The following is a 288,358-nucleotide window of genomic DNA, read 5'->3' on the forward strand; positions in this document are numbered from 1 at the left end:
CAGCTCCGCCTGTGCAGCGCCATTTTAAACTTTGTGTACATGATACTACCGCCATTTGCATATTTGTAACCGCTATCGCATGACCTTTATCACCTCAGTGTACTCTTGAAATTTAGAAGTTGTCAGGAATAAAATACACGGAGCAAAATTTGTCCGAATATCGCACTGCAGTTGTTAAGAGTTGGGCATTAAGACGAGGCAGTAAATGTGAAGCGAGTGAGACAGGCTTGCAGCCTTTCTCCCATGTTATTCACTCTATCTATTAAAAAGTGTTAAAGGAAAGCAAATGGAAAGGGAATTAAAGTTGAGCGAGAAGAAATAAAAATTTTACGAATGGGGGTGATGATATTGTAAATGTGTCATAGCAGGCAAACAACTTGGAAGATCAGTTCAACGTTGTTGGTATGGAAAGAAGTAAGAGAAACACGAATAAAAGTAAAAAAGTGATATTGAAGTTTAGTCGAATTAAACCAGGCGATGTAGATTGAATTAGATTAGGAAATAGACACTAAAAGTAGTAGTAGATGACGTTTGCTATCTGACAACAAAATAACGGATGATCGTAAATTTAGAAAGGATATAAAATGCAGACTGGCAATAGCAAGAAAAGCATTTCTGAACAACATAAATATTTTAAAATCGAATAGAATTTTAAGTGTTAGGAAGTCTGGTTACAGAAGAATGCTGAAGACTGTATGGGTAGCTCGAGTAACTAATGAAAGAGGTACTGCATCGCATTTCAGGGGCACGAACCTTGTGACATAACTTCGCTGAATCAAGAGACAGATTGATACGACACATCCTGAGATACGAAGGATGTGGGGAGTGAAAATAGTAGTGGGCGGTCACTACTCGACTACAGTCAGTGTGTTCAGATGGGTTTACATTATCCGATTAAAAGTATTGGGACACCTGCCAGAGGATAATAATCTGGGATATGTCTACACTTCGCTTTTATGACGGCTTGAACTCTGCTGGGGACACTTTTAATCGGTAAATACGCTCACATCTGTAATTAAGCTGGATAGGTCGTATAAAAAGTCATGTAAATGGAGAATAGCTTTATTGATCACAAAGTGTGCATGATGCTTTCGGAATTTCCTCCATCTTGTGAAATCTGAATGCAAAGGTAACGCAAGGACAAGAGCATTACCAGCTGTGAACATAACAGGTCGGTCATCTCACGTTACGCACACAACTGGTATCGCTCTTGTCTTTGTGCTACCTTAGCACTTGGATTGCTGAGGATGAAAATAATTCCGAAACGCGTCATGCATACATTGTGGTCAATAAGGTCATTCTTCACCTACTAAACGCTTTTTATGCGACCTATCCAGCTGAACTACAGATCTACAAATTAACTTTCCTTCACAACTCAGGATGTGTCGTATCAATGTGTCTCTTGTTTTCAGAGAAGTTTTGTCACAACGTTCTTGTCCTTGAAATGCGACGCAGTACCTCGTCCATTAGTTACTCGATCTACCCATCCACTCTTAAGCATTCTCCGGTAACCATTAGAAAAGCACTTATTCTCTCGTCTTTACTGTTTATCGTACACGGTTTGCTTCCAAATAAGGCTCCATACCATAAAAATATCTTCAGAAAATACTTCCTAATAATTAAAATTCTATTCGATATTAAAATATTCATCTTTACTAGAATGGCCTCTTGGCTTCTACGTGACTTTATGTCAGGCCTTCATTACTTTTAATGAGGTGCCTGAATGCCTCTGGAGGAATGCCAGACAATTCTTCCTCAGGAGCTGTAATCAGAGAAGGTAGTGATACTGGGCGCTGGGATCTGGAGCAAAGTCGGCGTTGTAACGCGCTGCAAAGGTGTACCATTGGGTTCAGGTCGGCACTCCGGGCAGGCCACTCGATTTCAGAAATGTTATTCTCCATAAACCACTGTCTCACTGATGTTATTTTATGACAGGGTGCATTGTCACGCTGATACAAACTATTATCGTTTCCGAATTGTTTCTCTTCTCTGTGCAATACATAACACTGCAAAATGTGATCATGTCCCTATGCATTTGGCGTTTGACTAAGTGAACTAAGAGGATCACTCCCTAACAGTTTAAAACACCCCCATGTTATAACATTGCCTACTCTGTACTTCACTGCTGGCGTTAAACGCGACGGTAGGTAAAGTTCTTTAGACATTTCCCAAACCCAAACCCTTTCATTGCCATTGCCATTGCCATTGGAGCCGTTCTTCACACCACCTCAAGTGTCATTTTGCAATCACTACAGAAATATGTACCTCATGAGCAGGTGCTCGACCATTGTATCCCAGTCTTCTTAAATCCCGACTCACAGTCAGTGTGCTAGACGGACCGCTGATAGTGTCTGACTCCTTACGCAGATTTCACACCGTTTTCTACAAGCACACTCCTCAATATTCGACGATTCCTGTCCGTTAGTCCGTCAGATCTGCCTGGTCTTTGTTTAACTGCAGTTTTTCCTTCGCGTTTCCATATCACAGTCACGTAAGCAGCTTCGACTTGGACAGATTTAGAAGGTTTGAAATGTACCTGATGGATCTGTGACTCTGGTGATATCCAATGAATAACCACGTTTGAAGTCACAGAGCTCTCTTCACCGATCCATTTATTGCTTCTTTACTGATAACTCAATACTCTTCGTTTCCTTTTTTATTAGTTGTTTCGAAACTTGGAAAAAATAGAAGCAGAAAAAGGTGCGAGCCCGGACTTGAGTCCCGTGAAATCTTGTGTGGGTGACAGACACTTGGGCGTATTCGACCCCAGTGATGCGGTGAAAATCCCTTCACAAGTCAATCTGATACGTACCGCACAGTTGCCGGAGCCGGCCGGAATGGCCGTATGGTTCTAGGCGCTGCAGTCTGGAACCGAGCGACCGCTGCGGTCGCAGGTTCGAATCCTGCCTCGGGCATGGATGTGTGTGATGTCCTTAGGTTAGTTAGGTTTAATTAGTTCTAAGCTCTAGGCGACTGATGACTTCAGACGTTAAGTCGCATAGTGGTCAGAGCCATTTGAACCATTTGAACAGTTGCCGGAAAACAATGAATCGGACAACGACACATGTTTCAGATTATTCTTGTGTCGGTATTTAACATACGACAGCGGTTCTGCCCGGTTGTCAGGATAAAATAAGATGGGTAGCACTACAGAAGATATGTTTATAACATTTTTCACCAGTGAAATGATGCTTATCGACTTAAAGTTAAATTACCACCGTTGTCATCCGAAATCGTTGGCTGCAAAATTTACTATGGGGTCCTCAACTTTGTAAATGTCTCTCCTGCTACTTTAATAGTATAGTTAACGAGTGAAAATGTATTTGGTTCGGTTATTTGTGCGTTTTTAGTGGACAGTAATTTTTCTACCTTGCGACAGTCTACATCTACATCTACATCTACATCCATACTTCGGAAGCAACCTGACGGTGTGTGGCGGAGGGTACCTTGAATACCTCTATCGGTTCTCCCTTCTATTCCAGTCTCGTATTGTTCGCGGAAAGGACTGTCGGTATGCCTCTGTGTGGACTCTAATCTTTCTGTTTTTATCCTCATGGTCTCTTCGCGAGATATACGTACGAGGGAGCAATATACTGCTTGACTCTCGAAACTTCAACAAAAGACCGTACCGGGCTACCGAGCGTCTCTCCTGCAGAGTCTTCCTCTGGAGTTTGTCTGTCATCTCCGTAACGCTTTCGCGATTGCTAAATGATCCTGTAACGAAGCGCGCTGCTCTCCGTTGGATCTTCTCTATCTCTTCTATCAACCATATCTGGTACAGATCCCACACTGCTGAGCAGTATTCAAGCAGTGGGCGAACAAGTGTACTGTAACCTACTTCCTTTGTTTTTGGATTGCATTTCCTTAGGATTCTTCCAATGAATCTCAGTCTGGCATCTGCTTTACCGACGATCAACTTCATATGATCATTCCATTTTAAATCACTCCTAATGCGTACTCCCAGATAATTTATGGAATTAACTGCTTCCAGTTGCTGACCTGCTATATTGTAGCTAAATGATAAGGGATCTTTCTTTCTATGTATTCGCAGCACATTACACTTGTCTACATTGAGATTCAATTGCCATTCCCTGCACCATGCGTCAATTCGCTGCAGATCCTCCTGCATTTCAGTACAATTTTCCATTGTTACAACCTCTCGATACACCACAGCATCATCCGCAAAAAGCCTCAGTGAACTTCCGATGTCCTCCACAAGGTCATCTATGTATATCGTGAATAGCAACGGTCCTACGACACTCCCCTGCGGCACACCTGAAATCACTTCTCTCCATTGAGAATGACATGCCACATGGTACACAGTCATTGTGCAACAATGCACAGTAATCTGCAACAACACATTAACTGAAGAAGATAAACAGATGACAACTCAGGTAAACGTTCTGAGTTTCTAACCATCTTCTATTGTACAACGCGATAGCGACCTTTGTGATAGCAATAACTACGCAAGCGGTGAATATTATCACTATTTCAATTACAAAATGTAAAATATGGACTGTAACTTTTCTCCTTGGAAATTACGACATCTAACTCGTTATCACTGACCTCAAAACGCTTTATAAACAAATTTCACTCGAATCCACTACATTTACAATTATTGATATGCCATTTTAAATTTTTTATTCGTTATCAGTGATCCGAAAAATCTGAAAGGAACAGTTTTGCAGGATTTTGTATCCGTTTTTCTATAACTGAAGCGAGTTGGCCCACTGTGTGGCGGGCTTGACTCTTGTGACATATACTGCTTAATTCTGCGTTACATACCAGTGTCCGGATACTTTTGATCAGATAGTGAGGGTCCATTAAATACGCAGAGATGAAGAAGCTTCAGGACATACCTCGGACAGATGAACACAACAACAAAACAATACACAGAGCAAGCAGTTGAGGAAGCGAAGGAGACGTTTGTCAAGAGAATTATGTTTAAGCAGAAGTAAGAATTTTAAGTTAATTTCGTTCATCACAATCGATGTTTTTGGATCGCCTGCAACTGTGTCATTAAGGAGAATAATTTCCCGAAACACGTTGTGCTAAGCATGAAAAAACCAGTAACTCCTGCAGTTTCTCATCATTCAAAGCAAGACTTTAAAGTTTGCTGATGATATTGTAATTCTAGCAGAGCCGGTAAGGAACTTGAAATATCTGTGAACAATATCTTGAAAAGAGGCTGTATGGCAAACATCAACAAAAGTAAAATAAAGTTAATGAGTGGAGTAGACTTAAATCAGTCGATGTAGCGTAAATTAGATTGGGAAATGAGTCACTAGAAGATGTAGATGACTTTTGTTGTTTGGGCAGAAAAATAACGTATACTGGCCGAATTAGAGAGGGTGTAAAAAGCTAACTGGCAATAACAAGAAAAGAATTTTTTGAAAGAGGAAAATTTGCTAACGTAAATTATAGTGTTAGTCAGTCTTTTCTGATGCTATTCGTCAGGTGAAATTCGGAAGATTAAAAGTTCAGACAAGAAGAAAATAAAAGTTTTTAAGATGTGGCGTCGTAGTAGAATGCTAAAGATTAAACAGATCGATCAAACATGAAGGGACTAATGAATCGAAATGGGGAGAAAATAGTTTGAAGACATAACTTCACTAAAATAAGTGATAGATCATATCCTGAGGCTTTAAAAAATAGTTAATTTGATACTAGTGGCAAGAAATGGAGGATGGGGAAGAGAGTAAGGTTGGCTAAAGTAAGGGCGTTCAAATGGATGTAATTTGCGATAGTTAAGCAGAGATAAAGAGACTTAAACAGTATAGACTAGCGCGGTGAGATGCATCAAATGACTCTTCGAACTGAAAACCACAACAGAATCAACCATCCCGTTCTTTTCCTCACTTACGTAGCAGACTCTAACCAAACCAAATGAAATGGAAATGAAGTCCCATGCTTCTTTACAGAGCGTAGGGGAACGATGCGGGAGACCCGCACCGCCTTACTAGGCAAGGTCCTAATGGAGGTGGTTTGCCGTTGCCTTCCTCCGACCGTAATGGGAATGAATGATGATGATGAAGACAACACCCAATCATCTCAAAATCCAATATCAAAACCATGTCGACAGAAGTATCACATATTTTTTCTTACATATACCACAGCGACAAAAATCTTTTTGTCGTGTGGAGATATAGACAAGGGCACTGTCCACACAACACAGTGGCGGTGCAGTATGTCCGTGCCGTTTCACAACCTGCTGCTGTTGCGTTACGCTCGTGGGAGGGGCGCTACCCAATGAGCCAACCAACCACATCCACGCCGGTCCACGCGATCTTATCGTCCGTGGCGATCTGCTAGACCCCTGGAGGATATGCAACCTGGTGAGCGGGCAGCTCGCCGACGCTGCAGGTGTGGTCGGCGTTCCAATTCGGTATAAAAAGAACGACCAGGCTGCGACGGACACAGTACCTGCCCAACGCACTACTACAACATGGTCGCCTGCAAGGTGAGGAAAGTCGACGATATCAGCGCATCGTCAGATAATACAGGAGGTCCATCGAGAGCTTTGTGCGCCAGCAGCAGCTAGTTTCTCCTATTAGCAGCTTGTTCGGAAGAACACATCACGTAGACCAACATGAAAATAGTCGTCTTGTTGTTCTAACTGATCTCATTTACCTGACTCAGTTTCAGTTTCGGTCCCCAAGTGTTGTTTTCTTCAATATAAATTCTCGATGCGAAGGAATGAGAAAAGTCATCGGCAGTTACAGAGACCTGCTGCAGTGACACAAAACATAGGAATACAGTATAGAGCAATAACGCTGGCTGGAATGGGTGATGTTTCTCTTCAGTGTCGCCAGACAAAACTAAGAAATAATTGAATTTTTTTTATTGTTATCTCTTATGTGGACTTAAAAACGTCTTATATCCATAGAGAATTGGTTCTTACATTGACATCGGTACGCTTTAGTAAGATTCGGGATTGATAATTTTTCAAAAGAGAAATAACAGTTGCATCTAAAATTAAAAGTGAGCTTCCAGATATTCACACACTTCGACACAGGGATTACATCCATTATTTAATGGAAAACTTAAGTCTTACTAGGGCCATGAGCGTTAGAACAGAATGAGCATCCACCATGTAGGAACAAAGTGAAAGAAGTAGTCTGTTTTGAGGACTTGGTGACATAAAGCGGCTATATTCAAGAATTCTATAAAATGTTTTGGTTTATACTGAAAGGTTATAAACTTGGGTTTCCTACTTGTGACTCGTATTGAAGTACAATAACATTTTGGTCTAGCAGCGATCACTCCTCACTTCCCGGAATTTTATCTCTTGACTCTCCATAGTTTGCTAAAGGATAATATAGAAAAATGTTGAACGGTTGTCTGTGCCAGTTGGCAACAGACTACTGTGGATAGTGGCTGTTGATAACTAATTACCTTCAGCCGCTCTAAACTATAAGATATCTATCTCGAAAGACAACTATGGGAACCGAAAGAAAACCAGATTAGCATTTAACATCGTCTCACGTCGAGTAAAAAATGTGGATGCGGGCAAGAGTGCACAAATAAATGGCAGCAAACTTTTTTGAAGGAGCCGGCATGGCATACTTCACATCTGATTTAGGAAAATACCAGAAAATGTAAACCAAGATGATTATGTAGGTTTGTTCCTCATTTCCATTCGGATACATGCGCAGTAATTTATCCACAATGTCACAGCGCTCAGTGACAACTGTAGATGAAGAAATACCAGTAACATAGATATTAATACCCTCCACAGGTACATCATGTACCAGCCAGTTTCACACAGGAATTATGAAGTTAGATACTGCCATTAAGAATGATATTTCAGTGTCAGCCACACCATCCTCGTAGCTCGGAGTGGGACAAGAGAGTATTATCTTGCTAGGCATTCCTCGCTGCTCCAGACCCAGGTGAATCATAGGGCTGGGAAAGCTGTACGTAACTTTTGGATACGTGAGCGTTCCAAACTACTACATGGAACTTTCAGAGATATAAATTACCTACCATAGTCAACATGTTAATTTTAATGTGACAGACTTTGAATTAATTGAGAAAAGTCAATGAACTATTTTCCACAGCCATTTTTGCAGATCATGTTGCTATCACACTAGCAAAAACATATCGACAACATATGTATTTTTCAGTACACGACACCCGACCTTTAACCAAATTTGTAGTGAATCAACTCAACGCATAACGCCGAAGGCACTAGGCAGCGTATTCTAACTTGTTGTCTCTTATCTGCAGCTGATCGTCCTCGTCGCCTTCGTGGCTGTGGCCCGCGCCGGCTACTTGGGTGCCCCTGCAGTCTACGCCCCCGGCGCCCCCATCGCTGCCCGTGCCTACGCCGCCCCTGTGGCGTACGCCGCCCCCGCCGTGAGGGCCGCCCCCGTCGCCTATGCCGCCCCTGCCGTGGCCGCCGCTGAATACGACCCCCACCCACAGTACAGCTACGCCTACAGCGTGTCTGACGCCGTCACCGGTGACTCAAAGAACCAGCAGGAGAGCCGTGACGGAGACGTCGTCCAGGGCAGCTACAGCCTGGTGGAGCCCGACGGTTCCGTCCGCGTCGTAGACTACACCGCCGACCCCGTGAACGGCTTCAACGCCGTGGTGCACAAGGAGGCCGGTGCACACCCCGCCCCCGTCGTCGCCAAGGTGGCCGCTCCCGTCGCCTACGCCGCCCCCGCCATCGCCAAGGTGGCCGCCCCCCTCGCCTACGCCGCCCCCGCCTACGGCAAGGCCATCCTTGGTTAAAACGACAAGCATGTGGCAGTTTGATGCTGCCTTAAACAACGAAGCTGCAGCAAAATACGCCATGCTGCACATTATGTGCATTACATTAATGCACTGCAATAAACAACTTGCTTAAACAAAAAAAGTTGACTCTTTACTATCTTCAAATAGCATGTTCCAACACACTATTTACATATGAAACTCCCTGAGAGTTTAAAATTTTGATCAAAGTTGGATTCTAGCAAATGTCTTTCACTTCCCCAAGCAATGTTCCAACAAATAATTCAATCCAGAGTGTCTCAGGGGGCAACTCAGATTTAATTGTCCAGTTCCTCTGTCCTGCTATCCCGTCGTCCATCCAACACATGCCGTAGAATGTGGTTACAATGTCACTCACATACATGGTGAACTATTTAGAACAGCATACTATTCTAAGCCCGCTATCATCAACCGGAAGATCACCTTCCTTTTTAACAAAAAAGAAATCATTTTTACCTACAAGCTTCTATTCGAGTAGATGCAGCAGTTTTCGAGATACATCTCAAAGAATCTATCATCGGATATAAGGACTTCTCATACAATGTGACCAACTACTGGGACATAAAATTTTATCACCTAAAAACGGAAACGGTGTGTGATAATCGTTGCGCAGTTTTGTCATTGGACAGTATGTTTAAGATCATCATTATGTTCTCCACACACAAAAACCACGTACGTTCACATTCACATCTTTTTTCTGATATAAGTGACTTACTTTCTAGATAACTTCTATATCATTATCAGGATTTTTATTTGTTCCTTATCACTGCTTTCACCTATGTAAATGTTTATTAAGGTGAAAAATGCCGATATGCAAGGTACTTTGGAGTCGGCGTTAAACACTACAGCCCCGTAATAATGCACTGTGATATTCGAACCAGCATAGGCCTTGGTGGCTGCTTTACCTTTAACATCCATAAACTGCAGATAACGAGAATAAAGAATTTCAAAAGCCTTCACTAAAGCTAGAAGATTGCCAGGTACAATTGCATCAACAATAATTCCATTTTGGGAGCGTTGAAGACTCCACTCCATCCAGTGTTATTGCATTGACTATGTGCTCCAAAAATCTTGTTTGGAATAATTCACTTCAACGTGATTCATGGAACTGATAATTTGGATAGGTGGATGAATCATAAGGGACCGTTTATAAGGAATCCCCATTCACTAAGGTGAGCATAAATAACGGTGAGAACGCTGCCTTTGATTTTCATTTTAACATGTAATGTAGAAATCGATGTATAAGAAAATTACTAGTTCACAGTAAGATTGTCTTCGTAAAACTCCGAAGCATTAGAAATTGCGGTTAACTGAACCGAAACATATTCATTTCACCATACATAACATCCACAAGTCGATAATAAGTGTTTATTACCAGTATATTCACGTTTTTTCGTCAATTGAAACTTTTAACTTTTTGAATTCGGTACTGCGTTTAAATAATCTTGTCTCTTCGAAATGAGCAATTAACGAAGGCACGTAACAACACACTTGATATTCGCAGTTAAATAAGTGTAACACGAATAACAATAGGAGGACAAACAATAGTTAATAGTATGGCGCTGTTATTTTGAAAATGCTGGAAGATAATTGTAATTACTGGGAGGCACTTTATGAATGCATGACAAAAAACGGAATAGACATAGGTAACTGTTACGTACAGTATGTAAACTTTTAGATGGCAGACCTCTCCCTAGTCCCGAATCGATAGAAGTCGGTAAACGTCGGGAGGCTTCGGTACTTCGGTAGGCACGCAGTTTCGACTGCTGCCAACATTACGTAGCTGACTGTGTTTTACAAGGTAGCCATTGTCGTCAGCTTCGTTATTGTTTTGCGCTGTACTGTTCTGCGTGTTTTTATTGTGCAGTTGTGCTAAACATTATCAAAATGAGTGAAGAGGCAGTTGCTGGCCCATCTCGGGAGTCGCCAACAACCCCAACCGGTAGGCCTACGTTTAGAAGGAAACCAGTATTACGTAGCGATGCTCGCAAAATTATATTGCGTGTGATTGAATGCTGCGAAAGGGAGCAGAAAAAATTGCTTCACACTATTTACAAATCTTCAGTGAGAGCTGCGACATACACAGGACTAAGCATGCGTAGCATTGGAAGATTCAGTTTTCCAAGAATCATCCTGGCGTATCACCACAAACGCCTGGCAAGAAAAGGTGAGTTTCCATTTCAGATATTTTGTTCGCGATCACTTTGAAGGAATCACCAAAATTTCATCGCAATCGGATGAATGGTTTGGGAACGCACAAAGGGCAGACATACATACATTTATTTTTATATATAGAGATAGACAGTTACGTTATACTATATGACCTGTTTAAATTTTATAATTAATAGTTTAACATTGCGGGGAATGAAATAAAAAATTGCAAGCAGTGGGAATCGAACCCGCGTCCGCTGCATGACAAGCTTTTACCTAATCAATTGTGCCACGCATGCAACAGTGCCGTAACTCTTGAAACATTGTTTATTACTCTTTTCGGGCGTTCGGAGAACAACTCACCAAAGTTTCATTGCAATCGGGTGAATGGTTTGTGAGCGCATAGTAGACAAACATACATACATTCATTTTTATGTATATAGATTTTAATGTACATGACGATTTCAGTTTGTTTACGAACAACATTTAAAGTGAGTTTTACTGCCAAGCCTTTCGTCTGCTTTCGTGTAAGCATGACGCGTAATTTGTAGTGCCAGCACTGCAACTGGTAGGCATGCCTTCTCCCCCCCAACGGCTCCTCTCCCCTCGCCAGCCAATGTTTGCTTCCTACTCTCCCCGCACTCCCCTCACAACTCTGCCGTCTTACAGTTAACACACTACACTACATTATGTCAAAAATATACATTAATTTTTATACGATATGGAGAAGCTCGGGTGATAACAGAGAGGTAGTATTACACTGAAACTCACTGCTTTGAGAGCTTCGCTTGGAGTACTTCAACAACTGGGGTTGGCATCAAATATATTCTCTGACGTAGATGCTAATGTACTTTGAGGAATCTCATAACAACGGCACATTAAAAACCGGCAGCAATGCCAGAGACATTGAGCGAACCTGCTCCCTCGGTTTAAAAGAGACTTAAAACGTCTGCAAATAATCTTAAATAGACGTTCCCTGGTTTGTCGTACAATATTACACACAAGAAAATATAATATTTGTGACTTGGATTAACGTTTTCACCACTTTAACAGGTAATTTATCATAAAAGTAATACTAAAGCTGGAATTTAGATCGTTATTACTATTCACCCTGGCGTGAATGACGTATTAAAGCTACACCAAGGCAACGGTAATATTATATTAGCGACTGAATTTCCAGGTGAAAATCCTTTGCCTAAGAAATCGGTCTATTTTTCTACCGATGCATGTGCTCTATCTGACCTCAGGTATCTGTCTATCTCGTCCAGACTAGACCTAATATGCAGTTGTAACAACAAACTGTTTCTTTTGTCTTCGAGATGTGTAAAACTGCACTATTGCGCAAATGCAAACTCTGTACTTAAAATATGAGGTTTCCTGCAAAACAGACATGAAGTGTAAAAATCACATCATTTTACACCGGAGAAGATAACTCGTGTTGTACACTGCTAGCCCTGAGTAATTCGAAGTCATTAGCGAGGGCGCTGATTCAGTGGTTAATAATCTGGACCATCATCCGCCGAGGACGAAATTTCACATCGCTATCTGACAATCCGAATTTTGGTTTGCAGTAGTTTCTCTAAATTACTTAGGCAAATGCCGGTATGGTTTCTCTGAATAGGACACGGTCGATTTCGGTCTCCCTTCAACCGCACTCTGAATTTTATGATACGCTAAACCATCATTTTTCTTGCATCACTTTTTTTCTAAGTCATACTCCAAAACACGACGGTAGTCATAAAGTTTCAATTATCACCTCGAAAAAATAAAGTTTCGTAGTTAATTTCTTGTTGTTTGCAGGTAAGTGTTTCCAGTCCTGGTACACATTGAAATCCCCTCACCGCAGCATGCCTCTAAAGGAGACTAAGAAAATGGTGCAGTCCATTGATAAAATGGATTACGCACGGGGATTCAGTATAAAGATTTAACTATCACTTAGAAAAAAAAATTTCAAACGAGTCCAAAGGCGCAAAACATGGGCACGGTTTCTAAACTGCAGACAACGGACATATCAATAACTGGAAGTAGTAGTCGGACTAATATTTCTATACGGACATATCAGTAACTGGAAGTAGTAGTCGGACTAATATTTCTATACTTAATCACGAAACAAGAGCTAGTTTGGAATTGCATTATCCAGGAATAACCTCAAAAAAGCATATTGTATCAAGGGATAAAACTGCATAATAAACTGCTAAAGGAAGTGAAAAAAATTACCGTAACACATATGTTAAAAAGGGCAGCTAAAACATTCTTCACAAGTAATGCGTATTACACAATTAAAGCAAAGTTAGAGGACTCAGACTAGCGTATAGTAACGAACGGGAAAGCTACAGTACCTTGTCACATCTCAGTATATGTTTATGGTTTACTGCTTTCACAAGGATCATGTGTCAAGGTGTATAATGCATGACAGTAATGTCCAACGGCTTAGCTTTTCTGGTGGAAAATAGCGAATAATAGAATATGGAGCCCGGAATTGAAGCAAGGAGCACAGCAACATCTTCTCAATCCAAGAGGCATCGTTGAGTGTCTTACAAAGTGTGAGCAGCAGTGAAGAGTGGAACTATATTTTACATTGCAAAGAATCGGAAGCAGTCAAGGAATCATCAAGGGGTGTCCTCAGTGCGTAGGAAGTGAAGATGAAAATTACGTCTTATATTGTAAGTTACCTGAAACAAATTTTGTGTGAATGAAGAAACATTATACAATAGAGAATTACCGAATGAGGCAGTCCAGCTGTTAGGACTATGACCTCATGTGCTGGAGAATTGAGCTGCTATGTCTGGCCATCCTGCTTTGAGTTTTCCGTGGTTTTCGTATAGTGCTAAGGTAAATGCCGGGATGGTTCCTTAATAAAGGCCACGGCCGACCACCTATCTTATCCCCGTAGGCTATTCTGTCATATCGTCTTAAAGCGTGTTACGTATGGTGTGTGTTATATTTGGACGTATTGACTGGCATTGTATTACCTTCACGAATCCTATGCCATTGTGATGTCATCCTTGAATAACAATGTAAATGTCGTATGACTAGGGCCTCCCGTAGGGTAGAGCGTTCACCGGGTCTTTCGATTTGACGCCACTTCGGCGACTTGCGCGTCGGTGGGGATGAAATGATGATGATTAGGACAACACAACACCCAGTTCCTGAGCGGAGAAAATCTCCGACCCAGCCGGGAATCGAACCTGGGTCCTTAGGATTGACATTCTGTCACGCTGACCACTCAGCTACCGGGGGAGTACGATCCTTGAATGAATGAACATAAAATACAGTTAAAAATGACACATGGTGTGGGGTACATAAATAAACCACGTACGTAATGGTTCGTGATGTGTCTGTAAATGAATGGTCATCGACTTGTCAACTGCACATGATCAAGATTTATAATAAAAAGATGACATGCTGTATGTAAACTAGGTAAATTGGTTTACAACAATCAAAGAAACATAGAAAATAAACCATGTATCTAATTATCCGTGACGTGTCTGTAAATTAACGGCCATAGACTTGTTAATTACACAAAATTAGGAACTGTAATAAAGGATGACATTATGTATATAAACTTCATTTATTGGTTCCCAGCAATAAACATTTCTAACCACGCCTTCGACATACTCGCTTTTCAGATTCATAATTATGAACTGTCACTCTTCGAAGACACTATTTAACTGAGCTTAATTCTTTCATTGACACCAGTTTCCACTATTACTACAGTTTCTCACCCATCGTTCAGTCACGTAAATTGTAGCTAGTTGCTTCAGCTCTACTCACATTAGAGAGCCTAACACCTGCTCCTTCTTCTTATGTTTGATATTGTAATTATTAACGAACATCCATTCGACTTCTTAATACATTTCTTCCTCCCAGCAGTGTCTAACTTTAGCTATGATCGATTCCATCTTCGCAGTGCGGGGTAGCCGCGCGGTCTTAGGCTCCTTGCACGGCTCGCACAGCTCCCCCGTCATAGGTTCGAGTCCTCTCTCTGGCTTGGGAGTGTGTTTTGTCCTTAGCGTAAGTTAGTTTAAGTTATATTAAGTAGTGTGTAAGCTTAGGGACCGATGACCTCAGTAGTTTGGTCCCATAGGAATTTACCACAAATTTCCAAATTTTTTCTCCTCTTTAAGGTCCGCCCAACACATCTGCTTCGCGGCACCGAACTATCCACAAGTCCGCTCGTTAAGTACTGAAAAATTCCGGTTCGAATCGACAATTCCCCGTGCCATCGAAAAAGGGAGCGTAGCGTATCGAAGAATCCAGACTGTCAGACCAGCCGGTTAGCACAAAGGGTACGAGTTTGGCAAACACAGTACTCTTGTATGTTCACATTCTATCGGTTCAATGTCTAGTGTATCATTGCTGGTCGCTCCTGGGGACTTATCTTCTTGGCTGTTATGGAGGCCAAAGGCGGTTTCCCGCATAAGAAAGCTTTGTCATCCAGGAGATGATGTGTCAGCCTTATAGAAAATCTACTAAATGAGTTGTGGTCGGGAGCTGATATGTCTGCTTAAGATCTGATGGTTTATAGATAATGGCAGCTGTTTTCCGACACAGTGGGACACACATTCTTGAAATTTCATGACACGAAGCAGCACTTTGCAGAGGAGTGGTATTAGGCTGAGTGAGATATGGTCAATGAAATTGCCTACACTCTGCTCCTGAATCTGACTTGCTGAAAGGACTGCATGAAAGCAGTTTTCGTGAAGCTGCCTGGAAGTCATGAAACGGAGGGAGAGGGCAACCCTCGGGGACATAGAAAGCGAAACATGGGTCCTGTGTTGCGGAGATGACGTTTCAAGAGTGTTGAGGATGTCAAGCACGGAGCACATGATCCTCAATGACGAATAAACTGTTTCCGCGATGGAATGGAAAAATTTTTAAGTACAGAAAACTCTGAAAGCGTTCACAAATGCGTGCATGGAATTCTGCTTAAGCTGTCAGTTTTCTACGCAAGTTTGGAGTTTAATGAGAATGAACGTGCTAGGTAAGAAGGGACCGCACAGCAGGGAGTGGGGCCACTAGCCAGCTGGAAGTGATGTTTAATGAACGATGTGGACTTGGCGATGCCTGAAGGAAGACAATAAATTGTTTCCTGTGTAGACCCAACCTTGAGGTGTAGTATTTACGTTTTTCCCCTTACTGTCTTAGAACTGTTTTTTCTGCTTTATTTATGGTGTCTGAGAACTGTTTTTTCTGTTTTATTTATGGATGAGATTATTGACGGAGCTACTACAGACAAGTTGGGGGCTGTGTAATCGCTGTTAGCGGTGTCAGTTTTCAAATTAAGTGGCCGGATCTGAGAGTCTTCTGAAAGTAATTGGACTGCCACAGAGTATTTAAAATGGCTCTGAGCACTATGGGACTCAACTGCTGTGGTCATAAGTCCCCTAGAACTTAGAACTACTTAAACCTAACTAACCTAAGGACAGCACACAACACCCAGCCATCACGAGGCAGAGAAAATCCCTGACCCCGCCGGGAATCGAACCCGGGAACCCGGGCGTGGGAAGCGAGAACGCTACCGCACGACCACGAGATGCGGGCACAGAGTATTTATTAGTGGTGCATGTGTAGAGACAATTCTAACGTGCGTCGAGGGTCAAATCGTGATTGGCAACCCTTTCTTAGACAAAATTAATAGTGATGCAGCGTAGAGGATTAACCCAAGTCTTCCAACTACATCTGCGAAGCAATTTCGTTTGCACCGCGCACATTACCAAGAGTAGCGAGTGTGACTTTCTGTGGCGTCATTACTGAAGATTCGCGAGCGCAATGAAAGAAACGTTTAAATGTATGTTACGAAGAAAACTCTATCGGCTCTCAGCGTTTCGGGATTTTCGGTTTTTATTTAAATAACCATTTCGGAGCGAAAACTTCAGCGTCAGTATTTCCAAGTTTTATTTCAGGTTTTTCACCATGACCTGGTGAAGCAGTCCCGTCTCTGGAATGTGACGTACTTATATAACCGGAAAACATAGGAGCGTTATCAAGAAACAAACTCCACTGCTATAAAGTACCTGCCTATTGCGAGAATCAGCTACATCGGTCGTCCATTGACAAATTCCGTCAAGTTTTCAACAAACTGAGATAGAAACATTGAAAATAAACACACAAGATATTAGCTTAAAGTAGTTCTGCCCGATAGGCATGAACACTGGAGAAACAAGGTTGCTATCCAAGACTATAATTTTCCTACTACTACGAGAAATTATGTAAATAAAAATGAAACTAGATCTAGAATGGGTTTAAAAATTTTTGTGACGATACATTTTTCTTAAGAAACGGAAATAGATAACCTGATAATCAAGGGTTGAGCATGTATGGAATTCAAAAACTCATAACAAATTGACAAATTTAATCAATCCTTGACAAACATAAAATCTAAAGTTACTCACTTTCAGAACCATTTGAAATAAGAACAGGAGTCAGCCTCAGAGGTGGAGTATCAATAATTCTTTGTAACTGCGTCTTGAAAAAAATCGTCTGGAAATGGGAAGAGGTATTACAAGAGTCAACAAGAAGAGCCAAAAATCAACTGCTTAAATAAATGACCTAGCAATCTTTGTCAAAGACATAAATTCAACGATAATTCATAAAAATTTTGTAAGGAAAGTTGCTGAGAAAACAGACCTAAACATACCTACTTACAAAAAGGAGTAAACGACTAAGATGTTGGACGTTTCGAAATCTCTAGAAACAATCTTTGGAAGCCAAATTGCATGGCGAAACTTCAGAAAAATCATCCGACGAACGTCGGCCGAAGAACCCAACACAGAACCCAACAGGCAATTTGTCAGCAAATGGCCACGAAAGCGTTAACAGTTTTTCAATCTTTGGACGGATCAGTAAAGTTCTAAAATTCAACTACCTTGCAGAAATTATTCAAATCAATGCATTAAATGACGAAGGAAATGAAATCAGAGTCAAAAAGATTCAGAATGCACAGCAAACCTCTAAGAACATGAACAACAAATTATTAATCTCTCTAAACGCTAAAATCAGACACTACATCCCCGTAAGACACCAAGTACTCAACGCAGCAGAATACGTTTCTTCACTCAAAGGAAGATAAATACTGAATAAAGAAGAAACGAGAAAGACCTTGGGAAAACTCTAGGCTGAGAACAAATGGAAACGAGAAATGTATGTTATGGAGGAACAAACAACTGTGTAGAACATTCCAAAAACTTTAGAGCACAATTCGGAAACAAACATGCATCTTTCGTTGGAAATAAGGAAAGAATGGACGAAAACAGGCAAACTAAATCAGTATTCCAATACTATAACAACAGAAATGATATAAGTAACTAGATTAATGAAGTTCAAAAAGACCTAGAATAAATGCGTGTTACTGAAGATGGTATCTAAAGTACTGAAAATGCCAGAACCAAAATGAAGAACGTCTGATGGTTTCAAGAGAAACGGAAAATAAAGGGGACAAGGATCTCCACTGAGGAACTTAGGAGAGAGCAGAGTGAAAGAATGGAAAAATATTGGGAAGAAAGAAAGAAGAAATACCACTAGAAATAAGAAACCGTAAATAAATGTTGTTCGTGACCCATAATTTGCTAGATCCGACAGAAATAAATAAACATTGTGCGATTCACGGTACATGATAACTAATGGTTGAGACATCAATCATGACATTATATGATGAAATTAAGGTAACTGTTATTACGTTGCAAGTTTACTGAAATATAGTTTTACAATTAACATACAGAAACTCCGCATTATATATGCACCGCCTACCAGCGCTGGTAAAGGAGTTTTCATACAGAGCGTTGAAAACACAATTTTAGCACTTGACTGTAACCATATTGAACTTACGGCTTTGTCACTAGATACAACGTGTCAGTTATTTGAGATAGTGGTAGCTTGTCATGCATCATTATTTTTCCGTATTCGTCCTATTTGCATATTATTTGTATCTCACATTGCAACCGTAAATACAGTTTCATTTTGTCAGATCTAATGACGGCAAACGCTGAAACTATGAGTTAAGTATGAAAAATAACACATTACCGGACAACACTGAATTCACTCATGAATTAACGAATTTCGGGCATTTCAGCTATACCAGCAAGTGGAGCTGACGTCACATTACCATAAGCCAGGGAGCAGCGCACTGCTCCGGAAATCGGTGGGTGAAAGTGGAGCCGTGCATTCTTGGCAGCGCGCATCAAGAGGCGTGAGGTCCGTCTAGGCGACGCTTCAAGCTGCCCGCGACAGCTCGGACACGACGTTCTCAGGCAATCGGCAGCACGCCCATTTCCTGGCACGCACTACCAGTCTATCCTAGTTTCAACGCCCCACAAAGTGAACTAATGTGTTGCAGTCACGAAATCGGGCTAAAGCGAGATATTCGCTGGTCGGTCAGATTTTCATCTGTGACAAAATACTATCAGATCTGAACCACTAATAAGTAGAGACTAATAATGCGTTTACAATGGTTGAGACCACAACGGATAGATCGTGTCTATGCGTGTACGTATTTGTTTTGCCTGTAATGCCACCGTATCCGACTAAGCGCAATCGCGTGATTGTTACGAATTAGCTTTATTTAAAGTCATACATTGGTGTGCCGTGGAAACGCTTTTAGCTAGGACGTTGATTCGGGTGTCATCATGTTCGCCATAATATAAAGGAAAACTTATATTAAATTGAAAATTGTAGATTAATGAAAAATGTCGTCTCATATGACTGGTAAATATGTTCGGAGTTACAGATAGAGGAAGTCAGAGCAAACCTCGAGTTGAAATGAGCCCAAAAAGCCTAAAAAGTCCAGTGCGACAGCTACGACGGAGTCTGAAGGAAATGAAAAACGGCGCAAAGCGATTACGTTGCTGGCCCTTCGGACACACAGCGGCCGGCGACGGTCTATGGATCATGTGCAGGCAATACAGAAAACAGTGATAACGTAGACATAGCTGGCAACGTAACTGCAACAGACTAGTACGTACCGCGACCACCAAATATCGTCGAGTTATCAACTGATGTTGACACGTCGGGCATCAATGCGCGTACATCGACGTAGGAAAATAGGTAGAGTCTGATGTTATTAATAATTAAATTACATATCAATACAAAACAATTGTTAAGATTGTATGCCGACGGTTTCATCAAAAACTTATGCCGTCAGTCTCAACTGCGCACTCAAAAAGTTTTGTTTCTTTGGCGAAGGGATAGTAAAGTAATCATAGACTTACCTTTAGCTCATTCGAACAAGTTCAGATATGAACTCATTGATGATTGAGTTGGATGAACCGGTACAGCAGTGATTCGGGGCGATGTAAAGAGAAGAATTTGTTCGTGATTTAATGGGAGAAAAGTGATTTATAAAATTTATGAAAAACCTGTTAGCACCTGGAATTGGCAAGAAATTTTCTTTAGCTATAGGACGTAACCTTTTGCGATTCTGTATGTGTGAAATCATTAAGTGATATACGACAAAACTATCAGTGAAAATCTCTGGGCCTTCTAATGTATTGAACGAAAAGCCACGAGCGTCTCGCAGTACATTGGGAAAAGGCAATTTTCTGGCAAGATTACAAATCTAAGTCGGTTTCACTACGTTGTCCCATTCGTTCATTGTCTCCGTCACATTTTTTATCCTATTGGAAGGCATATATTAGCAAAGTCGAAAAATAAATTATGTTGATCATTAAATTCGGACCCTTCTGAAATATGACTTGCTGTGTTAGTGTCACGGAACCTAGGTAGGTCCGTTCATACCGATGTAGCTTGACCTACTACGATTAAAATATAAGAAACGGATGTACCAACTTATCATTCATGTAGGCACTGCATTTGCTCTTCAGTAACAAGACTAAATTTACACAGCTAAGGACTATGAAACATTATGTTTGTCAAAATTAATTGATGAATTGAATTCATTGCTTGCTAACTGAAGATTACTGTATCATATCCCAATAGACAGTAACAATTACAAACATATTATAAAAAGAATATACTTAATTAAAAACTAAGAAGATGAAGGGTACTACAAACATCTGAGTGACCTGATACGACGGTTAAAGCGTTCTTGCAGCTAATTTGTCAATGAAGAGAGGAGTAAAAAGTAAAAGCAACGCTCAAGCGGCGAGTGAGGTCTTACATTTTATCCGTCAGTCTGGTTAACATACTTATGTTTGAGATTTCGTCGATGAGAATTTGCCGGCTGGATGGGGACGTGATAGTGTCCCGCCTCCACCATCAAACTTATATATTTGTGCAATATCTTGGTGGCAGTAGCCGAACCTTATTTTCCGCCGCCGTGAGCTAAAGAGACGCTGTTGGTCTTCCAGCATAAGCGTAATTCAGCTCAGAATCCGCAACTCAAAGGCAGGCAACTGAAACTTCTGGTGTAGCTATAAGTTCTGCTGATATCATTAGATTTTATCGTCCATTGAAGGCCCGATACCGATCTATCTGTGAATTATTTACATTGGGTTCACCTTATGCTTACGAGGAATGTTTCCAGTGCATCCAGTCTCTATATAAAAGGTCATGTCGCGACTGACAGACTCACTAACTTGTCGTCGCTCAGCCCAAATCACTAAGGATACAAATTTGAAATTTATATTGTAGGGATCTTTCGATTTTCTATTTCAAAGGGGTTGAAACAGGGGATGAAAGGCTTTGTGAAAATATGTCGCTTTTTACGCAATTTTGAAGATAGACCTACGAAACTCGCTATTTGGTTTCTCGGTCAGAAATGAAGTAATACAGCTTTCAGTATGTTTGGAAATTTAACCCCTACGTGGGTGAAATAGCGGATGAAAGTGTTTTAAATAAATCATTATTAAAGAACTAATAGAGTATTTTTAAAGTTACATCTATGAAAAAACTGGTATTTGACTTTCCGGTTAAAAATAAAACAAAGCGCGTTTCAGTATTTTTGGAAATTTGACCCTAAGAGCGTGAAATAGTGGATCAAATGTCTTATGGAAATATTTTACTATGAAAGTATTTTTAAAGCAATATCTATGAAAACGTGAATTCGGCTTCTCGGTTCGAAATAAAAACAAATACGTCTTTCACTTTTTTTGGGGAGTTCAAGTCCTATTGGGGTGAAACAGAGGATGAAAGTTTTAATGAAATATTTCGTTATGCAAACATTTTTGAAGCTAAACCTGTTAGAAATAAAAACAAAAGACAAGATTAACTAAAATCTTGGACTCCAAATACCAGAATCGCTTTTTGGTCAGAAGAATGTTCGAAAAGGACCATGCTTCTATGGCCTTAATTACCGTGTAATGTTTGGAAGGCGATGCGGGTAGTGAATAGTATAAAAATTCCATTGAAGAAAAAAAAAATCTGTTCAGTCCATACCGTCTACACGAGCGGAGCAGCGGGTGCTAAACTTGTTTTCTAATAAGGCTTCGTGGTTCATTTAATGGTGCTAACACTGCCGTCAGTCCTTGCCTTGCTTCGAATAGTACGATGGATCTATGCTGAGAAACGTTGTCCAGATTGCGCCTTTATGGTATTACATAGCAAATATTGTCAAGAAGTAAATTATTCTTCCACTGAATGCAAAATAAATCATCTCAGACATTATAGGTCTACTGCATTACTTTCCAGTATCTGTGACTGACCTGCAGCTTTGCGAAACGAAACACTTCTTTCTGTACGGGAGTCGTGATTCCGGCTTGTAGATCAGACCTAACGATCATTACTCACGTTTTTTCTATTACTATTTTCATTTTCCTCTTTTACTGACTACGCTTAACTTTTAGACACTACTGTATTTAGAATCTCGACAACCGACTTGACAGTTTTCCGTTCCCATGGGTATCCAGTACAATGTGAGAACAACACTTGCGTTACTCTCACATACTCTAGACAGCATATTCACTTCCGTGCAAGATGGCACGATGTTCTAGCAGAACCAGCTAAGCCAGTACCTTCACGTCTGCAGATTCAAGTTCAGAAGACCTGACTGCGCACCCATTACTCTTTTGAGAAACCGGTTTCTGGTTCGCTCTGCAGTAGACGGACAGGAAATACTACCTCTCCAAGACAGCAAAATTCACGATAGATTTAAAGCAATATAAGCACTTTCCATATCGTATACGCCAGCACTTACAGTACCAATGTTTAATGAGAAGCGCTCATCAGCGGTTGATGATGGAATCTATCGCACAGAATTTTGGCGACTAACATGCATAGATACGAGTCCAAAACAGTGTGTGACCGCGGTCGGCGAGCCGATTGCACGACAGCCAGCGACTTGTTGCGTTTCGTAACGATCTGCTTAAGAATAAGGCGTGACCTACTGGCTGGGAAGTTCGCCCCCGTACCTGTTACAATACTCGACACACATTCGACTCTGTCGGCAGTAAATATCTCGTTTGTGGTGTAATGAAAGGCCACGTACCTCGTTATTGTGCAAATATGAGGTATGGTTAAAATATTTTGTTGTGATTACCTAATGGATTGTACTTGGTGACTTGGTGGGTCGAAAGACAATCGTATGATACTGTTTCAAAGTGTAAACTGGAAGAAACCATACGATTACCGTAAATATATGGAAACTAAATTTATACATCATGCTGCTATCACAATAAATGAGAAATAATGTTTAGAATTATCTAGTATTCCTAAAAAAATGAAAGCTCAGTAGAATCAAATAATTAAGAGACATTGAGGAAACTGTATCCTTGGTTGTAACGTACTGTACGATTGTCAACGCGAATATCTAATCAAGAGCAAATTCCGCTGTATGTAACGAAAACCGATAGAAAATGCACTTTTAATCAATGGTTAAAAATGTCTGTTTCATTGTTGAGCCAAATCGCGTTCCAACCTCTAGATTCTAGGAGTGAATATAGTACAACAGTCGTGGATAAGTGCTCGGAAGTAGCCATTCCTGTGTCACTATATCAGAGCACTACTACACTAACTGTGTCTGCAAGTGTATAGCCCATAACCTTCACCACACAAGTCCAAATTATACTAATTTTTATTTTCATTACCAACGTTGCAGAATCGAAGAGCTGTGACAGACTTTTGTTCATGAAAAAAATTAAAAATAAAGAAGGAAAGAAACCAAGATAGCTGTGCTTACGCCTGTACTTATCACGATACTTACTGAATACAAACGATGGGATTGGTAGCTGATTGTATATTATGACAATTCTGAGTCCGAATAGCACACTCTATCATGGTCTCAAATAACTGGCACGGGGTTTCTAGGGAAATTGGTACAAACTGCTATCTGACTTTGGGATGTAAGTATTTCGTGGTACCCTTAAATAACTTCTGGACAATTTTGTGAAACTGCCGTCACCTAGAACACGACTGATTACCTTCCACGTTCGTCTGAGACTTAACTAATGGTTCTTCTTTAAGTTACGACCCATTATGGTCTAACCTCTATTTCTCTGCAAAGGAGAAGAATTGTACCGTTTCAACAGCTGACAGCATATCAATCCTATCGTTATATGGAGGACGCGGCTCGCAAATATGGCTACACACTACGATCCAGTAATATTCGATTAGACACAGCATTTGACTGTTGCCACGAGTGTGCAATTTCTCCGTGGTTTTCACCGAAGTATGTCATGATACATGTTCCCCTGAGATCATGGAGCAATAGGGTGCTGAAAATGTCATTGTTTTCAGTCCACATGTACTACAGATGAGATGCAATAGTCTAAAAGTTTCCCTAAAAAGCACTGTCCTTTCGCATTGGTAGATTATCAGTCACACTTATGAAAACACTTTGCAGTCTTTCCAACGGCACGACGGTGCTTCCAGTCAGTTCCTGTACTAGAAATATTTATTATCTTTCTTTCGGTCATAATTTGCACTATTTGCTAGTGCCGCGCATTTCTTAGAACTGACATACTGATTGTTTATCCGTTTAAGGTTTGGAATGGATTGCAAACAAAACACCAGAAATGATCAGCAACGATGTTTATCATACGTGTAAGTGACCGAGGACATAGTTCACGTGCCGATCACATTTCAAAACGGAATGTGTTATTAATGAAAACCACCACGACAGTATTAATACGCATTTATTGCGTTACTACGAGCTTCGTTCATTTAGAACATTATCGGATGCCGAATTGCACCAATATCATGACATAAGAGGTATGGTTGTCGTATGAAAGTATTATTCTTAAACCAGTCTAGTAAATAAAAAAATTACTTGAGTATGATTTTGGAAATTGGTATCTTATCTACTTGCCGATTTAATAACGACGATGTAACTACCTACAAGAATAATAAATAGCGACGAAGTTCAGCGACATCCTATCCTATCTTTATATATATTAGCGATAACATGTTACACATTTTCAGTCTTCGCCTGACCTTACTTTTTTTTCTTTTGGAATGCTTCTTCCAGCGAGAAGCTACTTAGTTCTTAATTCCTTACAATATGTCTAGGCTCTTCCTCCGGTGAGAATTTTACACACTGCTTTTCACCCCCATCCTTCTCAGCAGCACTTCTTTTCGTACTACATATGTTCTATATACTATATATATGTTCAGAAAGCAGATGGCAGTTATAAGAGTCGAGGGGTATGAAAGGGAAGCAGTGGTTGGGAATGGAGTGAGACAGGGTTGTAGCCTATCCCCGATGTTATTCAATCTGTATATTGAGCAAGTAGTAAAGGAAACAAAAGAAAAGTTCGGAGTAGGTATTAAAATCCATGGAGAAGAAATAAAAACTTAGAGATTCGCCGATGACATTGTAATTCTGTCAGAGACAGCAAAGGACTTGGAAGAGCAGTTGAACGGAATGGACAGTGTCTTGAAAGGAGGATATAAGATGACCATCAACAAAAGCAAAACGAGGATAATGGAATGTAGTCGAATTAAGTTGGGTGATGCTGAGGGTATTAGATTAGGAAATGAGACACTTAAAGTAGTAAAGGAGTAAAGTAGTAAAGGAGTTTTGCTATATGGGGAGTTTTGCTATATGGGGAGCAAAATAACTGATGATGGTCGAAGTAGAGAGGATATAAAATGTAGACTGGCAATGGCAAGGAAAGCGTTTCTGAAGAAGAAAAATTTGTTAACATCGAGTATAGATTTATATGTCAGGAAGTCGTTTCTGAAAGTATTTGTATCGAGCGTAGCCATGAATGGAAGTGAAACGTGGACAATAAATAGTTTAGACAAGAAGAGAATAGAAGCTTTCGAAATGTGGTGCTACAGAAGAATGCTGAAGATTAGATGGGTAGATCACAGAACTAATGAGGAGGTATTGAATAGAATTGGGGAGAAGAGGAGCTTGTGGCACAACTTGTCTAGAAGAAGGGATCGGTTGGTAGGACATGTTCTGAGACATCCAGGGATCACCAATTTAGTATTGTAGGGCAGCGTGGAGGGTAAAAATCGTAGAGGGAGACCAAGAGATGAATACACTAAGCAGATGCAGAAGGATGTAGGCTGCAGTAGGTACTGGGAGATGAAGAAGGTTGCACAGGATAGAGTAGCATGGAGAGCTGCATCAAACCAGTCTCAGGACTGAAGACCACAAAAACAACAATACGTTCACTTTACTTTTCTCATCGTTTTTCAGCACCACATTATATCCATATCTGTTCCACGGATTTCCCAAGGTCCACGTTCATCTTCAATGATTACTAAATAATATTTTATTCATTTGCAAGATTATATTCAGTGGCAACAGTGACTTGTAGTTGAAGAATTCTTGCTTCACTTGTAGCGATGTGATCTTCAGTCTTACTTTACTTCAAAATTATTTGGATCCTTTAACATTTTACTAGTGTTTATCAGGAACCAAGAGCTCTGAGCTATGAGAATTCAGGAGAGCAGTCTACTGTCTTGGATGGTTGTCGCTGGTTTTTTTAAGTCGCGGCCAACAACAGCTTTGTAATCATTATGTGGTATTTCCAGGACACCGTGATAAAGAAGTTGATACAAAGCTTCACAGATATCCAATTTCTTCCGTTCGCAGAGGATGCTGTCAACCTGTTAACCACGGAAAACCTAACCTGTCTTCGCTGGGCGTAAACAAACCGTAGAGAGAGATATGAACTGTCTCAAGCCATTGATTTATTGATCCATTTCAACATAGATTACTTTGTATCGTATCAAGAGTACGTTACCACTGATATGACTAGAACAAGAAATTGTCAGTGTTTGTCAATGAAAGGCATCATTTATTTAGTGACCTGATTTCTCACAATGCAACTGACACTTGTAATTTAGATGTGAAAAGTTGATACGTGGAGGTACGATTGGAGCTCATACGGCATTCACTTAGTTTTTCCTGTTCGGTGTGAAACTGCTGGTCGTCTTCGTAGCTTAATTTGGATTATCCCCTGATGTGAGGACTGGGGCAAGTTTCACTCACCTTTGTCGGGAAAACTGAGGACCAACTTGAAAGAGAAATAAGTAATCCGGCTTCGAAAGCAGAAATAAGTAGCCTGGAGAACAGTTTTTTGGCCAGAGACATGCAATGGTTGATTGGCAGGTCAACATCCTATACTATGACAACGCCATGAAATTCAATGCGTTATGAAATACAGCTGTCCTGTGTATCCATAAGAACAGTATAGTCCCATGAAGCTTAAATTTTTTGCTATTTCTTTTCTTCATTGCGTGTACGAGATTCTAGTAAGTTATGCTCTAACTGTAGACCAGTAATTATGATCAGCAGTCACTGATCCAAGTTTATTCTTGTCTGTTGTGGGAAAGGCGTCTTAATGTCCATTCCATTAATCTAAAGTGTAACGTCTATGAACTTATTGTCTCAACAAAGGTATGAGGAGGAGGAACGAGGTGTGCTGATTAGTCGATTATCAGACACGATAACTGTGTCTGCTAGATGGAGCTGGCAAAACAGACAAAGATAGCAGAAAATATGGAGTCTTCAGTGTGGGGTTAATGCGTTGTATTTAAAAGAAATAGTGAAAAAGCGACGCCAAAATATACCAGCTGTGCTATATAAATACTCTTCCGATAAAATTGGATGTGTATTGGCAGACACTACAATAAATATTTTTGGTTAAAAATATAATAAAGCTACGTAATAAACTGCTTTTCAATATGACGATGCCTTACCAGTCAAAGAGAAACTTTAAACAAATAAAATTGCTATTGAATGACGAACGTGCCGAATAACAACCATCCAAGTTAACCCAATAGCAGGAAGCTGCTAGTGAATGGAAAGAAGAAATGAAATTGAAAGGAAATAAATACGTAACAACGCTGTCCCTTTGCTGGACAGAACCTGTTTCGCTGGTTGACTGCTGTAGTTAAGCTTACATTTTTTGAGTCATCGGTCTTCTGACTAGTTTCATGCGGCCGCCAGGCATCCTCTTCATATCAAGTTAGCACTTGCAACCTACGTCTTCAATTATTTGCTCTACGTATTCCAACCTCTGGTTTGCTCTACATTTTTTTCCCTCTACCGCTCCCTGTAGAACAATGGGAGTCATTCCCTCACGTCTGTTTCCCACATATTCCTTTCCTCTACGATTCTGAGTAGAACCTCCTCATTCCCTACCGTATCAGTCCACCTAATTTGCGACATTGCTATTGAATGACGAACGTGCCGAATAACAACCATCCAAGTTAACCCAATAGCAGGAAGCTGCTAGTGAATGGAAAGAAGAAATGAAATTGAAAGGAAATAAATACGTAACAACGCTGTCCCTTTGCTGGACAGAACCTGTTTCGCTGGTTGACTGCTGTAGTTAAGCTTACATTTTTTGAGTCATCGGTCTTCTGACTAGTTTCATGCGGCCGCCAGGCATCCTCTTCATATCAAGTTAGCACTTGCAACCTACGTCTTCAATTATTTGCTCTACGTATTCCAACCTCTGGTTTGCTCTACATTTTTTTCCCTCTACCGCTCCCTGTAGAACAATGGGAGTCATTCCCTCACGTCTGTTTCCCACATATTCCTTTCCTCTACGATTCTGAGTAGAACCTCCTCATTCCCTACCGTATCAGTCCACCTAATTTGCGACATTCGTCTGTAGCACCAGATCTCAAATGTTTCGATTCTCTTCTGTTGTGGTTTTCCGACAGTCCATATTTCACTACCATACGATGCTGTGCTCCAAACGTACATTCTCAGAAATTTCTTCCTCAAACTACGTCCTATTTTTGATACTAAGAGACCTCTCTTGGGCAGAAATGTCCTTTTTGCCAGTGTTAATCTGCTTTGGATGTCCTCCTTGCTCTGTCCGTCATTGGTTATTTTGTTGCCTAGGTTGCAGAATTCCTTAACTTCATCTACTTCCTGACCATTAATCTTAATGTTAAGTTTCTCGCTGTTCTCATTTACATTAATTAGACCCAAATGACAAATGTTTTGGACTCTTACAGAGCAGTGTTATGCGAAAACTGTTAAAACTGCATCGTACACTGTCATTTGCCAACAAACGTCAGTTACGGTTCATTATTAATGTGTGAGAAAAATACTTTACACAGTACTACTGTTTCTTTGATCACAAAATTCAATCGGCAGAGGGATCTTAACGAAAGGAGCAGGGAAAATATCTATACCAGAGCTAACTGGGATTGGATTAGCGTGTTCTAAGCTACATAACGGAATAATTGCTCACTCACTGTCCGTACAGTCCAGTTACACTTGCTGGTAATCCCCGATTCCAACGAACGCTGCTCCCTATCCTCCACTCCACGCAGGCCGAAGTTGCGAAAACGCAGCGCCCACCACGCCCGTCCGTGGGTATATAACAGGTGCCGACCCGGCCAAACGCCAGTTCTCCACTCCTCACGGCAAGAAGCTCATCGACATGGCCTGCAAGGTGCGTACTGGTGACCATTTCTCCCTAACTACTGCGACGAAGCTAACATGGCTTTCTGAGTATAGTGATTCAGAACGTCACATTAGTGAACAACAGGTGTTCTAAGCTTTGACACTGAGTCGATGGCGCATAAAAAGTCATCACATCCGTAATGATTCAGTCTTAGTTTTTCAGCCGAAATTTGGATTACTGCACTTCATGCGTAAAACTTAAGTGTTCAAAGGTAACAATAGGAGAGTTTAACAGTATCTGGCTTAAATTATATTTAGTATTTTTTATCGTCACTTCCCTATTAAATATTAGGATTGAATGTCTTAAATATTCGACAGTCAGACGCTGAATAGGCGTTTCAGCGCACAACTAGCTTAAAACAGGTGTTAATGTATAAGATACGGAGAAAAAATAAAATAGAACAGTTTTCTGCTCTAGTTACTGCGCGTTCACCATCATCCACGCGTCTTTTCACGGCTTGAACTCCTGTATTCACAGGCACACAATATGTTTCTACTCGAATAATGGTGTGCACGTATGAATTTACACTAAATCCACACATAGAGACTACCAGTCATGAAAAACACTTACTGTACCCATCTATAAATACAATCGTAAGCCATCTAAATTCGACTGATCATAAAAATTGTGTGACTAAAACAGATAAGCACGCCATTTTTAGAAAGAGTCGTGAACTTTAAGAGTTGAACACGGACAGAAGAAATCATAGGGACGATAAAGTGATGGTTAGACTCGAATCCTGAGGAGAGGACAAGTGATTAAATGGTTGGAGAACTGTGCATGACAGACGTGTACTCGTGTTCGAACGGTGATAGGGCACACACTTTTTGCTCAACGCAATTTCTTCACAATTAACTGTACATTCATAACGAATTTTACGTCAGTCTGCACTTACATATAAAAAAGATAACCATTTGTTCAAATGGCTCTGAGCACTATGGGACTTAAGATCTCAGATAACCATTTGTCTGTAGGACTCTTGGTAAAGTATATTCCATATTACAGCTGATCGTCCTCGCCGCCTTCGTGGCTGTGGCCCGCGCCGGCTACCTGGGTGCCCCCGCAGTCTACGCCCCCGGCGCCCCCATCGCCGCCCGCGCCTACGCCGCCCCCGTGGCGTACGCCGCCCCAGCCCTTCGTGCTGCTCCCGTGGCGTACGCTGCCCCCGCTCTGCGTGCCGCCCCCCTGGCCGTCGCCCCCGCCGTGAGAGCCGCCCCCGTCGCCGTCGCCGCCCCCGCCGCCGTGGCCGCCGAGTACGACCCCAACCCCCAGTACAGCTACGCCTACAGCGTGCAGGACGCCCTCACCGGTGACTCCAAGAACCAGCAGGAGAGCCGCAGCGGTGACGTCGTCCAGGGCAGCTACAGCCTGGTCGAGCCCGACGGTTCCATCCGCACCGTCGACTACACCGCCGACCCCGTCAACGGCTTCAACGCCGTCGTGCACAGGGAGGCCGCTGCCCACCCCGCTCCCGTCGTCGCCAAGGTGGCCGCCCCCGTCGCCTACGCCGCCCCCGCCATCGCTAAGGTGGCCGCCCCCCTCGCCTACGCCGCCCCCGCCTACGGCAAGGCCATCCTGGGTTAAACAAAATGTTCTCCACAGCTCTATTCTGACAAGAACGGCGCTTCACTAAAGTGTCAATTGCAACTGTCAAGTGTTTGAAATGTACTGCCAGTCGAATTGTATCCTTCACAATTCAGTAACTAAGTTCCCAGTTCCCCTTCCTATCCTCTACATTTTCCCATGAGCAAAAAACTCAATCACTGTTCTTCGTGTTCTTAAATCTTCCTATTTATTATTTTTTGTACAGTATATTTATGCAAAACGAATAAAATTCGTTCTCATAATATCGATTGGTCTATTTACTCAACCTTTACTTGCTAGAACATAACTGTATATCACTTGGAATTTTAAAACTTCCAGTTAAGTTCTCAAGGTTACCAGTGTCCAATTTCCACGATGGAATTTTCAGTCTACAGCGGAGTGTACGTTGATATGAAACTTCGTGGCAGATTCAAAATAGTTCAAATGGCTCTGAGCTCTATGGGACTTAACATCTGAGGTCATCAGTCCCCTAGAACTTAGAACTACTTAAACCTAACTAATCTAAGGACATCACACATACCCATGCCCGAGGCAAGATTCGAACCTGCGACCTTAGCGGTCGCGCGGTTCCAGACTGAAGCGCCTAGAACCGCTCAGCCACACCGGCCGCCTTCGTGGCAGGTTAAAACGGTATGCCGGAACGAGACTCGAACTGGGGACTTCTGTCTTTTACGGGCAAGTGTTCTACCGATTCAGCTACCGAAGCACGACATAAGACCCGTCCTCACAGCAGTACCTTCGCCAGTACCTCGTCTTCTACCTTCCAAACTCGCCCGCGAGGCAAAAGTGCTGAGTTCGAGTCTTGGTCCAGCACACAGCTTAATCCGCCAGGAAGTTTCGTATCAGCGCACGCCGCTGTGCACTGAGAATTTCATATTAGAAACGTCCCCCTGGCTGTGGCTAAGCCGTATCACCGCAATATCCGTTCTTCCAGCAGTGCTAGTCTTGCAAGGTTCACAGGAGAGCGTCTGTGAAGTTTTGAAGGTAGGAGACGAGATACTGGCGGAAGTAGAGTTAGAAGTTTGCGTCGAATTTCATTGTTATTCTGTTGTTGTATTTAGACGGTACAGAATTAGAACTGTAGACATTTTGAGAACGGATTTTATCTTTTTTCTCCATTTTCAGCAGAATGAAGGCAACGTCTCCACAACTACCTATACACTGTAAAGCCAAGTCCATGAGAGCCATTATGTTTAAGTAACAGCAGGAGTGGCGTGCTGAGAAGTCATTTTAATCACAAAAAAAAAAAACAGGAGGAAACTACAATGAACGAACGTTGTAAATAAGTAGAAAGAAACAATAGTTTTGAAAGCTTCTGCACCATGTTGTCTTTTCTCGTTACAAAAAGAAACGCATCATCAGCCTGATTTAACTTAACTTTACCCTTAAGGCAATAAAGTGCACAATGCATATTGTGCCTTTTGCTTGTTCCGCTTCAATATCTCAGTTACAGCATTGAACAGTTCGATAAAGACTCAATACATCGCTGACGTTCGGCGTATGAAGAAATCTTTGGAGTTCAAACACCCATGGAAAAAGAGTAAAACGTCATTACAAATATGAGCAAAAGGTGCTCCTAGACAAGATTTTCGTTCGCGATTGTCTCCGCGTAGAATTCGGGCAGCTGCAAGCTGTGATACGAACCGGACAATTACGCGCGAATAGATTCTAGTCTTTCAGAAACTCTAGAAATTTCACATTTATTTCTCGGTCATTAGTAGAAAATTTTTGTACGAACCATGTTTGTTATTGTTGCAACGGTATTTTAACACAGAATTAAGAGTTTCCGTTAGTTATATTCTTAATTTGAAGAAATACATGTCTGAAATGCACAGGCAGAGGATAATTAACATAATTTAAAAGCTGTTTAAATTAGCTTCAGAATTATCTGATCATTATTTTGTCAGTTGTCACCAAGAAATAACAACAGAAATCTCTATCCCTTGCATGTTTATTAAGCGTCTTTCCTTCGAAATCATCTGCTTTTTCCTTCTTTTGTATTTATATTAATGAGCGATTACTTGTCTTTATACCCAACACTTTGACGGTTTGCACAATTAACCCTACGTAGAAGATATCTGTTTAATACGTGATCCGTCGCAGTCCCTTCTATTTGTCTAATCGTGTATATTAATGGCCGGTCTCGTAAACTGACATAGCCCGGGAGAGCGGTGTGCTGACCACATGCCCCTCCATATACGCCTGTAGGGTGAGGATGACACGGTGGCCGGTCGGTATCATTGGACCTTGATGGCCCGTTCTGATGGAGTTTAGTTTTTTTATAGATTAATGACGTCGTTCAAGGCATGCATGGTAAATGCCGCTTACCAGAGAGAATCAACTGATTAATTTCACAATTAATTTGTTCCTAGACTGGTTTAAGACAACTCGGGATTTGTAGTTCTGCAAACAATTCAAAAATATGTACGCACATTTTATGTTAAAAACAAAATTGTTGCACTTCCATGTAATACGTGGAAGTGACATCTAACAAAATTATACTTTACTTATATAAGCACTAGCTTGCCTTTTACTACGAAAGGTCTCTGCATCATAGTACTGAGATAAAACCTTTGGGCCATTACCTATCTACTAAGGTAGTCCATACACTGCAGCTAAGTGACATAGATGATCTTAATGTTGTTTCCACTAATAGGGAAAAATAAGTTCCAGTGTCTATCACTCGAATTGGCAGCAAACAGAGCTACCAGTTATGAAATCGAAGATTTCGCGAAATTATCCTGGTATAAAACATTCTCGGCTTACTTGTCGCGTCAAATATGAGTAAAATCTCGAGCTTTAGAGGAAACCCTCCGTCTGCTTCGCAAGAACAATTGACTGTCGGCGTTGCTGTTATAATCATTTATAATCCATAGACGGCTTGTGAGGGTCGTTACGTCACGCTGTCAGGCTCTGTGTCCACGTCTACTCTGGTGACGGGTGCGCTTTCGTAGAAAAGTAACCAATTCAGCACATTTCTCTGCCTTCTCAGTGTCTAGAGCTCGCTTCCACGCACCACTGAGATTGTAGCCGCTGCCTCCGTTGTATCTCTTATCGTACATATTAATATCTGCTGCTTCTTTAAATATGGAGTCCCAACATCTAGAAAAGAGTCTAATATTATCAAAGATGTTTGTATTTATTTGTGATACTGTGATCAGCACGGTTGGCTACGGTACGGGTAGGATGACCGATGTCGACGCTTCCGCACTCAGAAGGAATCTTATAATTCAAAATGGTTCAAATGGCTCTGAGCACTATGGGACTTAACATCTATGGTCATCAGTCCCCTAGAACTTATAACTACTTAAACCTAACTAACCTAAGGACATCACACAACACCCAGTCATCACGAGGCAGAGAAAATCCCTGACCCCGCCGGGAATCGAACCCGGGAACTCTTATAATTCCCAGGACCCTGCGGCCGAGACTGTCCTTAACGCAGATTCTCCTTTATCGTCTTCGATGGTCGGAAAATAGGTCTTATGCCTCTTCTTCAAGGACCCTATCTATTTTGCTAGATGTAGAACCGCAGAAAATAAGAAGTACAATAGGTAGACCGTTTTGTGATTGTTTAACAGTCTCTGCCAACATGACAGAATGATGGCAGATTGAAGAATCGACATTTGCTCACAGTTTCGGGCGGTAATCTTTAGTGACTGTCTCACGGTGACCGTGTGACACAGGTAAAACTTCGCAACACATCACTTGGGAATGCCCACGTTGCGCTTTGCGTTGAAAGCTCCTTACGCTGCCACATTCGTTGGGAGAGAATGAAAGCTCTGGAGAATCTCACTCGGTTGAACACAACATCCGTGGGAAGTTTACAAAAATGTTTCAAAGATTGTGGACAAACCCGTGGCAAAGGTTCACTGGCTAAACTTATAATTAGTGAAGAAACATAAAATATTACTCTAGAAACGGTACTGTGTGAACGTGAGTGTCAAAAATCTTTATTCAGACGAATAATGCTTGTTCCCCTACACTATTTCACTTAGAAGCGCCCTAAAGGGGAGAGCGAAACTAAATGAAGCTTCTCGGGAGGAGACGATATGTGATGTTACTTCAGTGATTATAATATCGAGCAAATTTACAAAGAAATTGGTAGTATGAGCTCACTTACCATTGTGCTGTTGCACCTACTCTGGCCTGAATTAATGCACTGATTCGGTTGGGAAGCGTGTCATACATCTGTTGTATTCTCTTCTGATCCAAGCTGACCCACAACTATTGTAACTGATGCTAGATATCCTGGATACTGACAGGGGGGAGGATTTTACGTCCGCACTGGTCACGTGCATTTTCTATCAGTGACATATCTGTGGATCTTGTTGGCCTTTGCAGTACCTCAAGGTTATGCAGGTAGTCATAGTGAAAAATGGCTCCACCATACAGTCATATAATAGGTAACTCGTGAGGATGAGCGATGTTCAAGAGGTATTGTTGTGGCGTCAGAGTTACTTTAGTCACTACTAGCGCTGACGTGAAGCTATACACAATGACTTCCCACACCGTGGCGCCAGCAGTAGGACCGGTGTTCAAAAAATGGTTCAAATGGCTCTGAGCACTATGGGACTTTACTTCTGAGGTCATCAGTCCCATAAAGCTCAGAACTACTTAAACCGAACTAACCTAAGGACATCACACACATCCATGCCCGAGGCAGGATTCAAACCTGCGACCGTAGCGGTCGCGCGGTTCCAGACTGTAGCGCTTAGAACCGCTCGGCCATTCCGGCCGGCGGAGACCGGTGTGCCTCTCCAAAACATTGAAAGAGTGGGACGTTTTCCCAGGACGTTGCCATAGTCACCAATGATGGTCATCCGGAATAGTGCAGAACCGAGATTCATCGCTGAACACAATGCGACGCAGTTCATCAGAATACCGCGCTTCCAGGTTACGGCACCACTCCGAACTAGGGTTGAGGACAAGATATCGATATATCAATGTTTCAACAGAATTATCGATGTATATAAGCAATATTTCTTCCATCGATATTGTGGAAGTATTGAGGGCTGAAATTTTTATTTTTATTATTTTTTTCACAATTTTCGGTAAATATTTGAAGCTCTGCTTCTGAATATGCATCTTTGTCTTTGACTGTGTAAAGGAAGTATATGTGACAGAAAAGAAGAAGTCCAACTGCACTGATGCGGGGGGGGGGGGGGGGGCGGTGTGAATGGATTAACAAGATTTTCTATGTGAAGAAATAGCACACCACCTGCGTAAACAAACCTATTTCAACGCAACTTGTTTGCTATTTCTTCACATCGCCATTCTGGAAAAACGGTTGCTGAAACAGAGGAACAACGATCTAAATCACAAGATTGGTCTTTACAGTGGGCAGAGACGTGTGAGGAAAAATGTTGACGTAATCGGTGCTCGGTGCTATCAACAGAAACTGCAACATTTAGCTTCACCACGCAATTTTGACACTACAGTTGCTGGGTCGCTAGAGTTGTAGAAATGAAAAAACTGGGAAGTCAGCATGAAGTGTTTCGGAAAAATCCGATGTGTGACGAAACAGAATGGCGGGCCCATCGATCGGACATCTTTTATTGTGCCACTTGCATGCAGTTACCACTGTTGGCGAAGTGGTTATCGCCCAGCGTGAACGTTCATCTTTTTCCTTTCAATTCTTACTCTAAGGCGGATAGGCAGGCTGCTAGCTTGTTGATGTACAGATTATTTAATAATAAATCAGTACTTGAATATGTTGTTGTTGTTGTTGTGGTCTTCAGTCCTGAGACTGGTTTGACGCAGCTCTCCATGCTACTCTATCCTGTACAAGCTTCTTCATCTCCCAGTACTTACTGAACATACATCCTTCTGAATCTGCTTAGTATATTCATCTCTTGGTCTCCCTCTACGATTTTTACCCTCCACGCTGCCCTCCAATGCTAAATTTGTGATCTCTTGATGCCTCAGAGCATGTACTACCAACCGGTCCCTTCTTCTAGTCAAGTTGTGCCACAAACTCCTCATCTCCCCAATTCTATTCAATACCTCCTCATTAGTTCTGTGATCTACCCATCTAATCTTCAGCATTCTTCTGTAGCACCACATTTCGAAAGCTTCTATTCTCTTCTTGTCCAAACTATTTATCGTCCACGTTTCACTTCCATACATGGCTACACCCCATACAAATAGTTTCAGAAACGACTTACTGACACTTAAATCTATAATCGATGTTATCAAATTTCTCTTGTTCAGGAACACTTTCCTTGCCATTGTCAGTCTACATTTTATATCCTCTCTACTTCAACTATCATCAGTTGTTTTGCTCCCCAAATAGCAAAACTCCTTTACTACTTTAAGTGTATCATTTCCTAATCTATTTCCCTCAGCATCACCCGACTTAATTCGACTACATTCCATTATCCTCGTTTTGCTTTTGTTGATATTCATCTTACATCCTCCTTTCAAGACACTGTCCATTCCGTTCAGCTGCTCTTCCAGGTCCTTTGCTGTCTCTGACAGAATTACAATGTCATCGGCGAACCTCTAAAGCCGACATTATATTTACAGCCGCCATCATATTCACAGCAGCGGATCTTTTTATGGGGAAGCACGTCGATATTTGTAATATCGACTTATCGATAATGTAATGATAATAATTTAATACTAATAATTTAATTACAATAATAACAATAATGCTGATAATGACCTTTTCTTTAAATATCGGTATATCGATTTCCCGATATTTTAAAAATATCAACAGTTCTACTCCAAACGCAGCCATTTATGTTGTCGTGTTAACAGCAGCCAACGCATGGCACAGTAATTTCTTGGACCTGGTACTGCTGATCTCCGATAAATTGTGCAGGACGATCAAAATATTTCAGGGAGCCGATTACTAGTTCTCGGACAGCAGGAGAAAATGTGGATGGCTTACGAAGTGCTTGGTGTGAAATGCGGCGATCCACCCTTTTAACGATCACACCTGGTCAACCGAAACGTAGACAAGTATGCCTGCTCTCGCGGTCTCATGCAGTCCAACATCGAGCGGCTGTAACATTCGAATGCACCACAAGTCCGGATATTGCACGATTCAACCAGTCGGACAAATAGGGACTCACAATGTAACCCCTTTCAAACTCTGTCAGCTGCTTATGATGCTGTCTCACACGAGTGCGTGACATTTCGGTGTGCCTCGCGGTGACCACTCCAGTGATCTGACGCTGCTCGCTCCCATTATGTACCCTACGAGGTATGGTAACATCACTGAAGTCGAAGCACACTAATGCACCTTAGTCGCCGTTCTACTTGCCACAAAGAAATAAAAATCTAATCATTTACACTTCTGCCGATAGTGTTACATTGATATCCGACCTTATTGTCTAGGTGCTTCACTTTCTGTCCGGCAATGGAGTTCAGCGAGAGAGAACTACGACGAATGTACACTACTGACCATTAAAACTGCCACACCAAGAAGAAATGCAGATGATAAACGGGTATTCAATTGACAAATAAATTATACTAGAACTGACATATGATTACACTTTCACGCAATTTGGGTTAATAGATCGTGGGAAATAAGTACCCGGAACAACCACCTCTGCCCGTAATAACGGCCTTGATACGCCTGGGCATTGAGTCAAACAGAGCTTGGATGGTGTATACAGGTACAGCTGCCCATGCAGCTTCAACACTATACCACAGTTCATCAAGAGTAGTGATGCGTATTGTGACGAGCCAGTTGCTCGGCCACCACTGACCAGACGTTTTCAATTGGTGAGATATCTGGAGAATGTGCTGGCCAGGGCAGCAGTCGAACATTTTCTGTATCCAGAAAGGCCCGTACAGTACCTGCAACATGCGGTCGTGCATTATCCTGCTGAAATGTAGGGTTTCGCACAGATCGAATGAAGGGTAGAGCCACGGGTCGTAAAACATCGGAAATGTAACGTCCACTTTTCAAAGTGCCGTCACTGCGAACAAGAGGTGACCGAGACGTGTAAACAATGGCACCCCATACCATCACTCTGGGTGATACTCCAGTATGGCGATGACGAATACACGCTTCCAATGTGCGTTCACCGCGATGTCGCCAAACACGGATGCGACCATCATGATGCTGTAAACAGAACCTGGATTCATCCGAAAAAATGACGTTTTGCCATTCGCGCATGCAGGTTCGTTGTTGAGTACACCATCGCAGGCGCTCCTGTCTGTGATGCAGCGTGAAGGGTAACCGCAGTCATGGTTTCCGAGCTGATAGTCCATGCTGCTTGAAACGTCGTCAAACTGTTCGTGTAGATGGTTGTTGTCTTGCAAACGTCCCCATCTGTTGACTCAGGGATCGAGACGTGGCTGCACGATCCGTTACAGCCATGCGGATAAGAGGCCGTTGGGATCCAGCACGGCGTTCCGTATTACCTTCCTGAACCCACCGAATCTATATTCTGCTAACAGTCATTGGATCTCGACCAACGCGAGCAGTAATGTCGCTATACGATAAACCGCTATCGCGATAGGCCACAATCCGACCTTTACCAAAGTCGTAAACGTGATGGTACGCATTTCTCCTCCTTACACGAGGCATCACAACAACGTTTCACCAGGCAACGCCTGTCAACTGCTGTTTGTGTATGAGAAATCGGTTGGAAACTTTCCTTATGTCAGCACGTTGTAGGTGTCGCCACCGTCGCCAACCTTGTGTGAATGCGCTGAAAAGCTAATCATTTGCATATCACAGTATCTTCTTCCTGTCGGTTAAATTTCGCTTCTGTAGCACGTCATCTTCGTGGTTTAGCAACTTTAATGGCCAGTAGTGTAAGCAAGCGTCAACGCAGAAATTCAATATCATATTAGGTCAGTTGTCTATACACCCTGTACTGAATGTCCTAAACAGTACCGATGCTGTTATTTTCACTTCATAACTACTTACAGTTGATTTTACCCCAGAAAATTGGGCATTTTTATTGTGGGACCCCAGACAGCGCGGGCCAGTAGTAACAGCTACATGTACCATATGGGTAAATCATCTCTGACTTGCTTCACCTTTCTCTTCAATGTATTCACATAGAACCCTTGCTTCCATCGTCAGAATGCTGTAGCTGCTTCTGCTGACTGCATATGATTCCTGCACCACTTCAAATAAGGTACGAATTAGCGACCGGCGATCATATATGTGAGGAGCCGTGAGAAGGTAGCTGTTTAACGCTCTGGAGATGGACCTCAGTTACCATGGTTGGAGCATCTGGACGTCTGCTTTTAAGAGATTTTCCGACAATCATATCATTGTTGCTACAAATGCAATAAATTCGTGTGATGCGTCATTTGAAACGATAAAACCTGCTTTAATTGTTCGTAAAAGGTTGATTATGAGATAGTAAAATTAGCAGATATACAGGCAGTTTTATTGAACCACGTTTTAATTCCGAAAGAAAATTTGTATACGCTGTTGTTGCACATAATTTGTCTCAGTGTGGTATGTTTTGAAACATTGAGGCTTACGAAGAGCTCACCATAATTTGGACACCATCAGGAGGCTTCTTTTCAGCACGTTTCTCACTTCTGGCTCTTACTGATAGACGAAACTAGTACGGACGCTCCACAAAGCAGCAACACACAAGGCGCAAATTTTGCGAACATCCCTAAGGGATACAAAGATGGATTCATTGAATTCATTTTACGGACCACATTCGGAAATAGAGGGGCGAACATCACTATAGCCAAGAAGAACATGCATTCGTTGAAACTCTAGGAGATTAATTCAAAATGCAAATACTACATTTCTATATTAAACATTTAAACCAATCTCAAATACAAAAAAATTAGACTGTAATAATTTATGTAAATATGTAGCGTATGAAATTTTTATTACAACTTGAGCCATGCAACGGAAAGAACTGTGTAAAAAGACGTCAAAAGCAGAACGCTTTTATGCTGGGCAGAGTAGTGGCATTAGCATCACTGAAGGCCTCTTTGCCAGAAGGCAGAATATTGCCAACGAGCGTGGAAGTAGACGTGGAGCCAGTGGAATGTAAGCTGCATCGTTGCAGTAGCTAATGGGACATTAACTGTCTTCGCCCACCCGGCCGTCCTCTCTGAGATCCTAGCTAAAGCTAGGTCTATCTCAGGGTCGTATCACCTGCGACAATATTAATCTGAGAAATGCTAGTCTGGTGATTAATGATGCCTGCCGTTGCACGGCAATCTTACCAAAATCTTTAAAACTGGCCAAGTAAAATCAAAGACATTTCTGAAGGTCGTTTATAACGGCTCGTCGCCGTGTAGCGATCGTTCACAGATGGTATACAGCATCTTGCGATTTATCCTGAATATAGTTGACTTTACACTAAATACGTCGCATTTTAATTTACAGCCGGCCGAAGTGGCCGTGCGGTTAAAGGCGCTGCAGTCTGGAACCGCAAGACCGCTACGGTCGCAGGTTCGAATCCTGCCTCGGGCATGGATGTTTGTGATGTCCTTAGGTTAGTTAGGTTTAACTAGTTCTAAGTTCTAGGGGACTAATGACCTCAGCAGTTGAGTCCCATAGTGCTCAGAGCCATTTTTTTAATTTACAGCGACATCGCTCAATGCAAACTCTGAAATCATTGACTCCACCCTTTTCCCAACTTCCTTGCTAATAACTTAGCAGAGAACAGCTAAGGAGTAGGTAGGGAGTCCACTGCAGTCCACTCGCCGAACGCAACGCTAAGAACAAATGTAACACTAGCACATAATTATGACTAGAAAAGCGAGTGAAAGAAGTGAATTTCTTTTGCCTCATTAACTTGTTAATTTATTGCTAGAACACAGGTAGTTACTTGAAATTTTTTGGAGTAGATTATAAGTAGTGATTTGAGTGCATAACATTTACAGTCTCTTGTTGTAAGTCATTTAGACAACTTCTTGTGTGAAATTGAGACTAGTTTTTCAGCAGCGTCGTAAAATGTGGCACACTCAAGTGCTCAAGTAAATACGTACTAGTTAAATAAATATTTCACGCCTTACTATTTCGATAAGTCCTTGTTATACGCCACTGTTAACAACGAGGATTGGGTAGTCGCCATTGCAGACACTCCACACACAGTAAGAATTTAGAGCCGCGCGGTGTAGCCGCGGGATTTGAGGCGTCTTGTTACGGCCCACGCTGCTCCCGTCGTCGGAGGTTCGAGTCCTTCCTCGGGCATGGGTGTGTGTGTGTTGTCCATAGCGTAAGTTAAAGTTAGTTTAAGTAGTGTGTAAGCTTAGGGACCGATGACCTAAGCAGTTTGGTCCCATAAGATCTTGCCACAAATTTACAATTCTTTGAGAATTTAGAAAGAGAAACCAGGGACAGCTGCAGCTTACTCGTCGCCAGCACCGGATGGTTCTTCTGGGTAAGTCTTACGACTAAGGCGTAGCAACTGGTGGGAATTTAACTGCATAGTCATATGAAGAACAAAGCGCGTGTTTCCATAGACAGTAACGTTTTAAATACGACAGTGGGAGCGTGTGTTATTGTATCAGGCGTAGTAGCATAAAAAAGGAAATCGGACTGAAAAATTATTCCCACGAAATTATTTTATTTATTAAATTAGAAATTCTCAGAAGAAACACCTTTGTTTGAAAGTTTTCAAAAATTATTGTTATTATTAACCTGGTGAATGTTTTATTACTAAAAATTGTTATTATGGTAACAGAATGTGTAAAGCTCAATTTCTGACAATATTATTGTTATCCACAATTTTTCTCTAAAATTGTTAGGCTATCTAGTGAAACTTTATTACCATTATCATAAAATCAGATACGTGGCCGTACAACTTGTATTATGAGAACACCTATTCCGACATGTCAGTATTCAAACATTTTCTACTATCGGACATGTCAGTATTCTCATAGAGAACAAGAAGAAAAACAGATATTGATTACTCTTGCCACAAATTATCAAAAGTCAATTCTCCTGTATATGAATGCGATTTTTAAAACATTCTCTAACACCTTCTAACAATTATATTGTAATGCTCCTGCACGCAACAGGTGACTTACGTCGTCTTGCCGCAGCAACTGCATGAATATTCTGCATCCAGCAACAAGCTAAAATAATTCAAAAGAAATACTGCAGTCCACGCAGAGTGATGCAACTACTCCCCTTTTTCTTGTTTTATAGAAATTAATTGATCAGGAGGCGTTTAATCAACAAGCCTTACGCGGTGTAAAAAAAAATGAAAGAAATCAATAAAAACTTTTAATTTACTATATTCTGAAAACTGACGATTCACACACGATTTACTCAGCCCTTTCTTTTCCTTCGACTGTTTGATTAGTAAAAACGTTAATTATCCACAACGTCTTTAATCAATAAACGCGTATCTAGTCACAAAAAAGATAAGAATGGTACTTTCAGTGTTTGCATACACAATTCTGACAAAATACTTTCAGTGCGCAAGGAAGCAACAACTACGTGCATCAAAAAGACAAATTACCAAAAATCCCCGATTAATACAAAAATTTCCTCGCACCACTAGCACGGTCAGTGCAGGTTGCGATCTCTCCTGACGCACGGCTTCTCTCGACGCCAGACGCGCCCGATTTCTCTTAACAACTGTTTGCTCGCTATCACTCACGATAATAATGTCTCAGACTCATAGTTTGTCTATGCTCGCAACAGCAGAATCAATAATCCTTTCCAAAAAAAAAAAAGAGATATGAACGTCCGACTTTCATGTTCAATAGAACTGCGACATTATTGTAACCAAGCGGCACTGATACCCCGTGGTCGGAGCGGTCCGTTGTGCTCTGTAGCGGGTCGCGAGTCGCGTTTCGTGATCGTTTAGTTTGTTCTTGGCTTTCCAGCGTTGAAATTTTTGCGGTGAAATGTCGAACCGGTCGAACAGTATACAATGTGTATTCGACAGATCAGCGAGACGGCCAACGGCCTTTGAAATACAGGAGTGGATATTTGGTGATTTGCAAGTACCGGAAAATGACGTTGACACCTTTCAACTGGATTTTGTTTTATTCTCGCTATTTGTGAAATTTCTCGACCAAGAGAAATACGAAAAGTATGGCCTGGCACTCGCAGGCGAACATCCGTTCCGCTACTTCGATGGAACAGTCGGAATAGTACATATAGTGCCATCTGGCTTTGGGATACGGACTGTGCGGATATTTAATGTACCCCCTGAGTGTCCCAATGACGTAATCGGCCGCGTTCTATCGCGGTATGGCAAGGTGCTTAGCATCATGAATGAAAAATGGGGCAGTGCCTACCGTTTGCAGGGCAACAGCGGAGTCCGTAGTGTTCGTATGGACCTCCGCCAGCACATACCGTCATATTTAAATATTGCGAGTACAAGGGCCCAGGTTACCTATATAGGGCAACCCCAGACATGCTCCCTCTGTCAATCTACGGAGCATCTACGCGTGGACTGCCCGCGCAGGCGCCCTGTGCAACTGCCGCGGGAACGCACTGAAGGTGACAACCTTGTGCCTCTTCTCAGCGAGATAGCGGCGGGTGCTGCCCACCGAACTGCCGAATCGACTCCGGGTCCGTCAGGAGAGGTGCAACCGGTACCTAATGCGTCTGTTGACAGCCCTATTGAGATTGTCCCGGACCAGACGCCCGTAGTGGCAGTACCGCCGGCGGCGACTAGTGCACCTGCTGTGGCCGGTGATGTTGGCACTGTTGAACAGATAGAGGTAGTTCTTCCTACCCCACCCGCACCGGCAGATGACGCTAAGTCGCCCCGCCGTCGTCATAGGCGCAAGAAGGCGAGCCAAGAACAGCAGGCGGAGGAGGAGGGCGTCATACGTCCCCCTCCTGAGAGCAGCAGTGAGGCTGAATCTCAGGCCTCATCAGTTACACGCTCTGTTTCCGCTGACCGCTCGGACGGTATGTGGAAAATTGCTCGGCAATTAGAGTCGCTTATTAGTTCATCACGAGATCGGGGAGCGATCCCCGCAAAACGTAAAAATGAACAGGGTAGCGAACAGCCGCTGCAGCGCACTCGCACCCTCTTACATACCGCTGCGACTGAGCCGTCTGCGCCGCCTGGTTCGGACTATCCCGCCGATGGGGGAGGACTGAACTGGGCTGACGACGTAGACGACGACATGCGTGATTGAGTGGGCTCGTTCCCACATGAGCTGCCTGATACTTGGTTTTAACATCCGGGGTGATGTAGCAGGGTTACAGCTTCGATGTTCACACACCTGCTTACATCCGACCATGACCTTATCTGACGTTACTTTCTCTGTGTTGCTTTTTCATGCCTGCTATTGACCGTCCGCCGGGAGCCCTCTCCCTTTTAACAGTCAATATAAACTCCATCTCCAACCCAGTAAAACTACGCTCTCTGAAAGACTTTCTGCGCCTTGGTGCATTCGATTTGGTTTTTCTCCAGGAGGTTTGTGCCCCCTTTCTCTCTGACCTGGTTGGTTATGAGGCACTATATAGCATCGATCCTGATGCCAGGCGGGGCACCGCCTTGCTATACAGATCCGAGTTAACTCCATCTGATATTACAACAATACCCAATGGTCGCGTTCTTGCATGTATCATTCGAGATGTACTTTTTATTAATGCCTATGCTCCTTCAGGAGCTAATCACAGGCATGACCGAACAACACTTTTTACGTCAGGTATCACGCCTTTCTTGACAGCTCGTCGTCCTATCGTATTTGGCGGAGATTTCAACTGTGTGGTAGCCGATGCTGATCAGGTCCCAACGCCTAGGAGGTGTGAAGCACTCGCTTCACTCCTTCAGGCGGCTGACCTTAATGATACGTGGCGCCACTTTCACCCCGCCTACACACAATTTACTCACATATATCCCACTGGGGCAAGCCGTATTGATCGTATTTATGTCTCTGCTGATTTGATTCCTGCCCTTTGTGCCGTCCAAGTCATTCCTGTGGCCTTCAGTGACCACTGTGCATACTCTTGCTCCTTGCATATCACGGGTCCAACCCCGTTTCCTCGGGGCACCTATTGGAAGATGAATACACTTCATCTCCCAACGCCCGAACTTCGCACTCTTGTCACGAAAACATGGCGGGATTGTATCGCTACTGCTTCAAAGTACCCTACCACTGTGGTTTGGTGGCTCCGCTGTGCGAAGCCACGGCTGCGACGTGTCATCCAGCAACACAGTCGCGAAGTCGCACACTGGAAGCGTAGCACATTAGACTTCTATCAACAATGTCTCAATGATGCACTAACCCTTCCTGCCGACAGGTATGACCAGCTACGCATGCGCCTCAACAAAATTAAAGCGACAATTCTTCGCTTCTCTCGGGAGAAGGCCGAGGGGATGATGGTGAGGTGCCGTTCTGCATCCCTGATTGAGGGCGAGAGGGCATCCATCTATCACCTTGCCTCTGAAAGGAATCGTGCAAAGAAGAACACCATTCTACGCCTTAAAACAGACGATGGTACGCGCCTCACAGATCACCGTGAAGTCCTCAAACACCTAACAGACCATTACACGCACCTCTTCCAGGATGTTGCGGTAGACGTCGCCGCCCAACGAGCACTTATCGGTGGGGTCCCGACTTCATTGGACCGTCGAGACCGCGACTGTTTAACCGAGCCACTCACACTCGCTGACCTCACCTCTGTCCTCCGCGCCTGCCCGGGAAACAAATCACCTGGCCCCGACGGTCTCCCTCATGAATTCTACCAACAATTTTGGGACCTGTTAGGAGACCGCTTCTGCAAAATGTCCGAGGAGATTTTTGCTGGTTGCGAACTACCCGCCGAATTTCTAGCTGGACGTATTGCCCTTATTCCAAAGGTCACCGGTCACTGTCGGGCTAAAGACCTGCGTCCCATCACCGTTCTTAACACTGATTATAAGTTGATGGCACGAAGCGTGGCTTCACGTCTTAAACAAGTCATGAATACGGTACTTTGCCCCACTCAATCATGTGGCGTTTCGACTCGAACCATCTTCACCGCCGCTTCTATATACCGTGACGCGGTCTTACTCACCGCCGACGCTCGAACCCCGGCTGCAATTCTGTCCCTAGATTTCGCCGGTGCCTTTGACAGGGTCTCCCACCATTACCTGCTGGCCGTTATGTCGTGGATGGGTTTTGGGGAGCGCTTCATCAGAATCACCCGGCACTTCTTGGATGGAGCAAATTCCACAATCGTTGTGAACGGCTGCCGATCACGACCGATTCCCATCAGACGATCAGTTCGACAAGGGTGTCCCCTGTCAATGTATTTGTTCGCTTTAGCGCTGGACCCCATGCTGCGTGACATCGGACGGATGGTCGATGGTGTCGCTCTCCCAGGCGTCACCTTCCGCAGTGCGGCATACGCCGATGATGTCGGAGTGTTCGTTGCAAACGCCAGGGACATCGATTCCGTTCGCCGAGTTCTCAACGTTTATGAACGAGCATCCGGTGCCATGTTAAACTCCAACAAAACGGTGCTGATCCCGCAAGGGACCACGATCATTGACCATCGAACGCCCATGGTACCGAGTTGTGGGGGAACAGCGTATCTTGGGCCTTGAGGTGACTGCCTGTCCGCAGCGCATGTTATCACTCACGTGGAGGCGGCTTCTCACGCGCATCAGAGGACTTTGCGTGAGTCGCGCTGATCGACGACTCGACCTCCATCAACGAATCCAACTGATTAATACTTACATCCTATCACGGGCATGGTATGTAGCACAAATCCTTACGCTACCGAAACAAATCGGCAGAGCCATCTCACGAGCAGTATACTGGCTCTTGTGGTGGCATACACTGTTCAAAGTTGATGCACAGACTTGTACACTGCCAAAAGTCGATGGTGGCCTTGGACTCATCGACTTTACCCGCAAATGTGCGGCCCTCTTGATTCACCGTATTGCCACTTTGCGTGAAACTGACCCAGGTGGGACAACAGAGGTTCTTTTCGACCTTTATCGCCCACAATCGGCGCGTGCACCAGTATGTTTGACACATATTCCGTTCCGGATGACGACAGTCAAGGACTGTTACCTCAATCAAAGTTACGTCCTAACAGTGGCCACTGACAAGGCACGCTCATCGAAGCGCCTTTACCAAGCACTTCGAGGCCAGCCCACACCACATAAATTTGAAGACAGACGACCGTCGGTCATCTGGCATCAAGTTTGGGCTAATATCAATAACCCAGCCCTTCCCACCGACGTCTCAGCGCTATGGTATCGTGTCGTAAACAATTTAATACCCACTAATCATCGTCTGGCGGCCATTCGCCTATGGCCATCGGCTGCTTGCGGCCGATGTGGTGACGTAGACTCCAGAGAGCATCGTCTCTTATGCCCTCACGTCACAGAAGTGTGGAACCTTGCACGTGTGCTATTAGCGCTGATCGGTGGGACGACACCAGACAATGTGCAAATCGACTGGTTCCTTACCCCTGATATTCAGTCCAACCCCCGAACACGACGTAACGCAATGGTGTGGCTCTTGGGCCACACCATTTTCACGATCTATGACCTTTCCCTCACCGATGCTGTCTCTTTCATGGACTATCTGTGGAGCCAGCATCGCCTGGCGGAATCTGACCAGAAATATACCATTACCTTTGCACGATTTTTGAAAGTTGCAATGGTTCATGGTTATCAAAAGGTGTTCCGGGTTGACTAAGGCACCTCGTCCAGGAATTGCCTGAGTTTACCCCTGGATTTTTGTTGCTCGGACTTTCAAACCACCCTAGACTTGACAGTGCCCAGGATTTGACGTTGGCCTTCTGGGCATCGCTGGAGCGGACTGTTCTATGATACTGACAGTATGGCGGTTGGTAACATAAGAATTGTGTGAACCTTGTACGAAACACTATTGGAAAAAAAAAAATAAAATAAAATGAAAAGCTCTTTGCAACAAGATAGTTATACCTTTCACAAGTAGATGAAAGGTTTGGTCCTTAGCCGATTTTTGGCGTCCTAGACTTCTACGTTGCACCACGTACGAAACGTACGTAGCCTAATTACCAAGCCAGCATTTGAATGTTTAACATAAATTCGCTGAAGCACCTCCTGTTTGTTTGACTGAAGCACTGCCTCAGTGTTCTTCATTCCTTTGGAGAATTCGTAAGCAGATTTGTAAGTCCGTTAATGTGTTAGTTAAAAAGCAGAAATTAGAGTACAGTTGTAACTGTTGTATACATGTTGGTAGCCTTACAGTATTATTTTGGGCCCAACGAAGATCATGTTTTTGCAATTACTTAAAAGTCTTAACAGCTCATTTATTTCTTCAGTTGTATTTTTTACTAGACATGACTATTTTCAGAAGCTGTTTGTTTAAGTACACCATAAAATCCACAACAAGAAAGTTATAATTAATTTTAACATTTAGTATACGTTTAACAGTGGGTACGGAAAGTTTAGCCCTTTCTGCAGACCAAATGTTCCCCGTAATTGAAAAAATTCCCTCAACTGGAGCAGATGTTCCAGGTGAAGAACATGTAAACTTAACCATTTTAAAAATATTCCAACATGAAACATTAGTCTTTGGAAACACAGTGGAAATTGCTTTCCACTTCTCTTCTACAGTATCTGATATGTTTGCAGAGGTTGAACCGCAACCTACTCTTTGGTTTTCAATTACCTGCTTCAATAATGGATGTTCATCAAGTAAGTCATCAATATTTGTGGAATATTTTTTAATTTCATTAACAACTTGTGCTCTCGCATCTAAATCAGATCAGGCAATTTCAGTTCGTAAATTTATCCACTGAAACATATTAACTTTATCAAAACTATTTCTCGATAATCCTAAGTATTGGATAGTACAATTATACAAATTGTCTACGGTTGGAAAGAATCTTTGTTCCTGTACATTAGTTCTTTTAGACTGAATAGCAAATCTTTGGCAGAAATGATATGAAACATTTTTCACACACTTTGTTTTGCTCACAGAGATGAAATGTTCAGAAACATATAGACGAGGTACTCCACACACGAAAACAACATGTACCTATTGCCCCTGTTGTGTTGCGAAATGACTGAGTGAAAAGCTGTGGCGCAACCGGTAGCCACGCTTGTCCACCGTCGTCAGAACTTGCTCCGAAATCGGCTGGAAGAGGTACGGCCCTAAGGCAATGTCTAAAAACGCGATGTCAAAAATATAAGTTTAAAATTAAAAAACAGTCCTCGCCGATCATAAAATTCTCAAACCCTACATATTTTTGCAACACTGGACGACACTAAAAAACCAGGTCTCTCCTGCCTAATCCCGAATGAATGGTATGCCTATATACTGGGACTGCTAAAGCCTATATATTGGGACTGCTAATTGCTACTGTTGTGATGGTATTCGCTTCGCCATGCGTGCAGGCCACCCATAAGGATGGGGAGGAGGGGGGCGAGGACAGCCCCGTCAAATGTTCGCAGGCCCGGGATTTGGGGGCCCGTAGAAAAAAAATTATATCTCTGCATGTATTTTTGTTCTTTATTCAATTATGATTTTTTTAAGATTAGAATTTTCGCCAAATTGTCCGTACTGGGCGATAGTACAAGCACGTGCCTTCAATGTTGCTAGCGATGCTTTTGTTTATTTTATAAATTTAAAATTAGAGAAAACAAATCGACGCAACAAAAAGATTTTATAGCTTGTCCAATTTTCCTTGGGACAATGCGCCCTAGTACTGCTTGGCATTCGTGACAGAATTCATAAGTTTTAGTGAGGCTTGTCACTTCTGCCATTCTATGCAACAGGACAGTGGCGCCGCAGTTGTTAATACGGAATACTCAGCTTACTGTTTGAACTTGAGCTGTAACCTTAATTTAATTTCATACCACTTTCATTGCTACAAATAAGTACCAAATTCTAATAAGAACGTCACTTTAACGCGCTTTCACGAAGCTTTGTTACTGCAGATAACACATTCCTCGCCACGCGGCCACCATTGCGCTTACCGCTTCGTTCCCTACGCTAGGCTCTGAGCCAGTTTAAGATAGAGAATAAAATAATGTCGCAAAATTGCACAAATTAAAACTTTCATTTGTGCGAAATATGGCCGGCCGCTGTGACCGAGCGGAACCGCGCTGCTGCTACGGTTGCATGTTCGAATCCCGCCTCGGGCATGGATGTGTGTGATGTCCTTAGGTTAGTTAGATTTAAGTAGCTCTAAGTCTAGGGGACTGATGAGCTCAGATGTTAAGTCCCATAGTGCTCAGATCTATTTGAACCATTTTTTGCAAAATATGGAAATTTTGTGCAGGATTTTGCTAGTAGAAAATATTATAAATTATACTATAAATGAGAGTTTTAAATCTGAAATATGTGCAACTGAATTAAATTTTACGCACATAGATCCACATATTCAGTATCATATGTACACTACTGCGAACTATCAGTATTGATTTGCATATTTTTCATTACATTACATCATATCAATTAGAATATCTGGGTTTTTATGCATAGTCCACACAATGAATGCCTTTTCAAAATCAAAGTCATTACGAGATGGCCCTTCAGGATTAATCATAAGAATATTACTAACTCTTTTCACAGAAAGACGATTTCTGATTTCTGTTTTTATATTGTTAGTGCAACAAAACCCTTGCTTGCAGTCAGTTGTGTCTAAATCCATAAGAGGGAATTATTCACTCATCTTATTAACATAAAGAAACTCTACCAGCTGTTTGAAATTCATTTCATTGCATGTACTGTTCAATACTTTCTTAAACAACGTCCATTCCAGTAACAAATGGTTCAAATGGCTCTGAGCACTATGCGACTTAACTTCTGAGGTCGTCAGTCGCCTAGAACTTAGAACTAATTAAACCTAACTAACCTAAGGACATCACACACATCCATGCCCGAGGCAGGATTCGAACCTGCGACCGTAGCGGTCTCTCGGCTCCAGACTGTAGCGCCTAGAACCGCACGGCCACTCCGGCCGGCTTAAAGTAACAGATCATTTGCATTTATAGGCGTGACAGTATTAATCAGTGTATATATTTCTCTGTGATATGCTTATTGTCAAATACGTCATAATTTCTCTAGTTTTTAGGATACAATATAGTGAATACTCCTTTCTCTTCAAAATCGCCTAATCTCTCATTAATATTTATAGGCAAGTTAGCTAACAATTTGCAGATCATGTACTTAATAACACTTCTATATTGCAATGAATCTTGTATTCTGTTTCCACGAAACTCGAACTCACTTTCTTGAAATTCTGGAGGTTCTTTATCAGGAAAAGAACTGTAATTTGAACCAGGTTTCAATTTAAGGTCCTCGAGCCCTTGTATACGTGAGTTCACATATATCTGGATGCACTCGGATCTAAATTGGACTTTCGAAAAGTCAGACACAATTTATTTGTTTCTTAAAAACAATACTGGCATAACTTTGTGACATTTTATACTTTTTAGTAAGCCAGCAGCTACTGGTCTTTTCTGTTTTTCGATCACAGGTAAACCAAAGAATTCCAGTTTACGTATTGTGAATTTACCGACTCTCCGAATGAGAGCCAGCGAATGGCAAAAGGTTTAATGTCTCATTAAGTATTTCTTTCACATCTTTTAATGTTTTCGAATTCTTTGATGACTGTTCAAAGTAACTATAAATTCTATTAGAATATCTTAGTGCTTCACAAGCTACGAAAGATGACCTTATGCAGCTTTCTTGAATAAATCTCGTTGATAGAAAGCGAATATATAGTCACACATTTAAACGATTCATGGCATTTCACTCACCGAATGACAAACTTCTTAACAATGGCTTGCATACCACAAATATCTGTCACACACTTTGTTTCAGTAACGCATCATGTTTACTCGTATCGCGATGAAGACTGACAACGTGCAGAATCCATTCTTGAAGCTTCCGCGTAATAAAAGAACTGAAACAGTCATCACTGGTTTCAAAAGTCTTATCGTCTCGTTGCAGTGGGGTCGCGAGAATAAAAACGTGTTACGGAATGCTCGTGACACAAAAACATAAAGCCCGACGTAAATTTTGAGTTTTGCACTGAGAACGTTAATAATTGTTGAAGCTCCACTTGCAGTTAAAACTCCAACACGTTAAACTGTTACACTCATCATCACTTTATTTACTCAATTTGTTTCATGTGTTTGATGAACTCAATGCGAGTGGGACGTGAATTGTGACCAGTCGTCCGAAAAGTTACTGTTAGAGACGGATAATTTCTGCAATAACAGATATGACGTGACGTTCAACAAATTAATTCTACGCGTCAAGTCCAACTGGCGTTTGCTCATTTCACGCTAATCATATGCCTTCCGAACTGTTTGAACAAACTGGATGTTTAGCAAGAACGGACTTAAGATGCCTTACTTAGCGAATGGAAGCGTAGGACCAATACCTTAATCACGCACAAGTTACATTTATTTGCATTTTATTATAAAATATTTTATAGTGAGGGGAATCTAATACGTAGGACACCGTTAATACACAGAAAGTGGCTTTTTCTCTGGCTGAATGATTATGATAATTTCTTACCAATTAATGTAAATGGTAAAACCGATACGGGATGCACATAATAGTTGAATCTTGCATAGATGTGATGATATCTGAGATGCTAGAGTGAAGGTATCTACTATTCCTCATGTCTAATGCACTAGAACGTTGTTAGTTTTTTTAATCGAGTTGTGTAGAAATACGTCACAGTGCCGTTGTTCAATTAATATCGTAGCTTCCTAGCCTCCTCACGAAAGTTTAAACTGGCAGCTCAGATTATCAGGGCACTCAGAATTAAGTCAATAGGAGTCAGCGTAGTTCTTGGAATATACTCGATGTTGTTGTTGTTGTGGTCTTCAGTCCTGACACTGGTTTGATGCAGCTCTCCATGCTACTCTATCCTGTGCAAGCTTCTTCAACTCCCAGTACCTACTGCAACCTACATCCTTCTGAATCTGCTTGGTGTATTCATCTCTTGGTCTCCCTCTACGATATTTTCCCTCCACGCTGCCCTCCAATACTAAATTGGTGATCCCTTGATGCCTCAGAACATGTCCTACCAACCGGTCCCTTCTTCTAGTCAAGTTGTGCCACAAACTTCTCCCCAATCCTCTTCAACACCTCCTCATTAGTTATGTGCTTCTGTAGCACTACATTTCGAAAGCTGCTATTCTATTCTTGTCTAAACTATTTATCGTCCATGTTTCACTTCCATACATGGCTACACTCCATACAAATACTCTCAGATACGACTTCCTGACACTTAAATCTATACTCTATGTTATTAAATTTCTCTTCTTCAGGAACACTTTCCTTCCCATTGCCAGTCTACATTTTATATCCTCTCTACTTCGACCATCATCAGTTATTTTGCTCCCCAAATAGCAAAACTCCTGTACTATCTTTAAGTGTCTCATTTTCTAATCTAATACCCTCAGCATCACCCGACTTAATTCGACTACATTCCATTATCTTCGTTTTGCTTTTGTTGATGTTCATCTTATATCCTCCTTTCAAGACACTATCCATTCCATTCAACTGCTCTTCGAAGTCCTTTGCTTTCTCTGACAGAATTACAATGTCATCGGCGAACCACAACGTTTTTATTTCTTCGCCATGGATTTTAATATCCACTCCGTATTTTTCTTTTGTTTCCTTCACTGCTTGCTCAATATACAGATTGAATAACATCGTGAAGAGGCTACAACCCTGTCTCACTCCCTTCCCAACCACTGCGTCCCTTTCATGCCCCTCAACTCTTATAACTGCCATTTGGTTTCTATGCAAATTGTAAATAGCCTTCCGCTCCCTATATTTTACGCCTGCCACCTTCAGAATTTGAAAGAGAGTATTCCAGTCAACATTGTCAAAAGTTTTCTTTAAGTCCACAAATGCTAGAAATGCAGGTTTGCCTTTCCTTAATCTAGCTTCTAAGATAAGTCGTAGGGTCAGTATTGCCTAACGTGTTCCAATATTTCTACGGAATTCAAACTGATCTTCCCCTAGGTTGGATTCTAGTAGTTTTTCCATTCGTCTGTAAAGAATTCGCGTTAGTATTTTGCAGTCGCGACTTATTATACTGATGGTTCGGTAATTTTCACATCTGTGAACACCTGCTTTCTTTGGGATTGGAATTATTATAATCTTCTTGAAGTCTGAGGGTATTTCGCCTGTCTCATACATCTTGCTCGCCAGATGGTAGAGTTTTGTCCGGATTGGCTCTCCCAAGGCCGTCAGTAGTTCTAATGGAATGCTGTCTACTCCCGGGGCCTTGTTTCGACTCAGGCCTTTCAGTACTCTGACAAACTCTTCACACAGTATCATATCTCCCATTTCATCTTCATCTACATCCTCTTCCATTTCCATAATATTGTCCTCAAGTACATCGCCCTTGTATAGACCCTCTATATACTCCCTCCACCTTTCTGCTTTCCCTTCTTTGCTTAGAACTGGGTTTCCATCTGAGCTCTTAATATTCATACAAGTGGTTCTCTTATCTCCAAAGGTCTCTTTAATTTTCCTGTAGGCAGTATCTATCTTACCCCTAGTGAGATAAGCCTCTACATCCTTACATTTATCCTCTAGCCATCCCTGCTTAGCCATTTTGCACTTCCTGTCGATCTCATTTTTGAGACGTTTGTATTACTTTTTGCCTGCTTCATTTACTGCATGTTTATATTTTCTCCTTTCATCAATTAAATTCAATATTTCTTCTGTTACCCAAGGATGGCTACTAGCCTTCGTCTTTTTACCTACTTGATCCTCTTCTGCCTTCACTATTTCATGCCTCAAAGCTACCCATTCTTCTTCTACTGTATTTCTTTCCCCCATTCCTGCCATTTGTTTCCTTACGCTCTCCCTGAAACTCTGTACAACCTCTGGTTTAGTCAGTTTATCCAGATCCCATCTCCTTAAATTCCCACCTTTTTACAGTTTCTTCAGTTTTAATCTACAGTTCATAACCAATAAATTGTGGTCAGAGTCCCCATCTGCCCCTGGAAATGTCTTACAATTTAAAACCTGTTTCCTAAATCTCTGTCTGACCATTATATAATCTATCTGATACCTTTTAGTATCTCCAGGCTTCTTCCATGTATACAACCTTCTTTTATGATTCTTGAACCAAGTGTTAGCTATGATTAAGTTGTGCTCTGTGCAAAATTCTACCAGGCGGCTTCTTCTTTCATTTGGTTCAAATGGTTCAAATGGCTCTGAGCACTATGGGACTTAACATCTGTGGTCATCAGTCCCCTAGAACTTAGAACTACTTAAACCTAACTAACCTAAGCACATCACACACATCCATGCCCGAGGCAGGATTCGAACCTGCGACCGCAGCGGGCACGCGGTTCCAGACTGAAGCGCCTAGAACCGGACGGCCACACCGGCCGGCCTCCTCTTTCATTTCTTACCCCCCATCCATATTCACCTACTACGTTTCCTTCTCTCCCTTTTCCTACTACCGAATTCCAGTCACCCATGACTATTAAATTTTCGTCTCCCTTCACTATCTGAATAATTTCTTTTTTTTTTATTTCGTCATACATTTCTTCAATTTCTTCGTCATCTGCAGAGCTAGTTGGCACATAAACTTGTACTGCTGTAGTAGGCATGGGCTTCGTGTCTATCTTGGCCACAATAATGCGTTCACTATGCTGTTTGTGGTAGCTTACCAGTATTCCTATTTTTTTATTCATTATTAAACCTACTCCTGCATTACCCCTATTTGACTTTGTATTTATAACCGTGTATTAGCCTGATCAAAAGTCTTGTTCCTCCTGCCACCGAACTTCATTAATTCCCACTATATACAACTTTAACCTATCCATTTCCCTTTTTAAATTTTCTAACCTGCCTGCCCGATTAAGGGATCTGATATTCCACGCTCCGATCCGTAGAACGCCAGTTTTCTTTCTCCTGATAACGACGTCCTCTTGAGTAGTCCCCTCCCGGAGATCCGGCAGTACCAGCACAACAAGGCTGTTTTGGTTAGTGTTACAAGGCCAGATCAGTCAATCATCCAGACTGTTGCCCCTGCAACTACTTAAAAGGCTGATGCCCCTCTTCAGGAACCACACGTTTGTCTGGCCTCACAACAGATACCCCTCCGTTGTGGTTGCACCTACGGTACGGCTATCTGTATCGCTGAGGCACGCAAGCCTCCCCACCAACGGCAAGGTCCATGGTTCATTGGGGGGATAGACATAACTATTAAATACCTATCTGCTCCCTACTGGATAAAAATGGGTGGACCTGCAAAAGTAACAGAAATTCTGTAACACAAGTTACAAGTAACTGCCGACAAACAATGGGGAGGGATTCAGAGTAGTTCTTGGAGTATACGCGATACGCATAGATATTAAATGCTGAGTTGCACCCTACTGGATAAAAATGGGTGGACCTGAAAACGTAACAGAAATTGTATAAACGCCAGTTACAGGTAACTACCAAAAACAATGGCGAGGAAACGTCTGGCAGATGGAATGAAAGGTAAGCGATGATGGCTGTAGAGTCTTCAACTTTTTCTGTAGTGTCAAGAAGCAGTTAAGAACTGAACATGACAGTTCCAAAGGAGGCATGGTACATTTTCTAACTGATTCTGATCCGTTTACAACGAATGAAAATTAGGTAGGACGCTAAGTACGCAAGTGTGGATATGAGATTTCCTGAACAACGTCCTTTACTACATCTCAGGCAAAGTCACATAACGAACGACGTCCTCTACGAAAGTATAAAAGTCAGAAACAAAAGGATTCACCGCAACGAATTTCCCAACAAATTATCGACCGCATTACATGAAAGGTACAGAACAACGCAAATGGGAACCCAAAATGATGACACTAACGCAAACAGTGACACAGGCTCCAACATGTAAACCTATGAAGAAACGAGAATACAAACATGCAGACACACGCGTGCGTTTTGATCACTCATAGGTCGATGTTCGAAACATGACTGTTCTTATTACAAAAAAGCATTGAGTTAATTTATGCCCGCATCTCGTGGTCGTGCGGTAGTGTTCTCGCGTCCCACGCCCGGGTTCCCGGGTTCGATTCCCGGCGGGGTCAGGGATTTTCTCTGCCTCGTGATGGCTGGGTGTTGTGTGATGTCCTTAGGTTAGTTAGGTTTAAGTAGTTCTAAGTTCTAGGGGACTGATGACCATAGATGTTAAGTCCCATAGTGCTCAGAGCCATTTGAAGTTAATTTAGTTGTGGGATATCTGTTTTAAGCACTTGTTTCCGAACACTGTTGGATGTTTACACTACAAGTCACATCTCTGTTATAGCTGACAACGAACATTAAAATGGACTGAAATCCAGCACATACAGGGGCTGGACAAAAATATGGCACCACTGTGAGAAATGCATACATGGACATAAATGTAAATACACTCCTGGAAATTGAAGTAAGAACACCGTGAATTCATTGTCCCAGGAAGGGGAAACTTTATTGACACATTCCTGGGGTCAGATACATCACATGATCACACTGACAGAACCACAGGCACATAGACACAGGCAACAGAGCATGCACAATGTCGGCACTAGTACAGTGTATATCCACCTTTCGCAGCAATGCAGGCTGCTATTCTCCCATGGAGACGATCGTAGAGATGCTGGATGTAGTCCTGTGGAACGGCTTGCCATGCCATTTCCACCTGGCGCCTCAGTTGGACCAGCGTTCGTGCTGGACGTGCAGACCGCGTGAGACGACGCTTCATCCAGTCCCAAACATGCTCAATGGGGGACAGATCCGGAGATCTTGCTGGCCAGGGTAGTTGACTTACACCTTCTAGAGCACGTTGGGTGGCACGGGATACATGCGGACGTGCATTGTCCTGTTGGAACAGCACGTTCCCTTGCCGGTCTAGGAATGGTAGAACGATGGGTTCGATGACGGTTTGGATGTACCGTGCACTATTCAGTGTCCCCTCGACGATCACCAGTGGTGTACGGCCAATGTAGGAGATCGCTCCCCACACCATGATGCCGGGTGTTGGCCCTGTGTGCCTCGGTCGTATGCAGTCCTGATTGTGGCGCTCACCTGCACGGCGCCAAACACGCATACGACCATCATTGGCACCAAGGCAGAAGCGACTCTCATCGCTGAAGACGACACGTCTCCATTCGTCCCTCCATTCACGCCTGTCGCGACACCACTGGAGGCGGGCTGCACGATGTTGGGGCGTGAGCGGAAGACGGCCTAACGGTGTGCGGGACCGTAGCCCAGCTTCATGGAGACGGTTGCGAATGGTCCTCGCCGATACCCCAGGAGCAACAGTGTCCCTAATTTGCTGGGAAGTGGCGGTGCGGTCCCCTACGGCACTGCGTAGGATCCTACGGTCTTGGCGTGCATCCGTGCGTCGCTGCGGTCCGGTCCCAGGTCGACGGGCACGTGCACCTTCCGCCGACCACTGGCGACAACATCGATGTACTGTGGAGACCTCACGCCCCACGTGTTGAGCAATTCGGCGGTACGTCCACCCGGCCTCCCGCATGCCCACTATACGCCCTCGCTCAAAGTCCGTCAACTGCACATACGGTTCACGTCCACGCTGTCGCGGCATGCTACCAGTGTTAAAGACTGCGATGGAGCTCCGTATGGCACGGCAAACTGGCTGACACTGACGGCGGCGGTGCACAAATGCTGCGCAGCTAGCGCCATTCGACGGCCAACACCGCGGTTCCTGGTGTGTCCGCTGTGCCGTGCGTGTGATCATTGCTTGTACAGCCCTCTCGCAGTGTCCGGAGCAAGTATGGTGGGTCTGACACACCGGTGTCAATGTGTTCTTTTTTCCATTTCCAGGAGTGTACTAGCCAAGCCTTCAGGTTGCGCTGTTGTATTTGACCACGGTTTGTGAGTGAATTATGTCGGAGAAGAGCGAAAATTGTTGTGGGAAAATTGTTGGTGCTCATATGGTGGGCACTTTCGTAACGAGTACTATGCCGCGCACGGGGGAAGCCAAAAACATCGTCCACTAAGTCACCGGCTCCCCCCGTCGGAGGTTGGAGTCCTCCCTCGGGCATGGGTGTATGTGTCTGTTGTCTTTAGCGAAAGTTAGTTTTAGATTAAGAAGTGTGTAAGCTTAGGGACCGATGACCTCAGCAGTTTGGTTCCATCAGATCTTACAACCAATTTCCAGTTTTCACTAAGTCACAATGCGGATGAAGAGTATGTTGATTGATCATAACAGGCGCTCATTGAAGAGGACTATGACGAAACAGAAGAGAATGACAGCTGCAAAAGCCATTAGAGAACTGACTGTCGCTTTCGCAAACAGCACCAAAACAGCACAAAGGAAGCTTCACGAGCCACGAATTTCAGAGAGAGCTGGAATTCCAAAACCACATACGAGTAATGCAGATGTCCGTAATAGGAAAACGTCTGCCGTAATCGTAAAACTTGGACTATGCAGCAATAGAAGAAAACCATTTGTTGGGATGAGTCATGTTGCACACTGTTTCCAATTTCTGGCCGACTTTATGTACCAAGAGTGAAACATGGCGTTAGTTCGGTGATGATTTGGGCAGCTGTATCACAGTATTCCATGGATCCCATGGTTACTCTGTAAAGTCGTATTACTGCCGAGGTTTATGTGACTATATTGGCTGATCAGATACATCCCATTGCACAATATTTGCTCCCCAATGGTGATACTGTGTTCCAAGACGACAAGACCCCCTGTCCAGGACTGCTTTTGCGAGCACGAGGATGAATTGTCGCGCGCCACGTAGTCAGCCCGGCCACCTGATCTCACTGTTATTGGGCCTTTGTGATGTGTTGAATGCCAGTAGTTTCCATTCAACATATTAGGCATAGTAATGTGTTGTGGTTTTCGCGTTTCCGTATTTTTGTCCATCCCCTACACCTATATCTACACTTCATACAACGTCGCCTTCCATTTGCGTTCCTGAAGCATTTCCGTAATACTTGTGTGTTGTTCGAACCAACTAGTAACAAATCTTGCAGCGCGCCTCTGAATTACTTCGATGTCTTCCTTTAACCCGACTTGGTGCGAATCCCAAACACTTGGGCAGTACTCAAGAACAGGCCGCATTAGCGTCCTATATGAGGTCACTTTTACAGATGAACCTTCCTTCCCAAAATTTCCTAACAAACCGAAGTCGACCATTTACCTTCCCTTCCACTATCCTCACATGGTCGTTCCGCTATAAACTACTCTGCAACGTTACGCCCAGATACTTAAACGACGTGACTGTGTAGGACAGCACACTGCTAATGCCGTATACTAACATTAAGAGTTGGTTTCACCTACTCATTCGCATTAACTTAGATTTTTCTACATTTAGAGCTAGCTGCCATTCATCACATCTACTAGAAATTTTTTCTAAGTCAATTTGTGTCCTACAGTCACTCAACTTCGATACCTTCCCGTACACCACAGCATCATCAGCAAACAATAGCAGAATGCTGCTCACCCTATCCGCCAGAACAATAATGTATATAGAAAATAATAATACTTCTATCACACTTCTGACGAAACCCCTATCACTGATGAAGACAACTAAATGAGTAACCCACACATCCCAGTTAACTGTAACACAGGTATAGCACAAAAATTATTAATAATGCAAGCCGCTTCCGGAACGAACGAGAATTCTGGCCATCCGGAAAAATCACGGTCACAGTGAAGCACTGTAACATTTGATTACGAGTTTGCCAATAGAACATGATAGTGCTCGAGGTTCGATTACAACGTGTTCAATTCCGGTTGGCACTGTTTCAGACTATGCAACTCCTTCCAGTACTAATCTATCTTTTTTACCTTTTCTCTCCTGGAAAATTTACATTTAACACCGTCCGTCTGCTCTTACTAACTTCCTGTTTCTAATTTGCTGGATTTTTTTTAGTAATTAATTACTATTACTTTAATTTCTACAAAAAAATTTGCTAATATCATACACGGTTGTAAAATGGAGCAATTTAAGTTGTTGTAAGACGAATATTGCTAAATGTACGATCTGTTTTAAAAACGCTAGGTAGTAGATTCTTAATTATGTATTTATCGACTGAAAAAAGAAAATGAACAGTTTCTCTTCATAACCTACAGCTATACAAGGAGTCTCCTGCCCACGCAGTTTTCTCGCTGCCACTACAATGGTTGGCGATCCAGACAGCGCTGATCCAAACGAGCTCTGGTATGTTGGCCTCCGCGCCGCCCGCCTCGTCGTTGCGAAAACGCAGCGCCCACCACGCCCGTCCGCGGGTATATAACGCGTGCCCGGCAGGACAATCGTCAGTTCTCCACTCCTCACGGCAAGAAGCTCATCGACATGGCCTGCAAGGTGCGTACCGGCCACCACTGCGAAGTTACCGGGGCTGTTCGCCGAGTAGTGATACGCTTCGTCTCACATCTTGGACTGAGAGGCCTTGGATGGCTTCGGCAGTCGCAGAGACGAATACTAGGTGTACTGAAGTTCGCAGTGAGACTTAGGGGTAGTGAAGTTCACGACCATCATAACCGTTTCGACCAAAATGCACATTCGTCATGAGACACTAATTGCATCACAGTTTTACATATTTAAAACAAAGGTAGGAGTTCTTGCAGTGGGACAAAGCCGCTTAGCAGGAACTCTAAACCATCACTGTACCAAGAAATGGAAATAATATTTCACGATGTGTTTATACAGACTGAAGCGAAGAATGAAAATTTGTGCGAAGGCCGGAATTCGAACCCAGATCTCCTGCTCGCTGGCCAGATGCGCTAACCACTATGCCCCTACGGCATAGTGGTTTTGCATAACTGCACGGACTAACCTAGCACGCCTATCTTCTCAATACAGCTTCCCATTCAGGCCTTAGTCCACTTGGTATTCCCCCTAAACTCTAACAGCATTGTAGAGGCCGTCCAACTATTCAGGAATAGCACCTGAGCATCGAACGAAACTGGGGATCCTTCCTGAAGCCCAGGCATATGTGCTTTGATCAGGTGTTTGAGACTTGGAAAGGCGACTGGAACTATATAATTTCATTTTAATAATATTTCAATTGTGTTGCAGACGGGTGCTCACTTACTCTCAGTTCCCTACAAAATAAATAGGAAACCGAAAATTTTATTAGTTCACTTATCCTTCACTGACTGGGCACTTTACAACAGGGCAAAATCTAGACGGAGAAGGGCCGAAGGAATGTTATGGTTCAACGACCAATTGGCGACATGGATATCGGAGGAGCTCGATCTCTAGGTGGACAAGGTTGTGATAAAACATCAGCCATGCCCTGTTGAAACGATTCATTCATCTTCATAGATTTATCGCAACAACGTGAACCATTAGCTGGCATTACTGGCTGAGGAGTTGAACCCCATGCTCACCGAATGTGAAAGAAATGTCTTAAGCACGCTCCACACGGCTTCGATTCAAACAGAATGGGATTTGCAATGCATCTACAGAAAACAATATACAATACGAACTTCCAGCATGCTGGAATAATTGCAGATCAGCAACTTCAGTTAATCAGTACAACGAAAAACCAGCCAAAGTTGCAAAGTTCACTTTTTAATTTACTCCGAAACTAGTCATCGAGTAAACAAAAAAAGTGAAATTTGCTACTTTGGATCGCTTTTCGTTGTACCGATATAGAATAGTTATCTACATCAGTCAGACAATTTTCTGTACTATTTACGGCACGTTTTGGTGCACCCTAACCTTTATGTGGACACAATGTGTTTCAGCCTCACTGAAAGACACTATACATTGGTGAAGCTGGGAATGCCACTTCACGAAAAGCATTATGGATGAGATCAAAACTTTCTGGCTGATACATGTAATTAATATTTTTCATTTTATATTATTTACAGTCGTCGTTTTCTATGTGTCAGCATGGACAGACGAGACCTGATCGAATACCCCAGAGACAAGTAAAATGCCGATGAATCAGGAGTGTTTAGGTTCGACCATCGGTCCGGCATATAGTATTAACTTATCGAAGATTTTCTGTGTTCATTACTAATGGAGAGTCCTAGCTCTACCGTAGTGGAAAATTTTAAAGTTATTCTATTTATACGGATGTCTATCTGCCAGCTATTGCCGATATGCATCATCCCGCAAAATGAAAGTCGCAGGTGCGACAAGGAACTAGAAAACACTGGCCACTGCGAAATAATGCAGGATTATTTTTTTTTAGCTGGTCAGCTACGCACTAGTACCATAATAGCCACTGGAGTAGCAAATTGGTAGTAAAAACAAAGTGTAAGCTCAGAATACACCATGAAGAAAGTGGCAGACAGTCAACTGAATCTCGCTTCTCCCCGATGCGAGTCCAGTGCCTTAACCACAACTCCAGTCGCTCACATTTAGCAAGAATTTTGTTTGCAATATACCGATATGAAAAAATAAGTCAGTTGTTTACGTGAGTCAACCAACTTCAAATTCAGGCCTCGTTCTATTATTTTCAGATGGACGTAGTAAATTTTTGTGCGACTTGTGATATGTATGTATTGGAACTGCACTAGGTGCTGTAAATCTATGTCACCAGTCATGTATAAACACAATGTATCTGTCAAAGATCAGTCTACAAGCAGTCAACATGAGCCACGGATAATATTAAAATCACCTGTTTCAAGTGGATAACTATTTGATTTCCCTTCCTTATAAACAAGGATTCAGAGAGAAGAACTAGTGAAAGTTCGGATTTTAAAACGATGTCTGTGTCATATTTTCTCAGTGCATTGAACATTGCTTATATGAGCCACAAGTTAGGTGATGACTCATTCCAACACAGGATGATGATTGATTGATTGATGTCGTATGACTAGGGCCTCCCGTCGGGTAGACAGTTAGCCGGGTGCAAGTCTTTCGATTTGACGCCATTTTTGCGACTTGCGCATCGATGGGGATGAAATAATGATGATGAGGACAAGACAACACCCAGTCCCTGAGTGGAGAAAATCTCCAACCGAGCCGGGAATCGAACCCGGGCCCTTAGGATTGACATTCTGTCACGCTGACCACTCAACTACCGGGGGCGGACACAGGATGATGATCATGTTTAACGTATGAGCTACGGTTAATATTGTCCTTAGTGCCCGAGTTTTTCTACGATGAAGAACTAATATCAGCTATAATGACCATAATTTCACTAACTCAGTCGCACACCAAATGTCCCGCATACTGATGCAGCCATTGTTATGACACTATTATGTGGAGAAAAACTCGCTAATTATTCTCAGTGCACGCTAGCACATGTACTGCAGAATTATGGGCAAAAGAGAAGGATATCAAGAAAACGCTGTTCGTTATAACATAATCTGCTAGGGACAGAGTACCCCATTCTGTACTGACTGTGTCCAAGTTCATAAAAATACTGTGTATCCAAAATTTTATTTATCGAAATCTGAACAGAAAATCTAATAGTGGTCGTATCTGTAAGAGATTATTCCATGTTGCAGCTGATCGTCCTCGCCGCCCTCGTGGCTGTGGCCCGCGCCGGCTACCTGGGTGCCCCTGCGGTCTACGCCCCCGGCGCCCCCATCGCCGCCCGCGCCTACGCCACCCCCGTGGCGTACGCCGCCCCCGCCGTGAGAGCCGCCCCCGTCGCCGTCGCCGCCCCCGCCGCTGTGGCCGCCGCCGAGTACGACCCCCACCCCCAGTACAACTACGCTTACAGCGTGCAGGACGCCCTCACCGGTGACTCCAAGAACCAGCAAGAGATCCGCGACGGTGACGTCGTCCAGGGCAGCTACAGCCTGGTCGAGCCCGACGGCTCCATCCGCACCGTCGACTACACCGCCGACCCCGTCAACGGCTTCAACGCCGTCGTGCACAGGGAGGCCGCTGCCCATCCCGCCCCCGTCGTCGCCAAGGTGGCCGCCCCCGTCGCCTACGCCGCCCCCGCCATCGCTAAGGTCGCTGCTCCCCTCGCTTACGGAAAGGCAATTCTTGGTTAAAAGGAAGTAATACACTAATCTCACAAAGAGTTGTCAACACTGCTCGAAATTGTAAATATTACTTTTTCTGTACTTCTATTGCCAGTTGAATGGTTCCCTTAGCAAGTCCTCTTACTCTTTCCTTCCTCGTCCTCATCCTCGACACAACCACTATCTCTTCTTGCTTGTAAATTTCCATATTTATTGTGTGTAAATGTATTTTGTACAGCATATTTATGCAAAACGAATAAAATTCGTTCATAAAATATCCGATGAGCATTTATCAACTACTAAGTTAGCAAATTCACTGAGATTCGTCTGGCCTCTGCTCGCGTGGTTGGAGCAACTGTGGCTATAAAACTAGAAAATTTTACAGCCCACTAAAACTAAAACAAGAACGTTCGTGTCTCTCAGCCACCACCAGTGAACGTGATATGACCACAAACGTGACAAGAGTCAGATGAACCCGCACACTGATCCAATACAATAGAAAAAGGTACAACAGACTTCAAAGGACATGTTCCTTAACATACCACCTGCTACAAAAGAAAACGTACGTTACCATCAACCTCAATGTCCATGTTTTTTAGTTTATATGTCCTTGATGTTGGTACATATACTTGCTGAATCTTATGCGAAAGTGCTTTTATTTCAGCATTCTGAAACTGAGAACAATTTTAGAGACCACCAAATTCGAATTAAAAACAAATTTGTGGATTTTAGAAAGCGAATAAATTGGTGTGCCATTGTTATCAAGGAGGACTCTGGGACTAAAGATTAGGATTGAGAAGTTTTGCAGACATGTTGCACGACCCTGCATTCTTTTCTCCTTATCGATAAATGTTGTTATCAGGCAAAGTTTACTGCTAACTTTCCAGAGCTTTGGTGTGATGTGCTCATATCCGTCTATTACTGTTTGTATAACGTGCCCAAGATCTGCTGATTACCATGCAATCAAATGAGGGAAGTCGTGGATGACGTATTTGTATAGATAGTTTAGCCGTCTTTGTGGCTAACGGCTATCAGTGTTCAGGCATAATAATTTGAATTTAAGAAATAGGATCAGAAAGTATTCTAATCTAGCACAACAATCAAAAATGGTTCAAATGGCTCTAAGCACTATGGGACTTAACATCTGAGGTCATCAGTCCCCTAGACTTAGAAACTACCCAAACCTAACTAACCTAGGGACAGCACACACATCCATGCCCGAGGCAGGATTCAAACCTGCGACCGTAGCAGGCGCGCTATTCCGGACTGAAGCACCTAGAACGGCTCGACTACAGCGGCCGGCCATCACAAAAATCGTGCTGTCTTCCTTCGTTCTCCTCAGTCTCAGTTAACCCCCCATGCTTATCAGATAACTATTTCTTCCTTTATTAATCATAATTACAATCACTTGTTTTTCTTCTTCTTCCACCTCCCACTCTTGGGCTTCTTTACTCAATACAATAACTGACGTTTTCTATAATATTCTATGATCTCCGAGTTCCTACTTGCTCAGTGTAAGCACGGTTCTTTGATGGAGTCTACCGACGATGCCTACTGAATAAACATTCGGACAAGTTCTCACTGGGTTCTGTTAAAGACAGGCAATTAATAAATGGACATCAAGGAGGGAAGTAATCGACTGATTACACAGGCTTCCAGAAATATATTCTGTTACTGAAAAATGACAAAAACACTGCGTATCTAGAAGACCACTGCAACAATTTTTTCAGTGCTTCGGTTGGGAAGTGCTTTGCTACACTGTCCACAATGCCGGTGCTCTGTTGAACGGTGACTCTACACATGCGTGAATATACACCACATCACGCCAAAAGGAGCTATGTGACTGAAATTAATCACGTCCTTTGTGCGATTTAGTCGTATCTAGGGATATAGAATGCATACTGAGCAGTTCGATGTGATACTGCAGCACAAGATTGGCTTCTCATAGATTGTACGGCACTTACACCAACAAGGCAGTTTAAATGTTGTTACGATATCGTCAATTACGCTTGCGTTAGGTACGTGATCATCTGATTCCTGACCGAATTAATCACAGGAAAGTGGTTTGCTGACCATGTGCCCCTCCAATCCGTATCCAGTGACGCTTATCAACCGAGAAAGACACGACGGTCGGTAGGTAGCTTTGGGCCTCCCGAGCATTTTTTAGGTGCAGTTTAGTTTTTTTAGCCAATGCAGAAATGACACTAGCAGGTCAGGTCATTCTCCACTGCTGACCTGCGTCATGGCAATGAAGTGGTGTGAATGTACGAGTAGGTGGTATCGAATCCACACTGACATGGGACGACATGGAGGTGTGACACACTGGCAGAAAAGAGCTACCGTGTTTGGACGTGCCCTTGGTCACACAACGAATGAAGTTGCCCGGTTTGTTCATTTAGCAACTTGGACTGTCCAACGTATCTCCAAGGAATGGTGAGCTATTCACTGGCGTGACATAAGAACTGTGTTCGTAAAAATATCGAACTGACAGGGCCCGAGACGAGTGTTATACTTTGTCAGGGACAATCGGTTTCAAAAACGACAGGAATTACTTTGCTGTCTATGAATCCCTGTCCACTTCAATCAGTTTCCGAGCAAACATTACGAATTGAACTGTATGCAATAGACGTTTGGATTCGGGTGCGTCGCGAAAGACCCTAGCTCACAGCAGCGCATACCGCCTCATGTCTTCAATGAGCCAAATTGGACAGTAGACAAAGAGAGGCGCATAATGTGGCCCTAGGAGTAACGATTTTGTCTCTTTTCAAGTGATGAAACGCGTGGAATGGATCGACGACCCAAGGAAGAGTTTAACGCACAGTGTGCAGAGCGTTTAATTCGGGCCAGAAGCAGATCTGCGATGATCTACGGTATTTTTCCTGCCATTAACATGAATCACGATGTCCATTTAAATACTTTTTGCAATCAAATATTGCTTTTCTCCCAAAGCTTCATTAAGAATTTCGTGTAGACACTACCGTCTTCCGAAATGACGACAGCCGTGTGTAAGTAGGCTGTTTAGGTTTTTATATTGGTAACGCCACGTAGCGCTCTGTATGAAAATCACTGGCTGTGCTGTGTGCAGTCTGTGGCTGGTTGGCATTGTTGTAATACTCTCTCTCCATTGTAGCGTTGGGCAGTTGGCTGTTAACAGCGCGTAGCGTTGCTCAGTTAGAGGTGAGCCGCCAGCAGTGGTGGATATGGGGAGAGAGATGGCGGAATTTTGAGAGCGGACGATCTGGACATGTGTCCATCAGAAAGAGTAAATTTGTAATATTAGATATCATGGACGGATATATATATTATCACTTTTGAACACCATTAAGCTGGCAGTAGTGGCGCTCGCTGTATTGCAGTAGTTCGAGTAACTAAGATTTTTGTGAGGTAAGTGATTTATGAAAGGTATAGGTTATTGTTAGTCAGGGCCATTCTTTTGTAGGGATTTTTGAAAGTCAGATTGCGTTGCGCTAAAAATATTGTGTGTCAGTTTAGTGTTGATCAGAATAAGTAAAGAGAGTAATGTCTGAGTACGTTCAGTTTTGCTCAGCTGTTTGAAAATCAAATAATGTAAGAGGTTTATCAGCACAGTAATTCATTAATTTTTCTAAGGGGACGTTTCACGTGTCCACAGTGCTGCACACGTATGCTACTGTTTTGGCGAAGACTCAGGCATGTCGATTGGCCCGCTTAATCACTCAACCTGAGTCCCGCAGCAAATGTCAGAGACTACCTCGAACAGCAGGTGAAACGTACCAGGCAATACTAAATTTGATCGTTCTGTGGGATTTACTAATCAGTGACTGGCTTCAGCTACATATACGATATGCAGAGCCTGTGTTATTCTGATTACAATGCAAAATGCCTTTGCACATTCATGGTAATCAGAATAACACAGGCACTGCAATATCGTATCTCTCTGCCGATACCGGGCAATCGACTTTCAAGTACAACGTCTGACCTGTACGGGAATATAAATAATGAATGTACAAAATGGTTCAAATGGCTCTGAGCACTATGGGACTCAACTTCTGAGGTCATTAGTCCCCTAGAACTTAGAACTAGTTAAACCTAACGAACCTAAGGACATCACACACATCCATGCCCGAGGCAGGATTCGAATCTGCGACCGTAGCGGTCTCGCGGTTCCAGACTGCAGCGCCTAGAGCGGCACGGCCACTTCGGCCGGCAATGAGTGTGCAAGTCCAGGTCGTAGACACATGGTTGACGACATCTGAACGTTTGGGTACGGCTGTGAGATACCAAATGGTAAGGCGAACGCTGGCGATATGCGGTAAAGTCGCGTTTGAGTCCCGGTCAGCCACAAATTTTCGTTGTCGTCATTCCATTCTACAGCTGATGGGTTTCATTTTTCGCAGCTGCGAATACATTTAGTGTATCAGTTCCATATCGTATATCGGAAGACATTTGTCCCTTGTGAAACTATAAAACCGATGTGTCACCCAAAAGTATGCCAATTTTGTATTTTGTAAATATTATTTGATTTTTTTCCGTGTAAACCCTGAAATGTCGTTCGTAAATTTAAAATGGAGTATGTTTTGGTAATCCATGTAAATTATTTCTGTATTATGATATAAATTTAATGGGTTAATACCCTTAAGGAATTTTAGAGAAATGTAGTATTGTTTGTCACAGAGTGAAGACGAGTTTAATAATTCTTAACTGCGTTTTCAAATGCACGCAAGCTCTTAATATCACGCGACAAAGTTAAGACCACTAGTGGTTCAAATGGTTCAAATGGCTCTGAGCACTATGGGACTTAACATCTGTAGTCATCAGTCCCCTAGAACTTATAACTACTTCATGTGGAACAAGTATCACAGCGGTGTATTAACGTAACTTCATGCAAAACCTGCACAGAAAAAGTCGCAGAACCTGACATCAGTTGCTCGAGGCTGGATACTTTATCTCCACAACAACGCTCGCCCGCATATCGGCAATGTTGTTGCCCAAAAACTGCGCGAATACGGGTAAGAACCTGCGACCGTAGCGGCCGCGCGGTTCCAGACTGAAGAGCCTAGAACCGCTCGGCCACACTGGCCGGCAGACCACTAGTGGATAACTTTTTAAATATATATTGATTTCTCTTTTGCCCTGCACGGAGTTGAGCGTTCGTGAAATGTAGTGAACAAGCCAACTAGTGTGATGTCACAGGTACGTTGCGAGGCCAGTATTTCTTGTAGACCCCGACGCGAGTAATGTGGCGTAAGAGCGAGTACACGGCAGAGGAAGTGAGGTATGAGACATGATATTGAGTGGAAGCGCGAATTGCGTGTTTAGCGAAAAATCGGGCCCATGTAAGGCGAAGTGTTTAACTGGATGTGTACCGATGCACGAGGCTCCAATAACATCAAGATCACGTCCCATAATTAGTCATTGCTAATTAAAGATACATATTTTAAAGTTTTACTGTCCTTCAAAGAAGTCGTCAATATTGTGTATAACCCGTTGCCAGCGATGTGGAAGTCGTAAGATACTGCAGCGCCAGCTGTGTTGATAGTTCGAGTGGAGCGCTCTAATGTCTGATGTATTTCAGTAACAGTTCTGAAAAAATGGAAATACGTGCATTTATCTTCTGAAATAACATGCAATTAAATGCATGATGTACGTATGATCCTCACCTACATAGGGTTATCTCATCCTAAATACTTCAAAAGTGAGGCGAGATTAACAGCGTTCAGCGATTGGTCACTAGGTAATGAACCGTGTTCAGATAAACTCTTTGAAACTGCACTCTTTTTTACTGGTAACTGAGATCAAACCGCATTTTTTCATTGTGGAAGAGACTTGAAATGTTGGGAAGAAACACACGATCCATTGGTTGAGCACACTCTGTGACTGTAGTATCCTTGTCGCCACTGTAGAGTCTTGTACCGTAGGGAAGCAAGGAGAGGATGTTGGCAGCGGTGGCCAGTATCTTCTTTCTAGAACACAAATGCACACGTGAATTGAAACCGTTCTTTGTTTTCTTGAACTGGATACTTAACTTGATTAGAGTCCATGTGTTGTGGCACAACCTCAATAGTAATAGACCTCTTGCAGACAACATCGGTAACCTTGCCATTACAAACTTTAGTCTCGCTGCTGGTCGCTATGATCACTACGTACTGTTGTAGCTGGTGATGTCAACTATGTCTGCTGTAAGAATGAAAGACAGAAGCCAAACTAGGATGAGTCAGTCAGTGAGGCCACCTGGTCAGCGGCGGCGGCCTAAGTACTTGCTGTCGAGAGGACGTTGTCGGCCTGTTACTTGTCTGTGTGTCTCTGGCATCTCTTGTGATAGACGCGTTTGATCGAGCGCCTACTATCGATCTTAGCGCTACGTCTTTGCCGACTGGTGTGCTGGCGACAGCTTACGTCACCACAGTGGTTTCCCACGTTTATGATTGTGGTTATTATGAAGGATACTTGCAGATATTACATGTCACAAGAAAGAGGTATTAATTACAGTGACGGGTGCAGGTAACTTCCCCAAGTCTTCAGGAAGCTGTAAGAGTTGTTAATCCTAAAGCAGCAAGGGCTTAGTCATATGAGCAGCAAGTGATTGTGAGCGCTATCGTTAACGCTCGGTTATGTAAAATTTGTTTCCATGAAGAGATATGAATGCTATTCCATCCTAGCAGACACAACTCTGTTTCCTCCAAATGTGTGCCATCACTTCCGTTATGTGCTCTGTGGTGGAATCCTGTTTCAGTTACAGTAAGAACATTATTGTCGTACTAAATTCAGTACCACCGAATAGTTTGACATATAAAATATATTGTAAATCTACATTTTTGTACTTTAACTGTGAAAAATAAGTACCTGCTATAAAAACGATGTTATTCTTCTCGTATTACCCGGCCACACATACACACACCTATACACCTGTCCATCTCCTCCTCCAATTGTAGCACACAAACTTCCTTTTACCATGAAGGTATGCTTTCTGCAATGCGACCACTCGGTTGCCGAAGGGGAGGTTTCAGATTTTTTTTTTTCGGAGTCAGCCTTGTCTAGTTATGTGCAACAAACAATTCCGGAAAAAGACAGACCAAGACATAGAAATGAACCAAAAAAAACAATATATTGATAAAGGCAGAAGGCGAAGACACTGGAGGAGAAGAAGAAAAAGAAGAAAGAGATGACGACGATGAAGAACATATCGAGGAAGATAATGATGCTGCTGCTGATGAAGAAGACTCATGAAAGAAAACTGTGTGTGTGTGTGTGTGTGTGTGTGTGTGTGTGGAGACGCCAGTTTACGCAATTGAGAGGCGCCAATTCATATGCAGCAAACGCAATTTTTTCAGAAATATTGCATATCTTCGTGCCATTTTTACGCAATTCAAATGAAGCTTGAGTAATTTCACAACTACTTTCTCATTGGCTGCTTTATTTTAATACCTGCTGTAATACCACTCTGTCATTGTCTGTTTCGTTTTAATGGTGGGTAAAGTACTAGGGAAATTTCATAAATAATGCATACTTTTTTAATATCTCTTTACAGTCCTTCATTATAGTCTCCCTGCTTCTCTATGACTGAACCCGTACGTCTCGGAAGCTCTATTATTCCATCCAGGACACCACTTCTGTCATCTGTCGAATGACTCGGGTAACGGTTGTAAAAAATTCTTCCAGCGAAAGATAACGACGTCCACACGTAGGTTTTTTCAGTTGTGGGAGCAAGTCGAAGTCTGGTGGTCTGATGTCCGGGTTGTAAGTAGTATGCGGCAACACTTCCCATCCGTATTCGCGCAGTTTTTGGGCTACAACATTTCCAGTATGCGGGCGAGCGTTGTTGAGATGAGTGGCCATCCTCGAGCAACTGGTGTCAGGTTTTGAGACTTTTTCTGCTCAGGTTTTGCATGGAGTTACGATAATACATCGCTGTGATACTTGTTCCACATGGAACTATATATATCATGATGATCTCATCGTATCTATGCCTGTGTACATTTTTGCACTTGATCTTACCCTGTATAACATGGAATTCTGCATAACCCGAATTTTAGCGCTACCTCGAAATCATGGAATGACGCATACACCGCCTCGCTTTCCTCATCCGATTACCTTCTCCCACTCGTATCCTGTACCACCTCACACAGTTCCCACACTTCCTCATATGCATACATCTCACAAATATTTGAGACTCAACTCCATACGATCTCGTCATCTTCGAGAATGCTGGAACGCATTCGCGCCTCTATCAATACGTCCCACCTTCCCTCTATCTCCAAATTCTCAATGTTCCTCCCCTACCAGCCTATGAACTTATCTCTGAAATCTAACCTTCCTTCCACCCATAACCTAACCTACCCATTCTACCACATTCTGTATGACGGCTCCAGTCCACCCTTTCCTTGGACACCTGGCAGCGCACTCATATTACCTATTACTTCGTTCACACATGGAGATCCTAGATCCCTTGTAAGCTCCATTCGTAACTAACAGTGTATCAGCATTTTTTTTAATTGTAGTATCTGGCCTGGCTGCCTACTTCCATCTACCCCCACATATGACGCATTGCAAAATAGTACCAGTGTTTGTGAGTCCAACTTTATACTGGATCGGCACGGGACCTCGGCTGTTCAATATAAAATGTCACATCAAAAAACCTTGAACCGTCCAAATTTCCAGCTTTATTTTTGCTACCAGTTTCAGCGTTACTCTACCTCATCTTCAGTCCGCTGACCGAAGCGTAGGGAGAGTCCCACCTCTTGTTCAAACAAAATAGGGGCCAGCATACAGCCATTGGTATCCGCAAACTTCTTTTTAACAAAGCAGTCACTGCAAGTGATGATCGCAGGGATCGCTTTGTTAAGAAGAAGTCTATAGATTTCAGTGACTGTATGTTGGCCATTATATTGTTTGTACAAGAGGTGCGATTCTTCCTACACTTTGGTCAGAGGTCCTGGAGATGGTATAGTCTAACGCCGAAAACAAAATAAAATTGGATGTTTAGACAGCTGAAGGCGTTTTGATTTGACGTTTTATAATATGAGTGTGGTGTTTGTATGTTAACTAACATTTAATCCGAGCACGACACAGTTGGTATCAGTAACTATCATTCATCAGTACATCGGATGCAACCACTTACTCCCCACACTGCAACAGACCGTACCTGAAAGCGTTAACTACGTACACAGCAAAGCGAGTTGCGGATAATGTACGACAAGCTCAAAAATACACTCGAGCGTATTCTGAAAATGCTTCAGTGAAAGTAACAGACTTCAGTGTATGTCTTCTGACGGTTAATTACATGTGTGTTGCCAGAACTTATTATTGATTGCTCATTGTTGTATGAGTAAGTCAGAATATTTTATGTGCTAGTACTACGATAAACTTTATAGGTACTGGCGTCGTACTGTCAGTAAACACGTTTTTTGGACGAGAAGGGCAACCCAGTTTAGTAGCGTTACTGTAGTTTCTAAGCGATACAGTCACAAACATCTTGATAATAATTCATGTTATCGTGTACAGAATAATTCGGAGAAGCGGCACTTTACATTTTATATTGAACACAGTAAATTCCTATAAATATGCTTTCGTCCGGTTCCTCACAATATTCGAACCACACTGCTAGAAAACGTTAGTAGGAACATTACCAAGTTATTTATAACACGACATTCATTCTAATATCGCACTATACGGGTCCCGACGCACTCTGACTGCCTCCTTACCGTCCTAGCGACAATGACCACCTCTCAAAATCTCGAATCAAATTACAAGCGTCAGCGCGCTCTTACATGTTCAGATATTGCATAAGGTGGGATGACAGTACGCTGACACCCTTTCCCCATAATATCCTCCGAAACACCTCCCACAAGCACACACGGTTATAAGGCATCCCAATCATGCTTCGCATCACAATCGTTCAGTCACAAACCTATTTCACCTTCTGAAATTTTTGATATTGAAATTGTGAAAGTTTATATTGTAACGGTTTAATAATGCCAATAAGACCCCATAATATCCTCCGAAACACCTCCCACAAGCACACACGGTTATAAGGCATCCCAATCATGCTTCGCATCACAATCGTTCAGTCACAAACCTATTTCACCTTCTGAAATTTTTAATATTGAAATTGTGAAAAACTTGCAGTTGAGATTTCTGCTTGAAGATTAGCATACTCGAAATTACAATCGCAATTAATAAAAAATAAAATATTTTTTGACAGCCGCAAGCGAAAACTGATATGCTGAACACTTAGAACGGAACATCCGTGTGATACTGTTTGCGTTTGTTCCGATAGATGCGCCCAAAATCGCCCTTCGTTTCTAGCCGGCTACGAGAGTCTCGTTTGGTATATAGTCGTAGTGTAGTGAAGGTGACGTTCCTCGTAGTGTCATTTTATTCAACGCCACTTGCTTCCATTCCAGATGTACCTCGCCTAACAAGGGAATTTTGCAGGTAAGAGAAAATATTCACCCGCCACACAGGCTGATGTTGCTGAATTCGGGCTATTGTGCCTCAAAGGTAGATAATCCAAATTATTCTTTAAGTTCTTTTACATGACATTTTTCGTTAACTGTCTACTCTAAAGCTTAATTTATGTTTTAGTGACCATTCTTAGCGAAATTTGGACTGAATAACGTCGTTCATAAAATCACCAAATTACTTATTTTTAAGAGCAGTTTCAGTTCGTTTTAGTATGGTTCTCTTTCTGTATAAGTTACAGTTATACTCGTTAGAAATATTTTCAGCGCATAGGTATGTACTTTACACAGTATTAAGTTTTATTTGCTGTATTGTTGCTCATTCATTTTTTCATTGTTTCTTGGTTGTTTGCTAGTTTCTGTAGATAGGTAGCTACTTCTTATACAATTTCTCTTTTCATCAATTTCATTCAACAAGGGAGTACAATTATGTATTTGTTCCTAACTCAGGCTGTTTTCAAGAGTGCAATGGCTCGAAAAAATACCCGTAAATCTGTCTAGCAGAAGCAGTTGATTCTGCAGATGACGGAGGAGATGTTTTCTGAAGGCTCTGTCACTGAAGTTGTCTCCGGTCATTCATATGTTCCTGACCAAGAAGATCTGTCAACGGTAGAATACGACTCAGGTTCAGAAATATCCAAAAGAAAACTATATCAGAATATCATGTATGAAGAGATTGCGACTATTAATATAAAAGTCGATCACCACCCAATGAAAAAGTGAGTAATCTCAATTCTGATGATTATGTGTCAGCTACGATGAACACGAAATGTCACTCCCCAGATTCACCACGTATTCCATATTCCTCTATTCGCTTGTCTCAGGACTATCAAAGTGACTATTCGTTACTTCTGTATAGGTAAAATAATGTACAAGGCTGATAAAACTTTTTTGACACTGCGGGATTTTCTTTCTGAAATTAAATTAAAAATTAGAATTATTGAATTTCAACACTTCAATCATTTTAAAAGTTCAGATAAGTCTCAATATTCAATAACTGCTTAATACGAGGGTCGTTCAATACGTAATGCCCCACTTTTTTTTCTCAGAACATATATTTATTGTTAAGAGTCAGAATTCGGTAACAATATACATAAACATGTCTTGTACATGTCCTATTTTTCTACGTAGTCTCCATCACGTTCTATGGCCGTACGCCGACGTTGTGGAAGAGCATGTGTTCCCTGCTGGTAAAAGCTCTTGTCCTGTAAGCGTAGCCACGTTTTCATTGCATGACTGACACTCTCGTTATCTTCAAAGTGTGTTCCACGTAGAGAATCTTTTCCGGCAGAGGGCGTTGTCTTGAATTTCTTCTTTTGTGGTGAATGACGATGATGCCACTCCATGGACGACCTTTTTGTTTCCGGCGCAAAGTGGTGCATGCAGCTTTTGTCCCCCGTTACGATCACTAACAGAAAGGCCTCTCCGTCGGTCTCAAAACGCTCCCACAATTCAGATGAAATGGCCTTTCTCTGAATCTTGTGGTCCGCTGTGAGCATTCGTGGAACTCATCGTGAGTACCTCTTGAATATCCGAGAGTCTCGATCATTGCAGACGCACCTCCAATGCTGAACGACAACTGTAGAGCTAATTGTCAAGTTGTGATGCGTCGGTCGGCACGAATAATTACATCCGCAACAATCATCATGTCTGGAGCAGTGACTGTGACAGGACGTCCCGAGCGTGGCTGATCGTGGAGCTCTGTTTCTGAATTTCCTGAGGCTATGGCTTTCTTTACCCATCGCCCACCTGCACTCCTGTCAACTGCAGCATCGCCGTACACTGCACACAAACGTTTATGGATGTTCACCAAGGTTTCTTTTTCTTCAAACAAGAATTCGATAACAGCACGCTGCTTGCAACGTGAGTCGTATGTAGACGACATTTTGACGCTGTACTACGGCTCTGCCATCTGCCAGAACGGTTCGAAACTTCACCCGCGCACAGAACAAACATCAAATGTGAAGCATAAACAAGGACGTTTGTCTGTGTATATCAATGGCTTTTTTTAAAAAAAGTAGGTCATTACTTATTGAATGACTCTCGTATATATCAGAAAAAGGGGCATTCGCCCCAGAGGTGGATGTTCCTACTAATTATCAGCCTCCCAGGCCGATGTTCCACAAAACGCACTGTAAAACTATGTTCCTATCTAAGCGTTCATAATTACGTGAAAACTATGGACTCGTACCACATCGAACTCTAGTGACGTGCTAACCTGCCTGTCGATCGTGCGCTGCTTTCTCCGCTAAACGCATTCAGATCAGCAGATCAACGTGGCCGTCAGCGGCCGGCAGAAGTGGGGTAAGTGCGCCCAAGGTCGGAGTGGCCGCGAAATCACACGGGTCTGGGCCGGCCGGCCCGCCGTCCGTTGCGAAAACTGCGGCGCGACCCACCACGCCCAGCGGCGGCTATATAACAGCTTGCTGGCCACCGAGCGGGCAGTTCTTTGCTACCGTCGGCAAACTCATCAACATGGCCTGCAAGGTACGTCTCAGGGCAAGAAAGCCACCGCAGTTTCAATAGCGCAGATTTCCAAATTGTTGCCTGCCAGTTCACTAACTCACATTCAACTTTCGAGTCACCCACCGCTCAGCAAACTGGCAACTCTCTGACTTACTATCGAATAAAACTTTTCGATATGTTAAACGCAGACAAGGAAACAGAAGAGCAAACGATTCATTGTGGCATAGAATAAATTATTTTTCTGGAATTTTTAAGGCTGTCTCATATGTCGATATATACAAATTCTAACACTTAAGAAGTTAACTCCGCCATCAGACTCAGAGGATCTTGTGATGGCGACCGGTTGTCGTGTCATCCTCTGCCTTATGGTGTCATTCATGCTGGACGGAGGGCCTTAGAGTCAACACGACGCTCTCCCGGCAGTTGTCTGCTTTCGAGACCTTACAGCTGCAACTTCTCATTCAAGGAGTGCCTCCATTGGCTTCATGATGTTTAGAGGACCCGTTCCAGTCCTTCCGTGAAGGAAAACCTTCACAGTACTGGGAAATGAAATCAGTTCTGTGCTGGGCATTCAGATGTGCTGCCAACTCTGCTGTGGAGGTGGACAGTATATACACTGACGGAGAAATATCATCGCAACACCAAAAAATAATTAATGTAGAGTAACGAAATTTCGGGAATTCATTTATCCAGGTAATACATGTAACATTGGAAGATGACCGGTTAATGTAAGCGCGAGATCAGCCATTGCAAATGTGAAATACTGGTACATAAATAGCCGATGTAACCGCCAGAATGACGGCCGAAGTGGCCGCGCGGTTCTGGGGCTGCAGTCTGGAACCGCGAGACCGCTACGGTCGCAGGTTCGAATCCTGCCTCGGGCATGGATGTGTGTGATGTCCTTAGGTTAGTTAGGTTTAACTAGTTCTAAGTTCTAGGGGACTAATGACCTCAGCAGTTGAGTCCCATAGTGCTCAGAGCCATTTGAACCATTTGAACCGCCAGAATGTAAAATGGAAGCATGCAGACATGCATGCATTGTGTTGTACAGGTGCCGGAGGTCAGTTTGTGGGATGGAGTTCCAAGCCTGGTGCACTTGATTGGTCAGTATAAGAACAGTTAATCATGGTTGTGGATGACGCCGGAATTGTCCGATGATGTGCCATATACGCTCCATTGGAGCTGGGTTACAAGAGGAGTATGTGGGCGAGAGTTATCCAGTTGGAAAACATCCCCTGGAATGCTGTTCACGTATGACAGCACAACAGGTCGAATCCCAAGATTGACGTACCAATTTGCAGTTAGGGTCCGTGGCATAACCACGGGAGTACTCCCGCGGACACACACGAAATCGCACCCCGGACCATAACTCCAGGTGCAGGTCCAGTGTGTCTATCACACAGACAGGCTGGTAGAAGACCCTCAACCGCCCTCCTTCTAACCAACAAACGGCCATCGCTGACACTGAGGAGAAACAACTTCCATCAGGAAACACAACAGGCCTCCACCCTGCTCTTTAATGAGCTCTCGCTTGACACCACTGAAGTTGCAAATGGCGGTGGTTTGAAGTGAGTGGAATTCACGTTACAGGGCGTCTCGCTCGGAGCTATCCTTTAAGTAACCGATCAGTAATAGTTCATTGTGTCTTGTAGCGGGGACTGATGACCTCATATGTTACGTCCCATAGTGCTCAGAGCCATTTATCATTGTGGTGCCAACTGCTGCACAAACTGTGCTGCAGATACAGTACGATGCGCCAGACCCATACGCCGAACTCGATAGTCTTTCCTCTGGCTAGTGTCACGTGGCCGTCCAGAGCCCCGTCTTCTTGCGGGCGTACATTCTCGTGACCACCGCTATTAGCAGTCATGCACAGTGGCTACATTCCTGCAAGTCTTTCTGCAACATCGCAGAAGGAGCATCCAGCTTCTTGTAGCCCTATTACACGACCTTGTTCCAATTTAGTGAGGTGTTGATAATGACGTCTTTGTCGCCTTACAGGCATTCTTGAGTAACATCAACCCATCTCGTCCAAATTCAAATGTAACTAACGCTCGCGACCGTTACGGGGTGCATTTAAAGCAAACCTGATTTGCATTCTCATAGTGGCGCTACTAAAACCAAACTTATGCGACTGGCATGAAATCTGAAGAGACATCATCTTTCAGATGTAGAAACACGGGTACCTAGTTTGGTTGCTATCGCGCATCTCGTTCTTGGTGTCCATATTTTTTTTCCGTCAGTTTTGAGTTCGCTGCAATATAATTTGATGCAGCGGATGCCTTAATTATGTTAGACGCTATGGTTCAAATGGTTCAAATGACTCTGAGCACTATGGGACTCAACATCTTAGGTCATAAGTCCCCTAGAACTTAGAACTACTTAAACCTAACTAACCTAAGGACATCACACACACCCATGCCCGAGGCAGGATTCGAACCTGCGACCGTAGCAGTAGACGCTATGTAAGTGGGTGGGTATTGTAATGTATGTAGATACCCAAAACCAAGGGGTTAAAACTACACATGTTGGTAATGAAATCAAACAAGCATAGAAAGTGGTTTAAAAATTTAGAATCAGAAGTGGTGGGCTTGTTGTGCTGCAGGAGAGCGAGAAATTACTTGAGGTTCTATGTCTCCTGAGTCTTTCGCAGCGGCATAACTGGATTCTCGGATTTCAAGCAGTGCCAATTAATGCGACTTGAAAACAGAGAATATTTTTATTTACTTAAAGGTTGCTTCACTGAAAGATTTGACAGCTAATTGATGCGCCAGTTACTTTATATAGGCCGGAATTTATCTATATTCAGATAAAACAGTCACAGATCACGACAGATTCCTTCATTACTAGCGCCTTCCTTCGCCAAACGTGGGCTTCAGTAGATAATCACTGGCTTTGAACTTACACGTACATTTTCCAAAGTCACTCTGTCCCCGAGAGCCGATGTCTACGTTTGCTTCGTTTGTGCTTTGACAAGCTTGAAGGGCAGTCCATAAATATTTACGTGTTGCCACGAAGGCAATGATTATCTGACAAACCTCGTCTCTGACAAGCGAAACCGGTAATCGTGAATCGAATTGTGTGTGACCTATGGCACATTTATGTGAATGTTAATGTTCTTGTGTTCTTGAAAGGAGATGTCTCCGTCTGCGAAATTTATTCATTCTTCTCCACAAAGCAGTAGCGCATGTTTCGTTTGTCACTTTTACAGATCGCATCATTAGAAAGGGTTGGACAGAGTAATCTGGAGTAGTGGAACATAGCGAGTGTTTAGAAATGTCCACAATCTCTCAAAACCCCAAATACAACGCCTAGTACAAATGGTTCAAATGGCTCTGAGCACTATGGGACTCAACTACTGAGGTCATTAGTCCCCTAGAACTTAGAACTAGTTAAACCTAACTAACCTAAGGACATCACAAACATCCATGCCCGAGGCAGGATTCGAACCTGCGACCGTAGCGGTCTTGCGGTTCCAGACTGCAGCGCCTTTAACCGCACGGCCACTTCGGCCGGCGACTAGTACAATGTAATATCTAGTATCTTCAAGGGTGCAGCAATTAATTACGTTTCATAGCCTCTAAACTTTCTGAAATAGGCTCCCTGTGATTTTACTATACAACTACTGACGGGACCTGGATGCAACTTTCGAGACGGTGAAGTTATCTTCCTCCCTTCCTCCATCGCTGTTAAGGCTGTGTGACTATTGATCTCCTTTTATTGCTATGATTAATATTTCTCCCTTGCCATAAGCATTTCTGAAGAGTGACTGTTCGGTCTCAGCTCCCACAGTGTCCTGAAAACATGTTATATTTCAGCTGATCGTCCTCGCCGCCTTCGTGGCCGTGGCCCGTGCCGGCTACCTGGGCGCGCCCGCCGTGGTCGCCCCCGGCGCTCCTCTGGCTGCCCGCGCCTACGCCGCCCCCGTGGCGTACGCTGCCCCCGCACTCCGTGCTGCCCCTGTGGCGTACGCCGCCCCTGCGCTGCGTGCCGCCCCCCTGGCCGTCGCCCCCGCCGTGAGGGCCGCCCCCGTCGCCGTCGCTGCCCCCGCCGCAGTGGCCGCCGAGTACGACCCCAACCCCCAGTACAGCTACGCCTACAACGTGCAGGACGCCCTCACCGGTGACTCCAAGGCTCAACAGGAGACCCGCAACGGAGACGTCGTCCAGGGCAGCTACAGCCTGGTCGAGCCCGACGGTTCCATCCGCACCGTCGACTACACCGCCGACCCCGTCAACGGCTTCAACGCCGTCGTGCACAAGGAGGCCGGAGCTCATCCCGCCCCCGTCGTCGCCAAGGTCGCCGCCCCCGTCGCGTACGCCGCCCCCGCCATCGCTAAGGTCGCTGCTCCCCTTGCCTACGCCGCCCCCGCCTACGGCAAGGCTATCCTGGGTTAAGTTACGTGAGTAACTTCGCAGGCAAACGATACTGAAAGAATGATGCGTGCAAATTCTTGTATTTATTGTGTGTAAATGTGTTCTGATCAGTATTTTATACGCAACAAATAAAAACTGTTGACACAATAGTAAGCATTTTGTGTGTTCCTTTCTTGTGGTCCTTATGTACTACTGACATGGTGTTTCTTTGCCAGCCGGCCGGTGTGGCCGAGCGGTTCTAGGCGCTTCAGTCTGGAACCGCGCGACCGCTACGGTCGCAGGTTCGAATCCTGCCTCGGGCATGGATGTGTGTGATGTCCTTAGGTTAGTTAGGTTTAAGTAGTTCTAAGTTCTAGGGGACTGATGACCTTAGAAGTTAAGTCCCATAGTGCTCAGAGCCATTTGAACCATTTGTTTCTTTGCTCAGCGTCGTCCACTGCTCGTTGGAAAGAAATACACTTAAATAGTTTTTAACTCTAATATATTATAACACTTTATATCTTGATTAATCAGTATTAATTTTTAGTTTTCTTTTGACATATCCTACACATCAAGACAAATAAATTAAGCAGCGTAGGAATATAAAATCTTGGATACATTTAAAATATAGTAATATACTACACACGATTTATGAAAATACCTTGCTAAATGCGACCAGTTGACCGAAGTACTTACTGAAATTGTGAACATCACATGAATTCCAGAATATAGTTTGTGATTTGAGGAAAGAATGATAAGGATTATTGAGATATCTAGTTAAGAATACTAGTCCATATGAAAGAGGTTTGTTTCTCTTTTTTCTTAATACGTGCGTAAATTTAGTTTTGCTCAATTTAAAAGCCCACGTACCACTTGCTAAGCATGGAGGACTAGCACGTCAGTCAACTAACAACGTGTCACCTGTCGTAACCCTCGATTCCAAATCAGCCGTGTCCTAAAACGGTTGGCTTCCTAACCTTGTATTCTCAGAACGACCGACAGGTTGCACGGTCGTTCCCTGCTAAAACATTTCTTATATCCCTTCTAACACAAAGAAAACGGCGTACTACAACAACGATGATATCCTATTCCCGGTTTTGTTGCCCTTCATGGCAAGCCATCGTGGGCTTACATTTCAGCAAGATAATGCACTCCCGTGCAAGGCGAGAATTTCTACTGATTATCTTCGTGCTTTCGAAGCCCTACCTTGACCAGGAAGGTCGTCAGATCTCTCGCCAATTACCGAGCGAGGTGGCGCAGTGTTTAAACACTGGACTCGCATTCGGGAGGACGACGGTTCAATCCCGCGTCCGATCATCCTGATTTAGGTTTTCCGTGATTTCCCTAAATCGCTCCAGGCAAATGCCGGGATGGTTCCTTTCAAAGGGCACGGCCGACTTCCTTCCCCGTCCTTCCCTAATCCGATGAGACCGATGACCTCGCTGTCTGGTCGCCTTCCCCAAAAACAACCCAACCAACCCATCTCTCGCCAATTAAGCGTGTTTGGAGCATAATGGATACGGCCCTCCAGTCAGCTCATAATTTTGACCATCTAACGCGTAAGATGGTCAGAATTTAGCACGATAACTCTGAGGAAGACATTCAACAACTCCGTAAGTCAATGCCGAGCCGAATAACTGCTTGTCTAAGGGCCAGTGTTAGACCAACCCGTTGTTCTGAAATGGTTATCATTTGTTTGACTGTACATGTACGTTACATCTAACGATTTCCGTCCCATTGGGATAATCGTGTTGCGTCGTTTCTTTTGTCTTAGAGCGTATTATGTACGTAACAACTGTTCACACCTAAGAGTGCGGAAATCGATCAACCAGACGTTCGCCGGCCGCAGTGGCTGAGCGGTTCTAGGCGCTTCAGTCCGGAACCACACGACTGCTACGGTCGGAGGTTCGAATCCTGCCTCAGGCATGGATGTATGTGATGTCCTTAGGTTAGTTAGGTTTAAGTAGTTCTAAGTCTAGGAGACTGATGACATCAGATGTTATCAAGTCCCATAGTGCTCAGAGACATTTGAACCAGACGTTCAACTTTTGATTTTTTTTTATAGTTGAGGCACTATCACCGAAATGCTTCGTCTATTAGTCACTACAAACAGCGAAGTTAAAGGAGAGTCTTATGCTTGATGATGGCATTTTATACTAAATTTTTGTAAGGTTATTCGATGGAAAAGTGGTCTAGCAAATAAAATTTGAAGACGTTCTCTTTTTCATGTTACGCCATAACCAGTGCTAAAGTGTGTTAATTCATACTTGATTAACTGACAATGATAACGTTACAAATACGGAGCAGAAGTATTATAAGATCTTACATCTCGGTTAATTAGATGAAGAAGAAGGAAGAAGAAGAAGTAACCAAGCAGAAATTTAAACTTATTTAAAGTTCAGTTTAAATGTTATTATTTCACATGGCACATACTGAGTCAGTTCTTTTTATGAGAATATGAATGCTACGTCAGCGTTTGTTTTTAATTACTTGTTCGCTTCTTTCAACAGCCAGTGGAGGAGGGTGAAAGGTTCAGCACTACCTTCTGAGCTTTGATGTAAAAACTGAAATGACAAATTACTTTGCTGCTGATATCTTAGTGGACGGAATCACTGTCCTATTGTGTATGACTCGTCCCTAATGCACTTATCGTCGACGGGACGTTATACCCCAGTCTTCCTCTCTTCCTTCCACTGACTGCTACTGCAGCGAACGTCTTTGCTTGATGATAGATAAGTGAAAAATAGAATTAATTCCAATGCTGGAATTAACTCCCGATGGCACTATCTAGCTCACATCTCTACTCGATGGACAGTTCATAATTAGTAACGTACACTAAAGTTTGTCAAAATTGCAACATCCAGGTACAATGGCTCGAATGGGTTCGTACCCACTAACGTGTGGAGCAGTGTGCCAGCGGCAACTGATTAAGTCTGCAGAGGATAGCGAACACGTAGATCAAGTTGTGCCGTCTCTTGGGTGCACGGAAAGCTCAGAGTGAGGCACGTGAAGAGCTACCAAATTAAGTGGAAATGTGAAAAGAAGTGTCAGTATGCTTCTTGGATGTCAAAGGGAGCGATATCGGTACGGACGGAATGCACGATCTCTGGGAAAGGGATTTGTTTGGTTGTGAAATTTCTGTTCGTACATAGCATGTTACTACGACTGTCGCGCAGCTGTGGAACCAGTGTATAGAAGAGGATCTTCTCCTACAGTATTGCGCTAGTAAGGTACACATTGTGACACAAACATTCAAACGTGGTCACCTCGTCCGCCTGGCGATGACCGTCCATCGCAGCATCGATTACATGTTTGGCCCCGCAGCGGTTGTCGTCTGCGGCAGGGTAACCTCATGTAACGTAAACCATTTCATCGGCGTCCATGGGCCATAAACTTTAAAGGCATCTTCCCATTGGGTACAATATGGTTTTATGTTCTGAGATGCAACCCCTTCTGCAGGTAAACGAGGTGCAGTAGTTTAGCAGGACAATACATGGTCATCACAGATAGTGAGAAATGTGCAAACCTTTCTTGATGAAGGACGAGTAGATTCTTAACGTTAGCTTAAAGTATCTTATAAAATTTATTGCTCGCTATGTGCGAAGCCAGAGTAACTGCTTTATCTCAGAAGCAGGTAGAGGAGCTGGTGGCGAGTAATTTTTGCGTTGCCACAGTTCAAATTTCCACTGTTTCTCGAACTACGATGTGAAAAGAATTAAATACTCTGCTTCCGAATACGAGTATGATAGCAGTAAGTCGTATAACTGTCTTTGATACAGGAATCATGGTAATGGACGCTGTTGCGAACAATCGTACTGGTCCTGAAAATGAAATGGTGATAATTGTTTGCAATTAACCTTTTTCTTGTAGTTAGAGACCCTGACGTTACTCAACGTTAATGAGTATATAGGGTGATTTCGTAATATTGTTACAAACTTTAAGGAGTGATGGAGAACGGTAAATTTATCAATTTGAAGCGAGGTGCCTTGGTCTGGAAGCGACCCAGTCGAAACTTATAATCGGAAATCGTTCTTACAGTGGATTAAATGTACCGGTACTGTTGTTCCTACGATTGTAGGTTAGGAAACATCCATAGGTGTTAGTATGGACCAAAACAAGATAAATGACTAGTAAACATGGGCTCTGAAATGCATATCTTAACCCTTTCGTGGTTGATGGATCATATATGTCCCACTAATTTCGAGTGCCATTTCGAGTGTCGGGATATGTGTTACCCAGCACCGCACGGTGCTACCATCTAGGGACGACTGTACTGAACCTAAGAAAAAAATCGGCACTGCACTGCAAAGGCAATAGAGAAGCGGTGACTACTTTTGTTGACTGGCGTGTATATATGGCCGCTGCAACGCCACTTATTTGTGTCATTCTTCAGTTTTCATCATTTCTCACTTTCCAGCGATGTCTGAAGTAAGTAATTCATATTATTATTAACTTAATAATCATTTTTTAGTACAAATACAGTGTGGAATGTACTTCTCAGCGACTGTACTATCTTCTAATTGAAATAATATTAGTGGGACACATGTGTCCTAGCAGACATTATTTGTAAAGATTAGCAAGACAATTGATTAATGGGTATTCACCCAGGAAAAAGAGGGGATCAATGCCCACTTTCTTCCCAGCAAAGAGAGGAGTCTCTAGTGTGCCAGATGACGTCCGGCTCGTGAACGTAGGCAAACATGTACCGAAAGACAGCGGCACTAGGTAGCGATGCAGATTCTGCAGCACAAACTCTAAAGAGAAGAGAACAAAAGTTGTTTGCACTGCTTGTGGTGTACCACTCTGTGCCACACCATGTTTTTCCATGTAAAGTTTTGTAAGTATTGATCATGTATCATGAAAACTGAAATGTAGTGAATATTTTTTACACTGGCTCTACACAAATAAAAAGATTACATGCATGTATAATTTGTAGTTATTTTATTCTCTGCAAAATCCTGTTTATGGCTAAAAAAAATAAAATTACAAAATCAGTCAGTCAGCAGAAAAGGTATCTTGCGTTGGTTCATGGGACATGTGTGTCCCACTTCCTGTTGTGAAAAAATGGAGAACTTGAAAAATATTTTGGTGGTGGAAATACAATAATGGGACTGAAAAGAAACTGTTATCACCTTAATATTTTAAAAATCTGTAAAAAATGAATTTTATCCATGAAAGGGTTAAGAACTATGAGCTCTTGTTCATCTTCAATAATGTGAAACGCATCTCTTCTAGTGCAAGCTCATCAGTTTCCATACTTCTGGAGGAGCCAGTATGGACCCAAACAAGGAAGAAATGTCCAATAAATATGTGATTAAAATGCATACCTTAAGAGATATGGACACTTGTTCAGTAGAAAGTGTGTACTCCAGTTATTATCTGCTGCTGTTGATATTACCCTAAAATTGTCTAACGAGAACTCCTTGTCTTATTTCTAGTTCACTTTACCGACCTCCACTATACCTATATTGAGCCTTATCGTTCCCTTTTCAGATTTTCTAACGTCCCTACAACGTTCAAACATCTGACATTCCACGCCCCGACTAGTACAACGTTACCCTTTCGTTGATTATTCCATCTTTTTCTCATGGTCACCTCCCCCTTGGCAGTGTCTACGGGAGATGGGGACTAGTCCACAGTCTTTTGCATTACAGGCCACAGGTCCTGTGGACACACATTATCTGTCTTTAATGCCGTGGTTTCCATTGCAGTCTGCACCCTCATGCCGTTTATCATTGCTGGTTCGTCCGTCTTTTAGGGGTGGTTTCTTACACCAGGTTCAAGAGTGTGCTCTGTACCTCTGCCTGCTCCTCCGCTCTTTTTGACAAGGCCGTTGGCAAGAGGAAGGTTACTTCTTATGCTGAAACTCTTCGGCTGCCATTTCTGATGATTTTTATTGTAAATTTTAGCACTGGCGAGGTTCGAGCATGGGAACAATAACGTTTTGATTACTAGTCAAAGTCTCTACCTCTGGACCACTGAACAAAGATCTTTACAACGTCACATATCCTCAACTATATCTCGTACAATGATATAATTTTGCAGTTACATCCATTGATATATGTGAACACTGTCTGTCAAATGCGTAGTGAATACAGTTGGCAAAGAAGTAATAAATTAAATCGTCGTTCTTGATCTGAAAATCAACACTGAAAATGTAGTAAGCGATAAATTTTCCCTTCCATTATTATGCGCGTCAGAGAGAAAAATTTTCTTAAATGTTTGAACTTATGTGTAAAGACTGGTACAAGTCACCAAATCCTGTCGTTCTCAAACACTGGATGACTAAAATCTGAGTGTTCTCGCGACGTGGCCTACAACTCTGTTTCAGTCCCACCCGTTACCCCTTTGAAAGGTATGTGGTTCGTACCCACAGCGATTTTTTCCAGACAGTAAGTGATACGTATACCAAGTTTGGTTGAAATCGCTCCAGTGGGTTCAGAGGAGATGTAGAACATACACACATATTTTTTTAATCCTATGAATATATTTTTCCGTGATCTGTTTTTTATGAAATATAGCCTATAGGGTTCCCCTAGCTAGGCTAAAGTTACCAGTGACACCGCACACAAATCCATCCTGTGGTCTTGGAGATTAGCGTGTTCAAAGACAAATGTACGGATACGACGGTTCCACAGTATTATTATTAATATACAGACAGATCTGCAGCACGTAAAGATCGTGTTCGGTATCTCTGAGGGGATTCTTATTATGCAAGAATAATAAATTTGAGAAATCTGGTGCGCACAAAATTCATTGTTCTTCATGTGAAGTAGTGGTTCTGAGATGATCGGTTTCGTTGGGTCCAATTGTAAAAGGTTCTTTTGGGAAAGAAAGGGTTAGCCAGTTTAGAATATTAACCATGGGGCATTAAATGCACTTTTCATTGCGGTTCCTTCTATATCCTCCAAATTGAGACTACCGCAGCATTTGTACAGTGAGTTACAGTTACTTACATCTACATCTACATCTACATCTATACTCCGCGAGCCACCTTACGGTGTGTGGCGGAGGGTACTTATTGTACCACTATCTGATCCCCCCTTCCCTGTTCCATTCACGAATTGTGCGTGGGAAGAACGACTGCTTGTAAGTCTCCGTATTTGCTCTAATTTCTCGGATCTTTTCGTTGTGATCATTACGCGAGATATATGTGGGCGGTAGTAATATGTTGCCCATCTCTTCCCGGAATGTGCTCTCTCGTAATTTCGATAATAAACCTCTCCGTATTGCGTAACGCCTTTCTTGAAGTGTCCGCCACTGGAGCTTGTTCAGCATCTCCGTAACGCTCTCGCGCTGACTAAATGTCCCCATGACGAATCGCGCTGCTTTTCGCTGGATCATGTCTATCTCTTCTATTAATCCAACCTGGTAAGGGTCCCATACTGATGAGCAATACTCAAGTTACGGTGTCAGTTAGACCGTCAGCGAGAGCGCATCGCTAGCTCCTGCTACTACTAAGGCGAGTACACCGTTTGCTTCTTACATATTTTACAAACAGCAGCGACTTATTTTCAGTTATCTGTGTAATTACTAGTTTATTTTTGTAATTTCTTGCGTGTTCGAGTGCTTACTAGGTAGAACCTTTTATTTCAATAACAGTGTAGTGTACAGTACCGCCATTGCTATCGACCGTTGTATCGACTCTCGTATCGTGCAGGCTTGTATGTTTGGTTAGAGCAGCTCAGTCAGTGTCAGTTAGACCGTCAGCGAGAGCGCATCGCTAGCTCCTGCTACTACTAAGGCGAGTACACCGTTTGCTTCTTACATATTTTACAAACAGCAGCGACTTATTTTCAGTTATCTGTGTAATTACTAGTTTATTTTTGTAATTTCTTGCGTGTTCGAGTGCTTACTAGGTAGAACCTTTTATTTCAATAACAGTGTTTTTGTACTTATTTGCTGCGCTTAGCTTTTAAATAGTTTTTCTGGGAAAACCTAGCGTAGTTTTCGCGTCTCGTATTTCAGTGAGTGTTTCTTGATTATCAGAGTAGCTCATCAGAAGATTATCTTGGGAATTTGTCACCGTATAGAGTAGGGTAAACATAGTCATGTGTAGGGACTGTGGTTGTTGTGAGCGGACGCAAGGAGAATTGGCCACTCTTCGGGGACAGGTGGAGGCTTTGTCTGTTAGGCTCATCGAGCTCGAGGCGCAGGCGTCGGCTCGTAGTGGCGTTGGGGCAACTGTGGTGAGACCTATGCCTACTTCGGTGGCCTTGGAATCACATGGAACCCCTGATGTCGCTGCGTCTTCCGGCAGTGAGCATCTTACCGGTCAGCCATCACTCCAGGGTGAATGGCGGACAGTGGTGGGCTCGCGCGAGCCTGGCCGAAAGGCGAAGGTGGGATCTGGCCGCGTGGCAGCTGCCTTACCCCTTTCCAACAGGTACGGGGTGCTTCCTAGTGGTGATGACATCGTTTCCGAGCCACCACAGGATGCCTCGCCTGTTGGGCCAGTGGCCGATTCTCCGGCAAGGTCCCGACAGTCACAGAGGGCGGGCCTATTAGTTATAGGGAGCTCCAACGTTAGGCGGGTTATGGAGCCCCTCAGGAAAATAGCGGGTAGGTCGGGGAAGAATGCCAGTGTGCACTCGGTGTGCTTGCCGGGGGGTCTCGTCCGTAATGTGGAGGAGGCCCTTCCGGCAGCTATTGAACGCACTGGGTGTGACCGGCTGCAGATAGTAGCACATGTCGGAACGAATGACGCCTGCCGCTTGGGTTCTGAGGCCATCCTTGGTTCCTTCCGGCGGCTGGCTGATTTGGTGAAGACAACCAGCATCGCACGCGGAATGCAAGCTGAGCTTAATATCTGCAGCATAGTGCCCAGAGTCGATCGCGGTCCTCTGGTTTGGAGCCGTGTGGAGGGTCTAAACCAGAGGCTCAGACGACTCTGCGACTATAATGGTTGCAAATTCATCGACCTCCGTTATTGGGTGGAGAACTGTAGGGCCCCCCTAGACAGGTCAGGCGTGCACTACACACCGGAAGCAGCTACTAGGGTAGCAGAGTACGTGTGGCGTGCACACGGGGGTTTTTTAGGTTAGAGGGACCCCCCCTTGGGCGAAACGATAAAATACCTGACGGCTTACCAGAGAGAACATTATCATCGTTGATAAAGAACGTCCGTCCTCAGAGACCAAAAACAGGAAAAGTTAACGTAATATTGGTAAACTGTAGGAGTATCCAGGGCAAGGTTCCTGAATTAGTATCTCTTATTGAAGGAAATAGTGCGCATATAGTATTAGGAACGGAAAGTTGGTTAAAACCGGAAGTGAACAGTAACGAAATCCTAGACACAGAATGGAATATATACCGCAAGGATAGGATAAACGCCAATGGTGGAGGAGTATTTATAGCAGTAAAGAATTCAATAATATCCAGTGAAGTTATTAGCGAATGCGAATGTGAAATAATCTGGGTTAAGTTAAGTATCAAAGGTGGGTCAGATATGATAGTCGGATGCTTCTATAGGCCACCTGCATCAGCAACCGTAGTAGTTGAGCGCCTCAGAGAGAACCTGCAGAACGTCGTGAAGAAGTTTCGTGATCATACTATTGTAATAGGGGGAGACTTCAATCTACCAGGTATAGAATGGGATAGTCACACAATCAGAACTGGAGCCAGGGACAGAGACTCTTGTGACATTATCCTGACTGCCTTGTCCGAGAATTACTTCGAGCAGATAGTTAGAGAACCAACTCGTGAAGCTAACGTTTTAGACCTCATAGCAACAAATAGACCGGAACTTTTCGACTCCGTGAATGTAGAAGAGGGTATCAGTGATCATAAGTCAGTGGTTGCATCAATGACTACAAGTGTAATAAGAAATGCCAAGAAAGGAAGGAAAATCTATTTGCTTAACAAGAGTGATAGGGCACAAATCGCAGAATATCTGAGTGACCACCATCAAACGTTCATTTCTGAGGAAGAGGATGTGGAACAAAAATGGAAAAAATTCAGAAACATCGTCCAGTACGCCTTAGATAAGTTCGTACCGACTAAGGTCCAAAGCGAGGGGAAAGATCCACCGTGGTATAACAATCATGTACGAAAGGTACTACGGAAACAAAGAAAGCTTCACCATAGGTTTAAGAGTAGTCGAATCATAGCTGATAAGGAAAAGCTGAACGAAGCGAAAAAGAGCGTAAAGAGAGCAATGAGAGAAGCATTCAACGAATTCGAACATAAAACATTGGCAAACAATCTAAACAAGAACCCTAAAAAGTTTTGGTCATATGTAAAATCGGTAAGCGGATCTAAATCCCCTATTCAGTCACTCGTTGACCACGATGGCACCGAAACAGAGGACGACCGAAGAAAGGCAGAAATACTGAATTCAGTGTTCCGAAACTGTTTCACTGCGGAAAATCGTAACACGGTCCCTGACTTCAGCCGTCGCACGGACGCCAAAATGGAAAATATTGAAATAAACGATATCGGAATTGAAAAACAACTGCTATCACTTAGTAGCGGAAAAGCATCCGGACCAGACGAGATACCCTTAAGATTCTACAGTGATTATGCTAAAGAACTTGCCCCCTTTCTATCAGCAATTTATCGTAGATCTCTGGAAGAACGTAAAGTACCTAGCGACTGGAAGAAAGCACAGGTCGTTCCCATTTTCAAGAAGGGTCATAAATCAGATGCGAATAATTATAGGCCTATTTCACTTACGTCAATCTGTTGTAGAATAATGGAACATGTTTTGTGTTCTCGTATTATGACGTTCTTAGATAATACAAATCTCCTTCATCATAACCAACATGGATTCCGCAAACAGAGATCATGTGAAACCCAGCTCGCCCTATTTGCCCAAGAAATTCACAGTGCCGTAGACACTGGCGAGCAGATTGATGCCGTATTCCTGGACTTCAGGAAGGCATTTGATACGGTTCCGCACTTACGTTTAGTGAAAAAAATACGTGCTTACGGAATATCGGACCAGGTTTGTGATTGGATTCAGGATTTCCTAGAAGAAAGAACACAACATGTCATTCTTAACGGTTCAAAATCTGCAGATGTAGAGGTAATTTCGGGAGTACCGCAAGGAAGCGTGATAGGACCTTTATTGTTTACAATATACATAAATGACTTAGTTGACAACATCGGTAGCTCCGTGAGGCTATTTGCAGATGACACGGTTGTCTACAAGAAAGTAGCAACATCAGAAGACTCGTACGTACTCCAGGAAGACCTGCAGAGGATTAATGAATGGTGCGACAGCTGGCAGCTTTCCCTAAATGTAGATAAATGTAATATAATGCGCATACATAGGGGCAGAAATCCATTCCAGTACGATTATACCATAGGTGGTAAATCATTGGAAGCGGTAACGACCGTAAAATACTTAGGAGTTACTATCCGGAGCGATCTGAAGTGGAATGATCACATAAAACAAATAGTGGGAAAAGCAGGCGCCAGGTTGAGATTCATAGGAAGAATTCTAAGAAAATGTGACTCATCGACGAAAGAAGTAGCTTACAAAACGCTTGTTCGTCCGATTCTTGAGTATTGCTCATCAGTATGGGACCCTTACCAGGTTGGATTAATAGAAGAGATAGACATGATCCAGCGAAAAGCAGCGCGATTCGTCATGGGGACATTTAGTCAGCGCGAGAGCGTTACGGAGATGCTGAACAAGCTCCAGTGGCAGACACTTCAAGAAAGGCGTTACGCAATACGGAGAGGTTTATTATCGAAATTACGAGAGAGCACATTCCGGGAAGAGATGGGCAACATATTACTACCGCCCACATATATCTCGCGTAATGATCACAACGAAAAGATCCGAGAAATTAGAGCAAATACGGAGACTTACAAGCAGTCGTTCTTCCCACGCACAATTCGTGAATGGAACAGGGAAGGGGGGATGAGATAGTGGTACAATAAGTACCCTCCGCCACACACCGTAAGGTGGCTCGCGGAGTATAGATGTAGATGTAGATGTAGATGTAGAATCGGACGAACAAGTGTTTTGTAAGCTACTTCTTTCGTCGATGAGTCACATTTTCTTAGAATTCTTCCTATGAATCTCAACCTGGCGCCTGCTTTTCCCACTATTTGTTTTATGTGATCATTCCACTTCAGATCGCTCCGGATAGTAACTCCTAAGTATTTTACGGTCGTTACCGCTTCCAATGATTTACCACCTATGGCATAATCGTACTGGAATGGATTTCTGCCCCTATGTATGCGCATTATATTACATTTATCTACGTTTAGGGAAAGCTGCCACCTGTCGCACCATGCATTAATCCTCTGCAGGTCCTCCTGGAGTACGTACGAGTCTTCTGATGTTGCTACTTTCTTGTAGACAACCGTGTCATCTGCAAATAGCCTCACGGAGCTACCGATGTTGTCAACTAAGTCATTTATGTAAATTGTAAACAATAAAGGTCCTATCACGCTTCCCTGCGGTACTCCCGAAATTACCTCTACATCTGCAGATTTTGAACCGTTAAGAATGACATGTTGTGTTCTTTCTTCTAGGAAATCCTGAATCCAATCACAAACCTGGTCCGATATTCCGTAAGCTCGTATTTTTTTCACTAAACGTAAGTGCGGAACCGTATCAAATGCCTTCCTGAAGTCCAGGAATACGGCATCAATCTGCTCGCCATTGTCTACGGCATTGTGAATTTCTTGGGCAAATAGGGCGAGCTGAGTTTCACATGATCTCTGTTTGCGGAATCCATGTTGGTTATGATGAAGGAGATTTGTATTATCTAAGAACGTCATAATACGAGAACACAAAACATGTTCCATTATTCTACAACAGATTGACGTAAGCGAAATAGGCCTATAATTATTCGCATCTGATTTATGACCCCTCTTGAAAATGGGAACGACCTGCGCTTTCTTCCAGTCGCTAGGTACTTTACGTTCTTCCAGCGATCTACGATAAATTGCTGATAGAAAGGGGGCAAGTTCTTTAGCATAATCACTGTAGAATCTTAAGGGTATCTCGTCTGGTCCGGATGCTTTTCCGCTACTAAGTGATAGCAGTTGTTTTTCAATTCCGATATCGTTTATTTCAATATTTTCCATTTTGGCGTCCGTGCGACGGCTGAAGTCAGGGACCGTGTTACGATTTTCCGCAGTGAAACAGTTTCGGAACACTGAATTCAGTATTTCTGCCTTTCTTCGGTCGTCCTCTGTTTCGGTGCCATCGTGGTCAACGAGTGACTGAATAGGGGATTTAGATCCGCTTACCGATTTTACATATGACCAAAACTTTTTAGGGTTCTTGTTTAGATTGTTTGCCAATGTTTTATGTTCGAATTCGTTGAATGCTTCTCTCATTGCTCTCTTTACGCTCTTTTTCGCTTCGTTCAGCTTTTCCTTATCAGCTATGATTCGACTACTCTTAAACCTATGATGAAGCTTTCTTTGTTTCCGTAGTACCTTTCGTACATGATTGTTATACCACGGTGGATCTTTCCCCTCGCTTTGGACCTTAGTCGGTACGAACTTATCTAAGGCGTACTGGACGATGTTTCTGAATTTTTTCCATTTTTGTTCCACATCCTCTTCCTCAGAAATGAACGTTTGATGGTGGTCACTCAGATATTCTGCGATTTGTGCCCTATCACTCTTGTTAAGCAAATATATTTTCCTTCCTTTCTTGGCATTTCTTATTACACTTGTAGTCATTGATGCAACCACTGACTTATGATCACTGATACCCTCTTCTACATTCACGGAGTCGAAAAGTTCCGGTCTATTTGTTGCTATGAGGTCTAAAACGTTAGCTTCACGAGTTGGTTCTCTAACTATCTGCTCGAAGTAATTCTCGGACAAGGCAGTCAGGATAATGTCACAAGAGTCTCTGTCCCTGGCTCCAGTTCTGATTGTGTGACTATCCCATTCTATACCTGGTAGATTGAAGTCTCCCCCTATTACAATAGTATGATCACGAAACTTCTTCACGACGTTCTGCAGGTTCTCTCTGAGGCGCTCAACTACTACGGTTGCTGATGCAGGTGGTCTATAGAAGCATCCGACTATCATATCTGACCCACCTTTGATACTTAACTTAACCCAGATTATTTCACATTCGCATTCGCTAATAACTTCACTGGATATTATTGAATTCTTTACTGCTATAAATACTCCTCCACCATTGGCGTTTATCCTATCCTTGCGGTATATATTCCATTCTGTGTCTAGGATTTCGTTACTGTTCACTTCCGGTTTTAACCAACTTTCCGTTCCTAATACTATATGCGCACTATTTCCTTCAATAAGAGATACTAATTCAGGAACCTTGCCCTGGATACTCCTGCAGTTTACCAATATTACGTTGACTTTTCCTGTTTTTGGTCTCTGAGGACGGACGTTCTTTATCAACGATGATAATGTCCTCTCTGGTAAGCCGTCAGGTATTTTATCGTTTCGCCCAAGGGGGGGTCCCTCTAACCTAAAATACGATACTTTCAATACCCTACAGTCCGTAATTTGCCTTCCTCGTAAGTAGATTTGTGTTATTATTGCGAGTTAAACGCTTAGATACCTAAAAGGTCTGACTGTTTCCAGTGACTGACACACAAAGGTGTATTCAAATGCTACACTTAAAACCCCCAAACCATAAAGAAGGTTTTAAAAATATAGTGCAGCCTCGCAATTGAATACCTTTTTACTTTCCGTTTTTTGTGACGCAGCTGCAACGTACAACGGGGCTAAGGGAAGACAACACTGGGTCTGGAACCTGGCCACTTCACGGGCTGAGAACCATGAGAAGTCAAAGGTTACCCGACTGATAAAAAAACTTTAACTAAAGGATTAGTACTTCCACCCTGGACGTCCAAATTAGTCCGCGAACTTCCTCTTGGTCATTGTGACCACCATTGGTGTTCACAGACATTACCTTTAGTTGGAAGAATATAGTTACGGTAAAAGTTATAGGCTAGTGTGGCGTGAAAGCGACGAGCGTGACAGATCATGATCTTTAAAAGGACACAATGAGTAGTGAAAAGTATATGAATACATTTCAGGTTATGTAACCTCTTTTTAAAATTTTTAGATCGGGGTAGCGCTCTATACCTCGTATTTTTGCTAGACAATCCCCTTCATATACGATAATGTATTCTTATCTGAACTGACAGCCACTTTTCAGGACAATTGAGAGGTCATCCTAGACCAATAGAATGGGCCGCAGGAAGTGCGTATCTTAACGATTGTGACTTTTTTGTGGAGTTAGACACAATAAAATGTTAATAAAATTGACCCCCTTAGTCTTGGAGACGTTGAGGATAGATTCGGTGACCTTTTATTTATGGTTATCGTTGTTTTCCGAGAAAAACTGTTTATCACGTATCACAACATTGCAGAAGTGTATTGACTAAGATTATGAATTGCTGATTTAGTTCGTTGTGATAATAACTATTCTTATGACAAAGGTCATGCGTTTGGCTCACGATGTCTTTATAAATAGGTATTGAGTTATCAATATGTATATTGAATCTCTTATGAGGTACCAACACGCGTCATGAGTAATGCTTCCCTTGTTTTAGTGTTCCCGTTCTAGCATTGAAACAAACTGCTGCTTACCAAATATCTCATGTATCACTAACGACCAGTAGATAGAATTCCAAGAAGGTGAGAAATCACTTACAGAAGAAACATTAAAGCTTAGATGTTCACACGAAACCTATTCCACAACAACGTTTAATGTACGTATGTTCTTATTAAGGTAATATTCCAAAGTAATGTTAAATATGTATTAAAGGTAAGGCTTTACTGAGTAAGCTGTCGTATTGCGCCAGCGGCTGACGTAACGTTGAGTAAGTGGGCGTTCACAATACGCAATTCGGGTGCAGGCCCCTCGCGTCTGTTGGCAACGGAATGCCATAACGTGAAACGCCTTAATGAGACATCATCATCTCTTGTTTGATTGAAATTTGTTCATATGTGTTGTCACATAGTCAAGTAAACTTAGAGAAATAAAACATTGATTTATGAAAAATTAAATCGAAAGCCATGTAATCAGAATCTCGATTCCCTGTTGCAGTTGTTTCTGGCTAACTAACGAGAATCTGGTAATTTGATTCTTCCTTGAATAGCAGCAGGTTAATCAGAGCCCCTGAAAAGTGTGGGGGAAACATTATGATCAAAGCAACATCAGACAAGTGTGAGCGCTGTGGCTCTAATAGAAGCGTTTGGTTGGTCTGGGGAAGGGGACCAAACAGCGATGTCATCGACCCCATCGGATTAGGGAGGGATGGGGAAGGAAGTCTTCAGTGCCCTTTCAAAGGAAACATCCCGACATTTGCCTGAAGCGATTTAGGAAAATCACGGAAAACCTAAATCAGGATGGGCAGATGCGGGTTTGAACCGTCGTCCTCCCGAATACAAGTAGAAAGTGAACTAACGCGACATTTAAAACATACCAAGCACTCGCAGAAAATCTGTCAATTTAGTTTAATTTAGGTCTCTACAGGATCTGTAGGTCAGGAAGCTAGTAGATATACAAGTTGCATAGGTTAAATGCCATCTTTAGTAACTTTAATAAAACTCTTATTAAAACTTGTATTACAGTTGCTAAGGGCGGTAATTACCCTATACAACTTGAATATCTGAAACTGCGGAAAAAAGAGACCAAAAACAAAGGCAGCAGGTATAGTATGTTATCATTGAAGAAACGGCAAAGCGGTTTGAGTTTTCTCTGCCGCATTTAAAAAACTTAGCCTTGACCGCTTTCTGCTTTTATTAATGTGCAAAATATTAAACTTAGTGATTGTTGGTTAATGTTCGAATTTTCAAAAATGGTTCAAATGACTCTAAGCACTATGGGACTTAACATCTCAGGTCATCAGGCCCCTAGACTTAGAACTACTTAAACCGAACTAACCTAAGGACGCACCTAAGGACACACATCCACGCCAGAGGCAGGATTCGAACCTGCGACCGCAGCAGCAGCGTGATTCCGGACTGCAGCGCCTAGAACCGCTCGGCCACAGCTGCCGGCTAGAATTTTCAATTGTAGGTGCCGAAACCATTTAATGTAACAAAGTACGGGACGAATTTGGAGAACTAATTCAGTATGTTTCAGTTTTCCAAGTGAACGGAGAAACATAGAAGTAATACACTTCACGAAGAGGGCACATACTTTCTTGGAAAGCGGAAACAGAAAACATAGTCACGAGCTGTAGGTGTGGTAAGCGTCTTTGTTGTCAGAATTTCTCTGAAATTTTTCCTCTGAAATTCAAACTTCCGGTTAAAATTTCGAGTACCTATTCAGCGCCATTTGAAAGTATTAGTGAATGAAAGTAATGTCTTAATACCTAAAATCAGTTTCCGTACGAAGAAGCAACGAAGGTAACGTTTTCTTTTTGCAGAAAAATGACCTTCATTATAATATTTCATTGCACACTTTAAAAATGCATGTATACAAGCGGAAAATGGAAAGCAAAAGCCCTGATGAAATATTTGTACACGTATGATGTTTTATTCATGTATTTACATGTTGCTATTCACCGTCAGTGATTATAACTTCAGAATCTAGCATCTGTGGACAGATTTTTCGGACAGAATTTTCGTTGCATTATTCTCCTACAGACCTGCAATCGTGCATTGAGAGCACCATACCTTCGAAAATAGAGAAATTAGTAAGAACCATATGTGTTACATAGGACAGTGAGATAGTGTTACACTTTGCATCAACCTGCGCTTAGAACCGCTCGGCCACAACGGCCGGCTGCCCTTTCAATGTGTCATGCGCGAGGGACGGGATGTCGGGATTAGCTGTCTTCTATGCCAAGTTCATATTGTTCATGGAGTTGTGTTGGTTCAAAAATGGCTCTGAGCACTATGGGACTTAACATCTGTGGTCATCAGTCTCCTAGAACTTAGAACTACTTAAACCTAACCAACCTAAGGACATCACACACATCCATGCCCGAGGCAGGATTCGAACCTGCGACCGTAGCAGTCGCGCGGTTCCGGACTGAGCGCCTAGAGCCGCTAGACCACCGCGGTCGGCAGTTTTGTTGGTGTTGCCTACTGCGCGTGTCTTGTTAACTTCAAAGGAATTGCTGAAATATTTGACTCGCTATTTTAAATTTAATAGTGGTCATTAGCATTCAGTTTATCACCTTTCGTATGTCATTGTGCTTTGTTTATATTTGAATACCTGAGTTCGTTATTCATTGTTTTAATATAATGAATATGAGAAATTACAGCCATGCATTTTGATATCAGTTATAAGATTGAAGATCTGTGGTCGTACAGCCAAATGTAATAAATGTGTTTCGATATCTAACTCACGCGTTCAGCCACCGTGAATTCACTCTTGCGATGATGTGTAAAGTTCAGTTTTGATTTCTCTTAGTAAATGATGAAGTTAAATTTGTTGAGTCCACTCCCACACTTCCTGCCATTTAAGTCGTCAACGGACATTTAGGGGTCGATATGATAGGCACAAATAGATGCCAGAGTCATCGCTGAACACTACAGAATGTCACGCAATGTTCCACTTGACTCTGGCTCTACGACATGCAACTTGTATTTTCTGTGGCATAGCAACCCAGCTTCCAGTAATTTGTTGCCGACGGTTCTTGGTGATTGACTGTAGCAATGCCAATATTTCAGCTATTGTCGTCCGTCTATTCGGCAGACCCATTCAAACAATTATATGATCTCCTTACGATACAAACCTGCTGGAAGGACGTGGGCTTACTTTTCTTACCATACTGTTTTTCGAAGTCCATCTCGTCACCTTCATTTTACAGTCATAACACAACAACCAATAGCCCGTGCGATCTGTCTGTTTGTTTGATGCTCCCACCTAACGTCAATAATTCGACCATTCTCAAAGTTTCGTGCATGTCCTTTGGGCATACTGTTGTGACCTCCACCTAAAAGTGCCTGTCACATCAGACACACCAAATAGCCATCATGTACTCACACTGTTCTTCATCCGGAGGAATAACTTCATTATCTACTGAGAATATGTAAGTATAAGGGTCAGGTTTTCACAAAAAGGCACGGAAATAACGGATTATCAATACTGCACCTTTTGGTGACAGTGTTTCTGGTGAATTATTTTCCGTTTGCGTAAGTGTAATAAGCATGGATTGTTAGACAACTAACTGCTCTCACCTTCTAAATTCCAACCATTTACCCACCTTCACCTACATAAACGCTCTGCAATAGAGACATAAGTGCCTGACAGAGGGTTCATCGGGTCACCGTCGGACTATTTCTCAACCGTTCCATTCCCGAGCAGCGCACGGGAAAACGAACACTTCAACCTCTATGTGCGAGCTCTGATTTTTCTTATTTTATTACTATGATCATTTCTCGCTAAGCAAATGGACGTCAATAAAATATTTTCGCACTCGTAGGAGAAAGGTTGTGATCGAAATTTCATGAAAAGATCTCACCGCAACGAAAAACGCCTTTGTTTGAATCATTGGCGCCCCAACCCGTCTGTCATATCCTTGATACTCTCTCCACTATTTCGCGGTAATAGAAAACGACCTGCCCTGCTTTGAACTTTTTCGATATCCTCCGTCAGTCTCATTTGGTAAACAATTAATATCGTGCAGCAATACTCCGGAGGAGGAAGGACAAGCGTATTGTAAGCTGTCTCTTTAGTAGTTGAAATTTTCTGTCTGATTTAATGAAGGCTTACGCCAGCCGTAATTTGCAAATATTTCTGCATCAGGCATGAGAGGTGGTATCCGTTCACTGAAAACTTTGCTCTCGTGATCCTTCATATTATTTTTGAGTAATAAATTACCGCAATCAACTTTCCCATGAAATTTAAAACTAAATTTGTAACTATTAAGAAGACAGTTCCATTATTACATTCACAATATTCACGTCTCACTTTGTGTAGCTGGTACCGAGGTCGTAGGGTTTCCATATGTTTTCTGCTATTATAAATTACTCACCTTTACTGCACTGGGACGAAGATGGATGAGCGTTCTGTACTACTAGTGGATAAGATTCTTGACTCTGCGTAAAATGTAATCTGTAGTGCGGTTGTTTGTCTGTTAGTTGGGGCAGCGCTAGGGCATTCTTATGAGAAGAATAGTAGTGAACAGCTGAGTTTTAGGGAAGGAGGTCTGGTTTTGTGAATCTGGGAGAAGTTATCTGGAATACTTTATTAGGGAAACGATGACTGTTTTACAAAGCTATTTTATTCGTTGTACTGATGGAGAAGATTTTTTGGAGGAATATTTCAAGGCAATCCATGCACGTGCAACAGTGAAATGCTTGTTTATCAGAACTATCAGTTGAAGGAAATCTTTGTCCCCTAGATAACTACTAATATTATGATTTGTGTTAATTTTATCTTTTAATTTTCGTTGTGTCACACATTAGGCAGTTGGTTGACATGTTTAAGTTTTTGAATGAGACAATTTCTTAACTGCTAGTCTTATTATGTTGTATAGTCTTTCTTGACAATAATCAGAGTTTAATTTTTTCAAGAACGCTTTTTAAAATAAAACCCTCCTGCATCATTCTTAGTGAAGTGTAAAATGTTTTCCGGTATGCGATATCTGCTCATTTCAATTTGCTTTCGAGAACATCAGTACACCAGACACAAAACAGTGTGCTGAGTATGCGGTACGTTACTTTTATTTCAGGGCAGTCCTCATTTTGCATTCTTGCGAAGAATAAACAGTTCAAAGTCGTCCCCCCCCCTCCCCCCCGCCCCTTAGCTGAGTGGTCAACGCAACAGAATGTCAGTCCTAAGGGCCAGTGTTCGATTCCCGGATGGATCGAAGATTTTCTCTGCTCAGGGACTGGGTGTTGTGTTGTCCTAATCATCATCATTTCTTCCCCATTGACGCTCAAGTCGCCGAAGTGGCGAAAGACTTGCACCCGGCGAACGGTCTACCCGATGGGAGGCCCTAGTCACATGACATTTTTAGTACATAGTCAGAATTTTCAGATGTTGTGCTATGTAAGCAGATTAATTTACAGTGAACCGGGAAGATACCATTAAACCGTTATTTTCTACCATATTGAGCAGTATTTTATTTTGCGAATATTTCAAGGCAGACATTGCACTTCATGTTACGTAACTATTATAACGTACTCCAGCACTGAGTTATAGTTAAATGGTTTTAATTCAGTGACCAGCTAGTTTCTTTTGGGATTTAATTAGATTTATTTTCATTATTTCAAATTCAGCATTTCACTAAGATTAAAGTTTTGTTTCATGATACTATTCACATGTGCAACACAGCACTTGAATGCGATATCTAAAGCACACGTTACACGAGGAGAAATTTTTTTAAACAAGAATATTCAGTATTTCACATACAGATAAATTACACAGAAAGCTTACAGGGTTTACTGGCGGGGGTTTTGCTGTGTGACAAAGCCGGACATGCGCGCCACGCGACGTCACGCATTGCGAAAACATGGCTGTCCACCACGCCCGGGCGCGGCTATATAACCGCTGGCTGGCCGGCACATCGCCAGTTCTCCGCTCCACACGGCTACAAGCTCATCGATATGGCCTGCAAGGTGGGTGCCGGCGGCTGCCAGCGAGTGGCCGTCTCACGCGACACTTCGACTCACTCCAGTGGTGCCGAGCTTTCGTCACGTGCTTCGAATTAATAGTGACCGGCGCGCCGAGCCACTTGGCGAAGTAAATTGTCATTTAGCTCAGTGATGTGAAAGTATATCGAAAAGCACCACTACTATGTTTGGTCCACAATCCGAAATACTGTCCACTTATTGACATCAATTTCTGTACAATGCGAATTACTATAAAGTGGGTGAGGATACTTTGTATTTTATGATATATTATGGTTTTTTGCCGTTCCATCCGCGGATTGAAAAGTGAAAAAAATGAATGCCTACAAGTCACTGTGCAAATCGTTATTAGTCTATCTTATCTTCACAGTATCTACGAGACAAATACGGAGGGGCTATGGTATATTTGTTTATTGGTTTACGAAAGCCTATTATTGGTATTAGGTTTTTTGAACTATGAAGCTTCTTTTTCGAATGTCTGCCAGTGTAGATGTTTCATAATTTCCGTTACTTGCCTTTTGTTGGCACGCCTTTTGACGAGTTAGCCCTCAAGACGTAACATTCAACTCAGTTTCAGAGATTCAGTGCCGCCAGTACCGTTTCATAGATTCCTTAAATGACAACACTGACTGCGAGACGCAAGGATCCGGGTTTGAGTTCAGATCAGCCGCGTAGATTCAATGAAGCAAAAATCCTTAAAATTGATTACACTTCCTAAAACTAATTTGTAGCAGGAATATTCATATTTTACGTCCCGTCGAAGACGAGATCATTAGAGCACAAACCTTAATTGATGAAACTATCAATGGCCGGCGGGTTATTTGAAGCCTTCTCCTTAAAGTGAGTTTAATCTCTTACCATAACTCCACCCGAGAAAACTTGCAACCATTCATGCTGGAATGCTGCTGAAATTGAGTTCTGAGTACCAGTAACAGATATCGTCATTCACACGTAGCTGCGTGTTATCGATAACCATAAGACGTAAGTGAAAGTGATAATCAAGGAACTTGACCTAATTTACTCTTCTTTATCTGTAGCTAAAATTGTGACACGCATAACAAAAGAAATAGGCACGAATATATAGGAGGAATCGCCTTACTACTAACTACGAAATTATGCTTTTGATCAACTGAGTGAGAGCACAAATGTGGGAGTCAAATGAGAATACATTTATCGAATGGATTTGAATCATAACCGGTGCTTGAGACTACGAAATCAGTAGCCCTGATAATTATATATCTCGGAGCAGACATTTGCCTTCATCCAGTGATTATTGAAGAACCATTATTGAATGGATGCCGTTGGAAACCCAGTCTTGACTCACGAATCCCTAGCCGGATATCACGATCAGACTTTATAATTTTTGTCTACTGACTTTTTAAGCATTATAATCATGGCATCAATATCGCAATCAAGTGATCACTCATATTTGTTTATTAGTTCCAATTTCTGAAATTCTCAAAAAATGGCTCTGAGCACCATGGGACTTAACTTCTGAGGTCATCAGTTCCCTAGAACTTAGAACTACTTAAACCTAACCAACCTAAGGACATCACACACACCCATGCCCGAGGCAGGATTCGAACCTGCGACCGTAGCGGTCCCGCGGTTCCAGACTGTAGCGCCTAGAACTGCTCGGCCACCCCGGCCGGCCTGAAATTCTCACATTGTATTTTTTATCAACATAGGTTTCACATTCCATAGGACACACTCAATAATCCAGAAAACTGTAAACCTTGATTACCACATAAAGAAGTAGCAATGCTGTCCCAGGACTACAGGGGGCTGTTCACGACCGAACTATGTCCAGAAACGCGTGTGAATTCTTGAAGGACCAAACTGCTGAGGTCATAAGTCCCTAGACTTACACACTATATAAACTAACTTATGCTAAGAACAACACACACCCCCATGCTCAAGGGAGTACTCGAACCTCCTGCGGGAGGAGCTGCACAGTCAGTGACATGGCGCCTGAAACGGCGGGGCCACTCCGCGCGTGACCGAACTATGTAAAAACTATTGTTACCGTAACATAATCTCCTCTAATGGACAAACATTCATAAGTGTTGCAGTCATTAAAACACTGGATGTGTAAACGGGAAGAAGCAGGATTTTAAGCATCATGCAGTCATCATGGTTTCCTTTGGTTACCCTAATCCTTCTCTCCTGTCCATGTCCAAGACTTCCCATCTGTAATTACTGAGTTCTGTGCTTCGACTACATCAGTAACAGGGCTAACTTCTTTTATTGTTGCAGCTGATCGTCCTCGCTGCCTTCGTGGCTGTGGCCCGCGCCGGCTATCTGGGAGCCCCAGCAGTGGTCGCCCCCGCCGTCAGGGCTGCCCCCGTGGCCTACGCTGCCCCCGCCGCCGTGGCCGCTGCCGAATACGACCCGCACCCCCAGTACAACTTCGCTTACAGCGTGCAGGACGCTCTGACTGGTGACTCCAAGGCACAGCAGGAAGTCCGCGACGGAGACGTCGTCCAGGGCAGCTACAGCCTGGTGGAGCCCGACGGATCCATCCGCACCGTCGACTACACGGCTGACCCCGTGAACGGATTCAACGCCGTCGTGCACCGGGAAGCTGTCGCCCACGCCGCCCCCGTCGTCGCCAAGGTGGCAGCTCCCGTCGCCTACGCCGCTCCTGCGGTTGCTAAGGTCGCTGCTCCCCTTGCCTATGGAAAGGCCATCCTTGGTTAAACACCACATAAACACTTCCTCTGGACATAATCCTACTGAGTGGCTCTATTTTTGAGTATATTCTTTGCCAATTTTCAACTCGAAGCAGTTTCTCTCCTATACACAGTATTCGTACCATTGTGAATCTAATGACGAAAACTTTTCCCAAGTAATTTCTTTTCCACTGTAAACCTCTGTATTTATTGCGTGTGAATGTTCTTGTACTGTATATTATGTAAGTGGAATAAAATTTACCATATTATTTATATTCTTCGATGTCACTGATCTCTCTTCAGGAACCTCGCAAATCAGTAATGCTTCCTTCAACTTCTAAATATACACATTTACTCTGTAAGATCATTATTATTGTGTCATACACCAGGATTGCTTCTCATTCCCTTCACAGATGAAGCATAGATGAAATGATTGCTTTCTTTCCTCCATGCGTACTGTTTTTGTTGTTGTGGTCTTCAGTCCAGAGACTGGTTTGATGCATCTCTCCATGCGTACGTACAATCAGTGTAAAATTATCTCAAAAGTCAATAACGAGCGATGCATTAAATGTTGCAGAATATTTGCAACTTCCATCACGGAAATCAATTCGTAATTTTACGACGTGCTTTTGCGAATTATTCGACGCACTTTCAGCTGTTTCATTAACCTCTTCCACGAACAAATCAACTCCGAGATCGTTCGCATTACTGTTTTAAGTTTCCGGCCCAGTATGGGTTCCACGATGCAGTGAAATGGTTCTCTATGGACTGCACATTGTTTACAAACCGCAGTTTCATTGTACCCTGTATTCTATACCTAGCACCTTCCTGTGTGATCGTTTAACTTCATATTCTCGCACATTGCTAGTCACAGATATTTATATGACATTCCTGGCACCTATTTGTATAATCACAGTGTCATAAGTATATAACTGTACATTTTATGTTCAAAAATATCATCTGAAAACAGAACTGTCATACGATAAAATTTTATGTGGACTGTTGTTGATACCTAGGAGTTACTCAAAAACGGTTTCTTTGGCTGAAGGTACATCGCTACACTACGTAAACTGGTGACTAGTTTCGCCATTATGCATTGCATAGCGGAGCAGATTGAGGGAAATAATTGAAATGTAAGATTATGGGCGTACTCTCTAGGACGTAGCACATCGGTGTTTGAACATTCCTAATACCGGTGTAGTGTACGACGTAATGCAGCTTTTCTTCACCGATTTTTTCCAAATCTTCAGATTGAACAAAGTGGACATATTATATCTTGGTCGTCCCGTTCGCCAGATGTGACCGCCTTAGGTTTTTCCTCTGAGGAAAGCTGGAAGATGCTGTTAATAATGATATACCGACTGCATCACGATGGTGTGAAACGACTTATTCCTGCTGCCTGCACTGAAATTTCTGGTGAAATGCTAGAACGCGTGCATCAGTCATTGTATGACTGACTGGAAACTTGTGTTAAGAGCTGGTGGTCGGCATTCTGGAAATCCCCCTTGTTGTCAGTTCTCTTACTTCTTCAGCATAAAAAACTGAGTATTTACTTTTCTGTTTTACGTTAATTCTGATACAGGAGTTGACTGCAGTACGTAGTTACTAATTTCAAACAGTGACTACTCGTAGACTACATGTTCTTGAGTCCTGAAAATAAATGACAGTATCATCCTAATTTAGTCTCGTTTCATTTTGTTAGTGTCAACTGGCATATTTCCTTTTTTTAAACGTGACTATTTAAAATAAACTCTGATTCTATCGATTATTAAAAACTGGGTGAGAACTCAAACTGTAGGCCCTTTGTAACACTTCATACCTATGATAACAGTACATTCGTAATACCTTTCATTTCAGAAATGTTTTGAACACAAACTGTAGGTGAATCACCTTGTATACTGCAACCTTTCTCCTATAACTAACAATTAATTAAGAGACCTACTACGGTTATTTCAAAGAGGACAGAGCAAACCCACGTATAACTAATGCATCTATGACAGTATTAGGATATGTTTTGATCGTAGGAACTACATCCTATGTGTTTACGATGCTTACGGAGATATTCGTTTCCGTTCAGTTCAAAATGGTTCAAATGGCTCTGAGCACTGTGGGACTTAACATCTATGGTCATCAGTCCCCTAGAACTTAGAACTACTTAAACCTAACTAACCTAAGGACAGCACACAACACCCAGCCATCACGAGGCAGAGAAAATCCCTGACCCCGCCAGGAATCGAACCCGGGAACCCGGGCGTGGGAAGCGAGAACGCTACCGCACGACCACGAGATGCGGGCGTTTCCGTTCAGTCACACAGACGGCGCTTGAGCAGTATATGAAACACTTTGTATTTCTAGGAAGTACGGTATTTAAGTAGCCCTCAATATCATGATACTTCCTGTGGTGACTAAAATACTACAGACTAGAGATATTTATGGTGCAGTTTCACATCAAAACAAAAATAAATATAATGTAAAACCCAAAACAATTCCATATTACGAACGATACAGTAGTCTATGAAAGAAAGCTGTGACTATATGGGGCCCACAAGTATTTTCAGTGGAGTAACATTCGCATAGCCTTATTAGATTGTTTTCCACATTTCTTTCAAGTTACGTTACAGGTTAAAGCCTACCATAATTCACTGACAAATAGTTTCAGTACATAAAAAAACGTGATGCGTTTCACAGATGTAAATCATTATATATGATGTTGCAGGAAGTAGACTATACGATCAAAATTATCCGGACACCTATTAGTGGACATTAATATGGTGTATACTGTCTAGTGGCCTCTCTCTTTACAACATCTCAAGCGTTGCCTAATCTTCGGGTTCCTGAACTACACTTGACTATTTAACTCGTACGAAAGCCCACTGTCTTGGAAAACAAATTCGTCTCATTGTGCCATAAATTTACAGTATTATTCTACTCCTGCATCCTCTTGATTATCAGTTTACTGTTCACCACTAATAGGCTAAATTCTGAGTCTATCTCAATATGTGGATATCCTTTGTAGTACACTAACTGACTTCTACGGCTTTGTCTAGCCATGACGCTGTTCAGGTGTCTCCCGTATAATCCAGGTATGCATTCATCTATCGCGATTCCGAAAGACGGTGTTCGCTGCAAACAGATGAAACTTATCGCAGAACGACAGATTCCTCCCTCTGCGTTCTGTTCTTTCATCCATTCTACATTCTGTCTTAATTCTTCCTTCCCTTCTCTGCGCCAAATCTTCATTATGGCTGATTCATTTGATCCAGTACCTTATTTCCTCAAATGTTTTCTATATTTTCGTATCAGCTTGTGATGTGGGCATGTCAAACCGATAATGACGACTGTTATTGACATCGATCGAATCTTCAGAGGAATAATTCGGTTACTCATTGCTGCCTCTTCAACCTGTCTCCCTGTTCGTAGGTATGCCACTGTTACAGAAGTCACTATTTCTGTTGTTATTAATGTCCTATAAGCAGACTATTTCGTTCCTATTTCACTTCACTAAACGCACAAAATATCTGTTTGAAAGTTCTCTATTTGCGCTTCAGCGTTCAATTTTCTAGTGTTCGACACTCAGATACTTACTCATCCCTCCTTTAAGAAACGCTTTCTAGGCAGCCTTAGGAATTTTTGTGCAGTATGTAGATCCCACTGCCTTGTTTGCATTGCTTTCTGTACAGTCACTTACCACCTCCCAGGAGAGTCTCCTATCCCATTTAACTGAACTGCTAATATTTTTTGCAGTCTCTTTTAACATAGCGCGGAAGAGCACGATTCTTAATACCGAAAATTTTCAGAATATATCCAATAGGAAGTATAAAATTCCGGATTTTGAAATTGAAGGCGATAACCTCCAACTATTGAAACTGAAGGGGCTGAGGCCCTATAAAAGTTCAGAAACTTCTGCTAAACTTCCATTCGCAGTTAGTAATCTCTCTCTCTCTCTCTCTCTCTCTCTCTGTCTATCTATCTATCTATCTATCATCTATCTACCTATCTATCTATTTACCTACCTATCACTATTTTTACAATATCTCAGTTCATAAATCTGAATTAAGCGAAACAAAAAACATGCCTGTTATTGAATTCTGACTTACGTTATCACGTAACATGTAGTAACACGGTGAACTGATTTCTGTGCTAGACTGAGGTCTTTTTCCTTGCAGTGTACCGATACAGGTGTGCTGTAATTATTGTGGATATTACCTAAGGGGTGAGACGTCAATGTTTAAGGTTGAGGACAAGCCAGCTGTAGTTACTGATGCCTGACATTGTGTGGGTCACCACTGATTTGCACCTATGTGACGTGAAGACAGTGAGATTTCTGTGTGTTCTCAGATGGATATTTCGTCCAGGTAGACTTGTCTCCTACTCTAGAAAGTTGATAGGAGGTTCTGACAGATTTTCAATACGTGTTCCAAGCAAAAATTTGACATCTTTAAGAAAATTAAGTGCGTAGAGCACCCTGGAGTCATAATTCTAGTGATATACTCACGTTCTTGCGAGCTGTTCCCCATCTAAGCACTGGGTAGAGAAATACCGTCCTAATTTCTCTAACGTATGCCAGAATAAATAGTCGAACAGGGAAGAAGACGGTATAGGAGGATCTCATCCGTAAAACAACGAGCTCTCAAAACTCAATTTCGGATACAGTGAAGGTCTTTAAACCTTTATCCACACGATACGGGTTTTATGGGCGCGTCAGATGCTGTCTGCAAAAGCTGATAATGATGTTTTCCGTACGCTAGATAAATTTCAGGAGTTATAATTTTTATAAAGGCTTTATTGCTCCAACGTAAATTTCACGCGATTTCTTACGTCACTACGTTTATGACTCAATTTTGAGAAGCGTTGAACAAAATCAGATTTTTTTACGTATTGTCGTATAGCACTAGAGTTTCGTAAAGAGGAGTCATTTTGTATCACAATCATTATGAAAAATTCGCAAGTACTTGAGTATGAACACTTAACTTAAAAGCACTGTACATAAAATATCAAAATCTAGTAAATTGGTTTTGGTTTTAAAACCATAAATTACATGCCACGAGGCTCAGATGAACGTACTAAAACATTCTGAATTTGGACTGACACTAATATGTGCCTCGACTCATTAGTAAACGAATGTGATGTAAAGGGTTAACGTCGTGCGCTGACGTAGGTCCGGAGTGTGTTGCATCAGCTGCCTAAAGAAACTAGCCGCTTACGCAAGCTCGCCTACTGCTGGAACGCAATATGCTTTAAAAAAAATCAATGTTTGCTTTTCTCCGTCATTTTATTACAAATAAGTGGCGGCATATAGGTGATAACACCCTGTGGGTTATACCTGCATAACTACGCCTTCGCAAAGTGTTCAGTTTTAGCCATTATTGTAGTTTTAGAGATCCATTCACAGTGGACGGTTTAAATAGGATACAAAATGGTACGCCAGATTAAGAAACCAAGTTTTAAACTGGTAAACTTTTCCAGGACATGTGTGAACACTGACCATAATTTATTAGTTATGAGATGCAGATTAAAGCTAGAGAAATTCCAGAAAGTTAGGATGTTAATGAGATGGACCTAAATATTGTAACTAGAAACAGCTAGAGATTGTTGCGAGTTTCAGAGGGAGCATTAGGAAGCGGTGAAAGGAGTCGACAGAAGATTAATGGGTAGCTTTAAGAAACGAAGTTGTGAAGGCAGCAGAGGAGCAACTACGTTAAACGACGAAGTCCAATTGGAAGTCTTAGATAATACCGAGTTATTGTACAAGGTGTAATAAAAAAGTAGCGTGATTTTTTTTAATTTCGCGGCTTTAATACAGCCGACTTCCAGTTTTTTCATCTTCTTTGTGCACGTGTTCCTGATATATGTTTTGCATTTTCAGCTGTTTTGAATATTTAGTTTATTGTTGACAGTCGGAAAGATTATGTGTGTTTTCGAGTGCTCGGCGAATTTTTATTTTGGAAATGATCGATCAACGAATTTGCATTAAATTTTGCTTGGAAAACGGAATAAACAGCAGCACCTAATTCTAAATGCTGACTGTGGCTTTTGGCGAATCTTCTATGAACAAGACAAGAGTTTACGAGTGGTATAAACGTTTCAAAGTGGGTCGAGAAGGCGTTGAAGACGATGGGCACCCTGGACGTCCTAGCACATCAATTGCTCACGACGATGTGGAAGAAGTAAATAAAACGGTTTGTAAAATCGCCAAATCACCATCAGAGAGGTCGCTGATGATGTCGACATATTCTTTGGATCATGCCAATCTTTTTTTTATGTTATGAGTATGAAACGTGTAGCAGCGAAGTTTGTTTCGAAATTCTTGAATTTCGACAAAAATGACGTCACGTAGACATTGCTCAGGGATTGAGGAATGAAGTCGACAACGATCCGGAACTTCTACAGAAGGTCATAATAGGTGCCGAAACATGGATATACGGGTATGACGTCGAAACCAAGACCCAATCGTCCCAATGGAAACTGCCTGAAAAGCCAACACCGACATAAATTCGACAAGTTCGGTCACATGTGAAGGTACTTTTCACTGTTTTCTTCGATTACAGTGGGTTAGTGCATCATGAGTTCCTGTCTTATGGTCGTACGTTCAATAAAGAATACTATTTGTAAATAACGGGATGTTTGCGTGAAGAAATCTGCAGAAAACGACCAGAACTGTGACAAAACCACTTATGGAATTTTCATCACGTCAATGCTCCTGCTCACATCTCAACGCTTGTTCGAGATTGTTTGGCAAAAAACAAAACCGTTGTTGCTTCACCAACCGTATTAGCCGGACTCTGCTTCCTGTGACTTCTTTCTATTCCCGAGACTGAACAGAACCTTGAAAGGACGTCATTTCGTCACCATTGATGAGATATAAACAGAATCGATAAAGGAGCTGAGCACCAGAACGAAAACTAAGTTCCAGAAGTTCTTCCAAGATTGGAAAAGGTGCTGGCACAAGTGTATTATATCTAAGGGGGATTACGTTGAAGGCAACAAAGTTGATGTCGATGAATAAATAAAAGATTCTTTAAGAAAATAAATTCCCGTTACTTTTTGATCACACCTTCATTTGACTTCTGAAAGGAGGAAATATAAAAATGCGGCAAAGGAAGTGAGCAAGGGGTGGTTCAAAAAGAGCGTCGGTTTTGATACATCAAAGTAAGAAGTTTATTAAAAAAACACACAAACAGGCCTATGGCCTCCTCTACTGCGCTGGCATGCAAAAACTCCGTTCATGAAATTCACTATGACTGCAGACAAGTTCCCACATTCATTTCGCTAACAACTCGTCGGATTCCCTCCTTCAGGTCATAGAAGTTACGGGATCTATTGGCATACACCATTGATTTAACATGACCCCGAATAAAAAAGTCACAAAGAGTTAAGTCACGTGACCTTGGTGGCCATTAATGATCAGCATTGGGCGAAATGAGGCTATCTGGGAACCGCTCGTGAAGCAAATGAATTGTTTCGAGCAAAGTACGGCAGGTATGCTGAAGCCACATCTCTTCAATGGCCATTCCATCCAAATGAAGCCATAGAAACTCCTTTATCTTCGTACTGTATCGGTCTCCATTGACTGTGCAGCTTGTCCAGCCTCATCACGCGAGGATTTTCTGACCCCAGACACGCCAGTTCTACTTACAAAACCGTTGAAATGTCCTTCACAATTGAAGTTGTTTTCGTGTGCGAAGCTGTCGCTCTCCTGTCGTCCTTTCATAACCCAGTCAACAAACTGTGGTCTCTTCTAGTGATCCGTCAATTGAGCTCCAGCGTCAACTGAATCTTATATGAGTGGTAATGGAGATCACAGTGGAGAAATCTCTGTTCTGGAGAACAACTTAAGCCTAGTAGTTGATAACGGTGACGAATTGATTTAATTGAGCTAACAGCCACACTATCACAAATCATCGCAATTTTCTGCTCATTTCGGCCAGAAAGACGACGCCAAAGATTTTTAAGTTTTCTGTTGGACGCGTCTCAAAGAACTCACGAAACAGAAGTCTGTGAACTGTTGATTCATTCGGTGTCTCATTACGCCCTCGAATCCCGCGAAGTCGCATGACTGTTGCTGCATAACTTTATTCGTTCTGATTAAACGGTTACACGATTAACACACGTTGTGCACCGAATGCGAGAAACTCAAACTGAGTCAACAATCGGAACGTTCCTGGAAACAGAAACGACTCAAAAGAACGTCACCAACCGACAAACAAAAATTTATCAGCCGTTTCAAAACCAGCGTTCTTTTTGAACCAACCTTGGAGTTGATAAAAAATCCAAAATGGCAAAGCAGGGGTAGCTAGAAGAAAATCTGCAAAGGTCTATAACTAGACATGATTATGGAAAAAATAGGTGCTGCTTATAGAGAAATCAAAGAAACTTTTGCCAAAAAAGAGAAGAAGTTGTATTAACATCAAGAGCTCTAACCGCAGGCCAGTGCCAAACTGAGAATGCTGAAGAACTGAAGAAATGTATATGGTTCAAATGGCTCTGAGCACTATGGGACTTAACACCTGAGGTCATCAGTCCCCTAGAACTTAGAACTACTTAAACCTAACTAACCTAAGGACATCACACACATCCATGCCCGAGGCAGGATTCGAACCTGCGACCGTGGCAGTCACGCGGTTCTGAACTGAAGCGCCTAGAAGAAATGTATAAAAAGGCTATATAAAGCAAGAAACCTCAGAACAGTATCATAGGAAGCGAAGGGGAAGTAAATGAAGATGAGATTGGTGATGCGATATTACGAGAAGAATTTGACAGAGAGCTAAAAGATCCATGTCAAATCAAAGTAACCGGTGGAAAATTACTAAGATTCTTTGGAGAAAGTACTATGACAATACAGTTCCATCAAGTATGCAAATGAAATGCCCTAAGACTTTAAGAAAAATATAATGGTTCCAATATCAGAGAAGTGTTTAATAAGGTGCAGGTGCAGAGTACTAACGCGAATTAGCTGAAGAAGAATGGAACGCCTGGGCAGCTTGGGTTCAGGATAAATATAGGAACATGTTGAGGCAATACAGACCTTACGATTCATCTTAGCAGACAGCTTGATGTAAGACAGACGCTATTTAGCAATTTTACATATTGAAAAAAATTGACGATGTTCAACTGCAAGACACTACCTAGGAAAGGGAAGGTTATTTATGACTTCTACAGAAACCAGACAACATTATAAGAATCTAAGGACATCAAAGCGAAGCATTTGTCGAGGAAGCGTATGGGGTTGTATCAGTTCATCACTTTGTACGCAGTGCAAGCACTAAAGGAAACCAGGGAGAAATTTGGAAAAGAAAGTAAAATTTTACAGATAACAAATACAAAATGGATGTGGGCTGGTTCTGTCAGAGACGGAAAACAACATGACAGATAGCTTAATTAAACTGCTAATCAAGAAGTTGTTAAAAGATTTATACAAATAGGTAATGGAGTATAGTCAAGTATTGTTGGGAGAAATGAAGTGGAAAATGAGACATCGGAAATAGTAGAAAAGTTCTTTTATTCGCACAGCAAACGATGGTGCAGGAGATTCAAATACATACTGACGATGGCAAAAATATCAAAAACTCTCTCTTAAAAAGAGAAATGTGTTAACATAGAATATGAACATACACTCCTGGAAATTGAAATAAGAACACCGTGAATTCATTGTCCCAGGAAGGGGAAACTTTATTGACACATTCCTGGGGTCAGATACATCACATGATCACACTGACAGAACCACAGGCACATAGACACAGGCAACAGAGCATGCACAATGTCGGCACTAGTACAGTGTATATCCACCTTTCGCAGCAATGCAGGCTGCTATTCTCCCATGGAGACGATCGTAGAGATGCTGGATGTAGTCCTGTGGAACGGCTTGCCATGCCATTTCCACCTGGCGCCTCAGTTGGCCCAGCGTTCGTGCTGGACGTGCAGACCGCGTGAGACGACGCTTCATCCAGTCCCAAACATGCTCAATGGGGGACAGATCCGGAGATCTTGCTGGCCAGGGTAGTTGACTTACACCTTCTAGAGCACGTTGGGTGGCACGGGATACATGCGGACGTGCATTGTCCTGTTGGAACAGCAAGTTCCCTTGCCGGTCTAGGAATGGTAGAACGATGGGTTCGATGACGGTTTGGATGTACCGTGCACTATTCAGTGTCCCCTCGACGATCACCAGTGGTGTACGGCCAGTGTAGGAGATCGCTCCCCACACCATGATGCCGGGTGTTGGCCCAGTGTGCCTCGGTCGTATGCAGTCCTGATTGTGGCGCTCACCTGCACGGCGCCAAACACGCATACGACCATCATTGGCACCAAGGCAGAAGCGACTCTCATCGCTGAAGACGACACGTCTCCATTCGTCCCTCCATTCACGCCTCTCGCGACACCACTGGAGGCGGGCTGCACGATGTTGGGGCGTGAGCGGAAGACGGCCTAACGGTGTGCGGGACCGTAGCCCAGCTTCATGGAGACGGTTGCGAATGGTCCTCGCCGATACCCCAGGAGCAACAGTGTCCCTAATTTGCTGGGAAGTGGCGGTGCGGTCCCCTACGGCACTGCGTAGGATCCTACGGTCTTGGCGTGCATCCGTGCGTCGCTGCGGTCCGGTCCCAGGTCGACGGGCACGTGCACCTTCCGCCGACCACTGGCGACAACATCGATGTACTGTGGAGACCTCACGCCCCACGTGTTGAGCAATTCGGCGGTACGTCCACCCGGCCTCCCGCATGCCCACTATACGCCCTCGCTCAAAGTCCGTCAACTGCACATACGGTTCACGTCCACGCTGTCGCGGCATGCTACCAGTGTTAAAGACTGCGATGGAGCTCCGTATGCCACGGCAAACTGGCTGACACTGACGGCGGCGGTGCACAAATGCTGCGCAGCTAGCGCCATTCGACGGCCAACACCGCGGTTCCTGGTGTGTCCGCTGTGCCGTGCGTGTGATCATTGCTTGTACAGCCCTCTCGCAGTGTCTGGAGCAAGTATGGTGGGTCTGACACACCGGTGTCAATGTGTTCTTTTTTCCATTTCCAGGAGTGTATTTTTCTGAATGTGCGAGAGCTATCCGAAAATGAAACTCCATTAGGCTACAAATAAAACAGTGGAGTGGTTAAATCAAACGTATTACAAAACTTATTAAAACTGCAACTACAGAATGACCATTCAGATTTAAGCATTTGGCACCTCTCTTAATAAGTAGACAAATTCCACCTGCGCAAAATTCTGCCGCCTGAGATCGTAGCCATACTTCCCCGGAATAAAAGTATTGAACGCAAAGCGACTTTTTGATTTTCATGAAGAAGTGGAAATCACTTGGCATCAAGTCTGCTCAGTAATGTTCCTTTTGAAGTGACGTGACAGTTCGTGTTTACCGCGTAGAGAGTGGCTGAACTGTCTCGTTCAGAAACACGACGACGTTATTCAAGAGATTGTGTTTGTCTATTAGAAGTGTCATGGCAGGCTTCAGAATTGATTCACTTTCCACGCTCCGAAAAAAAAGACCCAGAATCCCAAAAGACGACAGTCAAAACCTCTCTGGCTGACAGAGCCTGATAAGCTTTTTTCGCTTTGTTGGACGAAGCGTCGTGTCACAGGTCGCGATTCCGTTCAGTATAGGCTTTCTCCCTCTGCGTCGTAGTGAAAGAGTCCAGAGAAGCGATCATTGATTGAGTTTTTATAGTTCTCAGAAAGAAGTTATGGTACCGTAATTCTTCGCTTACGATTCCATGCAAAACAGTTGTAGCAATCCGCAGAAAGTTGTGCGACATTTGAGAAATATCGAAACGCCAGTTTTCGCGAACTATTTCGCTCATTTTCCTGCAATTTTGTTCCTAACTACAAACAGACGACCACTACTATCACAATCATGAACATTCATCCCCAGATTCATAAGAAAGTGACACGCCTGACGAATAAAAATTTCATTGTTCACATTCAGTCCGTAAATAGCACAATATTCGTTATTAATGTCAACAGTTTTTACATATTTCCGCTAGAAACCATATTACAGTACGGATTTCATATTTGGCAGAAGTTCACGTATTTTAGAGCAACTGCTGTAAGCGAACGAAAAGCAGTGCGACTTTGTCGCCACGATAGCTCTGACACCCACTGACGTACTACGTGGAGGTGTTCAAGTCCTGTGTGGTCCTTTTTCATGATGGGTCATGATCGTACCGCTGTGAAATTGCAGGTGTGTTGGCAGACATTTCTCTTTTATTGCACAGTATGTTTGTTGCGTTACTATTATATAAGGTGACGTTTGTAGCAGGTCGCCTTCATGGTGTGCTAATTAAATAGCTGTCAGTGTGTAATATGAAGAGTAATAAGAACAACAATTAATGACAATAACGTTACACGAAGCTAATTCCAATTAGAACTTATAAGATTGCAATATCGAGTGCTGAGCGGAAAAAAGCTAAACGTAACAGAAAACAGAAACTAAGCAATCTGTGCAATTGCGTTCTACTTAGACTTAAGCAGTGTCGGCTGCACATGGAGTGACAGCGACTAATGAAATGCGCGTGTTTTGCAACGGATGTGAACACGCATGTACATTCCGCGATAGAAAAGTTATGAGAATATATGGATTCATTCGAATCTGCGTCGAAAGCTACATTTATGGGTGACAAGAGTGGAAGTGAGACCCAGTGTGTCTAGCTTCGGATTTGATAAAGACTTTGTACGAGTGACAGCAAAATGGTGAGTCTAATTTTATAATATTATTCGATGAGTACTAACCAATACAAACATAATGAGAATAGAGTTACTAGAGACTCGACGTCAAAACGCCTAAATCTTCATCATCGCATCGAATGTAGCAATAAAGAAATAAAGCTCGCTAGTGTGGCAATAAACGAGTATTTGTCGTGTAAAAGAATGAGGAGAGCACAAATATTGCAGTTGAATAAATCATGTAGAACAAGCAAAAGAAAAAAAAAATCCACTGAAGGAAATAGTAAATCATCAAAAATGGAGACTGCGAACATTATAAAGGAGGCTTGTGCGTCCTACATTTAATGTACTGTAATTTCAGTAACATTACAAAACTGCAATTACGTGAATTTTAGAATATTAACATTGAGAATCGTTAGGAGAGTCATAACTGTATATATAACAACAGTACATGTAAAATTTAATTTACCTTACACGTACATCGTCTATCTCCCAGGGCTGTGAAGATAACTCTTGTTTTAATATGTTTTGCTGCAGTGAGAATTCTGAACACCTAAAACTGTCAAGATACAAAAGAAGAATTCTGAACACCTAAAACTGTCAAGACACAAAAGAATTAAACATATTAACTGTCGTTGGGCACTGATTCAAGTCATTGGGGGAAGCTGAAAATGCGTGGCAGACCAGGAATCGAACCCAGATCTCCTGGTTACTAGGCAGATGCGCTAACCACTACGCCACCAGGACACAGTGGTCATTGCAACTGCACATACTACCAGTCAGAACCTAAATTTTCAACTTATCCACACACTACTGATGTTGCGTGACATCACATGTAGATTAAACTGTAATTTACAAAATGCTGAAAATATCACCAAAAAACAAATCTCCCGTACTGTTCATCCCTGTCAGTTAGCTTATCCTTTAAAAAATTGTCGTTGCCACGAAATTGATGACAGAGGAACATCTAACCTAATTTCGAAAAGATGACGAAAAAAATCCTTTTGGGACAAATACCCCAGAGATCTTCAGCTACAGTTCAGAAAACAACATTAACGGTAAATCACGGCAACAGTAGGTCTAAAGTCATCGTGGGCACAGTAGCCTAACATATGTTAATTATCATGTAGTTATAAAACGTAACTGTCTGCTAAAGGTCTGAGTTATCAGACGACTTGCATTTCGTAGCGGACGGCTGTGTCTCAATTGGGGTAGGTGCGCCCAAGGCCTGCTGTGGCCGGTGGCCGCCATCCACATCGCGCGTTGCGAAAACGCGGGCAGCGCCCAGCCACGCCTGCAGCGGGTATATAACTGCCGGCCGGACAGTGCATCGCCAGTTCTCAGCTCCACACAGCAAGAAACTCATCGACATGGCCTGCAAGGTGGGTGCCAGCAGAAGACTGCTCAACTTTCGCCTACCGACTGTGTTTCAAGTGTCCATGACTCAGCGGTGTTACACTTTCGTTACGTGTTTCGAACTTGACATCGTCTTGTCACTTGTAATGACAACAGTGTTGACACAGACATGAACGTGAAGAATTCTGTATAAAATCGATAACGATTATTATGTAGGGTATAGTGCCTTGCGATGGCTACTCCGACTGTGCTTTACAGCTGCAAGTGGGGAACTACACAAATGTTCAATGTGTTTGAAATCTTACGCGACTTAACTGCTAAGGTCATCAGTCCTTAAGCTTACACACTACTTAACCTAAATTATCCGAAGGACAAACTCACACACCAATGCCCGAGGGAGGACTCGAACCTCCGCCGGGACCAGCCGCAGGGAACTACACGCAATGTGTGGAGGGTATATTGAACTTTCAAACTCTAGAAAGTTCTGACTAGAAAATTTCAAAGGTAGGAAGGAGAGTTAAATATCTCGACAGTGTTCATGTCGTTTGATATGCAACATTTTCTCAGAATAAATGTAAACTGAAGAAGGAATCGGCCCCCCATCTCGCTGAAGGAACTACCCCAAGTGATTTAGGGAAATTGTGGAAAATTTAATTGGGGCTGGATGGGCCAAGTCAAGTGAATACTTTCTCGAACAAAATCGCATGTTCATATGGACAAGCGCGAGTCTGTTCCCAAAATCTTGCTGCATTAAAGTCACCGGAGAAAAGTTTGCGCTCGAAAATAAATAATAATGAAACTTAACAACGTACTATTGGTCTGTTGCTGGACGGATATTTGAATTTGGATCTACGCCACTCTCCTCCACACGATATCTCCTTGGGAGCTAATCAAACATGTTTTGCGTCAGTCGGGAGAGCTACACCTAGGTGACTCACTTATTAAGAAGATACTCTGTGAAAAGGAAAGACACGGATTTCATTTTAAGCACGTTTCAGATCTTTAATCTTCAAGGATATTTCACTAAGAATTATGACCCAGTCAACACTGAAAAACCCATTCTTGAATGTCTGTCACGTCTCAATGAGAAAAATCGATTTTTACAACAGGGAAAATATGATTTTTTCAAGTTTACAGTGTTTTTCTTTTAATTATTGGAACTTATCTCCAACCCAAAGTAAAGTATATGGAAGACCATTACTCAGTCACACAACGATTGCAGAAGAAAGTAAAGTAACACTGACCGTACTAGACAAGCTGCTACGACACTGCACATTCTATATTCACCGTACAACAGAGTGTCCTTTTGTTCTGCATCATCGTTATAAAATTAACGTCGAAGAAGCGACAGTAGTATGTAACTAATTTTTAGTGGTTGGTTGGTTAATTGATTTGGGGCAGGGGATCAAACAGCGAGGTCATCGGTCCCATCTGGTTAGGGAAGGATGGGGAGGAAGTCGGCCGTGCCCTTTCGAAGGAACCATCCCGGCATTTGCCTGAAGAGATTTAGGGAAATCATGGAAAACTTAAATCAGGAAGTCCGGACGCGGATTTGAACAGTCGTCATCGTTTTTAGAGGTAATGTGGATTAGAAACATGTTAAACACCACTGCAATACTGTAATGATCACTGTCCTGATAGACTTCTAATGGCCAAGAACCTTTCAGATGACAGCTATAAAACGGTTCTTTAAACCGCCAATGGCCCCCACTTCTCCGTCCATAGCCAAATAACTACACTTTCTGACCTACCTTTCGAAGCTCTGTCGAAGAACGTGCAAAGAACCACTGTCTCACTAACAAAGAAAGGTAGACACTGTAACTGACAGGTTTCCTGTGTGTTTCAGCTGATCGTCCTCGCTGCCTTCGTGGCTGTGGCCCGTGCCGGCTACCTGGGTGCCCCTGCAGTCTACGCCCCCGGCGCCCCCATCGCCGCCCGCGCCTACGCCGCCCCCGTGGCGTACGCCGCCCCAGCCCTTCGTGCTGCTCCCGTGGCATACGCCGCCCCCGCCCTGCGTGCCGCCCCCTTGGCCGTCGCCCCCGCCGTGAGAGCCGCCCCCGTCGCAGTCGCCGCCCCTGCCGCCGTGGCCGCCGAGTACGACCCCAACCCCCAGTACAGCTACGCCTACAGCGTGCAGGACGCCCTCACCGGTGACTCCAAGAACCAGCAGGAGAGCCGCAGCGGTGACGTCGTCCAGGGCAGCTACAGCCTGGTCGAGCCCGACGGCTCCATCCGCACCGTCGACTACACCGCCGACCCCGTCAACGGCTTCAACGCCGTCGTGCACAGGGAGGCCGCTGCCCACCCCGCCCCCGTCGTCGCCAAGGTGGCCGCCCCCGTCGCCTACGCCGCCCCCGCCGTCGCTAAGATCGCCGCCCCTGTGGCTTACGCCGCCCCGGCCATTGCTAAGTACGCTGCCCCCCTTGCCTATGGCAAGGCTATCCTGGGCTAAGCTACATAAATAGTTGACCATGCTGTATTTATTATGTGTGAATGCGTTTTGTATAGTATGATGAACACAACGAATAAAATTCGTTACTAAAAAGAATGAATTGTTAGTAATTCTTTACCTAGGCATTCTCATTTTTCAGCAGTGTTCCCTACATATGTCAGGTATTCACTGTGAATTACTGACAAATGATATTATTGGACAATGAAAGGTACACCCTGCAAGCAAAGAGTAACACTAGTGGGATTACAATTTTCGTTAAATATTTTCCTTTGACATACTAAAGAGCCGTTCTAGTAAGTCGGTTGGAGCTACTGAAGTGGTCACTTAGTGGCTGTGTTCCGCACAGAATGGCCTCCGCGATGTAAAGCGTTCACCGGTGTACGCCGCAACTGGCAAAAGCGCTACACTATTTACATTATTTGATGGGTGGAGGTGGGGAGGGGGAGAGTGGTAGAGGCATGCGTTCACTGACTAGAATCAACAGTGCCGCAAGCAAGCGCCATGTTCTCCCAATGTTATGTCTTAAACTGAGGACGACGGTCCATCTTTCTCTTCAGCACCATGTGACAGTGAAGAAATGAGTGACGACGATGACATTGATGCTTGTGTGCTGTTTGATGAACGGGAAAAGAAGAAAAGTTGACGGAAGTGATTTTTGGAGAAACACCTCAGATGAAAAGATATGATGATGCAGAGTTCCAGACTCTGTTCCCAGACTGTAACGAAGGTGACAGTTTCTAAATTTTCTTTTGGCAGCCCGGTGTCTTCGAATGCCTCACGAGAAATTTAACCCTTTTCTTGAATTAACCAAGTAAAGCACGTCATTTAAAAAGCCTGTTGTACCAAAAGAGTTTCATCTACTTTAAGCCACACGAATGTATTGTAATATAATAATTAATTTCACTTCATAATGGAAGAACATACGAACTCACTTTAAACATAGAAGATTGATTGCAAAAAGGGTAAGGGGCAGCTTTCGGTACAGATGCTGCTTATTAGTCTGCAGGCCTGTTTCCTCCCTATGTCACCCCCACTGAAATGGATTCTGATGATTCTTTAGCGATCCTCATTTCTGTTGTAGTTACATGTCAGGTATCTTTCATTTGATTTCAGTTTGGTACCGCACTGTGAAAGTGTTTTAACCGTCTATGACATTCTGTGGGATAAATTTTTCTTTTTATCTCTCATATTCTTTTTATTTTCCAAATATTCTCGAAGCTCAACAGTTGCAAATTGTTTGTCATTACCTTCTTTTTTCATGTTACGGTTTCTGCAGTTCCCCAAGTACTGCAACTTTAAGGCGTGTCGGTATTACTAGACTAGTCGCCATTCAAAAGAGTATTACTTACTTCCTGTAATTCGAAATTTTATTATACAGACGTTGTGGTGCCTGTATTTTGAATGATATTCACATTTATTGTGCATATAACGAGACATAAATAGTAGTTGAAACTTCCTGGCAGATTAAAACTGTGTGCCCGACCGAGACTCGGTTCGCAGAAGAGCTTCTGTAAAGTTTGGAAGGTAGGAGACGAGATACTGGCAGAAGTAAAGCTGTGAGTACCGAGCGTGAGTCGTGCTTCGGTAGCTCAGATGGCCAGTCTGCGTTCGGCAGGGCAGCAGTGCGCACCGCGCTCGGCCGTCCACGCCGCTGCGCGCGCGGAGTGTTTTGTTTACTTCCTCGTCACAGCGCTTCTCAGTCGAACAAGCTGTAATGGTCAACTCTTACAGGAAGAACACTCTTAAGTTCACCTTCTCACACGAATACGCACGACCCAAAGCACTGGCCGTCGAACGCTTCCTACGCGAAGACGTGAAGATCCCGCGTGACGAACTCATCGGCATACACCTATCGATCATTAGCAGCGTCGTTTATGTTAAGATTACTTCCGACGCTGCCTGCAACGAGATCATTCAAAGGACGTGACATGGACTAAAATTTCGGCACTCCGACGGAAACGTCGGGCCTGTGGATGTCGACCATGCAGGACTTGGCCTTCGGACGATCCGTGTATTCGAACTGCCTTTCGAGGTGAATGAAGATGAAGTCATCGCGGCGCTAAGCACGTTCGGAAAAGTCCAGAGCCATGTAGCCGAGACTTGGGCACAGTTTACGACGTATCCGGTGCTTAATGGTGTGAGACAAGTCCGAATCGATCTCAAACGGCACGTTCCATCGTACATTTCTATCGGCGGCTGCCGTGCGGTGGTCATCTACGACGGACAACCTCGAACATGTTCCGGTTGTGGCAAAGAAGGCCACGTCCGTAATGAATGCCTGCAACGCCGCATCACACAACTAAGGCACGACGATACGAACACCGACAGAACCACGACCACCCTTCCAGTCACCTATGCGGCGACACTGCACGTCCAGCCTTCACAGGGCGCCGTTCATGAGCGTCTCTCTGGTCCGATACACCCGGAGGCGTCCCAACACCTTGACACCGGCGATGCCGCCCGTGAACATGTCCAACAGCCGGACACACCCACGCTAGAAGATCACAAGGATACCAATGAGAGTGTTCTGGCGAATGAAGACCGCATCATAGCACCCGCGGCTTTTGTACCGGAACGACGTGAATCTCTTCCTTCCTCCGACACCGAAACTCATTGCCGAAAGCAGAAGTCGCCCAAACGACGAAAAAAACGCCGCAAGACATCAGACTCGACCATTGAGCCCCCTCCGCAGGACGAAGAGATGCCACATCACTCCGACGGAGAACACGATAACACTTTCTCCTCTGCCACGGAGACGCGTCATCCACAAGACGGTGAACCGTCCAACAGCGATCGTGCGCAAGCCCCGCGCCCAGAAGACATGGAACATAGCACGCCTGTTGTCACCGACGCCATTGAGCCGACTCGGCCAGAGCTGCCACCTCTCGCCGATGTCAACCCTGTCGGACACTTTTCATGGGCGGATGACACGGATTTCCCACCTCCATCTGATGCGGAATTGAGATCTGTTTCTCCGTTAGACCAAAACTAAAATGGGGGAAGTTTCTACGGCGACTCCTGCGACTTCTATGGACTTCCAGCATCCACCACAACAATCTTCACCAGCTACGAACCTATCGGCACCACGGATCTCCCATCAGGCGTACCGAATAGCTACTATCAACACTAATAATATCGGCTCCCACGCTAAACTTCAACTGTTCCGTGACACGCTAAGAGCAGCGGACATCGACATCGCCCTATTACAAGAACTGAGGACAGCGACTTGGACTGGGTGTTATGGTTATGAGACGTACGCCGCCCCTGCAGCTATGGAACACACAGGCGCAGCCATCCTCCTCCGAGAAGGAATTGCAGTTTCCGATGTCGCATACCTCCCAACAGCGCGAGGGGTGGCCATAACAGTTGAAGGACTCAAAATCATCAATCTCTACGCCCCATCGGGTACTGACAAACGGAGGGATCGCTCCCAGTTCTACGCAGAAGATATCACGCCTTTATTCCTCGGTCGATACGATCATCTCATCGTAGGTGGAGATTTCAACTGTGTTCTCGAGCGCACAGACCAATACCCCCATTTCACCACATGTCCGGAACTTCGCTTCCTCGTCCGCCGCCTTCGTCTCCTCGATACTTGGCGAGTGGTACATGGCGACCGCCCGGGGTATACACACATCACGAGCCACTCCGCCAGCCGACTCGATAGAATATACATCTCTGACGCTCTGAAATCAGTTCTCCTCGACGCGGAACGTTGGCCGTCTGCCTTTTCGGATCACGACATCTACATCTGTACCATGAACCTACGTCGACAATCTATATGGCGCAGTGCAGGACCTTGGAAACTCAATGTCGCGCTACTGCAGGACCCTGAATGTCGACAACAGGTCACCAACACGTGGCACACCTGTGTTCAACGCATTATGCGTTACGAGACCACACTGCAGTGGTGGTTGCTGTGCGCCAAACCGGCCATCCGACGCACATTGACACACTATGGCAGAGCCAAAGCCAGGTGGAATCACCATACAACTGATTTCTACTATAGCGCTCTACGTGAACTCATGGATCATCCTCCATCCCCGGATCGCCTCAAAGAAGCTCAACGCATCAAGGCAAAGATTTTATCCTTGACCAGATGCCGTCTAGAGGGAGCCATTGTCCGAGCCCGCAGCCAAGACAGGATTAACGGTGAAGAACCTTCTATGCATCATATTGTTCAAAACGTTCGTCGACGCCGACAGGCTTTAATGACAACTTTAGACTTACCTGATGGACGACGGCTGACTTCGCAAGCTACCATTGCGGATGCATTCACAACGCACTATAGACTTTTCTATCAAGAAGTACCTGCCGGTGCAGAGGCCATTGCTGAGGTTGCCCAGGAGACACTCGGTACTCTCAACGAAGCAGCTGCAACCCTCCTGACTGCTGAAGTGACCACCGACGACGTCCAAGGCGCTGTGGCCAAGGGGTCTCTGAATCGATCTCCCGGCCCGGATGGTTTACCTCTCGAATTTTACAGAACCTTCCAGGATTTGATGATGCCACGATGGAGGGACATGTACTGGGAACTTTTGTCCGGCGCGGCGAACCCGCCACCAATGTTCATGGAAGGCTTACTTGTACCAGTCCCGAAACCCGCAGGAGGAACACGACTCGACAGTTATCGGCCGATCACGTTACTCAATTCGGACTTCAAGATTTTCACACGCCTTCTAGCAGTGCGACTCAAACGTGTCTTACGGGACATTATTTCCCACGAACAAACATCCTTAGGCGGCGATCGTAATATACAGACAGCCCTCAGTGAGTATCGAGATGTGATCGCTGTGGCAACACACTCGCGACTGCCAGGCGCTTTAATCTCCATCGACTTCAAACAAGCGTTTGACCGCGTCAATCATGCATTCCTCAACGCAGTGATGGACCGAATGGCAATTCCCCCGACGTTCACGCAAGTGATTATGCGGCTCCTTCGTGGAGCAACGTCCAGACTTCTCGTCAACGGCAGACTTACAGAACCTATACGGATTGAACGTTCAGTACGGCAGGGTTGCCCTTTGTCGACGGTGCTTTATGCCATTGCGATGGAACCACTCATTTGCGGATTACGGCGACGTTTGACAGGTATTCCACTCCGGGATCATATGTTCCGCTGCCGAGCTTACGCGGACGACTTGGCCGTCGTCGTACGTTCAGCGGCTGACGTACAAGCTGCGCTGCAGTGGATTACCCGTTACAGTGCAGGGGCAGGGAGCGCTATGAACGTGGCAAAATCATGCGCCATGAAGATCGGCCGCGGCCTTCCCGCAGACAGCGTAGTTCCGTTTCAACTGGTGGACACCCTTCGTTGTCTCGGATTGGTGTACACGCGAGACATTCGCCGCACCTCGGCGATCAATTTTCGGGCGCTGCTGCAACGCATCCGGGCCAACATACAAAACCACATACTACGCCCGCTGAATATGTGCCAGAGAGTCGCCTTCGTCAATACCCATCTGGCAGCTCGGATAGCCCATATAGCGCAGATTCTGCCCATCACTGCGACAATGGCGGCCAGGTTACAGGCGGCATTCGGCTATTTCATTTGTTCTGGACACATCTTCAAAGTCCAGTACGAAGCTCTCACCTTACCGAAGCGGGATGGAGGCCTCGATCTGGTTAATGTGAGAGCCAGGACTACGGCACTTTACACCAATACTATGCTCCGGTTATGGAAAAGCCCAAATGCTAGTTTTACTGGAATGTTGACCACCGAGCTCGCACCTGTTTCGCGACGACCACCGACGTCTTTGGCACACATCCCACCTCCGATGTCACATATCGGCCGTTTCTTTTTGGAGTACAGCTACATATGCATCGAGCTCCCCAGGACCAGGAAGACGACCACCCGCGACATCTACCGCCTTCTCCGAAAGTCTCCACCCCGCAACCCCGTCGAAACACGTCACCCCCAGGTTTCACGGCCTACAGTTTGGAAAACGATCCACCAACCATATCACACCACTGATACCACCTCTATGTGGTATCTTCTCGTCAACGGCAAGTATACTACAAGACAGAAACTGCATCGCATCGCACTGGTGGACTCACCCCTGTGCCTCAAGTGCAATGTCGAAGATACAGATTTACATCGTTTTGAGTGTGGGCCAGCAGCAGCTGTCTGGACCCTCGTACAGAAGATTGTGGCTTTCTACCTCCGAGTACCACCACATCACGTTTCTCCTACCATGATGATATATCCCGACACAACCTACTTTCCATCGGCTAAGTGGCACGCCATCACATGGATCAGTGGCATGGCTGTCAACTACCTCTTCCGGGACGACATCGTCGATCCGGCGGACTTTTGGACACGCCTCCAAGTACATCACCACACCCTTCGACGGCATCGACACTATCGGGCCACTTTCGCGAACTATTTGCAGACCATTTTCACCAACCCGCCACAAAGCTGGAATCTCAACGAACCGTGCCAGCCAAGTCTGGACGATCCCACGTTCCCCTTCAATGGTCAATGATAGAATGCATTTTGTTCTGCTGGCGCGCCAAAGTGGAGCATGGCGCGGAAAGTATTCCTATTTTATTTCACTTCTCTTTTCTCCTCCTCTTCTAAATTTGTTTTTCTCCTTACACATGTTTATCCTTTTCACACATAGCTCTCTATCTGCAGCCTATTTGTTTTATTTCTCTCGTGCTCCAAAAAAAAAAAAAATGCTGCTGATGGTGAGACTGTATACTCATTTATGTTTAAAAAAAAAACATAAAAATACACAAGAAGGCCGTTGCGGAAATATAGCTACTTTTTATGTTTTACGTTTTCAAAGGATATTGTGTTATTTTATGAAGAACGTGGTCTTTTATTTTCATACCCAAGAGGTTTTTATTTGTTTTCTTAAAAAAAAAACGGAACAAAATGATTGAACTATACTGTTCCGAGAGATTCAGCTCCTCGAAAGAGGAGATACGAATTCGAATCACAGTCCAGCACCAAATAAAAAAAAATAAATAAAAAAAATAAAAAAAGATGGTAGAGCACTTGCCCGCGAAAGGCAAAGGTCCCGAGTTCGAGTCTCGGTCGGGCACACAGTTTTAATCTGCCAGGAAGTTTCATATCAGCGCACACTCCGCTGCAGAGTGAGAATCTCATTCTGGATAAATAGTAGTTCTTTTTTTGAATTTCGAAGCTGAAAGTTCAAGTGTTTACTTCGTTATTATTGCTGTTCCTTTTCTACTATTGTCTCATCGTTTAAGTATTCTATTTGTTTAATATTGTTCTTTATAAATCTCACAAGGGTGATAAAGTGTTCCACTATTCATTGCACCTGCTACTAAATGCGTGCGACCCACGTAAATTCCACCATCTGATTGGTGTCGTAAAGTTCATTACGTAGATTTTGTGTGTGACTTCACCCGCAGTAGTCTCACGCAGAGAAAGGTTACCCCCTCGACAATGCTGGTCGCATTTTTCGCTGATGGATTGTGCACTTCCATTGTAAACGCTGCGGAGAATACGATGGTGCGATTCCTGCTGCGCGCTCCAGTGAAAGTGCATAAATATAATCGCTTGATAGCTACCATGACCGAAATTCATGCAAATACTGCCTGATTCTCTAAAATTTGGTTAAACGACAAATTAAGGGACCGTCAGTACAAAATTAAGGTACGAGACAGTAGATCTGACGGCTATGGTGGATTCACCGTTGTTATGGAAAAGTCATAGTCTCAGTTCCGCCAGGATTTCCAGTTAAATAATGCGTATTTAGATATTGTATCACTTGATATTATGTAGTTGTGGATAACAGGAATATTAAGATCATAATCCACAGCCACCTTTCCGAAGCTACTTGGTCTCATCTGTACAATCAGTTATCGAAGAAATGTCTCTTCCTTGACGATCTAAAACACGTGGAGCGATCGTATGAATATCTTTAGTGGGAATTGGCTAGCACGTGCCACTGATCATTCAGATTTAGATCTGCGTAATACAAAACAGACTACCGGATTAGGTACTCCATTTCAACGACAACCTTCTGCTGTCAACGCTTTAGCATCTTCCATCGACTGATGCCGCTCTCTGACACCTATGGGAGTGATTATTTTATTAAAAAATTTCTCTGGCCGTTCCTGTTGCTCATCAGTCTGGCCGTTCAAATGACGGTAGGCATGGACTCTAAACAACACTAGATGCTCTGTAGCAATTTACTCGGCAGGTGTGCTTAGTCTGAGAGCGCTGCCCTTAGAGCAGCCTATGATAAAACGCCGAAGAATACATACTTGAATCTTAACTGTCACTATCGCAATCCGTGGTGGACTTCCATACGCTCGCGCGTTGCAGCTAAGAGACGAACTGCAGTCAAGACTTCCGAGGCCGATTCAACTTATCAGAAATTTATAATCATTGTTCAAATGCCAGCTGTAGCAAGGAATGTCGTACTAAAGCAAAAGAGAGAGGATGGATCACGAAACTGCGTCAAATATTTCTTCAATGGCGCGTTTTTCTAGAAAAGGAGAATAACATAATTCAAGCAAGTACAGAAAATGCAGAGTAATTCATGGATGAACTGAGGCCAACTGACGTCTCACACAATATCAGTGAGCAAACTAAAATGCGCAACAGAATTAAAGTACCACTTTTTCGAAACCTAATAACTGTCTCCCATTGTGACATAAAAGTTTGAAATTCGATCCAAAGTTATCTGCCTTTCTTTATAACATTGCAAAAGCTGGCACTCTGCGACTTCACCATCCGGCTCGGCCACACTTCAGGCAGCGAGGTGTCGACACATGCGGAAAAAAGACCACACCTCACAAGTTCATGTGAGGTTTATGGTGGGTTATTGGCATCATATAGGCAACAAAGTTCATCACAATTATGCCCAACGCCATTAAGGACGTGTCACATGATGGGAAGGTCGTCACACCCTCTCTTACCCACATTCCATCCTTGTTTTGATGCCGCTGCGATGAAAGACTCCCGACACTCAGCGACAAAGTCACGCCATTTTCGCATGGGTGGCCCAGGAAAACGTTTCAGTCCCAGCGTCGCTTAGAATCGACATGAAAACGTCTTTGGAGTATAACGAGACAGAATTTTTGCTGTACCGTACCGGATCGAACCACTAGCGACCGTTCAAAGCAGTTCGACGAAATTTGAAAGTGGTTCGATGCAGAAAAGTGATTTTATGCTTTTTCATCCCTTCTTTCCGGCGCCCTCCTATGACGTGATTACAACAGGGTTCGACATTAACAAATGCGTGAGTAAAGTGGCCAAGTGCCTCTCTAAGACCATCCGGTCGTGCAACACCCTAGTGACCACCCATGCACCTTTGTTCAGCACGTTATAAATGAACCTGTCAGAAACTTCGACATCAGCCTATCGGCTGCCCTAGCACCTGGAAATAGGCAAACTTCATCTAATAGTGTCGAGGGCGTTGCCTAACCAGCAGGCGCTAGAACAGCCTAGAGGCTGAATTGTTGTCAAAGCATCTGACAGCACATTTTTAACACGTTCAACAAGGATGTCGAACTTCGGCCCTCCTGGTAACGAGACAGGCGGGCACCAAAAATAAGAGACGAAAAAGTGTAAAAATATTTTTCTGCTTCGGATCACGTTCAAATTTTGTCGATTGGCTTTGAATATTTCCTAGTGGTTCTACCCTCTAAGGCACAGCGAAAATTTATGTCACCCCACAATTCAAAGCGGTGAGACCACGTTCGGTGGGGTTGAAGCCCTGCGATGTCCTTAGAGTAGGGATGAAACGCCCACGGCCACAGCAATTGCCAAATTTGCTAAGAACGTCGTCTTATTGCTCATCCCTCTGCGAACTGTCATATTCTACCGCGATGTGTGTATGAATCAACGCGATAAGAGAAGAGGTAGTTTCATTTACGCTCATTATGCCATCTCGAGAGGCTTTTTGTGTCGGTTCTGAGGACGCTGTGTCTGAAGTGTTTTCCTCGGTCACACATACGAAAACTTCGTGATTTTATACCTGGGTCTCGCGGTTCTGACCTCAACCGCAGAGGCTTCATATCGGGGTGAAATGTGGGTAAGAGGGAGTGTGAAAACGGTGGCGTTGAGCACAATTGTGGTGGAATTTGGTGCCAATTTACCATCATTAACCCACCTTACCACTCACATGAACTTATTGTGTGACCTTTTTCGCATACTTTGAGATCTTGCTGTTTGAAGCGTCGCCGAGCCCGAGGCTGACGTCGCAGAATGCCACCCTTTTGCACCATTACAGATAAAGGGCGTAGGCACCTTTGAGCCAAAGTGCGAACTTGTGCGTTGCATCATCATCATCATCATCATCATTTAAGACTGATTATGCCTTTCAGCGTTCAGTCTGGAGCATAGTCCCCCTTATAAAATTCTTCCATGATCCCCTATTCACTGCTAACATTGGTGCCTCTTCTGATGTTAACCTATTACTTCAAAATCATTCTTAACCGAATCCAGGTACCTTCTCCTTGGTCTACCCCGACTCCTCCTACCCTCTACTACTGAACCCATGAGTCTCTTAGGTAACGCTGCTTCTCCCATGCGTGTAACATGACCCCACCATCTAAGCCTGTTCGCCCTGACTGCTACATCTATAGAGTTCGTTCCCAGTTTTTCTTTGATTTCCTCATTGTGGACACCCTCCTGCCATTGTTCCCATCTACTAGTACCTGCAATCATCCTAGCTACTTTCATATCCGTAACCTCAACCTTATTGATAAGGTAACCTAAATCTACCCAGCTTTCGCTCCCACACAACAAAGTTGGTCGAAAGATTGAACGGTGCACAGATAACTTAGTCTTGGTACTGACTTCCTTCTTGCAGAAGAGGGTAGATCGTAACTGAGCGCTCACTGCATTAGCTTTGCTACACCTCGCTTCCAGTTCTTTCACTATATTTCTATCCTGTGAGAATATGCATCCTAAGTACTTGAAACCGTCCACCTGTTCTAGCTTTGTTCCTCCTATTTGGCACTCAATCCATTTATATCTCTTTCCCACTGACATTACTTTCGTTTTGGAGATGCTGATCTTCATACCATAGTCCTTACATTTCTGATCTAGCTCTGAAATATTACTTTGCAAACTTTCAATAGAATCTGCCATCACAACTAAGTCATCCGCATATGCGAGACTGCTTATTTTGTGTTCACATATCTTAATCTCACCCAGCCAGTCTATTGTTTTCAACATATGATCCATAAATAATATGAACAACAGTGGAGACAGGTTGCAGCCTTGTTTTACCCCTGAAACTACTCTGAACCCTGAACTCAATTTACCGTCAACTCTAACTGCTGTCTGACTATCTATGTAAAGACCTTTAATTGCTTGCTAAAGTTTGCCTCCTATTCCATAATCTCGTAGAACAGACAATAACTTTCTCCTAGGAACCCGGTCATATGCCTTTTCTAGATCTATAAAGCATAGATACAATTCCCTGTTCCACTCGTAACACTTCTCCATTATTTGCCGTATGCTAAAGATCTGGTCCTGACAACCTCTAAGAGGCCTAAACACACACTGATTTTCATCCACGTTGTCATCTACTGATACTCGCACTTTCCTGTCAACAATACCTGAGAAGAGTTTACCCACAACGCCGAATAAAGATATACCTCTGTAGTTGTTACAAACTTTTCTGTTTCCATGTTTAAAGATTGGTGTGATTACTGCTTTTTTCCAGTCTGATGGAACCTGTCCCGACTACCACGCCATTTCAATTATCCTGTGTAGTCATTTAAGACCTGACATTCCACTGTATTTGATGAGTTCCGACTTTATTTCATCCACCCCAGCCGCTTTATTGCACTGCAATCTATTGACCATTTTCTCCACTTCCTCAAATGTGATCCTATTGCCATCATCATTCCTATCACATTGTACATCGAAATCTGAAACATTACTGATCGTATTTTCACCTACATTGAGCATCTCTTCAATATATTCCCTCCATCTGCGCTTGGCATCAACAGGATTCACCAGCAGTTTTCCTGACCTGTCCAAAATACTTGTCATTTCCTTCTTACCTCCCTTTCGGAGACTGCTAATTACACTCCAGAATGGTTTTCCAGCAGCTTGACCCAAAGCCTCCAACCTGTTTCCAAAGTCTTCCCAAGATTTCTTCTTGGATGCTGCAATTGTCTGTTTGGCTTTGTTTCTTTCTTCAACAAAACTTTCTCTGTCTACCTGAGTTCTAGTATGTAGCCATTTTTGATACGCCTTCTTTTCCCTTTTACAGGCTGCCTTGACTGTGTCATTCCACCACGCTGTTTGCTTCATCCTGTCTTTACACACTACTGTTTCAAGACATTCTTTAGCCACTTCTAGTACTGTGTCCATGTACCTTGTCCATTCCTTTTCCAATGACTGTAATTGACTACATTCAACTAACTGGTACCTTTCTGAGATCACTGTTATGAACTTGTGCCTGATTTCCTTATCCTGAAGTTTCTCCACTCTTATCCTCCTACATATGGACCTGGCCTCCTGCACTTTCGGCCTCACAATACGAATTTCACTGCAGATTAAATAGTGATCGTTGCAATGGGAGACAATTACAGAGTTTCGAAAAAGTGATCCTTTTATGTTGTTGTACATTGTAATTTCCAGCAGCGGTTCGTTCATAACTCTACCTTTAAATTAGACAGACCTTTCAGTTTTAATGACTACTACATACCGTAACAAAGAAATATACAACACATGGAACAGATAACATTATTAACTCCATGATATTCAAGCTTCCTTGGAAAGTAAAAGTTTGCAGATATTCTTAGAGATTTATTCGAAAATACTTTTGTACCTCAGTAGTGGAGGCCAGTCATTGCCTTGATTGTGTCCATAACAGGTAAGAACTTGGTTTCTGCGAACTGCATTCTGCGCTTCAAACGCATGTGCAACGTGATTGGGGACAGACTGAAATGGTTTTTAGAAGGCAGTATCGTCCTTCATAACGGAGTATTTGGTTTCCGTAAGAATCTCAGTTCTATTGGAGCTCTTTGGACATTTGTGACAGAGAAGAAAATGATCTTAACTGATAATTCTCGTACAATCGTAGCGTTCTTGGATATTACAGGTGACTAAGGCGACTTCGTAATTCTTACTTTTCTACAAGTCTTGTCTGATATGAGTATACCTCATCTGGTGCCACTGCTACCTCTGCTATAGCAACATAAGACCAAGAATGCGGATGCTTACGTGATTACCAGAACCCGTGTACGTGCTGTTTGCTGCTAGATGTCCTAGTACCAAGTTAATCTGAAGTTAACGTCCTGGTTACATGAGGAGACCCTTCACGTTCGCTACTTTTAAAATTATACACTGTGGATACTGACTGAAGATTACGGTATTCTGTCACATTCCTACAGTGTGCAAATGACTTCATGATTTATTCCAAGAGAAAATTAGAGGGCTAAGTCCTGAGCTCTTTATGGAAACGTGTTCACTAAATAACAAATGCTTTTAACGATAAAGGAATGGAAGTAGTACCTGGGAAATGTCAACTGCCGTTTTCGCCAGATACAGGATAGCCCCAGATGCAATGTATATGGGACAGTCAAATGAAAACGAGACATACGGTAAAAATGTATTTCTTATGTATACTGTTAATGTATTTATCTCACTGCAAAAGAAGACGGTCAATGACTTCATGGAAAAATGTTTGCGGTTGGCTGTTGAACCATGGTTGTAACCCGGCATGAACCTCTTCGTCTGAAGAAGGACTGCAAGGACAGATCCCTATTGACTTTCTGGAAGAAGGCTGCCACAGTTATCGCACAAATGTATGCGGACACGTTGCAGAAATAGAAGCGTACCATCAAGTACAAACGCTCAGGAATGTTTACGGACGGCATCATTCTATTGCAGGATAAAGCTCGCCACATGTCGCCAAGGTAGTGTTGATCATGCTGGAGAAGTTTCGCTGGGAAGCCTTTACACAACGTCCAAACAGTCCCGATATCGCCCCATACGATTTGCACATTTTTCGAGCCCTGAGTAAAGACATTCGTGGCCGTAGATTTGCTTCGAACGAAGAGGTGCATGTCTGGGTACAAGCATGGTTCCGTACGCAACCACAAACATTTTTCCACGAAGGCATTGACCGTCTCGACCAATAAATTTATTGGCGATTACTTTCGAAATGTAAGTAGTTTACTTACTTTTTTCCCATCTGACTCGTTTACATGTGACTGCCCCTTATGCTTACAAATCGACAACAACAATATCCCTGTGCCCCTGCACGATATATTTTTGTTCATGTGGCTTGACGATCAACATCCATGGCAGGGACATGTTAAAGAGATCAAAAAAACCTTCAAGATTATAAACATCTTAAAAGCACCATCTTGTACAGATTGACGGGCAATCATGAGACACATTTACACCGTTACAAGCTTTTAAGAAGTAACAAGACATAATCTGGTTGCATGCTATACGAGTGCCATTGGTTTGCGTGTTTGTGCGGGCTACGTTAGAGCAACACTGATAGCGTTATACGCGCAGAATTGGGTATCCCACCACTCAACTCGAGACTGAAACTTTTAAGTTCAAAGTTCACGTTGAAAGTAGAGTAAGACTGTCATTAAATCATGTCTTGCAGTAGAAAATACTCGGATTACATCATCTTGCTGACAATAAAGCACGTTAGGAGAAGAAACGCAAATCATTGTTATCAACATCATACTATGTGATAAGGTTGTGGGGTATTTTCCAGTCCAATGTCAATTTCATGTTTACCGGGTAATCTTTGTGGTATACGGCGGCCGATCTTCCCCAAGTGGGGACTCGTGGCCATCAATGCCGTACGATCATTTCACTCACATGTGTCATTAAAGAGACATTGAAATTATTCAGTATGGGATTATCAAACTAGTGAAGCAACGGTATATGCAGAGCGTGGGCCGATCCTTCTTGCTACCCACAGAAACCTCTGAGTTAACAGCTGAGTCGTTTCCTACCTTGCAGCCCATACTGCACGAAACTGAGCTAAAAAATGAATAGGGTCCTGATATGTACCAGTTTCATGAGAAATCTATTGTCCCCCGTAAAAGAAACTTCGGGAAAAATTGAAAACTATATAGCGCTGAACATCCTAAGACATCATACGCTATCAAATGATCTCCATAAATAATCTGTTTGCAGTGGATACCCTGCCACATCAGCTTAAAAGGCAGTTGATGCGCTCATCAGCTTGCCGAAAACGTGTAACAGTTCACACCCGCTGTAATATCCCTGCCGCACTGTGATTACTATCGATGCCTTGCAGTTAAGGCTATGTTCTGTTTCCTTTCCTTTCATCAAGAGTGTTCTTCGTCATGTAACCAGGACGTTAACTTCAGATTAACTTGGTACTAGGACATCTAGAAGCAAACAGCACGTACCCCATGGCTTCGCAATTCTAGTTTTAAGTGGAAGGGAGTAGTCGTCATTAACAGATTAACGGCAGGCCGCATGAGTAACAACACAACAAAACATTTGTGGAAGTTAATACCCATTCGAAATTGTGATTATTGTACAGATAACTATGACAGCCTGAAATTTTATTGCAGTGCGTAAAATATAAAAAAAAAAAACAAAGGAGAAAACTCTAAACGACAAACTCAAAAGTATTTGTTATCTCTCACTCCGATCAGTTCTAATTTCTTTGAACTAACATACCTGTAGATGTATTTATAAGTTCATTGGGATTTGTAAAAATAAACTTTTAATGATACATTAAGCTTATGCTTATCATCGGATTTGATCCCTTATTTTGTTGCTCTATAAAAGCTTAATTTTCCAAAAAGTACGCGGCGTACAGCTGTACGATACTCTTTCATGGAACACGACCAGTCTCGCGTTCTATAGCCACATCCTCAGGTGTATATAGTATACAGTAAGTCATTACAGACATCGATGTAGGAAAGAAAGGAGACCCAATCTTCACTATTAAAACGGTGTTGCCCGCCAAATGTAGATAGTTATAAAACGACCGAATGGTGTGTATATCATCTTCCATAAAAACAAGGGCGAATAAACTATCCAGCACATCCTAATGATGATCACAGATGGCGGCCACTGAGTGACGCGCGTTTCTTTGGATCGCGAGTTTTTCCGCTCATTGAAGGTGTTACAGAGAAGTGCGGCAGTCCACAACGTGTGCATCCGACTAAACAAGAGTTACTTGCCGTGGTGTGTTGTTCTCCGTTGATTACCACAAGTGATAAGTGATAAGTGAGTGAAAAATGGGAAGAGCACGAGTAAGCGGCAGCAGGCGAGGCTACAGGGGCGCAGGCGGCGCGGGCGCCCGGTCCCCGGCGGCAGGTGAGGCCTCGCTTCCCGACATCGGGGAGCTCGTCCGGTCCCAGGTGAGTGCGGCGCTGCACAGCAAAGACACGCTAGACGTAATCGTGCAATCCATCACGGACTCTGTGACGGCCGCGGTCATGGACAAACTGCAAGAGTCTGTCGGGCGCAACAGCACCGAAATCCAGTCTCTTAAAAAGTCCCTGGCCGCACAAGAGAAAAAAGCCGCCGATCTAGAAGCTAAACTGTCTGCGGCCACCGATGAAATCGAGCAGTATCAGCGAAGGAACAGCTTGCGCTTGTTCGGGGTAGCTGAAAACGATCGCGAAAACACCGACGACCTGGTCATTAGCCTCGTGCGTGAAAAACTTGGCGTGCGAATCGACGTGACCGATATTGACAGAAGCCACCGTGTTGGGCGCACGATACCAGGTGCCACGAAACCCAGGCCCATAATAATTAAATTTGTGTCATATCGGAAAAGAGCTGAAGTGTTTGCTCAGAAAAGAAAACTCGCCAAGAGTGGGGTTACCCTGAGGGAAGATCTGACGCGCGAAAGACTAAAAATTTTGAACACTGCGATCACACAGTTCGGCCTTCAAAATGTATGGACCCAGGATGGCAGGATCGTAGTCAAGATGGAAGGAGGGAGGAAAACGGTGACGAACATGTCCGAACTGAAAGACTGAGCGAAATCTCGCGAGACACAAAGTCTCATATTGTACTCTGTCTAATATAAGTTAATTAGTATTCTTTCTTTTCATTTTTTTTACGTAAATATTGCTTCGTTAATTCTATAAGTACCATAAGTACTCTATTTAAAATCAGTCAATTGTTTCACATAGATATTGCTTCTTTATTTGTGTATCATAAGTGCTCATGTATATTCATATTGTCAGTCAAACGGGAATTAACATTCACCATTAACAGGAATCTCCTTAAAACCGCCTTTCTGTATCTGTTATTTTCATCCTCGTCACTACCATTACTACTACTAATATCTTTTTCGTAAGCACCACTGCCACTTTCCATCTTTCTTTTCGCTCCCTTCTCCGATACCTCCAGCTTGTCTTTCATCTTTAGCCCACAGACGCTTGAGTCAGTCACGACCTTGGACACACCTGTAAATATGTCTTCCCCCGCGAAATCCAGCTTTTGTCCCTCTTCCGGCCAGCAGGTAAACGGAGCGCGCTCGGTCCTACAGGCGGCCACAATGGGACGGACCGGTTCCGGCGGCGGGCTCTTTGTGGCCCACGCGAACGCTCAGTCGCTAACGGCTCACTTCGACGAGTTCTGTAACCTGTTCTGCCAATCGCTGTTCCGTATTATTCTCGTCTCTGAAACTTGGTTGAAACCAAACATCTCTTCCGACGCTATCCGAATCACTGGTTACACTCTCCTAAGGGCAGATCGTGAAACACGACGCGGGGGTGGTGTGGGTGCCTATGTTCGCTCTGATCTGAGACCTACTATACTATGCACATCGGATGCAAAGTGCGAAGGAGAAGCAGAGTTCTTGTTTTTCGAAATAAATACATCAAATCAGAAACTGCTAATTGGAGTAATCTATAAACCTCCAAACGTCGGTGCTATGTCCTCCTTTCAGTCTGCCCTGTCCTCGCTCGTGACACTGTATGAACACATAATCATTATGGGCGACACAAACATCGACTTACAGTTAAAATCTCCCTCTGCAGAAAAACTAAGGAGACTGTTCCACTCCAATGATATGAGTTTAATACCGCTGGACCCAACTCATCACACGCCACACAGCCATACACTCATAGATATAATGGCAACAAAGCGACCAGATGAAATAATTCGCGCCAATCAGACATCCGCTCGAGGACTCTCTGCTCATGACGTGATATTCTTAAATTACTCAGTGCATACTACCAAAGAAAAATCTCACCTGGTAACCTACAGAAACTTAAAAAATGTTAACCATGACGCTCTTCAAAAGTATTGCTCAGACATCCCTTGGTATGATATAAGCAATGAACCGACTTTAGACGGAAAAATTCGAGAATTATGTCGCAAAATCATTGCACTGTGTGATAAACATGCTCCTCAACGCACTGTCAAGGTAAAGAGAGCTCCCGCTCCGTGGCTCACCACTGCATTACGCCAGTTAATGAATAAACGTGATGCTGCACATAGGGCCTTCAAGCGTAACCCAACTCCCGAGGCGTACGAAGCTTATAGGAAATTCCGAAATAGAACCAAGCAGAGCGTGAGGAATGCCAAAATCAGACATGCCCGCTCTGTCGTATGCGGCATATCAAAACCTGCTGCACTGTGGAAAAAGCTGCGCAGTTTCGGTATAGGGAAGCGAAGATCTGACGCTGTTTATCAAGCGTCTGCAGAAGAATTAAACGATTTCTTCTCAACAGCTGTAAACTGCCACGCAGCGACAAATTACCAGCCCCAAGATATCAATCTATCGAGAGACAAGTTTTTCCTAAAACATGTCACTACCGGCACAGTACACAAGGCAATTACGAGAATCTCTTCCGAGGCAGTAGGAAATGATGGAGTGAGCATTGGCATGATCAAGAACGTCGTAGACACTATTACTCCAGTTATCACAGACATCTTCAACCTGTCTCTTGTCAGTAGTACATATCCTACTGAGTGGAAGCAAAGTTTAATTCAACCTATACCCAAGACTGACAACCCTAAGTCGCCAGGTGACTACAGGCCGATCAGCATACTACCTGCAATATCTAAAGCCCTAGAATACATCGTCCATGAACAGCTGACGGATTACCTCAAAACTCATAACATCCATGACAAATATCAGTCAGGCTTTCGAAAGCACCATAGTACAGCAACTGCATTAATCAAAGTAACTGATGACATTAAACATGCTATGGACAGACGTGAAGCTACCATCCTAACACTGCTTGACTTTAGCAAGGCTTTTGATACAGTTGACTTTGATATATTACTAATTAAAATGAAGCAGCTGAATTTCTCAAACAGCGCAATACACTGGTTCGACAGCTACCTCAAAAACAGAAGTCAACAAGTCATTTGTGGGTCGGAAAAGTCATCATGGAAAAACGTGCGCTCTGGAGTTCCCCAAGGCTCCGTCCTTGGTCCATTACTCTTCTCACTGTACATTAATGATATTTCTTCAGTGATTCACTCCTGCAACTACCATCTATATGCCGACGACATCCAACTGTACGTAAGTGCAAGCCCCAAGAACATTGCTGACGCAGTAGCGAGTATGAACGCAGATCTTTGCTCTGTTTCTCGATGGGCACAGAACCTAGGTCTGAAACTAAACCCCAAGAAATCCCAGGTCATACTTATATCTCATCCAAAGTTAATCAGTCGGTACTTTCACGAAACAGTCCCTCAAATACACCTCAGTGGTACCCAACTACCATACCAAAAAACAGTAAAAGACCTTGGAATAATCTTGGATGAACACCTAAACTGGGAAGAACAAACAGTTACAGCTTGCCGGAAATCGCTCTCCTCCCTACATGCAATTCAGAAATTTAGAAAAATATTTCCAACCCATGTTGAACAAAAATTAGTCCAAACACTAGTCTTGCCTAATCTTTACTACTGTGATGTAGTTCAACACGGCACAAATAGTGAAAATTCGAGACGCCTCGAGCTAGTGATGAACGCTTGCGTTAGATACGTATGCAATATACGGTTGTATGATCATATGAGTCCTTCATACTCCCAGCTAGGTTGGATACGCCCACATAAGGCACGCGATCTCCACACGATGTGCTTACTTCATCGATTTCTTAGCCACTGGTGCCCCCAATACTTATCTCCTCACATTAAACACCTATCATCATTCCACAACCGCAATACCAGATCGGATACGTCTAGCATCTTGGCTGTACCTTTACATAACACAAAATCTTTCTCCGTGTCATTCTCCATCTCAGCCATACAACTATGGAACGCGCTCCCCTGTGATCTGCGTCTTATCCGGAACCACTCAACATTCAAGAGTGAACTCAAGACTTACATATTAGGGACGGTATAGCCACCATTGTTGGGCCCCTCTCATCTCTTTCTTTCTCCTCTCCATCATAGCTTCGAATTTTACCATTCTATTTCTCTTCCTCTAACCTGTCTACCTCTTCTATATCTCTTTCACCCCATTCTATCGTCTTATGTCTCTGCTTGATGAGAATAACTCACAAGCTGCAAGAATATAACGAGAAAATTCCCAACTAGCAATAGGACTGACATTCATAAAAGAAAAATATGTTTACTTTCATATACATAGTCATTATTATTATTATTATTACTATTATTATTATTCTTGATTGTTATAATTAATTTTTGATTGTTATAATTATCATTGTACTACGTTTATAATCTCTATTTTTTCTTAACATTAATACTGTATAACATGTAATATGTCCTTAATGTTCTGTAGAAACTGAAATTTGTTGAATCTGAGTATGCCTGGTTAGGTGTAAGAGAGGGCCTGAAGGCCCTAATCTTGCCAGGTAAAATAAATGCATAAATAAATAAATAAATAAATAATAAATAATGACAGACCCCGCGAACAATAACCACACTAGGCACACTGAGTGCACAACAAAACACTGTATGTGGCTATAGGCCATTAAAGAATATCATACAGCTGCACGTATTGTTCTTTTTGCAAGATTTATTACCGCATCTGCGGATGCCAGGTGCACAAAGTTGTATATAAGTTAATTTTTAATATTATGTCAAATGTCAACGAAGTGTACAAATATTATTTTAAAAAGAGAGAAATGGTTACAGCAGTCAGATATCTCTATGTACATAAAAACTGAAACCATAATGATACAACGCGGTGTTACACTCAGAAGTGTCTCTGCTTGGAAGTAATATGTAACTGTTCATTTAGTACCTGTATTGGTGGTGCTTTTTATATCTCTAACTGTCCGCATGTTTTACGTGTTTTAGTATAGCGTCATCTGAGTTGTAATGTAGTTTCACACTACAGGGACCACAGCCATCTGACTCAAACTGAATTAGCGACTACCATAAATAGCCAGAAGTGCTCCAGTCCATGAAGAATCAATGATAACCTGAACCACAGCAGCAACAGTACATAGATTGTACATAGCGCGCGGTTCGGGCTAGAAACGTATTTCGTGTTATGTAACCGAACGCAGGTAAAATTATGTTGTATACGGATACAGAGGGTGCTGGTCATTATCCTAAACAATAGGAACCTGCGTTGGCCACGGTGGACAGACATCCGGCTGCTGCCTTCGGCCGTTGTGGCGTTGAGGCAACTGCGGCGAAAGCGATGCCTGGGATCCCCGATGTCGCAGCGCCTTCCGGTATGCCTGGTGTGGCCGGGTCACAATCACTTGATTGTGAACGACGAACAGTGGCATGGTAGTGAATCTCAGGTTGGAAAGTGAAAGTAGGTAGTAGCCGCATGCCTAGTAGCCGAATGGCTGTACGGTTACGCCTCAAAAATACATTTTAGGACTTGCCCATTTTCTGCAAGGAGTAGGTGTGCCGCTCATATGGAACTCCAGCGTAAGGAGGTGGTGGATCCCCTCAGGGAGACAGCAGGCAGCTCAAAAACGAAGGACGGTGGCTGCACGTATGGTATCCCGGAGCCCACGGGAAATACGGGCCACGCAACGAGTTTGTGACGTCACACTAGTAGGCTTGCCCGCTACAATCGGCTCCGTGCAAAGCTCACCACAAATAAATATGTAATCGAAAAGGTACCCACTTAACTTTTTCGTGTGCTATCAAGAGCTTGCATTCATTTAAACACGCAGTCAAGAAATATTAAACTCGTCTGAAATAGTTACTCGCTCCCTGTCAGAGACGGGTGCTGGCAGTTGTAACGCAGTATCACGTGCTGTGACGTACGCGACTGACTGTCTCTCTCGTGGGCCTCCGTTTGCTGCGGGCTCTGTTTAGAGATGTGGAGCAGGCTCTGAACCCTATTGAACGCATTAGGAGCAGCCCAAAGCAAATCATGGCTATTGTCTACACGAATTACGCCTGTTGCCTAGGTTCAGAGCATCTTCAATTACTACAAGAGTCTGGCTGAATTAGTGAAGACGGATACTCTCAGAACCGATCGCATTCCTCTGGTTCAGAGCCGGGTCGAGGAACTGAACCAGAGGCTCAGATGATTCCGTGGCGTTTCTGGATGTTGTGTTATCGATCTCCACTATGGGATGGAGAATTGCAGGACTCCCGTTGAGACAATCCGTACTAGTTTATCAAAGTGCATCTGTGGGTTTATTCAGATGGACAAATACCTTAACAACCCCGATAAAAATTATATGCTGATTATGGATAAGAGAAAATCACAGCCCGATAGTTACAGAGGATAGCATTCTTAATTTCAGATTACAATAATAAAATATTGATTCAGAATAAAATTAATTAACTGCCGGAGCGTTTGTGGCAAGCTCCGAGAGCTTGTCCACACAATAATTGGCGCAGGATGCTACTTGAAGCTAGAGGTGAATAGAAGCCTAACTTTTGGTTACAGTTGAATTTTATGTGTGAAAAACGAGATGGGTGCCAGTGCTGCTTGTGAGTTTATAGCCATAAATACGGGAAAGTAGCTTTTATCGCACTCGCTCTCAAATCGCACTAGAACATTTTGAAATTTACCGGTCGTACTTACGCAACAACTAACGAGAGTAGTTTGAACTACGGAACACTCCCATGATGGTTTCAGTGGTTGCGGTAGTTTGTGTTGTATTTTCTTTAGCAGGAAAGTGACGATCTGCATGTAATACGATTTTTGTACTTTTCGTAAAGGTCCTGATACTAAGGTAAGAAACATAATTACGTTCCTATTTATTACATACATTATAATTAGCATTATTTAAGTACTATTTGGAATCGCTATAATTGTCGTACGGTCAATTATTTAGCTTGCGGAATGACAAACTCATAAAACAAAGAAAGGCTTTTAGACTAAATTTTAATAGAATTATTAGACATATTATCCTCAAACTAAGAAAAGTAATTGCAGAGGATATAGTGAAAGTGGACAATTCATAATAGGTATAGTATTTTTCTCCCTTCGCCTTTACAGATTTTCAGTGCGATGGCTGGGAGCCAATATAATAAATGGTCTCTAGAAAATAAGAGAAGTACATTTGATGATTTTAAAGAAGGGAAAATAAAACTGAACGAATGTTGCAGAAAATATGACGTATCAAAGAAAACGTTTCTAAGACACATTTGAAGGAAAGTTATTTGGTATTTGGGGATCAAACGTGGCAACAGCGGATCAGTGAATTGTAGACAAACAGCATTACCACTTTCAACTGAAGAAAATCTTTTTAGTATCATTTTAGAGTTCGAAGATAACGTGTTCGATCTTACTGTACCGGAGGTCAGGAGGTTGGCTATTGAAATACTTGAGGCGAATCCCCATCTTGATAAGTCATGCAGTAAAGAGAAGGATGACTGGTAAGAAATGGTTCTACGCTTTTGAGAAACGTCATCTCACATAAACATGAAAACGTGTGTACTGTTACGGTTAGAGGGCTAGAGAAAATGTGAACAAGTTTTCTGATATTCTGGAAAAAGTATAGACGAATATAAACTAAATGCACTTGGAATTTTCAGTGTTGACGAATCTGGTTCCTTAAACGTAGAAAAGAAATCGCCTAAGGTATTGGCACGGAAGTGGGAACATCAAGTGGACAGTATCTGTAAAGTCGAAAGAGGAACTAATACCACAATTGTCTGCTGTATGAGTGCTAGTGGTAATTATGAATTTCCCATGACCATATTTAAGAGGCTCATGATGCACTCTTCTCTAGAAATTGGAATTCCACTGGGAGCTGTTTTGGAAATTTCAGACATGGGCTACATTAATAGTGAGCTCTTCATTAAATAGCTGGAACATTTTATGGCCTATGTCAAAGAATTTCCCATGACCATATTTAAGAGGCTCATGATGCACTCTTCTCTAGAAATTGGAGTTCCACTGGGAGCTCTTTTGGAAATTTCAGACATGGGCTACATTAATAGTGAGCTCTTCATTAAATAGCTGGAACATTTTATGGCCTATGTCAAATAATCAGGAGAGAGAAAAGTTCTTCTTGTGCTGGATGGCAGCTCGCCACACTCCATAAATTTTTCATGGTGTTTTAAGTCTTACAACCTCCGGCACCTTAGCTCAGTGGTCAGGGGGTATTACAGCCGCGCAGCGGCCAGGGTTAAATTCCTGGCCGGGTCGAGGATTTTCTCCAGTCGGTGAATGGGTGCTGTGTAGTCATAATCGACAGTCGCCCAACGTGTCGTCAGCTGAAGGGACTTGAAATTCGGTGCCCGACCTTCCCCACGTGTGGTCTGCCGGCCATCAATGCCATGCGATCTTTACATGTCTGTCCTGCTATTTCCAGGGCACACATAACACCACAAACTATTTGCAGCTATTCAATATACAAGTATTTAAGCCATTGCAATCCTATTATAATGAAGCACTGTGTAAATGGCCGCGAGCTAATAAGCCACCTGTGACTCAGTTGGAGGTCTGTTGTCTGCTTTCAGAAGCATACAGCCAAGCAGTGACCTTGAACAATATAATGAATGGTTTCAGAGCCACTGCAGTCTAGGCCAAAGATATAAATGTATTTTCCAGTGCTGACTTTGTTCCAGCCATTATCCATTCACAGAAAAGCAATCTAGATCAACCTGAAGAGACGCCAATATGCCTATCAATGCCAATGCCAATGCTGAGAATGGGCGTCATGAACCTGACGTAGGCCTCTCCAACCCAGCAGATACAATAAATATTACCACAACAAATCTCCTTCGATCAGTCTTACAGTGACCGTCCATGAAATAAGTCCTTTCCTAAAACCGGTTACCAAACAAGGACAAAGATCAAAGAAAGGTTCTAAAAAAACTGAACTGTTGACTTCAAGCCTAACAATATGCTACAAGAGATAAGGGACAAAAAATCTCTTCATGTTCCAAAGAAAGAGTCGAAATCAACTAATGAACCTAGAAGCTCAAAAGAAGTAGAAAAGCAGCGAAAATGCTACTCGTTCATCGGCATCACCTCTTGAAAACGCTCTTGTTGAAGTTCCTGTGTATGACTGGTTTTGTCTCATGAGGAAAGAGTGGAGGAGGATATGATGCAATGCATAGTCTGGAGCAAATGGGTTCAAGAAACCCGTGCTAGTGTTTTAAAACATGGATAACCTTTCAGTGTCAGTTGTGTGCATAAGTTAAACACTGGCCCTGAACAATGATAAATGGATTTTCTTGCTTTCAATAACAATAATGCAGTATTTTGAATATCCTTAAGGTTCTGTTGTGTACCATATTCATAAAATACACAATTAATTGCTATAGAATATAGCCTTATTGTGAAAAACAAATTTTTAACTACAACCCGGTTTTAATGGTAGGAATAAGTAAGATTTCGGCACTCTGTGGTGCAATTTAGGATGCTAATAGCCCAAATGGCCCCATTTCCTGAGTTTTAGTAAATGGTCAAACATAAACAGCATATATTATTGCAAGCATTTCTTTTAAATGCTTCTATACCCAAAACACATATGACCATTTCCATTTATTTATATAATTGAAATAGAACACTCTAAGGTTTCTACTGTACTTTTTATAAATCTTTGTGCGGTTTAGGTTATTTTACTCTAATTCGATTAAATCAAGGTATGCTAGTATATATCTCGAATACGAAATAATTTAAGTGAGGATAAGTGTTTAAAGTAGATCAATCACAGTAATCGATACCTGAGAAGCTGTAGAGGCGCCACATCATAGGAAACATATGGTGAAAGTCGCACGTATATTTCCTCATCATGTTACACGATTATTAAAGGGGAGCTATTTTTAAATACTGCATCTGAAAATTACCTTGTGCAGCTAATAAGAGAACCGATTCATGAGGTTATCTTACATCTCCTGGTTGTAACCAAGCCTTAACTCTCCCATGCACTTGCAGCAGAGCAGAGAATCAGTGATCATAATGTCGCTAATCGTCACTTACTACGGGTGTCACTGGGAATGTTAAGAAAGGCAGAAGGATATTCCTGCTTGGCAAGTGCGACAAGAAACAAATTTCCGGCTACCTACGCACACAACACGAAATATTCATCTTTGAGATTTGAAGCAATAGATACAAATGGAGAAAGTTGAAAAGCATTGTATAATGCATCTTAGGCAGGTATGTGCCGAACACAGTTAGAAGGGAAGGGAAAGACCCGGAATGGTTCAACACCCACCGTTCGACAGTTACTCTGAAATAAAAGAGACTTCACGATAGAGTTAAACGTAGCTAAATTAACGGACGAAACTGATCGAAGCCGAAGTGCGTGCAAGGAGAGCCATACGCGAAACGTTCAATACATTCGAAAATAAATCTGTGTACTCATCTGACTAAAACTTTTAATAAGTTGTACGCTTACGTCAAGTCAGTTAACGGATCAGAACTGTCTACCCAGTATGTCAGGAACCACAATGACATAGGAACGAAAGATGGCAAAATAGAAGTCCGAAATGTTAAATTCATTTTTCCAAAATCGATTCACTGACGAACATTGTACCATAGTTCCTCTTTTCAATCGTCACATGAACACCGAATGGACATATCGATGTAAGTCCCGGGGAGGGGGGGGGGGGTGATTTGGGGAATACCAACTAAAATCGCTTAACAGAGGAAAGGTGACTGGACCTGATGGGGTACTTAAAAAATTCTGCTTAGAGTATGCGAAGGATCTCTCCGCTCTTATGGACACAGTCTGTCGTTAGTTATCAGAGAATTTAAGTGTTACATAGAATTGTAAAAATGCTTAGGCCATCCTCGATTTCAAGAAGGGGCCTCGAACAAATGCAAACGACTTCAGGCCTATGACTGTTGGCGACTTTTTCAACACATTTTCTGCTCACGTGTAATGACCTTTCTAGTGACTGAAGACCTCCTCTGTTGGAGTTAACACGGATTCCATGTGAAATCCAACTCGCTCTGTTTATCCACGAAATCCCAAAAGGAACGTCGTAGAACCGTCTCTGTTCAAAATACGTACATGACCTTGTGGATAATGTCAGAAATTTCATGAGGTAGTTCGCGGTTGATGATGTATATAGGTAGACGGCAATGCAAGATAATTGTAGGAAACGTGTAGAGGATCGACTCTTGGTTCAGCGATTACCAGTTGACTCTCTAAAATTAAAAGTGCAAGATATTGTGCAAAAGTGGCGGTAAGACCTTTTTATTGTCAGGTCAGAGATTTGACACTGGAAAAAATTCACACCTATTAAATATCCGGATATATGCGTATGAAGTGATTACAGTGGATCAACCGCATAACGCCAATAGAAGGAAAGAAAAATTTCAAGCAGAAATTCATTGACAGAATCGTCAGGTAGTGCAGCCTACCAACGAAGGAGGTAGCTTACAAAACCGTCGTTCGAGCGATACTAGAGTGTTGCTCCTCGATCTGGAACTCTTAACAAGTACAACTGATAGAGGCAACACAGATGATCGAAAGGTGAACAGGGTTGGTTTAGTAAGCGCAAAAGCATCCAACTCCAGAAGCAAATACCACAAGAGAGCCGTTGTACACAGCGATGTGTTTCACTGTTAAAATTCCAAAACCGAATACTCCTAGAAGAGTCAAACTACATAGTGCTTCATCGTGCACACATCCTACAAAAAGTTCATAAAGTAAAGTTAGAGATTCGACCTTACATGGAGGATCTCAAAAGAGGTTCTTCCGGCGCACAGTTAGTGATGGGAAGGGGGTAAGCGACAGTGGTACACGAAGTACCCTTCGCTAAAACGCAAATGTTCCCGATAATTTTGTGTAAGCTTTTCACGCAACGTTTTCGTGAGACTTACCATGTGGGGCAGAGATATTTCTACTGTGGAATTATAGTCATCCAGAAGAGCAGTCGCAGATGGACAGAAACAAGACCACAGAAACTTTAAGGTGGTGAAAGGATATTAGTGAAAGAAGCAGTATAAAGTTCGGAAATACATTTTGCTTTTACGTAAGCCCTAATCACTCAGCAGTCTCATTATTACTTCATGAAAGCTATAGTAACGGGTTAGTATGACAGAAGTTAAATCAGAAATTTGAACAAAAATGGTAAAATTGTATTCATATAACAAATGTTTAAGTATATACGAGAACGTTTCTCTTTCTGTTTCTTTTGCAAACATATTAACTGTCTCACCGCAATCAATAATTTGAAGACAACTTTATTTCTAAAAAAGTGCAAACTGTGGAAGACCCATTTCTATTGATAGAATTCTTTGAAAGTGCAGCGCACCTGTTGAAAAACCCGCATAAAATGTACCAATAAAACTAATTCCAGAGTATTGCTACAGCTTTGGAGTCCATATCAAGTAGACCTAGCACGCAGACGTCGAAGTAATTCGGTAGAGCCCACTCGAGAGTCTTACAGAGGAAATGGAAAACGTTGTGAGAAGACGACAAGGTCCTCACTAAACCGTGCTAGATGAATTCATAGGAGGGGAGAGCGTTGTACCTGGAGGACAGTGTACGTAGGAACACATGGTGTTCCCTGGTCGGGGTTTGAGTCTAGAGACTGCTTTTAAATTAACGTAAATAAATGCGCACTGGAAATCACCATAAGCTGTATTCTACTGTTTCTGTTCTTGTGACAATTGAGGCAGTGTTTTGTTCTGTTTGTAAACGCACTGTAAGAGGAAGAAACGACACATCACAAAGGAAATATCCGAATGGGACTGAAATCAGTAGATGTGGTGGACATGTACAGACAAGCAAATGATTACAACTTCAGAAAATTGAAAGATTTATCCAAGTGAAAGGGCTTGACAAATTGAGCAAGTCAATAGAGTAACGTGTTGGTCCAACTCTGGCCCTTATGCAAGCATTTCTTCGGCTTGGTATTGATGGACACAATTTTTCGATGTCCTCCCTGGGGGATATCGTGCCGAATTATGTCCAATTGGCCTGTTAGATCGTCAAAATCCCGAGCTGGTTGGAGGGCTCCGCTCATAATTCTCGAAACGTTCTCAGTTACGAAAGGGATCCGGCGACCTTGCACGGCAAGGCAGGGTTTGGTAAGCATTAAGACAATCGGCAAAACTCTCGCCGTTTGCAGGCGGGCATTATCTTGATGAAATGTAAGCCCAGAATGGTTTGCCACGAAGAGCAACAAAATGGGGTGTGAAATATCGTCGGCATACCTCTGTGCTGTAGGGGTGCCGCCTATGACAACCTGAGGGATCCTCGGATGAAAAGAAATGGCGCTCCAGACCGTCACACCTGGCTGTTGGGCCTTATGGCGCGCGACAGTCAGGTTGGAGGTTGGAGGTCGGTACCCCCCTGCTGTCTGTGACGTCCCAGACACGTCTTCCCCGGTCATCGTGACTCATTTCGAAGCGGGACCCAACACTGAAGAAAACTGTACTACAGTCAATGAGCTTCCAGGCCGAAGATGTGTCTGGAGACGCCTCCAACGTAACTGTCGCCCGCCATATGGCCCGACTGATTCTGGAGTGCCATTTTTTTCATAACAGGACCCCTTTGGTTATCATATGAGGCACCCTTACAGCACAGCAATTCGTCGACGATATTCCACGTCCCGTTTAGTTACCCTTCTTGGTAAGCCATCCTGAGTTTACACTTCAGCAAGATCCAGCAGACGCCGATAGTTTCTACTGCTTATCTCGTGCTTGCCGACGCCCCCCCCCCCTTTTGGCTAGCAGTGTTCTAGGATCTCTCCGCAATTGAGAACGTTTGGAGCATTATGGGGAGGGCCCTCTAACCAGCTGGGGATTTTTCACAATATAACCAGCCAGCTGGACAGAATTTGGTACGATATCCTTCAAGAGGATATCGAACAATTTTATCAATCAATGGAGAAGCCGAATAACTATTTGCATAAAAGGTCAGGGTTGGAAATGAAACACATAGACTATTAAAATCAGGATTGCCAATATTTTCTCGATTGCAACACTTAAATTTTTAATAGACTATTTGTCTCTTAGTACATGACCGTATTGTATCTTGGAACACTTTCTCACATTTGGAAAAAAAAAATTGTATTCCAGAACACTTTTTATAAGTCTAGAAGAATATTCTAACACACATAAAATCAACACGATCATTTCAAAGTAGAGTAAGGGAGTATACTAAACTGCTATTACAGGGCTGGCTAGAGGCGTAGGTCTGGAACGATTTCCAAGGTGCAAGACACTCTCCTATATGTATTTGAGGAGACAAGTGCACCAGTTCTAAGGTCTCCATCGTATATGTAGCATAGGGGCCATGGGAAGGGGTAAAATCTATAAGGCATATGGACGCATACAGTCGCTTTTACGTTGGACCATTTTTGAGTGTGCTAAGACAGAGAGTACTTAACATTGGTATAAAGTACCCTGTGTCATACACTGTACAGTGACTTAAGGAATATTTAAGCACGTGTAAAAATTCGAACGAGGTTGTAGCGGTTGTCTTAATTGTATAAAATCTGTCTCCAGGTAATACTGGGCTAAATTAGTCTTCTGGTGTTTCCAAGTTAGCTGAACTATTGGAGTACGTACTTTCACGCTGAAATAAAGGAAAGTTTTACTTGTATGAGCTACAAGTCAGTCTTAGTATTTGAAATGTTTTGGCTCAACTAAGCTGGACGACACCTCAGTGACACATTTAATGGAGATGGATGAGTCCCAAGAAACAATAGAAAAATGTATCTTCCAGACATGGTTTCTTTTGTATAGACTTTTTAAAATTCGTTTTGTTTAATTCACGTTGGAACTATTAACAAAGTACAGATTGTTTCGTTGGGGAAAGGACGATCTAAGCAGTCCATCTATTTCTTTTCGAAGAAATGGCTCTGAGCACTATGGGACTCAACTGCTGAGGTCATAACTCCCCTAGATCGTAGAACTACTTAAACCTAACTAACCTAAGGACAACACACACATCCATGCCCGAGGCAGGATTCGAACCTGCGACCGTAGCGGTCGCGCGGTTCCATACTGTAGCGCCAGAACCGCTCGGCCACTAGCGGCCGGCCTTTCTTTTCGAAGAAATTGTCCGAGCATTTGTTAGCATTTCTTTTTCCTTTTGGGGAGAAACACAGTGAAACTAGAACGGGGTAACCGTATTACTGTAGTTGGCTTTTCTTGAATGCTTAATTTTTTGCTGTGCAGTGTGCGATTCACTCACGTATCTATTCGGACTCAAACGCAAGCAGCTTTATAGTAAAAATTTAGTTTTTCACTCGAATGTGGAGCAACTTCAGATCGCTCAGAGAGTTTCGTAGTAGCTACAGAAATCGTAATTAGGGTAAGTGTGTCCAAGGTCTGCTGGAGAGGAATTCAGGCTTGTGGCCGGTGGCCGTCCTCGACGCCTCCAGCGACGCACGTTGCGAAAACTCAGCGCCCTACCACGATGGCCGCGGGTATATAACTGCTGGCCGGCCAGGGTACCGGCAGTTCTGCGCTCACACCGGCAACAAACTCATCGACATGGCCTGCAAGGTGGGTGCCTGAAGTGTCAATAACTCAGCGATTCGGACTTAGACTCATCAGTGCTATCGGATAAGTTTGCGAGGAATAACGTCAATATGTCAGGAGTGAAATTTGATAGATTTCAGTTCTGCTAGACGGACGCAAAGCACACTGCTTCCAATATGTGCCGATGGATACATTACTTTATTATGTAGTCCACTTTCAGCTCACACAAATGCTGTGTAATCTGAGGCTGAAATATATAACAAAAATGTACGAGAAAGTCAATGTGCCTTCACAGGTCCGTTCCTATTACATATCTTGAGTATTAACTGAGTAGGCAACGCCGGCCGAAGTGGCCGTGCGGTTAAAGGCGCTGCAGTCTGGAGCCGCAAGACCGCTACGGTCGCAGGTTCGAATCCTGCCTCGGGCATGGATGTTTGTGATGTCCTTAGGTTAGTTAGGTTTAACTAGTTCTAAGTTCTAGAGGACTAATAACCTCAGCAGTTGAGTCCCATAGTGCTCAGAGCCATTTTTTTTGAGTAGGCAACGGTAGCTGACGCAATACTTTATTACGTGCAACCGTCACGCTAACACCCTTCAAGACCGTGGCTCATAAACACTTTTATTTGACAAGTGTGAACTTAACAGATATGTTCTATAAGAAGTACGAATTCCAGTGCTCCCCTAAAAAATCGTTGCTAATGTGATGGGAAAATCTGAATTGAATTTTAGTGACAAAAATGTTGTAGTTAAGACACGTATATTTTTCCTGCAAAAAGAGTCGCAGAAAATTTGATGAATAAGATTACATAATATGCTGCAATTTACTTCATTGCCCTACATAACAGTGTATGAGCTGTGCATATGAAAGTTTTGTTTTTTTGGGTAGGGGGGGGGGGGGATGAAGGCCGCTTCCGTATGGCTAATCAGATTTCTTAAATCTTTTAAAGCAGAAACCGGGATGGTCCGCTTTAAAAGACACAGATGGCTTCCATCCGCACCTTCCCTAGAACCGACCTTGTCCTCCGTCTCTAACAACACCACAGAATGGTTGTTAAACCTTGATCTACCTGTCTTGCCCTGTTCCATAAATTGGTTTCATTAAGCCCATATATCTACGAAAATTGTAAAAAGCGCTTGTACGATAATGACTGGTAGGTCTCTGACTTTTAATGTTGTGTCTGCCGCCTATCTCACTCTGAATACTCATATGCAAGGCAACTGCTGAGTTGTGTGAGGTAATAAGGGACGGGTGGGGAAGGGGGAAAGGGGGAAAGGGGAGGGGGGCGGGGGAGGGGAGAGGATTGAGGATTGCCCGAATCCATTTGTAAGGATCGATTGTGAAATTCCACATCATATGTTTATAGTAATTTTTTAATATTAGGCTGTCAAACTTGGAGTTAACGTCGAACATTTGCGTTAAATGCGTTAGCGGAACAAAGCGCTACCTGAAGAGCTGAGAGACGTATTTGGATTAATGCAAGCAAGAGGAAAAATCAGCAGCATATTTAATGCTCAAGCTGTGCTGTGCAGACGTGGTCTATAATAACTGAAAGCCTACCTGACAAGAAGCACCAAAATGATACTTCCGTGTACCAGTGACCAATAGTTACATATACAGAAACGTAGCGTGAACTCCATTCACAAGTCCTACCGAACGACAGCTGTATCATCCTCAGCCAATTGCGTAATTGGATACGGTATGGAGGAGCGTGCAGCCAGCACACCGCTCTGCCAGCTGTTGTCAGTTCTCGTGGCCAGAATACCTACATGCACTGCTACATTTGTACTCCGCAATATACTTTACAGTGCACGGCGAAGGGTACATCGTATCAATACTAACGATTTTCTATCCTATTCCATCCACGTATTGGGCGAGGGAAAAATGACAAGCTATATGCCTCTGTGCGTTCCCCAATCCCGCTTACCTTACTCTCATTAGCCCTATAAGAGACATTCGCTTGTGTCAGCATGATGGATGGACAATCTTCGAATATAGGTTCTCTAAAAATACTCATTTCCAGCGAACTACATTGTCTTTCTTCGAACGATTACTATTTCAATTAAATTTCAGAAACGTTCCACCTCTACCTCAACAATAGAGATGGTAACAATAATTCAACACAAAAGTATCTTTTTCCAGAAAAAAGGGATATGTGTATATTGGTTTAAATTTTCCAGGTGCCCTATAGATATACTTATACGTCACCTCTTTTCCTCCTCTGTCACCCACCACAACCCAGCGAATGCCATGGCTGTTCTGGGTCCTCAGTAATTTTTCCCAACGTAGTAGGGGTACCAAATTTGGTTGAAATTGTTCCAATATTCCAGAGTTATACTTCACATGGAACCCCAATCAGCTCCCGCCCACATATCAATGGATAAAACGCCATCAGAGCTGTCACCATACAGACCATCAAACCAGAACGCTATAATTTCGATACCAATAGTGTTCTCTTTTTTAGTATTTTTAAATTTCACACCGCCACCCCAGACTGCGCATGTTACAATTGTCTTACCTCAACAGTACATAAACTGTTTTGTATCAAACTCGCGACTTCCACAGTAAATGTTTATTTTTACCGAAAATCTTTCTCTCAGTGTAGACCAGAGGGTATCGTTAATTACAGGAAACTGTACGATAGTGTTAAAAGTAAACCTATACTCTCCAAGCAGTTCAGCAGCGTACGGTGTGTCTCTACTCGTGAATGAGGGCCCAGAGAGACATTTCAAGCTTAGAACATGCACTCACTGTCATTTTATGACAGGCTACATTTTTCTCATGTTGAGGATAGGTTGTTAACGGAGTAAACTGCCTGTGGAATTGGTGTACATCAGAACGATCTCTTTCGAACATTAAAACATTGACTTGCCTCATACAGGTCGCCTCCAGTCATCAACACGGGCTAATGACCTCTACATACAACTTACGGATCGTAGATACATCTTAGCGTGTGAACATTTCATAAGCTGCAACTACTAACTGTAAACAAAACATAACAACACGACAGAATTGAACAGAAATAATGTTTTCAATACATGGAGTGATTTAACATGAATTAAAAGTTTGAGTAAAAGCTTGCACACGCGTCTGACAGAGCTTCCATATGTTGCAGCTGATCGTCCTCGCCGCCTTCGTGGCCGTGGCCCGTGCCGGCTACCTGGGAGCCCCTGCGGTGGTCGCCCCCGGCGCTCCTCTGGCTGCCCGCGCCTACGCCGCCCCCGTGGCGTACGCCGCCCCCACTCTCCGTGCTGCCCCCGTGGCCTATGCCGCCCCTGCCCTGCGCGCCGCCCCCCTTGCCGTCGCCCCCGCCGTGAGGGCCGCCCCCGTCGCCGTCGCCGCCCCCGCCGCAGTGGCCGCCGAGTACGACCCCAACCCCCAGTACAGCTACGCCTACAATGTGCAGGACGCCCTCACCGGTGACTCCAAGACCCAGCAGGAGAGCCGCAACGGTGACGTCGTCCAGGGCAGCTACAGCCTGGTCGAGCCCGACGGTTCCATCCGCACCGTCGACTACACCGCCGACCCCGTCAACGGCTTCAACGCCGTCGTGCACAAGGAGGCCGGCGCCCACCCCGCCCCCGTCGTCGCCAAGGTGGCCGCCCCCGTCGCCTACGCCGCCCCCGCCATCGCTAAGGTCGCTGCTCCCCTCGCCTATGGAAAGGCCATCCTGGGTTAAAAACAACAAAGACTTGGAACAGACAAGTACCTAGAAAATTCCCACCAAGTTCCCATCCCGTTTCCCTGCCCAGAAACATTTCTACTGTGCCTTTTGATGTACATAAATTGTCCTATTTATTGTGTGTGAATGAGTCTTCCAGTCTGTAAAAAGCAAAACGAATAAAATTCGTTACAACCATAAAACCCGTTACTATGTGGAACACTCATTTTACTACCACATACCTTATTAATGATTCTTCTGTGACACCTAAATACAGGAATTATGCTTAAGATTAAAATCTAGAATGGTGTGAGTACGACTCGCAATGTGTAGCTTGTTTATAGAGGTAGCCAGTTTTTTTAAGACCTGTCAACACTGTTTTCGGAATGCATAGCTTGTTTCTAGAGGTAGCCAGTTTTTTAAGACCTGTCAACTCTAAGTTTCCTTACAGTTATCAGAATATTTCAGATGTATGGAAGCTACCACTTGAAACTCCAACACCGCACAGGAAAATGAAAAGTGACAATGAATTCTTATCTCAGACCACCAGTCTAGGTTCAAGATTCAAGCTAGAACATTCTAAAAAAATGGTTCTGAGCACTATGGGACTCAACTGCTGAGGTCATAAGTCCCCTAGAACTTAGAACTACGTAAACCTAACTAACCTAAGGACAACACAAACATCCATGCCCGAGGCAGGATTCGAACCTGCGACCGTAGCGGTCGCGCGGTTCCAGACTGTAGCGCCAGAACCGCTCGGCCACCAGCGGCCGGCTAGAACATTCTAATTAGTGTATGATGAAACTGGCTGATACAGGAAGTTATCACAATTATACACATATCATGAGATGCATCGATTACAAAGAACTACCAAACTGAAATTTTTTCTTACTAGGACTGTGTGCATAAAAACTAATTGCATTGGTAAATGATCTTATTCTTGGATTTTGTAGCGTTGAGTGCTAGAGTAGTAGAAGGAGATGGAAACTTGGATGCGAGAGATGCCACATGGTGCAGAAAACTCGCAGAGAGAAGAAGAAGAAGGAGAAATGATCTTACCCGTTACGCCATTTGTCACGAGTATTATGATATAAAACGCGTGAGATACAACAAAAACTTTGTTATCCTGTAGGACTAACAGACTCATTGCGTAAAGAAGTTGATCAAAAACAATTAGCTCACATTTGAACTGTGGCAGCACGGTAGCCGGCTCACCGCAAATGCTGGCGTGTGTCACCGACAGCAGCAGGGAAAATATCAGTGACACAAGATACATAATATTGTGAATTATCATTTATAACGAAATAAAGCTCACCAATTTACGACTGAGATTAGCTTCCTAAAGACGGGTGTACAAGAATATGCAACAAAATAAAAAAAAGTGATCAGTATAACAAACGCAGTACTGACAAAGTGACAGTTGGCTCTAAATTTCTCCAGCTTATTAATTTAAGAAATGTATTAAAGAATGCTACTGTTGAATGTGAAGCCAACACTGAAGGACGCTAAGGAGTGACATCAACAGCAATAGTGAAGTGAAAATCAATAAGGATGAAACATATGCAATCTGCCAAGGTGTAGCGTAATTGACACTTCGTACAAGAACATTAAATACAATTTCGAAGAAGCTAATCCTAACTTAAGATGTGCAGATGGGGTAGATGTAAGACCAGAAAAATGACGGGCTAGGTATAAAGACTATATAATGGAGAAGTATGACACAGGAGAGGCTACATTTGGAAGAAAGGAGCTAACTGGTATGACTTGAGCATAAGAAATTCGCAAGACTTACGAAGATAAGTGGGATTGTATGAACTCGAATGTATTAATTATGGTTACCAAAACATTTGAAAAAGAAACCTTACAATCAGATTTCTTGAAAAGTAGTATCTTCACACCAGTGGAGGCAAGAGTAAATTAATATAAGAACTGACAGAATATGGGTCTGGTATTTCACGCTTGCAAGCTTCCGCGCAGAATATTATGATAAACAGATACGAAATTGAAGCGGTAGTGAGCGAGCCAGCATTGTTCCTTTGAGTAAGACACGAGCGATTTCTCTCCCATACTTGCTCTATCCGAGCCTGGGCTCACACTCTAATAATCTCCTCGACGACTGGAGAATCTTCTTTCCTTTTTTTATTTCTACTGGAGAAAGATTAGTTCCACTTAGATAAAAGTAAACATTCCAGAGCATTCGGACCTTTCACTAGAAAATTACAAGTGAAACTCAAGTTTACAGATGCCATTGCTCTACAGGCTCAAAGTAAAAAGCGTTTTTTTTAAAATTGCGACCGACTGCCTATTTGATACTGAGTTTAGATTAATGTCGAAGAGATTAATAGTGAGTTAATGATGAACTGTCAAGAGGAACGCAAAAAATAGTAGATTGAAGAAGATGAGATCATGTTTTCAACCAGATGATTTTAGTGGCGGCAAATATTTACAAAGATTGGTGGACTACGATTCTGAAACTGTATACGCTTGCAGCAGAGGACCCAGCGCCGTGGACAGGGGAAAGCCTTTCTTTTGAGGATATGAACATAAACGACTCAGATGTTTCTATTTATTAGACCAGTTTTCTACTTGGATATTAAATACACACTTACTACACGTTGCCGAGAAGAAAGAAAACGCATTAACTGTTGAACCGCAACAGTCTCTCGTGGCAATAATAGTTCGGAGTACAGTATGAGACTTACGAATGCATTAAATAATACAACGCGCGGGGAAATCAAAATCAAGGATAAAATTCGTGTGAAATTTGCAGGTAGGCAATACATCCCTTAGTAAGACATAATGCCTCTGTACTGACAAGTTTTACGACCAGTATGGTAATAAAAGAAAAAAACATATTTTAGCAGTTACATACACAATAAATAAAGTATTCATATCAATCCGTGTGCACTATGGACTGTGCTCTTATGCATGCACTGATATGAATGATGAAACACGAACAGCAAGGGTGAAAATGAATTCTGCTCTAGGGCAATAATTTTCTGACGGCCAATTGACCGTTGGCAGTCAGTAGCGGAGTGGGAGGGAGCGACAGGAAGAATTGTACGCACACCTCTTCATCTCTCGCATTCGGTATTCCGAGCTACCTGCTCTAAAGCTGTCTTCCGAACGAAGGTCACTCGGTATCTATTCGGCCTTGTTCGTTCTTATCTCTCTCAACTGAATGGGTATCCAACACCGGCGAGATCAAGTGTATATGTAATATACGCTAGCGCACATCTTTCCAGAATGTCATGAAAATCGAGTCTACATGTAACAACAGCTAGCGCATATCTTTGCAGAATGTCATATATATATATATATATAAAGGAACTATACTGAAAAGCAACACAAAACGTGTAATAAGCAAAGATTTCTTTTAAATATCAGGGGACATTAACTAACATCGCCTGTCTTGTAACGTAGTTCTTACCAACATATGTACAGCAGTACGTGTTTCGTAAATTGCGACCCACTTTCTCTCCCCAAGATCTGTTCAAAAGCACATTACCTTACACCATTCACGTAAATGCGACGCTATTAAAGCTTAACTGGAAATTGACACTTTCCTGCACTAGCACGCAGTTAGGTAATGAGGGTAACGTTGCTCGTCCACTTTCTGGGGTTGACTATAAAGAAATGGAAATACAAGGAGAATGCATACTGGTCATCGAGTCGACGACAATAAAAGGAAAGTAATGACGATGCCGTTTTGAATCAAGGTCTACCTTTACTATGGACAATATATAGTTTAAAAGCACTACAAGCACCTTTGCTGTTGCTGTTACTGTTCTGCTTACACTCTCCCCCGATGAGCAAATTTCTACCTTCTCTTCTTTGGTAAATATTGGACTCACGCAAACTTTCTACTCAAGACGGCTAACTGAACAAAAGCGCTCATATTCCGTGAGTTTCCGCTTCTTTACTGGAAACTCTAGCAAATGGAATGGTTATGTTACCCCAGATACCTACACTGTGTGATAGTACGGAAGAGCGTTAATTTTATATGAAGTTGTTTATAACTAGTACAGGTGGCTCAAAGTCAGTTTCGTGCTGAGTTTTTAATACTGTCATGTTCTCTGAGATTCGTCTTTGAACAGGTCTTGAGGAGGGGATGTGGATTACCGTATAAAAATAGAGGGTGCTGTTTATGAAAGATCCTACAACTCAAATCTTTGTAACGAACGAAGTTACAAGAAAACGAGTCATGCTAGTTAATGTCCGCCTGGTAGCTAAAGAACATTTTCTAGACACATTTTTTATTTTCCTTCTGGAACAAAGTTTTTGGATGGGTCAAAATAAGTGGCTCTGTACAAAAAGTTTATGAAAAAGAGTTGAACAAAGAAAGGAACAGAAACTCATAACTACAGAAAAGATAGGTGTACTAGGATGTCCAAAAAGGAGAGTCTTCTCACTGGATGGAGCAGTGGCACAATGGGATCTGCGGAGGACAACACGAGTAATACAATGTGAAATATGTGCTAATATGTACGTATTATGAAACAAAAATAAATTAATTAATTAACTGAAGATGACCGACATGAAAGCAATCGAAAGAATGATCGCAGTTTAAAATGTAATACACCATATGTGAAAATGTGTCTCGGCTGATGTTTGGTACTTTAACCATGCTACGGAGTTCCACACAAATAATAAATGTCAAACACATTATATAGCAATATTACAGTGAAGATTCTATTGCGAGAATGGACTGAACTGAGTCAGGCAGAATCACATATGAGAACAAAATGAAAAAATATCACTACAATACATTTTTTAAGTAACGTACGTTAAAACTGAAGAGAATGATGTAACAGAAAATAAATACGTCTTTAAGCAAAAAGAATTTTAGATATATAATCAAATAATGTAGATATTTGTAGTAAGATAATTAGCCATCTAAATTTCATTTTTGATTTTGAATTAGTTGCTTTTAGAAGAAAAGGGCAGTCGCTGATCTCGGTCCTGTACCTCTCTATAGAATATTGTGCTCTTATGAGCTTGCTGGTGAACTGTATTCTGTAGTGGCATTTCAAACAGAACTGTAGTTGCTCCTTCTCATCTCCTGTTACATATAACTTCTGGTGTTGCACCAGACGACTAGTATCTTTCACGTTACTTCAAAAAATGATATGGTTACACCTATATGAAATAGAGTTCAGCAGTTCTGTACACCAAGAGGAGGCAGGCATTTTATTAATACACAAGCTCAGTAATTTTTTTTGTAAAAGAATTAATTAAGCTAAGAATTTTAGGGCAAATTTTTCTATCGCAAGACCCGCATAAATAATCCATATCAAGACTATTGACATATTCATATCTCCTCACTGCCTTAGGAATTATGTTTGTAAGCTTAAAATAAAGACAACCCTCAGGAGAAGTGCTGTCATCAACAAACTGGTATCGCGTTCGACGTCGTATATTAATGAACTCAACGCTTCTATCGCTATTACAACGTGAAAAATTGCCATTAAGTTCAGCATTCGCTGTGCAATCTGGAGATTTATGACACAGAAACAAAAAACCAAGTGTTGCACAAGTAATAAAATGGTAAACTCTTAGCCAGCAAAGTTGTCTCTGTATCGCCAAATCTGTTCTATAAGATGCTTACTTTTCGTAAATAGTTGTTTCTATAAACGTTTACCGCCATTGTAAATACTGATTCAGGTAACTAACCGCGACCGACCTACATTCTCGTCTGAAAAGATTAGCACTCTTACAAGCTACCAGTGTGCGAGAGACATTTTCTACAATGTAAACTTACCAGAATATTGCAGAGGAAAACCGCCCGTTCGAAAGGAACTAAGAATTCAATGAATCACATGACGAACGATATGCGAAACGGTTCCGCGTGTATTCATTTGTTACGTCCCTGCCAGGAAAGTCTTTGCACTGCGAGTAATGCAGCGATAATCTCTGGAGGACAGATCATAGAGTAGATATATCTCTGTATTGCGCATTCAGATGCACAGAACAGGATTTTGCTTACTGGGCGGTTACGACATCTGGTTTAGCGCAGAAGTATTACAGATTTTGAATGAGATTAGAATGTCATTCAAAAATACTGTGGATTTTATACAAGCATTTCGTACTCATCTTAAAAATTTCCTTTCGAAATCTGGAAAAACTTTGTACAACAAAATGCACCAGCATTTCGCTTGTTTCCGTCAACTGTCACACCTGAGATACTAATAGCTTTTGCTACGGAGGCGGAAGGGACAGCCATCCCCATTTCGTATGTTTTGTGCTGCTGTTGATCATGTTGCCGCGTCTATGGTTCAAAAATGGTTCAAATGGCTCTGAGCACTATGGGACTCAACATCTTAGGTCATAAGTCCCCTAGAACTTAGAACTACTTAAACCTAACCAACCTAAGGACATCACACACACCCATGCCCGAGGCAGGATTCGAACCTGCGACCGTAGCAGTCCCGCGGTTCCGGACTGCAGCGCCAGAACCGCTAGACCACCGCGGCCGGCACCCGCGTCTATGTTCGCATAAACTAAGCTGCGGCGACATTACTTCATGTAGCATGCCAATGCCGTTCAAAGTGTCCTGAAATACATCAGTTCGTCTTCGTAGCTTAGTGGTCAGCGCAGCTAACGTCTATGCTGAGGACTCGAGTTCGATTTCCTTGGAGGAAGGAATGAAACGTGGTGCCCTCAGCCCCGTGACACCAACTGAGGAGCCACTGGACCGAGTAGTAGTGACTCCAGGTCACGAAAACTGACAAGGGTCGGGAGAGCTGCGGGCTGACCCCACGGACCTGCAGATCGTATACAATGACGCCATTGGTAGAGGGTGACACGGCGGTCGGTCGGAACCGTTATTTCTACGAAATACATCAACTCTGGAGCTGAAGTACGCACCAAATTAGCAGTATGTGCCATATGCATGTCCATTATTTCTCACGATTTTTCTTAATACATTGTTGTCTCTAAGGGGCGAATGGCAGTATATCGCAACACCCGTTAGTCAGAAACCGTCATTAATGAAATGTAACCATGTCTTCATAGGTAAATGGTACTCATTCACGCCGCATTAGAACATCCATTTCTTGTCGGAGCTACATTTATTTCCAGGTTCCATGTCTAGGAGCTATTTGCAACAGGTAAATGAAAATGCGTTTTTTCATGTCTGGACTAAAATTACAGTTTTATATTATCTGCGCCGGTACGATTATTATAATAACCTATTCCTAACACGCGAAAACATAGCTTAAAATTTGGGGTTTTTGTTTTCTAGATAGAGTCATTTTTCTCGGTTCGAAAAACGAAGAAAACATAGATGTTTCTGTTCATTCACATCGCTTCCAAAAATAGGATGTTAACCTTATGATACACTGGACTGCATCAGTATACATTTCAGAAACACTACAATATAGAAAGGAGAAAGCTCTTCGGTTCTTTTTTAAACCATTCCTCTTCAGAATCCTATTTTCCGGGAGTGCTAATCCTTTTGAGTATAGGAGATAGCTTCTGTTAAATCTGGAAATCAACAATATACTATTGACAGATCTAAATTAGTAAAGACACGTATCGATTCGTGCCTTATTGACTTTTACGCTGAGAGCATTGTCCGCAGAAGCAAAAGGCATGGTTTTCAGACTAAGCCTGGCACGAAGTTTTAATTTATTAGGCAATTTTAGGGCAGATTTTTCTACAGAGTGCCTGGTGTCTGGAGAGGAATCGAATCGAAGATTCATACCGCATACAGAGAAATCGGAAAAACATCATCTACTGAGCCACAACGCAGAAAAAAATGAGTGTCGTGTGGTGGTGATGGACTGTCACTGAGGAAGACTTTGACGGAAAATGAGATGACGACAGCTGCAATGGTCACTATGAAAGGTGGCTACACTGAGCCACAGCGCCAGAGATCGCGCTAGAGAGTATTGTTCCGCCGCCTCCACTGGCAGTGATTATTGAGAACTCGTAGTGGACAGTGCTTTGGGAGAACTCGTAGTAGTCAGTGCTTGTTAAGAACTGGTAGCAGAGAGTGTTTGTTGAGATGTGCTAGTAGAGAGTGCTTGCTGAGATGTGATACTGAAAAGTTCTTGTTGAGATGTGGTAATAGCGAGTCGGTGTGGAGATATATTGTAATGATTAGAGTGATTTTGGTCAATATATGAAGGATACGGTTGTGTAAAATATTTAAGACCTTCAGGTAAATTCTGTGGGTGTCCGACGTTAAGATGACTTGCTATGGAGAAAATTTCAGGAAGAATGTAATTTCGAAGAAAAAAAAAGTAATAAACTAAAAAGGGTAACTATTAATTGAGTTTATTTTTCAGGTAACATATTTCCACTTAGGTACGTACTTTAGACGTAATTTGCTGCTTGCGATTACGTGACTCATACTTTGTGCTAAATTTCATGTTCTATGAATTTACTTGTGAAGCGACGTGCTTGTGTACATTTACTGATTTTGACGATGATTGATTAATGAACAGGCTTGTTATTTGTATATATTATGCATCGATTGGCTGCACTGCTTTTTCACTGATGTCATATTTTTCTATTATGTGCCTGCTGTGCTTATTTATTTAAATTATAATTGTCACCTGATTAATTGTGCTGACTGTAGTTAGGTATGTAGGTTACACTTTGTGATTTATCTGCTTGCGCCTTCATGTTTACTTATTAAGATTACATATGAACATTTATTTGCTTATGCTGAATGATGATAATGACCTGTTTATTATATAAGATATGTACTTGCTGCTTTGCGTATGGATTGCATATTTACACATTTCTGTTTTGTTGTCATAACTACTCTTTAATTTGGCGTATAGAAATGCTGATATGAGGTGTACGTACATGGAGTTTAGGCCACACTATGGTGTTAATTATAGATTGTTTGCTTGGCAGAGCCTCGTTGTAGGAATTGTGCTGCATCCACTTGTTGACATTCTGTTCTCTACTGGTATATTTACTCGCTATTGCATGTTTTGCTTACGCTCAGTGACTGATATTTTTAAGATAAGAAAATGAACTGCTATAATTCGACGAACGATATTAGTACGAGAAACTTCATAGAAGCCACATGAGCTGGAGGTTTTATGGAAGCTGTATAAATTTATGCTAATAGGAAGGAAGCTAACGACATGACATACTAACACTAGGGTTAGACCATTGACAGTTATTACACGGCATTCTTCGTGAGCAATTGAAATAGTAAGTGACGCTTGACACAAGAAATATTCCACATGTTTGCTTCTGTTTGCTATAATTCTTGAAGTGGTGTACACACTGAAATATCACGATTATTCACACTTCGTAATCGTACTTACTTACTGAAAGTTCTTCGAACTAAAGGCTGTTAGAAGTCATGTATGCATTTCTTTTGTTTAATGGTGGACAAGGTAACCAAAATGTATTTTATGAGGCATAATGAGTAGAAAATTTGGGTCAGATGGATTACACAGAGGTTGTGTGTGGACACTGTGTCTTCGGATTGTATGGGATGCTGAATTGAAGTTTGCACTAGGATTTTGTCTGTACTTGTTCGAGGAGACTGACTAGAGGAAAGAGTTCTTATGGAAGTGAAATGATATTGGTGCTGAGGTTTATATGTATCGACGTATTGAAGAGGTATTATTGAGGTATTGAGATTATGTGAAGTTGATGATTATTGGAGTTTTCGTGGACAAGAGGTAAGGTAAATGATATTGATGATAAGGTTTATATGTATCGACGTATTGAAGAGGTATTATTGATGATATTGATGATAAGGTTTATATGTATCGAAGTAAGAGGTATTATTGAAGTATTGACACTATGTGATGCTGATGATTATTGGAGTTTTGGTGGATAAGAGGTAAAGTAAGTGAGGAGCATATTTTCTTTGTTGGTTTATATGGAACAAGGAGGATGAAAATGGCAGACTAGAACACTCAAGTAGAAGGAAGATTGTCTACACACACTTTGTTAAATCACTAAGCAGTATAAACTTTTTTTTTGGAGAGAGGAAGTAATTGCATATCTTGGCTCACTGACAGTTGTTCAGCAACCGTACATTTTGATCTGGCTTCGCAAACATTGGTCTTGACATGATGACTATGACGTTGACTAACTATTATTGACTGTTATACATTGCTGCCACTACTACTTGATACACATGATGAACATAAAATTTTGACAGAATTGCATTTACACAGTTAACACTATTCAATTACACAGTAGCACTTAATGTGGATGAAAGATGAGTGAGTGTGTTTTGTGTGTTTTCCTTTTCCTATCCCAAATTGGTACCAACCTATCTCCTAAATATTATTTTACTTGTTTGTTGTGGCTTGCACTGACACCCATAAATATTATAGGTTTACTGATATTTGTGTATTTGTAATAGTTAATATGACAATTATCTGATATCATTTGTGTGTTTATTATTATTTGTATGATGAACTGTCTAATTAGTGATAGTGAATATTATGGACTGTTACCTGCACTTGTTCAACATAATGGGTGCCACTTGGAAATGTTTAATTTGTGCTAATGAACTTTGAGTAACTGACTGATTAGTGATAGGGAATATTATGGACTGTTATTTGCACTTTTTCTACATGATTGGTGGCACTAGAACATGTTTAATTTCTGCTGATGAACAGTGTGATTAGTGAAAGTGAATATTATGGACTGCGGTCAGCACCTGTTCAACATTGCTGGGTGCCACTGGTGGACTGCTTCTACTGAAAGATGTCACCTGTTGATGTCTGCACCTGCTCAACATTGCTGGGTGCCACTGATGGACTGCTTATACTGAAATGGTGTTACTTGTTGATGTCTGCACCTGCTCAACATTGCTGGGTGCCACTGATGGACTGCTTCTACTGAAAAGATGTCACCTGTTGCTGTGTGCACCTGCTCAACATTGCTGGTGCCACTAATGGAACTGCTTATACTGAAATGGTGTTACTTGTTGGTGTCTGCACCTACTCAACATTACTGGGTGCCACTGATGGACTGTTTCTACTGAAAAAATGTCACTTGTTGGTATTTGCACCTGTTGACCATTGCTGGGTGCTACTGCTGGAACTGTCAACTACTTGTTTCTTGGGCTATGGAAAGCGTTTATGTGAATATATGTATAAACTGATTTTTTGTGTATTACTGTTTGTGAAAAGTTATGAGACTCTTACCTGCACATATTCGTCATTGCTGACGCTATTGATTGAACTGTTTAACCACATAATACTTGTGTAAACTGTTATGTAAAGTCACATGTATGAAAGAATTTGTATTGCTTACTGTATTTTATATATTAGGTTATTGAAAGGTCAGTGCAAAGCCAAAATTTTAGCTAGTTATATGATATTTACGTATTAATATTATCTTTTATTTTTGTCTGTATTTTTTTGACGAATTTGGTGGTATTTTCACCACCAATGCTGGCAAAAATACCATCAAATTCTAGCCCGTGGAGGAAGGGCATATGAAAGGTGGCTACACTGAGCCACAGCGCCAGAGATCGCGCTAGAGAGTATTGTTCCGCCGCCTCCACTGGGAGTGATTATTGAGATGTCGTAGTGGGCAGTGCTTTGGGAGAACTCGTGGTAGTCAGTGCTGAGATGTCGTAGTGAGGAGTGTTTGTTGAGATGAGCTAGTAGGCAGTGCTTGCTGAGATGTGATACTGAAAAGTTCTTGTTGAGATGTGATAGTTGCGAGTCGGTGTGGAGAGATTGTAATGTCTAGAGTGCCTTTCATCAATATAAATTAAGGTAACAAACTACTTTTCTTTTCTTTCTCATTATTTCAATGTCCTGAATAATGCGTCATTACAGGTTCAGTCAACAAAGCATCTGGCTTGTGTTCTTGTATTAGAGTGTAATTCTGGTTTTCTTGAGTAATTATGGTATTTCTATTTTCTTTAATTAATTCAGTATAAATGATATTTAAAATTTCTTGTGTTGTTGAAGAAGAACCGTGCCAGATGCGTACGTTGAGTCATACTTCCACACACAGAACAGTTACACTTGTGCTTTGGTTTCGTAGGTTTTATAGTTGCTGGGGACTTAATTAATTAATTGTGTTAATGAAAATTTCCATTTCATTCTTTGTTGTTGTTCTATGCAGTCAGATTGCGTAATAATACTAGTCAGGGCCAACCGTTACGAGACTTCGTAACCGAACAGACAGCTACTAAAGCAAAAAAATAAAATTATTTTAATTAAGCCCCCATGCAACTACAGAACTGAATGTCGCCCTCGCGAACCCTGTCAGCACAAAAACGACACGAAGGGAAGCCCATAAGCAGGCAATTGCAGGGAGAGCTGGTATTTCGGAACCGCTCATCAGGAGGCAAATGCTCGTAACAATTGGAAAGGCATGAAACCTGAACCATATAGCGATGGAAGGTAGTCATTTGGTCGGATGAGTCTTTTGTCACACTGTTTTGAACTTCTGACCGAGCTTACCTCCCAAGAGTGAAACATAGACGGGATCAGTGATAATGGGCAGCCATATCGTGGTATTCCATGGAGCTCTTGATTCATCTGCAAGGTAGCATTACCGCCAAGGATAATGTGACCATTTTGACCGATCAGCTCCATAGCATAGTATCACGTTTGTTCAGCATCACTGACGGTGTGTTTCAAGACAACAGGGTCTCTGTTCACACAATTCGCATGCCCCAGAACTGGTTTTGTAAGCACAAGGACGAATTTTCAGGTCTCCTCTGGCATCCACAGTCACCGGATCTCAATGTCATTGAGCCTTTCCGACACATTTTGAAGACAAGGGTGCTTAATCGCTATCCACCTCTATCGTCATCACCTGAAGTTGTCGCCGGCCGCTGTGGCCGAGCGGTTCTAGGCGCTTCAGTCTGGAACCGCGCTACCGCTACAGTCGCAGGTTCGAATCCCGCCTCGGGCATGGATGTGTGTGGTGTCCTTAGGTTAGTTAGGTTTAAGTAGTTCTAAGTTCTAGGGGACTGATGACCTCCGATGTTAAGTCCCATAGTGCTCAGAGCCATTTGAACCATTTGAACCTTAGTTGCCACTATTTTGGAGGAAAAATGGTACAAGATTCCCTTGAAAACATGAGGAAAGTTTCCAACCGATTTCTCGTACACATACAGCAATTGACCGGCGTTGCCTGGTGAAACGTTGTTGTGATGCCTCGTGTAAGGAGGAGAAATGCGTACCATCAAGTTTCCGACTTTGATAAGGGCCACATTGTAGCCTATCGCGATTCCGGTTTGTCGTATCCCGACATTGCTGCTCGCGTTGGTCGAGATCCAATGACTGTTAGCAGAATATGGAATCGGTGGGTTCAGAAGGGTAATACGGAACGCCGTGCTGGATCCCAACGGCCTCGCATCGCTAGCAGTCGAGATGACAGGCATTTTACCCGCATGGCTGTAACGGATCGTGCAGCCACGTCTAGATCCCTGCGTCAGCAGATGGAGACGTTTGCAAGACAACAACCATCTGCACGAACAGTTCGACGACGTTTGCACCAGCATGGACTATCAGCTCGGAGACCATGGCTGCGGTTACCCTTGACGCTACATCACAGACAGTAGCGCCTGCGATGGTGTACTCAACGACTAACCTGGGTGCACGAATGGCAAAATGTCATTTTTTCGGGTGAATCAAGGTCCTGTTTACAGCATCATGATGGTCGCATCCGTGGATGGTGACATCGCGGTAAACGCACATTGGAAGCGTGTATTCGTCATCGCCACACTGGCGTATCACCCTGCGTGATGGTATGGGGTGCCATTGGTTACACGTCTCAGTCACCTCTTGTTCGCATTGACGGCACTTTGAACAGTGGACGCTACATTTTAGATGTGTTACGACCCGTGGCTCTACCCTTCATTCGATCCCTGCGAAACCTTACATTTCAGCAGGATAATGCACGACCGCATGTTGCAGGTCCTGTACGGGCCTTTCTGGATCAGAAAATGTTCGACTGCTGCCTTGGCCATCACATTCTCCAGATCTCTCACCAATTGAAAACGTCTGGTCAATGGTGGCCGAGCAACTGGCTCGTCAGAATACGCCAGTCACTACTCTTGATGATCTGCAGTATAGTGTTGAAGCTGCATGGGCAGCTGTACCCGTACACGCCATCCAAGCTCTGTTTGACTCAATGCCCAGGCGTATCAAGGCCGTTGTGGTTGTTCTGGGTACTGATTTCTCACTATCTATGCACCCAAGTTGCGTGAAAATGTAATCACATGTCAGTTCTAGTATAATATATTTGTCCAATGAATACCCGTTTATCATATGCATTTCTTCTTGGTGTAGCAATTTTAATGGCCAGTAGTGTATTTATCGTCCACGTTTCACTTCCATAAATGGCTACACTCCACACAAATACTTTCAGGAACGACTTCCTGACACTTAAACCTATACTCGATGTTAACAAATTTCTCCTCTTCAGAAATGCTGTCCTTGCCACTGCCAGTCTACATTTTATATCCTCTCTACTTCGACCATCATCAGTTATTTTGCTCCCCAAATAGCAAAACGCACTTACTACTTTAAGCGTCTCATTTCCTAATCTAATTCCTGCAGCATCACCCGACTTAATTCAACTACATTTCATTATTCTCGTTTTGCTTTTGTTGATGTTCATATTATATCCTCCTTTCAAGACCCTGTCGATTTCGTTCCTCTGCTCCTCCAAGTCCTTTGCTGTCTCTGACAGAATTACAATGTCATCGGCGAACCTCAAAGTTTTTATTTCTTCTCCATGGATTTTAATTCCTACTCCACACTTTTCTTTTGTTTCCTTTACTGCTTGCTCAATAAACAGATTGAATAACGTCGGGGAGAGGCTACAACCCTGTCTCACTCCTTTCGTAACCACTGCTTCCCTTTCATGCCCCTCGATTCTTATAACTGCCATCTGGTTTGTGTACAAATTGTAAATAGCCTTTTGCTCCCTGTATTTTACCACTGCCACCTTCAGAATTTGAAAGAGAGTATTCCAGTCAACAATGAAAACAATGCAGAACCTTTATTCATCCAAGCCGAAATGATTGGTAGCTATCTTGATTGTCAATGGTTTGCTTACACCGTATTAGTCACGGTAATGAGTTTCATTTGTGGTGTGTCAATATTTTGTCCAACCCTTGTACAAATCAGAGCAAATGTGAGTCAGCTTAACGAACTGTGTTCGAGTTACATTCTTACCCTATCAAAATTCGGCAGGTTTCCTATGCGCTTCATTTGTAATGCACTCTGCGTGAGGTTTAGGCACACGGTCCACATGTCAGCAATGGTTTGATATCGTACCAGTAGGAATAGGATATCGCTGATCACACATTTCTTAAACTACTAGCATGCATATAGAGTATTAATTTTTTTGTTTCGCGTATATATTTGGGTAGTTCGATTTTTCCATCACACTCATCAAAACATTCTCGCAAATATGGCTTCTGCATTTTGGTTGAAAACTGTAGTGTGTAACTTCGGCAGCGTGCCGCAGGTGGCCCTGTGGTCCAGCGCCTTGCAGTGCACAGCGTCCTGCGCTCTGGTTGCCGATGTCACAAGACCTGGCATGGGGTGTGGTGGGGGCGGGCGCGAATTCGCACAAGTGTGGCCGGCCATCGCCCACACCCGTGCCCGCGCGGCGCACGTTGCGAAAACGCCGGCACACCACGCCCGGCCGCGGGTATATAACAGGTGGCTGCCCAGCCAAACGCCAGTTCTCCGCTCCACCCGGCAACTAGCTCATCGACATGGCCTGCAAGGTGAGTTAACGACGGCTACTTTCGGTACTAGAGTATTCACATCGTAACCTGCATAGGTATTGGTGAGAATATTTCAAAATGTTCTATTAAAGTCACTTTTGTTGTCTGGAAAAAAGATACTGGATTGTGGAAGGCTAAGTAATGTCTCTGATGTTTGACTGTGCAGTTTCCTTATGTCTATAGTTACACCTATTTTTAACAACCTAACATAGCTACAGTAGTTACCACCTCATATCGTGTTTTAATAGTCTTAAAAAGAATCTAGATATGGTTCAACAAGAGCAAGGGTAGGGGCAGTTCGAACACACACATACACACACACACACACACACACTTTCTTATATGAAGAGAGACAGAATTTTTTGTGGAACTGCTCTGTCGCCAGACTATAGCGTAGGACAGTGATTTCGGTGCGTTACAGGGCGACGTATTTCATTTTAACGCGAAAATATTTAACGACCCATTGACGGATACTCGGTGTGGCTGGAGCAGCACCTCAGCTGGGCAAGGTACACAGGAAATACTAAACAAGTAGGTAGTAGGAACAATGTGAGAGAATCTAAGATTATAGAAACATCGAACAAGAGAGTGCTGGTGGGACGAGTGTTGTGGAAACCAAGACGTCCAGGAATTAAGTTATTTGAGGGATGAAATGTAGGGAAAATTGTTAGGACACCGAATGATTAATAAAACTGTTATACAGGGTGGTCAGAAACAGTCTGAAAAGCTTTAAATGGTAAAATTGTTAAAAAAAAATCGACACATTGCGCCGTTTCCGAGTTCATTAACATTCAAGTTAGCCAATTACTCCATTTCTTGCGCTAATTCAAACAGTCCGCCAGATGCAATGAGCGTCAGTTGTTCTCATAGTGTAGATGATGACGCACGAGACAGTTAACCCTTTGGCTCGGGTTCGATCCTTACTACCGTCACTTGTTTAACTTTTGTAACGCTCTCTTGTTCGGTTTTCTGAAACCTGACGAAGAACAAGTTTAGTGACTGTCTCTGGTGGGCCACTTGAAATTGATCGCGAACCACCTGACTGGCTAACTTCAATGATAATAAACTCGGGAATGGAGCAAAGTGTCGAATTCTTTTCTTAACTATTATTTCTCAGCACAACCTATCCTACAACACCCTAACAAACTTTTCAGGCAGATTCTGAGCGCCCTGCAAGTTACCGAAGATTATATTTACTGAGATGGAAAGACTTATACATGTCGGGAAGAGATAGAGAACGGTACAAAAGCTGCAAAGAATACTACGGTAGGCGATAGAAAAAAGGGTGAGAACAAGCTGACAATGATAAAGTAGACACACCCGCATAGTTTAGTGTAACTAGAGATATCTCAAACTGGGAAGGGTAGGGTTTGGTGTAAAATATGCTTTCATGAAAGCAAAGGCTGTCTTTGAACCAATAACCTCTTAATAAGATTAAGATGTAATGTGCAGTCGTTAGAGGCGAAGTACAAGGTCAGATAGAGAAAGGATGGGGAAGGATATTGACCGCATTCTTTTGATAAGACCGTACTGACGTTTGCTTCAAGCGATTTGGAGAAGCCACGGAGTCTGAATGGCTAATCAAGAATTAAAACAGCTGTCCTTCCAACTGTGAGTGCATTGTGTTAGCACTTACCCAAATAGCACTTACCCAAATAGCGTTGCTTCACTAGCATCCAAAAACAGGGAAAACAAATGAATCGCTAATTAGAGAAAACAGGATGTGCTATAGAATTAAACCGTATTTAGGAGAGCCAATTTTTTAAGGAGCTGTTGTTTTCAGCAACGTTCATGGATGGAGGTCATACTAGCAATGAAAGTAATAATTTCAAACTGTACATCACATGTAGCGGGTTGATTCCATCCACGTAGGTAGCTAGTATGTCTGAGTGATTTTCCCACCATGTAACATACATTCTCAAGACGTAAAGCACGACACTGGAATATGTTGCAGCTGATCGTCCTCGCCGCCCTCGTGGCAGTGGCCCGCGCCGGCTACCTGGGCGCCCCCGCCGTCTACGCCCCCGGCGCCCCCATCGCCGCCCGCGCTTACGCCGCCCCCGTGGCCTACGCCGCCCCCGCCCTGCGTGCCGCCCCCGTCGCCGCCGCTGTCCCCGCCGCCGTGGCCGCTGAGTACGACCCCCACCCCCAGTACAGCTACGCCTACGACGTCCAGGACGCCCTCACCGGTGACTCCAAGACCCAGCACGAGAGCCGCGACGGAGACGTCGTCCAGGGCAGCTACAGCCTGGTCGAGCCCGACGGCTCCATCCGCACCGTCGACTACACCGCCGACCCCGTCAACGGCTTCAACGCCGTCGTGCACAGGGAGGCCGGCGCCCACCCCGCCCCCGTCGTCGCCAAGGTGGCCGCCCCCGTCGCATACGCCGCCCCCGCCTACGGCAAGGCTATCCTGGGCTAAACTGCAATAGGAGTTCAACCGAAGATGACTCAGAGGGGAAAGAATCTGTCCTAGCCCACTGTCTGAAGTTTACAACTGGCATTCGAAAACTGTGGCTACAGACAAAACCTGTATACACAGCTTTCGTTCGAGCTATCTAGCGAAGAGGCCTGTACACAATTCAAACTCGGCTTCTTCGCAATATCAGTTCGTTTATGTCCAGTTGTTGATCCTGTCTGCACATTCCTCCACTCCTTATTGACTGTTTCCATCAGTTTCGTCGACAACATCAATAGTTATCTTCCACATACCTAGCCACTATTTATTGCATGCAAATACATTTTGTACAGAATATTTAAGCACGACGAATAAATTTTGTTGAAATAAAAGAAAAAGCATGTTTTTCTTTGTTCCACTAAATTTAGACCTAAAGTCCTGATGGATCTGTTTATTATTCCAAAATTAATTTTGCAGTGTCTAGCATGCTGTTGTTGAAGAATGGGTACCATTTAAACGACTTTTGCGGATTTAGGTCGGGTGCCATACGTGACATTGTGGCTGTTGCTACTGGAAGTATGACTAATTTTCAATTTCTCACAATGAAAATGAAACTGAAAGAATACCACGTAAGTCAAAAAAGGTAAAAAGGTTGATATCACCACCCAATTCGACCTGTGTCTTTTTCAACATGTCCCTGAAATCTTTTTCCACTGTGTCGACTCTGGTGTTAACCTGGCAAAACTTCTCGGAAATTTTGCCTACATATGCCCCTATAGCTTCTAAATTTTGATGAATCATCCCTCCCACATTTGATTTCATTGACCTCGCATCGGCTTTTACTGTTTCGGCTACACTTGTCTCAACTAAATCTACATATATCTTTTTTTAGTGAACCTATCTCTGTACCCAGTACCCCCATTTTACAGTTCAAATTTTTCAGAATTTCCTTTAACAATACCATTGAATCACCTGCAATTGCATCTTCTCTTCTCTGATTTCGAACTGTCAAGGTCTCTATCACAACGGACAGATTTTGGACTACCTGGCCCACACATGCTGGGTGACTGCTTAATAGCTGGAAGCTCCGTTACCGACAGTAATCCTGCTGGTTCACAGATATTAAGGCTATCGGCGGCAGCACTTATCTTGTCGGTCATGCTGGTTGCTGGTTCTGTAGTGTTGCTGCCGAGGTGTCGATGCTGATGAGCTCGAAGTCGTTGCCGGTGGCCTTTGTTGCCGTGGCCGCCGCTGCCACTATGCCGTCGTCGAGGTATCCGACGCTGCTGGCCACTGCAGACTCAAACTCAGTAAGCCTCTGTGTAGCCTTCTTCTTCTTTCTTGAAGTTCCCTGATAAACTTCCCCACACCTAACTTTTTCCGCCGATTCTCACACATGCAACTGCTGCAAAATCTTGTGCTCAATGTCCCACGCAAACTGCCTATTATGCAATAGACTTGGGACCTGGGTCACAGGATATTGTAATGATTTATAATTGCAACCGCATTTCTAAAGTTATTGGGGTCATATCCCCGACGAGCCACCAAAAGCGCCTGTATCTATCAGTTACTGTTGAGTAGTTAATCTTTACGCGTACTTTAGGTACTTGCGCTATGGAAAAACAAACAAACAAACAAAAAAAAAAAACAGCTCGATGTAGTCAGACGGTCGAGTCACGAACGTCTGCTTTCATACCCCACAATAAACAATAACCTGTAGCTGTGATCCTTCAGTCAAATAGTCTATGCACTGGCTAGAATTGCGAATTAATACAATACACAGAAATACAGAATAAGAGTTAAATGATTAATAATAAGTGTTCTGTTGTAATGTCTGTAATTGATGTAGACAACAGAGAATTTTGTTTATTCAAGAAAGTTCATCTCAGACAAAAGGAATGTGGTCCCACAATATTCAACTGAAATGCAGACGGAAGTACTCTTATCAAATGCGGTAAATTTACGTTGAGAGTGATACGAGAATGGTAGCAAAATCCCCAAACTAATTAGCCATCAAAGACTCGTGAAAACTGAGTCCATTTCGTTATCACAGTACACGAAAGATTCACCAACTCACAATAGATCAGAGTTCAACATGATGATTCACAAATTAACAGACATAATGTGAAGAATAGTAGCTCATAGTCTGTCTGCTCTAAATTTCATAAATCAAGCGGCAAAAGTTAGAGTCGTACTGTGGAGCACATTCAGACCTCTCGAAATACAAAGTCCTTTCGAAAGTTAGAGTATTGTAGCAGCTATTCATCATCCAGAGGCAACCACCTACACAACGGTATCGTGCATGCTACTCTAGACAGGTCTGCATTCTTCCAGAACTCGCCACAAAGTGTTCAGAATCGCTCCCTTGAGCTCTTCATTCGAAAAATCCCTGCAATGTTCCGTTAGTGTCACCTTTTCCAATGGCTGAAGGCCATCCACACCAAAAATACATTCTCCTTTAGCTCTAAAAACATGATTTCATTCAAGGTGACTACTTCCCAGAGTAAACTAAGATATTACAACAATATTTAAATAAGGAAATGACATAAATATTCGGTTACACCGATATCGTTTACAATAAAGACAAGTGATAGTTGGTTCATAAATCAATAAGACAGCATTCTTGCGCAAGTGCGCTCAAGTTAAATGGCTACCGTTTATCTCCAAATAATATTGAAAGAATTATGTATACCTTGTTAACAGAAGAGCCTTTTGGTTTTCTTTTCAGTTGTGATGTCAGCTAACACATGTGACTGACCACTTGGCACGGTTTCTTAATAGCAACTGCAATCAATGTTTAAATAAAGTTACTAGCAAAATAGTAAACTGTTCATTAAATAACTACAAAAACATGACAATACATGTGGTACTCATGTTGTACTCATTGGCTTGAGAATACAATGTTCCGACATTTTTGTCAGAAAAAAGTCGTAAAAGACATCGTAAATGAATGAATAAAATAGATACAGATATGCAGCTTTCATGGATGATAGGTGTATTGCAATGTTATCATCTGAGATATGTCCGCGGTTCGTCGTCTTGCGGTAGCGTTCTCGCTTCCCGCGCACGGGGTCCTGGGTTCGGCTCCCGGCGGGGTCAGGGATTTTCTATGCCTCGAGATGACTGGGTGCTGTGTCTTTCATCATCATTTCATCCTCATTCACTCGCAAGTCACCGTAGTGGCGTTAAAGAACTTGTGGAGCGGCGGCCGAACCGCCCCGCGAGGGGTCTCCCGGCCACCAATGCCATACGTTCATTATTCATTATCTGAGATATCATTTGTTGAAATGGCGTGAAGTGATTAAAAGTTGTTAAGTCAGAGGTTCATAATGTAAATGTTTATCACGTGTCCTTGGATGTGTCTTTTATTTCTGGGATCGCCGACGTTTTCAGATTCGCTTTGATATGTAACTGTGATTTATTGGCGAAATTCAGAGCGTTGTAATTTAGTCATCTTGAAGATTGTCTGACACTCCGCCATTTCTTGGAGCATATCCTGCATAAACAGCCGTCCATTTTCCCAGTTTCGGGATATTCCCCATTTCCGGCGACGCAGCTAGTCTATATATCTGGACTCGCTCCTACCGATCACCTAGCCGGAAGCCGTAACTGCCGCGGCGCGCCCTGAGACCTGGACCTGCTAGCATTCAGTCGTACAAGCAGATTCACCTCTTACCAGTACTGGGCGGGCGATGAGCTTGCTAAATATGCGTAACGTTACAAGGTACACTTGATATTTGTCGATTACAGCGCAATCTCTCACGAATGATAGACAATAATTTGAGTAAACCGGATGTATTTTTTTGGCGTAGAATCCGGATATGCAATAAAAATGGGAGGAGGGGCATGGGGACGGGTTCCCATTTGAAAACACAACGTTGACCACGCCCATGCATGTGGGGTGGTTAGGAGGCGACCAGTTGTAGCACAGACAGATGTCCCCTCTCCTAATATTAACTCTTCACCAAGAATATTTTCTTGTACAACGCGTTTTCGAGGTATTTGCTTGTCTCAGGTTAAACCGAACACCCTTTTTATGTGTATGTCTTGGTATACATGCCAAAAGAAAAGAAATGGATATAACGAAATACACTCCTGGAAATTGAAATAAGAACACCGTGAATTCATTGTCCCAGGATGGGGAAACTTTATTGACACATTCCTGGGGTCAGATACATCGCATGATCACACTGACAGAACCACAGGCACATAGACACAGGCAACAGCGCATGCACAATGTCGGCACTAGTACAGTGTATATCCACCTTTCGCAGCAATGCAGGCTGCTATTCTCCCATGGAGACGATCGTAGAGATGCTGGATGTAGTCCTGTGGAACGGCTTGCCATGCCATTTCCACCTGGCGCCTCAGTTGGACCAGCGTTCGTGCTGGACGTGCAGACCGCGTGAGACGACGCTTCATCCAGTCCCAAACATGCTCAATTGGGGACAGATCCGGAGATCTTGCTGGCCAGGGGAGTTGACTTACACCTTCTAGAGCACGTTGGGTGGCACGGGATACATGCGGACGTGCATTGTCCTGTTGGAACAGCAAGTTCCCTTGCCGGTCTAGGAATGGTAGAACGATGGGTTCGATGACGGTTTGGATGTACCGTGCACTATTCAGTGTCCCCTCGACGATCACCAGTGGTGTACGGCCAGTGTAGGCGATCGCTCCCCACACCATGATGCCGGGTGTTGGCCCTGTGTGCCTCGGTCGTATGCAGTCCTGATTGTGGCGCTCACCTGCACGGCGCCAAACACGCATACGACCATCATTGGCACCAAGGCAGAAGCGACTCTCATCGCTGAAGACGACACGTCTCCATTCGTCCCTCCATTCACGCCTGTCGCGACACCACTGGAGGCGGGCTGCACGATGTTGGGGCGTGAGCGGAAGACGGCCTAACGGTGTGCGGGACCGTAGCCCAGCTTCATGGAGACGGTTGCGAATGGTCCTCGCCGATACCCCAGGAGCAACAGTGTCCCTAATTTGCTGGGAAGTGGCGGTGCGGTCCCCTACGGCACTGCGTAGGATCCTACGGTCTTGGCGTGCATCCGTGCGTCGCTGCGGTCCGGTCCCAGTTCGACGGGCACGTGCACCTTCCGCCGACCACTGGCGACAACATCGATGTACTGTGGAGACCTCACGCCCCACGTGTTGAGCAATTCGGCGGTACGTCCACCCGGCCTCCCGCATGCCCACTATACGCCCTCGCTCAAAGTCCGTCAACTGCACATACGGTTCACGTCCACGCTGTCGCGGCATGCTACCAGTGTTAAAGACTGCGATGGAGCTCCGTATGCCACGGCAAACTGGCTGACACTGACGGCGGCGGTGCACAAATGCTGCGCAGCTAGCGCCATTCGACGGCCAACACCGCGGTTCCTGGTGTGTCCGCTGTGCCGTGCGTGTGATCATTGCTTGTACAGCCCTCTCGCAGTGTCCGGAGCAAGTATGGTGGGTCTGACACACCGGTGTCAATGTGTTCTTTTTTCCATTTCCAGGAGTGTATATTCGAGTGCTTACTGCTTTGAGTGTACACCAACATTATAAGATGTTAACATTAATGCGGTTAGAGATGCGCTGCATGCTATTTCAATGTACAATTGATTTGCATTTAGAAGTGGACCGTAACAATGAGCCAATAATTATACATTATAAGTGAGACCAATGAATAACAGTACTTTGTTTTACATGTGACTAATACGACATTAAAAACAAAGTTGAGCACAAACTGCAATAGTAGTAAAACACATGAAAGTGATTTTTTAGCTATCTGAAAGTTTTTAGGGAGAGTTCTGAGCCACCATGAGGATACGTGTATTTAAAGTAGAACATATCTTGGTGGAGTGGATGGACCATTCTTCCACATAGACTCTGAATCACAACGCTGCTTGTAATTAATGATCTGTTTCGGAGAGAGTGCACTTCCAGAAAATCTGTTCGAGTACGTACGTATCAGGGCCAAACTTACGATTTTGCGTGTCGATTTATCCGCCTGATTCTCTTCAAACAACTGGAGATACCCTCTTGTCAACAACACACAAGCAAAGACAGGTAGTGAGGTGTTAAGACTTCGATGCAGTCAGCAGACAGGCTTGATTTATTCAACTGGGTTGACACAAAAAGTGAAACTACTGATGCGGTTGTGAATTCACACTCGCTATACTGAGTAATCTGTCACACGTCTCGATGGCGAAACCGAACTGTCCCATAGGACAGGGCACTCGTATTCAGAGGGATGACGGTTCACATCTCAATCTGGATATTCAGATTTAATATTTTCGTAGTTACCTTAGGAACCATTTCGATGTTTACCTTTGTCGACGAAGCGGCAGCACGTTAAACCTAAATGCGAATGGATGGCTGGGGATTTAAATCCCATTCTTCCCGAATGCGAGCGTTTTATCGCGGTGCCACACCGTAGTATCTTGGAATGAGCGTGAAACAAAGCGTGCAAGAATACTGCTAATGCTTTACGTGTACAACGAAAGAATTTTTCTGTTCTTTCTTGGTGTAACCCTATTTCTCAGAACATTCAATTTCTGCGTTTTGCTGCCGGCCGGTGTGGCCGTGCGGTTCTAGGCGCTTCAGTCTGGAACCGCGACACCGCTGCGGTTGCAGGTTCGAATCCTGCCTCAGGCATGGATGTGTGTGATGTCCTTAGGTTAGTTAGATTTACGTAGTTCTAAGTTCTAGGGGACTGATGACCTAAGAAGTTAAGTCCCATAGTGCTCAGAGCCATTTGAACCATTTGCGTTTTGCTATAGTAGTATTTTTCTGTGGAATGCCATTCCTGGTTACCAAAATTTGTATCAATATAACAGGATGGAAATCGTGTACGTCATTAGTCTCCTAATTTGTAAACTTTGTTTCAAGTCTTGGACTTAATTGTTTCCGCTTATGGCTGTCAATAAATTTTCAAATGGTTCAAATGGCTCTAAGCACTATGGGACTCAACAGCTGAGGTCATCAGTCCCCTAGACTTAGAACTACTTAAACTTAACTAACCTAAGTACATCACACACATTCATGCCCGAGGCAGGATTCGAACCTGCGACCGCAGCAGCAGCGCGGTTCCGGACTGAAGAGCCTAGAACCGCTCGGCCACAGCGGCCGGCCAATAAATTTTATGGCTTGGAACTGTTGTTATCAAGCATACATAATGAGTACTGATATTATTGAAAGGCAACTAAATGGATTAAATCCTAGTCAGTGGTTGCAAAGACATGAATGAAAGTAATGGAAGTCTGAATTTCGTACACTCGATAATGTCCTATTGAAAAACATCGCACGCAGTAATGAAGCCGGCAACCAAAGACACTAAAGAAGCCAGTCACCACAACAAAGAGTCTAATATCATCATATCACGTACTCTTATAAAGGAATGCTGACGTTCTACAGAACTATTGATGTGTCCACTTAAGTACATGGAAATGAGATATGCGGCACTGTGACCCAAAGGAACAAAGAACAACATTAACGTCAGAAATGCGCTTCCTGGGGTGTATAAAACGTTTGCAAAATGTCACATAATTTTCGAAATTAATATATTTGTACATAACCAAAAATAAAACCAGTACTGATATATGTTCATGAATATAAAGTACTGGAGAGACCATATTGCTAAAATAGCAGAAATGGGTAGGAAATAGACTCGACTTGGTGATAACTTTGAAGTTAATATGAAGACGATTTTTGATGATGAAATCAGAATTTACACTGAGATGACAAAAGTCATAGGATACCTCCCAATACCTATCGGACATCCTTTACCCCGGCGTGGACTGGCATGGACTGACGAAGTCGTTGGAAGTCCCCCTCAGAAATATTGAGACATGCTGCCTCTATAGTCGTCCATAACTTCAGAAATGTTGCCAGTGCAGGATGTTGTACACGAACTGTCCTCTCGATTACGTTCCAAAAATGTTCGATAGAATTCATGCCGGCCTATCTGGGTGGCCAAATCATATGCTTGAACTGTCTCGAATGTTCCTCAAATCTATAGCAAACAAATGTGACCCGGTCAAATGGTGCATCGTTGTTTGGGAACAAGAAGTCCATGAATGGCTGCCAGTAGCCTCCAGGTAGTCAAACATAACTATTTCCAGTCAATGATCGTTTCAGTTGAACCAGAAGACCCAGTCCATTTCACAGCCCACGGCATTATGGAGCCACCACCAGCTTGCTCTTGGGGCCATGGCTTCGTGGAGTCTGCGCCACTCTCGAACCTTAACATCAGCTCTTACCAACAGAAATCAGAACTGATCTGACAAGACCACGGCTTTCCAGTGGTCAAGGATCCACCCAATATGGTCACGAGCCCAGGAGAGGTGGTTCTGGCGTCGTTCGGCTGCTGCCATAATCCATTAATGCAAAATTCGCTGGACTGTCCTAACGAATATGTTCGTCGTACGTCCCTCATTGATTTCTTCAATTATTTCACCCAGTGTTGTTTGTTTGTTAGCTCTGACATCGCTACGCAAACGGCCTGCTCTAGTTCGTCAAGTAAATGCTGTCGACCTCTGCTCTGTCCGTGGTAAGAGGTGATACCTTAAATTTGGTATTCTCAACCCACTCTTGACACTGTGGATCTCGGAATATCCAATTCCTTAACGATTTCAGGAAAGGAATGTCCAGTGTGTTTAACTCCAACAACCACTCCGCGTCAAAGTCTGTCAATTCCCTTCGTGTGGACATAATCATGTCTGAAACCATTTCACATGAATCACCTGAGCACAAACGACAGCTCCGCCAATGCCCTGCCTTGTGTACGTGATACTAGCGCCATCTGTGTATGTTTACATCGCTCTCCCACGACTTTGTCACCTCAGTGTACAGTGCATAAATTTCCTTTACTGTGTTTGAGGTCTTGTAGTGGGGAGTAGTGGGGACCAAAACGTTTAAGCTTAGCACAATTATCGTGTCCCGGTACGTCCCGATTCCCCGCTACGCGCAACGTACAACAACACACGCTGCGCTCTGACTCCTGGTACATGGTGTCTGGACCCACTCGGAAATAGGACTCGATGTGACGACCACAGACGTCAGTGCAGATACGGAACCTCCGTACCATGTTCCGGAATACACGGTCGCTAATCCCTGGTCCTCCAGCATCCGCCGCAGCCATAACCTGCGCCAATAAGTTTTTCTCGGATGCCGCAGGAATCTCGTAAATCAAGGATTTCATGTGACCCTAGTGAGTTTATGCCTTGAGAACGTGCAGACCAAGTAGTAGGGGTAGCACTACCTATCCACTGTTGCCGAAACTGTTGATCCAAGTTATCACATGGACAGCACTTAAAAAATGAGGTGGTGCGCCATCGTGCTGGAACGACAAGTTCTGACACACATACAGTGGCACATCTTCCAAGAGGTCACGCAGTACACCATCAAGGTATCACAAGTACGCGGCACCCCTGAAACGTTGTGCCCATTCACACGTCCATCCAGGAACCCTGCCCAAATGTTCAGACCGTATCGGTCCTGACACCCATAGGAGGGGAGAAGCATGCGAGTTTTCATCAGCGCACACACATGATTGTTGGGGGAATTGAGAACGCCTTTCCTGATGAACTTTGCTCTGTCCGTGAGAAGGATTTTGCGTGTAGCGGGAAAACGATAAATTCCGAACATGAGCTCCTATGCGGAGCTTAGCCGTCTTGGTTCCCACTATAAATCTTCAACATCTGTAAAGGGAATTTAGTCACACCTCGTATATTCAGAAATTCTATGTAACACCATCATCAATGAACTCCCGAGCTGTATGAAGATAACAGTCTAGAATTTGGCTGCTGATGAGACATGATGGCGAAACGATAGTAATGTCTGGGATAAATAATGGCTCTGGAGTTACGTAACGCGTAGTGGTTTACTGTATTTGACGTAGTTACGATTCTCAAAGCAAATCCATTATTATGTGAATATTAAGGAAGTTATTTGTATACGATAACACTTAATTAGACAGTGAAACAGATAACAGCAATTAAACTGATGTCCTATTTAAATATTTCAATGTTCAGAATAAAATGATCAGTGCTAGATGGCTACAGTGGATTAATCACGGTAGTCAGCTTTATGCGGTTTATTTTTACGGTTTAATTCGTCTCATTAGCGTACCGCATCTACCTGATGAACATTCTGTTATAACCTGGCAATAGCAAGAATTAACAAACGATTTAAATATGCCACCGATTTAATGCTTGCTAGTCGCTTCACAAATGACCTTACCGTACGGCCACATATCACCTGCTTTTGAAACACAGTTACGCATAGTGTTCGATAACCTTTTTTCCCCTCGGAAAAGCCACACAGCACAGTGTTACCATTTTTTCACACAGTTATTTCCTTCGTTGTATGAAAAAATATCTTTTTCGCTCTAGATTTGTGTTACGCGAAGGTGAATAGAATCGACTGCTCCATTTTCTTTTCGCAAAATTTATGAATAGCTCCTTGTCTTTCATTCTTCAGCACACTAGAGCCCACTGTTGCCTTCATTTCCAGGGATGCAACTCATTTGAGCAAACAATATTATTTTGTCTGTTCGAGAAGGTTACCAAAGAGAAGACGCATATACTAATCGCAGCACTCCCACATAACAAATGACCTTTACCTTTTGGGCCGAATGATGCACACGCTGCGTCTATATGTTTAGTTTCAGAAAATGTAGGTGCCATTCATCATGAATAATGAAACAGAAATAGTCCTCGCCATACCACTGTGCAGTTTACTGGAGTTAATCTGTAACAGCATCTGTTCGGCCGCCAGTCATTTCAATACCCATTGTTTATGCATGTATCCCAGAGTCTTTGCTGAGGTTGTAAAAGTAGGAAAAGTATCCTCATTATGACCCTGAGCATGTGGAGAGCCCCAATAGAGGTGTGAGACTTGGATGATGTTTATATCGGTTAACATGTGTTCACTGACGACGCATTATGCAGAAGGAATTTTATAATTAACGCAGGGACACAACTGAACCACTTCTCAGTCCTGAAATCGCTTCTTTACGTAGGGGATTTCACATTGCTTTTTAGAAATGAAAATAACTTGCAATTGGGAATACATATAGTCAACAATGTAAACAACTGAATTAGAGGAAAGTACATGGTAGCTTGTAGGATCTTTTTTCGCCTTTATGAGTGTCTCGAAACATCGTGCCTTCGATTTCATGAGATATCGAAAGAGTTGGGGCCTGTCCTGATCTAAACCATTTAAACGTCACCCTCCTCGCTCTCCTATGCCCACAACCCACGAATATTCGTCGTATATGCGTCTAAGGCACTCATATCTTGATCGATATCATCCAACAGCAGGACTGTCACAGGTTTGTTTGACCTGCGGAGAGCATGACTGAAATCCTGAAAAACTGAACTGGCAGACGCTTTAAGATAGATCGTATCTATTCCATGAACACTTACTTGCAGCTTTTCAGCAATCAGTATTGAATGAAGAATCCACGTGTTCCCCCAGTCGGCACTGGGCAGACAGAATTAGACTAATTAATTCGTGCACAAAGGCGTTCAAGCGATCGTTCTTCGTGCGCTCCACACACGACGGGAACGATTAGAAACCTCTAATATGTGGCACAATGCTAATTACCTACTGCCATGCACTTCACAGCAGTTTGCAGAGAAAGTATGTAGAGGTAGAAGTTATATTACCTGCAGAGACATGTAGTCATTCTCAGGAACCTGAAGTGTTCCTCTTTCAGTCCGACAGAAATCGAGAATAATGGATCTTGCTGAAAGTCTGGGGCTATGGACGAATAAACACACGCACATGATTACAAAGCACATTCACCGAGCGAGTTGGGGTAGTGGTTAGCACACTAGCCACCCATTCGGGAGGACGACGGTTCAAACCTGCGTCCAGCCATCCAGGTTAAGGTTTTTCATGATTTCCCTAAGTCACTCCATGCAAATGCCGGAATGGTTTCTTTGAAAGGGTACGACCCATTTCCTTCCCCATCGCTGACACAATCGGATGTTGTGCTCCGTCTCTAATGACCTCGATATTGACGGGACGACCTACCTTATCTACGAACCGAAGTTACCTGGGGACCTGGTTCCAAGGCTCTGAGACTCTTTATAGAGGAGCAACGTTACCTATGTCGTCGTACGCATTTCCAGTATGGACTAGCGCTCAGACAATGCGGCAGAACTGCCATAAGTGCAAACGAGTACAACGATTAATTAATACTTGTATTGCCTGTGATCGAAATTCAAACAGTTATATTTACTGGAATAATTCATTGATTTCTCTTTGACTGTAAGATCACTCGAAGTGGGTCCTCATTGCACTGCGTTGGAATATAATTTTTTTGTTGAAAATGGTAAATTAACTTTTCTCTTATGAAAACATAGTGTGAATGCCTCTCTATCACTCAAACTAACTTCAGTTGACAAATGTTTTCCTTTACAAAATCTGTACTGTAAATTCATCTACCCTAATTGTAACTCTCATAATTACTTGAAATTACTTTCAGTGTAAATTTAAAGGTGTCTTTCAACACAACAACAGAATTATCAGTATCAGTGTACATACACTATGTGATCAAAAGTATGGGACACCTGGCTGAAAATGACTTACAACTTCATGGCACCCTCCATCGGTAATGCTGGAATTCAGTATGGTGTTGGCGCACCCTTAGCTTTGATGACAGCTTCCACTCTAGCAGGAATACGTTCAATCAGGTGCTGGATGTTCTCTTGGGGAATGGCAGCCCATTCTTCGCAGGGTGCTGCACTTAGAAGAGGTATCGACGTCGGTCGGTGAGGCCTGGCTCGAAGTCGAACATCCCAAAGGTGTTCTATAAGATTCAGGTCAGGACTCTGTGCAGACCAGTCCATTACAAGGATGTTATTGTCTTGTAACCACTCCGCCACAGGCCGTGCATTATGAACAGGTGCTCGATCGTGTTAAAAGATGCAATCGCCATCCCCGAATTGCTCTTCAACAGTGGGAAGCAAGAAGGTGTTGAAAACATCAATGTAGGCCTGTGATGTGATAATGCCACGCAAAACAAGGGGTGCAAGTCCTCTCCATGAAAAACACGACCACACCCTAACACCACCGCCTCCGAATTTTACTGTTGGCACGACACACGCTGCCAGATGACGGTCACCGGGCATTCGCCATACCCACACCCTGCCATCGGATCGCCACATTTTGTACCATGATTCTTCACTCCACACAACATTTTTCCACTGTTCAATCGTCCAATGTTTACGCTCCTTATTCCAAGCGAGGCGTCGTTTGGCATTTACCTGCGTGATGTGTGGCTTAAGAGTAGCCGCTCGATCATGAAATCCAAGTTTTTTCACCTCCTACCTAAGTGTAATAGTACTTGCAGTGGATCCTGATGCAGTCTGGAAGTGTGATGATCTGGAGAGATGTCTACCTATTCCACATTACGACCCTCTTCAACTGTCGGCGGTCTCTGTCAGTCAAGAGACGAGGTCGGCCTGTATGCTTTTGTGCTGCACGTGTCCCTTCACATTTCCACTTCACTATCGCATCGGAAACAGTGGACCTAGGGATGTTTATGAGTGTGGAAGTCTCGCGTACAGACGTGTGATACAAGTGACACCCAGTCACCTGACGACGTTCCAAGTCCGTGAGTTCTGCGGAGCACCCCTTTCTGCTCTCTCTACTGAGATCGCTGATGTGGAGTACCTGACAGTAGATGGGAGCACAATGTACATAATATGAAAAACGTATGTTTTCGAAGGTGTCCGGATACTTTTGGTCACATAGTATACTATTCCTACTGCTACGTCAGCGCAAAAATTGTCGCTCTCTAGCTCGTTGTCTCAGTCTGACACGTTATGATAACGTTCTTCTACGAGACATAGCTTGAAACAGATGTAGTTTCCGTATAACAAGGTATGCATGTGTTACTGCAAATGAATCATCTGCAAAATTTAAACATTAGCATCCATAGAATGCGATTTCACGAAACGTTGTTGTTTTCATGTGTGTGATTTCTACAATGGCGTCTGATCATTACGTGGGGTAGAAATTATTTATTTATTTATTTATTTATTTATTGATTTATTTAACCTGGCAAGATTAGGGCCATGAGGCCCTCTCTTACATCTAACCGGCATTCTACTTATTTTACATTCATATGTTTTAGTAGGCATGTTAAACTACATCTAGTACAAAATGTGAAATAAACAATTAGAAAGGTACACCTGGAAAAAAACATACATATAGAGTTTATATTCGTAGATCATAAGTACTGTTATAATAAGACATTATTGAAGAGACAGATTTTATATAGGAGTGCTGGCAGCAGGGAGTATGAGGGAGACTCATGGTGAAGGGAGGAGAAGAATAGAGAGACATGATGAAACATAATTAAGGAAATATAAAGGAAAAGAAGATTGCGTGGCTAATAGAGATAGATGAAGAGGAAGGAATCTCAGGAGCAAGATAGGATGCGCTAGCTTTGCTATTTGACAGATGAGAGGATTGGCCTTGTACATTAATTCTGTGGAGAACTTTATGAGGATGATAGTAGGAAATGTTTCAACTTCTTCTTGAAAGCAGCAGGAGATTGAATTTTGCGGAAGGTCAGGGGCAATTTGTTCCAGAGGCGGACAGAGGCAACTGAGAAGGAGTTTGCAAAAGTTTTTGTTTTGTGAGTGGGCACAGTTAGGATACCAAATAAGAGTGACCTCGTGTTTCGATTATGATGGCATGACAGGTTTTTAATCTCTGAAGCAAGGTACTGGGGTGCTTGCGCGACGAGGAGTCGGTGAAGTAGACATAGAGTGTGGTAGTCACGCAATTTGTCAGGCCGCAGCCACCCTAGCTCAGAGTATGAAGCACTAACATGACCATATCGGCGAATGTTCCAGGTGTAACGCACACAGGCATTCATGGTTAGCTCTAGCCGTCTTTTGGTTTCACTACTCGTGCCTTGTTGAATCACGTCACAATAGTGGAGGTTCGGTAGAACGAGTGCTTGCACGAGCTGGCGTTTCAAGTCCTGTGGAAATATGTTCCGAAACTTTTTGAGAGCATAGAGACAAGCAGACGTCATTCGGCACACTGCGACTGTATTCTCCGCCCAGTTGAGATGCTCATCCAAAGTTACACCCAAGTTCTTCACTGTTTTCTGATATGGTACTGGAGTACCGTCGAGCAGAATAGGAGGTAGCTGTTCGCGGAAATCTGAACTTATTAATTTCTGATGGGCTATTAAGATTATTTGCGTCTTTTTTGCATTTAGTTTAAGCCCCAGGTTTTTCGCCCATGTCACTACTGAAGACAGATCATCATTCATCTGAGCGATTGCAGTGTTTACATCTTCAGGTCTGACGCTTAGGTAGAGCTGGAGGTCGTCGGCATAGAAATGATATTTACAGGAGGACAGAACCGACGAAATATCGTTGACCTATAAAGAAAACAAAAGTGGTCCTAAGACTGATCCTTGTGGCACTCCCGAGGAAACATGTTTCCAGGAAGATTTTTCATTTACGCAGACAACACATTGCTGTCTGTCTTTTAAGTAGCTTTCAAACCATCTCATTGCACTATCAGAGAAATTAAGCTGTTGCATTTTTCTGAGCAATATGTCAAAGTTAACAGTTTCAAAAGCTTTGTTGAAGTCCAGTAGCGTCAATATTGTTGCCTTTCGATTGTCGATGGCATATTTCAGGTCATCAGTTACTTTAATTAGAGCAGTGTTTGTGCTGTGATGTTTACGGAAACCGGATTGAAATTTGTCATATAGGCTGAATTCATGCAGTGTTCAGTGATTTGGTCATGAACAATATATTCAAGTGCTTTGGAAACAGCAGGCAGTATGCTAATTGGTCGGTAATCACTAGGCAGTTGCGGGTTTTCGATCTTAGGGATGGGTCGAATTATGCTTATTTTCCATGCAGTGGGATATATTCAGTTCACGAGGGAAAAATTAAATATGTCAGTTAAGACAGGTATTAAGATATCGGCAACATTCTTAATCATGGTTATACCGATACTGTCGTTGCCTATTGCATCAGAAGAGATTCTCATTATTGCTTTTCTTGCCGTATTTGTTGTTACATGTTTTAGATGGAATGTATCATTGTTAGTTATCCTGTATGGGGATTCTTGTGGACGGTAATTATCAGCCATCCGGGTATTCAGAGGTGCAGAGAAGAATTCATTTAATTCGTTAGCTGACACATGAAACGTAGTTTCCGATTTAACTTTCCGACCCCCAAGCTACGGAGATTCTTCCATAGAGTCGTGGGCATCAGATCGCTGCATAGAAGAGAGCGAGCGTGCCTGATTTTAGCATTGCGAATGCATTGTTTCACTCTGTTCTGTAGCTTTCTATATTCTTCGAAACGCTCGGGTTTCGGATCTGCCTTTGAAACGCCTGTGGGCAGCATCCCTAATAGTCATCATTTGACGTAATTCAGCTGTCAGCCATGGAGCAGGAGATTTTCTTACACGGATTGTGCGCACAGGTGCATGTTTGTCATAGAGGGCAGTGAGTTTATCACCAAGTTCATTAATTTTGTCGTCGATTGTAGGTTCTCTGATTATTTGATGCCATGATATTTCTGAGCAATCGGCTGTTAGAGTGTCAAGGTCAATACGTTTCATGTGCCTACAAGTTATATAACGCGATTTGATCCTTGGGGGCTGCACAGAGTAGGCCAGGAATATGACATCATGTGCTGAGAGGCCAGGGGCTAATGTTTGACCAACATCTCTTACTTTGTCAGTCTGTTTCGTTGCGATTACGTCTATAAGACTATGACTGTGCACTGAATGGTGTGTAGGTTGTAATGGAAGAATGTTCATGCTATTGCAACTAAACAGTCTTCTTAGGTTTATTGCGGAGGGAGTGTCTCTTAGCAGGTCTATGTTCAAGTCACCCATTACGATGACATGTTCGTATTGATGCTGAAGTGAATGTAATTCCGACTGGAAGGAACTCATTGAGCTAATTTTTGGCGGCTTGTACACGACGCCAGTCAAGAATTTCCGACTTTGTATATTTATTTCAATGAACATGAATTCAGCCTCTTTTTCTTCAGCAGGATTTGATGTACATAAGACTTTCGCTTTGAGATCTGTTCGTATATAAGCGCCGACCCCGCCACCTCGCTTTTTTGATCTGTCTGCCCTAAGAAATGTGTACCCTGGGAGATGAATAGATGCAGAGGATATGTGTGGTTTCAACCACGTTTCGGATAAGAGGATTACGTGGTAGTTTAGTTGGTTGAAGAGGAGGCTAAGTTCTTCGTAATGTGCAGGTAAAGACTGGATGTTGCAGTGAGCTGCTAAAAGCTCTGACGTGTTCCGCTGAGCAGCCTGGAGTAGGGTGGCAGACTGGTTTGTCCCTTTGTTAGGCACTACCTGTGGCGAGGGGCACTGGCCGCTGCTTCCGCCAGGTGACATAACACAGGGGTGTCCAAGATTTTGCGCGCCCTGTTTGTGACTCCGCGAGTGCCGAAAGAAAGGCGACTGCAAGAGATTTCCTGAGGTTGCGGGAGTATAGAAAATGGATTAGTGGTATTCGGTGCAAGGAGAATATGACCAAAATAGCGACGGCTGTGTGTCACTGTGTATCCTCTGTCGTAAGAGGAGAAATGTAATTAGCGTATTTGAAACAGCTTAGGGTGGAAATAAGGGGAAGTGGATTGATTTAAGAGGCCGATGCTGCCAGCAGAGAGAAGTAAGCTTAATAGTTAATAGATTATCGTAGGAAGCTAGAATTAAATTGGAATTTACTAAAGTGATACTGGTGGAGATTATCGTAGGAAGCTACAATTAGATTGAAATTTGATAAAGTGATACTGATATTGATTTTTGTTATGAACAATTTAAACTGAAGAGATGGGTGATTAATGAACTAAAGGAGAGACTAATAATTGCAATAGAACTATTACAGAATGGAAGGGAATAAACTGAGAAAATGAAAAAAGTATTAGCAGTAACTAAAATTAAGTAATGGTTAGAGCTACAGACACAAAAAAATAGTAAAAAGTTAATACAGTTACAAAAACAATTAGTTGAAGGTACAAATATGGGTATAATTAAAAAGTTAATACAATTACAAGACTATATCTGGGTATAGGGCTGTTACAGTTTGCAAATGGTGTTAAGTTTGCACTTTTGGCTCGAGTAGCTTCACTTAATACTATTCAGTTCTGTCATGTTTGTGACTGTCTTCTTTCCAGCTGCTGTCTTAATGATTACTCTGCCATCCTGAGTCCACACATTCTGAAGACCGAAATGGGATATGGCACTGTTTAAAATCTTTGGCCGTTCGTGTGTCAGATCTTCCCTTATTGTAAGCCCTGTCCTTGCTAACTTCCTCTTCTGGGTAAAGATCTCTGCCCTTTTTCGGTATGAGACAAATTTAATTATTATTGGACGAGGTTTGGTAGCACCTAGTAGTTTTCGTCCCACCCGATGGCTCCTGTCAATGTCTGCCTTGGTCACTTCAACGCCTCATTTTTCACGCGCAACCTGTATATGCAGGTTGTTTGTGTCTTCTTCCTTATTTTCTGCTACTCCAAACAGTCGTAGACTATTTCGCCTTTAGTACTGTTATAGCTCGTCTGTTGCGGCAGATAGTTTCACTTCCAACTCTCGTGCCTTTTTCTCGTATTCAGACACAGACTTTTTTAGTGCTGTAATTTCGGCAGCATTGGCTTCAACAGTTTCAAGCATTTTGGCCAATACTGCTGCCGTTGCAGTATCTGATATAGTGCCTGCTATCAGATAGAGATTGTTTTATCGCGAAGCGCAGCGTTTTCCTCAGAGCGGACCAGCTCCGCTATACCGCGAGCCGCGGCCTCACCTTCCGCCAAGAGCGGGACCGCCGCACCTGCTGCTTCCCCGCTGCTGGACGCGCTGCTGTTGACTCTTCTGTTTACCATTTTCTCGAAGATATTGGCGGAGCACAGAAAAAAATAACACTACTGCACAGAACACTGTTGTTTACACGATTTCCACTTGTACTAGACAACACCACCTGCGAGAACACCGAATTCAACTAAATTTCGCGAGCCGAACTTAACACGTGTTACACTCCAGCCGCCATGACACTTATTAGTAGCTGTGTGAGAGACAGAGTAATACTTTCCTGATGTGTCTATGTCTACTTCCTTTTAACGATTATGCACACACACGATAAATTTTTTGAGCACGTCTATGGCAAAGTACCATTCGAATGATATAAATTTCATTCTCCTGGTTGTATAATTAATATTAAATATCGGTACTTCAGTTTTTGATGTTTACTTATTAATATTATGATCGCTATTAAAGGAAGGAAGGAGGATCAGTGTTTGACGTATCGTCGACAACGAGATCATTTCAGACGGAGCAGGAGCTCGGAGTAGCGAGAGACGGGGAGGATACCGCCCGCGCCCTTTCAACAGAACCATCTCGGAATTTGCCTGGCGCGAATTAGCGATCAAGGAAAAGCTAAACCTGTATGGCCGGTCAGGCATTTTAACGGTCGTCCTGCAAAATATGAAGATTGTCAAAGCGTACAGAACAGTATCAAACGAGACGGTGTGTGTTCTGTCGGGACTAAAACTAGTAATTATTAAAATCAGAGAAATAGTGAGCGAATACAGTAAGATTAAGACTGAAAACTGCTGATCATCATACAAACTCATCTCATCTGGCTGATACTGTCATCCTTAATGAAAGAAATATCAGGGGGCATTACTTGATAGAAGTATTCACCGACAGGAGTAGAAGTGATCACGCAGTTGGATAAGGAATAGGGGCTTTATTTAAAAAAAAGCCAACCTACCTGATGAAATATAAACTGGGAAATCAATGTTCAAGCAATCAGGCAGAGTGCTTTGCCACTGTAAAGGCTCTAGAAAAGGTAAATAAAGTGTATGACTTACAAAGAATGCCAGGCAGACGGTAAGAAAACATTACGTTCTTTGAGTAATCCAAACAGCCTAATTAAGGGAAACAATAAATAAGAATAGAATGCTGTACAAAAAGGACTGGGTTATAGACTTTACATGGATTGAAGCTTTCACAGTCATATACGGAAATTAACTTGCAGACCACTTGGCAAAGGAGGCATCCAGATGACAGGAGAAAGCTACTTATATTGAACGTCCCAAACATTTCGTGAAACAAATGTCACGAAACGCAGCTCTGTAAGAGTAAGGAAAAGAATGGGAAAGACTACAAAAGGAATTGATAGAAAAGAATATTTTGCAACTATATATCAAAAACTGTCAGACTGCCGCTAACTCCAAAAATTTCACAGCGATAAGGGACACAGGATACAGAAAAGTGAAGACTTACTACCATCGATTCAGAATAACCTACGACGTGGACAGGAAGAGAAACTTAACAGTGAACAGTGTAATATTGAAAGGCGGGAAACGGCCTACGATCAAGAATGAACGGTACAACTCTTTTTAAAAGTGTCTAGAAATTCTGCAATTCAACAGATTTTTAAAATATATGAAATTCTGTCACCAATTGCAAAACAAACTCTGTACTAAGTTTAACGCAGTAATTATTGTAAGAGAAATTTGGCAATATTTAAAACATTTTTCATGCTTGTATGAAAGTCATAATTAAGTAGATCAACACATATAACACTACTCGGTGTAATGGAGCACGTTAATAAATAATAATAATAATAATAATAATAGAAAAAGTGACTTCTTACTTCGAACATCCATTGTCGATGTTCCAGCACCCACGATAATCATTGTGCTCTGAGTCTGACTTCTTGCTGTTCACCATTACCGAAATGGCGAGTGCGACTCACTGTGACCCGGTATTATTAGCAATAATCTAATCTTTTCTGAAATAAGGGTATATAGATTCCCTGATGAATCGTCTGAGTAATATCGATGCTGACAGTACTTCTCATATTTTCGAAATGTAAAGGAACAAGTGATTGCTATTTAAATTTGTTCTATGAGCGGAAATTCATTGAACACACAAGTTTTCGTACGAAGTTCATTTAATTTTCATACTAAAGTTTTGTTTCTTAAAAAAATTATGGTAGTAGTTCGTTACATTGAACATATATTAATGCAAATAAAAGTGAAAATATAGCTCTCCTCAACTGAAAATATTGGCAAGAAATCAGCAAAATTGACCATCTGCAAAGTTCTACTCGGTCCCAAATGTGCTAATATTACGCATCTTGCACACCCTGCGTTAGGCTGCCACGAGTGCAAATTCTGACATCGTCCTAGTCACGAGATATATTGAACTATTCCGTTTGCGGTGTCGACAGGAGTTTTAACCTATCAACACAGCAGTTATATCTCATGCAAAGTAATCACTGAACGTGATTCGGAATTCTTCGTTTATTTGGCCACTGAAGTGGGTTTTTAAGTCACAATGACACGAAATAATTATCTGGGTCTGAAGGACAAATTATCTACGGAATTCTTCCTTTACCACTTTTATTTTCTCAATGAAATATTTTTAAATTAAATAATCTGAAATAGTATATCGATATACACTCCTGGAAATTGAAATAAGAACACCGTGAATTCATTGTCCCAGGAAGGGGAAACTTTATTGACACATTCCTGGGGTCAGATACATCACATGATCACACTCACAGAACCACAGGCACATAGACACAGGCAACAGAGCATGCACAATGTCGGCACTAGTACAGTGTATATCCACCTTTCACAGCAATGCAGGCTGCTATTCTCCCATGGAGACGATCGTAGAGATGCTGGATGTAGTCCTGTGGAACGGCTTGCCATGCCATTTCCACCTGGCGCCTCAGTTGGACCAGCGTTCGTGCTGGACGTGCAGACCGCGTGAGACGACGCTTCATCCAGTCCCAAACATGCTCAATGGGGGACAGATCCGGAGATCTTGCTGGCCAGGGTAGTTGACTTACACCTTCTAGAGCACGTTGGGTGTCACGGGATACATGCGGACGTGCATTGTCCTTTTGGAACAGCAAGTTCCCTTGCCGGTCTAGGAATGGTAGAACGATGGGTTCGATGACGGTTTGGATGTACCGTGCACTATTCAGTGTCCCCTCGACGATCACCAGTGGTGTACGGCCAGTGTAGGAGATCGCTCCCCACACCATGATGCCGGGTGTTGGCCCTGTGTGCCTCGGTCGTATGCAGTCCTGATTGTGGCGCTCACCTGCACGGCGCCAAACACGCATACGACCATCATTGGCACCAAGGCAGAAGCGACTTTCATCGCTGAAGACGACACGTCTCCGTTCGTCCCTCCATTCACGCCTGTCGCGACACCACTGGAGGCGGGCTGCACGATGTTGGGGCGTGAGCGGAAGACGGCCTAACGGTGTGCGGGACCGTAGCCCAGCTTCATGGAGACGGTTGCGAATGGTCCTCGCCGATACCCCAGGAGCAACAGTGTCCCTAATTTGCTGGGAAGTGGCGGTGCGGTCCGCTACGGCACTGCGTAGGATTCTACGGTCTTGGCGTGCATCCGTGCGTCGCTGCGGTCCGGTCCCAGGTCGACGGGCACGTGCACCTTCCGCCGACCACTGGCGACAACATCGATGTACTATGGAGACCTCACGCCCCACGTGTTGAGCAATTCGGCGGTACGTCCACCCGGCCTCCCGCATGCCCACTATACGCCCTCGCTCAAAGTCCGTCAACTGCACATACGGTTCACGTCCACGCTGTCGCGGCATGCTACCAGTGTTAAAGACTGCGATGGAGCTCCGTATGCCACGGCAAACTGGCTGACACTGACGACGGCGGTGCACAAATGCTGCGCAGCTAGCGCCATTCGACGGCCAACACCGCGGTTCCTGGTGTGTCCGCTGTGCCGTGCGTGTGATCATTGCTTGTACAGCCCTCTCGCAGTGTCCGGAGCAAGTATGGTGGGTCTGACACACCGGTGTCAATGTGTTCTTTTCTCCATTTCCAGGAGTGTATTTAACTTGAACGTGAGGACGCCGTGCTGTCACGGCTTAAGAACGAGTTACGCTTAGTCTTTGAGTAAGATAGGTATATCTCTGAGTTGAGTTCTTCTTGTGGTTGGTAGGCCCTGGCAGACGTCATGGATAGTCAGTCGTGAGTAGTCAGCGGGGCAATATGGAGATGAGAGGGACACAATGTCACCTCGTATTATGTATAATTTCAATTGTGCGTTCTGTTCTGGAGGTAATGTTAAAAGTGTGTACTTCCATGAAGTGAAGTAATAAGTGAGTTACAGATGAGGAAAATGCGTATCAAAAATTATTTCAAGTTGTGTCCCGAAAGAGCCTCACACAAAAAGAATTTTGCAACAAGGGAATGAAGTCCATATATCTGTCCGGCGACCGACCTTGTACACAAGATTCAACGAGCAATTCATACACCATCGCCTCTTAGACAAAATAAGAGATACACGGTACCGTCATAACTGATTAGCAAAACTTATAACAATGGAGAAAAGTACAGTATTAAAAAAAATATTGTGTTGGAAGCCAGTTTAATTATGCTGCGATTGAAAACTAAATGATGGTGTTGTAGGACTATATCCATAGGTATCACATGTTTCAAAAACCACGCATTGAAATATAGACGCATACTCTCATTTATATAATTAAATAACATCTCTTTATTATTCATTTTTTATAATTTAATTACATTTTTCTTTTAGAGCCTGCTACATCTTAATGTCTGTAGTTACAACACAATTATTTAAGGTATTACAAATCCTTCTGTACATATACTAAAACCGTGTATTTATTAAATTCCACAGAAATTCTTCATTCTATTCATATACTTAAATAAAAACCTATGAACACTAATAAAGCCGGTCGCTGTGGCCGAGCGGTGCTAGGCGCTTCAGTTCGGAGCTGCACTGCTGCTACGGTCGCAGGTTCGAATCCTGCCTCGCGCATGGATGTGCGTGATGTCCTTAGGTTACTTAGGTTTAAGTAGTTCTACGTCTAGGAGACTGATGACCTTAGATGTTAAGTCCCATAGTGCTTGGAGCCATTTGAACCATTTGACACTGATAAAACGAAATAGTACACATAAGGTACAGTACACATCAAAATAAGTGCAAAACCGTAACTAGTAAATAAGTTGGCAACACTACACACACAAAACACACGTTTAGCCAGGATAAAGTAAATAAATATTGGAGCTGAAATATTTTGTGGGTGTTTTAACGTCACAGTATGCGCAGTGCTGCAAGATAATGTGGACCTAGGAAAAACACACCAGTGCCAAATGCAAGAATGTCTGGATAATGTTCACAAGACGACACTTCCAGATACAAGCGGAAAACAAACCAAAATGAAGTAAGCGAAAATCACATCTCCATAGACACTGAAACGAACTGTTTTTAGATCTATATGTTTCAGACAAATATGTTTGATTCCTGATCACTGACAAAGTTTTAAAAGAATAAAAGGAAATGCTTATGGTAAATTAATATCCGCATTTTTAGTAGTTGCAAAGACGGATTTGATATACCTTTGTGCACTCGTAGTCGGAAAAACAATAACAATTACTTTTACAGGCAAAACCCTTGTTCGAACTAAAATTATTGCTGATAATTAAATAATTGTACAAGAAAAATATATCAATGACGATAGTCTTGACAGTCCTTATATTTACACTAACAACGTACAAAACGTAGTATATCTGCAGCAGTTAGCAAGTTTCTGCAAAACAAAAGCAATGAAAATTGTACAAAATTTCCAATGTAAGACAGTGCGGTTTAGAAGTGCCTAATGGATTCTAGCGTGGAACAAAAGGACCCATTCGAACTGCAGAATAGAGCTTCTAAATCAGAAATATCGACATGTATCAGCTTACACAAAAACGAAAATTTGCTTAGTCAGTTAAATGTTGCCCAAAATTCTTGTTTAATTTTTAGAAGTCTGGTTATTAAAGGGTGTAAGAATGGGAATCAGAGGTTTGGACAGATGTATGTATCTTTACTGAGTTGTGAGCAATGTTGCCACATGAGCAGTATCGCCACATGTTGATTATGTAAACTCGTTCACCGCACGAAATTCAATAACATCTGTGCAAGATCTTAATTGTATGTCCTCGTGCTGTGTAGTCTATGGCATTTGCTAAAATACCCACCTTGTAGTTCTCATTGCCGGCCCGTCGTTACGCCACCACTGTCTCAGGTAATAAGCGTTGCAGAGAAAGGCTGCGGCAAATTGCCGTTTGTTGCCTGCATTGTGGTATGCACTGTTCTATATTCGGTTTCTGCATCTGCAGTTACGAAAGTTCACATACGCTCATTACACATTCGTCTTGCCTTTTCTTTATCCTAAGTGTAAATATTGGTGCAGCAGGTTCATTTATATTGTAGAAGTCTGAGTGAGGTATCCGAAGCTATGGACGTCACAGATCTATACATTCCAACACTTCGCCCTTATGTCCGAAACAGAAAAATTCTACTAGCGTTTAGGTATGATTACAAACTGGATTATTAGCGAAAATAAGACTATTTATTTAGCAAGTTTAACCGTTATTATTCCCATTTTCCCGTTTCTGTATTTCTTGTTTCTAGTTAAACTCTACTACCGACTCCTACAGCACAAAGGTGTTAGACTTAAAGAACTGTGAATTAACAGGGAACATCGAGAGAACACAGAATGGGCAGCGCAACAGTTCAGCGGCTTCTTTGCCACGCAACAAAGTGCGTTTGGGAATACAAAAAAATCTAAACTGCAAATACTCGAAGCAAATTACCCAACGCCTCGCGAAAACCAACTTTGAAAATTCTAACAACCGATGTCGGGGAAGAATTTATGAATGTCCTTTCCCGTTGACGCCACGAAGAAAAAAACAGACTAAAAAGGGCACAAATAGAGACATGAAAATTATGAAATAAGTTCTGATGCTCCATCTGTGAAAGAACGATAAATGGCACTAATATGTATGGAGTGCAAATGTTGTATAACACTTTTTTTTCTTTCTCTCCAGACACGTTTTGCTTGATTGGTGAACCACCATCATTGCTGACAGGAGTTTCTTCTTCCTTTTTACTTATTTTGGAGTTAAGTGGTTTTTGCTCTCTTTACTAGACGAGGCCGCGGATGAAACAGCATGTTTTCATTTTCTTCGTTTGTTAGGGCCCCGGGTTTCGTTATCTGAATTTGGTGTTCCTATTCTTGCTCAGAGTCGTCAGGTGTATTTTTTTGTGTTTTAGACAGATATTTTGAGTATGTCCGAGCAAACAGTACTCACTGCATCTTTCATGTTACGTCTAGTCATAACAGAAAAGCGGAATTTTACTTGCCTATTCAATAGAGTGGTCTCTAATTATTCTAGCGTGATATTCCTTTAATCGGTATGCATTAATATGGACTGTAAAACACGAAGAATAACCATTACTCCAGCAGCAACCGCACCGCCCTGGCCCACGCTGACTGCTACCGCCGTGCAACCAGCAATCTTCTGTCGCTGCCATAATCCTGGTTACCTTTCGTGTTTTACTTTCCTTGGTAACACTTATCGCTGAAATGAACATCTCAGTAGAATTTGTAATGGGCGCGCAAAATTTGTTTTAAAAATAATTTTGGATAGTGCATGAAAAAGACATGGTGAGCAGCATTTGTTTCCCTGATTGCAGCTACACATTACGAAAACGAAATTATGGTGCAGATATATGCCGAAAGTTAAAAGAAAATGTGCCTGACGACTCTGGGATTGACATCGGATATATATAACTTAAGATTTTTCAAGTACACTCAGGTATCTATAATCAAATGGAAAAGTGCAGATTTGAAAAAATGGTCCAAAGCAGTCGGAGTCACTTCGCGTAGAATTCTCAGATCATCATCAAATGCCCGAACTTTGCTTTTCTTAGTAATGTGTTCTGTTGTTCAGTCCTCCGCTCTGCTGTCGCAGTCAACAAATGAACAGTGACCGTACTCCTTTAGCGTGTAACCACACCCCCCTCTTGACCCTTCCTAATGCGGTCCAACTTCGACCAAGTTTGACGCGGTGGTTGGAAGCCTTCAAACTTCTTCGTTGGATCTTGAACCAGGTGAGCGAGGATGGGTAAATGTTCGCTCCAGTGTTGTCGCCACTTGGAGGTCCCGTCGAAAGAACTGATACTTTGATTCACCCGGGGTGGTTGCGTGATTTCAGACTAGTTAGTTGATCTTGTTTGACATCGTCCAAGGGAGAATTGTTATGAGAAGTGATCTTCTTGAGCAAGTTTACCTCAGCTCTAGATCATACTCATCAAACATTAGCTAGGGCAGGTAACCACTGTCTACAGATTTAACTGTATCAGTGGTAACTCTAACAGGTTCATTAAGCTGCACAGCAATCTTCGCTGGGTTGCACTGTTTTCCACTCAGAGCGAGTGCGGCAGAGCTTGGAAAACTGGCGTACGAACCTCAACTCCAATATTGCGAATCTGGTTCACTCTTGATCCAAGTTTCTTAGATAACTTGATGCACTGTTGCTTGAATTCAAGAATGAATACAAAATGTTTCCTAGATGTATTGGATAGCAATTATGGTATATTTCGATTACATCGAAAGCCACATGTAGTTTCCTTTGGGATTGATTATTATTTAAGTGGAATACTGTAATCTCGGTTATATTTGGATTAGGCTGTAGTCTCCGTTTATGGAAGTAATCACTCAATTTAGTCGCCTCTCTTGTCAGCAAATTCTGACGTTGCATAAGATCTTAACTCTAAAAGGCTAATGCTGGGTCATTTGCATACTACATTTTCAAGGAGTTCGTGTCCGGTACGTTATAGATTTACAGGTTAAACAGAATGAGGGCCACAACTGATCCCTGAAGTAGGCCATTACTTAGAGCCCTCGTTCTGCTAGGTTGTCAGTTCAGGAACACGTTAAAGAGCCTGTCAGAAAGCATATTGTTCACTTGAAACACCAGGTTTAACATCGGATAATTTTAACGAACTTAGACATCAATCCCTCGCACCACACTGTCATAAGCTGCCATAAGATCCGCAAAAGCTTCAGTTGATTTGAGATCACTGTGAAATCCGGCTGTTGATATACTTTCCGGGATGTGAGGTCGTGGTCCAAGAACTTTTCTGCTCCTTACGTTTCGTCCAGAACTGCGCTGGACTTCCTCAGAGGCGCTGCTCCGATGAGTCTTGCCGACTGACTGGTCGGGTGTCTGAGAGCGACTTATATATTGTGAGAAAGGGGGGCGTGGTTCAGGTGACACGTGATGAGCAGTGATAATCCATAGCAAAGATAAGGTTGACTATCGATTACCACCTTGTCAAAGATAAAAATTGTTAGCAATTTTGTAGAGCCACTGATAATCCATAGCAAAGATAAGGTTGACTATCGATTACCACCTTGTCCAAGATAAAAATTGTTAGCAATTTTGTAGATCCACTGTCCATATATCGCTAAGTTTCATAGCCTCCTCTTTCCTATTAAAATTATCGTGATGTTTATAAATTTCGATAGCTTCTCTATATAGCCGTGGATAGTAATTTAACATTGTAGATAAAACTTCAGTACCCGAAAACTTCACTTGGTGATTGCCTGGTTGAAGAGCATGTTCCGCTACAGCTGACTTTTCTATTTTTCCAAGTCGACAAAGACTTTCATGCTCTTTCAGTCGCGTGTTTACACTTCTTTTGGTAGTACCAATGTAAACTTTACCACAGGTACATGGAATTTTATACACACCACATGTCGACAGGGGAGGGCGTTTATCCTACACAGATCGTAGTACTTGACTTATTTTCTTTGTTGGTTTAAAGATCGGTTTTATGTCATGTTTTCGTAAAATCTTACCGATCCGATCTGTTACTTTTTTAATAAAGGGGAGAACTACTGTATTTTTCTGTCGTTGTGGTTCATTCTTATCTTTTGGGTTTCTGTTCCTTGGACGCAAAATTCTATCTATCTCTTTCCTTGAGTAGCCGTTTTTTTCAAAAGCCTGCTTCAGATGTTTCACTTCAGCATCCAAATGTTCAGGTGTACATATCCGTTCCGCTCGATCGACAAGACTTTTTATGACACCTCTTTTTTGTTGAGGATGATGATTAGAATTTTTATGTAGATATCTGTCCGTATGTGTTGCCTTCCGAAAAACTTTATATTCCAAGCTTCTATCGGACCGTCTCATAACTAAGACATCCAAGAAAGATATTCTGTTATCCTTTTCTATTTCCATGGTAAATTGTATTTTTGGGTGAATTTTATTTAGATAATCAAAGAAATCGTCCAAGGCCTTTCTGCCATGGGACCAAACCACGAATGTGTCATCTACATATCGATACCAACGAGATGGTTTGTTATTAGCTCTGTCTAGGGCTGATTGTTCAAACTTCTCAATATAAAGATTGGCAATCGCAGGGCCTAATGGATTACCCATTGCTACTCCATCAAGTTGTTCATAAAATTCATTATCCCACTGGAACTGACTTGATGTAAGACAATGTCTGAAAAGAACAGTCAAATCTTCTGGAAAAATATCCGCTATGAAAATCATAACTTCGTTAACAGGAATCATTGTGAATAAGGACACAATGTCAAAACTTACAAGAATACCTTCAGGGGCCAGAGTTAGTCCCTCTAGTTTTTCAATAAAATGACGCGAGTCTTTTATATATGAGTCAGTTTTTCCAATGAATGGTTGTAAACAAGTTGTTAAATATCTTGCTATTTCATAAGTGGGAGAATTGATGGCACTGACTATGGGTCTTAAAGGAAAATCTATTTTATGAATTTTAGGTACACCATACACACGCGACTGAAAGAGCATAAAAGTCTTTGTCGACTTGGAAAAACAGAAAAGTCAGCTGTAGCGGAACATGCTCTTCAACCAGGCAACCACCAAGTGAAGTTTTCGGATACCGAAGTTTTATCTACAACGTTAAATTACTATCCACGGCTATTTAGAGAAGCTATCGAAATTTATAAACATCACGATAATTTTAATAGGAAAGAGGAGGCTATGAAACTTAGCGATATATGGACAGTGGCTCTACAAAATTGCTAACAATTTTTATCTTGGACAAGGTGGTAATCGATAGTCAACCTTATCTTTGCTATGGATTATCAGTGGCTCTACAAAATTGCAAACAATTTTTATCTTTGACAAGGTGGTAATCGATAGTCAATCTTATCTTTGCTCACAATATACACTGCTGGCCACCGTAAATGCAACACCCTGAAGGAAGCATCCGAATCAAGTGAAATTTACACCATGGATTTGCAGCGATGAGATATGCAACCGATTAGAATTTCAGCGCAGACGCACATCACGCGCGCCTGTGGCGCCACCTCATAGCGCCATTTAAGGCTTGGCGATTTCGACGAGTGTACGTTCGGCACGTGTGGTTGTTTCACAAGACGATCAGTTATGCCTCGTAGACAACAGCGAAAATCTTTTGATCAAGTATCCGAGTTCGACAGAGGAAGGATAGTGGCTTACCGAGATTGTGGATTATCATACAGAGAAATCGCTAGTCCTGTTGGACGAAACCAAACAACTGTAATGCGGATATGTGACCGTTGGATGCAGGAGGGTACGACGGACCGACGTGGTCGATCGCATTCACCTCGGTGCACCACTGCACGTGCTGATAGGCAAATTGTGCGCATGGCAGTGACGGATCGCTCAGTGACATCCCGAACCATAGCACTGCACATTGCGTCTGTAACGCATCATCCAGTGTCTGCGCTTACCATTCGACGCCGTTTACAGCAGAGTGGTCTGTCCGCAAGACGTCCATTGCTTCGTCTACCATTGACGCAGAACCACAGACGTCTCCGTCGCCAATGGTGTGATGACAGACGGATGTGGACGGCAGAATGGAATGACGTTGTCTTTACTGACGAGGCATGCTTCTGTCTGCAGCACCACGATGGTCGGATTCGAGTGTGGAGACACAGTGGAGAGAGGATGCTGGACAGCTGCATTATGCACCGCCACACTGGTCTTGCACCGGATATTATGGTATGAGGCGGTATTGGATATTACTCTCGCACGCCTCTAGTACGCATTGCCGGTACTTTAAATAGCCGGCGCTACATATCCGAGGTGCTGGAGCCAGTTGTCCTTCCTTACCTTCAGGGCTCGGCCACAGCCATATTTCAACAGGATAATGCGCGACCACACGTGGCACGCATTGTCCAAAGGTTCTTCGTCAATAACCAGATTGAATTGCTTTCCTGGCCGGCTCGCTCTCCGGATCTTTCGCCGATAGAAAATATGTGGTCCATGGTTGCTCAACGAGTGACCCAGATTACATCCCCAGCTGCCACACCAGATGATCTTTGGCAACGTGTGGAAGCTGCTTGGGCTGCTGTACCCCAGGAACACATCCAACGTCTCTTTGACTCAATGCCGAGACGTGTGGCAGCGGTGATCTCCAACAATGGCGGCTACTCTGGCTACTGATTCTGGCAGGAACCACATGTCACAGACGTCTGTTAACGTAATCATTTGATACTTGGTCAACATGATATCTACAAAATAAATTTTGTTGTGCTACCTCTTGTCTCTCTTGGTGTTGCATTTACGGTGGCCAGCAGTGTATAAGTCGCTCTCAGACAGCCGACCAGTCAGTCGGCAAGACTCAGCGGAGCAGCGCCTCTGAGGAAGTCCAGCGCAGTTCTGGACGAAACGTAAGGAGCAGAAAAGTTCTTGGACCACGACCTCACATCCCGGAAAGTATATCAACAGCCATGTCACCCGGTCGTGAAAGCCTTCATTCTACAACTATGAAATCCAACTTCTGCTAAAGTTGTCGATCTTAGGACCTGGTCGCAGTAGCTCCGGCGTTTCCTAACGCTACCTCTTTCGACTGAGATGATTTGTCCAGTGATCTCTGTAAAGTGATTTATAATAAGTCTTTCTGCTAGCTTATCGGTCATGCCAAGCAGCGAGAGTGGTCGGTAATGAGGGGTATAGCTTCCGTCTTTGTCTGGTTTCGGGATGGGAATTACATTAGCCTTTTTGAAAAGCTTTGGTAATTTTCCAGTTCTCAGAGTCTCGTAGAAAAATTCAAGGAGCCACAATTTTGGGTTAGGTGTGCAAGCTATCCCATGTTCCTCGATGCAGAAGTCACGTCCCTCTCTCTCTCTCTCACACACACACACACACAAAAGTAAACTTAAAAAGTGCGTGATACCGATACAACTTTTTTCCCCTCCTTGTCTTCGGTCCTGGCCACACAGCTTTTTGAAATGCTGTGGGATTATTTTCATTACTTACGCTGACTATTTTGCTAATTTTCCCAGTAATTTTAGAATTCTAAGAGCGTTTCTATTTATAGGAGATTGGTGACTCCATCACGATTCCTTGTCCCGTTATTACGCTTTGTACTGTTATATAAATTATTACGGTCACTGACTTTTGTTGTTGTTATTGTTGAATTATGAATATTCTCAGGGTTCTATCAGGGAGGGGGAAGAGCCTGTAGGACTATCAGCGATTGAATTTTGCAACGTCTAAGACAAATAAAATACTCATTCTTTTTCGCCAAATGATGGTACATTATATGCCCATAATAAAATCACGAAATTTTAACTGTGGCAGTTTTTCACCATAAATAAATTCCGGGTAAGTCTAAATGCATCATTTATTATTGTTATTATTATTATTATTATTATTGCTGTTGTTGCTTTTGCTCTTCTCGCTCTGTCATTCAGTAGCTCAGTAGTTTGATATGTCTGAGTTACTCTTTTAATACCTGGATATGTAATGAATGATCATTTGATCACATGCCACTGTGCAAAGGTCCAACGAAATAATAGTAAATACTTAAAGGAAAATATTATATAGCTTTTAATGAGTTATAGCACTTCAGACATAGTGCCTTTATGTACATTATTGTTAAATCATTTCCATCATGGCTATAATATTCTACCGCGTTATAGTAGTGGTAAAAAATACACTGAAAAGCCAAAGACCTGACTAATATCGTGTAGGGTCCCCCGCGAGCACGCAGAACTGCCAGAGTACGACGTGGCATAGACTCGAATAATGTCTGGAGTAGTGCTGGAGGGAACAGAGACCTCGAATCCAGCAGGGCTGTCCATAAATCCGTAAGAGTCCGAGGGGGTGGAAATCTCTTCTGAACAGCACGTTGCAAGGCATACCAGATATCTCAATAATGTTCATATCTGGGGAGTTTGGTGGCCAGCGGAAGTGCTTCTGGATCCACTATATAGCAATTCTGGACGTGTGGGTTGTCGCATTGTCCTTCTGGAATTGCCCAAGTCCGTCGGAATGCACAGTAGACATGAATGGATCACACAGGATGCTTACGTACCTGTCACTTGTCAGAGTCGTATCTAGACGTATCAGGGGTCCCAAATCACTCCAGCTACACACGGTCCACGTCAATCCGCTCGATACAATTAGAAACGAGACTCGTCCGACCCGCTAACATGTTTCCAGTCATCAAAAGTCCAGTGTCGGTGATGACAGGCTCACGTGAGGCGTAAAGCTTTGTGTCGCACCGTCATAAAAGGTACACGACTGGGCCTTCGGTTCCGAAAGCCCATATCGATGATGTTTCGTTGAATGGTTCGCACGCTGACACTTGTTGATGGCCCAGACTTGAAATCTGCAGCAATTTGCGGAAGGGTTGTACTTCTGTCACGTTGGACGATCCTCTTCAAACATCGTTGGTCCCGTTCTTGCACTATCTTTTTCTGTCCTCAGCGATGTGGGAGATCTGATGTTTTACCGAATTCCTGATGTTCACGGTGCACTAGTGAAATGGTCGTACGAGAAAATCCCCACTTCATCGCTAAGTCGGAGATGCTGTGTCCCATCGCTCGTGCGCCGACTATAACACCACGTTCAGACTCACTTAAATCTTGGCTACCTGCCATTGTAACCTATCTAACAACTGCGACAGACACATGTTGTCTTATATAGGCGTTGCCGATCGCACCGCCGTACTCTACCTGTTTACATATCTCTGAATTTGAATAGGCATGCCTATTCTCATTGACGCTTCAGTGTAGAAAGTAAGATCGAAAATTAACGTCATGTCGATGACAGATTAGAGACGCAACTCCATTTCGGATAGAAAAAGGTTGGAGAAGGAGTCGAACATGGGCCTCCCAGCATTAAATTTTAATCAGTTTAGGAAAACCGTGGGAAACTGTAATCTTAATGACCAAACAGAGTTTTGAAACGCGGTTCTTCCAAATGCGTGTCCAATGTCTTACTCGGGCAACAGGTGATATCCACTTAATGCTTTTGCTCACAGTGCCTCCGACGGCATCCCAGTATTTGATGGGCTTTTCATTTCTGAGGTACTCTTTGTCTAACAGCCTGTTCTACTGTAGAATGCCGTTTGGAACGTGACATTTCAAAAATCGACGAAAGGAGAAAGGAAAGTTAACACCGTCCCCCTTCTCCCCCCGGTCTCGTTTTCCATACCTCTTTCTCGTCTCGAACACACACGCACACGCACACGCACACACACACACACACACACACACACACACACACACACACACAAAGAAACAAAAAAGGAACGTTGAATGTTATTCGATAAATAACCTTATCAGAGGAATAATTTTAAACCTATTCACAGAAGAACTTTAACCTGAAGGAAATATCACTTAAGCCCCACATATCCCTGTTTCTTACTACTACTCTTAACGCTTTCTTGTAAGTTCCATTCGTGTTAATTTACTGTTTAGTTTAAATAATAATAAGAATAATAAGAAGAATTAAGTCGGGTGATGCTGAGGGAATTAGATTAGGAAATGAGACACTTAAAGTAGTATAGGAGTTTTGCTATTTGGGGAGCAAAATAACTGATGATGGTCGAAGTAGAGAGGATATAAAATGTAGACTGGCAATGGGAAGGAAAGCGTTTCTGAAAAAGAGAAATTTGTTAACATCGAGTATAGATTTAAATGTCAGGAAGTCGTTTCTGAAAGTATTTGTATGGAGTGTAGCCATGTATGGAAGTGAAACATGGACGATAACCAATTTGGACAAGAAGAGAATAGAAGCTTTCGAAATGTGGTGCTACAGAAGAATGCTGAAGATAAGGTGGGTAGATCACGTAACTAATGAGGAGGTATTGAATAGGATTGGGGAGAAGAGAAATTTGTGGCACAACTTGACTAGTAGAAGGGATCGGTTGGTAGGACATGTTCTGAGGCATCAAGGGATGACCAATTTAGTATTTGAGGGCAGCGTGGAGGGTAAAAATCGTAGAGGGAGACCAAGAGATGAATGCACTAAGCAGATTCAGAAGGATTTAGGTTGCAGTTGTTGCTGGGAGATGAAGCAGCTTGCACAGGATAGAGTAGCATGGAGAGCTGCATCAAACCAGTCTCAGGACTGAAGACCACAACAACAACAACAGTTTAAATATTTTAATTTTGTTTTGATTCCCGTGTCAAAGATGACATGGACTCTGTTCTTGCCTCTAACTATGCAGCTGTAATGCATATTTCTCAAAGTTGTTGACCTTTACCGTATGCTCTTTGATGCCCATAGTTAGCTGTTGTCTGATGATAGCCATTTAAGCCGAAACCTCGTTAACTAAATAAATTAGTGTTATAGAACCACCACATTTTTACTGCTCTTTTGTAGACGTTAAATTGTTCTACCAAGCAGCGAAAAAAGAGTCAGTTGACTTGAAAAGTGAACCTACTAGCACCGAAAAAATTTCTCGGAGATGTGGTTAGCCTAATGCAACCAGATGAAACGGTACCATAAGCGTTTCGCTTCATTTTATTTGTGAAGGATTGTCAGAGGCTTGTAATACATGTTTGTTTTACATATATAATAACTGCGTTGTAAAATATAATAGTTGAGTTTTATATTAACTATATTTATGTTATAACGTTTTAATCTTTTGTTATTCTCTTGCTGATATGTCAGAACCAACTTTTTACAGTATGCGTTTCGTGAGGATAAATTACTGTTTGGTTCTACGTACGATCATCTTAATCCATATGTGCCGTCCTGGAGTTGTACTTAGTTGGTCTACGTAAACCGGGCTGTCCGAATTTTAGCGCTTTTCGGTTACATGTCAACTGAACACCTCACTTTCACTGGTCACTGTGATTTGGTTTGGTGTGTTTATTGTCTGTAGTGTTACCAACTGTCGCTGTGTGTTCGTCTTTTGTTTGTTTTGTGGTGTCTGCATGTAGTTTAATATTCTTTTGTTTCTTATGTGTTTGTGTGTTTGTGGTTTTTTGTGGGAGTTTAAGCTGTTATTTGGTCTGGTTGTGTTCTATATCTTTGTTTGTTATTGTTTTAGTGGCTGACATGATCACTGAGTTGTTCTCTTATACTGATTAATTTTTTGTAATTGGAAGTGTTCTTTGCGTGTGTAAGTTTTCCTGTAATGTTAGGAGCTTTCTGTTGTGACTGATCGTTATGAAAATTTTTATATCCTATTCCGTGTTTGCTGGTTCATGACCGTGTTTTATAAATTGTTCAGCAAAGGTAAAATGGCTATTTTTATTGCATTTCAGAAAATTGTTCTAAACGCTCGTTAGTTTCATTGCTTTCAGTTTCTTGCATCTAGAAGCTGTTTATTTAAACGTGTTTTCCAAAATGTTACAATATCCAAGGACTCATATAGGGCCCCAGGTAAATAACTGTTAGTAAAAAAAACTTTTCTACAGAAAAAATAGCGCTGCCTCTATAAAGGATCAAATAAGGAAAACAATGTGTTGTACTCTCGTTTATCTGCTGCATGAAGACATAGTGATTTACTGTGACTCTGGTAAGTACTACATTTGTAAACAATTTATTTCTGTTTTTATAATCTAATATACGCACTGAACGCTTGGTATTCGCATTAAACACTCTTGTATCTTTTTACAATGTTGATACGTATCGTTTTGTACTATTACGACAGCGGTTGCATTCGGCATTCTCATTGCACTAGTTAGTTGGCCTCAAAAGTAATAATTATTGGAGCCACAGTTCATTGCCGTCTGTCTTTCATGTAGCAGACGCGAGTGAGTGAAGCACATTGTGTTACATGTTTGTTTTTGTAGCACCTGAGCAAACATGTTGCCCTCCTCAAGCTACCTTCTACTCCTCGCCACACATACGATTTAAGAGTCTATAAGGGAAATTCAGAAATACCCTGTATGTTGCTTGAAATTAATTCAATATACACCTTTTCATGTGCCAGGGCTAGTCTACCAATCACCATTCGATCAAGACCGGCCGCAGGCAATTTGTGATTCACGTGAAAAGAATGTGGCCCCTGTTACGAGAACCACAGCTCGAATTACCAAAAGGGGAAAATTGAAGTGGGAGTTACTCAAACGTCGCCATTCAGTGGAGTTCCAAGCGTCTCAGCCCACGTAACGAAGTCTGTGGCAACGTAGACTGCGACTAAAATATGCACGTGGAGTGTATTATTAAGTGATAAGGCGAGAATTATATTGGAAAACCCTAATTAATGAACTTTCACTGGACGTGTGAACGTTATTTACGCAAGCGAAAGCAGTGATTAGGCAGTTAAGCTATTGCATAACGATCACACATTTATTCTGAGTAGAGTGAGCAAAAAAAAAAAAAAAACGCTTATTGTCTGCAGATGGGCAAGTGGAACAGGCTTACGAGAATATTTCATAGGCCTTTCACTATGATTTGAGCTGTGACTGATGTTAACGATAGTGCGCCGGGCAACTGCGTATATCTTTACAAAGCAGTGTTAGGAAAACACAGAAAGTGGATCAGAGTTGCTGTGGTAGGTTGGTAAGTCTTAAAAGAAAAATTGGGGCTTATAAATGGCATGTGCCTCACTTTAACGCGTTTGAAGCACCATACAGGTTATTTCTGAATTTTCTTTATACACTCTTAAATCGTAAGTGTGGCGACGAGTAGAAGGTAGCTTGAGGAGGTCAACATCTTTGCTCAAGTGCTACAAAAACAAACATGTAACACAATGTAGTTCACTCATTCGCCTCTATAACATGAAATACGGATAGTAATGAACTGTGGCTCTGATAATTATTACTATTGGGGCCAATTAACTAGCACAATAAGAATGCCGAATGGCAGTAACTGTTGTAATAGTCAATGTGCAGAGCATGCTCCATTCAGAACGTGAAGTGTGAAAACTATTGTTAAGACACACTGAAGGCGTAGAAGCTGAGCGACGAGGCTGAAAGACCTTGCATGGTATGAAAAATGTGCTTCACCATAAGTTATAAACCGTGTTTTGGAACTAGTATTTTTCTAAACAAAAAACTATACGGTTCGTGTGATGGTAAGGCTGCAACCCATCGTACGTCAAAGTCAAGCAGAATGATTCTAACAGGTTCTGTGTATGTCACTATACTCGCAGAGCCTACACAAGGGCTGAGGAACATTAATGTCTCTTCAACGCTTCATTGCCTCGCTCATTACAACCATTTATCTGAATGACAATAACGAGAATAGCAAAAGTTTTTCGTAGATGTCAAGCAATCAGGTGGAATGAAATGTTAACCATATCACAGAAGTTAAAGGTCAAATGTTTTTCACGTGGATCTCACACAACAGAACAAACTTAGCAATCCACCCGCTGGCGGTGAAGGTAACGTTTTCCATTTGTTTCTTAATATACGACTGCTGACAGCTACAAACTACGCTTCACACTAATGGAGATGTGCCCTTGCAGTTTTCTTCACTACTATTTTCTGCTAAAATGGATTAGTGCAGACTGATTTCGGCAGACATATGTGGGGAAATACCTGGTATGAATTAAAACTTCGCAAGAGGTTTTAAGTCACGTGGAGTGCACGTAACCGCCAAAGACGTTTTAAGTGTTCCTTACTTTAAGAGACCTTGAAAACAACATTATGATCACCCTGGACTGTAGCTTACCTCTATCCCAACAACGTTGTCGTCTGCTTTCCCCATGTATTTTAAGACTTCTGAAAGACTCCGCAGCTGTTAATATGTCTGCGATCTTCATGGGTATTCACACAAACTTACAACGACGAAAAATTGCGGATGCCCCATTAGTTGATGCGTCTTGCACAACAATGTCAAGGATAGTACGGATATCTATAACTGCTATGATGACACATAAAGTGCACTGGGGCATTTTCTGTGTACTTGCGTCGACTGTTGGAAATCACAAATGTCGCACATCTGGTGGATGCAAAGTGAAAATTAAGTGTGCAGATAATGTGACTTCGATAGTAACTATTACACGAAGTGCTACGTTCTTTTATATAAATGACGAAAACTTCTGTGTTATTATGCACCTGAAACGTACAAAAATGTTGGACACGAGGACAGTGCTCTCTGATAAGGAACGATTATGCATTGATGCTCTTTATAGTGAACTGTCACTTGAGAGTGGCGTAACAGGCTGAAATTGCGATCGTGATGAATAAATACGTTTGTTAACAGTCCAGGCAGAAAGTGATATTTCTAAAAATGCAGGCAGAGTTTCGTAAGCTAAACGCAGTAGTGGAAGAAATTCTGGGCTTACATGTGCAGACACGAAAGCACGGAAGAGAATAAGATGACACAAACGGATAAGCGCACACACTCACACACAATCAACCGTGGAGTACGTGTAGTATATGTAAAGCCCTCTACGTAAGCCAAAGTGGAAGAGAATTTCCAAGAAGATCGGTAAACACATTAATGCTTATCACACAAATAATTATTCTAAATCCACAAATGGCACCCACTTTAAGAGCACTGGGGACCCATTCCAGAGCGTTAAAAGTGATCTACATATGTTACATAAATTGGATGAAGGTCATGGATTTATAAGAAAAACTTGAAATTTTCATAAGCGGTGAAATACATGGAAACGGGTTGCTCAATGCCTGGTTATACAGTAGAATGTAAGCTAATTTAAAAAAAAAATAATTGTTGAATGCTTGTTCTTTATATAGTAAAGAGATGTAGGGAATTCTTGTCCAACAATAGTTAAGATACTTAGTGAACGCTTGTCCCATTTAAAAATACTAAAATATGTAAACATGCTTGTGCAAAAAATAGTTGTACCCATACTGCATGTATCATTTTATCAATTGAAGCATATTTGGTATGCTTTAGCCACTTCACTGTAAACAGCTGTGTGAAGGAATGCTTCTCTGTTTCAGTGCTCTGTGTGCCAGACAGGTTTCTGTTCTCACTAAAAGAAAGAATTTCTTTGAGATTATTTAAATAATGCAACACACAAAATGGTGTACAAAAAATATATTGATCTTCTAACAATTGATGTATAAGTGACAGTTAGGAACTTGATGATAGCAACATGTTGCTGAAATGAGTCATACCAATAAATAAAGGGAAATAAATCTGACTGCAGCTGTAAAGCGTTATTTCATAAATAAGAAGACAATAGCAAAGACAGTGATTCCGGGCTCTATATACCTTTACGCATCATAGTGCAACGCGAACTGCAGAACACGGCGTCTATTGCCAAACTTCTTGTAAGTCAGATCGCAGTAAGGAAGAGGTCCCGATGCTGCAAGGAATTGAAAAGGAACGTCATACACATAACAGTGCGAGCCCTTTGGCACTGCGGGGAAGACGTGTTCTAATTGCAGGTGATTGGAAGGTATGTTTGCTTTATTTCAGGAACAAAGCTCGTCCACTTCTAGCAAATGCCACTGCAAGATGTAGTAGAAATATAATTTTTAGCTTGCTTACTTACTCCGCTCCCGCCGTTGCCCGACAGAATTCTTATCGCCTGCTTAGTATTATCACGCAAGCGTTGCTGCTGTACTGTTATGATACCATTATTATGATGACATACTGAGTACAACAGGTATAAGAGCAGATATTTATATTGGTGGCTGAAAACTGTGTACTGAACAACATTACATCAGTATTTACGTCATTTGCAGGATAATAATCAAAGTCATTAAGATAGTGTGTTTTTAGGTTGATTAGTACCTCCAAGTACACATGACTAGAGAAAACCATTAGTGCTTATTTACCCCTGGGCAGCAGGTCAGGTGTTGAAATGTGGAAGCGTGGATGCAAATTGGTCAAACTTAGATGGTAAAATTTTGTGTAGGTTGTGCAGTGGTTTTATTGTAGGCTGTATATCATTGTTTTCTTTGGGTCCAGTGATCACCCTAAAAAGAAAGGTAACTTTGAAGGTGTCTGTAAACATAAATGATGTAGCACATAATATTAATGTTAACCTCAGAGTTCTTGCGAATGATGCAGTTATATAGAATGAAGTACTGCCCGAAAAAAGATACACAAATACTCAAATAAGATACTGATAAAGTTCAAAAATGGTGCAAAGATTAACACCGAGGTAAAAATTTCGGAAATGCATAATTGTGCACTTCACAAAACGCAACTATGTATTATCGTATGACTCCATTGTCAATAAGTCACAGTGGGAATCATTTAATTCATACTAACATCAGGATGTAAAAAGTTATGGGAATTTGCTGTGGAGTAAAAACATAAGCGAAATTGTAGGTAAAGTAGGTTCAAATGGCTCTGAGCACTATGGGACTCAACAGCTGTGGTCATAAGTCCCCTAGAACTTAGAACTACTTAAACCTAACTAACCTAAGGACATCACACACATCCATCCCCGAGGCAGGATTCGAACCTGCGACCGTAGCAGTCGCGCGGTTCCGGACTGCGCGCCTAGTACCGCGAGACGACCGCGGCCGGCCAGGTAAAGTAGGTGACAGAGTTTGGTTCATAGGTGGAAGTTGGTAAAACACAGTCATTCAACAAAAAATATTGCTTATAATCCGTTTATGTGATCCATCCTAGAATGTTGCGGAAGTGTATGCTAACAGGTTTGTTTGACAGGTGAGAGAGAGACACGGACATGCTGAAAAACGTGGGCTGGCAGACTCTTGAAGACGAACGTCCACTATCTCGCTAAAAACCTGCTTAAAAAAATTCGAGAACCAGAACTACGTAAGGGAGCCAAGACTGCTGTACAGATCTCTACGTATCGATCCTGTGGCGATTGGGAAGACAAGATTGGACTATTTACAGCACGGAGAGAGGCATTCAAGCAGTCATTCATTCCGCGCTTCGTAGCAGAATGTAATTAGAAACATCTACTACGTGGTTCTACTAGTGACACTGTTAAGCGACTGGCGCGAAATTTGGATAGGTATCATCTTACAGATGTAGAAACACGCCTACCAACTTTCGTTTACGTCGGACAACTCCTTCTTGGTGTTGTGATTTTTTTTCCATCAATGTATATAGTCTAAGACCCCCCCCCCCCCCACACACACACACACCGACCATTAAAGATTCTTCAGGGATGTGTTCCCATTCGATAGAGGGGTCTCAAGCTATTCTAATGCGATACTCGTTTTGTCGATGTGTACTCGTCTTAACATTGGCAGCAAAACACGAAGAAACACCAGTATTCCATCATCGACAGCACCGCCCTGGTCCGTGCTCACTGCTACCGCAATGGAGCAGCATTGCACCGCCGTTGCTGGAATACTGATTATTTTTCGTGTTTCACTGTCCCTGTTAATACTTATCAAGAAAACAAACATAGTACTAGATCATCGAACGGGCGCGTAAAATTCTGCCGTCGAAACTATGCGCCGAAAGAAAGCGCGGTGAGCTGCATTTGTTTCCATAATTCCCGCTTTAAACTGCAAAAACGAAATTGCAGTTATTTGCTGATAACTCAAAGAAAATGCGCGTGACAACTCTTGAGAGAAGCGTCCGGTTTTACAAGTACACAAAAATATCTACAATCAAATGGAAATGTCCCAATTTGACAACATGACGCGTCTGCTCGCACACGAGATTACTAAAATTTGACTCTAAATAGAAATGAAAATTAATCACTAGAAAGAAAACTGTTAAAATTAACTGGAGCAAATGGCCGTTTTTGATGGTGGATTCATTTTTGGGTTTGTTTGGGGCAGGAGACCAGACAGCGAGGTCATCGGTCTCATCGGATTAGGGAAGGACGGGGAAGGAAGTTGGCCGTGACCTTTCAAAGGAACCATCCCGGCATTTGCCTGGAGTGGTTTAGGGAAACCACAGAAAACCTAAATCAGAATGGCCGGTTCGAATCCTGCCTCGGGCATGGATGTTTGTGATGTCCTTAGGTTAGTTAGGTTTCACTAGTTCTAAGTTCTAGGGGACTAATGACCTCAGCAGTTGAGTCCCATAGTGCTCAGAGCCATTTGAACCATTTTTCAGAATGGCCGGACGCGGGATTGAACCGCCGTCCTCCCGAATACAAGTCCAGTGTGCTAGCCCCTGCGCCACCTCGCTCGGTGCATTTTTGTTAGTGTCCAAAGTGACTTCTAGAAAATTTCTGTAAGATTTATGAAGGCTTACATAATTAATACCACCATCAGTTTGGCGGGGCCGGTATCTGCTTTTTAAGGACGAAATTGAATCATGGCTTGGAGACTGTGGCCAGATCATTTAAGGTTCCGCGCTTGCATTAAAGTTTGCAAAACGTTTCGTGATGATCGGAAATGAAACTCAGGGACGCTGTAGCAAGTTGCAAATGAATAAATGGCAGAATAATAATTGCACACGGCCACTGCGTCTCCATGCCGCGATCCGTTAAACGCGTATTGGTCGCTGGTTGCTGCAGTAAACCATTACAACATTTCATGTCTTGTAAATCTAATAGGAGAACCGTTAAAATGAGAACTCGTGAGCTTTAACTGATTTACATTAATTTAATCGCAAATGGTTCTGAAGCTAATACATCTCACTTATATCACATTTTTCTACACAAAAGAAAGATTAATTACTGATGCGCAAGGAACGCAACTATAGTGCGTCCTATCAGTATAAAACCTAACCGGCAAGAGAGAGAGATTCGAGAAGGAGCTCTCTCCATTTACTTTCTAAACAAAAGAAGAAACGTATTACAATCGATCGCAATCAGCCACATACTGACTACAGCAATATCATTGAAATATTCTTTATGAAATAATAATTACATTTCACAATATTAATTTACATAAGCTATTTAGGTTTTAATTTTTTTTAGTACATAAATAGATAAGTTCACGTTTTTGTGCTTTCTGTCGTTTTTGCGATGTAGAATTTCCCTGAAATTACGTGGATCTCTCCAAGTAATGTTTAAAACAGGTCCAAGGCAGCGAGACTCACTTGGTAAAATGCTCGGAGTGGACTCGGCTAAACAATGTTCCTCCGTTCCGCAGTCGCAGTTAACAAAGGAACGAAAGCCCTACTCCTTCAACGTGTAACCACGGCTCTCTTGACCCGTCTTAATGCAGTTCACCTTTGACCAAGTGTGCGTGATGGTTCGAATCCTTCACACTTCTTTGTAGTACCTTCTGTCACTCACTTCACAGAAGTCTGCAGACTACAGATCTAGATGTAACTGTTCATCAGCGCCACGAGCATTGTACCAGCGGAGGTATACCTCATACAAGTTGGTAATGACCTTAGTTGCATTGCTGTAAATATAAAAGAGTCCTTTGTTGAGTAGGAGAATAAAATAAGACGCCTGTTCTGAATTTGAACAGGCACACCGAACAAAATATTTGAGACCTCCTTAGAAGAGCAAATTGGTTGCTTTGGAGCGCTGAAAAAGGCGTAGGAGTAGTACCAGGCGGTTGTGTGACCAACAGCCGCTGATTTAGGTCGTGGTAGTAAAGTGAAGTGTACATGCCCGTCGGCTGTATGGAATCAGTGCAGAAAGATGGGTCGGCATGGAGAGATGACGGTCTGGGACAAAGTAGTTAACGTGTTTGGTCGTGTTCGTGACGACACCGTGAAAGAAGTTCCCCAATTTGTTGGTGTACCAACGCGAACTGCCTAACGTTTGTACAAGAAACGATGTACCACCCACAGTCATAGAATACAATGTAAGAACGGTAGTCGTAAAATGATAGTAGCTGATTGCGGCCGGAGACTAATGCTGCGCTTTGTCAATTACAGACTGTTTCAGACGGGAGTTGCTGCTATCAGTGAGTGGAGCTCCATCTCAGTCAATCGCCGAGCGAACATTACGAAGGGATCTAACATGCAGTGGACATTTGGAGTCGGGTTCCTTGAAAAATGGCATTGTTCACAGAAGCACACAATTCTGTACGTCTGCATAGGACTAAAGAACACAGACACTAGACAGTAGCTGAATGGAGGCGTTTACTGTGGTTGGTCGAGTCGCAACTTTGCTTTATTTCAAAGGATGCAGGGCGTCGAATGCACCGACGGCCCAATGGAGATTTAATCCACAGTTTCCACAGGATTTAGTTCAATCTTGGGATAATTCCATGGTGTTTCGGCGGTGCTTTTCTTACTATGAACTGGGCCCGCTCAATCAGGTTATCACGATAATGAACCAGGATGGTCGTTTCAGCGTACTGGATAATCTAATTTTACCCTTTCTTCGACATCTTTATTCGCTCCAGTCGTCCTCTCATGATGAAGTATCAGGCACCTCATTGCAGCTCGACTGTCCTGCTAAAATACCCGATCTTATCCATATAAAATGTCTGAAACTGTCTGGAACAGCGGGTGAATCGTAGCAATTAACATCCTCGAAATTTCGTAGCTCTATACGATTTCATCCTCAATGGATGACTTCAGTTGAATATAGCATATCTGGCGAAACCTGTCGACACTCTTCCTCGCCGAATTGAGGCTATTGTCAGTGCTAGGAGGGGGTGTTATGAGACATTAGACTGATGTCTCCTGACGGTTAATTTTTTTGTATGATGTGCTTACAAGGGAAAGGCGTCAGACGCGGCCAGCTGATTCCGCTTAACACGCCACCGATTTTGAAAAAAAATCAGTTCTAATGTTCATGGCGCCTAATAGACCCAGAACTGACAGGGTCGTTAGTTATCGGAAAACTGAGCATTTTTAATCATAATACGTGAGGTCGGCAAACTCGTATTTTCGTAGAAATCGAGGAAAGAAACTTGTACGACTGCCGCTTAAGTACCTATAAGGTAAACGCTGTTCAACGAAAGCGCCGCAGCGTGTCAACTGAGTCTGGCTACGCTGCGGATAACCCGTATTCCATTCTCAAATGCATTCCGCACTTTTTATTCGTACTAGTAAGAATATGAAGCTTAGTAAGGTAATCAATAAGGAGTAATAACAAAGTAGGCAATTCAATTTCTCAAACGACTTGGATTAGTAAATAATAAAGATTTGGGGCCTCGTTGTATGGAAACAGTACCGAGTAATTCTGCTGCGAAATCGTCAAGAGGGACCAAAGAGAGCCGACCGCGAGATGCCGAGCCGCGATGCATAACTTCATTTGGAGGTTTCAGAATTGCAGTGCGGATCCGGAAACCCAGCGGACATCGCACACACGCGACAATGAAACAAAGATTCACGGCATATTATTAGCGTTCAGCGCTGATTTTGCAGGCGATGCCATCTTATGTGTGCTACGCTTCAAAATTGATTCCCAAAAATTGAATATTTTTAAACGTAAAATAATTCTGTTTTCCGCCCGATGTTCGGAAGGAAAGATTTAGTTCCGCGAAGATTGCCGCGAGTACATTTGCTTCGAATATTTATATAACAAGTACAATCTATGTAACTGTGCAAAGGAAAGTGAGGACATGCAACACAGTGAGTGAAAGAGCTACTGTAAGGCAGTGAGGATTAAAATTTTAATTCTTTATTAATCCAAGTCGTTTGTGAAAACTTACCTACCTTGTTATTCCTTGTTGATTACCTTATTAAACCTACTGTTCTTATCAATACAAGTAAAATATAACTGCAGAATACATTTGAGAATCCAACACAGGTTCTCCGCTCTGCAGGCGGGAAGGAAGACATTCGTAGCCGTCGATTAGCTTTGGACGAAAAAGTGCCCGTGTGGTTGCAAACGGTTCTATAGGCAACCACAAAGAACCCTTACTTGCGCACAGTAGTCGCTCTAATCTTGTAACTGATTATCACCTACCTACTCATGGAATATACAGTCAAACTATATAATTTTATTTATTGAATGCTTATATGTTGTTTAAAAGTTTCCTGTGGGAGACATGTCACGATGTATGTAAAGCCCTCTATTGGTTAACTTCTTACGATCGGTGCCTACATAAGATCCTAGTGGATGACCCAACAGAGGGAGCTGTTCATTGATCTGTCTCTTTTTCAGCTGTCATATAGACATTTTATCTTTCGTAAGTAATTTATAGGTTGCCACAGCCAATGTATTACGCTATATTAACTGCTGACCGTAAATTCACCATATAAAAAAGGGTCGGACCTATACTCTTCATACATTTTCTTTTAATAATTTTACATGGATAATTGCATTCATCTTTTAATGTATCACAATTGGTTCCTATGATAGTCATCAATTTTAATAAGTCTGCTATATGCATTTTATTTAATGTGCTTTTATCAGATTATGTTTTTGCCTAAATGATGACTACATATAAGCAAGCCCACAGTAGCGACATCTAGGGAGGGTTTAGGCAAACAGGTTTCTGGATGCTACTGTACCTCAGTAGCTAGTTGGCAATAATCACTATGTGGTCGATGTGGCCTAGTCTACACCATAGTTTAAATCTATATGACGATGCTATGCTGATTATATTTAAATGTTTTGACGATGCCATTATGGCCGTATCACTTTAGATGGTGTAAAAAAGGTACGTTATACCATATTTTATCTGTACATTTCCCTGGTGTATGACATTATATTGTGATACATATTGCTGTTTTATGTTAAGACACACTGCTCACTAGATGTATATATTTATATATTTTAGATCTGAAGATGGTCATTACAGACTGAAACCGGTAACCGTCTAAGGAATTCATTTGTGATCAAAGACTGGAATAAAAAAGCATTTTAAAAGTCCCCTTTTCGTTTGACTGTCCCTTATAGTTGCCAAGCTATGATTTTTTGAAATGATAGGAGCGCTTTATGGACGCCCTCTATTATATTGTCCAACCATTGCTACTTCTTTTAAAGTGTAAATTGTAAATTTGTAGGAAGATGTTATGGGACCAAACTGCTTACACACTACTTAATCTAACTTAAACTAATTACACTATGGACAACACACACACTCGTGCCCGAGGGAGGACTCGAATCTCCGACGGGGGGATTTTAAAGTGTAGTAAATTAAGTGTGAGAAGCTATGGCCTTACAACAAAGTTAGTGTTAATTAGGGCGTTGCATTTTAGATGCGGATAATGATCTCCGGTGGCGGTCCTCAGTAGTCGGCGGCCTCGCGACGAGTGTCGGTCTGGAGTGAGGTAAGGTCGCGCGGCGTAGCCTTGCACTTCGGCGGGCGACGTGCGACGCCCGGCTGGTCCAGCCAGCGACTGCGGGAGGCGGGCGGCGGGCGGCGGCCGTGACCCGTTTCTGGAGGGCCCGGGCTGGCGGCCAGGGCGGGTCTCCCTCCTGCGGGCTGAGCTGCGGCTGGATGGTGCCGTGGGCCGGGCCGGGCCGGGCTTGCGAAAACGCGGCCGCCGTCGCCGCCGGCCGCTTTGTCTTGCGCCACTGGCCGCTATATAAGCCAGCGTCACCCGGCACACGCCAGCACTCGCATCGCAGTACTCCACCACCCGCAGACATGGCATTCAAGGTGAGTCCACACGCACTCTCTCCGTTATCACTCGCAGTATTCGCATTCAGCGGCGTTCGAGATCCAAAGGTTACCTCTCACGATCTAGTCGTAATATAAAACGTGGTAGCGTTGTCTTTGTCACGCTTGGTAAAGGAGAACCTTCAACAGCCCGTTCTGCAGTTCTTCAAGTCTAGTATGCGGACGGCTTCGTTAAGGATAGACTTTAACGGCGTCAGTCCACAGTTTACTGAGAGCTAATTAACACTATCACACTTCTCCTCTCTGAGCGCAATGAAACTGAACAAGTCGCCAAAAGTGTTGTATTTGTTGTCGATGTCCAAATATTTTCGGGAAATCTCCAAAGGATTTGCCGTGTTTGTGTGCCTCAGATGTAATATACAGCTACACAAAGGGCAATGGTAGCTTCCAGATTCCAATGCTGAAACTGCACCAGATATAACTGCTTGAAAAATATTTTAAAAAATATCGCTAGGACAAATCCTAAAATAATATCATAGCAATCTCATGGCCTGAAGCTTTCAGACTGTAATTAACGTTAAACATTGGAGTTTTGTCAGTTTTCAGTTTGGTGCAGATGAAACATGGAGAAGACACATGTCCTTATCAAATCTTTCTATCACTCATTTGAAATGACTTGTACCATAGAAACCATGAAATAGTGTTTCAATCCCATTTGAGCTGAGAATGATCCCAGCATCTAAGCTAATGCGGCGTCTCACTCAGTTTTAATCTCTAAGGCAAAATTTTGACTCTAAACCAATATACTGGGTGATCAAAAAGTCAGTATAAATTTGAAAACTTAATAAACCACGGAATAATGTAGATAGAGAGGTAAAAATTGACACACATACTTGGAATGACATGGGGTTTTATTAGAACAAAAAAAAAAAAAGTTCACAAAATGTGCGTCGTTTGGTGATGATCGTGTTCTCAGCCACCACTTTCGTCATGCTTGGCCTCGCAGGTCCCCATAACTCAGTCCGTGCCATTATTGGCTTTGGGGTTACCTGAAGTCGCAAGTGTATCGTGATCGACCGACATCTCTAGGGACACTGAAAGACAACATCCGACGCCAATGCCTCACCATAACTCCGGACATGCTTTACAGTGCTGTCCACAACATTATTCCTCGACTACAGCTATTGTTGAAGAATGACGGTGGACATATTGAGCATTCCCTGTAAACAACATCATCTTTGCTTTGTCTTACTTTGTTATGCTAATTATTCCTATTCTGATCAGATAAAGCGCCATCTGTCGGACATTTTTTCAACTTTTGTAATTTTTTGGTTCTAATAAAACCCCATGTCATTCAAAGCCTGTGTGTCAATTTGTACCTCACTATCTACATTATTCCGTGATTTATTCAGTTTTCAAATTTATACTGACTTTTTGATCACCCTGTATATATTTTCTCGGTCAACAAAATACAAATGGAAGCGTATAGGCTTCTTAATGATACGACCTCCGATGACATTCTTATTATTCCTCTTTCCTCGGGTATAGAAGTGAAATGTTCTGCATAAATACTATAGACACTGAATCCATAAAACATCCAGTGACGATGAGCGTTCGTAAAACTCACGAGACTATCTGCCAATTGAAATTTCTGAAGCTAGACTGCCTGAATCAATGTTAACGAGGAATAAAATAACACTTCAAGTCTATTGTGTCACGAATTTCTCTGCGTTACGAAGCTGCTACCGTGTGCAGGTGTTAACGCTCTCCTTTCCGCAGCTGATCGTCCTCGCCGCCTTCGTGGCTGTGGCCCGCGCCGGCTACCTGGGCGCGCCCGCCGTCGTCGCCCCCGGCCCTGCCCTCGCCGCCCGCGCCTACGCCGCCCCCGCGTACGCCGCTCCCGCGTACGCTGCCCGCGCCTACGCCGCCCCTGTGGCCTACGCCGCCCCTGCCCTGCGTGCCGCTCCCCTGGCCGTCGCCCCCGCCGTGCGGGCCGCCCCCGTCGCCGTCGCCGCCCCCGCCGCCGTGGCTGCCGAGTACGACCCCCACCCCCAGTACAGCTACTCTTACGACGTGCAGGACGCTCTGACCGGCGACTCCAAGACCCAGCACGAGAGCCGCGACGGTGACGTCGTCCAGGGCAGCTACAGCCTGGTCGAGCCCGACGGTTCCATCCGCACCGTCGACTACACCGCCGACCCCGTCAACGGCTTCAACGCCGTCGTGCACAAGGAGGCCGGTGCCCACCCCGCCCCCGTCGTCGCCAAGGTGGCCGCCCCCGTCGCATACGCCGCCCCTGCCTACGGAAAAGCCATCCTGGGTTAAATGAAGACTTCGACCGCCATCTCTGCGCTCCTTCCAACTTCACCCCCCTTCCTTTCCCTTATCCTCTCCCTCTATTTATTTGTATTTCCCTGCACGCATTATATTAATGCACACAAATAAATTTTTGTGCTAAATATATCACTGTGTTTTCATTTCTCTTATGTACCAGTCTGATATGATAGCAGTACTTGTGCGCACTCTGCAGGAGAGGTCTTCACTGCCCACACTACTCCGACAGGGATGAGGTTACAGTTCGTAACACTGAGTAAATATTTTGCAAAACCACAGTACACTCTACTTCTCCAATAATCTTCCAAATAAAGACGGAAATAAAAAAAAAACACAGACCTATAACAAATCTACGCAGCAGGCTGATCCTCGATCTAGATGGGCATAAGCTTGTTTATCATTCTGCTACACATGAAACATCCAGTCTAAAAACTAACTCTGTTGTCCAGATGACAAATACAACTTTTCAAAATATTTACCACAGTCGTTCAAAGGTCAAGTAGAGCGGCCAACTCTTGTTAGAACACAAAATTTGTAACATTAATCTGTGGCGTAATGAAATACGTACAGTGCAAATATTACAAGCAAGTAGGTCTCGCACTGGACTATAATACAGTCCCGAAATATGACATTATCGTTCATCAGTGATGATAAGGACGTTAGCTACGGCTAGATACTTGCTTTGCCTCCAGCTAAATGGCTGTCACTATCAGCCAGTCTTCCTCCTCTTGAAACACTATACTGTTTCACAACTTGGACATGGCGTCCCTTAAATCAGATCTTCGCTTCATTATCACCTTATTCATTTCTAATTAGAATTAAGTTAATACCTTCAGCTGCTGACGGGCGTTGATATACACCAACGAGGACAGGTGAAAATGTATGCTCCGACCGAGACTCGAACCCGGGGTTTCCTGCTTACATGGCAGACGCTCTATCCATCTGAGCCACCGATGGCACAGAGGATAGTGCGACTGCAGGGACTATCTAGAGCACGCCTCCCGCAACACCCACATTCTCACCTTGTATGTCCACACACTACATTCGTAGTGTCCCATCCCAACACACTCATTACTCGTGGAAGACATTCTTACCAAGTCCCGTAAGAGTTCGGGGAATATGTATGCATCCGCACAGAAGAAGAAGGTCATGGCCGGTATCGCCAGAACTATATATACAAACATGCAAACATGTCCGAAAGGACAGACACCATATCCATATAAGTATATTATTAATTTCTCTCGATTCCAACGTGCCTCACCGTACAGCAAAATGACTATGCCTACCCTGCTTTTGTAGCGTATTGGATGATACAGCTGTTAATACAGGTCCTCGCTAAGATAACGGGCAAATGAAAAACTTGGTTGCCCAACATATCCTCCTACGCATTCTGAAACAGGATAGCTCTGCCTCGATCATACGAAACTTTTTTGCGTAAACATAACGACGGAAAAAATCGTAACACCAAAAAATGATTAATGTCGAGTAATGAAATTTTAGGAATACATTTGTCTGAGTAATATATTTGATTGATTAACGTTACAACATTATAGGTTAATGTAAGCGCGAGACGCGCGATTGAAAATGTGAAATGCTGGTACATTAATAACCGGTTATAAGAGCCATAATGTTGAAGGCAAAGATGCAAACGCGCGTGCATAGTGCTGTACAACTACCAGATTTCAATTTGTGAGATGAGGTTCCATGCCTGTTGCACTTGGTCAGTAGAGGGACGGTGGATGACACTGGAGTTGTCCGATGGTGCCCCGTATGTGCTCTTGGTTGTGCAACGTGGCTGTCCGGAGTCCATTTATCTTGCGACCGTACATTCCCGTGACCACAGCTGCCAGCAGTCACGTGCAGTGGCTACATTCCTGCCAAGTCTTTTTGCAGTATCGCAGAAGCAACATCCAGCTTCTCGTAGCCCTATTATAATAGTGAGGTGTTGGTAACGGCGTTTCTGTCACCTTAGAGGCATTCTAGACTGACATTAACACACCACGTCCAATCTCAAAGGTAGGTACTTGCTTGCGTAAATACAGCATGTATTTAAAACAAACCTGATCTGCAGCTTCATAATGGCCTTATTAGCGGCAGTTTTGTGGGACTGGCGCTAAGTATAAATAGACATAATCTTTTACATAAAGAAACACGTTTACTAACTTTGGTTTATGTCGCACAACTCCTTCTTGGAATTGAGATTTTTTTCCGTCAGCGTATAGCACATGCAGAACTTCAGAAAGTCTTGCATCTGTGAGGTGAACAATGCTACCAGACAATGTTGTGTCAAAAGCAGAAAACTGATACTTTGATCAGAAAACAAATTAAGAGTGCTGGTATATCTGCAGGCACCGTTACCATTTAACCTGTAGGAAGGGAAGCTATAGTATACCGGACACAACCCTACACGGCCACAACATCCATGTGATACAGTTCCTTCATGTGTGTCCTATCTCAAATGATCCTGCCAAGAACGCAGGTCATAGGGGTCTGTTAAATATGTATTAGAAATGACAAAATCTGTTCATATATTATGGGATTAAAAATATAAAATAAGGAAAAAATATGGAGACAAAAAAATCTACTAGTTTCAAATGAACCACGCTTTATTATACCAAAAACAAACTGTTTATGCTTCTTCAATCTCAGTGGCATTATTTGTATTGTTACAATACACAATCACATGTTTTTTTTATATTTTTTAAATAGCTTTGTATGACTGAAAGACGTTCATCGTCGCAGGATGTGATTGGAGCAAACTTAAATTTGCACAATTCTGGAAGTGAGTATGGGATGTCAAGTTTGTCATCTATTCTTCCACACAGCGTACTGTTAATTTTTGTCAGCATTTAAAAACCTTTATTTTTCTCAAGTACATAGCTCAATTTTTATTTTAACAACTCAGCAATGGTTCCTTCTGCTTCGTTAAGTTTCGTTTCTGTGCCTTCGATAATCTTTAAATTGTCTTTCAGCGATGTTGAAGTGTTTTTCAGTGCCTTAATATGACGCGATAAAAAACAGTATTTGCTTTTGATGTACACTAAATCACTCTGTAGAGTATCATTTTCAAAAAGTTGTTTTGCATTCAAAATACAAGCAGACTCATCTTCAAACAGTAAAATAATGGTTTTAATGTCACTGAAATGCTCAACGTAGTATTCAACTGCTTCTAGCCATGTGCCCCAACAAGCCAGTATTGGTTTTGGTGGAAAAATAATATAGGGATACTTCTCTTTAAATTTTGTGATTCTACTGGGAGCTTTCAAAAACAGTTTTTTTCATTTCGACATTAAATTATCAACATTTTTGGGATTTATCCTTATGCATTCAGCTAATTTCTTTATTCCGCGTGCCAAGCACATTACATGAATCATTTCAGTATATAAAACATTCAGGACATCTACAGATTTAACCATATAAGAAGCGCCATCTGTAACTAACAAGAAAACTTGTTCGTGTTTTACGCTGTTAGGCCATAAAACACTCATAGCATCATTAAAGAGCTTTGCTGATGTTTAGTGGTAATATTTAGGAAGTTCTGCACACGCAAACATATTTATCTTCAAATAGTCGTCTAGTTACTACATTGCCAATGCACCGCCCCTGGGTGTCCGTAGTCTCGTCGATTGCGACGCATTATAGGACCGTCCTGAACTACGTTTCGAATCGACGCCAAACAATCCTCGTAAATGCTGCTCACATGGTTTTTTCTAGATGTAGATCCATCAGGAATATGTTTGCCTGAATACTTCGCTAGTAGGCTTTTAAACACTGCGCTATTTCATTTCCATAATGGTATATCTGTAAAAGTCATGTCATAGCACAAATCTTTCGAGAAAGTAGAACTTTGGGAGCCACTGGCTGTTGCATCAGAAAAAAATTAATGGTTGAATATTCTTCCTTGTAATATTTACTTTATATTTTGTGGTAGATACGTGCTGTGATACTAAAAACCGTTGCTCAGTCGGCACGGATTTTTCACAAGCGTTACAAATCAGTGCTTTACCTCTGTACTCCAGTATTTTCTTCAACGCCGGTGGCACAGTTCACAATCAGTCCTTTATATTTGTCCTTAGAAAAAAAGTAATTTTGCTAAAACATTACTATTATATCGTTATAATGCCTACGGCAGGACGACTTGTCTGGCGTAGAGGTAATAAACCTTCCTTTTGAATCAGTCTATCTATTAACGACCACCGTATCAAAATCCCTACAGTTGTACCTGAGATTAGCCTTCACATACAGACAGAAAAACGCTGCTGATGACTTTATAATATGTAATCAGGTGAATGGCAGTGAGATTGCACTTGTAATGTTACATGCTCACTGGGCAACAATTGTCACGAAGTAATTCTACAAATCTTGATATAATTATTGCTCATCTTAATTTTCAGACTTACTTTTAAAAAGCCTCTTGAAGCTACTGAAGTATTTGAGTCGAAGCAGGTGAACAGAATACATCGATTGTGAAGATTAATTTTAGTTAAAGGGCGATGTTTACAATACTACTAATTAGCTAAAACAACGGTAAAGATTATACTTTCTCTAAGCTAAATACAATTTCAATTTCGTTATCCTCTGATCAAACGGATTCGTTTGATACGCATAACGATAACATTCTGTTTAGTTTTTGTATCTGAACTTTTTACATTTTTGCTTTGTTATTGTCAGCATTTATGCACCCCTTTCAATCTAGTTCAATCAATGTGCTATAAAAACAACTTCGTTGAGATCAGAATCGACAGTTTTTTATGGATTTGCCATCTCACTTGAATGCACTGAATTATTTTTGCCATCAACAGAGCTTAAAATTACATTAAACTTACTTAGACGCGTCGTAATTCTGATGTAGGGTTTGTTTGACGCCATGGGTGTGGCGCCGTAAAGCACTAGAAGAAGAGAATCATCCTCAGGAGTAGGTTGGCATGTGAGCAGTGGTAGCAGTTGTGGGGATAGACTTGATGAACGCTATTTTCTTTCTGCCTAGGGTGAAGGTGGAGACACTGAGTCAGCCAGACATTTCAGTGCATCATACGCGTGTTACTCTTTTTGTGCTGAACTATAATAAACAAACATTATTCGAAATTTTTGTGATGAAACCGTGGGACTACAGGCGAAGTACAGGACAAATATAAATGCTTCATACCGTAAACTCTCCAAGTTTGCATTTTGCACTGTACGAATGTTGTATGAATGCTCCTCACGTCACGCGACACAGGTACAAGCAATGGTCAAGTTCGTTTCATACCTTATGTAGCAACATGCCGTCTTAAAATGCTGTAGGTAGATATCGGTATGTTTCTCATAGACGACGTCTACACAAATTTCCAACTGCCACTGTTCTTCTTACAGAAAATGAGCAATTTAATCGGTACAGTGCAGAAATTAGATTCTTCTTCTTCTTCGGTTATCAACCCACAGGTTGGTTGGCAGCAGCACGCCATTCCGTTCTTTTGTCAACTTTCTTCTTCATATCTGCATAGGTCTGGCACCCGATGTCATTTATTACTTGTTGAATGTAGCTTAATCTAGGTCGTCCTCGGCGAGTTCTTCCTTCAATGATTCCTTCTAATATTCTCTTAATGAAATTGTTATGCCGTAAAATGTGACCTATGAAGGTTATTCTTCTTTTCTGTATATTTCGCCAAAGAGATCTGTTTTCTTTCACTCTTCTGAGGACATCTTCGTTTGTAGCCTTGTCTCGCCAGCTGATTTTTTCCATTCTCCGGTAGCACCACATTTCGAATGCCTCTAATCTTCTCTTTTCTTCTTTTCCACTAGTCCAAGTTTCACATCCGTAAAGGGCTGTACTCCACACATAGGTTTTCATGACTCTCTTTCTTACGTCTAAACTAACATTTCTACTCGTCAGTAAGTTTCTTTTTCCATTGAATGCTATTTTGGCAAGTTGTATTCTGTTTTTAATGTCACTTTTGCTCCTTCCATCTGCTGTTATTTTGCTACCTAAGTAGTTAAATTCTGTAACCTGCCCTAGTTTCTCTCCCTTTATTGTTATTCGTATGGGTTCATTGTAGTTCAGGGCGCCACTCACCATCACTTTAGTCTTTTTCTTATTTATTTTCATTCCATACTGTTCTTTTAAGGTGTTTTCCATTTCATTGAGTGCGGCTTCTAAATCTTCTCTCCTTTCCAAATTAGATTAGGTTGACATTATTGCGAAAGTGGATGAAAATGCTGTCATGGTAATTAAATGGACAGCTACAGATTGGTTGTCAAGTATTGTTTCATTTTTAAGAAATGATGGATGCAATCACATAATACTTAATTATAATACATTTCTGTTATAACGTGGCCCTATTGTCGTTTTTTTACCGTAAACAAGAATATTGCTTACGATAGAAATACGTGGGCCTGTTGTTTGTTAGTGCGCGACTTCGTGGTCTGACTTATCTGAAGGAGCAACAAGAGTTCACTCGGAAATTTCACCAGCCAGCACCAATAAGTGCAAACATTCGGCTACTTGTCAGTAATTTCCAAACTACTAGAAGCGTTGTCAATTAATTACGCTGCGGGAGGCCTCCTGCACCACAAAGCTGTTCAGAGAATCAGATAAGCAGCCGATAGAAGTCCAAAAGCATAAACCCGTGGTTGACATCGTTGACAAGCAACAAGTCAGACGTTCCAAAATCAACGATTTCTAAAGTTTTACATTTTACGCTATATAAAAAAATCGTATTACATTCAAGTGCTTCACAAATTACACCGCGAAGGTTGCGCGGCTAAGCTGCGTGCTACGATTTGATAACAACTGCACAAAACGAACACCTCATAGATCACACTTTGTTTACTGGTGAGGCCACATTTTACTTCTGTGGAAAAGGTAACAAACACAGCTGCTCCATATGGGCTAAAGAGCCTCCTCACGATACCAACGAGTGGCTGAAAGTTACACAAAAAGTGAATGTGTAGCTTGGATTCACAAAAACTTTATTTTATTGACTCTTCATTTATGCAGAAGAGGCATTACAGGTGACATTAACCACTGGTATGCTGGAGCAATTCCTGGGACCACAGCTTCAGCAAGAAGGCATGGCTGACACTGTTCTGCTACAACAGGATGGATCACCTCCTTATTTTGCACTCATAGTAACAGAGTATCTAAATCGAAGATTCGCGAACAGATGGGTCGGCAGTGGTCCAAAAAGACTGGCCATCGCGTTCACCTGATTTGACACCCTTGGATTTCTTTGCTAGGCATGCGCAAAGTCAAGGTCGTACAACATAAAGGGAAGGGATCTCGAGGACTAGGGGCTCGAATGTGGGATGCAGTATTGGTTGTTTCTCAAGATATACATGGTGATCGAAAAGTCAGTATAAATTTGAAAACTTAATAAACCACGGAATAATGTAGATAGAGAGGTAAAAACTGACACACATGCTTGGAATGACATGGGGTTTTATTAGAACAAAAAAAAAAAAAAAAAAAAAAGAAATTCACAAAATGTCCGACAGATGGCGCTGGACAACAATACTGGTACCGTGACGGGTGAGACGTACGTCGATATGTTATAGCATCGCATCATCCCCAGCCTAGCTGATAAAAACCTACCGGAGCGTATAATGTTCATGCAGGATGGCGCTCCACCCCATATTGCTAGAAGCGTGAAAGATCTCTTGCCCGCGTCGTTTGGTGATGATCGTGTGCTCAGCCGCCACTTTCGTCATGCTTGCCCTCCCAGGTCCCCAGACCTCAGTCCGCGCGATTATTGGCTTTTCGGTTACCTGAAGTCGCAAGTGTATCGTGATTAACAGACATCTCTAGGGATGCTGAAAGACAACATCCGAAGCCAATGCCTCACCATAGCTCCGGGCATGCTTTACAGTGCTGTTCACAACATTATTCCTCGACTACAGCTATTGTTGACGAATGATGGTAGACATGTTGAGCATTTCCTGTAAAGAACATTATCTTTGCTTTGTCTTACTTTGTTATGCTAATTATTGCTATTATGATCAGATGAAGTGCCATCTGTCGGACATTTTTTGAACATTTGTATTTTTTTGGTTCTAATAAAACCCCATGGCATTCCAAGCATGTGTGTCAATTTGTACCCCTCTATCTACATTATTCCGTGATTCATTCAGTTTTCAAATTTATACTGAGTTGATGATGTCTTAATGAACAAATCGATGGTAGGAACCCGTGTCAAGAAACGTCGTCCAACGGCGCTACAGAGTGTCGAAGTTGTAGGGCTCTGCACCTGCACTGGCCCACCCCGACGGCAGCAAACGTTTCCTACACTGTAGTCCCGTGGGTGAAACGTGCCTTAGTGTTGTTTTTTATTCAGTGATAGCAAATGATTGCCACGATCGTCAGTGGAGAAGGCGGAGCTAGCTGCTGCGTAGACTGACGGCGTTTCCTATGAACGCGATGCTCTGTTGCCTTGGTGGATGGCGGTTTCGGACGCTGGTTTCCATTCGCACTTTTTTTTTCTCCCGTATACCGAGAAGCAATGGAGCCTTCAGAGGGTTCCAGGAGAGAAACAGACTGCAGATGGAAACACGAGTCCTAAATCTTCATCCACCGAGGAAACAAAATACTGTATTCTTAGCAGACATAGCCTTTCTACGCAGCAGCTAGCTTCATCTTCTCCACTGGCGATCGTGGCAATCAGTCGCGATCAATGAATAACAAACAACTTTCCGAGACGTTCCGTCTACTCTCCGTCATCGTACAAAGACACGTTTGCTGCGGAAAGGGTGGACCGAACCTTTATGAGGGCCCTGTATTTGAGAGATGAGATTCCCATCAACAAAGCATGAGCCATCTATAACATAGAACGCAAGTCTTAATCAACCGCCTACGAGGAAGAAAGCTACAACAGGGGCATCAAAGCTATTTGGTATAAGTGACTACAATATGGTAAAGGTTGTTCTGAAATTGTCGATCAACAGGTCTCGTAAGCAATAACTCTGAGAAAAAGTTTGAAATGGTTAAGAGTCTCTTTGGAACGGGTTTTAACACTGCACTTGTCATATACAAGGAAAAGATAAACAAGCAAGGTGAAATACCTTGATCCCGACAAGAAATAACTACATGCTCGCCTGCTCTACTCAGCACTCAAGGTAATAACAGAAAACGTACTTCCTGCAAAATGTATGATCGCAATACAAAAAAGGATCAGAAGCACAGAAAAGTTAGACGGATGTGTCAGTTGTGCTACAGTTATCTGAAGGAAACTGATGGAAGATCTATCACTAGAAAAAAAGGAAACAAGTGATCACCTTCTGAGAAGACTGTGAAAATCAACCGTTGGTGTGTTGGACTGCTTTAGAAAACATCATCAGTTATTCTTCTGTCCCTAGGAAATAGCTCTATTGTGTATAAGAATCATACTAATAAATTTTTTATTTGTAAAGTACGGAGCCTACGGGATTTACGACAGTTCGTGCTACTGCTGCGCGTGAGAGGCTGAGACCACTCATTCGAAAGCTTCGGGACGCGCGACAGGCTCGGAGTGAAGTCGCACTTGGCGCCATCCTGATGTTGTTGTACAGGATCCTCTAAAACAAAGGGTACCGGTACCATCGGTTTGAAGAGGTAGAGGAAACCACTAGTTTCAGTCACATACTGTCGAAAAAACTAAATGTTTCAAATTTACGATTTCGTCATATATTTTTCTTATTTATGAAAGAAAAAGTAATTTTTCAATAAAATTGCATACTTTCAAAACTACATGACATTAAGATCGCAGAACATAATGGCAAAAAACATCTGTTTCTATGTCATTACTCTGTAATTCACATACAAATGTTTGGCAAAGGGTATATAGAAAAATTATTAGATTATTTATGTACCGTTCCGCTCTCGAATAGCGCTTAGGAAAAATGAACATCTAAATCTTTCCGTGCAAGCTCTGGTGTCTCTTTTTTTAATGCGATGGTCATTCTTCCTTATTTAGATGGGAGTCAACGACATATTTTGGCCTGCGGAAGAGAAAGTTGGTAAGTGAAATTTCGTGCAAAGATGTCGCTGCAACGAAAAACGCTTTTGTTTTTAAATCATTGCCATGCTTACCCACTTGCCATACACACGAGCGTCTCTCCCCTGTTCCGTGATAATACAAAACGGGCTGCCCTTTGTTGAACAATTTCGAACTCTTCCTACAATCCTATGTCATGAAGATCCCGCGCTGTGGAGCGATGTTCCAAAAGAACTCGGACAACCGTAGTATTGGCTGTCTCTTTAGCACATTAGTTGTAACTTCTAAGTACTCTGGCAATAAAACGTAGTGTCTGGTTCGTATTCCCCACAAAATTTCCCATAGGAACAAAATTTTCTATGAGATATCTCCAATTTAAGTTATTCGTAACTGAAATCGTTAGACATTAAGTTGAATCTCCAACCTTTAGATATGGGGCATGAATGTGTGTGATGTCTTTAGGTTAGTTAGGTTAAAGTAGTTCTAAGTCTAGGGGACTGATGACCTCAGATGTTAAGTACCATAGTGCTTAGAGCCATTTGAATCTTTAAATATGTGTGATTTATCGTGTAACCGAAATTTAATAGCACTTTTTAGTACTGATGTGGAGGACTTCACACTTCTTAATCTTCAGGGTCAAATACCTTTTCTCGCACCACGTAAATATCTTGTCTATGCCATTTTCCAACCTTCTGAAGACTTTTGTAGACTGTAAACGATGGAATCACCCGCGAACAATCTAAGAGAGCTGCCCAGATTGTCTCCCAAACCGTTTATATAGGTTAGGAACAGCAGAGGGCCTGTAATGCTTTTACGAACGCCATATATAATTTCTGTTTCATTAGATGACTTCCCATCAGTTACTACGAAGCATGACTATTCCGACCGGGAATCATGACTCCAGTCGCTCATCTAAGCCAATACTATACAGGCACTTAATTTAATTAGAAGCCACTGGTGAGTAACGCTGTAATAAGTCTCCTGAAAATCCAAACTTTCTGAACCCGTATTGACTATACTACAATAGCCAGTTTTCTTCGAAGTATTTCATTAAGTTGGAATACAGCATATGTTTTGAAATCCTACTACAAATTGCTGTCAATCGTATGGATCTATAATTCAGCGGATTAGTTCCATTTTGTTTCTTGTATATTGGTGTGACAAGTAAGAAGGGAACTGAAACTCCAAAACAAGATAATAAGAGCACTGATACTATTGATGATTTAACACAGATATAGTAAAGCTATCAATACTCATTTTAATTTGTTTGCAGAGGAAAGTTCGGTATACATACTTGAATTTTACTTCCATGATGCAACCTGTACCGCATTCAGGTGTTGCGGGTTGTCTCAACACGGGCTATAAACGCAAGGGGTATGTTGAGATTCCTGTTTCTTAAAAAAAAAAAAAAAAAAAAAATCACTGTGTCGTGTTTTCTATTTTCACCTTTTTTACAACTGCTACAAAAAATTAGAAACATTCAAGGGAAGGTGATTCGACGCAAAAGAGAAACTTGTTATACGTATTCTACTTGCACTACTTGCACTCCCCACAAATCTATTTTTAAATATTTCACGATACGAGACATATTCGATATAGTAAAATGTTAAAAAGTCAACTTTGCTACCAAGAATTCTTATTGAATGACGTTCATGTCATTGAATATGTTTGATTTTATTTTAGGCTGTGACTGCAGTGTAAAAAAAACACTGTATTCAACATTTTCACCCTATTTGGTATGAAACTACACTGAGGTTTTTGTCAGTAGCTTATCTCTGTGTTATCTTCAACTAACTCGCTGGCAACATGTATGAAACTGCAGAAAAAATTAGGCCACAGTTCGTCTGATTTAAACAGATTCAGTTCACATTAAAATAAGGAATAAAACTGAACATCAAACTGAGTATTTGTTCACAAACAAAAAAGAAGTTGTGACGATCGTAAACCAAGCAGAAGCTGCAGGGGAGTAGCGAATATTAAGACGAAAAAAAATAAAATATATACAAAAGACGCTGCATACAAAGAATGCACTAGAAAAGAAAACACCAAATGGAACACGGCAGCTACTAAAGAGAAGCAAAGAGTAATAAAAACATAATACAAAATAGTGAACTACACTGTACAATTTGAAAATTTTTTCGAGAGGATGCGAAAAGATAAATTTAAAATTTGAAAAGGGCCAAATGAAAACAATGCATTGTGAAGAATACAGAAACTTGCTGGTTGTACACTTCATCTGTTTAAATGTCAGAGGGCAAAGTGACTAAAAACTCAGAGAACTCCATTTACCATACAGTCCCACCAACCTCCATTTCGTTTTCACTAGTCATAATTACGTGTTTCCTTCAAGTCCCTATGCTGAAGTACAGTTTTATTGTTACAAAAACTCACTGTGCGACGTTGTGTAGTGGTAAGACAATGGTGTTGCATTCGGGAGGACGGCGATTCAAATACCCGTCTTGTCATCCAGATTTATGTTTATTGTGGTTTCTGAAATAGGTTAACATAAACTATGAAATGGTTCCTTTGAAAACGGTGCAGCTCATTACTTTTCCAGGCTGAGCGTGTGCTCTAACTCTAACAACTTGAATGGCAAGTAAAATACCTATCTTGTCTCTCCTAGGAATTCCAAACGTCACATTGTTAACAAAGACGTACTCCAGTGTTAATGTTACTGGAATGTAAGTCCACATGTTATTGCCATAACACAAAACTAGTAATACACATTGATAGTAGATTTCCGTTGCAGACAGATCAGAAACTTCTATTTTAAGAAATGAAGAAACACTTCGTATGCCACAGCTGCAATATAGAAACTTTTATTGTTGCAATATGACCAGTTTCAGGAGTATTATGCTGCAGTCAACTGATCTAAGGAGTTACCATGAAGCTAATTGGGGGAGGGGGGGAGATGGATATTACAAGTAATTTCACGTACTATATAAAATAAAACTTTCTTCTCATGTCTATATAAAAGTTTCATACCACTTTCCATGACATCAAAGCACGAATGGCACTTCACACATATACATACCTTGATAAAAAAACTCATATTATGTAAATAAAGGTGGAGGAGGAGAATGGGAAAGAACTACTGAGGTCATCTGCGTCGATATTTTACACGGAATCAGCGGCAACGAGTGAAAATGTGTATAGGAGCGCGATTTGAACCCGGTATCTGCTGCTTACAAGGCAGTTGTCGTTAATCACTACGCCACCCGGACAGTGTTTATCGCGCTTGCGCTGACTGTCTTCGCACGGCCCCCGACCAACCCACATTCCCACCCAGCGCGACCTATCCCCAGTCCCCGTCCATGTCCTCCATGCTCTCTCCTTTGAGACTTCCGCAAGAGCTCGAAAGTGACTGTGAATCCGAACAGAAGGTTGGAGATTCATTGCTCATTGAGGCGAATGAATGATATGACATGTCCGAAAGAACAGACACCACGCATTCATATAAGAAACACACAGGTGATAAAATGCACGCAGCTGATAAAAACCTCTTACCATCCATGCATGACGGTGTCGGACATAAGGTGGATATGAGAAGAAAGTTTTATTTTATATAGCACGTGAAATTAATTATAATAGGCTGAAGAGCGGCGTATTATGTTGCTGCCAGCCCGCCGCCTTCGGGGGGAGTCCAAACTCAAAAAGGAAAAAAAATTAATTGTAATTTATTCCCCACCTCCCTCCCCCATTAGCTTCTTGTTCACTCCTTAGATCAGTTGACTGTAGTATAATACTGCTGAAACCCGTCATACTGAAACATTAAAAAATTTTGTAATGCGGCTGTGGCATACGAAGTCTTTCTTCATTTATAAACTGAGTAGACGCTTCAAATAGATGTTTCTGAACTTTTTGAAACGGAAATTTTTTATCAATATCTATTACTAGTTCTGTATTAAGGCAATAATATGTGGACTTTCACTGCAGAAACATTAAAACTGGGGTATTTCTTTGTTAACAATGTGACGTTTGGAATTACTATGAGAGACAACAAGAAGACAAGATAGCTATTTAACTTGCCATTCAATTTGTTAGAATTGCAGCACACGCTCAGACTGGAAAAGTAATGAGCTGTGCCCTTTTCAAAGGAACCATTCCATAGTTTACTTAAGCTATTTCAGAAATCACGGGAAACACTGGTTCACAAGACGGGTATTTGAATCGCCGTCCACCCAAATACGACACCATTGTCTTACCACTACACCACGTCGCACCGCGAGTTACAATAAAACAATGCGTCAGCAAAGGGACTTGAAGGAAATACATAATAATGACTAGTGAAAACGAAATGTGGGTTGGTGGGACGTGTATATACACTCCTGGAAATGGAAAAAAGAACACATTGACACCGGTGTGTCAGACCCACCATACTTGCTCCGGACACTGCGAGAGGGCTGTACAAGCAATGATCACACGCACGGTACAACGGACACACAGGAACCGCGGTGTTGGCCGTCGAATGGCGCTAGCTGCGCAGCATTTGTGCACCGCCGCCGTCAGTGTCAGCCAGTTTGCCGTGCCATACGGAGCTCCATCGCAGTATTTAACACTGGTAGCATGCCGCGACAGCGTGGACGTGAACCGTATGTGCAGTTGACGGACTTTGAGCGAGGGCGTATAGTGGGCATGCGGGAGGCCGGGTGGACGTACCGCCGAATTGCTCAACACGTGGGGCGTGAGGTCTCCACAGTACATCGATGTTGTCGCCAGTGGTCGGCGGAAGGTGCACGTGCCCGTCGACCTGGGACCGGACCGCAGCGACGCACGGATGCACGCCAAGACCGTAGGATCCTACGCAGTGCAGTAGGGGACCGCACTGCCACTTCCCAGCAAATTAGGGACACTGTTGCTCCTGGGGTATCGGCGAGGACCATTCGCAATCGTCTCCATGAAGCTGGGCTACGGTCCCGCACACCGTTAGGCCGTCTTCCGCTCACGCCGCAACATCGTGCAGCCCGCCTCCAGTGGTGTCGCGACAGGCGTGAATGGAGGGACGAATGGAGACGTGTCGTCTTCAGCGATGAGAGTCGCTTCTGCCTTGGTGCCAATGATGGTCGTATGCGTGTTTGGCGCCGTGCAGGTGAGCGCCACAATCAGGACTGCATACGACCGAGGCACACAGGGCCAACACCCGGCATCATGGTGTGGGGAGCGATCTCCTACACTGGCCGTACACCACTGGTGATCGTCGAGGGGACACTGAATAGTGCACGGTACATCCAAACCGTCATCGAACCTATCGTTCTACCATTCCTAGACCGGCAAGGGAACTTGCTGTTCCAACAGGACAATGCACGTCCGCATGTATCCCGTGCCACCCAACGTGCTCTAGAAGGTGTAAGTCAACTACCCTGGCCAGCAAGATCTCCGGATCTGTCCCCCATTGAGCATGTTTGGGACTGGATGAAGCGTCGTCTCACGCGGTCTGCACGTCCAGCACGAACGCTGGTCCAACTGAGGCGCCAGGTGGAAATGGCATGGCAAGCCGTTCCACAGGACTACAACCAGCATCTCTACGATCGTCTCCATGGGAGAATAGCAGCCTGCATTGCTGCGAAAGGTGGATATATACTGTACTAGTGCCGACATTGTGCATGCTCTGTTGCCTGTGTCTATGTGCCTGTGGTTCTGTCAGTGTGATCATGTGATGTATCTGACCCCAGGAATGTGTCAATAAAGTTTCCCCTTCCTGCGACAATGAATTCACGGTGTTCTTATTTCAATTTCCAGGAGTGTAGTTGACTGGATGGTACATGCACCAAGAAAGATCTTAATTGCGTTTCAAGAGGCAACGCAAACCGAGACGACAGTCTACATGAAAGCTCTTAGTTGAAGCCCACAATGAATAGAAAAGTCTACCGAAGACCTTTTTCCTGTGGTAGATGTCTCTTGATTACTTTGATGATGACGATGACCGTACTACTGCGTTTCACATCCTACCAGTGCCTCTACGTTCACTCCTTTTGTTTACTTTTAGCAGCTTATTTCGCGTAAGTATCAAAAAAATGGTTCAAATGGCTCTGAGCACTATGGGACTCAACTGCTGAGGTCATAAGTCCCCTAGAACTTAGAACTACTTAAACCTAACTAACCTAAGGACATCACACACATCCATGCCCGAGGCAGGATTCGAACCTGTGACCGTAGCAGTAGCGCGGCTCCGGACTGAGCGCCTAGAACCGCTAGACCACCGCGGCCGGCGCGTAAGTATCATTAACCATACTTCTTAACTGATATTAGGGACGATATTTTCACAGAAAGCAACCTTATCCGCAGACAAAACTACATAGCCCGATATACGAGGCCCTCGATTCTGAGTAGACCTTTGAAATACAGTTATTCACGAGGCAAAAAGAATGTTCCAATAGAAATCGTTGAACACAGAACCATTGCTGTTTGTAGTTGTATTCATAAACTTCAGGAAGAAATAGGCCTAAATTCTAATCTTCCTTAATTTGTACCACACGTGATAGGGCTGACAATACGTAACACAAATGAGATTGTGTGGATACTGTGCGGATGAATACTGCATATTGGATTATGGAAACGAGTGAAAGAGTACATTAAAGCACATTAAAGTCACTCGCCTTAAGAATTCCTCTGAATGTACTTCCTTATGTGGCAGGTGAAGATGGCCCAAAGTAAATTCATTTGTTCAATCCTAAATCCCTCTATACTGTCAACAACGCACTTATTGTTCTCTGAAAGATTTCTTTGATAGAGAGTTAACGTTGGATGGGGTGGTTTTTCAAATACATATTTAGTAAAGAATCAGACCTCTTTCTGTTCTCACTGTAAATCTGTGCAGATATGGTTGTTTTGTCCTGGTACTGAAGTCAAGCTCTGTATTTTTTGAAGAAGGCGAATTATTGGTAACGCCGAAGGACATACTTGATATAAAACCGTTGAGAAAATGCCAAGATTCTTAGACAAATCTCTGCAGGTTGCTTCAATGTTTACACCATAAATGATTATTGTAACTATTTTCTATATCCTGCAAATATTATATTCTGTAACATGCGGTCCGCCCAAAAAATAATCTCGTAACTCGTTAGTGGACTAAAGTATGTACAATAAACTCATGTCCTTTTTAAATCAGCTATAGCTGTAAAGATGTTTACTGCAAATTTAGATGAACATATAATTTCAATGAAATCAACAATGTATTTTCCACTTTAGAATTTGATTATACTTGTACTGCAAGTTCTGAACATTTGAATAATGATGTCAGTGTTCACACATGCAGAACCGATTGATAGATCAACGAATAATTCGAAAGAAAAAAAAAATTCTACCTCAATTACTTAACAATATCATCTGTCAAATTTACTTATAATATCAGCTGACAGTACCTATCAAATTCAAAACTATTTGTCACGCAGATTGTTTCCCTGCACAAAACATTTCTAAAAGCCATTGTACGTTAACTACTCACTTTTTTATTTTTGAAAATGCTGAGACAAGTATTTATTATGTTTTACCTACTTCGTTGTAAAACGGCTTAATAGCAAATTTAAATGTCTTCCAAATTCTACAATACAGAGTTTCGTTACGTAAGTAATTTACTACGTTATAAATTTAAGTAAGTTATTTTTACTAGTTCTACTGACTTACTGGTGTCATTCACAAAGATGACATAACATTACATTATCTGAGACTTCGCACATTCAGTAAAGTTTTTTAAGTTTTACACGTCATAACCAGATGCTTAATGTCATGGGATAGGAAGTAAAGGCAGTCTGTATAAGTCTGTGAGGGATCTATTTGCCCACGGGTGATTCCACAAAGCACGAAAATGATGAACAACTTGTCAGTCCCTGACATACTCCACGATGAAATGTCAATCGAATGTACAGGTTAGGAAAGCAAATGTGTCCGTCATCCTCCGATAAGAGTATTGTCAGACTGAAAAATGGAGTGTGTTTGCGCCTCAGGTTATGGCAGGACCTCGGTTCCTAGTGCATGTTACTAAGGTATCACTTGAAGCACAGGGTTCGAGATCGCATGCAGTACCCCTTGGAATTTCAAAGCACATTTCGCTTGATGACGGCCTGCTATGACGCTAAATAGGGCACGGTGGCTGACAGTTGTCACCACGGTAGTCCTGTCACGTGTGCTGGAATCGGTGTGGCACATGCTGAAGCCGTACTTGGCCGGAAATGCTAGACATGGCCAATGTCTCAGCGACGACGTTCACGTGGCGGTTGTAGCCTGAAGCATTTCTAGCTTTTGGACTACGGAAAGCGACACATAACCAGGCATGTCACCAATCCAGTCCTCAGCAACCACCATCAAAACGTCGATATAGACAAGTTCACATGGGTTGCAGTGCTCCAGGATCGAATTAACACTAAACGAAGTTGTACCGTAATGGCAATGTAGAAGACTGTCATTCTGTTCTCTGTTTATATTGCTTGACTCTACACGCTCAGCGCTACGAATGGCCCTCTTTTACCCTCTGTTTCTACACATTCATCATTGACCTAGCTGAATTTTCCTGTACGAGTCAGAATGTTGGCATGACAAACCTGTCTTTTACAGACAGTTCATTATGCCTCATTCAAAAGAACTCAGAAGCTTATAATTTGTCTATGATAGTGAAGCGACATTCAGGTACTTGCTTCCAAGTTTCCACATCGTTTGAGGCTTCTTCGTTGACTAATATTGGCACAACACTGACATTTCCAGTCACGCAAGGGAGAGCATTAATTAGCTTAAGTACACTTGATCTCTTCGCACTCCAGATCGTGTGCTGACTGTACGCTGTTGTACACATCTGTGCTTGGATCCTTTTAGGTGAGACTTTTCACGTGTCTCACTATTCATAAACTTCAGGATAGTTTATTTCTTCTTATGGATGTAAAAAGTGTACATTAAAGTCAGTAAATATTCACAATATTGGTGTATACATAAGCGGAGATATGGCTGAATATCTGCTGTTTTTTATTACTCCATAGACGCAAAAGTTGTTCGAAAGAACATAATTAAACTTCACTGCCAACAGTCTTCACGAGAAATGCTCACAGAATTGTGTCACTATTATGACTTACGAAGTCTGCTTATCTTTCGGTAGATAACTAGACTTGTTAAGTCATATTATTGGCACAAGTCTGTAAGGATTTCTTACGAAGACTGTTAACAGAGAAACTTCATGGTGTTCTTTTTGACGAAACCAATTGTGACATAACAAATGTGCATCAATATAGCTGTGATAGTTCTTATTAATATTTTTAGTGCTGTATTGCACAAGCCCGTTGAAACCTCTGGCATGGCATTCAGCAGCAATGTATACAACCCATCTTCGCAATTGCAGTAGAGGTTTTTCTTTAACTTGCACAGTCATTACTCATATATAACATAAGCGGGTCGTATGTGGTTCACCAACGCCAAACCTCTACTGCGGAGGACATATTATACTGTGATTATCATTTAGCGTCAAAGACGGTTATGATAGATAAAATAAATAAATAACTCGACTGTAGTAGTAGAAGATTTACTTCCTCTAACGTTGTTATAATATGCAGAAGATCATGAAAAATCTTTATAAATTTGAGGTAGACCAATCATCATGTCATGTGACCGTAAATAACGAAATGCTCCCAGACTACCTTACCATCTATCTTCCAGGAATGTTTTCCCGATTTTTGCGAATTCCCAAAGTCTATGTGGCAGTTACGTAGGTTGGAACTTAAATAGTGGCAACACTGCTGTGGAGACACTATGCAATGGAATCTACTATTGTCACTGACAGCACACGTTGTTGACATACCTACCTTACCTCCGAGCAAATGGGCTCGCCAATCCCACGTCACCGGCGTGCGCACAGTCGGGGAAAACACAGTCACTTGTGAGCGAGCGGTCTAACGTAACGGTGTCACTATGTTTTCGAAACAGGAAAAACGGAGTTGGATCAAGACTGAATGTGCCAGAGGTCGTAAATCACGACAGTGTCATCAAGATCTTCGCCACGCGGGATTAGCTGAGCGGTCTAGGGCGCTGCAGTAACGGACTGTGCGGTTGGTCCCGGCGTAGGTTCGAGTCCTCCCTCGGGCATGGGTGTGTGTATTTGTCCTTAGGATAATTTAGGTTAAGTAGTGTGTAAGCTTAGGGACTGATGACCTTAGTGAAGTCCCATAAGATTAAAAAAAAATGAAGATCTTCAAGAGGCGCGCGGGAAATCGGCATTGCCGTACACAAGAGTGGCACGTTGGGTAAAAGCCTTCAACGAAGATCGGCAAACTGTGGCAGAAATGCATCTGGCAGGTCGTCCTAGCGTCTCTGAAGAAGAATGCATGCTGTTGTCGCGTTAGTGGACAGTGATCGACGCCATTTCCTACGCCTTATCGTAACACTTGATAAGACATGGTCCACATCGTACGAGCCAAAACTGAAACGCCAATCCAACGAATGACGTCATTATGGGTCGCCACGAAAGTCGAAAGTGCGTCAGGGCCCCAGTATGGTGAAAGTTATGGTGATTCTAGTGTACGACTGTGATGGTGTTATCCTAACGCATTACGTTTCTCCACGGCAGACCGTCAATGCACAGTATTACTGTTCATTTTCGGAGCATTACCTGCGACAACCTTTCCGGAAGAAGCGGGGACACTTTCCGCGCAACCTACCCATCATTTTGCACGAAAAATGCGCGGGCGCATACAGCGCAAGCTGTGGCTGCTCCGTTCGGTCGATGGGACTGGGAAGTACTGTACCATCCACCATACTCCCCGGACTTAAGTCCTTGTGACTTTGATTTGATTCCGAAGGTGAAGGAACCACTTCGTGGCATTCGTTTCAGAACTGTTCCATAGATTCAACAGGCAGTAAATGCTAAGGTCCCGGGTTCGATTCCCGGCTGGGTCGGAGATTTTCTCCGCTCAGGGACTGGGTGTTGTGTTGTCCTAATCATCATCATTTCATCCCCATCGACGCGCAGGTCGCCTAAGTGGCGTCAACTCGAAAGACCTGCACCAGGCGAACGGTCTACCCGACGGGAGGCCCTAGCCACACGACATTTCATTTCATTTCAACAGGCAGTAGACTGCTCCATTCGCACCATCAACAGAACAAGTTCTGCTAACGGTATACTACGCCTTCCACATCGCTGGCAACGGGCTCTACACAACGCTGGTGACTACTTTGAAGAACAGTAACAGGTGGAAACATGTAACTCTTTTGTATCGGTTGTGAATAAATAGTTTCCCCTATTTAAGTTCCAACCCTCGTATCATTAATAACTGGCAGTTGCGGTTTGTATGGCACTTGAGGAATTCATTTTATGTTGCTGTGTGACTGTGCAGTTGTGGGATATGAATATTAGGAAGCACTGCTAGCGGTGTAACAGATACTGACTCTACTGTTCCTCATGTATTTTCATGGTGTGATACAGATGAGTTCAGTTTTTTGTCTGTGGGTACTGTTAAGGTAAAATAGACTGCTGGACAAACTAACTCACCTGCTACACTTCTGACAGCCTCTGGGTCTGATTCACAGATAGTTACAGGCAGCTTCTGGAACATGATGATGAAGTCTGTAACTCTGAGATGACTATATGGTACGATGGTTAAATGAAACAAGTCGAAGAAGTCAACCTGACTGGGCCGCAAGCTCACATTCGTTTACTAGCGTGAGTCATCAGTTATGTTATCCGATCACATTTTCTGAACTAACACAAAGCTTTCACTAGTTAAAGATGGGAGTCGCGATTGGTAGTGCCCCTCCAACGGAGTACAGGCAGACTATTAACTAGCCATATGTAATCAATTTTCTGCAACATATTTCTCATTCTCTCGGGACACAAACATAAATATCGAGAACGCGGAGGGATAACACCATCTGGCTGTCTACATCAGCCTACCCTTCCCCACATGAATCTTTTTATCATCTTATCAAATCCCCACCCATTCTTGCTCACACTGAACACCTTGATACAATATAATCTGTCCACAAACACGAGTCTACTTGTTTTCCTTCCAATTTCCAATCCTTTTACATTGCTGCACTTATACCGACATGTACAGACATAGAAAGCTGCCATGGTATTTATCCTTTATGTCAGTCAATTTTAAGCTGACAGCAGCAACCGTAGATAAACTTTCAATAAATGATGTACACAGCCATTCAGCTGCATAAAGCTTATTGTAACAATTGTTGACCAGGTTTAAATACCATTAGCGGCATCTTCTTTAGGAGGAATGAAGTCAAATGTAATGGTATTAAACAATACAAAATAAACATCTAAAATAACCACAACAGTGAACTGAAGCACGCAGAATAAAAGTGATAACAGAATAACCTACATCATGTTGAAATTGTAAGCAAACATTACGAACTAAAACGCTCAAGCCAGACAGCATAAATCATAAATTTAGCCCTCCATGAAAAACAGCGAGAATTACTCCACAGGTAGAGCTCACTGTAAGAGCAAACACTGAATTAAACATGTGGCAACTAGTTACGATGCCAAGTAAAAGTTACTTAGCGCAAGCCATTTTCTGAGCACTACTAGCGTGATAAACGCTAAACCGTATGAAATACGTAACTGAAGTGCTAATACCAGGTACATCAGTGCAACATTCATTTAAGTATTTTAAGTAGAGCAAATTGTACATACCGTAAAAGAAATAACGTTATAAAAGAGAATACAAAAGCAATATTTTTGTAAATAATTACGACAGTACCTAGCACAGAATGAATAAATTGTTTAATTGTACAAACTCGTGCTGATGAAAATTAATAAACGACATACAGTAGCAAGACTTTAATAAGATATTACAAAACAGACGTCCTTATGATACAAGCAGTGTTCACATGCATGAAGATATATATTTATTTATCATTATTGGTGTTATATTGTAGTCAATAGAACATTCTTCGTCATGATCAAAGGCAAGAGTTTCCTGTTACTATTGATAAAAGCGAAAGCTACTTATAATTAACAGAAACACTTTTTATGTAAGTTGGACGAAGTATTGAAGCAATGTTTGATATATTTATGTTTTGTGTATTTTTATTTTACCTTTTCGTTGAGGAAATTGCGTTTTCTGGCGCTATATGATAAATCTGTATTGTTTTCTTATTTTTACTACAACATCCCTCTGTTTCACGTTAGAAATCAACTATTTTCGAATAAAACCTGAATTGAACATCTATATTTTCAGTTTTGTTGTAAATACTGCTTATTGTTACGTAACAGACAGGTGGATAACTATGTCCATCTCTCTCATGTATTATTACTTAGTTTCTAAGCGATTCACCTCTTCTACTTGCGGGGAAATCTAGTGAGACAATGATCGCACATGATTAGAAGCATAAGCGTTATTACGGGCTACTGTGTTAAGTAAATTAATTTCTTTCATTAGCTTAGCTGCTGATAACGGTGTGTCTACAGCACAATGAATAGCGGAATGAAAGAAATCTGTCTTGTGGGACTGGGGATGTGGCGACTCAGAAGGTTGGATTTTGGAGTGCTTGCGCTGTGCGGAAGATATCAGAAGCACTCCATCGTCTATTATGGTCAAACTGAGATCCAAAAAACTTATTTTGACGTTTTTATTTTGCAATTCGCAAGTGAAATCAATTTTTGCATGAAGATTATTAAATTTTTCAAAGAGTTGGTCTGCTACATCATTAGTTCCATTGTATATAAGTAAAATGTCATCCATGTACCTTGAGTGAGACTGAATGCCTAATTCTGTAGAAGCATAACTTCTAAAACAATTTTCTTCTAGTGAAAATATAAAAACGTCTGCTGGATTGCTTACTAACGCGTTACTAATTTCAAGACCATCTGATTGGTGAAACAATTTTCCATTAAATTGGAAATAAATTTATTTAACTACCATTTATAGTGGCCGTACAACATCTGGAATTTGGCCATTCATTGTATCTTTTTTTTATAAGCTCTGAAGTTTTTCTCCACGATTCCCACAGTTGTCTGAATTGGTACATTAGTGTAAAAATCGTAGCGTCGAAAGATAGTAATGTTGTCTTTTGCTTGCATTCCAAGTTCTGTATTTTATGTAGAGGGAGGCGGTGCAGTGGTTAGCACACTGCGCTCGCATTCGGTAGGACGAAGGTTCAAACCCACGTCCTGCCCTCCTCATTTTGGTTTCCCGTGATTCTCCGAAATCGCTTCAGGCAAATGTCGGGATGGTTCCTTTGAAAGAACACGGTCGAGTTCCTTCCCCATCCTTCCCTAAACATATGGGACCGATGACTTTGCTGTTTGGTCCCGTCCCCCGAATCAACCAACCTTTAATTTTATTTGCCAAGATTTGACTGTTAGCTACTGCATAATAATTTTGAAAATTGTATGTTTTTTAATCTTTTCATAAATAAACCTGGCTACTTCATGATAGTCCCTGCTAATACTGTTTACGATCGAGCGAACTGGATCATTTATTTTATGGACCTTGAACCGAGAACGTAGCTTAAGAGCCTATGGATTGACGAAAATCAGTTGCTTCGTTTGAAAAGACGTCACCTACAGCATACCTAATTTCTTTTTGTAACGTGGAAGTCAGATCCTCCTCCAATTCCGAAACATTATTTTCCTCAAAGTATTTCAAACTGTTGGAGATATATTCGTCTCTACTGGCAATAAACAGATTTTGTTATAGAGGCTTCATTTTGTTTATGTTTTAGATTAATATTTTTAATTAATTTTAAATCTTTATTTTGTGAAAACTGACCATTAAATTCAGTTTTACCAAAAATGTTACCAACATCATGGGCTGTGCTATCCTGTTGAAAATGTTCCATTTCTTTACTATCGAGACCAATTTTACGATCCACAATAAGATTTTCCACTATATTTACATCTGTAACATTTGGCTTTTTGCATTATATTTGAGCCCTTTCTTCAAGAGGGTATTCTCCTATTCCGTAAAATTTAAAATTTATTTGTGTTTTATTTATGACTCGACTAAAAAATCTGTGATCACATTATTGAAAGCCAACAGGATTATGATATTCTGCTACAGGAATAACGCTCCTGAGTTTAGCTAATTTCTTTTCAAGCCTCTCATAAATTACGTCTTTGCCATGTTCCAAATCATATACATTTGAAAATTAAAAGGCAGGTGAAATACTTCTGTCAGTTCTAAATAGAAGTAATATGCCTCTTCATTCAAACGGTCTTCCTTTTGTATAATGCACTAACCCTATGATTTTTTGAAACACACTTTTGAATGTCTTGGGTTCTTTCATACTTACATTAAATAGGGATTTTACGTAACCTGATAGCAGTCCCTTTTCTTTGTAACGTCTATTGTCACACATAACCATGTCTGTGTTAAATATTTTTGTAACAGCCTTGGATACTTAGGTAGGTATAAATCCCACAATTTTAAACATAGCTGACAGCAACAACGTAGATAAACATTGAACATCAATTCTAACCCCTTCCCTCCCTATTGCATGCCACATCGTGACTCCCACCCTCCTTGTACACCTGTACCTTTCCTCTTCGTAGCACGTCCCAGTCCAAATCCCAGATGCCTATGCGTTTCTGTCTAATTTAAGGTGTTTCACGTACGACGTAAGCGCTGTATATGTGACAGTATTACGACTTGTTTTTGATTGTAGGAACTACTCTCGTAATACTATCACTGACATTAGCGGCATGTACTCTTGCATATCCCTACATGAAATAACCGTAGGTCTTTTCGTTGCTAATTAGCTTTCTGCAGAAACGTTGCTTGTAGTTTTCATATATATATATCAGCAGTTACGATTATGTGGAAAAATATAGTGCAATAATTCATGTTGCACTAATTGCACATCAAACTCTTTTCCTGACATTATGCAGAGGCTCCTGCGAAGATTTTCAGTTCATCAAAGATTCTCCTGCCAGCTAAGCTTCATCAGAAAAAAGAGCACTTCAGGATCAGCTTCACGATCATGAACAGATTGCAACGGCCTGTTGCTATACGAATGTCCAACAACAGAATTAGAATTGGTCAGTCATTATATTAACTTTGCATTGTAAAATATGAATGTGTCCGCGTCTCTGTGAACAGACGCTACCGACACGCCACTTTTGTTAAACGGCACAACTATTTTGTCGGTATTTTACCCCAAGATGTTTCATAACTCGGCAAGTTCATCTGAAACCGATATGCCACCAACCACAGTCCGAGCAAGGAACTGGAGTGGACGCAGTAATCAGCCAGCAACCATAGTCCGAAGAAGAGACCGGAGTGGGTGCAGCAGTCGGAGGCTGCCTTCGCGGTATTGGTCCAGCGCAAAGCCGGACACAGGACTTACCTCGTTCGTGAAACACTTTCTACCATTCACCCTCTGTATGCAGTGTACTCATCTCCACGAGTGCAAGTCAGCTACCCCGTTTACTTACTTTATTTTAAAGGTCCGTCTTGATCCCAAAAGACGGATCTGTAAAATAAAGCGTCAAAATACGATAATGGACTCATTTTCACACTTTATGTCTTCAATTGATTATCTCTTTACTTATATCCACAACCCACGACCCTAAGGAACGTCTAACCTTCCATCTTCTAATTACACTTCTCACTGCACGTTCTTCAACTTTCAATGAATGTGCACTACTTCTCGTTAAGATCTCCTCATTTGTTCGTCATCTATTTCTGTTTTAGCGTATGAGGGTGTCCTGAAAAGTAAAACCTCAGTCTGTCATGTGCAAAATGTGTGGTTTCAAATAAAATATACTTTATTAACATTCTACATCTTTATTAATTTTATCACATATTTATTTCTTAACATATTCTCCCTGGTGACAAGCATGTTTCTCTCAACGAGAGTCCAGTTTGTTGATGCCGTTGCCGGAGTCACAACTTCATCTTTGCTTGCGCCGGTTCATCACCAGCAAAGAGCAGTCCTCGAAGGTGTTCTTTAAGACGAAGCCAAGTCTGGACTGCAGGGAGGATGATCAATGACAATCAACGCAAGGCGTTGCAGATTTCGCACCGTTCGTGAGTGGTCTGGCCTCTTCATGGTGGGGGACAGGGTGCTGCATGTGTGGTCGAGCTCTTCGAATATGTACTTTCCGCTTTCTGAGGGTCTCGCACTACCGTGCAGAGTTTATAGTTGTGTCTTTAGGCATGAATTCAAAAGACAACACACCTTGAATATCCCAGAACACTCTGAGCACGACTTTCACTGCTGATGGCATGTTATTTAACATTTTTGGCATTGGTCATCATTTGTGACGGCACACCATCCAACTATCTTATATTCGAGATCAAAATGATGAACTCACCTTTCATGACCTGTAAGAATATTTTATGTAATCCATCACCCTTACGCTCAAAACGCAAAAGAAGTTGTTGACATATGACCAGTATCCTCTGTTTCGTGTCAGGAATGTACTCAGTTTTCTGTAACATAGTTAATGATGGCCTGTACTGGCTCTTGTGATATGCCATACTTACCTTAGAACTGTGTCTGCGTTATCCGATGATCTCCTCTGATGGAGTCATCAACCCGATTCCGACGATTCTCGCCGATTGCGGTACGGGATCGTGCAGTCCCGGCTCTGACGAACACGTTGAGTTAGTAGCATCGCTTCTTTCATTACAAGCACGAACAACCCAACGTCACACATTACCAAAGTCGATATAGTCATTCGTACACAGCTTTCATTCTTCTATGGATTTCAGCTGGAGGTACGTTGTCCGCAGTCAGAATCTCGATTACAACAGGCTTCTTCTCACGCGCCGACATAGATACGTTAAGCGCCTGCCACGCTACAACTTGCAGCCCTCTAGAGGCAAGTACGTTAACATTAAGGATAAAGATGTAGATTGTTATTGACGCTTGATTTATTTAAGACGATTTAAGAGTTTTTACATAAAAAATTCAGTGGCATTATTTTTCAATACGCCCTTGTATATAGATATGTAAATACGTGTAAAATACAAAACAAAATACACTTAGCGTGCAATTACTATAAATAAAAATTGTAATCTTAACATAATTTAAAAAAAACTGAAGTATATATCTCACCGGTTACATTATATCATTTCGATTCTATGTATTTTAAACCTGTTGGCTGGAGAGCGAGATGCTTGTACCACTGACAGCCGAACATCAACTATCAGACAACGGGGATGAAAGAGGAAACGTAATGGTTACATGGTCTTTATTTATGTACAAAAATTAGAAATACATTAACCACAAGCACTTTTTGTACAAGACTTATATCAGGATGCCAACGCGAATGGTTAAGGTTAATGAGTGATAAGGGAATGACTTGGGTGCATGCGAAGAAGCACTCATCCCAGAAGGGCTTTGCCGTATGCCAGACGGCCGTACCTGTAGCCGCTGTACGCCAGTGCGGGTACAGCTACAGGGGCGGCGGCGATGGCGGGGGCGGCGTAGGCAGCCCTGGCGTAGCCGTAGCCCAGACCGGCACCATAGGCCAGCGAGGGGGCGGCCACGACGGCGGGGGCGGCAGCAGCGACAGCGGGGTGGGCGCCGGCCTCCCTGTGCACGACGGCGTTGAAGCCGTTGACGGGGTCGGCGGAGTAGTCGACGGTGCGGATGGAGCCGTCTGGTTCGGCCAGGCTGTAGCTGCCCTGGACGACGTCACCACTGCGGGCCTCGTGCTGGGCCTTGGAGTCTCCAGTGGTGGCGTCGTTCACGCTGTAGCTGAAGCTGTACTCTGGGTGCGGGTCGTACTCCGCAGCGACCACGGCGGGGGCGGCAGCGGCGATGACCACTGGCGCCGCGCGAATGGCGGGGGCGGCGAATGCCAGCGGGGCGGCGGCGATCGAGGGGGCAGCGTAGGTCGTGGCGAGGGCAGGCGCTGACAGGTAGCCGGCGTGCGCCACAGCCGCGGCGGCCAACAAAACTAACACCTGCAGAGAAAGAGGGTGGTTCGTCAACAGTTCACACACACTACCAATTCGTACCTCTCTCGTTTAAAGGAATATCACGTTATATATGTTTAGTCCGTCCGCTTTGCTGCTAAACACAGCTGTTCATGAATGATTTATCTATAGATGACGCTGTCACCAACCCAAAGCTTGGTTTGCGGTCAGTCAGCTGTAGAGGGACCCGCAGTTTAACGTGGACCCTGAACCACGGTGGAACTCGGCATTTTCCGCATTATCAGACATTTCCAGAAATGAAAGAAGTGTATGACGCCGATAAAAATAATTTATATATACTAAAATGGTATCTGTTCTTTCGGACATGTCCGAAAGAACAGATACCATCGGAGACCATGCAGCTCGTTAGAATGAAATTACAATGAAATGAACACCCTTAGCTGCTTACAGGCGTTGACATACGTCAACGGGGACAGATGAAAATGTGTGCCCCGACCGGGACTCGAACCCGGGATCTCCTGCTTGTCCGAAATAACAGATACCATAATAGTTAAGGCTCAACGGCCACTTGACCACCTTCTTCTTCTGTGCGAATGCACGAACAGTGCCCGAACTCTTACGGGAATCGGCAACGCGCCGCGAGTAATGAGTATAATGGGCGGGGGCACTAGGAATGTAGTGCGGGACAATACGTTGAGAATGTGGGTTTCGCGGGAGTCGTGCCAGAGATAAATCCCTGCAGTCGCACAATTCTCTGTGTCCTCGGTGGCTCAGATGGACAACAGTCGGCTCACAGCCGTGCTAGCGTGCGGGGCTGCTCCGCGCGCCTTCCGACGTTCCGCTCTCGGCGGTGTTTACTTCCGCGTCGCGGTGTTTGTGTCTATCGAGTCCAGTACTAACGTACATCATGGCGCACTCGTACCGCCATGCAACGATCAAAGTAACGTTTCAGGCCGAACATCCAAGACCCAGAGCATTCGAAGTCGAACAGTTTATACGTGAGGATCTACGTTTGAACCCCCAGGACGTACTAGGCATACATTTTTCCATCACTGGAAGTGTTGTCTACATCAAGATGTCGACGGAGGAACTATGCAATGACATCATTCACCGTCATGCCACCGGACTGAAATTTAAACACTCTGATGGACATATGGGTGCTGTGACAGTCGCCCATGCTGGATTCGGTCTCCGGACATTGCGGGTGTTTGAGCTCCCGTTCGAGGTGCCTCAGGATGTGGTCATTGCCGCTTTCCAACCATATGGCACCGTCTTGGGTCACGTCGCGGAGAAATGGCAAACATTTACCACCTACCCCGTATTAAATGGCGTCCGGCAAATAAAAATTGAGCTGACGAAACATGTCCCATCGTACCTGCTGATTGGCGGTGTGAGGGCCATCGTCATGTATGATGGACAGCCACGAACGTGCGCAGGATGTGGCCAGGAGGGACATGTACGTTCCGAATGCTTACACCGCCGTTTAATACAGACGCCGTTACGTGAAGAGACCCAGGCTTCGACGGTCACGTCCTTACCCATCACCTACGCCAAGGTTGCACAGGACCCCGTCGTACCAATCTCGATTGCGTCAGCAGCTTCGTCAACGCCACCCGCCGCAGCACAAAGCGCCGAGGACACAAGCACGGCGTCGCCTCCAGTGCTCGCTTCAGGACCGTCCGGTTTGCAGACCGAAACCGATGTTCGTGTAGGAACCATGGACGTCGACCTCGGTGTCGTGCCGACGTCTGCCTTTGTCCAGACGGGTTCGGCATCAGACGACGGGCGACCACATTCTGATTCAGAAGGCCACATCAGAAAACAGCGGTCGCCACGCAAACACAGGAAACGACGACGAACGCCTTCCGATGACGCCCTTTCTCAGACGGCCCCACGAGATGTCGACCTGATGTCTGACGGTGATCTTCCACATTGCGTCAAGTCACGCGATGTGGCAGCAACAGGCGCCCCTCCTGTGACGCCTACTCTCCCAGCCAGGGACGTGTCCTCGCCGTTGTCCACGAATGATGCCGGCGGTCCCCCTGCCACTCATGTTGCGGAATCCACAACACCCGTTCCGGAAGTACGTGACCGTCACATGTCCACGTCGTCAGCTTCCTGGGCCGATGACGTTGAAGAAGAAGCGGAACAGACTGCCAGCGTGTCTGCACAGGAGTCCACCTCGGCGACACTGGGGCTGGCGCCCCGCCAGTAATTATCACCACTGCGGGACCACCGGCGGGTCTCCACCTGCCGGCTACTTCTACCGCACGTTCTGCAAATACTGAGGATGGCCGCACACAGCGATATCGTATCGCCACGATGAATCTTGCCACCATTCGTGCCCCCCATAAACTGGCCATGTTCAGAGACACTATTTACTCTGCGGATGTGGATATAGCACTCTTACAAGAGGTGTTTGTGGCTGACTTCCTGGTTCCCACCGGATACAACGCCCATGTTTCCCCCGCATCCGATACCGGTAGCGGCGTCGCCATCCTGCTACGCGACGGACTCCCTGCAGAGGACGTCATCTACCTCCCCACTGCGCGAGGTATGGCCCTCACACTGTTCGGCGTGCGTATTATTAATATCTACGCTCCGTCCGGCACTGGCCGCCGTCATGACCGACAAACTTTTTTTGCCGAAAGCGTCACGCCCCTATTCACCGGTCCGCAGGACGATTTGGTACTCGGTGGGGATTTTAACTCGACACAAGAGCCCACGGACCAACTCCCGCGACATTCCCCTTGTGCATCTCTCTCAGTGGTCATCGACCGTCTCCGACTTGTTGACACATGGAAGAAGCTCCACGGAATTCAACCGGGCTATACATACCACACCTCTCACTCGTCAAGCCGCATAGATCGCATCTACGTTACCCGCTCCCTTGCTGATGGCACACGTCATGCGGAAGTCTGGCCCTTGGCCTTTTCAGACCATGATGCGTACCTCTGTGACGTCACTCTCGCCCGACAGCAAGTGTGGCATAGTCGTGGTCTGTGGAAACTCAATGTCACTCACCTGACCTCCTCCGACTGTCGCCGTATGGTCGAAGAAGCGTGGGCACGCTGCCACCATCGTCGAGAAGCCTATGACTCCACCTTATCATGGTAGCTCTCCTGTGCAAAGCCGACCCTCAGGAAGACTCTGATGAGTTATGGGAAGGAATTAAAGGCGTGGCAAACTAATACCCTGCACTTCTACTACACCATTCTACCTGACTGTACGACGATGCCTTTCTCGCCAGCCCGGCAGTCGATGGTCCATCGCACGAAGGCGCAAATCTCCTTGATCATGTGGCGTAACTTGGAAGGCACTGTAGTCCGTTCTCGAGCTTCTAATCGAATCCCTCAAGAACGTCCGTCGATGTACCACCTCCTTCAGGAAAGACAACGACGACGACGAGCTCTGATCCAAGTCCTCACTGATGTGGAAGGGCGCCGGCACGACACCCAACAAAGCATCGGTCGTGCTCTCCATGTTCATTTTGCCGGGCTATACGCAGCCGTACCGCATTCTGCAGCACTGATCACAGAAGTCGCTCAGCTTACTACGAACACTCTTCCAGAGGATGCAATGCATGACCTCCAAGACGACGTAACCACCGATGAAGTGCTAGACGCTATCAAGGCGGGTTCCGATAACAGATCTCCTGGACCTGACGGTATCCCCATCGAATTTTATAAAAGTTTTCAATATTTGTTGGCTTCCACGTGGACGGCAATCGCACAAGAGCTGATGTCACCGATGACAGTGGTCCCGAGCGCCTTTGGTTCAAAATGGTTCAAATGGCTCTGAGCACTATGGGACTCAACTGCTGAGGTCATTAGTCCCCTAGAACTTAGAACTAGTTAAACCTAACTAACCTAAGGACATCACACACATGCATGCCCGAGGCAGGATTCGAACCTGCGACCGTAGCGGTCTCGCGGTTCCAGACTGCAGCGCCAGAACCGCGCGGCCACTTCGGCCGGCCGAGCGCCTTTCTAGAAGGAATTATTATCCCCGTACATAAACCGCGCGGGTTATCGAGGGTCCAGGACTATCGACCAATTACTTTGCTCAACAGCGACATGAAAATATTCACACGGCTACTGGCATCGCGACTCAAGAAGGTCGCCTGTTACGTCACATCCTGCGACCAGACTTCCCTAGGAGGCGACAACAACATCCGTACGGCCCTTTGCCGTTACAGAGACATGATAGCATTAGCGCATCATCAGCGTCTCCCTGGCGCCTTGGCTTCACTGGACTTTAGCCAGGCTTTCGACCGTGTTGACCACTTCTGTTTACGGACAGTTCTTCAGCATATGGGTTTTCCTGGCGGTATTGTAACGGTGATTATGCGCCTGTTGAGTAGTGCAACCTCTCAAATCATGTACAATGGTCGTCTTACACCGTCCCTGGTCATCGCACGATCTGTACGTCAAGGATGCCCTCTTTCCACGATTTTGTATGCTTTCGCCTTGGAACCCCTGCTCCAGGGCATGCGCCAACGTTTGGAAGGCATGGCTGTGCAAGGCCACGGTTTTTGTTGTACAGCCTACGCAGACGACGTAGTACTATATCTGCGCAGTGAAGATGAAGTACGAGCAGCACTGACATGAGTGGCGACTTACGGCGAAGCGTCGGGGAGCTGCCTCAACGTGTCAAAATCCAAGGTCCTGCTCATTGGTGAGGGCTTGCCGGAGAGATGCGCTGCCCCCCTTAGTGTCGCCGCCACCATACGGTGTCTTGGACTTGATTTCACAGCAGATCTGCGCCGCTCAGCGACTATCAATGGTAGACGCTTGCTACAGACAATCAGAGCAAATCTCGCAGATCACCGGCTACGAGCTCTCGACGTTATCCAACGCGCGCAATACGTGAACATGTATCATGCTTCCCGTATACCACACGTGGCTCAAGTACTACCAGTCCCAAATCTCCTGGCGCGACGACTGTTGATGGCTTTCGGCTCCTTCGTCAGCTCGGGGATGTTATTCAAGGTGCAGTATGAATCCCTTGCACTGCCACGAGATCGTGGCGGGGTGGGACTCATCCACGTGCCGACTCGTGTCAAGGCACTATACGTCAGCTCCCAACTAAAACTTTGGCATCGTTGCCCGCAGAACCTTACTAGCCTCCTGCTTCACAACTTTGCACCGGCCTCCTTGTCCGTCCCAGTACTGGTATCGACCATTCCAACCCCCTTTTATTACATCCAACGATTTTCCTGGAGTTCAGTTATATCTACCGGTCCTTACCACTTCCACGTTTTTACCTCACGAAAACAGTCTCCGAATTGTTACAACAGTGCCGCCCGTCCAACCCCATCGAACGTAAGTATCCACAGTACGTGTGGCGACACATATGGAAGGCGATCCATGCGCGTTTTCTCGAATCAGACATTCAATCAGCGTGGTACATCACCGTGAATGGCAAACAAGTTAACCGAGATCGTCTGCACCGCATCCATCTCGCCGATTCATCCCTCTGCACCCACTGTGGAGTGGATGACACGGATGTCCACCGGTTCCACTGTGGCACAGCGCTAGACGTCTGGACACTTGCGCGGCGAATTTTGGCGTTTCTTACTCGCCAGACACCGGCTCAGATCGACGTCCACTTGCTATTGTACCCCGATAAGACTTTCTACCCCTCCGCCAAAACTAACTCTGTGAATTGGATCTGTGGCCACACGATCCGCTATCTTTTTACTTCTGGCGACAAATCTACGCTAGGATATTGGACTTATCTCAACGAACGACACTGCGTCCTGATACGCAACCCACGCTATAAACAATATTTTTCCAATTTCTTACGGAGCACTTTCGATGACCCACCTAGTAGCTGGAACGTCCAAGCCCTGAGAAGCTGAAAACTGTATAAAACGAACCGACCTGAATAGATCTGCTACCCAGAACCCACGCCTACGCCAGGAGAAGACACGTTTGGACGAGCTGGCATGCTGTAGGCGGATACACTTCAAGAGCTCCTGTAAGAACTGGACTTTAGCTACAAGTCGCACGATGACTTAACAAGCTTTTCCTTATTTATTCCTCATAGTTTGTTCTTAAAGGAAAAAGAAATTTGATTTTGGCTTTGAGAAACTTTTTTTTGTTCCAAAAGATTGCTTCTTCGCCAACAAGACGAAGGAGACTCATTTTTGTTTACTGGAAGGAGAAACCAGTATAATTGGCGTCTTTGTTTTCTTTTGAAAAAAAAAAAAGATGGATAGAGCGTCTGCCATGTAAGCAGGAGATCCCGGGTTCGAGTCCCGGTCGGGACACACATTTTCATCTGTCGCCGTTGACGTATGTCAACGCCTGTAAGCAGCTAAGAGTGCCGGCACGGTAGCTCAGCGTGTTCTGTCACAGAGGGTTAGCTCCCCTCTGTAATAAAAAAAAAAAAAACTGAGTTAATGGATCAACGACGAACTGAAACGCGTGTCTTGAGACGTCCGCCCCGAGCAGATACAACGAACAAAAGTGAACAAAATGAGATTTAAAAAAAAAGGTGTTCATTTCATTGTAAAAGTAATTTAGCTGCAACAGGCTCCACAGCCATGATAAACTTCTTGAGAGCAATAACGTTCCTTCATAGGTTGGTACTAATTTCTGTTTCATTTTTATTTCAGGTACTGCGACATTTCGGCTCTGTAGCAATTCTTAAACAAAATTTTTAACCAGTTAAGTACACGCGTTTTGGGTTACAGTCATTCTCATGGTAAGTATTTTGTTGGCCGTGCTTGAAAACTGTAGCCATGGTATTGTGTACAATATAAACAGTAGCACCCGGCCACACCATTTACAATTTATAAATTTTGAATAGTAAAAGGCGTGGCTGTGTGCTGCTGCTTATACTGCACACAATACCTCGGCTACAGCTTTCAAGCCTGGCCAACCGTAGACTGCAAATGAAAATGACTTTAGCCCAAAGCACGTATAGGTAACTGGTTAAACATTTTACGTGAGAGTGGTTACACAGACCAAACGTAGTGTGCAAAAAATGAATGCAGTGGAAATGAATAACAGTTGACGAAGGAAACTTATTCCTTTCAAGCAGTTACATACCCTAGTATTAATAGACGATCGAATCTTACAGCCTTGGTTCCATACTCTGTCACCATACCACCAAGACCATTTTTTGTAATGGATGTTTAAAATACAGACAGGGTTATTTACATGGATTAGACTGAAAGTGTTGTTTACTGCTGAGAAGAATGCGTGCCTCACGAGTAGAGCAGTCAGTCGGATGTGTATTGTGACGTGCTCCGGAGCACAATGGTGTATTCTGCTCTGAAAACATTTTCGTAAATGCAGCTATGGAAACATTGTAATTGTGACACACCTGATAGGGCTAAAGAAACATATTAATCGTCACACTACTTAAGCATACTGATACTGTCGGAACACGGCCAACAAATTTTTCATTCGTTTATATCAATAGCTGCTTCTTCTTCACGTACACGTTTCTCTTTACTCAGGTAAAACATCACCAATGGTAAGGTTTATTATTCCTGTTCTTCCTTCAAATAGGTGTGTTACATCTGCATCCACATTCCTTTGCAATTTTGCTCTTGACGTTTGTGTTGTGTAATAAAAAAAGAAAAACAAGATACAAGGTCCAAACGGCCAACAACGAAACACTACCTGGCTGAAAATGAAGTCTAATGGTATGGAAATATTTTTAGGACGGCCGGTAACACAGACCAAGGGCATTCACAGTTCGGAGAAGAGGGAACGGAAGGACTCTTTTATCCGGACCTTTCCGCACACCTCTCAGGGACCTTCTGAGCTGCCTCATGTAGTTCGCCTATAAACCGAATATATTGTTACATAAGAGAGACAGTAATCAGCTATCAAAGCTTTTGAAGGCATATTACATTGAAAATCCCCCATGAACCATGCACCTTGCCGTTGGTGGAGTGGCTTGCGTGCCTTAGCGATACAGATAGCCGTACCGTAGGTGCAACCACAGCGAAGTGATATCTGTAGACAGGCCAGACAAACCTGTGGTTCCTGAAGAGGGACAGCAGCCTTTCAATAGTTGCAAGGGTTATAGTGTAGATGATCGACTGATCTGGCCTTATAACATTAACCAAAAGGCCTACATGTGATGGTATTGTGTACGGCTGAAAGCAAGGGGAAACTACAGCCGTAATTTTCTCCAAGGGCATGCAACTTTACTGTATGGTTAAATAATTATGGCGTCCTCTTGGGTAAAATATTCCAGAGGTGAAAAAGTCCCCATTCAGATCTCCGGTCGGGGACTACTCAGGAGGACGTCGTTATCAGGAGAAACAAAACTGGCATTCTGCGGATCGGAGTGTGGAATGTCGGATCCTTTAATAAGGAAGGTAGGTTAGAAAATTTAAAAAGGGAAATGGATAAGTTAAATAGTGAAGTTAACTAGTGAAGTTCGGTGGCAGGACCAGCAAGACTTTTGGTCAGGTGAATACAGGGTTATAAATACAAAAGCAAATAGGAGTAGGTTTAATAATGAATAAAAGAAATAGGAGGGTGGGTAAGCTACTATGAACAGCATAGTGAACGCATCATTGTAGCCAAGATATACACGAAGCCTACGCCTACCACAGTAGTACAAGTTTCTATGCCAACTAGCTCCGCAGATGACGAAGAAACTGAAGAAATGTGTGATGGGATAAAAGAAATTATTCAGATAGAGAAGGAAGACGAAAATTTTGTACTCATGGGGGATTGGAATTCGGTAGAAGTAAACGGAAGAGAACGAAAAGTAGTAGGTGAATATGGAATAGTAGTAAGGAATGAAAGATGAAGCCGCCTGGTAGAATTTTGCACAGCGACTAACTTAATCATAGTTAACACTTGCTTTAAGAATCATGAAAGAAGATTGTTTACGTGCAAGAGGCCTAGAGACACTGAAAGGTTTCAGGTAGATTATATAACGGTTATACTGAGATTTAGGAACCAGGTTTTAAATTGTAGGACGTTTCCAGAGACAGATGTGGACACTGAACACAATCTACTGGTTATGAACTGTAGATTAAAACTGAAGAAACTGCAAAAAGGTAGGAATTTGAGGAGATGGGACTTGGATAAACTGAAAGAACCAGAGGTTATAGAGAGTTTCAGAGAGAACATTAGGGAACGATTGACAAGAACTGGGGAAAGAAGTACAGTAGAAGAAGAGGAATGGGAAGCTTTGAAAGATGAAATATTGAAGCCAGCAGAGGACCAAGTAGGTAAAAAGACGAGGGCTAGTACAAATCCTTGGGTAACAGAAAAGATACTGAATTTAATTCATAATCTTTTTAAATTTTCGTGTTCTTATATTTCTTTTTAAAATCAGTTCTTAATTCTTATATTTTATTCTTATGTTTATTCTTCAGGATGATTTGGTTCATTCCCTTCGATAGCACCGATCTTAAAAACGTTCGAAACAAAAAATTCCGAATAATACGAGCATCACGAGAAGGTAGATTTCCCACAACGACATTTCTTCGTATGGATCTTACTCGGCAAAGAAATGGCGTTAACACTGCGGAAGATTTCACTCCTTGGCAATATCAGCGGCGAAACACGCATAACGGATCACTTTACCGAAAACTGACGCTTGCCATTGATTATGAATCAAGATACACCACAGGAATTCCACCGAAAACAATTTCAAAGAAACTTTCCATTCATTTGCTGTCTGTATTCTTTTTAATTCATTCATCATACAATTGGCAGACGAATAAGGGCAACGCTATTTCAGTAGATGGTTCAAATGGCTCTGAGCACTATGGGACTCAACTGCTGCGGTCATAAGTCCCCTAGAACTTAGAACTACTTAAACCTAACTAACCTAAGGACATCACACACATCCATGCCCGAGGCAGGATTCGAACCTGCTACCGTGGCAGTCGCACGGTTCCGGATTGCGCGCCTAGAACCGCGAGACCACCGCGGCCGGCATTTCAGTAGAGATTGGAAAACATTTGTGTATTAGTCTTCTATGGACATGGGTAGGTAAATGAAAAACAAAAATGAAAAGAAATAAGAATAATCGGGCTTCGAACACGGAGCACGAAAGTGTGAAGCCGCGACGCTAGCCACTGTGCCACCTGTTCGACTGAGCTACTTGCTTGCTAGAAGGCATATCAAGGATCTCGAAAACTTTGACCGTCGTTTTCTCAGAAACGATCGAGTATCTACGGATAAGCCAAGACACGTGTTCGCTTATTTTGATCCCTCTTCCACTGAGCGATTTTTTGTAAAATCAGTTTCTGACACTTGGCGTCTCCTCGTCGTTAGTGCAATGGAGTAATGCAAAACCACCAAATTTACACAATCCAGTCACGTTGATGTGACCACTGCCTATGTGCGACGTCAACGTATAAAGACCACTCACACACTGGCAGATAGGTGCGAAAACTATTTTACAATTAGCTTAACACCTCATGCATCCAATCTGCTGGCAAGAATAATGTGCAGAAGGACGGAAAAGAAAACTGAGGATCTATTAGACGACGATCACTTTGGCTTTAGGATAGGTTAAGGCACCAGAGAGGCACTTCTGACTTTCCGTTTGACAATGAAAGCAAGACTGAAGAAAAATCAAGATACGCTCATCGGATTTGTCGACCTAGAAAAAGCGTTCGAGAATGTGAAACGATTCAAGATGTTTGAAATTCTGAGAAAATTAGGAGTAAGCTAGGGGGAAAGACGGGTGATAAATAATATGTGCAAAAGCCAAGAGAGAATAATAAAAACGAAATGCTCGGATTGGAAAGGTTGAAAAACAGGGATGCAGTCTACATTTACATCTACGTCTACATTTATACTCCGCAAGCTACCCAACGGTGTGTGGCGGAGGGCACTTTACGTGCCACTGTCATTACCTCCCTTTCCTGTTCCAGTCGCGTATGGTTCGCGGGAAGAACGACTGCCGGAGAGCCTCCGTGAGCGCTCGAATCTCTAATTTTACATTCGTGATCTCCTCGGGAGGTATAAGTAGGGGGAAGCAATATATCCGATACCTCATTCAGAAACGCACCCTCTCGAAACATGGACAGCAAGCTACACCGCGATGCAGAGCGCCTCTCTTGCAGAGTCTGCCACTTGAGTTTGCTAAACATCTACGTAACGCTATCACGCTTACCAAATAACCCTGTGACGAAACGCGTCGCTCTTCTTTCGATCTTCTCTATCTCCTCTGTCAACCGGACCTGGTACGAATCCCACACTGATGATCCATACTCAAGTATAGGTCGAACGAGTGTTTTGTAAGCCACCTCCTTTGTTGATGGACTACATTTTCTGAGGACTCTCCCAATGAATCTCAACCTGGCACCCGACTTGCCAACAATTAATTTTATATGATCATTCCACTTCAAATCGTTCCGTACGCATACTCCCAGATATTTTACAGAAATAACTGCTGCCAGTCTTTGTTCTGCAATCATATAATCATACAATAAAGGATCCTTCTTTCTGTGTATGCGCAATACATTACATTTGTCTATGTTAAGGGTCAGTTGCCACTCCCTGCACCATGTGCCTATCCGCTGCAGATCTTCCTGCATTTCGCTGCAATTTTCTAATGCTGCAACTTCTCTGTATACTACAGCATCATCCGTGAAAAGCCGCATGGAATTTCCGACACTATCTGCTAGGTCATTTATATATATTGTGAAAAGCAATGGTCCCATAACACTCCCCTGTGGAACGAAAGAGGTTACTTTAACGTCTGTAGACGTCTCTCCATTGAGAACAGCATGCTGTGTTCTGTTTGCTAAAAACTCTTCAATCCAGCCTCACGGCTGGTCTGATATTCCGTAGGCTCTTACTCTGTTTATCAGGCGACAGTGCGGAACTGTATCGGACGCCTTCCGGAAGTCAAGGAAAACAGCATCTACCTGGGAGCCTGTTATCTAATATTTTCTGGGTCTCATGAACAAATAAATCGAGTTGGGTCTCACACCATCGCTATTTCCGGAATCAATGTTGATTCCTACAGAATAGATTCTGGGTTTCCAGAAATGACATGATACGCGAGCAAAAAACATGTTCTAAAATTCTACAACAGATCGATTTCAGAGATAGGCCTATAGTTTTGCGCATCTGCTCGACGACTGGAACTACCTGTGCTCTTTTTCAATCATTTGGAATCTTCTGTTCCTCTAGAGACTTGCGGTACACGGCTGTTAGAAGGGGGCAAGTTCTTTCGCGTACTCTGTTCAAATGGCTCTGAGCACTATGGGACTTAACATCTGAGGTCATCAGTCCCCTAGAACTTAGAACTATTTAAACCTAACTAACCTAAGGACATCACACACATCCATTCTCGAGGCAGGATTCGAACCTGCGACCGTAGCGGTCGCGCGGTTCCAGACTGAAGCGCCTAGAACCGCTCGGCCACACCGGCCGGCGCGTACTCTGTGTAGAATCGAATTGGTATCCCGTCAGCTCCAGTGGACTTTCCTCTGTTGAGTGATTTCAGTTGCTTTTCTATTCCTTGGACACTTATTTCGATGTCAGTCATTTTTTCGTTCGTGCGAGGATTTAGAGAAGGAACTTCAGTGCGGTCTTCCTCTGTGAAACAGCTTTGGAGAAAGGTTTAGTATTTCAGCTTTACGCGTGTCATCCTCTGTTTCAATACCATTATCACCCCAATCTTTCGCCCCTACTGTTCCATCTGTATATCTAAGAAGCAATGACTGAAATAAAATAAATGTTCAAGAATGGGATTACAATTCAGGGTGATAGGATATCTGTATGATACCATTCATACAACTTACTAGCACATAGTTTTGGTGTTATTTTATCCATGTTGGAGCTTGTTGAACTCCGTGGCCGTTTGCTTTCTTCACCAACAACATAATTTTAACTCTAGTAACTTCATTACTGATATTTTTTCCCTATTCTCTAAAAACTATTAGTTTTTCAGATATGTTTGGAAACCCTAAAGTCGCAAAATTGACAGTATTGATACTTATATTAGAGCAATAATGACATACGCTGCGCCTGTCGGATTATGGAGCTCCATCACGTCTCCGCTGCCTGCGGTCATACAACGCAAACCTCTACGAGTCATAAGCAATGCTCCACGGTAAACACGGACCGCTGATATGCACAATGTTGTACCGTATCGAGAGCCTCGTGGAGGTTTTCCAAGAAACTCTCCAAACGACTGTTCAGGGAGTCGAGACACCAAGAACAACCCCTTCATTGTAAGTGTGGGAATCTACGATCACAACCGCAAGTGGAAGCATAATCGCCCAGAAACACTTTTTCTTAGGGACACTCACCTATCTATGGCACGCTTAAGCTGAACACTCAGACAACGCGATATCTGTGAGCCCCTGCATCACAGCAAATCTGACTCGCATAGCTAGCTGTGTACATACAGCCAGCAAACCAGCAGAGGCAGGGAAGCCTGTCACACTTAAACGCAAACAAGAACCACACGACAGTCAACACCGAACGGCCGATTTTGCGATCAAAATCAGCTGTATGATGTCGACTTTAACATGTTACAGGTACGCTGACGCTGAAGCTGGCACGAGAGATATCGTCGGTCATTAACAACTGTAACATGTCCGCTTCTAACATGTCCTTACACCCTTGTACCATGTATGAACTATCATTGTTGGCAGCAGGCTTAGTACTCATCCAGACTGTCGCAGGGCTTGCTTTTTTCCCACGGCCCTTGCCATGGCACTATTCCTACCCCCCGCCCCCCCCCCCTCCCCACAATCACCCTAAAACCACTATTCTTTAACCGTTTTCTGTCTGCTGTCCCTAAATGGGACCGTGTAGTGGGTGATTGAACCTAGATGTACGGACTTCAGAGTCGGACATCCTGCGTTTCCTCGATAGAAATACAAACACTTTAACGGCGGTGACAATAGAACTTTTTGAGACGTCATCGACTGATTAGAAAAATAGGTTTAACAAAATAGTGAATACATCTACATCTACAAGGATACTGTCCAAATCACATTTAAGTGCCTGACAGACGGTTCATCGGACCACCTTCACAATAATCCTCTAATATTCCAGTCTCGTACAGCGCGCAGAAAAAACGAACACCTATATCTTTCCGTGCCATCTCTGAGTTCCCTCATTTTATTATGATGATCGTTTCTTCTTATGTAGGGCGGCGTCAATAAAAAATATTCGCATTCGGAGGAGAGAGTTGGTGATTGAAATTTCGCGAGGAGATCCAACCGCAACGAAAGACGCCTTTATATTAATGATGTCCACCCCAATTATTGTATCATTTCAGTGACACTCTCTCCCCTATTTCGCGATAATACCAAACGTTCTGCCCTCCTTTGAACTTTCTCGATGTACTCCGTCAATCCCATATGGCAAGGATCCCACACCGCGAAGCAGTATTCTAAAAGACGACTGACTAGCGTAGTGTAGGTAGGATCTTTAGTAGTTATGTTAAATTTTCTAAGTGCCCTGCCAATAAAACGCAGTCTTTGGTTAGCCTTCCCCACGACATTTTCTATGTGTTCCTTCCAATCTAAGTTATTCATAACTGTAATTCCTAGGTATTTAGTTGAATTTACGGCCTTTAGATTTGACTGATTTATCATGTAACCAAAGTTTAACGAATTCCCTTTGGCACTCGCGTGGACGACTTCACACTTTTCTTTACTAGTTCTGTTAAATTTTCTAAGTGCCCTGCCAATAAAACGCAGTCTTTGGTTAGCCTTCCCCACGACATTTTCTATGTGTTCCTTCCAATCTAAGTTATTCATAACTGTAATTCCTAGGTATTTAGTTGAATTTACGGCCTTTAGATTTGACTGATTTATCATGTAACCGAAGTTTAACGAATTCCCTTTGGCACTCGTGTGGACGACTTCACACTTTTCGTTATTTAGGGCCAATTGCAAAGTTTTGCAGCATACAGATATATTTTTGCAGTTTCTTTTGATCTTCTGATGACTTTAACTAATCGATAAACAATAGCATCATCTGCAAACAACCTAAGACGACTGCACGGATTGTCTCCTAAATCGTTTATATAGCTAAGGAACACCAAAGAGCCTATGTAACTACCTTGGGGAACGTCATAAATCACTCGATGACTTTCCGTCATTTAGTACGAACTGTGACCTCTCTGACAGGAAATCACGAATCCAGTCACATAGCTGAGACGATATTCTACAAGCACACAATTTCACTACAAGCCGCTCGTGTGCTACAGTGTCAAAAACCTTCTGGAAATCTAGAAATACCGAATCAATTTGAAATCCCTTGTCAATAACACTCAACATTTCGTTTGAATAAAGAGCTAGTTGTGTTTTACAAGAATTATGTTTCCTAGATCCCTGTTGACTGTGTGTCAATAGACCGTTCTCTTCGAGGTATTTCATAATGTTCGAACAGAATATGTGTTCCAAAATCCTGATATGGGCCTGTAATATAGTGGATTACTCCTACTACCTTACTTGAATATTGGTGTGACCTGTGTGTCTTTGGGTACCGATCTTTCGTCGAGCGAACGGTGGTATATGATTGTTAAGTATGAAGCTATACTTCAAAAATGGATATGGGTTGGCGACTGCAGTACAGACAGGTACGCTTACCTGTGGGACCATGATGGCGGGGCTCCTGTGTCAACGGTGGGCGCACAGTGACGAAAGATACGGCGCCCAGAGCTTATATACTGCACCTCCATCTCGGTGGGCCCCACCGCCACAGCTTTTCACGCCACGGCTGCCCACAACATCTTAAGGGTCAATGCGGAATAATTTAGCAGCTGAGACAGACGGAGAGCTCAGCAGCACGCAACAGGCTCGTTCCTTAACACCAGCTCTTACGCAAATACGTTTCGACGAGTTCGATGTCCCTGGAAGTGTACAGTATCTGTCACTGCAGATAGAGACGTTACAAGCCACCGTTAGCTTCAGAACAGAACACAACTCAGAATGGAACAGGTTTCGTGTCACGAACCGATACTTGCCAGTAGCCAGTTTATGTGTTGTAAATGCGTTAGGTCTGGCTGAGGGCTTGTCAGTAGCGAGACGCCTGCTGTGAGTCTCAGCGATTGCTATTACATAAGCTGCTCTAGATGGGGGAACTTGTAGCTTTGACTATCTTTGCAGGACACCAAGAGTGAGAACGCAACGATCCAGTACCAGATCATCTCGTCTCCCTCAACTTATGTGGCCATAAGTTAGGTCTCTTTGACGCTAAAGATGATTACACCTACTCATTGCGTTATTACATGCTGTATTTTTCAGGCCACAGATAATTTGGATAGGTCCCATCAGTGGGTTCAGGAAAGAAAGTTCCGTCATCGTTGACAGTGATGCCACGTCCTGTGAATCTTCGGAAGATCTTCCGATTTTTTGATTATTCCACAAAATACGGAATTTTATGTATATCGTCCAAAATTTTCGGATTTTTCTGATATTTTGAGTAAATCTTCCGAAATTTTCCAATTTCCCTTCATCGATAGTATATGCTGTTACATGACGTATACCTATCTATTCTATCCACAATGAGACATTGTGTTAATTACTGCCGTATTACTGCTGTACTGTATGGACTCAAATGCCGGCAAAACCAGCTGATGTAATCAAAGTTACGCCGATTCAACAAAGGAGCATATGAGCAACAAAGCGCGTGCAAGGCACTGGGCAGTTCGTAGCTGCCACCAGATGACACCGTCAGCTTGTGAAAAGTAGTGCAGTGCTGTGCTTGTTTAGATATGAGTTTGAAGTCGGGTACTGAATCTGTGTTGGCGGCGACCAAAACGGTAAAATATGCTACGAAATATAATCCCCAATTGGAAAAAGAAACAGTGTATAGTGGTTGGCTCAGAAGCAGCAAGAAAGGTCCTTATAACGCCTAATGCTGTTCTTGTGATTGTGATCTAAGAATTACTCCTGGGAAAAGTGCTATATTAAAGGTACGTGAGTGGTAAGACGCATATAACAGAATGTGGTGTTCGACAAAGGCAACATAAACTTAGTAATACGTCATCAATTAGTTGCAACTCAAGATTACATGACACAATTAAGGCCAGTGAAATTCGCCTTTCTAGTTTTGTTGTAGATCATGATTTGCCACTTCGGGTTACTGAACATTCACCGAAACTCATCCACCCAGCGTGTCCTGATTCACAAGCTGCAAAACATATTCATTGTGGCAAAACAAAAGTAGCTGGAATCACAAATAACGTTAAAGGCAAGGCAGGTTTCTCGAAACTAACTGACGAGCTTAAGACAAATAAATTTATTTATTTATTATTTATTTATTTAACCTGATCAGATTAGGGCCATCAGGTCCTCTCTTACATCGGACCAGTATTCCGCACATGCATCATTTTACACATCATAGTTACATCATGACAGTAGTTTGAAATAAAAAAAATAGATTAATCTAGTGACAATATGAATGAAGAGTAACGACTAAGACCTAATAAAGTAAATACTGGCAGTATTTTTATAACACCTGCTGTACATAAAATTATGATAAAAAAATAATAATAACAGTAAAAGAAAAAATGAAATAGTAATGGTAAACATGAGAAAAATTGGCAATAGTAATGAAGATTTGTGCAGATATACATTAATATATTGGTGTATAAAGTAGATGTTTACTGGTATAGAGAGTTTCGGGAAAGGGAGATTTAAGGAGGCAACATGAGGTAAGAAAAAAAAAAAAAAAAGACTGGGAACTGAGGAACATCTAGTAGGAAAGAAGGAAGTAATAGGGTGAAGTGCATTCATGTACAGAGGAAGGTATTACTGTTGCTTAAGTAGATACGTCATTAACTGTTTTTTGAAGCCGGACATGCTTTTACGTTCTGTAATATAACGAGGGAGGTTCTTCCAGAGTCGGGTTCCAGCTACAGTAAAGGACTTCGGGAAGGTGGCTGAGCGATGTAGTGGAACAGAGAGGATTTTATTATGATGGGAACGTGCGTTTCTATCATGTTCAGACATGAGAGTTAAGGACGAGGAGAGATATGAGGGACAGTGTACGCTTATAAGACAGTAGATGAGACAGAGTGTATGGAGATCTCTGCGTTTGTCTGCACGCAGCCATGACAGTTGTGCATATGCTGGTGGAATCTGATCAAAAAGTCGAACGTCACAAATATATCGCACGCAAGATTTCAGGAAATGGTACGGATTCCCTATGTTTTGGGCTAATGAGCTTAGAGTGACATACAAGTACCGCCTGGGTTGAGTTTTAGCCCTATGTTCTATTCCCATTTTGATAGTGCCTCGAGGTCAGTATTGAAATTTTCAATAGTTTTGTTAAGATTGATTGGTTTTGCACTTATATGCAACTGAAGGTCATCAGCATACATGTGATAGTTGCAGTAGGTCAGAACTGATAACACATAATTCACATACAGAGAGAAGAGTAGAGGACCTAATACTGAGCCTTGGGGGACGCCTAACATTACCTGCCGCCATTGTGACTTTATATTCCCGGACAGGACGCGTTGCTGACGAAACGTCATGTATGAGCGAAACCATTGCACTGCACTTGGTGAGAAATTTAGACCGCTAAGATTGGTAAGTAAGATGTCGAAGTCGTCAGTATCAAATGCTTTGCTGAAATCTAAGAAGCAAATGACTGTCGCTTGTTGTTTATACATGGCAAGTTTCAGGTCATCTGTCCCCTTTATAACTGCGGATGTTGTGCTTCGATGTTTACGGAAACCTGATTGGTATTCGTCTAGTAGGTTGTTAGTAGTTAGGTAGTTGGTGAGCTGGTCATGGACTATATATTCTAACAAGGGAACCTCCCCATCGCACCCCCCTCAGATTTAGTTATAAATTGGCACAGTGGATAGGTCTTGAAAAACTGAACACAGATCAATCGAGAAAACAGGAAGAAGTTGTGTGGAACTGTGAAAAAAATAAGCAAAATATACAAACTGAGTAGTCCATGGGCATGATAGGCAACATCAAGGACAATGGGAGCTCAGCAGCGCCGTGGTCCCGAGGTTAGCGTGAGCAGCAGCGGAACGAGAGGTCCGTGGTTCAAGTCTTCCCTCGAGTGAAAGTTTTACTATCTTTATTTTCGAAAAGTTATGATCTGTCTGTTCGTTCATTGACGTCTCTGTTCACTCTAATAAGTTTAGTGTCTGTGTTTTGCGACCGCACCGCAAAACCGTGCGATTAGTAGACGAAAGGACGTGCTTCTCCAATGGGAACCGATAATATTTGATCGCAAAGTCATAGGTCAACCGATTCCTCCACAGGAAAACACGTTTGATATATTCTATACGACACTGGTGACGGCATGTGCGTCACATAATTGTCTGAAAATAACAAATTAAACTTTTCACTGGAGGAAAGACTTGAACCACGGACCTCTCGTTTCGCAGCTACTCACGCTAACCACTTTTTTTTATTAGTCATAACATTCCACAGTAGTACATAATTTTCAACTAACATTTAAAAGTAATAAAACAAACTAAAATTAATTACCTCTGGACCTCGGCGCTCCTGAGCTCATACTGTCCTTGATGTAGCCTATCTTGCTCATGGACTACTCAGTTTGTATATTTTGCTTATTTTTTTCATAGTTCCACACAACTTCTTCCTGTTTTCTCGATTGATCTGTGTTCAGTTTTTCAAGGCCTGTCCACTGTGCCAACTTATAACTAAATCTGACGGGGGTGCGATGAGGAGGTTCCCTTGTAAGGCTTTTGATAGTGCAGGAAGAATGCAGATGGGGCCATAGTCAGAGGGTGCAGTGGCAATGTACTTTTTGGGCAGTGGTTTAATGTGTCTCAGTTTCCACACCTCAGGGAAAACACTTGTGATTAAGGAATCGTTGAAAATGTCTGTTATAGAGGGCAGTAGTGGATCAATAATAAGTTTTACCATCTGGATAGTGATGCAATCATGTACAGTAGATGCTGGCCTAACCCGTATGATGGCTTTCTTGACAGTATTGGTGACGTGTTGTAGACAGTATTTTTCTTTGCTACAGTCGTTCATCCCCATGAAGTTATCAATGATATTTTTTTGTGGTTCAATTGTGGTTGTAGGTAACGTGAAGAATCGGTTTAGTTGTTCAGCTGAGACCATGGCATTTTCTGCAACTTTCATTTTGCCTAAACCGAGACTACGGAGATTTTTCTAAAGGATTGCTGGTCTACGTCTATTGTCAGTTAATGTAGCTTAGCGTTTCTCACCGCTTCACTATGTTTCGTTACTGCTTGTATACAGTGTGATTTTCAGGTGTAGGGTGTATCTTGTATGCTCGATGTGCAGCGTCTGTGAGACTCATGAGCTGTTTTAGTTCATCAGTCAGCCAAGGAGCAGGTTTCCTTTTTACTTTTCTAGTCTTTATTGGAGCATATTTGTCAGATAGATGAGTAATTTTGTTAGTGAAATCCTGAAGTTTTTCGTTTATGTCCATGAGGTGAGTAGGAGTCATCCCCAAACTATTTCTTGTGCCTCAGTTTCGAGTTCAGGCAAATTTATGCGTTTGAAGTCTCGGTATGTAGACAGTTTTTGTTTCTTTCTAGGAGATTCTGCGAATATATCTATGAAAGTGTGACTGGTAGTCGTGCTATGAGTAGGTGCCAGCTGAAGTAGCCTCATATTTGAGGAAGAAAGCATCCTCTTAAATTTCCCACTGGAAGGACTATCGAGCAGAAAATTAATGTTAGTGTCACCTGCTATAATTACATGTTTATATGACGATTCGAGACTTGAGAGGGCAGTTTTGAAGCAGGCGAACCCACCTACTTTAGGAGGTTTGTAAAGGACACATATTAAGCACTTTCTGTTAATGGATTTGACCTCTATGTACATATATTCCTCTTGTTTATCTACAGTGTTGTCGGATGTATGTATCACAGTAGGTGATAAATCAGAGCATATTTAGCCTCAGTGCTGATGTATCGACAGAGAACTGGTGCATAAAACATTTGTGTCTGGCAGTTCGTGTTCTGAGTGAAAGAAGCGAAATAACTTATGCCTTTCTAAGGCTAATTCCACTTACTGATGTTACTAGTGTTACATTATATTAGGAGACTGTCAAGTTCTTCTGTGACTATAACATTCCTTAGAAAGAGAATATGACTGGTTTCGCAGCGGATGGAGCGAAAGTTATGTTAGGGGCTAGTTGTTCCTTATCCACTTTGTTTAAGCAAGATGTCCCAGTGCTGTTCGTTATGAAATGCACTTGCCATTCATTTACGCTATGCGCTTACTATCCTTCTTTAACCCTTCCTACAGGCATAGAAGACCTAGAGAGGGATGTGTATAATTATTTCATGTATAGCCCTAAACGTGTTGGTAAACTGAAAGAGTTTCAGAAATTTGTAAAAGTGAAACAGAACAAATTACCTCATCCCAGTCAGACAAGCTGGCTCTCTTTACGTAAGGTTGTATCCCGGCTGCTTGAGCAGTATGATTCTAGGAAACTGTTTTTCACCGATAATGTGGCTAACGGCAGACTTTTGGCAAGTGACATAATTCTGCAGAAATTAAATGGTAGTACTACAAGACTCTTCCTTGAACTTTGAATTTTGTGTTGCCTATCTTCAAAACACTTAATCTTAAGATGCAATTAGATTCTCCTCAAATCCACACGATGTAATGTGATTCTGAGGCGACACTTCAAAATGGTGTTAGAATGTTGCATGAAGGAAAATTATCTATAGTCAACCCACTTGAAAGAAGTTCAGTATCGAAATCCCACTCATTTTAATCTCTTGACGAATTGTACTTATAAGCAAAGGTTTCGTTAACATTGATAAAAACAAAGATCTAACTTGTGACCAACTGAGGAACTTTAAACTTCGACGCTTAGACTTTCTGAATGGGAGTGCTGAACAGAAATTGAAACGGTTTCTTTTAGTGATAATGTTCTAAAAGATTCCGAGGCACCTGACTCAATTTGCATTAGAGACAAGAGAGTTCCGATTGTTGCCAGTCTTACATCAAAGTTTCCAAGTTTAATTAAAAATGACATTCAATAAACTCACACTGAGCGGAGGCTATTGAGAAATTAAGAGGTACCATCGAAGACTACAAATCCGGCTGAATTCAGGAACGCAATCCGTAAGCTGAGACGGGGAGATGGTACACCTATGTTCCCCAAGTTATCAGCATGATGATGTCGCTGCTATACTTATCCCTTTCGTCGACTAATGTGGAGAGAATATTTTCAGTAATAAACAGAATGCTGACCAAAACAGGAAACGTGCTCAGTACTAGAATGATAACAAATCTCGCATTCCTTTTGGACTTTTTCTTTCCAAAAGGAATACGAGATTTGTGCCCTCTTACGATTTTCCTACTGCCGCGGAGTTTCTATGTCTGATGACTAGTGACATTTACAAGGATCTACATCTACATCTACATCAATACTCCGCAAGCCACCTGACGATGTGTGGCGGAGGGTACATTGAGTACCGCTATCGGTTCTCCCTTCTATTCCAGTCTAGTATTGTTCGTGGAAAGAAAGATTGTTAGTATACCTCTGTGTGTGCTCCTCTGAGCCATCGAGGTTCTTCAGAAATGCTTTCCTTGCCATTGCCAGTCTACATTTTATATCCTCTCTACTTCGACCATCATCAGTTATTTTGCTCCCCAAATAGCAGAACTCATTTACTACTTTAACTGTCTCATATCCCAATCTAATTCTCTCAGCATCATCTGATTTAATTCGACTACATTCCATTTTCCTCGTTTTGCTTTTGTTGATGTTCATCTTATATCCTCCTTTCAACACACTGTCCATTCCTCTCTACAACAGATCGTTTGCTGTCTCTGACAGAATTACAATGTCATTGGCAAACCTCGAAGTTTTCATTTCTTCTTCATGGATTTCAGTTCCTACTCCGATTTTTTTTGTTTCCTTTTCTGCTTGCTCAAGATACAGATTGAATAACATTTGGGATAGGCTACAACTCTGTTTCACTCCCTCCCCAACCGCTGCTTCTCTTCATGCTCCTCGACTCTTATAACTGTCATCTGATTTCTGTACAAATTGTAAATAGCCTTTCGCTCCCTGTAAGTGATTCTCTTTTCTCCAAAGATTTCTTTAATTTTCCTGTAGGCAGTATCTATCTTACCCCTAGTGATATGCGCCTCTACATCCTTACATTTGTCCTCTAGCCATCCCTGCTTAGCCATTTTGCACTTCCTGTCGACCTCATTTTTGAGACGTTTGTATTCCTTTTGGCTGCTTGATTTACTACATTTTTTTATATTTCCTCTTTTCATCAATAAAATTCAGTATTTCTTCTGTTACCCATGGATTTCTACTAGCCCTCGTCTTTTTACCTACTTGATCCTCTGCCCTTCACTAATTCATCTCTCAAAGCTACCCATTCTACTGTATTTCGTTCCCCGTTCTTGTCAATCGCTCCGCAATTGAATCTCTGAAACTCTCTACAACCTTTGTTTCTTTCAGTTTATCCAGGTCCCATCTCCTTAAATTCCTACATTTTGCAATTTCTTCGGTTTTAATCTGCAGTCCATAACCAATAGATTGTGGTCAGTCCACATCTGCCGCTGTAAACGTCTTACAAATTAAAACCTGGTTCCTAAATGTCTGTCTTACCATTACATAATCTATCTGAAACCTTGCAGTGTCTCCAGACCTCTTCCATTAATATACAACTTTCTTTCATGATTCTTGAACTAAGTGTTAGTTATGATCAAGTTATTCTCTGTGCAAACTTCTAGCAGGCAGCTTCCTCTTTCATTCTTTACCTCCATTCCATATTCACCTACTAGTTCTCCTTCTCTTCGTTTTCCTACTATCGAATTGCAGTTCCCCATGACTTAAATTTTCGTCTCCCTTCACTATCTGAAGGGAGACGAACTTCAGTAATTCCCACAATATCTAACTTTAACCTATCCATTTCACTTTTAAACTTTCTAACCTACCTGCGCGATAAATGGATCTGACATTCCACGCTCCGATCCGGTGAACGCCAGCTTTGTTTCTCCTGATAACGACGACATCCTGAGTAGTCCCCGCCCCGAGATCCGAATGGGGGACTATTTTACCTCCGGAATATTTTACCCAAGAGGACGACATCATCATTTAACCATACAGTGAAGCTGCATGCCCTCCGGAAAAATTACAGCTGTAGTTTCCCCTTGCTTTCAGCCGCTCGCAGTAACAGCACAGCAAGGCCGTTTTGGTTAATATTACAAGGCCACATCAGTCAATCTCCCAGACCGCTGCCCCTGCAACTACTGAAAAGGTTGCTGCTCCTCTTCAGGAACCACACGTTTTTCTGGCCTTTCAGCAGATACAGTTGTGGTTGCACCTACGGTACGGCTATCTGTATCGCTGAGGCACGCAAGCCTCCCCACCAACGGCAAGGTCGATGGATCATGGGGGGTCAGTGACAGTAACGTGCATTATTATATTTTGTATGGTGTTTGCTATACCATACATTTTGCTGCAATTGGTTTCGGAGATATGTACGAGAATTCACTGGTATCTGTTGGAATGTTCGATTCGTTACAATCAATTTTTGCCAACCGTACAATATGTTGCTCGTTTTCATTCAGTAATCCAATTCCTCGACAAAGTCTAATTACTGAATGAAATACACATAGTAAATTCCTACAATAATTTCCTTTTAAGTATCATACTGAAGTTTTGTAAGCGTACTGCTATATCGCCAAACTATCGATAATCGCTCCTCTGGGGAGAATAGAGTGCGTCAGCAGCCGTATCTTAGTTGTCATTGGGCTTGGGCATTGTGCAGTGCTGATGCCGTGGCTGCAGCACGTGTTTCTCAAGTTATTTTGACGTAATTAAAGTGTTTCCAACGCAAGTTGTACGTTTCATATCAGCGTTCACCGCTCAATATTAATGTTGTCTAAAAGGTGACGATTTTCGATTACTTGTGCCGTGTCGGAAGACCAATAAAAAAACGCGTCGGGATGGTGACGGGAAGACGACATACACTGGAATGACTCTAATTAAAGGCTCCAAATGAAAGAAACATCTGTTGTTGAATTGTTTTCATATCAAGACGTAGGTGCTTTTCTGATATGGCACACCGACTTTTTGAAATATAAGCGTAGCGATTCGCTCATGCGGACGCTCGTGTAATGAACGAACGAATATGAGAGCTGAGTTTCTCCTGGCGTATACAACTTTCAAATAACTTCCGGTAATTCAGCCAGGTAACACTTGCAGCGACCGGCTGGTTTTATATGAAGATGGTATCTTTTCTTTCGGACCTGTCCGAAAGAACAGATACCCCATCTTCATATGGATAAGGCTTACCGGCCAATGATTTTCTTCAGTGTGGATGCGCTCACATTGCCCGAACTCATACGGGAATCGGCAGATTTACTGCAGCGCGTAATGAGTATACTTGGCAGGGGCACTACAAATGTAGCATGTGGACAATAAGTTGGAAGTGTGGGAATCAATGGGAGCGTGCCAGAGATAAGTCCCTGCAGTTGAATTTTTCTCTGTGTCCTCGATAGTTCAGTCGGATAGAGCGTCTGTCATGTAAGCAAGAGATCCCAGGTTCGAGTACTGGTCGGGGCACACATTTTCAACTGTCCCCGTTGATATTTATCAGCACCTGTAAGCAGCTAAAGGTCTGGATTTCATTCAAGACTGTTGTTTTCGTTGACTTATTAAGCTTCTTTTTAACAGTGAATTTCATGAGTAACGTGTTACACGTACTTTCACTGGATGCTAGTACTTCAACAATACCTTCAGTATATCGCAACGGATTACGCGGTTGGAATGCAAATACTGACTATTTTAATTGTGAAATAACGTTGATTGTGAACGGTGCCATCTCGTGGTCGTGCGGTAGCGTTCTCGCTTCCCACGCCCGGGTTCCCGGGTTCGATTCCCGGCGGGGTCAGGGATTTTCTCTGCCTCGTAATGGCTGGGTGTTGTGTGCTGTCCTTAGGTTAGTTAGGTTTAAGTAGTTCTAAGTTCTAGGGGACTTATGACCACAGCAGTTGAGTCCCATAGTGCTCAGAGCCATTTGAACCATTTTTTTTTGAACGGTGCCATCCAATCCTGTGTGTGTGTTTATCAGAATATGCTGTCAGACTAACTTCACATTCTTTTTTTTTCGTCAAACAGATGTATGATACACGATAACCCACCACTTTACACGTTAGTGGGTCTTAATTACCTACAATATAATGGTTTTATTAGCAGATTTATTCTATTCTAAATTTTCTAATATCTTACTTCTACAGGATATAACGATGTTATTTACGCTATGGGTAAGTACTACTACCTCTTAATGCTATCATAAATATCCCAGTAAACTAACTACTGCAACGTTACAAGCGTGCCGGTGCATCTATAAACCTACAATTTTTTGCCGTTCCCACCGAGCTAACCCCAGTGGGCGTGCCCCTGTCATTGGGCTGGCCTTAGCTAGAAATCGCTGCAGGTATTGTCAATCAATATTCAAAAAACTACTTCCTACTTAAAAAACTACCAACTACTACTAGTCATCATTAGTGTGCAGAGTCAAATCCGGGGTGTTTTTTCACCTTCCCCCTGTTCCAAGACGTAACGGATTCCGATCGTAACGGCGATCGGCCAATCCACGCCCTGCCGGAATGGGATAGGTGCGGGAAATGTCGTTTTATGATGTACTGTTCATAGATTTCCCCTCGATATTCTTGCAGGACTTTTGCTGATACCTCTGACCCGTGGCGGCTGGCGGTAGGGCGCTCCACTTGTATCGCTGATATCGATATTCGGCTGTCCTGCTATCTTTGACTGCTTCCCCGGCGATTTTCCGGGTGAACGTGTGACGAGAGAGTCTCCGTTCGGCGTTCAACGAGCCACCTTGTGTTGAAAACAAGCCCACGGCCCTAACCGTGGTGCATGGGCCTCGCCGTGCCCGCCACCCTTGTCTTTCAGCGCGCGCTGGATGTGCGCGCTGGATGTACGGTGCCGATCATTGGGGGCCTTGACGTGAAAAATTGTGGTGGGTTCGTCGTCTCACGCTGAACAGCTTCCCAGCTCGTAATTTGAAAGCTCCAAGTTACGTATGACTTTCATCCTGTGTTCAACAAAGAAGATTGTTGAAACTTATGGCAGCATGGGTAGCTGTCGGAGATGATTCTGAACTTGGTTCAACAGCGGCTATTTTTATGGAGACTTATGTTCCACATTCCGTTTCTGTTTATCCGTGGAGTGTGTATTTTAAGTGGTTTTCATGCAAATTTTAACTTGTTTTAGCGCATATTGCCACCTTTGGGACTGACTGCGGTTGTGTACGTGCCCGGAAGCCGTAGAGTTGATGGTTTAATCATTTGTCACTACAGCATTTGGTTTGTTTATTTAATGCTGAAAGTGCCTGAAGGCAACTGGAAGTGATCTCTAAAGTTATCCTCTAATTTACTGGGAGGCGGGTAACGTTAGAGTATTGCTCCGTAAGAATTTGGGGGTCTGCTTATTATTTATTCCAGTGTGGCTGTGATTTGACCTTGTTTTCATTGCAATCTATTTGTGCTACAGGCCATTTGTTAAGACAGCTTGTTCTCTGGCGTCGGCGCGGTTATGGACCGCTCATTGTGGTGTCGGTCGGATTATACATAACTATATACCACCTGCTATGTGACCCTGTGCACAATCCGTGGGCAGTGAACGCTTGTATTGTCTGCCGGCCGTAGCGTTATTGCTTGCAAACACTGCTATGGGCCTTGGCGCTATTTTCTGAAGTTAAGTGCAAATTGAGAAACATTATGTCCGTTAGTTAATTGAAGCCACCCTGTTATAATACTAGCGTTTCTGTAAGTTATTTTACTGGTTGAGTTATTAGTAGCCATTCTTATTTAACACCTATTTCAATCATCTGTGCGTCTCTAATGAACATGCAACTTATTATTTTTGTGTGCAAGTTTTGCGACCGTGGTTGGCCCACCTTGTATTTTTAGTATAAGCATGTGTCACTGTGGACCTTTATGTGGGCAGTTCAGTTTTACTAAGCTTTAAGATTTCTTTGTTCTTTATGTAGTTGTGGTATTATGTTGCTGTGTAGCTTTGGTTGGAAGAGTATAGTGTTATTAGTCTCTTGAGACATAGTTAAACAAGAACGATTGTTTGATTATTCACAGTGCCTAATATCAATGATTTTGGTTGCGGACGCAAAATAATATAATTCTTACTCGTGTTTATGTAATTTATTTAAAGTGAATATTTGTATATTGCATCAGTAAGAGGGCAAATGTCCGAATTGAAGTGTATTATAAAATTTGTTTTGGGTCAAATTAAAATTGTACAATAATCACAAGCTTGTCCATCACCAGTGATCCCGGACTTTCTATCTCCTTTAAATAACTGTGGTGAAATTGTAATTTCTGATTTTCTAAAGAATTGAGTAGTACCGGGGTTCAACTTCGTTGCAAGACTATCGATGATTCTAAATGTGAATGGATTTCTAATCAGGTGATAAGTGTCTCTATTAGGTAACTGATTTGTTAAATCGGTAGCTACGTCATCGAAAATGGGACATTTGTAGATCACATGGTCCAGAGTGCCTATTTCAGCACCACAGTCACACGAGGGGATAGCCCTCTACCCGAATAGGCAAAAATATGCGGGTACGGCCTCTTCCCCGTAAGGAAGTGCAGAAATCCTTTACTTGGTTTAAAGTGCGTAAGTTGGAGCTGTTCCTTGATGTTAGGCAGCAGTTGGTAAGTCCTTCTTAAAGTCTCTTCTTTACCATAAAGTTCCTACCATAGTTCTTCACCCCTTCTTCTGATTGCAAATTTATCGCAATGCTTCCAACGACCTCTGGGTCACCGCTTCGATATGTTTGGCGAAGCTCCATCTTTCATCTATGATGACACCCAAGTATCGGGCCTCACGACGCCGAATAACTGGCGAACGCTCGATTCTCACCGTCGAAATTCCAGCCAATTGGCCGTTGAGTAATAAATACGTTGATTTGTTGGGTGCTATTTTAATTTTTGTTGTTTGGCACCATTGTATCATTATGGTCATTGCCCTTTCAATTTTATGTTGCAGATCCTCGCTGCTATGGCCGCCCACCAGCAGTAGGAGGTCATCTGCGTAGGCTATCGCCTCTATCACATCTGCACTGCTCTCCAGGCTCTCCAGGAGAGGCTATATATTTATGTCCCAAAAGAGTGGCCCCAGAACAGAGCCCTGTGGACACTCCGTAATTTTTTTTTTTTTGCCACTAGGGGACGATAGCCAGACAGCCAAATAGCGACCCTGGACAGTCCTTCTCCCGCAAGCAGGAGAAGAGCGAAAGCCACCACAGATTGTCAAAGGCGCCACTGATGTCAACCACGATAACAACTATGTACTTGTGTGGAGACGACCCACAGACCTCAGCCGCCAGGGCAATTGCGTCAGACGCAGATCACCCTGACCGAAAGCCAAACTGCCTGCCGCTCATCCCACACAGCACTCGGTGTGCTATCAGTCTGTCAGCTAGCAACTGCTCTAACAATTTGCCTAGCAGGTCCAACAGACAGATCGGTCTATAGGACTTTACTTCCTTTGGATCTTTGTCTTGGACTTTCTTGATGATCACCACATTGGCCTGTTTCCAGATGGAACGAAACATCCCGAGGCACAATTCCTCATTGTTTATTCTTGTCAGAGGTGTTACCAGTTGTGGAGTGAGGTATTGCACTACTTCTGCTACTGTGCCGTCTGGTCCTGGTGCCTTGCCTTTCTTTAAGAATCTTATATGTGCTTCCACTTCCTCTTCAGAGAATGGATACACCACCATGTTGTTCTCATATTCTCCATGAACTGCCTGCCTAATTAGGCGTTGCTCTTCTGTGTCCTCTTCTACTTTATCGTCGGGGAGCAGGGGTTGGAGGAGGACCTCAGCAGTTTCGTGCCAGGATCCCGTCATCCAGTTCCCCTCCCTAACGGTGGGAATGCCCCATGGATCAATAGTCAATTAGCTCTGAACAATTTTTCCTAGCTCTGGAGCCTAACTGTTTGTAGCTCCTTCTGGAACTGCTCCTTGACGTCTCTACAGATTCGCAGCCAACGTTGTTTCCCTTCCCAGACGACAATTCGCTGGTTATATCTCCTCGCCCTCCTGGCAGACTGAATGATCTGCCCTACTTCTGCACACCATGGTGACGGAGAGGCCGCTACGGCTCTCCTCCTGGTTAGTACAGGTGCCCTCACCGCCCTGGTGAGTCCACTCACCAGCTCTTCGGTGTGTCTATTGACGTCTACGTCACCTTCCGCCCATATCGGGACCTCAAACTCTCTTGCAAGGCGCTCCCAATCAGTTTTATTAAAGTTAGGCTGCACTTCCCACCCTGTGTTCCAATGACACTCTTTGTCAGAGAGCTTAAAAGTAATAAGGTTATGGTCACTAGTGGTGACCCTGTCTTTGACCATCCAATTTTGAATATTGGCAGCAATATTTGCTGACGTTAACGTGACATCAATGTTTGTGCCCTCACCCTCTCCGCCAGTATAGGTGGGCGGATTCCTGGTTTGTTAGCGACAAGAAGCTGTAAGGACATGATGGTCTCTTCCATTTTTCAGACTCTTTCATCTCGAGTGCCACTGTATCATAGCGGGAGAGGGGGGAAGGGGGGGGGGGCATTTGGCATTTACGTCTTCCGCCACTACAATCTTGTGCCTTCTCAGCACCATAGACACCAGCATGAGTTGGTCAAGGTATACTTCTATTTTGGTGCCGTACTGAAAGTACATATTCCGCAAGTACATGATGCCCACTGGTGACTGGAGCTCTACGACATTACAGTGATTATCTGAAAGATGTGAGAGCACTGTGATTCGTAACCCTCTGTTGACGTTCCCAAAGCTTACTTACTACCTGCCAATTCACGGCAGCAAATGCTATATTCCCTGAAAGAGAGTATGGCTCCTGTAGACAGAGCACGTCAAGGCTCGTCTCGTCCACCACCCTCCGAAGCTCCTGCATGACCAGCCAACTGTTATGTGCATTTAACTGCCCTATCTGGATTGCTGTTGTCATGGTCTAATGAATTCTCTCTACTTTAAATGATGTAAGTATGTGAATGCAGCTTGCCGCTAACTTGGTGTAATGTTTTGTCTGTACAGAGGTGTATCTGTCGCCTTTATTACTCCTTCACTCTCACCCATAAATCGGTACAATAAAGTCAGGGCTTCGTGGTTTATATGTAGGCTGATCCGTGAAAAGACAGACAAACAATTATGCTAATGGAGGATTCTGAGTATTTTCTAGAATTTCATTCGCTCTCTCTCTCTCTCTCTCTCTCCCTCTCTCTGTCCTTTATCTGTGTACAGTTTAAATATATTATTTACGTGAAATCAGCCTAGTAGAATCTCTGGTGGAGCCCTTCGTCTTAATATTCAGCGGCTGGCTTGCTGGAAAAGATCTTTACATTTGTTATTATTATTAAGCGCTGCATTCAGTTGGGAAAATCGATCGTTTGAACAATTCGTTCAGTTTACGACAGATCTAAGATTTCAGATGTGGACGAAGCCTTTTTGGACGATTTATAAAAACTCAGAGATTGCAGGCTCTCTTCGTCACAGCTGAAACT

General features: G+C 42.9%; 5 protein-coding genes across 13 annotated transcripts; 4 read left to right on the top strand and 1 right to left on the bottom strand.

The window, feature by feature from the left end:
* The first annotated feature begins 6,431 nt into the window (after positions 1-6,431).
* Positions 6,432-8,862, top strand: LOC126236213 (cuticle protein 21-like). Its single transcript, XM_049945335.1, has 2 exons — positions 6,432-6,460; positions 8,230-8,862. The coding sequence occupies exons 1-2, from the start codon at positions 6,446-6,448 to the stop codon at positions 8,737-8,739; spliced, it is 525 nt and encodes a 174-aa protein (XP_049801292.1). The 5' UTR covers positions 6,432-6,445; the 3' UTR covers positions 8,740-8,862.
* A 20,782-nt stretch (positions 8,863-29,644) lies between these two features.
* Positions 29,645-228,221, top strand: LOC126236215 (cuticle protein 21). 9 transcript variants are annotated; one of them, XM_049945338.1, is made up of 3 exons: positions 155,631-155,658; positions 158,748-159,269; positions 228,045-228,221. In XM_049945338.1, the coding sequence occupies exons 1-3, from the start codon at positions 155,647-155,649 to the stop codon at positions 228,099-228,101; spliced, it is 591 nt and encodes a 196-aa protein (XP_049801295.1). In that variant the 5' UTR covers positions 155,631-155,646; the 3' UTR covers positions 228,102-228,221. The 9 variants fall into 9 exon arrangements, with proteins under 9 accessions (XP_049801296.1, XP_049801301.1, XP_049801294.1 ...); XM_049945342.1 differs by lacking the exon at positions 228,045-228,221 and adding an exon at positions 177,362-177,757 and having other exon boundaries at positions 158,748-159,227; XM_049945339.1 differs by lacking the exons at positions 155,631-155,658; positions 158,748-159,269; positions 228,045-228,221 and adding exons at positions 29,645-29,669; positions 30,687-31,423.
* On the top strand, positions 62,418-83,439 carry LOC126236217 (cuticle protein 21-like). The gene is made up of 3 exons (XM_049945348.1): positions 62,418-62,437; positions 65,542-65,987; positions 82,807-83,439. The coding sequence occupies exons 1-3, from the start codon at positions 62,426-62,428 to the stop codon at positions 83,309-83,311; spliced, it is 963 nt and encodes a 320-aa protein (XP_049801305.1). The 5' UTR covers positions 62,418-62,425; the 3' UTR covers positions 83,312-83,439.
* Positions 104,712-107,709, top strand: LOC126236216 (cuticle protein 21-like). Its single transcript, XM_049945347.1, has 2 exons — positions 104,712-104,752; positions 107,021-107,709. The coding sequence occupies exons 1-2, from the start codon at positions 104,741-104,743 to the stop codon at positions 107,462-107,464; spliced, it is 456 nt and encodes a 151-aa protein (XP_049801304.1). The 5' UTR covers positions 104,712-104,740; the 3' UTR covers positions 107,465-107,709.
* A 28,096-nt stretch (positions 228,222-256,317) lies between the features above and the next one.
* Positions 256,318-272,526, bottom strand: LOC126235033 (cuticle protein 21-like). Its single transcript, XM_049943768.1, has 2 exons — positions 272,435-272,526; positions 256,318-256,960 (listed from the first exon to the last, which is right to left on the bottom strand). Exons 1-2 carry the CDS (start codon positions 272,524-272,526, stop codon positions 256,318-256,320), a joined length of 735 nt encoding a protein of 244 aa, XP_049799725.1.
* Between the last annotated feature and the right edge of the window lie 15,832 nt (positions 272,527-288,358).

The sequence above is a fragment of the Schistocerca nitens genome, chromosome 2, assembly GCF_023898315.1.
Source record: "Schistocerca nitens isolate TAMUIC-IGC-003100 chromosome 2, iqSchNite1.1, whole genome shotgun sequence".
In the NCBI taxonomy this organism is placed as follows: domain Eukaryota; kingdom Metazoa; phylum Arthropoda; class Insecta; order Orthoptera; family Acrididae; genus Schistocerca; species Schistocerca nitens.

Coding starts and splice junctions, on each gene's coding strand:
- LOC126236217 (XM_049945348.1), top strand. Junction 65,988..82,806: donor GTCGCCTACGCCGCCCCCGC/CATCGCTAAGGT, acceptor GGTCGCCCCCGG/CGCTCCTCTGGCTGCCCGCG.
- LOC126235033 (XM_049943768.1), bottom strand. CDS start 272,526: ATGGAGGTGCAGTATATAAGCTCTGGGCGCCGTATCTTTCGTCACTGT. Junction 256,961..272,434: donor CCGCCATCATGGTCCCACAG/GTAAGCGTACCT, acceptor CCTTTAAACGAG/AGAGGTACGAATTGGTAGTG.